Raw genomic sequence first — 288358 nt, forward strand, 5'->3', positions numbered from 1 at the left:
AGACGTTGCATATAGAAAGAAGTTGCAAAAGAATAGCTATCAGTTTTTGACTAGACTACAAATTATTCCAAAAGATTTGAACTCTTTTCTGTAATTACTCTTTCGAGTAATCATTCGAACAATTATATTTAAGAGATAGGAGGTTATTCGAGCCATCGTTTCTTTTAGAATAACCGATACCTTTTTCTTCTATCTTATGAGATTTTCCATGACAGTAGAATAGGCTCGTGCCCACTGACGTGTTAGGTGAGATCGGTTTGTACTTCGGTCGCTGTGCATCCAACGCTCGTATATGTGTACACTCGAGGCTGATGGAGTAGGAAGGTGGAAAAGACTGACTCTAGGGAGTCGATGCTATCGATTCGGTCGATCTATGGAACCTGAACGCTCACAAATCAACCTCTACACCTATTTCCCTCTATTCTGTGTACGTTGCTAACCGATAACTATTACTTCCCATTGCTTAAACGTGTCCCGTTCTGTATATATTTTGTTCAACATCCGAAAGCGGAGAGGGAGAGGGGAAGAGATGCAAAGTCGTGTCAAACGGTAATTACTTGTAATTATCGATTTCGTGGGACACAATCGAAGAAAAGGCATCGCTAGTCGAATGGAATTTTAATTAAAATTCTGTCAACGATCAGGCATCGCCGGAACGAAATTAACCGGATAATATGAAATTGCGCCCTGAACTACTTAACGAAGTTGTAATACGGATATACTTTTTCATTTGAAGGAAACTGAAAAAAAGAAGGGGAAAAATGCCGTTTTCCGTTTGGTACATTAGCCGGGGGCTCTTGCCGCGCGCGGCTTTCCCGCGCGATTAAAAGCAAAATGACGTTAATTAACGTGAACGAGCTTACAAATATACTGCTACGCTGTGTAACTCCATCAACTTGGCGATTTTTCAATGCGTTTTCTTCCATCCGACACGGGCACAGTTCGAGTTTCCTGGCCTCGCAAATATTCGATTTCGCGAGACACGAGCGAAACCTCGACTTCTGGACAGAGCCGTATTTGAAGCAGGACTCGTAATTGAAGCCATTTACATACGGCGGATGAAAGTCAATTTGGAATTTCTGATGGTAATTTGTAACGTGAAATGAATCGCGGTATTGTAAAATTTTTAGGTTGGTCATAATCTTTCTTAAATTTTAGTCGAGAAACTACGTCGACTGTCATAAAAATAAAATACATTTTAACATTTTGATCGTATTGTGAGATCCATATGTATGGACAGAGTATTGTGACAGATGTAGATGTGAGAGATATGAGTCACTCGTGTTGATCATAAATTGAAACGAATAGAAAAACAAAGTTCACAGACATTTTTTAAAGATTTGCCTTGGAATTTGCAACTATCGTACCATCTAGTGATAAATAAATTTACGAAAATCATTTAATTACTCATTACTAACTATTTATCTCAATAACGTGCAATTAATAACTTTATAAAAAGTGTAGTTGATCAGTTTGATTCCTAAAAGATTCATATATGTATTCAACAATGAGATAGGACAAGAACGTGAAATGGGAAATATAATACTTTTATGAGTATAGGTAGCAAAATTCTTATCGTAAACAGACAATTACACAAATATCGAATCAAATATCCATGCACTAACTTTAAGACACACTGTGTACATACTGACGTTTAATCGCTCGAAACGAGACGAAGTAACTGCTTTAAAAACAAAACAGCCTATAAACACGTACCTGATTAAACAGCGTGCCGGTGGACGGTAGAGTAAAAACAGAAACCGCTGAAACGAAACGATATCCCGAGGAAGAAACGCGAAGGTGAAGAAGCGAAGGCAAAGAAAAGCCGCGGATGATACGTTGTCCCTGTTGTTGTTTTTGTTACAGAGTAGAGGAGAAGTACGTCACGGCGGCCGACTAGCGAAAGCTGCGCAAAAAAAACCGCAACGGTGGAACCCGGACGGTCTGTAAAAAAGGAGGAAAAAAACCGGAAAAAAAATAGTGAACCGATCCCCACCACGTTTCCTTTCCCGACGCTTGGTCGACGGTACGGTCAGTGGTAGGGGTGGAAATGAAATCGACAGGGCGTCCACCTATCGGTCCGATGGCACGTATACAACACACGATCGCATACATGCAACGCCTTGCACACGGTGCTGGCCGATGCTTTGTCCACGTGTGTCGCGATACGTGGCACGGACTCGACCACACCGCCACGCGACTGCACACACTTTCTCTGTATGCATGTGTGTGCGCGCATGTTGACTGATCGTGTGTACGCCGACATAACTAAACAAGCAACAAGTGACCTTAAAATCTGCGAATAAAAATACCGGCTACTGATCGGGTATCGTGCGCAGCTGCGAGCCTGCCGGTGGCAAAGGGGTTGCAGGGTGTGTTTCGCCGTGCCAAGGAACCACTAGCAACCCGTTGCCGCATGTAAACACCGGGATCGTAGTTTAAAAAAACAGAAAAGAAAGAAACAAAAAAAAAAAAGAAGAAAAAGAAGAAAAAAGAAACCGCTGCTGGCAACGTCAGTTGCGCTTTCCTTTTTTCCTCCCTCCCATTTGCCCGACACGCGCTTGTTTCTGTCAATAGGAGAAAAGTTTTACCAATCAGTTACGCGCGCGTAACTTAAACCGGTAGCTCTATCGTTGATCGATCTATTATACGTGTGTGTATGCGTACATCGTATTTTTAGTATTTTTGTCTTCGCTTCTTTGAGACGAAACTGGTACGCGGCATTGCGCTGTTAATCGTCGGAGTTATTCACGGTGGTAATTGGTGTACGCGTGTATACCGAGTTGGGCGAGTTGAAATGTAGGGACGGTACCTTCGGTAAAGAACGAGCTAAGTGGTTTGCATAATGGGAAGCAAAAATTGTGCGACGAACAGTAGTGGAAATTGCAACGAAATTGCGTAATTCATTGAGCACTCGATAATAATATTCGTTATTTTACAAGTGACGATAATAGAATGACGAAGGTACCTAATAGAAGGTATTCGACCGTATAAAGGTTTTTTCCATAGAGGACTTGAGAAAGGAATCCCCGCAAATTGTTGCGTCGGGTCGATCGATCAGCAGCTATTTTCTTTTTGCGGAAACAGCTGTTTTTTCGAAAAGAGAAACAGGATTCGACCCGGGGCCGAGATATGAAATTAAAGAGCAACAAGTGACCTCAAAATGTACGAACATAAAAATGCGAACGGCCGATCGAGAGTTTTACGCGGCTCAATCGAACTCAAAGCGGTAAGCGAGATCATTCGGAAAGGGGAATATGGGGTTAGAGTAAACCGAGAGGTAAAAAGGGGCGAGAGTCGACACGGCCGAGGGTAGTTCAGATAGATAAATACTTAGAAGTTACGCTGCTTTATTGACCATTTCTGACGTCATCGGCGACTACAAAGAAACCGAACCCCTCTCATGCATATCTTGGGGGATAAAACGAGGGGTACTGGGTTTTCGTCAGAATTAAAAGCACAAACATCGAGATCACGAGACTGCTTATACAGAGTTAAACGAATGTTTTTTGCTTCTTTAAAGAAACTAACATAAGCAATCTGAAATTTTACTTCGCGAATAAATTGCTTAAAAATTATATTTGTGACGATAATCAAACGTTCAATAATAAGACCTAAGATACGTAAATAAGTACGAATGAATATTTTCTAAAATTAAAACAAAAAATATTTCGACGCTGCATACGCAAGGGTTTAATAGGCTAAAAGGGGAAATCGCAGCAATAGAATCGCGCACAAAGAGCGGAAAGGTCTTTGATTCAAGCTGTTTCTACGTTAGTTCCAATATCAGCCGTCTAAGCAAGAGCTCGCCACTGTCCAGCGACCCTTTCACCAACACAAGCAGGATTCAACCCCTTAGCACACACGGATACGTCTCCACAGACGGGGGTGATTTTTCTTTGGAACACCGACACAGAACCGAGTCGTCTCACCGTCAGGAACACAGACTCGATACGAGCATGCATCAGTGGGGTTGCGAGTATCCTCGTTTCGCTTCGAAAGCGATAGCTACCCTCTCTTTTCTCGAGAATCGCGCATGACCGAAACCATTCGCGCTCTTCCTCGCGCTATCTTCGTCGAAGCAACATCAAATGAATCGCTTCTTCCAGAGGACATAAAAGTACTCGATTGTTATCGTTAATGTCGTTCACTGAGGCTCGTATCAGCTTAAAAAAGGGAAAATATATCGTGTACTTTCTGAATTGACTAAATACAGTTTAAAGTTTTCTTGCTTTAGAATAATAATTTATGTTACGATAAGTTGCTTTAGAATGACAGCATTCTCGTAGTACCATTTTAAATGTCATTTTATACTTCCGCAATCAATTGTTCTTTCTTTGTAAAATAGAAATAATCTACATTCCTATATAAACCATCTTAGTAACCAGTTATGCTTCTTTTGTAAAATAGAAATAATCAACGTTCCTACATAAACCATCTTAGCCTGCCTAATTTCCGTTGCATTCGTCCGAAGCTTGCACGTGTCCAGCCTATCCGATATCAGCATATACCATCGCCTCGAAAGCCCCCATTACACCTCGACGTAGACACGCACACGTACACAGGGGCAGCGTGATAAAGTAGAAAAGCTCTCTGTTCCTGTCCATCTAGGTGCAACGCGTTTGTCCGTCCTTCTCGACGGTTCACCGTTGCGAAGCATACGAGCGCGTGGTCAGCTTGCGAAAAAGCTCTCCGTCGTTCCAATGGTGTCTATTCTATCATCCTCTTCGTCTTCGTCCACACCAGCCGCGCGGCTCGTTTTCTCTTTTTCACCAGCGATCGTTCCACAAGCTCCGTCTCCGTCTTCTGAACGGCTGGCCAGTCGAGTGCGTCTCGGACGAGATCGGGGATGTTCGTGTCGTTTGCAGTCGTCCTCGTTACGCCCTCGTGGACGTCACGGCGCGTCATCTTCCTCTCGTAATTTATCCCCTTCTCCCGGCGTAACCTGTTCACCCACCACCGACGATTCCGTCGCAAGCTTCCACGATCGAGATCCTCCTCGTCACACAAACGACTCCCTCGTTGATATCGTCTTCCTCTGAATTCATTCAGTGCCGGCTGCTGGACTCTGGTTACCCTATGCAACGAGCATTTCTTCGAGTCAACGAGAATAGGCCAACGTGTAATAAGTTCTTAAGCTTAATAAACATTTCTTTCTCTTCTTTTCTTATTTCTATTATTCTCTATCTCTAGAAGATGTTGTTACGTATAAGAAAATTTCATGCTGATAGAATAAAAATAGAATCGTCCGTTGTCGAACACTGCCCCTAACTGTCTCCCTATGACAAAGATCGTATCGGAGAAAAGTTAGACTGGAAAAGAAAAACAAAAAGTGGTCCGCGACAACGACCGAACGGTAGGTGAAACGTTCGCGAGAAACATCTCATCATAAATCTTGAATTTTGCCGGGGCAGTCGGAGCGGGTGCCGCTAGGCCGGTGCCAAGGGGCGGTCATGTCCTCGCCGTCGTTCGGCTCGTTCCTTCTTTCTCGCGTTACAAACATTCCCGCATAAGTGAGTCTCTGTCGCGCATCCGGCGTTCACTTTCTCTGTTCTTTGGTCGGTCGGATCCGATCGCACTGCCGCGGCTCTCACAGCTCGCTAGGAGAAGCAGGCGGCGAGCTTTCGTGTCCGAACGGCAGGGGAGCCACCGTCCGGGGCAGCGGCCAAGAGGGGCCACCGGCTTGCCTCCGCTTGCTGGCCGGCGCGCGTGTTTCTCTCCCTTCGGCTTACAGCATCCGCCGGACCTTCTCCTCTCTCCGCCTACGCGGTACGAGTATGCTGTGTGCGCCAGTGCGCCCGCAAGCCCGCAAGTTCGCGCTCCGCCACGCAGCCCAAGCTCTCTCTAGCCGCGCGCTGATCGGCCACGTTCGTCAGCCGGGCCCCACGCAAAAAGGCAGCGGGGCCGCGCGCGAGCCGACTGGACACGGACACACACGACGGACGATTTCTTACTGTTAATTCGAAGACAAACACGAACGAACGGACCGGGCCGGCTTGGCGAGCAACGCGTCTCCAAGACAAGTCTCTTAAGGAAACGATCATTCTTATATACTATATATACATATACATAGTAACGTTCTCGCTCGCCGCTCAAGGAAACAGTTCGACGACGTGGTGTGACACGTAATACGAGTGAAAACATTCGAAACACGCGCGCTCCGACCTGATCACACGAGACCTCTTCGAAGAAACGGGCAGTGACTGTGAGGAAACGAACAGGATATCACGGACTGCTATCCAGTGCGCTGTTTTCGTTTGTGAAACACCGTTTACGCACGTCCTCGAACACGTCTTCTTGGGATCGCCGCGATCGTACAGGTGAGTCCACCTCCTCAACGATCATCAGGATTTTTTTGTTTTTCTTTTTCGTTCGTTTCTTTCGTTTCTCCTTTTGGTGTTCGATCTGCCTTTCACAGGAACGGTCGCGAGGAATGTCTCGTGGGGTGGCACTAGCGAGAGGTGTTTCAGTGTACGATGAAGAATTTTTTAATTTACGTCGTTAGAATGTCTCGAGGGAATATACTTTGTAATTGGAAATTGATCGTTTCGTAGGTTTGTAAGGTGTATCGTGAGGAAATGTCATCGTTGCCAAGAACTGTCAGATCGATTCTGACTAACAGTGATGCTCTGTACTTTAAAATATTTAAATATATCATTTTTATAGAACGGGTAGCTATTAAGTTTTTCTCTTTTCGTCTATTATCTGTTTATTCTGAGGTTGAAAGAAACCGTCCAGTGACGACAGAAGTGCTTCCGTTGGATTTTTACATTTTCGCTTCTAACTTCTTCAAAATCGTCAAATGATTACCCTGTTACAGTGCTTTTTATTTTCCCAGTGAGATTAATAAAATTCTGTTCCTTCGTTTCTAGTTGTATCGCAAGTTGTATCGCAAGTTACTTTCATAGTTCGATTGCTTCTTTTCTGTAAAATCTAATAGGAAATAGCGTATTTTTGAAGCTGAAGGATGTATTTTTCAGTCGCGATTAGGCGATTTCCCTTTGGTCTAAGTGGCTTGTCTGTCGTTCACAGATACATTCCCCTTTTTCGTAGACATTTCTCAAGCAAAGACGCGTCTCTGATTGTGTGGTGACACTCGTGGTGACAGTGTACAGTGGTGGTGGTGCTAATTGTGAGCTAAACAACACGATTAATCAATACGATTGCGAGATGAGAATAAATTTTGAAAATTAGCCGGAACGAGGGACAAATCGTATACTAACGATCGTATGAAAACAGTGCAAGTGACATTTCGTTCTAAGAAATCGGTTAAAACACGTGTCACTGGACGTTTGTGTGATGGAAAAATTTCTCGTAAATATAAGAGTCTGTTAATAAAGTGACAATTACGTATTAATTTCGTCATTATTAAATCGAAACACAATTGCCGAGGTGCAAATATAATGAAAATCAAAGTCACGTGTGCGCGTAATTAAAATATCGCAAATATGAATGTTTCATTCTCGGTATATTAATATTCCAGTCCGTGTATATTAATAAACATATGCCGATGAGCTTCGTCATCGGAAAACTATGCGGCTGATCTTAAAACAAAAAATAAGAGAATATTTTAACAGCTAAGATTTCCATTCAATTTGCAAGAAGTCCAGTGAAACGCGTATGAATAAATATAGTCGTTTTCAAAGAAAATGTGAATGAAATCGAGCCGATAAAATCTTTGATCAAGACGTGTGAAAAACTATTAGAACATTTTTATAGTAACACATTCTACTATCAAATATACGTAAAATGGTATAAATTGGTTGGTGTTGAAATAGTAATGAAGGTATTATTATTAGAGCATTAGAAATAACTCGTGGAACGTGTATCTAATAAAAAATGTACGAATCGTCCGCCTCGAAGTAGATACGGTCAGTTCTTGTCAGACGTAAGATGATACATACGCCCGAACTACTCTTCCGTCGGCAACCAGATAAAACGGGACATGTTTAGAAAATAAAAGATGAATAACAAGAGATAATGAAAGATAACATTATACATTTTTAAATAAAACTTGTAAAATGATAGATTAAAGATGCGAATAATACTGACGTTATCGGAAATTGAAAAATAAGAATAATCATATCTAACATACGTATCAAATCATTAATATACACTAAAAAGTAATAAAAACATCTCTAAATATCACGTCCGTATTAATAAAAACATATTTTCGTTTAATCACAATCGATCGTGTTATCAAGTCGTATTAAAACACTTAAATCGTGATTTAAAACCGATAAATGTACTCAAACTGTCTAAAACTCGATGAACGATCGATATTCTCGTAAAAATTAACGAAATTAATCTTTATAAGCATTTCCGACTCTAATCGTAAAATCACCACCGGAATAATCTTGTCCACAAATTCGAATCGGCTGCGTTGGAGGACAAAACAACGTTTACAGAATGATTTTCGGTGCAATCACGAGAACTCTATCGAGTACGAAAAATTAGACACTTTCACGATACTATAAAGACCCCTAATCGTGGCGGCGTCCTCGTGGAACTGAGGGTCCGAAAATCAGTATCTAGCTTCGATCACGAATCCGGTGGAACCAGTTTCGCCGGTCCGAGCAAAGGGTTGGGCAAAAAATAAAAAAGAAAAAAGAATGTATGCACAGGCAGTCATGCAGGAAGGGTTACCGATGGAACGCAACTTCGGAAGCGTTTTGTTGTTGAAATGCCGCGTGGCAGTTGGCAACTCGATCGATGACCGCGTATAAACAGCTAATAATCAAACGAATCGTGTCATAAACAATCCTGCGGGGGCGGTAGAGTGGTGGTAAAAGTATAAATGAATTTCGATGGCAGAGTGGGGTGCAACAACGTGACGGGGTGGGGGAGATCAATTTGAAAAGCATAGGAAATCTCGACCCGCTGAAAAATTTCGTTTCGATGTCCGACTTTCATCTGGATGTTTCCAGTTTTCAGTTACATCGATGTGTCATAGTGTGATTTCTCGAACATTCTAAGTTTTTTGATATTTTCGAATATCAAAAGTAACCTTCTTTTTTCCTCTATAACTTCGTTCAACGATTCTTTTCATCTACTTTGGACAAGGAAAGATCGTCAGATACAACGATAGGAAGAAAACACTTGATGTGCTTGATCGATTTTGAATTGGATCTTGTTCGAATCCCAAGCTCAACTTCTAAATCATTGGATCCGCTCAGATTTTGCGTAGGTTGCATTGAATACGTTGCGTATAGTGGAACATGTGTTTGATCAAGCCCGAGCTGCTACTTTGAAAAGCTGAACGCTACTTTCGCGTTGAAAGGTTTCATTGACGTTTGTTCTTGTTTCTATTAAATCGTAGAGGCACGCGCTATGGGAAAGAAACGAACGTGTTCCACTGCGAGAAGTCAGACAGTGGACTCTGCTTTTATTCATCTTATTCTGCGATGACGTGTCTCCGTACCAAAATATGTACCAACTTATTTTACTTTCGCGAATCATCCAACTTATACATGGAATCTAGTTAGATCTTTTTATTCGTTAAAAGTCAATTTCGTAATCCTTGTACGGAGATTCATTGAAATTCCAAATACACACCTTCGCAGAAATTTATATTAAAATGCAGCAGGCAAAATTGAATAAAGTTCAGGCAATATCAGGCAAAGTTCAAGCAAATTAAAATCAAGTAAGAGCATCCTGAAATTTTCAACGTTTGGTCAAATTTTTCGACGTCGAGTCAAAGTTGAAAATGTCTACAGTCGTATAAATCTCGCAAAAACGTAACAGGGATCACAGACTATATTTCATTTTTCTCTGTCACCCATCGTCAGTTTAATCTTTCGCATCCCTTTACGCTGCATGTCAACGCTTCCGTTAAAATCAGACACCTTGTCCCTTCGTTAACACGCAAAACTTCTAATAGCGCAGGGAATCTTTCGCTATTCACTTCTAAACCTGTCAAATAATTTCCACGTCCGTCCCGCATCGTTTACGTCCTTTGTCAGCGCGAAAAGTTCGAATCCTGACCCCTTTCCTGACTATTTCTCCGAAATACCAAAAAAATCGAATCCTGAAAGATCCGGGCAAAAACTAAAACCTCGGAGCGGGTACGTCTGATCGGGAAGAAATGGGGGCGAAAGTGATCTTGCCGGTCACGTCACAGCAACACGACGACAGGACTGAATACGTACACGTCGAAGATCGATGTGCCTAAAAAAGGTCCTCAAAAAAAAAAAAAAAAACAACACACTGACAACAATATATACCGACTCTGTGAAAAAGCACGAGGTCGTTCTCGTTGTTGTCGTCTCCCGTTGGTGGGAGACTCTGGGTGGTCAAGGTGGGGGTATGTATGTTCCGAGGGTGAACGGTATGATAACGTCGAACAGGTCGACACGCGATGTATCGGTCGGTGAAGAGAGGAAAAAATGGGGGTGGACGGGGAGGGGGAGGATTGAAGGTTGCCCCCGAAAGAATCGAAAGTTTCGTCGAGTCAGAGTGAGAGAGAAAAAGAGACTGTGCGATCGAGTGAAGAAGAAAAGAGAAGGAGAGGATTGAAAAAGGGGTTGGGTTGAGTCGTGGTTGCTTGCAAGGGCTAGTATAGAGAGAAAAGAGAGAGGAAGACAGAGAGGAGAGGTTAGGAAGAAGGGGTAGCCTGGTATCGAGAAAGAGAAGGGGATAGTGGTAGAGAAGGTATAAGGAGGGGTAGAAGGAAAAGTCTGTCGGATGGTAGGGGTACACGAGGCGAGGGTGAGTGGGTTAACTGCAAAACCCGATCGTCCGTGTTTTTATCTTAAGACGACTCTCCGACTAGAAGCCGCGTAGGAGACGAAGAGAAGAAGGGGTTCGTCGGTGGTGATTCTGGAAGGGGTTCTTCTCAAGCTCGGAGTCCAGCTGGAGGGGTAGAAACGACAACGGCGGCGGCGTCGCGGGGTATAGAGGTTTCTGGTGGTGGCAGCGCTGGACCGTCTGGGGGTGGGTGGGGGTGGTAGTCTCACTCCTACGGAAGAAATGGTGGGGATAAGACTACCCTCGGAGGCAGGAGTGCGTTTGCGCCGCCGCCGTGGAGGTGGCATCGGGTGCTAAGGGTTGCTTATTCGCCCCAGTCCCTGGCGGCGGAGGGGTGGTCTCTCTCTCGCCCGCTCACGACGGGGGTGGGGAACCCCTCGTCCCCGACTGCAGGGTTAGGGTGGTCTTTAGGTCTGTCAGTAGCAAAGCGGCGGCCTCATCATACGGAGCTGCCGGGCTGACCAGCCAGGCCGAAATCACTTAAGACGCGTACACCTTGTAATATAACCACCGTAGAGGCGCGCGCGCGCTCCCGCGTCGTCCGCACCTACACCTACTCACACGTATATACATACTCGTACATACGACTACCCACAACCACACCGTACATATACATATGTGTACATTGAAACGCGCGCGCGCGACCAAAATTCTATATGTATATATAAGCTGGTACACGCACCAACACTGCAACTCACATACGCACAACTGCCCAACCAATACAGGTCGATCCACATCGCGCTTATTTACCACACACGATCGTGCCGAAACACGCGGACACTGCTACGTACACGCGCGTATCCGATGCGTATACCAGTCAACAACGCGAGCGCGGTCATCGGTCAGTTCTCCTAATATACGTGCACCTTAAGGACACGGAGGTGCATACGTCCTGCGAAGACGCGTACGTTGAAACAGTGGTGTACACGGATCGTTTGAACAGAGGTGAGATGTGAGGTGAGGAGACACGACGCGCAGTGGTGGTCGACCGATTAAGAACGCGAACAGACGGTGATTCTTGATTCAGTGCTGGACGCGTGAACATAGAAAGAGGAACAAAACGGAATCTATATGTGTCGTGATTGGCATTCGTCACCGTGTACATCGTCGATGCCAGTTATCGTCACGATGAAACGATCGTGGATTAGTTTACCGCCGTAACAGGACACCGTTCGTTGGTTTTCGTGAATGAAAGATGCTCGGGATTGTATAGAACAAAGATGACCGGACAGTATCGTGAAAATCGAGTACAGTGTGTAAGAACATTGTGAGGCTGCTGCCGGTAGAAGGCAGTAGATCCCTCTGCTTCTTCGTCACGTTGGTCAGTGGTTTGTCGACCTTCGACCGAGACTGTTGTGTTTCTACGTACAACTCTACGCTCGTGTGACCGACTCGATCCACGACTGTTCCGTTGATCATCCCTCGTGTTATACTACGTCGTGACTCAGTGTGACACGTGTATTTTTTATCGTCCGGATAAACGTGGCTGCGTCGACAATAATAAGGTAATACATCGTGAATGTCCCGTTGACATGTGTTCACTAATCAACCGGGTTCAAGTGATTCTAGTGATTCGAAATTTCTTCATGTTCCCTAATTATCTTAGGATTCGTTTCTTCAATTTCCATCTATTAGAGTATTGTTATAGGAGAGATGTTCGTCGACTGTCCCGTGATCATCGAAGAAGAAACCTGTGCTAATCATGTCGTTAAGACACTCGGCGGTACTGAGTTCCGCCCGTGAAATTCGACGTTATTCTCCGAAAAAGTTTAACGAATCGAGGAATAGGTTACGTGATACCTTCCTTCGCTGATTATTGTGAAGTACGATGAAAATTAACCCGTTTCGGTGATCGACGAGCAAAATTGATTGGTTTGCAATTGTACCGGTGGAACTTCAGTATCGTCGAGTCTCATAAAAAATTTCGCATGTCAAAATTCGACGACAATAAAATCGCGGTTGTTAGCTGTTGACTATCAGTGGCCATGGATTGTAATTTTAATGAAGCCGCCTTTACGATTTGTACGGAACCGTTGTTCGACAGTGATTGCGTGCTGTTTTTCAAGCTGAATGAACACACGATCGGTGTTTAACACAGACAGAGAGAAAGGGAGAGAAAGAGAGTGTGCGGGTGTATGTGTGAGTGAGACGAGTATTTAAAAAAAAACGCGTTCGCTTGTCGAACAGCGCTGAAAAGAGCAGCGGATCGTATTATTTGGTGGTGTTTAATTGAGATTTAATTGACCCCTCCATTATTCATCGCGATTGTCAATGAGCGGTTTACGCGGTGTATGCGACCAGTGTTTCACTTTCGTTCCATCGAATCCTAACCATGAAATACAATTTATGTTTTTTTTGTGTTGCGTTGCATTTTTATTTATTTCTTTTCCTTTCTTATCCTTTTGTTTTCCTTACATCAACTTGATCGCGCAAGTTCCATCATGCCATTTTTCAGCAGTTCTAGCAAAAATTTCATACAGTGACGATCGTTTTTTCACTTTGAAAAAATTAAGAAATGAAGTATAGAAAAGTCTTGCGCGATCAAGAGCACTTATGCTCTTACATTTAATTTAGTTATTATTCATTTGCTTACTGCAATTTATTTGCAATTTAATTGCTTCTCACAGCGTGAAATTTCAATCATCGAACGTGTCAAGGAACGGTGCATGTTTCAACAAACAAAAAAAAAGGAAAGAAAAGAAAGAGAAGAGAAAATGAAAGAAAAGGAAACAACTGTGAACACCGTGACAACGATTAATTAGCACGGCAACGAGCGCATTGCCGCGGTACTGGAAAGAATGGGTACGCGTGACGTTTCAATAATCATTTTAAATCCATTTCGTGATTCTGCGTCCTCTCCGTCGGCAGTCTTTCGTATCAGATCACAGTCTTTCTCTCTTTTTCTCGGTTTTTGTCCATTGCCAAGTGGATTCTACCCAATAATAGATCAAAATCGTGCTGTTATCCAATCAAGACCGATATTTCACGCTCTTGCGCTTCCGTGATAGCTTCTGAATTGTTCAAACGATCCAGTCTACGATACGTACCTAAATTCAAACAGCCAAATTTATACAAGATACCTACGATTAATTCAACGTCTCGTGGTTAGGACCATCGCGGAAATGACTATTCTGTTAGCTTTAAATAGCAGTAGTCTAAAATCACGAGGAAGAGACGCGAGATTACTCTGTCGATCGGTCTTAGTAGTAGCAAGCGTGTGTGGTCAGACGTCGCGGTCCGATAGACTACGAACGCCTGGCGCCTGAGACGAGAGAGAACCCGTCATGCACAATGGTAAAGCTCCATTCAAGGGAATTATATTTATTGTGATCAATAGTTTGGTCTCTCTTTACCCTATATCGAATAACTAGCCACGGAGCTTGCTGCTGCTGGTTTATTTATCAGAAGCGAGAGACACTCGAGTTGTTCCCCGACCTTCAATAATTCAGTCAGATGTCATTATTTCGATGTATATTTCTCACCGTAGTAAGGGCTTGATTCTGTATGCATTCCGACATGTTCGAGCTGTCAGCAGGATGAACGTGAAGGAAACGGGTAATAATACCTTTTACAAAGAATTCGATACGTTATCGCGAGAAGTCGAGAATAATCATATATATATATATATATATATATATATATATATATATATATATATATATATATATATATATATATACGTAGGACGTATGCAAATTTTTGACAGAATATTATTTGTCTTCGCTCTTCGAGTTGTCTAATTCGACTTCATCGAGTCGTTTACTATTTTTATGCTTGGCGAATTTGAATGGTTCTTGAACTCGAAGGGATCGGTCGGCGATCGCACGGGAAATCGGAGGCGGCAGAAAAAAAGCGGCATTTTTTTACAGCGATGAGGGGGAAAAATGTCGAGCCTTTCTTCGATAATTCTTTGATTCGTAAGGGGCCTTTGACCTATAATCAGCGAACGTGTCGAACAATACGGGGCAGCTGTCACTGTCCCTGTCTCTGTCGCTGTCGTCCGTTATCAACATCTGCCTCGTAAAGCAGCGCGGTCCGCGTGTGCATGTATGTGCACGCGTGCACACACGCGCGCACGGGTGCAAACAACGCCGAAGCCAGCATAATCTACGACAGCTTCGAATTCAGAGTTTCACGCTTATCGCGAGCACTCCTTCCAATATTTGTTCTCGGCGAAAAGGGGATCGAGTGACTTTTATCAAATGGATGTATTGTTAGCGAGAGAATGGACTACGCTTTCCCACACGGGAACAGCCTCCTTAACGTTCGCGATCGTTTTCACGGGGTTCATTAACCATGCACGCGGACCATGACAAAGCTGTCCGGTATCGTTGTCCGTAAGGAAATGCGACGACTCCCTTTTGCTTTCGAAACGCAGCGCGATTTGACAGCTCGATCCCGTACAACGATGGTGTCGCTTGTTTCTGGTTACGAAAAAAAAAAGAAAAAGAAAAAAAAACGTTGAATACGATCGCGTATTCGATTCGAGGTCGTTCAATTAGTATCGAACCGGGAATAGAACAGTGACGGTTGTTTCGAACTTTTTTCTGCAATTTATATTGCTACTTTCGAGTATGCTGAAAAAATGGTTATGGAATTCCATGAGGTCATTAGACGATGTATTTGTTAATTATTCGATGATTTCTTACGTTTGATATAATTAATTCGTGAAATGTGTAAAAATAATCTGAGAATTTTTAATTGACTGTACAAAAAGCTTCTTTGATTAATAGTCTGATCAATCTGTTATATTTTATCGCGAATTGTATGATATCTTATGAAAATTGGTCTTTTCCGTTCGATGCCATACGCTACCGAGTTTTACGGTAATGCTTGGTAATAAGATAAGAAAATTAAATATTTGTACGATATTTAATGGCTAATAGTTTATTCGCAATCATATTGATAAAAAATACTATACGCGAATTTACGATCGAAATCCATTGACATTCCTAGAGAAAAATACATCAGAGAATTTCACATAAAAGAAACTACTTTTTCGCATAAATGTTTCTTGCTATAATACTCTAGATTCTAGACACTTTGAATTCTTCACGATTCTATTCAACAATTTCGAATTTTTCTGACTTAGCTTATTTATGAAATCTAAAGAAAAATACGATATTTCTTTGAAATTCTGAACTGCAAGGTTGCGTTACGAATTTGATATCCTGTCAAAAAATGAAAGAGATTAGACGAACTCTAGCGACTGAAAGTCAATCGGTCAGAATTAAACTCTCCGTCGGTTCTTCGTTACTTAAGATCTTAGATCTCCTCGGCTTCGAATCTTAATTAATTTTCCTAAAACCAATTTGCCACGGGGATCACGCGAAATCTCGGTTGCGCGGAGTCGACGGAAACTTTTTCCACGAGCGGCTGTTCGAGGCTTAAAATGGGAACGAGGTATACGTTGCCTAATGAAATCTCAGAATCTCGCCATTAGGAATCCCGCGGGGGTGCGTCGCGTTTCTCAAACTTCTCGTTCACTTTGCCTGCGAAACTTGAGCTCCGCTTCCGGCTTAACTTTTCACCGACGTTCTGAGGAACGTCGCGCAAACGGTAATGCGTCGCGACGATTCGATTCGTTGGAATGTATCCGGCCAAAGTTGTCCATTGTAATGCACCGAGTTGCAAATTTATTTCTGAATTTATTTTATTTAGCTTTGGACAAGGCTTAAATCGAAGCCGAATTTCAAGACCTGTCATTTTCAACGAATAGAATCTAGCCATGCACGGTTATCGAATGTTCGTAAAAGCAACAGTAGATGTTTTAATAGCGTTCTCCTAAAATACGATAATCGTAAAACCGAATAAAAATTCATATTCGTAACTGTCAAAAATTCTGCTTGTGTTACATTGAAAAGAAAATACGTTGTGCATTTATATTTGAATATTGACAAGTGTTTTATATATTTATATCTATAAAAATACCTTAATCTTCGACGCAACTTTTCAAATTCTTTAACATTTTTGCATCGAAGCTTATCTCTTACTCGAAAAGAAATTTTTTATTCTAAATTCCGAGCAGAACGTAAAAATATGGATGCATTCTCTTAGTTTAGGAGATTTGTCCATACGATATCATTCTGAAAAACAGTTGTCACATTTTTAACGCCGAAACTACAGCCGTGTTGTCAGCAATGGAACGAAGATCGAACGATTAGGCGACGTTCCAAATGCTTCCCATTTCATCGAGCCGCTGCTAAGCTTTCAAAATCGCTATGCAGGGTTATGTCTTGGCAAGTGTTGGGAATAACGACTTCTAGGCGCTCCCAAATGGCGGCTGTTGTCAGGATTTGCTAAGTTCTCGAGTGCCACACCGTGACGCATCTTAACGTATCCTCGCGTCATCGTCTGAGTAACGAAAGTTTCATCGTCGAGTCTCGATTGTCGAGCCTAATCTCGTGGGAGGCGAAGAAGTCGCGAGCTAAATCGCATACGAATCAACCGAATTTACAATTATGAATTTCATCCAGAGGAAAATTCGTTTTGTCAATTTTGAGAATAACTGCTTTTTTCTATTAGATTAATGGTAAGAAGCAATTTGTAAATAACTAAGTATTTTTTAATCTTGCGAGATTCGTGTTAGTCACGCCAATGTTAATCTTAACTACTCTGTTGACTCTAATGTCACCTTTACTGTTTGTTATATGTTCCTAGAAAAATATGATATAATACATAGATTTTTTGTGCCGAGCTTTTAATTTCAATGAAGCGAAGTCTCCATGGATAAAAACTATTTTGTCCTCATCGTGTGAATTGATTATCTTGCTAAGATAAATAAATAATAATAATAATAAAAGCTAAGATAAAAAAGTCCTTAAGTTTTTCAAACTGTGCAGCTTTATATTGTTTTTAAAATTGTTTGTCTTGGTAATTTATATTTGCATAAAGTTTTCTTTGCTCTACCTTTAACATTCGAAATTACAAATTTTCGTCATATAGTGGAATAACTATATCGTTACACTTCGTTGTATCCAAATAGGTTGATAAACGCTTACTAATATATTTTGCATCTAATCGTGGTATTACTTAATTTTATTATCACTCACTTTCGTGACATGTCGGATAATTATTGATTCTGAGTTAAAAATGACTATTTTATAATTGATCTTAAATAAATAAGTAGGTTCCAGAATAATCTATCGGCTTCTCGTCATGTTTTTACAAATATTATTTATGTATTTTTCCTTCCTTGTTTAATCCGTTCGGTTTATATGTATCTGCAAAAAATATCTGATAGCCCGTTCCGTCAATCATAGTTACACCTAGTTTTTTCCTAAATTTAAAAGTACATTTCAAAATGCATGCCCTTAATACGCTAAATAATAGGAATCTTGATTGGCAGAATGTCACATAATCCAATAATCATAAAATCGATATTCTAGTATAAAAATTCATAGAATACCATAGAAATCAAAATTTGACAATATTCAAAATAAAATTTCAATCGTGTACAGTTTGTCGATTTAATACAGTCGCCATAAATATTATAATCCTTTACTCAATTATTTCAACTAATTTTTCATTTAATACAAGTAATACACGTAATAATAATACGAAACAAGTAATCAAATTTGCTTGTCACTAGTGACAATTGCGGTATTTACAAGACATCGTACGTTCCTCGCTACGTTGCATCATTTTCATCTCATCCTCGATTTACAAGGCGTTCTAACAAAGAGAGGAAAGTACGAGAAAGAAAGAAGAGAAGGAAAGAGAAACGATCGCGACTGGCAAACAACATTCGCGCACGGTAGCCGTGAAAATGAAATCGAGACAATAAAAGTACCTACAGGAAGGTGGAGGGCAGGGCTCCCCTTGTTTTTGAAAGATTTCAGGCCACGCGGCGAACTTTTATGAGCCTTCCACGAAGGAACCTTGCCGCTTCTAAGCTCGTTGAAACAAATGTAGCCGAATGCCGGCCTATTTGCATACTCATTGTAAGCCGTAAGTGCTTCACCCTAAAGCCTGCGGATAGCTGGTCTCGTGACGAAACCGGGAAACGATAGTACGAGAGGGCGAGACGAAAATTTTCGTCACGGACGTCCTTGCTCGTTTCACTAACAAGAATTTATCATCGAAACGAGAAGCGGCGCCCTTTTCTAGCCAGTTTTTAATACGCACGGTTGTTCTGTTACGTCGAAACTGATAAAATATACGGCCGTGAGCGTGTGACCGGGCTTATTTTTCGCAGGTTTCCAACCAAAATATCCGATTTCACTCAACGCTGAAAAATAATTTTATTGGTACCTCGATGCGAACAACGAAAAAAAAAAAAAAAAAAAAAACAAATTGGAAGCCCTGGAAGTTCTTACGAGCGATGTTTGATGTCGACGTTACACGCTATCATTTTTACAGTTTCGCGGGTTTGATGGAGTAAAATATTGAGAGAATTCGGAACTAAAATTTTCCACTCTCTTCTATTATTTATATCGCGATAGGTGAAATCAACGATGAAATTGTTAAGAGTATTTTAACGATGCTACGTACAACTATGTATGGTGTTCCATCGCTAAGTTCCGAGAAATATAGATGCCTTACTCGGAACTGATAAACATTGAGAAATCATTCTTATCGGTGTTCGAGTAATCTCCGGCTTCCGCTACAATTAAAAGCAAACCGCAGAATATTCTTTCTTCGATAGAAGAACTTACTTCGATCGACATACAGTAATTATGAACTTTTAATTACGATTTACCGAGGGAAAACCGACTTTCCGATGACTTTCCGAATCAAGAAACTGAAGCCAAGGAACTAAAAATCTTTTCATCTGTTACAAGAAGAAGAAGAAGATTGGGGCATAAATATTCGAGGACTGCAGTAGCGTTCATAGACTGTAATATCATTCACCTGATAGAACAAGATCTTCTTTGAAAAAGATAGCACGTACGTATGTGATTAGTCGCGGGTTCTCACGCGTTCCTTCAATTATTTCCTGGTAGGCGCGAAAAGCGTCGTTATCCGACGCCGACTGAAAATGGGGAACTCGTCGCAATTAATAATATTGGTAATTGGTGTACGCGTGTCGTGTGCCGCTGAACTTCAAAGGTCATCGATTGGCAGCCAGTTTAATTAACGCAATCAAATGAAAATATTAATGCACGCGCCGCGGTATGCGTGAACGTGCATGGGGTGGATCGGTGATGGTGCGTCGCTCGCGGCCGCGAGGCTCATTATGCAAAAGTCCGTCGCGCTACCCCACGCCGCACCTCACCGTCATGCAATTTCGATATTCGTTCGGCCTCCAAAAAGATTGGATACACGCGTTAAATCGTAGCATTGACCCACATCGAATGATTTCGAGTTTGACTGCGTCGTCATGCCGACACTTCTTGTAATTCGTGTTCGATTCTCAGTTTCAATTTTCTCTATGTTTTGATCGTTAGATCTGAAATGAGCGGTTTCTCTGGTAAGGTGATGTTACAATTCAACCTTAAATTTTGCATAAAATCATCAAATTTGTATATCGTAAGAGTAAAGAGAGCTCAATTTTATTATTACGGCGTATAAAAATACACATTCTCCATATCTTAATAAGGCAAACGAAATGATAATTCCAGAGGTTTTAATAATAAATTCCTAACGATTTTTTTCAGTTTAACCTGATTATCGCGAAAAATCTGATACTTTATCATGTAATCGGTGAGATTGTTATTAAAACGTTCAGTATATCACTTTTTGTACGATCTAAATTTCCAAACGAAGCTTAATAATTTCCTAATGATTTCTCAGGTTTTATCTTATTTTTCCGTAAGTGTTTTAGTATCTACTCATAAACAAAGGTATACATGAGTTCATAGAAAGAGAATGAAAGTCTGTCTTTAAAATGTATCACGTTGTCACATGGATCGGTCGAGGTAGCCTGGACTTATCAACGAGGAAGGATGTTTTAAAAGAGTTTGATTGTACCGCGACGTTGTATCCGTTCGATGACGTGCTTGAGGTCGAATTTATCGCGCAAGGAAGCCGGAAAAAGCGTCGCGGCCACGGAAAAATAACATTCAACATTTAATTGAAGACCCGCCGCGCCGGTAGGTGCATTAACGATAGTTTTACAGTGAGGGGGTCGGGGGGCGCAATCGCAATTTGAAAACGGCTTTTAATTGCGTTTTCCCTTCCTTTTTTTCTTCCCTATCCCCCTCTCTTTTCCATCTACTTTCCTTTTTTTTTCAAACGATCCCGCGTAGACCGTGAAATACCATTAAATTATCTCGACGATCGTTCCGAAACTAATTTCGAAAAAACGTCGGTAATAAAAGTAAAACTCTCGTGCTCAACATTTTACGTTTCGAACAATGCGTCCCATTGAAAGGAGCACTCGAACGAAACGACACTCGAGCGAAAGATCCGGAAGACTGCGATGAAATTGCGAATTGAATATGTTTTTTAATATTCATTTCGACCAGAAACCGATTACCGCATCTCTTCTCTCTCTCTCTCTCTCTCTCTCACTCTCGTTCATTTCCCTTCCTTGATTAAATAAAAAAATCAAGAAAGGAAACAAAGAAGGTAAAGCTTCTCGTGTTTCTTCTTCGATAAAGCCCGCACTTATGATGCATGATCATGCACGATGCTTCATACGATACTAAATATTACCGTCCCGGAAATCGTGTGGCTTTCTGCTGTTGGCTCAGTAGCAATTGGTCGTCCTTCGTCACCCTCCGCAATTGTCTCGAGGATGCGAGCCGATTCTCGCACGGTAATTGCGAATCGACGTGTCGCGTTAATGCGTCACAATCGCGTCACGTATCCAGCGGCTCGAGTCCGCCATTAAAGCGCAGTCTTCGAGCCGTGGGAACACATATTCACGGGACTGGACTTCGTTAAAATAGAGAAGAACGCATCCGTGTTGGACTATTGGTTGCTCTTATTTATTAGATCGTCCGAAGAGTTTCTTTCGTTTTATGAGAAAATAAGAGACGCACAACGTTTTTCGTTTTATATTATTTTGTCGAATTACGTACGATCCATTTTCTTCTGTTGAGATAAACACCGCGATATTTCACAGACTTGATTTCACGCTCGTACGAAGATGAATTGTTGTAAAAAAACACGTTTGCGAAAGAAAGACACTTTCCGGGCAACCTAATTCATCGAGATTTTGTTAATAATAATTTCCACGCGAGTCAAATTTTCACTTCATTCGACCGTGTTTTCCACGAGTATTGCAATTTTCCCAATTTGTTAAATTTTTCTTCAATATATTCTTTAATATATCGTGATATTGCGATTACGTGTAATTGAAAATTCGTTGATTCATACTTGTTGGAATATTGACAAAAATTCTTCGGGCTTAACGCTAGATTTGTATAAGTCAATTGTATTATTTTAGGCAGCTTTTAGAAATGTATGACACAAAAAATTACTTTGTAAAAGATTATCATTAAGATTGCAAGAAATTGTACCATATCGTAGAGTTATAAATTATGGGGAAGATAACAAATAACGACATTTGTTATTTACAGCAATGAAGGAATTAAATCCAAACAATAAAGTTGCGATGAAATTTTGATTAATCTGTACTAATTCATATAGTTTTACTTCAAAGACCAAAATACATGTTTTCGAACATCGGTCATTGTTTAACGCGTCGATTCTGAAATAGATAGCATCAAAATTGTATAACCTTTCTATCGTGAAATTTAAATATGTATTTCTCTGAAAAATTCATGGCACGTAAAACAGTCGAATGTAAATATCGCCTTTTCCAAAAATGAGCAACGTTGGTCATTAAAAATTTCTTAAATCGTAGGTTACTCTGTTTCAAAATTCCTTAAGAATTTAAATAATAAATTAATACTCTAAATAGCAATTTGCAGAGATTATTGACTACGATAGCTAAATAACATTATAATTAAGTATCTTAAAAATTTAAAAACTTAAAAGAACCACGAACTAAATGATAGAAAATAATCAAAGTTGACTTTGTCTATCCACTCGTATCAAACGATACAGTAAGTCACAACGCGCGATATGTCGATTACAGGAATACACACGCATACATCATTCGTTAATGAATCTCACGAGAAATGTATGAGTAATGTGTATATCGTGTGTATACGACACATGTGCGAGTAAGGACACGGGATCACGACGAAAGACACGAACTCGGGGTACGGAGACACATACTAATTAAACGGCAGCATTGTCTGGCCCGTTGTGCGAAGACATGCTAATTACATTTCGAAGAAGAAATCCTTTTTCACCCCATAGACTTGGCCATGAATGAAGCGCGAATCTCGCGCCCGTTTTCTTTTTTCCGCCGAATGAAAAGGATTTCTCCGTTGCTCGCTCATCGCCTCTGTCTGTCTCTCGTGCGCCCGCGTACGTCTCCTCTGAAACGACCAACTGCTGTGTGCCAGTTCGTATATCCACGGGCCGACCCTAACGTCGCCATTGTATTCGACATATACATATATGCACATGAACACACGGTTCTTTTAAAAGAAAACTACTCGTCCGTCTGTGCCTTCTTCTCCTGAGAAGTCTTTTTCCTCTTGAACGACGACGATGTCGTCGATAACGAGGATGTTCATGGCTGTTGGTATTCGCGTATAAGCTATACATGCTTCCATTGGTTATTATATAAGTGATATGATGATACAGAGAGATCATAGAGTTTATTAGTCAATCGGTTAATTTCGGAATTAATCAAACGAATTGCATTGTATTGGGTCATCCTATAGGGAACGCAGCTTTTCTGAGAGCTGAATCAAAAATAATAAATCTTGTTACCACGTGAGGGTTTAATAAGTTTCTTTAGGTACGTTCGTAAAACTACAAAGTCCCGCAAATATTCGTAGTCTATGCACAGTTTTACATCAAATATTCACCGAACTCCTGAAATGATGCAGTGCTTTTCTGACCAATACAAATTTATATTTATATCACAATTTCTCCTTTCGTTTTAAACTTATTGCATTGGTACGTCTATTTGCGGGTTTTCTATTTATGAATGAGAAGATATCATAAGTTCCAAGTAGGTAACTTTTTATCGTATGGAATACTTAAACACAGTTGGTGTCGAGAGCTTAATTAATGACTACGCTATATCTTGGCCCATACTATATACAATTGAAACGAACAATAAAACCCCGATGGTGGTAATTAGCGATCGAGGCTCGATAATCAGGTTGGTTTGTTGAACGGCATTGTGCCGGCCGTTCCCGGCCAACCGTTTCATTCAACGCATTTTGTTGTTATTTTGTATAAATATTTGCGGATTTTAATATGAAGTGACCGACAGAACGTGACGGCATAATGCGAAGGTGATGCAATTTAATAGAAATTACTTGAAATTCATTAAAACTACCGGCGCGCGAGTATCGAAATTAATTTATGCCCGTCGGTGAAACATGCGCCGCGATAAAATCGAAATTATTATAAATTCCGATGCCGCTGCTCTTGACCTTGTTGCATCGAATTAAATGTTTAAACGGATTTCGAACCCCCGTTTCGCGCGCCGCGCCGCTTCGAAAATGAGAGGAAAGCAATCGACAATCACACTCGAAACGCACACATTCGTTTCCCCACTAACCGTTCTTTCACCGTTTCGTTTGTTCTTTAGATTGACGAATGACGACGTAACAGAGAGCTGGCTGGTGCGCGGATACCGGGACACAAGAGGTAAGTCGAACTATGATTAAACAATAGGACTATTCTGGTGCGCGGTTTTCCTTTGACGGTGCATTCGTAATTTCCTAAGTGTCGCCCCGTGTCGAATCGCTCGAAAAATCATCGGCCGCGTAACAAGCGCGAAATTAAGCGAGCAGAAAAACGCGAGGAAACTGAATGCATATTGATTACGCTCGCTGAGAAGAAACGAGGGAACACGGTATTTATATTCGATGAAATATGTATCGCATTGACACGCCAGAAGAGCGAATGCAACACGTGTGAAAGGTAGCTTTCAATCTGGATATTTCAATATTTTTGTCTGCTCTGTTCCTTTCGACTTTTCGGCCACTTTTCAGCCGTCTCGTTAAAATCACTCGCACGCGCTCTCGTTTCTTGTCACTTTGTCGATCCACTGATAAAAATGCTACAATCGGATCTTGTTTTATCAGGTGTTTATAAGTAAATATACATGCACGATGCTTTATAATTTTATTAACTCAAACTACAGTGGGTAATTGAACCGTCGATGTGAAGTTTAACGATCGATACAGGTTTTTGTCAATCATAATTTATTCCGAAATAAAAATATGTAAAGGAATTACGTTAAATGATGGAAAGATATATAGATAATTTATATTTATTGACATACACAAATTTGTTATATTATTATTGCTTTTTTATTATTATTATACCGCAGATGTTTATGCAAATTCATATTAATAATAAGGACAAATAAAGCATTGAAACTGGAATAAAAGAACGCTTTATTCTCTAAATGCAGCAATATATTCTTTGCTTTTAATATTCCGTTCCTTCTAATACGTGTTCCTTCGTGTGTGCACACTCTTTTCAATTATTGCATATGTACATCTACTTGTCATAAATACGTAAATATCCACGATATAATTGTTGTATAGCGGACTTTTGTCGTGCACTTCTTTGAGAAAATGTACTAATCTCGCAATCAATACCTCTAAAATTACCAGACTCTGAACATAAACTTAACTTCTCTTTTCTTCTCCTCAACGTGATCTATCGACTGAATTTTATACCTGTAGTTTGCTTAGCCTGCAAGTGCACAAGCACCTGCCGCTTACAAGCAGGCGAGCTATTCATAGGAAACATCGTGCGATATAAGCGCCGAGGCAGTCACCGTCTTCGACGGATATCGTGGACGAAAGTTCACGTGGCCTACGGCTGCGGAGGCATCCGGCAAAGGTCTCTGATTCGACCAGTGCATTTTAATTCCTCCCCGTTGGCTCTCCGCCGTTCTTTTTTAACTTTTATACATCACCGGGCAGGATTATGCAAGCAAAGAGCCGAGGTCTTTCCATGACGCGGAGCGAATGCTTAGAATTTAAAATGCATTTCATATCGTTATGCTCTCCGCTTTCTCTTTCTCATCGCGCTCTTCTTTTGCCGGGCACCGTCTCTCGCTTCTTCGTACATCGCACGCGCCCCGTCTCCCTTTTTTCACCCTCTTTCTCTGAACCCCACACCCCCTCTTGTACCGTATCTGTTTCCCTCTTTTTCTCTCTTTCACCTTCCTCTCTGTCTTCGCTCTACTCCTCTTTCCAAGAATCAGTTCTCCTGCCCGCTCGTTCAACAGACGGCATATATGTCTTTATGAACGGTATGTGGAGTAGACAAGTGCATTAAAACCTCGGGCGTTAGTTCAAGCTTCAAGAGGGAGGAGGATGACTGGGTTGTAGGAGGGTAGATGGAGGGCTCAGGAGGACACACAAAGGAATGCAAAGTAAGAACCACGACCTCCGCCAAACCCCTTCTCGCGGCTGCCCCTCCATTCCGTGCTTCATCCGGCCTCATCCTCGGCAACCTGCTCCTCCACCTCCGTCATCTCCAACCATCTACCTCCTTCTTCACCGTATCGTTCTCCTCTGCCGGAGGTTACAACGCATTATCATACAAGGCGGTCCTCTCCTCGCCTTCCCTTAATTGTTTTCCACCCCCGTGTTTTCTTCTTCCTTCTCTCTCTCTTCCTTCTCTTTCGCTCCACGGTTCCATGCCTGTCATCCGCCTCGCTCTCCAACGTCTCCGGACAATCAGTGCCCTTCCCCCCTCCACCCTTCTCTTCGCACACCGATCACCTGCGTTGAAACCACCAAACGACACGGAAAGAGTGTTTCCCTTTGCCTTGGATGGAGACACTCGTCGCGGATCCACGAGTGGTCACTCGTAGGGCGCCGAATTCCACGCCTTCGAGCGCGATCATCCACGATTGTTCGACATCAAAGGTGGTTCCCAGCAACACTTTGTGCCTCGCCCGTCGAGTCTGTGTAACCAAGAGAAACTCGTGAGCCCGACAAGCCCAGGGATTCTGGTCTTTCTCCCTCCTTCTTCTCTTCCTTCCTTGCAGAAATAAGAATCAGTTTGATGAATTTTGAACGCGCCCTCTCTCCTAGTCCCCAAGCACCCGACAGATTCGTTTGAGCGTAACTGATTAAAGGAACGACGAGGTGTCGAAGGATCTTCGCGTTTCAATTATCGCCTCGCTTTTCTCTTGTTTATACGTTCGAGTGGACGCCAATCGTGATCTTTTACCGACAAAAATATCGGCTGCCTGCTTTTAGCGCGGTGATTGTTGAACGATTCGTTTCGTGTCTTATCCGCACTGGTAGTGAATTGTCGTACATTCGACTGTAATGCATGGTAATTTACATATATGTATATGAGGTTAGAATAAACAGTATTAGTTAAACTACAGATATTTCTGAAAGCAGCTTCCACGGAGGAGTAGCTGTATTTTAATAACGGACAACATGAATTTATAGTACCTTTCAAAAAGTGATTCGATTTCGATCGATTTTGAGTTGGCGTTTGTTGGTTTATTCAAACTATGTATTGGCAAATGGAGGTGTCTCCTTATGAATTCTAATGCTGGTGATCAGTGATATCCGTGCCAGTGAACGTGCTAATGCGCAGGAGGCAAACAGATCCCACGATCAGCGACCTTCCATATTTCCGCGTGCTCGTATATTTTTTCCTCTCGCGATGCGTTCCATTCGCGTTTCGCTCACCGATTACAATTTGCCGGCAAGTTGTTTGCCGCGCCAATTTATATTCGCCCAGCTCCCAGCACGTACCGCGTTCTCCGCTAACGTTCGGTTGCTAGGAGACGAACCGGGCCGCGGTCTGCAATTGAAATTAATTTGGTTGACTTTTTGAAAGCAAGCACGGACAATGGTTCGTGCGCAACCCGAGATGCTTCTCGCCATGGTTTCCGGTGAAATTTCACGTTCGATTCTATTTTTTATTTGACGCGGCTCTCGTTTTACCGTTGTTACATCTCTGATGTAAGAAATATTTAATTGGCGAGGGAAAGAGGAGGACCAACTGGGAGGAAGGAAATCACACTTGTCACAATTATTTACCGATAAGTTTATTAGCAGAACCGTTCCGGTATATGTTCGCGGTATATGTGCAAAGTGTCTATTTGGGGATAATTTCGTGATGTTTATCTATGTAAATAAATGTGGTGTTCGAGTACACTGTTGATTCCCGTGGTGGATTAGGGAATCGAATTGTGCCTGGTACTGCTCTTATGGGAATAGTCTGTTTCAATTTGTGACGGCGTCAGGTGTAGATTAGATAAATTCTTGGAAAAGGTTATGCGAGATAATGTTACTAGAAAAAGTTCTATTTGAATATCTATGTATATTCTATTTAAGGGATTTTCTGATTCTTCTATGATGAGGATGTAGTAGGAGAGCAATGTATTTTTCAGTGAAAATATTGAATTAGTATTATGACATTTTTATTCGTTGAGCAGATATAAAAAGAACGAAGAAAAAAGCAGCTAATATTAAAATACTAGAATTAAAACTTCCGACTCAATTCGTCATTTCATCTTACGAATCTTTTTCTCAGAAAGTCCCCTATTTTCTTGATATTTTAATATGTTTTCAGTTTTAAGATTACGAATAATAGATGTACAAAGCGTGGTGTTTCATTCACCCAGGAAATAAATAACGTAACTTTACACAGAAAATTCGAATAAACGAAAGTGAAACTAAATATCTCGACTCATTATGTTTAACGTAATGAATTGTGTACAATATTCAATGGCAAAGGTATTAATATTGGTAATAATTTCTGTAGAATTAAATTATATATTCGTTTGAAGGATGATAATACTTCTTTAACGTATTATTGAATTATTGTATAATTACAGAGCAATTACAATTACACGTACATAAAATAATATATGAAATAATTGTATCCAATTAGAATTAAATACCGAAATATTGTTGCTTTTAGCACTAGAAAATAGAATGTTTTCTCGCTTCTGTAGGAAGATAAACAATGGTAAACTTAGAAATGAAAAAAGAGAAAAGGATATTACAATTACATACCTTTTTTCTCATCTTCGAATGCTAACGTAATTGCATGCTTAACTATTACGATTATCGTATCACACTTGGTCATTCTTACACGATACTACGCAAATTGTCAAAGATCACGGAGAGAGCGGCGATTAGTTACGACAAGTTACTGAAGTTTAGTCGCAACTTCCCGTTCCAGATCGACATCTGTTTAAGATGAAACGGTTCACCCTCGATTAACCTCGACGGATGTGAAATTTCTCGAACTCTCGTTAAGGATTCCAACGCTGTGCGATTCGCTTCTAAACCACAAGTAGTCGTTCTCGAACTCGATTAGCATTCTCATTTTCGGAGATATCAGAAATTGGCTCGGTTTCAAGAAAGCACCGTCTGAATCGAAGCGAGAAGCGTGACTTCGATAAAAGCGAAGTTGAGAAACATTAACGAAACAATTAAATTTATAATGCCGGTTGTGATATGGAGGAAACCGCGTGATATTCGATCGATCGTATTTTCAAAAGTGACAATTCGCCACGCCAGCGAGTTCACAAACACTTTCTTTCATCTGGTTTACGGTCGTGCGTCATCGGTACGATGTAACGCAATTACAAAGCCGTAACATACTAATTCGGTTAATTCCAAATTATCACCCCTGATTTTACGCGTCGTCAAGCATCGTTAACGCGGTGAGCTTGCGCGCGCGCGCCTATGCGGGGGCGATAAAAGCGATTCGCGTCGATTATGTATATGAGCGGCGGAAACCATTGCAAATTTTATTACGACAAACTAAACAGGCCGCGATCGTCGATCGAGAGAGGTTCTTCGCCGATTATAATGGCGAAAATATTAATTTGTCGACTATTGAACCAACTGCGAAGATCGTAATTTCGTTTGAAGGAAGTTAGGTGATGGTTACATCGTCCATCGGCACGAGAATATGATCGGTCTCTGTAACGCAAGTAGTTTGATCTTGTTTGTCTTAGAAGGATTCTATCTTTCTAAATATAAATAAAAATGGATTCATGATTACGATGATAAGAATTATGGTTGCAATATACGAGGAGAAATGTCAACTGTGATTAAGAGTTGTACGAAATTAATGAAAAATATTGGGATGGTCGACCATTTGATCGATATCGAGGTAAATTATAATTCGTCCAATATAACCTCGCTAATATGTAATTAAATTTATTAATTGAATAACAATATCGATAAAACGATTCTGTGTGTTCAAGAAATACCAGATTTTACTCTATGTGGGACGTTTGAAGTGATTGAAGAACATTGACATTAATGCAAATAAAATTTTGCTAATAGATTTTACAGATTACAAGCTATCTAATCATACTTGACTTGCTTGCCATAACAACTTGAAAACTTGAATGCCATAACAACGAAAGCTACAACCCATGTGATATTACGTAGTTGGCAAATTATTGTACAATAGCTTCAATTACAGAGCTACGTAATTAAGCATAAAGAAAAAATGTTAGGGTTGGCAGATCATCGATAGGATGCATAATAAATATCGAGTGTGAAATTTGACAATGACCCTAAACGTGAATATAAAGGTTTGTTGAACGCCACACGACCTTGCTCTGATCGCAATTTCTGATATCAAAATACATCGATTTACACCTCCATTGTTCCTCGACTCGAAATGTATCATAAAACAGCGACATGTGTGAATACCTGCGACGCATCCCATGCTTTGTGTCGTTCGACCAGTCGACAGGCTTAATGGTTTTCTGAAATTTCTACCCGATTTGCGAAATTGCTGTATCGGTACGTTTTTCATAACAAACAGCTATAATCGAACCTGTAATTAAAATTCCATCGCTGGAGCGATTTAGACCTTCCATAGAGAAAGCTCGAGTGTTCACGTCTTGGATAACTTTTAAGAATTGCTTAGACATCGATATAAACCTTAGAGGAGCGAACAAGTTATCAGATCGGTTGATTAAATCGTCTTCGACGTTTGTCAAACGTGAAATTAATCATTTCAAAAGTACGTTGACACTATTCATGGATACGACTTGAAGAAACGAAACACGATCTGTCGTGGTTGTTTCGTTACAACCCATTATTACTTATCGAACACGTTGAAGTTTATTACAAGATACAATTGTCTCTGGAAATATATATTGTATCAAACAAATCAAAATTTTACCGTATCTCTACCCAAGCAACTGCCACCTAGTTACGTGACAAATTCCTAGGTACCAACGTCGACAGAAGACATAAGTCGCAAATGCCTATCATTGGCAATAATCAAGAACTACGAATTACCCGTGTTTTCTAATCACGCAACGAATACGAAAGCCTTGACAACTTCCCGGGGATCCGGTCGCTAATTAGTCGGAGCGGTTGGTATGAGAAAGAAGCAACACCGGATGCCGAAGGCTACCTCGACTTCGGAGAATACGAATAATTTCCCGAGCTAGGTGGAGCTCTTACATCACGGCTCGTCACCGTTTACGAGAACACTAGAGAATCACGGTGAATCTGCGAAGGCGTGTGTAAGTGTATCGAATCGCCGGCAAACGAAGGCGAGGCAATGCACGCTGAATGGCCATTGAGAATGGCGACCGACAATGGACGATCGGCGTTCTTCCGGAGCGATCGCCGTTTCCCGCGCGCTGTTCTACGCCCATTCCCGACGAACGGGGCCGGATCTTCGCTCACTGGGCCCCCATGATCGCGATTCGAGTCTACCAGGTTCCAGTTGTTACCAGGTTACCCGCCAATCGCGACTTTCCAAACGGAATAAAGAATCCGGATAATTGCACCCGCTGCAACCGTTCGCACGCGATCCGCGCCGTCTGCCTGCAACCAGTCCTTTTCCAGATGGAGGCATCGATTTTTGCGGACGGCCTCGAGCACCCATCCGCCTCGATATCGAGTTACTGACCACTTGGGGACGTATTATTGCTGAGGATGAGATGTCTAGGAACGATTGCTACCTCTAGAGTTAGACACTTATGTGATGGCTATTTCTGGTCATGTTAGATATTGGCAGAATTCTTGAACACGAGAAATTGATTCTCTATTTGGAATTTAGTCATCGGAAACTCTGCCATGTACGTTGGTCTTGGCGTATCTTGGTGTATTTATACGAATACGTTTATTGCTATATTAATGAATTAATGAAATAACTTCTTAGAGGGTAGTCAATGATCTTGCTTCTCTTTGACTTGTTCATGGGCAACAACTGCGCATCATAATTACCCAAATACAGAAAATAGAGTAGAATATTTACAAGCAATTAGAAAATAAGCTTTCGTATTGGTATCGTATAAAATTTTGAAAATTATCGAGTTACACTTAGAATTCTGAGAACCTTCCAGATAAAATTTCGAATTTTTCATAGAATGTTATATTTCCGCTAATAAATTTTAAAGCAGAACTCGAAAAAGTACAAGAATCCATATTGACATCAACATGTTTCGCTTTATTCAAAATTAAAATTCGCATTGGACGTGGCCGTACGATCGACTTAGCATCCCTGAAAAGTCTCTACAGATCGTTAACCATCATGAATCCAAGAGAAAAGAAAAAGAAAAAAAACAGAAAAGTGGAAAGAAAGTACAGAGAAAGGCGGCAGAATTGTGTCACGGTTTCCACGCACGCAGACGAGCTACGAGCGGTAAATGGTGAAACTAGAGTGCTTAGATCACGGTATAATGAACGTCGTACGAAGATTACGTTCGTGGGTGGAGAACCTATTTACATAGATGCAGAGGGTATGTTTGGATGGTAGGGAGCCGGAGAATTGCGTCGTCGGTATGGGGCAGAAGTACGTTCGCTCATGCACTTGCACTTCCACTCTTAACGGAGATTATGTGACGCGTATGTCATGTGGTCGGAGGCTTATGAGTCGTCAGTGACGGACACGTGAAGATGATTCTTTATCCGCTGTCTTTATCGTTCGACTAATATCCATCATTCTAGTAACCACATACACATATATATCTGCTTGCTTTCTAATGGAGAATATTTTTCATGGTAAAATTTTTACGATAACCAAAAGATTTTTATTTATCAAAATAAAACTGTAATTTAATCAATAGCTATTATACCACGTGTTATTTGAGCTCAAGTACTGGATTTTCTTTCCTCTTTTCTACTTTTTTCGATATAAATATTGACATTATTAAGTGATCGATAAAATTCATCTTATATATTAGTAATCGCATCTTTTCTTAAAATACTGTTCGTAAAGATATATTGGATCAATTAGTTATGTATCTTCTCATAAATTAAAGAATCATGTACGCCTTTCCTCGCCTCGACGAGCTTGATAAGAGGACCTTCTTTGAAATCCAGAAAAACGTAGGTGTAAAAAACAATTGCGGTCAAGGAGTATATCGCCGCGGGTCTTGCAAGATACCGCCCGACGCTATCGTCCGGCAATATTTCCGGTTCCTGCCCAAGAAGCGTGTTCTCGAAGATAAATGGTTTATCGCGCTGTGAACCGGACTTTCTGTTCGTTTCTGCGAACTGAACTACACAAGACGGCGATGACGACGTCGACGAGGCAACGGGATGGAGAGGCGGCGGAGATAATTAAAGAGGGAGAATAATCCTGAATCAGCGTGTCCTCGAGCGGACGAAACGGATTCTCCTCGTGGCAGAGCGAAGGCTAAACGGATGCGCATTGTGCGCCGCTCTTGCGCGTCGTCTTGTCACTGGTATCACAATCTCTGCACGTGAGCACACGACGACGATGAAAACACAACCTGAACGCAGTGACGATCTATCGGGTCTAGTCAGCGTGTCCGTCGCATCTTCTTTCGCTTTTGTGCGGCTGCGAAGGACAGATTCGTTGAATAGATTCTGCGTGGCGCGCGCGACAAGACGCCCGATCGGAAAGCTGTCGTCCGATCGCTTACGATATTTTCCATTCGCCCGCCATCCACCTCCGTCCGGCCCCCTGGCCACGAGTATTGATCGGAATCTCCGGTTTTTATGGAACCTTCTCTTCTCGCTCGGCCTGGATAACGCTCTCTACCTCGAACGATAACGCAACAATGAAGTCTGCAATTTCAAACAGGCAACCGCGGCATAAGGAGCGTATCAATGAGACGAAGGATAAACCGAGGAGGCGTAGTTCGATACGAAACCGCGAAATCAAGAAATGATATAATGGGTAGGGTTGGCGAATAGAAAGAAGTTGAACGAGCATAGAGAAACTCGTTTTCGAACAGCAGGCACCGATCAAACCGAAACAAAACGATGATGCTTTGATTGGCTGGCTTCGAGAAGTCTTGGAGTTCTGAAGTAAGAACGGATGGATGGAGAGAGGGGAGTGTTTGATCGTGAAAGAAAATCCAACGAATACGATAGAATTTCTAGGTAGCACGAGGAAGAGGAGAGGCAGCGACTGCATCCGCAGCTGCAGGAAAAAGAGAGGAGCATCGAACGGTCGAACCATCGGGCCGGCTCGTCTCATGACTCGCGGTATAAAACAATATTGATTGGTCGTACAATGTGGGTGGGATTATGGGGTGGATCGGTCGTGGAGGCGGAGAGGGTGGACCACGGTGCATTGTGCTCGCTGCGTCCGGTCAAACTTTTCATCGTCCCTCGCAGCTCTCCTCTCTTTTCTGCTCTCCTTTCTTTTTCTGTCCGCGCGCACCGACCTCTCTGTCCCTTTTCCCGTTGCCCTTCCATTCTCCCTTCGTCGTTCCTTTTTTCTCTTCTTTCCCGAGACCCCCGATAATTATTGCAGACTGTCTCGGTTTCGTTGGTCGCCCGATTCCTCCCGATTCCCGCTAACCTGCACGCTTCCAACTTTTCTACCCTTCCGCTCCAACTCAAGAAATCAGCCAAGATGTTGTACAGTCTGTACGAATCGTTCGTTCGTGTTATTTTTTCCATTGGTAATTTTTGATTGAAATGGAAATGGTCGTGGCACGATGTTGTGAGAAAAACGAATAGTTAATCAGCTACGTGATAAATATATCTATCTATAGATATATCTGGTAAGATTGATCTTAGCTTTGTTACTCAAACGTAGGAAAAAATCTTATCCGCTTAGAAAAAATGTAATTTTATTATTGATAACTGAAAATTAAATTTTGTTCGCTGTTCAGAAAAACGTAGCCCAGAAAGGCTTAAATAATATGAATAATATAAAAGATTGAATCTGCAACGTAGAATCGATCTGGAGGAAATGCAGATTTGAAAATTTATCGTATAAATTTGACAAACACGACGTTATCATTAGCGTTATTGCATTTACATAAATATTATGTACTGCTTGCGAATTCCTGCAAATGGAAATATTACAACAAACGCGATGAAACGTTATTTATTTAATAACTTATATTTAATCTGTCAACATGAAATTACTATTAACAAACTTTCCAATTATATGAATTCCATCTCGTATCTTCTGTTCTTTTACATTTCACAATTTTAAATAGTCCATGCTTCCTTTAATAACCACCAACGATATCTGTCAAGTAACCACACTCCGCATTGTCTTTAGATTAAACAATACTTCGAATAAATGATTTTTTCAATTCTTTAGTTAATAATACAATAACTTTACTATATTGCCAAACATCAGAATCGTACTTTGTCTCCAAAGATCATCGTATTTATGCTACAAACGGCAATTAGATAGCTGTCGAAACCGATTCACGGGTGTCGAGTAAAAAAATCAATTTTTCCGTCGAAACGAAGTATTACACAACTTTGGTAATATTTAAAGCTGTTGCTCGTCGATTTCGTCGAACAGTATGCGGAAACTTTGAAAACTAATATCACCGTCAACTCTGGCTGACAAAGGCTCGCCCCAACGACATCACGCACACGTTCCTTCCACCCATACACACGCGCATTTTATAGATGCTCGCGCAAACACACGCGTTGTGTACACTTGGATTACTCGCAATTACGCTCCGTAGATCAGATGACTCTTCTCAGGCAGCGCCTTTATTGCGGCTTTATTAAACGGCGATGGCCGATGCGATCGGTCGTGGATCCTATAGTGACTATAGTGTGTAGTTACAAAGTCTGAAGGCGACAAACAAAAGAAGGCGCGATGAAAAATAAAAAATAGCGTGTGGCAGACTCGGAAAGGAACGGACCGTCACGAAACACATGCACACACACACACACACACACATACTGCGCAATAAAGAAAGAGAGAGAGAAAGAAAAAGACGGGAAAGCAAGAGCAACGGAGAGCAGAGGCGAATATACAAAGGAAAACGGAGAAAAAGGAGACGATGGTTCGCCAAATTGCAAGCTTCGAGGAACTCGCTACGAGAAGCTGTGAAACACCTAAACCATACGTCTACTTCTCCGCTTGGAGATACGCTTGCAGCCAGAGACCGTGCAAGTATCGTGTAACTACGCGATAACTGTAGCGCACGACCGCGATACTTCTCCAACACTAAAGCAAAGGGTACACAGAACACACGAGAAATGTTTCTATGACTCGCTATTGCTCTGGCCAGGTCCAGGCAGTAGCGAGGAAGGCCACGTATGAGAGAAAAGTCGGAGGAATTGACGGCAAGGTGTGCACTCTGCGACCGTATACCGGAAAAATTCGAAACTCGGTAAACTCTACGAACTACGTAATGATACACATGTGTTATGGCCAACTTCGGCCCTTCAAACTGCCCGCCTTGTTACCATGGCTAGCTCACACGCTGCTACTCGTCGAATTTTCCAAATATACCGGCCAACTTCGCGATCGTCGTTTTCTTTTACGGTCACGTTTTGCCGACCACTGACAACTTCGTGGGAAGTTATGAGTGTGACGGCTTTGGTAACGTTCTTTGATAACAAGTATATGTCAGAAAATTCTGTTAAACGAGAGGTAATTTTGTTCATCGTATAAACGTTCGTGCGACTGATAATTTACGATAGATATGGATATCCTATGTGCATATCGGTAATAAATTTTCATTATAAGTACACGTTGTAATTAACTACCATTTTTACGATGATGTTACTTGAAAAGAACCATTAAAATTATGATACAACACTACGTCTCTTTTTCTGTATTTTAATTGATCTTCTACAACCATTAACACAAAATCACACAAACCTGCATATTATTAACAGCAATGAGCATACATAATTGGAAAATTCCAAATTTCTCTTTACTCACAAAACATTCTTTCGTATTCCTTTTTTCGAACATATACCACGACTTGGTACAATTATTTACAAATTAATATTTAACTATAACCGTCTCTTTATTCATTTCCACGAGAAAGGATTCGCCTCCTGTTTCTCATTAAAGCCTAAAAAAACCGGTTCGAATGCTCGTTTCCCCGGTTTCAAAATTTCGCATTCACCGAATCGATTTCTCTTCTGGAACACGGTTCCGCTCGGTCCTCCCCCAACGGAAGTGACAATCGAGCCTCGTCTTTGCCGTTGCCCCATCACATCGGAGCGGTTACCAGAGGGAAACGAAGAACGAGCCGTTCGATCCGCGTCGAGATTGTTTCGCGAACGGTTCGACGTTTCGGAAGAAGGGTGGACATTCTTGGGAACAGCGCGCAGTTTGGTAATTTATTTCTTGCTGGATCTCCTGACCACAGGATGCCTGACGAGGGTGGCGCTCAGGTTCATTCCGAAACTGAACTTGGTTTAGTCCGCGCCGCCAACTATTTCGGAATTAATTAAACTATCGAGGCGACCGAGTGTGTGCGATTGAATCGTTAATTAGCAACTGCCCCCCGTGCTCGTCCCTCCACAAGTTACACAATCGGCACGCCCTGCCCTTTATTTACACTTGTCACGTCTTCAAATGTTCGGGGTTAGCATCGGGATGTTCTTCCAATTAGAAATTTCTTTCTCTTTCTCTTTTTTATCACATAAAACTATCGGTATATTTAGTAAAGCTCAATACAAATAAATGATACTAAATGTTACGTAGTTCGCTATTTTTATATATCACTCTGTAACATGGATAATATACCAGTATGTATCAGATATCGAGTTAAAAAATAGAAGATTCGTCTGAAAGACAGAAAAAATTCTAGATATTCAATGTACCATGAAAACATAAAACGAAATCTACAATGCAAGAATTATCCAAATGTCAGACTCCACAGCACTTACAACTCAAAGTGCAGTTAGAACGCAATAAAAACAAATACTAAAAAAATCAAATGATAAAAACAACAATGCCAAACAACAGGCCATTGTTCCAAAGCACTCCACTTTCAAATCCGACAAGAAACGTGCAAACCTGAAATCGATAACTCAGTCGATCAAAATGAAAACTAATTATCGAAACGGCATACGAATTGATAAGAAAACGATTATCGACGATTGCTATCCGGACAATAAATACCATCGCGTCGCCATAAGTGTTGAAAAGGAAGCTCGGGGAAAAATCGCAAATAATAATAATAACTGTAACCGGTGGATATTTCTTCGAAACGTGGTGTATTTATTTGCGGACGAAAAATTATTCGGTCGAGGTCCAGCCACGATTTTCCCTGCACCCTTTCAACCACGAGTTATACCTGCACCGGCGCCGAAAGACGCGCAAGATTGTCAAGAATTACACAATACCGCGCGACAAATGAAGCATTTCAGGGGAATGCGATCTACCCCCCATCTCGTGCATGAAAACAAGGGGGAGCAGAGCGGGAGTTTAAAAAACAGAAAAAAATCAAGAGAAGGAGAGAGTCGGAGAGAGATAGATAGAAAAAGAGAGATTGTCCGTGCGGCGTACGAGCCTCGGAGCTCCATCAAGCCCTTCGAAAGGTTATGAATAAGGGATGAAGTTCATGCGTAGTGACGCACATACGCCGCCGGTGTCCACGCATTCATACGAACTCGGCCGAGTTTAAGCTCGATTGTATGCCGATAAACGAATAAATGTGCAAATTTGACGAACCAGCCCCACTCTCCCTGGCTGTCCTCTCTCACCCCTTGTCTCCCTTGCCCTCTCCTCATCTATTGGAAAAAGGACGCGCGTACAAGCACGCCTGTCAGCGACCAGTGTACGTGAGAGAAAATAGAAAAAAAGCAGAGAGAAAAAAGTTAAGAGAGAAAAAGATAGCAGATTATGCGCGTACGCTCATGCGTCCATACTTTCGAGAATTTTCTGGTCGCATCGTAGATGCGTGAGGGCTTGGGCGCGCGTTCCATGAGCTTCCCCAGAAAAATTCGACGTATATCCCAGGAACAAGTGCGCGAATATGTACATACGTGCGTGCGCACGTGAGTATATAATATATATATATATATATATATATACATATACATATACGTGGAATATGTCAGTGGCCCCGAGTGGTGCATGTTGACGCGTAGATCGGCCCTGATGGGCGCGTTGGGCGTTCCTACGTGCGGAGTCGTGAATAAAAATAATTAACGGAAAATATATACGAACGTCGAAGCGGCGATTGATTTACGGGAATGCACGGAGGTACGAGGCGGGACCCGTAATTTCGCAAAAACCGCGTATCTGCGGGCTCGGCCTCGATTTTTGTTTTTACCCCGACCAACCAGATCGACTGCACACCTCGTACCTCTTTCTCTTTCTATTTCACGCTTTTTCTTTCTCTCTTTATCTCTGTCGATACACGCAGGAACAAGAAGCGCGCGTGTGTACGAGTGTGTCCGAGCCTGTGCAAATTTACGTTCGTGCACAAGCATTTAGGCGTGCATGAAATTTTTTCGCCGTTCATCGCCCTCTCAAACTGTGCAGACTCGACGTTCCACGATACTCGTTGCCACAGATATTACGGATAATTTAGCAATAGCTTTTTACCTTTAATCAAATACGACAGCTGATAATCCCAGGACACTTCACCATGGATAATGTTTTTTGTAGCGTCAGGAGGGTTTTACGTTTTGTTCGGCCAGTCGATTTTTTCGATATCCATCGTTAAACAGGGACAAAGACGAGAAAGTTTCGTTCGTTTCTTCATGGACAAATCAATATCTTTTTTGTCCACTGTTTAATCATCCAATCTCTCTCCTGTCATCGTTTTTGCCGCGTGGAGCCGTAAGTAATAGCTAGCATCGATGTTCGTTGAACAATACCCCTGTTTGATCGAATCGAAGAATCGTATTTTGTATAGAATCTATACAAGTCTCTCGTATTATCATTGCCTAAGTCATTCTCCTACAAGAACTAAAACTTTGTCATTACGCCAATGTATCCAGATGCACGAGCTTGCAAATAGTATATAGCAGATGGTAGCCCACACCCCTACAATAATCGGTGCAGTTTACTCAGGGTGGCGTGGAGTTATCTTTAAGAGACGTTGCGAGCTGCTTCCAAGTAATAGAATCGAAGTAATACGTCACATAATCCGAAGAAGCTTCTAAAGCTGCTATAGATCGAGCCGAACGAGCGCATGGGCTGCGTCTCGTCCAAAAGAATTTCGTTGATTAATCGCTCTTTTCCTAATATAATATCGCAATTGTTCCTGGTACAATCTTTTCTGTTCTCGAGGGTTCTTGTCCGACTACCACAAAAATCGTTCGTCGCTCGCGAGCTCCGGCACGGTCAGCAAACACCGAGAGAATAAATACGCGGCCCCGGCCCAGTGCTTCTCTTTCTTCCAAGATAATAACTTTTTTAATTAAAGGAAGCACAGCGACGGCAACGGAAAAAACAGCGTCACTGTGGAAAAGAGAGAAATAAAACGACAACACAGTGTGTCGCGTGACGTAAGGCACCTAGCACACCGCCGTTGCACTTTGCATTATCTTATTCTCGAGAGGGTGAGGCAGTTTACAAAGCAACGGGTGCGCGAAGCGGCGGAGCCGAAGAGACGATTTAACGCCCTGAACGACTTTCTCACCCCAGACTTAGACAGAGGATGGAGTGGGGGGAGGGGGTGAGAAACGAAGCACGAGGCGCTAGGGAGAACTAAGAACCTTGAGCGTTCCAGAGCAGAGAGAAAGACACACCGTTGGAAGAATAGCACGGTTGAAGAGGGACAGAGGACGAGTCTTGTAGACATAGGGCTAGGGTGCTTAGTTTGCCCGGTGTGAAAAGCGGAGAAAAGCGCAAGAGAGCTTTTTTCCAACGGGCTCTGAAGTAAGTGGCTACATCGTACATAGCACGTAAGTCCACAGGTGTCCGCGGACAATGACTCGCGTCCCTGTTGTACGTCTGCACATGCACATGGGCCCGTGGATAGAGACCGCTGTGATCGGCTAACGTGTGTGCGTGTCACAGATTCGCGGCCCCGAGTGCCTGTGCGTTGCACGTCCGTATATACGCGGATCCTGCGAAGGGGTTGGACTACCGGCAGAAGTCTCTTAATTTCCGTGCTTCGGGACAAAGGGGAAAAAACGAGCGCTCGAGAAAAGAGTCGAAGATAGAAAAGGACCGTCCGACGTCTCCCTTTCTTCTTCTATCATTTTTCCGAGCCCTCTTGCTGCTTTCTACCGGTGCGCGTTTCCTCGCGCGTCCCCGTCTTCGTTCCTCTCCTGCTGCGCTCCTACGTGCCGCTTCTTCTTCATTCTCCTTCTCTCTTTTCTTTTTCCCTTAACTCTCTGCTCTTCGATGGTAAATAGTAAGAGAGAGGGAGACAACCAAGGCGACCACACGGCGAGGGTGCGCTGCGACTCGATACCGTGTACATATATATGTATATATACGCAAACATTCGCGTACCAGACAAGATCCTTTGAGTCTATCTCGTAACAGGTTTGCTCGGTACGTCAACCGGTGAAGCAGCCGTAGGATCGCCGTGACTTCAATTTCGCGATTGTTCGTTCCGCCAATCCCTCAGAAGTTAACTGAAGTGGCACAGAAGTTTTACCGCGTCATACGTGTCATTATATCTTCGGTTTATCCTGCGATTGTGCGTTCCGCGAAACAAGCTCGGCTCCGTTCCCCGGCAAATTTCTTTTCATACGAGGCACGCATGCGTTTCGTCGGTAATCTCGTCCGTGACTTCCGTTTGTTACTCCGCTTTATATGCGACGAAACCGCTGCTTCGTTGATTTTTCGAAAGACTCGCGAAACATGGGCGTATTGAAAATTTCATGCGCTGGCGTTACTAGCACGGAATCGGGGACTAGATTTCTCTTCTGCTCGCCGCGCCGGTTCGTTGATCTTCGGCCGCTATCGAGTCTCCTTCCGTTTCATTGTCCTTTGTTGCGATTCTTATACGGCCTGTTCCTTTCTTTCAGAATTCACGGTGGAGACCACCCTTCGTTGTTAATATTTATTGGTGCTTATTTGAGAGCAGACAAAGGAGAGATTTATTGGAATAGAATGTAAAGAATAAGCTTAAAACGTAGTGTAGGTGCACTATCGATTGTCGCTACTCGAGATTATCTCTTTCGTTGTTTCAACTTGAATTATGAATAATATCGTGAGAACTATTTGTCTGTGTTTATTCTTGTGTAGGATTGTTTTGCTCCGATACTGCATTTATTTCTTGAGATTTACTAAGATGTACGTGGGTATAATTAAGAATGTAATAGCTATCGCGAGTATCGGAATTGAATTGCGGAATAATGCAACGTGTCTATTCATCCAGACAAAACTAATATTTCTCCTTCTTAATTAAAAGTTAAATATGTATATATACGAACGTTATGAAACAATCGTATCAACTGGTGGTTGACGATTTTAGTCAAAGTCTCCCTTAACTCGTTCTTAATAAATCAATAACAAAAACTCGAAAATAGTATCGGAAAAGCAATAAATCTTCCGATTCGATTCTAACGTAGTTAGCGTTTAAGAAACGACGGTCCGATACTTCGGCTAATAGCTGCTATAATATTAACAACTATTCGATAATAAATAAACATAGCGTGCAATCGTTTTATCAACTAAACGAAATTTCATTTTCCGTATCCAAAAACGATACACCTATTTTATCAAAATTATCCTCTCATCGAGCTTCGTTATCAATCATTACGTAATTATCAAAAAATTATCGCGTCATATGCGTCACCAACAGCAAAAGTATAAAACTAAGCAACATCTATAAGGTGTCCTCTTATTTCCGTATAATTCGATCACCATACCAACAAACTGAAATCTATCCGACGAAGACATCGATCTCCATGTTCTCGACTTAAATCCATTATCCTCGCGTTATTGTCTCCGCGATGAAGCAATTTCGACATCTGCCGAATGGCAGCTGAGAAAGAACAGCATCATCTCAAATTACTCTGGGCGCTTCTTCGACGTTGCGGTTCCCTTAGATTCCTCGTGCGGCCCGCGTGTAATGTCCGCCTGTCGCTAATCCCAAAAATCTTGAAAAAGGTTCATCATCTGCTCGTGTAGTAGGTGGCTGTTTGTCTGTCTGTATGTCTGTATACGACGACTGCATAATGCCGATCGTCTCGTGTTTACGGCGTTTTGTGGGCAAACAGAATCGACGATCTCCTCCACTTTTCTTACTGCTTATTTTTGCCCTCCACCCCCGTTACCGTACTAAACGAAACGAGGGCCACCCTCTAGCTTCGCGGCTGGCACACCTTTTGTCGGTGTTCGCCCGAGCGATGCGCCGTTGCTCTGCATATTTTGAATATATCTGAAAGGATCCCGTGCTCCTTTTCGACGCAACACAGAGCTCGTCTCTTTTCTCGTCACGCGATCGAGCCAGACCTAGCCCCGACGTGATCGAGTGCATCCCGCTGCTGGGCGTCCTCCTGGCCGGAAGGATGCGTCCGGATGCATTCTGGGATATTGACGTAACAGTACGACACGGAGCTTGTTAAATATTTATCCTTGCGTCGGGTTTGGTGGATACAATAGACGTATTCTCCAATAAGAGGATGAAAAAGAACAGTTCCTGGGCTGGAAGTCACGCGCCGTTTAGAAGCTATGTTTCGCGAGTACTTTAGGCAGATGAAGAACGATAGGATCCGGAAGCGGCAGCTGAGAGGCTAGCCCGCGATCAATCCTGTTAATCGACTGGAGATGCCGTGTACGCGGGCGTAGATTCTTTTGACAGATTCGAGGAAATAGGGTGAGATAGAGTCGATTGTGCAGCCAGCCCCTTTGTCGGGATAATTCTTTGTCAATCAACGAGACAATCGAGGTGGACGAAGATTTTGGTATCGGACGAAGCGAGGAAATATGAACCCGATGGAACAAAAGAGGTTTAAAGTTGTTTGGGTAGTGGCAAGTGATATTCTTTTTTTGTGCTTTAGCTTATCGGATTAAGAGAATTTTTATTAGTTATGTTCGGCTTGGGATAGTTGTTCGAGGATATGGATAGGAAAATTAGAAATTGCTTAGGTAATATCGTTTTCCTATTAAGGCATTAAATTTAGTTTTCTTTGCTATCGTATATATTGGATCGTGAAATTTATAACAGAATTTTTTTCATTAATATCTTTCGTGGAATAATTGATTCCTAATTGCCATTGTACTACTAACAATTTCTCTACTATTATCAACAATGATGTTATATATAGAATATTTTATACAATTTTGTAATATTTTTATTGACATTAAATACGATATACACAAGCTGGTGAAAAAAAGCAAAAAATGTTTCGTACTATAACGATAATGTACGGAATGTTATTAAAGATCTTTAACTAATTATACTTTGATCTACATACATTTACAAATGTTGGACCATTTGGTAATACGTAAACACTTCATATATAACAATCCAAACTGTTATATAATCGTATCAGCCCTTAATTAAAAATTTAGCAAATCGGTAAAAAAGCAGGTTCAACAGAGATACTGTAATTTTTTATTAGCAACCTAAGATATGCGAATAATCATCCGTATGAAGAACACGCGTGGTGTAGTTAACGCGACGCCATCCAAGGGTTTTATCTTCGTCTCCACGTAATTTTCTCGTAACGCCAATTTTCCTGAAGACTAGTAACCCTTCACACCACGCTCGAGCGCCCTCTGGGAAAACAAAGGTGTCACTTCTTCAAAGAGCTCTTGGCTGCTCTGACTCTCTTACTGTCTCTCTTCAGGGATTCGCCGTGTCGCGTCTTTCCGTCTGGAAAGATCTCGGCTATCATTCTTTCCTTTTCACGCTTTGCCACTCGTCGTTCTATCTATGTCGCTCTATAGATTTTATCCCAAGCATCTCAAGATTCTTGCACAGCAGAGGCCCCCAACTAAACTTTCAGCCCCTTCTTCATCGGTGCCAAGAAAGCACTTTATCTCTTGAGGGGTTGCTTCAACAGGTTACAAGACATCGGTCGTTTGGTTTTTCTTAAGGCGAGTTTACCCCCAAGAAATGCTCATCCTCTTGATCTCACTCGGCTTTCTTAGTCTACGGGAAATGTCTGCTAATTACTACACCCTCCCTCGGTGATTTTCTCGGCTTGTTAACCATTACCATGGACAATAAAGCAATAAACTTCCTGTAGAAAGCAACCTGTCAGGTAGGCAGTCTGTTAAACTTTAAAGTTTCTTTAAGTTTCTTTAAGATTTTATCGACTCGAGAGACGATCACATTTTAAAGAACTTTTAAAGGTTTTTATAGAAACACATTGATGTTCAATCTAATGTCTGAATTTATATTTTATTTATTCTGTTATAACGGCGAATTTAGTAGATAAAAAGTCATTTTTATGTTTTCACTGACATTGTTCATCTATATTTGTTGAGAAGTACTTTATGCTCGTGTTTTGCCTTTCTTATAAATTATAAATTATAAATTATAAAAGATCTCAATAAACATTTACTCTCTCAGTTAACTAAATCTCATTCTTTATTTGTCTGTACATTAAACGTAAATCAGCGAAATATTTCCGTTCAGGATACAATTAAATATAATAAACTGAAAGTACAATTAAAATATAATATTAAATTTAATAAAAATACCACAGTACAAATAAGAACTAGCAAAAGATATAGAAAATATCCTTTTAACACACCTTCTTAATAAGTCACTACCTTTGTTACCTTTCTATTTCATTACCTAAATAAATAAACTCTCGATTACCTTAAATACCATATTACCGCGTTATCTCACCACGCACAGTAAACAAGCCGCCATAATCTCGACGCTTCGCAGCCGCAAAACGCCAACCAACCACGTAGTTCAATGAGGAGGTACTTTATCCCATTCGAAGAGGGTAATTCCAACAGGTTACAAGACGCTGAGTGCGGTTGAATCGTCTTCACGGTAACCACCCCTAAGGAAACACCGTCCCTTTACATCTTGGTCGTTTCCTGAACCCTAAGGAAGCCCATTCTACCCCGAATTCAGCCAGTTTTCTTAGCCCCTTCACGGACGAGGAACTTCCCTACGAAGATTTTCCGGGCTAGAGGGTACGGATAAGGAATCTGTTGATGAAAAGGGACAACCAGCTAGGGGATGAAAGTAAGAAAAGAAAGGAAAAGCGTTTTCTTACGACGATACTCTCCTCCTCCTATTGCTCGAGTCCTCCTACCCCCGGGCCGCCCTCGAGGGAACAAGATATCAACTTGTTGCTGTTGGGATTGAGCGTGGGCCAAGGATCTAGAGGGTCGAGGTTTTTATTTTATTATTTAGAGACGGCACGCGAAACCGACGCGCCCCATTCCACGTCGTGTTTCTCCTTCTTTCTCGTCCCTGGATTAGGAGCGCATTGTTCCGTGTTAATACGGAGAAACTTTGATACGTTGGAAAGTTACTTCTTTCTTTCTTTTTTCTCACGTTTTTTCTTTTTTTCGTTTTCTTCGCCCGTTTTTTTTTTTTTTTTTTTTGGTTCTTTTAGAGATTAGAATGGAAGGTGGAAGTGATGAAAGTTTTAAAGGCTAGGAGTTCTTTAGAAATAGTTCGATATTATTATTTCTTCTAGGGCTGTGAAATGTCAACACAGGAATTGCGTAGAGAACAAGTGAAAAATAGATATTAGAAACAACGTACATTGGATGTCGTGATAAAGGAATGTTATTATTAGTCTTGTTATCGCCTGGATACTCCTGTTTCCTTCCACAGTACGCAAAATGAATGCAACGAAGGTTTACAAACACAGTGAATGGTTCTATTTCGATAGTAGCGATGAAGTATACATTTTTTTTTAAATTATGCATTGGTAAATATCATTTTAAGATTTTAGGTAAAGAGCTACAGAATTTTACAAATGTCTGGGAAAATTATATTTTTATATATATCTAATTAATATGTAGATAACTACTAACTTGGTTTCAATTTAAAAAAATGCAAAGCCACGCTATATTTATAACTAAAAAAAATACAGTTGCTTTTTTAGACCAAAAAAACGATCATAGTGTAATAATAAGAAACATTAGATAAATAAGAATGTAAAACAAGTGGCTTAACATAACGAACAAATTGTTTTACTAGATATCCAGATAATTCAATTGAACTGTACGAACATTTCGTGACAAGCAGCTGCTTTTGCTAAACTTCCTGCGAAAGATTCCCAGAACATGCGTCCATTCGGAAAACACTTGTTGAACATCGAACTAAGATTGCCTGAGCTAAGAAGCCACTTGTTGCTTCATCCTTCCTGTAAGGAACTCCCTGTCCCGTTTCAGGATACTTAGCGTAACAGCTGGATATATTCCGTCTTACTTTTACCTTGATCTTCTCTTTTCCGTGATTCAGGTCGATCGAGTGAGAATCACTTTTAACTTTTATCATTTTATGGACTCTCGTTAAAATTTTATTTTGAGGAAAAATACAGCAAGATATAAATAGTAAATTTTTTCAGAAAATTAATCCGTAAGATATAGATAGTAAATTTTGCAATTATTCTACAAAAGAGGAATCGTAGAATATTGTTTAAAAGTGTAACATTTAAAGATACCTTTTTATTAGTTACGGCGAATGAAAACTAAGATACGGTGAGATTATTAGGAATCTTGTTACAGCGCATAAGTAGTAGAATAATCTATAATGATAGGCTGAGCATAATTATAGCTTTCTGAAGAACGGTAGCGATCCCTCGATTCTTCGATTGAAATAATCCATTAGCGGTGCAACGATTAGATGAAAGGGGCGTCTCCTGAGGCAGGGGCCACGTGTTTCTAGCATAGTTCCAGACACATGTACAACTTGCACGCACGACACCAGCTTAATCAATCGAACGACGTATCGAGCGCTGACTTCGAACTGATATGAACGTGTAACACATCGAAACAAATCTTTCCGATTGCTTTGCTACTTTGCAACAGATATTCATGCTAAATTTAATAAATCCGCCGAGAATACATCTACTTTACTGTAAAATATAAATACGTCAGCTGTTATTTCAATATCAAACAGTAAGTAAAATGTTAATTGCCACATCTTTGTTTTATTCCTAGACGTCCCTTCGTCTGAGAGACTGATATCGGATAATTCTAATGAATAAATCCAAATAAATTCCTAGATGAGTTTTAGAAGCTAAAAACTATTGTAAGTTAAAATCCTTAAAAGTATGTCTCGTAGCTCGTCGTTATATAATAGCTCGTTCGTTGGTTACGATTATATAACTAATAAAATTCATTTCACGATTTTCGGAGAATTAGTGAAAAGCAATTTCTTGAGATCGATAATCGAATTAAGATTGAGAACGGGCAATAAAACGACGCCAAATATATCCAATCGGTCTTTACGACAAACCAACGAATCCTAACCGAAACTCGATAAGTCGGATTGACAATTGAAAAAAGGAAATAAATGTACCAAACGCTAGTAGAATATTATCGTGTAAATTATAGAGGCTGAATTGCAAATCATTCAAATACGTTCGTTCATTCCGACATTTACGTAAATATCGTTTTGCGTTGCACGAAAACAGCTCTGTCTCATAGAGCGACGCGGATTAACGAACCATCTTCTATCGACTTAACACGCTGAATTGATGGAACTTAAAAAGAAAAAAATACAAGCTCACCCTGAAACTTGCGAGTATGATTAGATTCTGCCACGTGCCCATTGTGCCAGCCATCGACGTAACGCCCCTTCCTATACGCGCGTGTGCGTTTCAGTGCGTTCAGACACGTTCATGCGTGTCAGTGCCATAACGTGAATCGCAAGACACAGGACTGTAATCTAGCATCACGTCATTCGTATCGAGAGACTGGACTTTACGGTAATTTATTGTTATCCGGAATTATTGGATCCACGATCGTCCTTCTCTCGTGCGAGCTTCGCTCCAGAATTTCGGAATATTATTCGTTTCCACAACAGGTTACGACGTAGTTGCTTCGAAAGAACGATAATACAAAAATATAACAAGCAACAAAATTATAACTTTCTTATTTCATTGTTCGTCTCGATGTTCCGATATTACGAATAATATATTTCTGAAAAATACTGTTTAAACCATTTTTACCATAATCGAACAGAAGTAAACAATAGTTGTTTCATATCGTCATACAAAACTCGATCAAATTTCGTAATGCTATGTGAATTTTCCAGGACAGTGTTATATCGCCCATAAAACAGAAATTTCACCTATAAGTCCTTTGGAAAACAATGTTAAATGTAAATCACGTACATATTTACGAAAGTGTAACTCGAGCATAGTAAACACGAGACAAATTACCAACGAGGGAGCATTCGTGACGAGCAGTTCAAACGCGGCCGCGCCATTTGCGGTTGCACAGTATTTAGAAACGTTTCCCCTGATGCGATCCGCCGATCTCCCAAAACGCAAGCCCGACGGGAAAAAAGAAATCACAATACCGCAGAAAAAGCGTGGAACGATCGTAATTCCCGCAGCTAATTCCACATCCAATAGCGGGTGCCGTAACGAGGTTTTGCGGAAGGGAGTCTCCTAATCGTCTAATCGTCATGGAACACGGCATGGAGCACCCTTCGATCGTTCTTGACGCGGTTTTCGTCGTTTCGAGGGGGAACTGAAACTTCTGATCGGCACGATCGCGAAGAAAGATAAGAGGTACGGTCAATAGAGAAGGAACGACAGAGAGATTTCAATCTTGACAACGATCAAGGTTTCCCATCGAGACGACGCTATTTGATTTTCAACCCCATCGTCCCTTTGACGATCGGTCCGTGTGCCTGCACGAGGGCAAGAGCGTTCACGTCGAAGGACGATCGACTTTGGACGCTGGTTTTATCGAGTTACGCAACGCGCCACGAAAGGCAGTAGACCAAGTTCTTTGTCTAACGGGCCATCTGTCACCCTGAAGAGAAGAGAGGCGACGTCGTCTCTCGCCAGGAGGGTGGTGTGGGGACAACGATGTGGGCGTTACGACAAACGCGTTACGACGACCTACTTGTGTTTGTAAATGCTTCGCTCATCACCTCTCTATCGTCTGAGCAGGCGGCGTACGACCGTATTTCCCACGAGCGCGCCAATACCAAACAGATAGCATCGTGATAAAAGAGAGATAGCGCGAGACAAGTAGAGAAGCGGACCTCTGCAAGGATACGTATGTGTATCGGGTATTGATTTTCCACGTACGGAGTTACGCCAACGGGGTAAGCCGAGACGCGACAAAGTTTATTAATCCTGGGGGCAGCAGACGCGTCTGCGTAGCCCCGGCCACAGCGAAACGCGCGTTCCACGAGGATACGAAACTTTTCACGTCGATCGCTGCGCTTGTATCCTCTGCCGCTTAGTTCCTCTGTCCACTTTGTATGAAAATTCGGACATTTTTCTTTCTTTTTTTTTTTTTTTTTGTAGCTCATATTATCCGTGTATTAGTAAAATTCTATACTTGAAAGAATTTCGAATAATTGTAACGATCAGCTCTATAACGATTAATACGATAATCCAACGATAAACTCAGGAGGAAGTTCTTTATGAGCTTAAGTGTACCTTAATCCGATTCGCATCGAGATATATCACGGTGCGTTTAGTTTACTGAAATATTTGAACGATTGCGACGAATTTGAATATATTCTATATATATTGAAAATATTCTATGTGTATTAACTGTCGAAGGTATTCTTTCTATAAAAGGAATTCATAACGAAAATCTGTATCACATAGTAAAGTACCATATGTTTCTTCGCTTATTTCCTATTTTAGAATCTAAATCGATAGAAAATCTAAGTTAATCGTTTGGTATAGGTGTATAGGAGTTAGAAACTCAAGTCAAAGCAGATGGTTCGCACGAGAAATTCATTCATATTACACTCTGTGTTAGGTATACATCCTATACTATAGTACAAGAGCTATTGTTAAACTACGTACATTTCATTGCTTTAATACGAGTTTATCCTTTTAATTCTTTTCTAGTTTTACAATTGCAAACCTACCCAGAGTTACACGTGCATACGATAAAATAAAGGTTAATATTTATTAAATAACCATTAAAAACATATTAAACCTCATACCAATATCAATATATTACTAGTTCAAATTATTTTAGAAGATACATATCCAAAAACTGTATTAATATATTTATTATATTAACAATACTAAATATATAGGTGAAATAATATTAATCGACAAAGGTATAACACTCGCGTCAAAGAAATTAAATTGCAAGGTAGGAAAAACACATATGTATCATTTTATATGTATATTTGTGAATCATTTTAATCACTATGCCTGTTCTATCGTTGAGAAGTCCGCGGTCCATCTCATCCAAACTTATTCCAACACATAAACCCAATCATTCTAAATTCTTGTGTATCGCAATGAGAAGCGTCGTTAATTCGGTTAGATGGAAGTTTCGCGTAGACTGCCGGGTACGACATAAATTGGTCAGCCGAAAGGCGCGGTAACGGAGGAAAGGAACGCGGCAGAATGAACGGGGAACATCTAATACATCATAAACTTGGAAACAAAGAGGAGAGAGGATGTCGTGGCAGTGCCGGAGAATCCGCCGGGCGCGGTATCCTCGGAACAAAACTTTGCCTATTTGTTAAGTCTTGCCCGCTGAAACTGTCTCAGATACTGGCGTCGAACTATGCCTCACACCTATGACCTCCTTAGTTTCGTCCTTCTTCCTTCCTTACCCTCGCCACCAAAGCGTTGTACCGATGCATCCTTCGCCGAGACCGCTGAATAGGGGCGCAGAAAGACGCATTCTGATTCGTGGAATTTCGCTGTTTCACGAGAAATTGATGATACACTACAACTCAGTTTTCCTCTCGCGATGAAAGTAAAGGAGGTTGAAACACGTACATAAATTTTTGGTAGTGTTTCGGTTTTAAATATCATGAATCGGTCGAGTTCGAAGTTGACAAGACTTTGCAAATGGATAGGGAGATTTATATTTACTCTGTGAATTATTATTATATAATACATTTATTATATATTATATAATATTTATTTAAAGATTTATTATATATTGTATAATAAAATAGAGAAACTTGGGAGAGTATTCGCTGAAAGGACCGAGAAGTATGTAGAGTCAATGTATGGAACTTTTCATTTATTTCATATAAATAGACGCTATTTCGTTTATATTATGTTGTAGTCAAATTTTAAGGAGTTAAATTTCTCATTAAAAAGAGCGAGACAAACAATATACACGTGTAATATGAAATCGGAAACATTTCTTCATCGTAAGATGTAATCTTGTATTTATGGATAATTTAAATATATCACTTGGTGATATATCAAATGTGAATAAAAGATCGAAGTGCGAAAAGATTAATTGAACGAAAAGAAATACCGTATCGCGAAAGAAGATCATTATTATTACGATATCAAAGAAAATATTCACTCATAGTAAGGCTTGAAACTTTATATCCGCTTTCGCTAGAAATGTACTTTCCTTTTATTTGAATACGATATTCACATATGTAAATTTTATATCGACAGATGTATATCTTCGTATTTTCCTGTTTTACTCTACATTGTTTGCATAGATACGTAAGTATATACATTTCCCATGCATTATTGTAATTCAGCTACATTATTTACATTGAATGAATAAATTACAACCGACAAGTATTCATATAAGATGCATATAGGTGTATTATTTTATACCAAAGATACCTATCGATCTTAGAATCGATGTAGAGTAAATATATTTCACTTTTCTTGGTGAGTACTATAATTGTATGCATTTTACATATTTTTGCATCTTTAAACATCTCATGAAAGCATAATAAACCATAATCCAGCTACTACAATTCTCCTAAATTTACAACTTTTCGAAACCCGTTTCTGTAGTCCACATATATACACTTGCAATCGCTTTTTTGCTGAAGCTGCAATTTAATCGTCAAATAACACCAACTCGAAGACACGAACAATGGGTACGTCGCCACCTGCAATGCAATGTAAATTAGCAGGGAGGCTAGCGTAACTATTTCGAACCGGTAATACCTATCGGAAACTAAATTCGTGCCGGAACGAGAATTCAAAATTAAAAAGTTTGCGCGGACGAGGCTGGTCATCTGCATCTAAATTTTCTCCGGCGCAAGTTTCGGCTGGCACACGGCTGTTTCAAAAGGATTTTAGCGTGTCCAGAGGGACAACTCGAAAACTAAAAAAAAAAAAAAAAAAAAAAGGAAGAAAAAATACGAGAGGAGAGGAAAAAACAGAAAAAAAGGCTGATAAAATTTTTTTGTTAGCCGTGCCGTGATGTATGCGTGATCAGAATTCGCGAAGTTTCGCGCATCTGGTTCGAGGCGAAAGTTCGAGTGCGACACCCGCACATGACATCGCTGTGTCGGAGTGTGTATCGAGGGATGGGACAGCGAGCTTCGGGGGGAGGGTGGTTTCATTGTGACGACAATATCGCCTTGGGCGGCATTGGCGAGGCAGAGATGCAAATTTCGTGGAGGACGGCTCTGTTCTCTGCGTTTTCATCTACGGACAACGAATTTGGTAATACTGCGAGGGATTCTAACGGCACTCGCTCCTTCAGGATCTGCTTACCGAAACAATTAATTTTCCTTAAGACGGAGTACCTTTGATCATTATATGAATTTAACGTGTGAAATCATTTCTCGAAATACTTTCAATAATTTTAGAAATAATTTGAACATGAGGAAACGAAAATTAATATTACTAGAAATGGTTTCCCTTAAATCTTTATTACCAAGAAGCCTTCATTTTACGAAGATGTACATTCGCAATTTTCTTTTGTTGCAGGGGACAGCATCTTTCAAATCGCCACAGCAACGTTTATCGTAAGTACCAATATCCTTCATCGTTATCCATCGATACTCTTCAACTCCTTCTCTAAATCACCCTCAAGCTAACCTCGACGATGTTACGCAACGCGATAGATGTCTATACGTATAAGAACTTAAGCTTAACCCATCGGAGCTCTCGAAGAAAACGAAGAATCGTTTATCTCGCGTCTATAGAGACGCGATTCCTCGGCTTTCTACGCCATTGCGTGCATACACTCGTGCAGGGAGCAGCGGGTTAGCAGAGGGAAGGGGTTGACAATGCAGCTGCGACGGGGTGGCAGATTCGTAGTCGTCGTAGTAGTCTCGTCGTCGTCGTCGTCGTCGTCGTCGTCGTCGTCGTCATCGTCGTCGTCGTCGTCGTGCAATGTCAGTGGCGATATGACGGTGACGGAGACAGAGTAGGAAGAAGGAAGGGTGGTTAGACGTGTGGGAGAAGGTAGGTAAACGGGTGCTCGAAGAAGGGAGGAGAAGGAGAAGGGCGGAACTGATAAACGGAGGTGGAGACGCTCTAAGGTACATAATCATGCTTGCTGATTCCTTCGCTAATAAAAGTCTCACTGTCTGCCCATCCCCAGCAGTTTCGTATCTCACCCTCTTTTGCCCTCGTCATACTTTCGTTTCTCTCGTTCCGTGGTGTTCGCAGCACACGGAGATCTACCTTTCCCGCGGCCTCTGGCTGATTCTGGTTTTCTTCTCTCTTGCTCGCGCGCTCGCAAGTCGCGGCATACATGCGTCACGTAGACAAAAGTGCATGTGTGCCTACGAGCGCGGTAACCGGGTCCGCGAAATGCACCCTTGCACGTAGCCAAGTCCCGCGACAGAGATCGGGGTGAACTCAGGCTGTGTAAGAAGACAAAAGTAGCAGGGTACGGGAAGGGGCAACGAGAATTGCACGAGATACGGGTCAGAAATGCTTGCCGTAGCAGCATCTGAAGTTGCAATTTTTTTCATCTCCCGATATCCACTCGAAGATTACGCATACGTGTATTCGTACAGTCGTTTCGTCTCGCGTCTCGATTTCCTACTCTCTTCTGTGGACTTGCCTCGTTTCTGCATTCGTTGGGGTTCGTCGATATCGTCCGGGACTTGCGACGATGAACACTCAGTATGTATATCGATTAGGGAGCGACCGACGATCCCTTCGAGATCCGCATCAAGAACGATTCGCAAATTAATTTGGCTTTGTCGGTGAGCCTGCCGCGATACGCTGATCTTCAAGGTAAACAGTCCATGTACGTCGCTCTTCGTTCTCTTTCTGTGATTCTATAAAATGTTAATCGGTATTCAGTGGAAGGATGCAAGATGCATGGACCATTGCATTAATATTTTATTTGAAAGCACGAGATCTTATAGATTATAGATGCATTGTTCTTTCGTTCGTTTACTCACAGAGTAAGACTTTCGATAAAAATCCCATCGTCGTAGTTTTACTTCTCACAGTTTCGTGAAAATATTCTCATCCTCGTTGGTAGTTCACGTGGCATTTGTATCTCGATTTAAGAAAATAATTTCGATGTAATAAATTCCCGTTTCCCAAGCAAACAGAGAAGATGAAACATATCGATCTAAATGCAGTTCGGTAAAAACTATCCATCACCTAAACACACCCCTTCAATCAAAACCTTAAAAAAAGGGCTCCTGCGAGTCCATTAAACCCGATACAAACCAAACAGCGAGATGTCCGTGGAGAAACACGATCCAAATCAACGGAACAGAAGAACGTGTACACGTATTAAAAAAGTGAAGAGAGAGCCGCACCATTGAATGGTGCGGTTACCCTCGAGGTTGTTAAGGTGAGCCAAGGGTAAGGTCTCGGTGTCTTCGTTTCAGGATCGATCTTTAAAGGGCCAAGCGTTCGAGTTCGAGGGCCCTTGGCCCAAACAGGTCTCAAGGTGTGTGTCTCTGGTGGATTTAAAAGGCCCTTAAGGTGGCCGTGTGCAGAGCAAAGAACCAGATGGCTCGACCTACCCCACCCTTCTCGTCCTTCTGCTTCCTCCACCCACGTGTCTAGGCGCTCCAGTCGTTCTCGACATGAAAATGGATTTTCCTTCGTTCTTTACTACCACTCCGTCTTTCTCTATCTTCCTTCCGTCTAGATTTCTTCTTCTACCCGTTACAATTTCCTACACGAGAGAACGAACCGTTTTTCCCCTCTTCTGGCACGCGTTAATAACGTATCTTGATGCGGCCGAGAGAAACTCCGTCGTTCGACATATGTTCCAAAGTCATTGTGCATCGTACGGTGAAAGAAACGATACAGTCGCGTTGCTCGATCGTGAAACGCTCCTGGATGCGGTTAGTTTTTGATGATGTTAAGCTCCCGTTAGGGAGGGGGCGGTTCAAAAATGGAGCCGGATATAGCGGAGTGTGTCGGCCAATCTGTCGCGAACAGTCGAAGAATTGGAAGGTTCGCGAGGGTGGAAGAAAAGATAGAGAACACTGGTGGATTCCGTTTCGGTCTTTTTATCGGAGGCACTTTAGCCGTCGAATCATTGCGTTCGCATGATTCCATAGTTCAGTTTCTGACAAGCACGCGTGTGTGTATAATATACTTGAAAGTCGAAAACGTAACGGAATTCGACGTCGAGAGGTGAGAAACGGTGCTGAAGTGGGTTTCTGGAGGAAACTCGTGCGGGCAGATGTTTCGCGAGACAAGTTGTTTTATAGACGATGATAGTATTGGAGGAACGTTGGAGAATTGAATTAGACGCTGAACGATGAATCGGCTCTTTAGTAAATGGCAGCTTCGTTAGTTTCTTCATGACCACTTCGCAAAGCCACTTCAATGCAGATGTGACGTTAGTAAGTTTGATTGAAGCGGAAAAGGAACAGGGATAGAATCAGTTGCTAGAAAAATAATGATTGTACCAAATTGATAGTACTGTACCAAAATAAACAACGATGCTACAGCCATAAAATTGACCATGTATATTATGTTATATAAAATTGATATACGTAATAATGAGCATATAAGTAGCGAAAGTAGTTATAGCAAATTCAATTTGATTTAATTCGTAATTATTACTCTGTACTTACTACTGTAATGATTACACGAAAGGTATCTTTATATTCGATATTGTGAAATAAAATAGGAATAAATTTTTCCATAATGTCATTAGTTGAATTTACGAGTAAGCATTTGCATATTTATAAAACTATTTTAATTTCACATTTGAGTATCTCTATTCTGACAAGTAATTAGATAATACAAAATTGAGAATAATAGCCTATCTTAAATACTTTGATACATAAGAAAATTCAAATATAATGTATAAAATGAAAAAGAAACAAGAAAAGATCCAAATTCCGACACAGGACTCCAATACGATTTAGTAAAGATACCAGGTGTAATGCTCGGAAAAGACCGATCGGGCACACGTTCAATCCATGCGGAAAAACGAAGGTACACAGCGCAGACAAAAGGTTTTACGGTCAGGACATTATGTTTACCACACGAAACGCCCCCGCAATACCTTGCTCGGCACACCGGATGTCTCGTGCTGAGAATTAGCAGGAAAGATTTACGACCGACGACAAATCGGTCTGTAGTTTCTCTCTTTCAACCGAGGCGTGAAAACGGTCGAGTCTTCCTCGTTACTGGCCATTTTGACGCAGTTTAAGAGGTTTTAGTCACTGTGCAATAACACGCCGGACAATGAACCGCCTTGCTTTACACCCATTTTCGCGCCTTTGTACATTTTTATAGTACCCGTTGTAATTAGTTCGGATCCTTTTTTCGACTAAAGAATACGGTCACTGAAGGCAGTGGGCAGGAAGTTTTCCTTAACATAACCGAATCTTTTGTCGCTGTATTAATAGATCAAGAGGCTAAGGTCCAATTGAAAGGATACAATGATATTCTTCGGATCTTTTGTCAAGTTTTGTGTACAGCTTGATAGAAAAATTCTACAACTCCTTTTACACAATAATTTATTAGATTAGTGATATTAACGATTTAGCAAGTGATCAATTAGAGATTATATTTATACATTAACATTGCAGAAACAATTCCTTCATTTTTAACGAGTATTTGACAATGTACAATGATGATGATGAACATTAGCCTTATATCAATTCATCGAGTAATTTGGTTTCCTTGATAAACATTAAGAAATTCTGATTTTTGTTCTCTTCCAAATTATCTTCCAAGTTATGTAAACAATTTTTCTCTCTTACAATTTTACAATTTTATGTCAAATTTGATAAACTGTCTTATAATTTGTGCTTGCTTTAATACCAAATCTGTTACCCTTGTACATTATACAATTTATTACAACAATTTATCTGTTTATTAGAATTTATTAATTCATTTGTGTAAAAGGATTTATCGCCTTCGAGCTTACGAATACTAAAATCTATCCAATTTGTTATATAAAAAATATACTTCCGTGATCTGAAGATTAGTCTGCTCCGCGTGCCGTGTCATTTTTCCAAAATAAAATATTGCATTTCTGCCCCTTTGGTACATATACCGAAGAGGGCGCATCCCGAACAAATCGATCGAAAGTTCGTCACCTTAATAATCTCTTTCTTTCTGCCGTCCCCCGGTTCACGGTATTGCACGCAGCACGCGAGGGAGCAGCCGGGCGTCTGGCCAGACGGAATTTTAATGGGGCACGGCACCCCATGGCAGTTCCGTTCTCTAATGTGGAAGTAGCTCGTGCTACCTGAGCAGCTGCGCATGTGTGCGAGGAAAAGGGAACTCCCTTGACAGAAGTTTTATTTTATTTTGCCTTACCTTATGGGGCCACCGATGAAGAGGGGGGACCACGCTACGATACACGGCCAGAGAAAGAGGGAGTAGGGTGAGACGAAGAGAAAGGAAAGAAGCCCCATGGGTAGACGCCGCCAGGTACCCACTGCGGGCCGAACGTCACGGTTGAGAGGGGGGCCCATCTGCCCCCTAACGAGTGTGTGACGTCAGGTGTGACGACGTGTGTTACGAGCTAGACGCGTCTTCTGCGTTTTTCACCCTCTTCTGTATCCCTTCGTTACAAAAATGTATAATGCACCAATGATATACACTATACAGGATGTTTCAAAGAATTTCGATCAAACTTCAGTAGCATGTAATACAAACCAAAATAAATTCGATTTTTGCTGTTCAAACATTCGAAACGATAAAACATCCGGTCGAATCATTTATTTCTCTTTTTCCTTATTTACAATTGTTCAACATCAACTGCATTCGTGTATAAATATTTTGTTAAGATAATACATATATATAAATATAAATAAAGTATACATACAAGTATTTTATTTCAAAAATTATAATAAATGCGAGGCCAGGAATATTATTAATTTTCCAGTTATACATTGCATCTTATTTTATTATTTCATTACGAACAGGTTCTTTGGGATTCTTTAATATTATAATATGCAAATGCCAAGAACGCACTTGTTTCTGTCGATTCTGATTTCTTATCTTCTTTTCATGGTCCTTTGCATGTTTTGAGCCGCGTTGTTTTTCAAGCAAGGATACGATACGATATAGACTGAAGTCTTATAGCTTCGAAATTAACGATATTCGATCTATTCTTTTTAAGACTTTCTTACTGATTTTGGTGAATACTATATGCTGCTGACTTTTCGAAACAGCATATGTAATCTGTCTGCGTCGATTTTTGTTTCAACTGGGCGTATGTAGGTACGCGCGTGGAATCGTCCAGCGAGGCAATTCATCGAATCGAGGCCGCTGCGTTTTCGCGGCATCCATTTGCCGCGATTGTGCTCGCCGCAAAAATTGTCTCTTTCAATTTGCCCGGTGTCGCCGGCTGTATAAAATATGAAGTTCGGGGTTTCACGGTTAATTGTATTGGCGTCTGAAGGGTCACCTTTTCAATTCGTGAAATTAATTTCGTGGCCAGCGCGAGCGCAAGCGGCCATCTCACCCTATTGATTGGAAAGTTTACGCGAATGCCTATACATCGATTTCGATTTCGCTTGGAACTTTGCCGCGCGCGTCTCAAAGCAACCCTTGATTAATGGAAAACCGTTTTTCACGTTCTGCGATCCTTCGTATAATTAATTATTTCTTGAATCAGCAAGGTTGAAATAAACGTTTTGATTGGAAACATCGACCGATTCTAGCCGCCTTTTTATCTTGGCAATCGATGGTGAAAAAGCGGAAACGAGAAGTCGCGAACTTTGGATGGCAAACGCGGAAAGTCACGCGCGCCTTATGGTCGTTTATAGCTTCGATACGTTAGGAAGTTCGTCGAAGTACCAGGATGGTAGGGATAATTACCGGGTTTTCTAAATTACAGTTAATTATGCCAGTCAGTTTGGCAACAACTTGCTTTCTTCCAGTGGCAAAAGCTGTTCTATAAAAATTTGCTTGAATCGATAGCGTGGTTCTACCGGTTTTGTCGATTCACGAGGTTTCCTTTTACAGGTCTTTCACGGTTCCTGTACGAATTGATTTTTACGCGAAACGTATGAAAGATAAAAATCTCCTTTATCATGCGTGATACGTTCTCTTTTAAATATTTTCGTTTTTACACAATTCAAATATTAAAAATTACCGATAATCGTTAAAAATAGGCAAAAAGACTACCGAATTCGAGGCATGAACATTTTTTAATCTACACAAATAATAAAATAAATTGGAATATTTGAAAGTTAAACAATGTTTCTGTCTGAGAATAAGATATAGGTTTCCAGAGATAAGAAAATGACAATTTACTAGAAATTAGGATAGAAATCCTTAAATTCTCTAACTTGAAATGACCGAATTGATTCGTAGATGTAAATTTTCTTAGAACAAATACACGAATATTCAAAACTACATAAACAGGGAACGACGTAACTTATAAAATCTCGCATTTCCGTAAATTATTACCTATGTCTATCAAAATCATGTTGTTTTCGTACTTTCAAAGGCACTGCATTATATTCTTATTGACACAGTGGTTCGATATCCTTGGTACATATTACGTTTCAACGATCGAAACACGCTGGCTCACTCACTTTTATCGCAGTAGGCGTATTTCGTATCTTTAACAAGACCGTTAAATTGTTCTTTATCACACGGCTCGGAGTTATCGTGCTAGGCGGTTTCTGGAGATATATGCACGCACACTTACTTGTTCTCAGCACGCCCAGAAAGCCTGTGCGTGATTTCTGCTGTTTACAAAGAACATTCACATCCGAAGAGACGAGTCAGACTTTTCCGCGCGCGTTGACATCCATTTCAAAGTCGTCGTTCAATCAGCGTCAAAAGACTCGAGTAAAACACGTTCTCCAACCACGCGAACCCGTTAAAATAGAATATTACATTGCAACAAAACACTTGTATAAGTCGAAATTGTTGCAACATTTTTTTCTATCAATTTCATCATTTTGTTGGGAATGGAATTTTCTTTTGGAAATATACTTTCTAAGATCGACGTGTCTTTACGATTATAAATATTTCTTTTCAATTTTTATACGCTGTATTTACATATATTTTATATTTATTTAATCTTCTAACGATATGCTGAAGATTTTGAAATTTTTAATACACCAATCTTTTAATAATTCTATTTATGTTGCTACACGATGTTGCATTGCTCTTACGATCGGTCCCACATTGGAAACTTGGACACAAAATTAATTCGGTTTCAGTTTTAATTAATTTCCTATTTTCACGTTATAGATACCAAAATGTAGAAAAGGATAACGAATTAAGATAAGGATAATGGACGCAATTATATTTCATAAGTCAGGTCATCGATTTTTACTATATATTTTTGTTTCGATACAAATAAGCTTCGAAAATTTGGGAATAAATGAGGATTATGACAGAGATATTGCAAAAATGAATTTCGGTCAACTGTATCCTACACTTTCTGCTCCCAAACGGAAACCAGAATAGACGGCCAGTGACCCTATCTCATCTGACGTTTCAAATAACGCAGAAAATCAGATAGTACTTAGAATTAAAACATTCGTCAAGTGTCCTATTTTTATTTTACGCCTAGGAATCGACTCATACAGAATTACATAAAAGTACATCATTTTATATAAACACGTACTTTCAAAACCTTCTGATCGTAATAGAACTTCAATGAATAATACTTAACACCCTATTTTCCAACCTTGCCTGCTAATTTCAATTCATATCGTTATAATTATCATACAAATATTTTCCTGCCACCTCCAACAATCTCGAACCATTATCAATCCAGACACGTGCCTCTACAGAAACCATAAAACTGGTGTGTCGTTGACCATCCGGAAAACACGGGATTGGTTGCGCAAAGGGTTGGCTCAGCATGCGTGCAATCCATCAAAGAGTCAAGAGTTGGCCCTCCTTCAATCGGCGTTCGCATTCTTCGAGGCGAGCAGGAGCGCGCGCGTGCACGAACGCCGAAAGAATCGTGCATATGCATATCGATCGATCGGTGGTCGGTCGGTCGGTCGCGTGTTACACGCCTTGCACGAACGAGCTCCAAGTATAAGTACGTAATACGCAGGAATGAAGGGGCATGCGTCACGGGACATCTGCCGCGGGCGCGTGGCCCCCGTTTGTACCCCAAAGAGCACCGACTGAAGAGAAGGGTCCTTTGAGACAAAGAAAAAGTATGACGTACCGGCAGCTGCCGCTCACGGTGACGTAGGGGCCCCTCTGTCTACCACCGATCATCTAAGGTGAGTCCCCGGTGGAACGAAGATTTACGATCGGCGATCGCGCGTATGACCGCAGCCGCACCGCCAATTCACACCCGAGGTGGCGTTCGGGGTGAAGCCACAGTATCTTTTCTCCGTTTAGAATTTGGACCATCTATTCTTATCGTTGTAAGAATTGTTTACATAGGTTTCTGATATCGGGAATATGTGTAATGGTATAGTAAAGGGTAAATCAAATATTTTCACTGTTATGCATGTATGGTTTCTTTCGAAAGGAATGGATACAGCAAGAGTTTTGCGCAAGATCGCATTTTTCTAAACGCAACTAAAAAGATGGAATCTAGCTAAAGGATCGTTTCATGCTTCAAATACTTCTTACGTATAACGAGAAGTTTGCTTTGCAAGTTTTATATACTTTTCCACGTAACCCGAGTACCATAAAAGAATGCATTAATAGTTTACTTATCTTTATTGGTAGCTCACTTTGAACAAGAATATCATAGTCTTTCATCTATTTTAAAAAGAAGTGGACAAAGCTGATTGACATTTAGTCTTTTGCCATGACTTATAACTAGGTCCCCTATTATGGTAGTATTTGACTTCTTTCCACGACTACGTTCTTACGTAATACGTGTAACTTGAAAGAGAAGAATTGAAATCTCCGATGGACGACGCAAACAAAAGCTTCGTTCAACCTGGTTTCCATTATAATCCGTCGACTCGCGATCGTAGCTACTTTCATAAGCATCTGGAAAGTTTAACTTGAACGGTGGACTGATGACTTGCGAAAATATCGCGTACCAGTGGAACTCGGCGTAAGCCTCGATCCGGCTTCTTTTTTTTCACCAGTGTCTCCCCTGGCTGTCCGATAGAGACGAAGCAAAGTCCGAGAGTCCATCCTCAAAGCTTGCAGGCCGCTGAGTGCATGCCTTTCTTCTCGACAGAGACGCGAAAGAGGAAAGGAGACAAAGACAGAGGCACGCGGTAAAGCGTACTAATCTCCCAAGTAGACACGCTAATGAAAGCTCGGATGCCACTGTCTTTCCCAGTTTTTTTTCAAGGCTCGCTCGCTGTACGCGCATCTTTTGTCTCCCTGTTTTCAACGGAAATTAAACCCAAGACATTGAGATTCCGTACGTCGTAATAAGGATTCCTTCATTCGCCTGATAGGCATGTTAACAAATTCCAAAGTTACGTCGTTACCGTGATACTCGCATTTTTAGACATAGATTTCAGGAACAAGTTTTCTTATTTAATTCTGTAATGTATAGAAATTCGTAGTATAGTTCAGTATACGCGCATTTGGCTACTTTCTAACTGCATCGTTTTGAAGAAAATTGAACTGGAATATTTCTCGAGTATACGTGTACCGATGTCAGATTTGGATCATGGTAAACAAGATCGATTTTCTCGAAAATAAAATCGCCAATTCAGTTTTGTTATTTTCGGTCTTCGTCTTATTTTCAGTCATAGAATTTCCACGTTTGTCCACGTTTGAACCACGATTTTCGGTCCATCTTATATAATGTGCGTATAAATAAGCTAAAAAGTCAAGAGAAATCATTAAAACATTAAGAAGAGCAATAACGAAATCAACAAGGAAGGTTGCGCTTGAATAGGCAGGCATTTGTATAAGTCAAAGTAAAACTCACGTGCTAGCCAAAGAATAGCGTACTGGGATCCTTGTTATTACCTGATGGTTTCCGCGCCCCTGACTAAGGGTGCTCACAGTACCTCTACCATTCCCGATCTCCTCGCATCTGTCAGGGCACGCGAATCGCGTTTGCACTTGAAAGATGAGGTCCGGAGAGAAAAGAAATAACACGTCCACGGTGGTACTTCCCCTTCTATAGAGATCAATTAAACCGTTCTTGTTCAATTGCACGAAATTAATTCGCGTCAAATGGAACAATAGAAAAATATATTTTGTCCATTCTGATATTTTTCCTTCAGTTCCCGATTATTATTGCATATAGTACGCAAAAATACAAACAAAAAAGATTAGAAATTAAAAATAAAGTAAAATTATAATATATATAGAGGATGAAAGAAATTTTTATTTAAATTCCATTTCCTTAGTTCTATTGTAGTGCAACGATAAATATTATTAAATTTCGTAAAAATATGAATTTGCATAAATATGCAATTGGTTTTGTTAATTAATCATTTTTACAGAATAGTTTCGTTAATTTACGTTTAATAGTTTTTAAGTTTTGATAATTTAACAATTCTTCTGGAATGTTATGGATTATAGTTAGAAATTGAAGAATGAAAATTTAATATTCTTACGTGTTGTTTGTTATAAAATTATCTGCTTACGGAGAAGATTTAACTCTGCAGATTTTTAGACGCGAAGAAAGCACATGTCAGAATAATCAAGTTTACCTGAAAGAAATAATTAATTACCGTGAGTTGGAGCATAACTGCGCTCGTCCGCCAACATGACATTTCATTTCCTTTACAAACAGTGTAAACATCCTCCATTCCCGCGTCTGCTGAATATTTGAACGTCTGTATAAATATGTCGCGACTCGTATTTTTCCTGACCCCACCCTTCAATTTCAAAGCGTCAATTATTCTTGTCCATTATACCGCGCATACTCTTCCACGGTTCGTAAAAGTTCCGTGATGTGAATGTCTTGACCACGATTTAATTCTTTGAGCTAAATATCAGGATTTTTGACAACACTCTTGCACAATCGTTTTCTTATCAAACCACGACACATAATTATTTTTAAATCTGAAATATAATACGACTTCTACTGCAGAGGTTTCTTATGTAACAACTAAAAATCATTACACTTATCAAATCAAACGAGATTAGTATTACAAAAAGTATTACTGAAAATTCGGCACGCGATTTACTCACATCGTTCTAAGACTTTGTCTTATAAACTTCAAGAGATTGAACCATTGATAGTCAATAGTCATTTCTGACTACCGTTTCGCAAGCTTTTAATCGAATCAAATCAAAAACAGACACTTTATGAGTATCGTATACGCAACACAATAGGAGTAAACTAATAGATCCATAAGACAAGTCGAATAATTTACATAAGCGAAACATTTATAGTACTCCCCTTCTGGAAGCTTTTAATCCTTGCACACGTTAATCTCCAAGTACCTTCGAAACGTTTCCATCCTGAAGGATTTCGACTGCGACGATCTTCCGCGAAACATTTTTGCTCGAGTCATTCGCCGGCGGTTTTCATGAGCCGAAAGAATTGCACAAGGGGTAGCGAAGGGGTTACTCCTTGTTGCAAGACAGAATTCCGAGAGTGGCAGGGAGAGAGAAACAGAGAGGATCGAGAGCACAATGACCGCAGCGAATCACGAGTGAATTTGAGAGCGAAATCGCAGGATATTGTTTGCGAGACAGATGCATCATACACATCGAGAGGAGAATGTGAGCTGCTGTCGATGAAAAGGATTCGCAAAAGGGCCCAGCAGAGCAAAGCCGCGATTCCTTTGCATTCGTCTATCCGGGAAGAACCCTTTCATTTGCATCTGTCTCCGAAATGCAAAACGGCCTTTTCCAAAATACAGATGTTCCTAGCCGGCGGGTTAGTTCGCGAGCAGCCGCTCAAGTGGAACAGAAAATAGGATATTGTGCGTTCTTTGGCTTCCTCCAAGACATTCGTTTCCACCTTCCAGGTACCCTTCGAATCTCAATTCGGTCGTAGGAGGGACAGATGTGACCAGCGATCATCTGCTTACCCCTTCGATCAAAGAAAATCATGTTTAACGAGCGATGTTTTCAATCGCTTCCGCTCGCGGCGAATAGGCGATTTTGATAGGCATTTTTCATAAACGTGGCGAACTACCATAAGTATTTCTCTGCGTTGTACTTTTATTCTTCCCGCGAAGAAATTGTTTTATTCTCTGTAACTGTTTGGTTTGGGATAGTCAGAACTTTTACAGATATTAAGGACTAAAACCAATAAAGACAGTGAAATAATTCTGAAATTATAGAAAATTGGTTGATAGATGTAAAGTAATATTTCCAATCACATTACCGTGGATTTTATGAATTTAAATTTTAGGCTTGCATCGGATAGAAAATATAGGAAGGAAAGATTCGACGAAATAATCTCGATATAGGAGATCGTGGTTTATGGTTATGCTCCTGTCACACGACAAATTAATCAACTGATTATTTTTAAATAAGCAGCGTCGACACTTGGCCGAATTTTTCCGCTTATAATTCTCATCGTTAGAGCATGCAGCTGTACGCGTTTATCGGTGTCGCGTTTATCATCGTTAAAATATTTTGCATCGAGTGTCAATGCGCGTTTAAACGTTATTTGCTATCGCGCGACCGTGATTATCGTTGGTCGGTGGAAAGCTATTAACGGAAGAAGCAACCGTGCACGCGAGTAGTGGAGAAGGAGCTCGGAACAACGAAAGAAAGGGAAGGTGAAAAGAGGGTTGGCGGAGGAAAATCGACGTGGAAAAGAACGTGGAAGAAGGTAGACAAAAAGAACGGAAACGGAACCACGGTGATAATGCCTATTTGGCATTTCGATTATCGAGATCAAAAAAGATTTTCAGTTCGTAGTTCATAGGTACGTGCGCGTATTAGCTGACAGCTCTGAAATTGCGAAAAAAAGGAGAAAACACAAGATCGGTCCGCTTCACGAACGGTGAGACGCAAGCGCAGAGGTGTAGAAAAAGAGAGTACGCGTTAGATCGAGTTTGCTGATTTTCTGTCGTACGTAAATTCTTCGCCTTTTTTCCACCTCGCCTCACCTCCCGCCACCTCGGCTTAGTCGGCAGTGCCGCCGTCGCCCAGCCTCTCCCCCTTGGTCAGATTCCATCCTCCAGCAACCATGCTCCTGGAATGCGAGGACGAGGGGACGGAGGGTGGCGTGCGCACTTTTTGCGCGGAGATTTTTCGCAACGCCCTTCGGCTTGTCCTCCACCTCCACCTGTGCCACTGGCAGTAGCCCCCTCCTCCACAGCCTGCTGCTAGCCTAGCCGCGTTTTTTATTTTACCCCGCGCGTCGCCGCTCGGACCGTGCCGGGCGATCAATGAATTGAAGCGTCCGTCCTTTTTCCTTTTTTTTTGGTCAGCTCCTGCCTCTCCTCGTTCGACGCACTGCCGCCTGCACATTTCCATCTCCTTTGCACCGCGTTCCATCTCGCTTCGACTCCGCTCCGAATCAACCTTCTACCTCTGTCCCTCTCGTGTTTCGTCCACCTCTTTCTTTCCCCCGATTTTCCTGCACTCTCTCTGCATCTCCTCTTTCTATCCAACGGTCTTTCTCTTTTGCTGCCGGTGCCGGTATTCGTTCGTTCGTTCGTTCGTTCGTTCGTTCGGGCCTCTCTCTATCCGCATATCTCATTCTATTCCCATATCCTCCTGTTTCTCCTCTCCGTTATCGTCCTTCTCCACCTCCGCCGAGCTGGTCCACCTCTGGTCCTTCTCGTTCCTCATCCGACTCACCCTTCCGCGTTCGAGAGAAACGGACTGGAAGCTGTCCCGCTCGCACCCTGATCGCTCTTCTCTTTCGCAACGTCGTTCCACTAACGGCCTATCCGACCCTATCCTTTCTCCGTCCCTCTTCGATGCTCGCCGGACACACAGCCACCCTCTCTCTGTTTCCCTCTCCACACATGCACGCACTCACACACGTGACCGGTTACCACGGTGCATATACATTCCACATGCACCTGCACGCATGCAACCCTCGCGTTTCGCGATCTCGCATCGCCAGATAAATCTCACTGACGCTTACATGCGAGCGACAGAGAAAAAGGGAGGCTCGACGAGAGATAGAGAGAATGAAGACTGGTGCATGCGCCCTGGAGAGGGAACATTACCTTTCCATATATGTATCCGTACTTCTTTCCTCTCTCTCTCTCTCTCTCTCTCTCTCTCTTTCTCTCTCCCACTAACCGACGCCTTTTTTCGTCTTTCTTTTTCACGTTGCACTTTTATTTCGACAAAGATCCCCCTCGAAGGTTAATGCGAATTTCCACGTAAAGCGACTGATGCGCCTTCGAGTAATATCGCGCGGTTGAGCGCGAGACGCGTGACCGTAAACAACCGGCCCCACCGGAAATGGACCAGACCCCTGCTCACAGACCGGCGCTCTTTCTCGCGAGCTTCGGATTTTCAGGGGAAAATGATTTGAATCGTCGGATGAAAGCCAATCGATGTCAGTCCTTCCGGGAAAACTCCTCGAAATTCGCCGGCGAAGAAACGTTTTTTCCACCGGCATTGTTCCAGCCCGGAATGAAACGTTGTTACACGAGACACGCAATTAATTAAAATGTCGCGTAAAATTCCATTAAACGGGGCTCGTTGATGCTGAAACATAAAAATGTCAAAGTCGTCTTCCTAAAATTTGAGATGTGAATCTCACGCAAAGGATTTCTTTCATTTTAATGTTTAAAGGGATCGTTCGATTTAAAAAGAATTTATGGAAATGAAACGATTCGTAAAGTCGGAAGATGTGTTGTATCTTGAGAAAGTATCGATACGAGTGTTTTTTGCGTAACGGCAACGTCAATATGAAAAAAAACAAAAAATATTTACAATTAGTCGAGTCGACTAACATAGGAATATTCCTATAGGGGGGAAAAGATACACAAATTCCGAAAAATTATTACCAACGCGCGCTCTCGTATCGGTGTTTCAATATTTTCAGAGATTCACTTATCTCTCTGCAGCATTCCTGCTCTGTGTTATTCTTCAGAATTTTGTTTTACATACTTCCATATCATATATTGCGGTGGCACAGCCGCGTGCTCCACAGGCTTGCAAAAAGCGCTTCCCCTAGAAACCTGTGGCAGCGACAAATGTAAAATTTATAACGCATTACGTGCTCGCGAATATTGTGACACGCTCGCGTCCGGTTATCATCTATAAAAAAAAATAAAAATAAAAAGCAAACGCAACAAGGTAAAACAAAAAAAAAAATACATACATACACATATATATACAATTGCACAAAAATAGCGACGTGATAAAAATAATAATTATGTTCTTCTGCCTGGTATAAAATTGCCGGTCCCCACCCTTTCTTTTTTTGTCTCTGTTTCTCCGCATCTCCGTCCCTATCTCTCTAAAAAGACGTAAGTTTATTCATTATCCTGGACGTACAGTACTGGACAGTAGTCGACTGGACAATTGGACTGCCAACCCCATCGAGGATAGCCTGGGAGCTCCGGCGGCAAATAAAATCGTATTTCATCCCCTTGCCGGCGAAAATTTTGTCTCTCTTTCTTGCCTCCTCGCTCTCTCTCTCTCTCTCTCTCTCTCTCTCTCTCTCTCGTGTCCTCTCTTTTCGCGGCGCAAGCTCGTACATCAAAGCTCGTATGCGTCTATCTTCCTCCTCGAATGTTGCTGCTGTAGCTGCTACTACTGCCGCTGCCGGTGCTGCTGCTGCTGCTGCCGATGCTGTTGCTGGTGCTGCTGTTGCCCTTTCTCTCGCGTTCCTCGCTTCTCTGCCGACCCATCAGCTCGAATCCCCCACTGCTCACCCCCGTGAACCCCCACATTGCCCATACCCCCTTTTGCCGCCCTTCCGACCGCCACCCACTCAAGCCCATCCTGTGTACAACTCATAAACTTTTGCACCGAGGTTTAGTAGTTGGAAGCTAACTTCCGGTTCTCGTGACACGCTCCTCTGTCCAGTGTCAGGCGTTGACGATGCCAATCGAGAAATCGTCGTGTTGTTACTGTTCGTTTTCAAACACCCGCCACGTAGCCACGCTAACCATGCGTTGTGTTCTCCTCACCGTAAACATATTTACCTGTTTATTTCCCTGTATCGACAGCAGAGATATTCATTCACAGATGTCGAAGCGTGTTTTAGTAGATCGTATCCGATGTATTCTTCGTAATAGCAGTTTCTTGCTTTTTCAATGTTTTGGTACTTGGCAAAGCGAAGGAGACTGCGTTAAGGACCTGTTTACCTGTTCTTGGGAAAATAGATAAGCAAAGAATTCACGATATAATACAGAAAGTTACGTTGAATATCTAAAACACAGTAATCGTTAAAATATCTAACCGATAGAGTCTAGACTCTGCATTTTAATTATTCGTGTAAGAATATACATTTTCATAAACACATCAACAATTTAGTGATTAACCTTTGTATTAACAAAAGACAGAAGATATCAGACATATGACTAACGATGCGAATTTCAATTTTTCTTTCGAATATTCCTCCGTACGTAAGAAGGTAGACATCTAGACGATTACAAGGGACAAAGTAATCAGTCGCGCAAGAAGTTAACTCGAACGCAGCATCGCGATTTATTTCAACCCTTTCATGGCCCAGGCTGGCTTCGGGACGCAGAATGCAAACCCCGGCGGTAAAGCTAGCTGACCACCAGTGGTTTTCATCGTATAACTCGATTAGCCCTGAATTCTCTCTTTTTCGATATAATTCAACGCCAATGCAATTTTCAGTAATTACGATAGAGAGCGTCGGACAAAAGAGGACAAGGCAAAAGGGAGGGGCGGTGAAGCCGGAGATCCCATCAAACTCGCGGAATCCCATCTTTATGAGACTGGAGGACATTGCAAATCGAGTTTTCGTTTACATCCACGAACATCGACTTCGCATGGAAGGGAAAAAACGACTGGACAATTTGCGAGAAAACGACAATTAGATCATCCGTCGCAGACGATCGCAGGCAAAGAAATACACGGCTATGGAAAGACTCGAGCTTAACGAGATTTCCATTTTGTCTCAATATTCGACGTCTTACGCGCGTTAAAGTCAAACGCATTTCGTTTTTGAGAATTGAAAATTTTGTTAAGTCATCGATAGATCGACGTCCTCGTTTTCCTATGGCGCGATTAACGGAACGCTAACGCTCAAAGGGTAGGAGAGAAACACGAAGGGGGTGTAGGCTGAAATACATTTCCGCGCTGATTCTTCGAAGCGGTTAACAGAGCTTAGAAAGCTGGTTTCTCCTTTCTGAATACGGCGGAGACCTTACTTATTAGACTCAAATTACAGGAAACTAGGTTGGAGGAATGTTTTTCAGCCTGTTTTATTCAACGCGGAAAAGATTAAAAGTACAAGGAGAACTCGCGGTCCGCCGTCACGAGGCGGAAGCTGTACGCCTCTTTCGACGTTTACTTACGCGCTTCCTCTGCCACGCGAGCGTAGGTCTCGCCAATTAAAAAACCCGACTTCTGCCAATGCGGTTTCGCTAGGCTCCCATTTGTGACTGACAGTTTTCATCGGTGCGCTTGCCGCCTGCCGCGTTAAAAAAGAAAGCCTCGCCACCCTGGAGCAGAGCGAACCAGGTAGAAAGAAAGGCGGGCGCAAGGGAAGGAATGAAAGAAGAAGAGGAAAAAAACTGTTTCCCGAAAACCCTTCCGAGCGTACACATCAAAAGCATCAGGCCGCGGCGGATGCGAAGAGAACGGTCCGCCCTCTTGGCACACACTCGAAGGTGCGCTCCTAATTGCGTTATCCGCGGCGAGAGGAGAAACGAAATGAGGGAAAAAACTGTTATAATTTTTAATTGGAGAACGCAACTGTCGTCCATCAAATTGGACCATTTGGCACGTGGCTGCCACGCGAGACTCCCGTTAAACACCCCATACAGCGTACACCGTTAGGGTCTACGCTACGCGCTTTCCTCCTGGAACTATAATAACAGGTGCTATGTATAGTAATTATAGTGTAGCGGTTCGTATCGGAACGCACAAATATCGACGGCTATTAAGAAGACGTAGTGCGCGTTCGAGAATACCTTCCGATGACGAGGAGATTTATGACACTGATCGATAAATCGGAAAACACTTTGCCTGGAATTCGAGGATAGTTATTCTTGTACTCGTGTTAAGATTTGCATTTTCTTGATATTTAGAAAATACAACTACGAGATCTGATACTTGACTTTTATACTCTTCTCGTATCTTGCGCGACACGCCATAGTTGGATCTCTTTTCTTGTATTTTATATGAAATATACTGCCTTCCTCAGTTGAAATGCCTAGAATTCTTTTTTTTTTTTATTTTTCGAGATGGGCATATTAGAATATTTGTAGCTGCCGGTGTTTTCTCCTTTAAATAAAGTTACGTATATGTATGTATGTATAGGATGTTATGAAATAGCGATTAAATGTTTGAAATTGAACGAAGAAAACCAAAATCGACGCAGAAGATAATAAAACTTGAATTTTCTCGAATATTTTGAAACGATAGTAGAACGTTTTAATTATCGAGGACGATATTATAGGTAGATCGTTGTATTTTCTTTTTTTCATGTTTCTGTAGATATAAAGAATAGCAGGAAAAATGAAGTTGGCGTTTCTATACATTCGTTAAATAATATTTGTTACGAAATGACCATAAAACTTTCTCCACGTGGATATTATTAAAGCACGTTTGATTAAATGCGACCAACGATGTTCGAATATCATTGGTTTTTTCAAACTTTTTGCTCGAATAAGTATTTAACTTCCCAATAAGAATTCGTAACGCAGTAAAATTTCAAATTAAGTGTCTTGCTTTTATAATTAAACGATATGAATGAGAAAAAAGATTCCACCAGTCAATTATCGGAAAATGAAAAGACAGCAGATAAACATTATAGAAGCGCTCGATATAAAACGTTCGTGAAATGTAAAATATAAAAGATGTCTATGTACCTGTTTGTTTTTGTTTTTAAAAGAAATTTAGTCATTTCAAGAAAGATATATATAATCCAAATACTGTTTATACAACATTTCTTAGAATACATCAAAATCTGTAGTTCAAAGTTTTACCATACTTCTCTAATAATCTCTATATATTTGCATATATGTATTTCCGATTTGATATCGACGAGTTTGCGTCAAGGCTGTCGTAAATGATTGAAAAAGCCGTTAATGCGTTTTCTTGACCGAATCTGTTGCCTAATTTCTGTCAGAGCTTTCGATCGCCGCCTGTCGACGCGGAACAGACGCGGTCAAACAGATTCTTTCCATTTGTTTCGATTGGCGGACGATCGGCGCGCGTACTCACGGCCGGATTCGGAATCGAATCGTGAATTTTGCATGCGAGGAGGGGCCGTGCAGTATTCGCTCGCGCCACATCGCAGGAAGCCTCCTCTCTCTTCGTTATGGCGAGTGAAAAAAAAATGAGAACCAGAGAGAGAAAAAGGGAGGAAGAGAGAGAAAGAGAGAGAGAGAGAGAGAGAGCTTTTGTCGCGTTTGTAAATCGAATCCGTCGTCAAGTGCTCGTTCATATTTCACGCGGCAAGCTGCGAACGTTGTTCTCCGGTTGGAGGAGCTATCGAGAACGTCGCTGTCGAATGGTCAGAACGTTCGGTTCTTCGAATAGTGATGGCTTCTCGTTGTTTGATGGCGTTCGTTGTTTTGGTAGAGCTTGACATTCGTTTTCGTTGTTCCGTGATAAGGTTCGGCTAGACGACAGCTCGTCGATTATTGCAGGATATATGACGATCTCTAATGCTAAATAAATTTCCTGAATTGTGTAACGATAAAGAGTAGATAACGTATATCGCCTGTTCTAAGTATTAGGATGCTTGCTTATGTTTAATGTCAATCGAATGCTTGTCGCGTCTTTTATTTTTTAGGTATTTTATTGTTGATCTGTTGTTTCGTACACGTATCTTGGAATATAAAATATGACAAAAAGTAAAACTAGGCATGATAGCCTTCGAGACTCCTAAAATCGAATTTAAGACGCATTTTACTTTTGTTCTTTTCGTAGTTTATCGTAATCTCGTTTCGTCTACAAATATTTATCAATAACGAAAACTTATTTCTTGTTTTATTCTTCATTTTTTCCTACCATCGGGTATCTTAAAGATGAGTACGATGATTTCATACTACAGTGGATAAGTTAATTCTTATAAAAAAAATGAATACCCAATCGTGTAACACGAATCTCAATATTTAAATAAATTTGGTTTCCACGACTGACGTTTATTATCGATTGAATTGCTCGTAGTTCAGCAATGAACGCCAAAACGAAAATGTCCGTTTATTTATTCTATCTCTACCACGTAGGTTTATGACGTGATTTGTGTAAAGGAAAGTTTTCCCATACGGAAAAAGAGATAAGCTAGGGTAATTAATTGAATGCAATCTAATAACTCATTTTGAATAAAGGGAGAATATATGGAATAAAGAAGAAGGATATAAATAGGAGAAGAATAAAGATAAAATATGAGAAACTAATAGCACACGTAGATTCGTACAACGAGAGAAGAAAAATGGAGAAGATATACGAAATAAAAGTCACGTATGTTTCCTTAAACAGAGATAACACATTCTAGTATACAAATCGTCAAAGCAGAAATGCATTGTTAAAGAAATACGTTACATAAAAGTACGCGGAATTCACGATGAACGTAGTGGAATTGACGAACAGGAGAGCAGATACCAAGAATATTGATCGAATCCCATAAATCCTCATCGGTGATGTCGATAATCGGAGAATCCAATAATCGAGTCGCGAGGCCGACGTGCACGGCTAACAATCGCGGAAAAACGAAGAACGCGAGAAACGAAAGATCGCTTTGCATTCGAAACCTGGACAATCCACGAGGTATTTGCAAACGTAAAAGTTTGGTCGGAGAAAAATGGCGATTATTCGGACGAAACGATGAGAGCGGAGGGAGCTTGTGCCGCTTGAATTGCTCGATCTTCTTCTGTGTCGGTGGCACGTTCTCGCAAAAGAAACTGGTAAACGGGGAATCGGCGTGTTCTCCATAATTAAGGAAGACCGTTTAAAGCTTACACGATCCGGCGAGTTTTCGGGGGTTGAATTGTAACTTTCTCATGAGGAAAGAAACGCGCAAACGGCTCGGTGCTCGAGATTTAACGCATTTGCCGCGCTGCGGGCCGCGTTGCGGTTCATTCTTCCCGTGATTTCGCGTCCACTGATGTGTGTCCAGCCAGACTTTTTCGACGAGCCTCGCCAGCGCGTATCCGCACGCACCGAACCGCGGCTTGCCTCGCCCGAATATTCGTCTCTACACATACACACCGGCTTTTTTAATCTATATCTATATCTATACACACGTACACAGGAGCAGTAGCGAGCGCACGCGCGATCTCGCTTCCACTCACATAGGAGGCATGCACACGCACACGAAGAAAGAGAGAGAAAGAAGAAACAGAACGCACAGAGCGCGCTCGCGAAACCAGCCAGGAATTTTCTACCGTCGTCGTCCTACCATCGTCGAATCCAGAATGCCGTCGTGAATTCTGCATAATGCACGGGCCACGCTCGGCCGAGCTTCCTGCATAAAATAATCTCTTTCCGCGATCGCGATTCGCGGCCCAAGCCGGCCAAGTGAAAGAGTGGCAGATGTCACGTTGCCGCGTATTTTTCACCGACCCACTCCTACCCTCTCCGCCTACCGGTCCCTCTCCTTTTTACCTACCCTGCCTCTCCCTCGTGCCGTATTTTCTATCCATCGTCCCTCTTTTTCGCGGTTGTCGTCGGCAGGGACGAAACATGAGCCGAGGTAAAGAGAAAGAGAGAGAGAGAGAGAGAGAGAGGGAGAAAGAAAGAGAGAGAGAGAGAGGGAGAGTGAGGCATAAACGGAGAGGAAGAGGAGGAAGAGATGGAGGAAGAGCAGAAGGATGGATAGGAAAGATGAGAGAGAAGCGTGGTAAAAATGAGAGAGAAAAGCAGAGAGACAAGGAGGGGTGGCTACACCGGGGTGGCAGTGTAACGGCGCGGTACGCGGGAACGTGCGTTAGGCGCGTGTACGTGTGCTGGCGTACGTGAGAGGGCTGGGATTACGGGAGGATAAAGAGAGAATTCGAGAGTGGCGATGAAAAATCATTTCGAGCCCGGTACCGAACCTTCGGCACGACGATTATTATCGTTATTAGCCGAACTGGTGCAAATTCGACGAGAAAAAAAGGAATGGGACGTACGGCCTTCGTACGGGAAGACGCCTAGAAACCAGGCGTCGATGACGTTGGATCTGAGGATATTAATGGATTACGGTCGTCCTTGCGGAGATGTAATTCGTTGGACTACGTCCACAGCGCAGGCAAAAATGAGCGAAACGGATATCACTTTTGCTCGGCTGCTGTCGACATTAATGCCTTGTTTCCTGGGCGGCACGGCGGCGATGGTTTTTAATTAATACTTGTTATGTCTGACTAGCGCGCGCTGCCGGTTCTTTCGTTTGGTGAAACACGGATGATATGTTGTTTGCACGCCGGGACAACGGACGCGGCGCAACACAGGCAGGATTAATGGGAGACGGTCCGATGATGTAATTCCAGGAACGTTTGATATTTCGCTGGCGCGGTAACAACGATTTTTTCCTTTTTCCTTCTATTTTTACGCGCGCGTGTATGCGTGTGTGCGTGTGTCGTTCGTTCTCTGTCGGAGGATCAAAGGTACACGAAACGCCGACGTATCGATTCGAGACTCGCGGAGAACACGACGAAAGTCTTCACGGAGATCGGCGATAAAAAATTTTTGTAATTATCCTTTGTTATCCGATTATCGAACGTTTCGATATATTCGCGGATAAAGAGACGGTTATCGTGTAAAACGTCATTTTCTGGGTATATTAAGCGGCGAACAGGGGAAAACGAACGGCTACAATCTTTTCAACGGGAATCAAATATTCCGAAAGACACGGCGTGCAAACGAGGCAAAAGAGAGATGGGAAAAGGGAAAGAGGAGCAGGAGGTGGAGATGGTGGACGCGGCACTATATGACGACGGCAGACAAATTAACTCTACGCGTTGGCGAGCGCATATTTTCCTGAAATTAATAAAAAAATAACGGATAGCGGATGCTTCAAGCGCGCACACAGCAGCACGTTACATGCACGCATAATGCGCATAAAAAATCCGGTACGTCGGGTTCGTTTAAAAAATTCAACGTATCCGGGCTTCTAGCCGCGATGCTGGACGATTTTATATGTAAAAAAAAAAAGACAGCCAGGACGTCAGGAGTAGGGAAAAACGAGGAGAGCGAGAGTGAGAGAAAAAGTACGAGAGAGAAAATACGAGAGAAAAAAAGAAGCGGGAAGATGTTAAAGGTAGGAGAAAATTAATCGCGATTTACTCGATGAACCATCGCGTAGATAAAGCGCGAACGTTCAAGGGTCGGCAAAGAAACGAACACAAAAACGGCCCTCCGTCAAAAGAGAATCGCGTTTCTGCGATGCATTAGCGACATACGAACCCATTATTTTTCACGAACTTAATCTCCCTTCGAAACGGAAAATCGAATTCGCGTACGCGAGTTTCGCAGCGCGAAAAGAGAAAATCGCAGCGAGGCAAGCGATCCCGGTGAACACTCGCATCATCCTCGATCACGGTCGACCATCCTCAAAGCTTTGAAGAGTGGCGTGGATTTATCCTAGACCGGTATTCTAATGAGAGTCCAACACGCTCAAGGACAGCGAGCGGAAAAGCAACGGGGTGCGAGTGGATGGAAGGGCCGTGCATGCCGCGTGGTGCAGCTCTGCTTGGTGCGGCTCGGCGTGGCGCGACGGTGACGACGGGTTTCGGGAGTGGGAGACGTAGGAGAGAACGACTGCCGAGGACGAATTAGCCCAGCGGATTAGCGTCCGCATATTTTTGCAAAAACGAGATAATGCAAAAAAGCGTGCTGACCGGTCCAGCCAGGCTGGTACGGATGCTGCGTAGTAGAAAGGCAGGTAGAGGAAAAGGGGTGGTTGGGTGAGGATGGTTCGTGACGGACGGAGGGCAGGAGGTGGAGGAGGTGGTCGGAGGTGGATGAGGGGGCTGCGTCGGGGGTGGAGGGCGTGGCCAGGCGGCCTCTGGCAGGTTTCAAACGAGAAAGAGAAAGAGGAACCGCGTTTCCGTGGTACCAGAACTCGCGAGAGCGAGAGCCAGAGAAAGAGAACGGCATAGCAGACCAGAGCAGAGCAGAGCAGAGCAGAGCAGAGCAGAGCAGAACAGAACAGAGCAGAGCAGAGCCGCGGCGATAGGAAAGAGGGCGAAAGAGAGAAAAGCGGAGAGATCGAGGGAAAAAGAGGAGGGAAGAGAGACAGAGAAGGTGAGATCGTAGAGAATCGTGTACGGATAGAGAGGAGCGGAAAACGACAGAGAACGAAAGAGATGGAGAGAGGGAGGACGATGAGAAAAAGTTATAGATGCATCGTTTGCATGTGGTTCACGTACGTGGCCCGACAAGACGCGTGTGTACTGGTGCGTTGCATACGTGACACGTACGTGCACGCCACGTATGCAGCAGCGGCGCATATACGATCGCACACGCTCAGACACACATATACACGTGGCCGCGTATCGAGCACGGACCTGTGTGCGTTTAACTATAGCCAACGTGGCCCGTGGGGCAACTGGGGGATGGGGTGGGACAAAGGGGTAAAAATCATTGCGCGGTCCAGCCTCGAGGCTGATCGATGGTTGCTGCACTCACCCCTGCATCTACTACCCTCTACCTCTCTGTGCCCGTACCCTCGACGACTACCCTATACCACCTACATCCCTCCCCCCGCGCTCACATTCACTGATCCCTGGGACTCACTGACTGGCCAGACAAAAAATGGCCGGTTCGAAGCCCATCCGCCTCTGCCCAGGCTGACGTCGGGTGTTTGATGACCTCGGGGTGGCAAGAGAGGCCCGGGAGGTGAAGGGTGCAACTACGAGTCAGGGTGCAACCGACGGCGGGGGACGGCTGGTGCACCCGAGGGCCGACGGCCGGAAAACCGACACCCTCCACCCACTACAACCCTCTACCCACCGACCACCCTCCCGACCCACCCTCGCGTTTCGACCACCTACAAAAGGGTGGACGCCGGGAGGGAATCGATGACGGTAGATGATTTTACGTAGACTAGTTCGCCGGTCAACTCTGCCCTCTTTTCGTGGATTCGGTAGCTTCACGATTCGTAGCGGACCAGCCAACATGTTCCAAGCCGACGTCGTCATCGTTGCACGCCTCTTTTCTCACTACTCTTTTCGTGGTTTTCAAGGAGTATCGTTTTATGAACACGATAGAGGATCGACGTTCTTCAGAATGGACGAGAGAAAGAGAGAGAGAGAGAGAGAGAGAGAGAGAGAGAGAGAGGATCATAGGTAAAGAAAACGAGAAGCAGTCTGAAGGATTTTCTTCTCTCCCCTCATTTCTTTTCTTTTCCTCCTTTTCTCTTGTTTCTTCGTGCATTTCACAATTCGCATGCAATTTGTTTTGCGGTCGAATAGATATTGGACGATCTATTATCGACGAACTTGTCGCTTTTCGAACGATTACTATCCAATACCGAGAAAGCGTTTCATCATATCGAAACGTTCGATTTACATAGCTCGATCACGCGTGTATTGCATGTTTTAAAATTACGCGCTTGTTGACACGGTCCACTTGTCCGATCGCAAAAGCATCCTTATCTCGCACGATGTTTCTACATTTTTCAAACTCCGTCGACACAACATTCTAGAAAAAAGAAAATATCGGAAAAACGAAATGGAAAAAATACGACCGACCAGCCGAAGCCGCTCCCTTCGATGTTGCCTCTGGAAATTTCGATCCCCAACCGATGCTTTACAGGCGGCCCTCTAAAGTCGATCGTTGGTAACCCCTTGCCGAAGCTCTTTCCGCGCGGCAAACTGGCGAAGTTCAACGCCAATGACACGTCGTCAGGGCCGTTAATGATGCGCCCCTACCCCCGAGCCAGCGGCGCCTACACTCGACTCCGATCCTTAGGTTCACACCCCCGGAGACAAAACGCTCCCTCTGCAACCGAGGCGTCCTAAACGGATGTGTGTATGATAGAATTTCTTCCGTCATTAAGAAAGCCTTACAATGTATACGGGTTTCTAAGCGCGGCCGTACAACTCTCGTCCGTATCGTGAGACGAGGTGTCGCGCCGCGGCGTGTGTCGCCGTGGGACAAAACTTTCGCGGTCCTCGGGGCGACGAAAGTACACCGGGTCCACCCCCCACCCACCCCTTTTTCGTAGTATATATCCGCGGTGTCTATTGAAGTAACGGTAAACGCGACTCGTGAAAATTCCTCGCACTTTGCGCTCCAGATCCGCCAGGTTTCTTGTCTCCTCTTTCTTTCTCCCTTCCGCCTTTCCTCGTGCTCCCATACAGCCTCCTTTTCCGCTCCCGTCACGCTTCTTCTTCGAACCGCCACGCTTTTTTTCTCCCCCGCGAAACTGCTGGCTCAATGGTTACGCGCGTCCCGCGTCTACGCTCAGGTGACGACTCCAGTCGGAAAGGGGTGCGGGCGGTACCTGGTATCGTTGTCGGCATTATGCACTGAGTTTTCCATGCGGGAGGGTAGAACGGAGATGTTCATCGGTTCTTCGTGCCGCAAGAGCGTGTTACAGTTTGATATTTTTTCTTTGTTCCGACCGGCCTTTAGAGATACGTCTCCTCGTGTCTTGCTAGCACCTGCCGTGGCTTTTTTTCTCGCCCGAAGATACCCCCTGATACGTATACGTATACGAGTCGGTTTTAGACCCGTCGCCACCACTCTGACGGCTGTTTGTCTCGAAAGGAAGAGACTGCCGTTGCTCGGTTAACCAACGAGAACTATATTGGCATTCACCGTTTCCGCGTTCGCAGTTTCGGATATTTAGATCGGAAAAGTGAGAGCTATATACATGGACGTATATACATCGTGACAGAAAGTCAGGGACCGTGCTAAAATGAATCGGATTTTTATTCCCAGCCGAATACTTTCAACGAACGCCCGTTCATTGGGAGCTTCTTTAATAGATGATATTGATCTTTCGCTGCACGATTATACAATTGTATTGGCCACTATTGAAGGTCCATTTTATATATAACTGCCGCTTCGTCCTACAAACTGGTGAACGAACTTATTCGTATTATCGATTGGGCCAATTGTATCAGATCGAAATTTAGTTTCAATTAGAATTGAAAGTAGCCTCGTAGGAAATAAACCATACGATAACTGATATCCGAACAGATCGGCCGTAAACGGTATACAGGAGTTTATTACTGCCTCAAGTTGCACGACTCTATCAACTTGTGTATACGGTAGCATCGCCTCTTCCCCAATAAAACCGATCAATTCATCGGCGAAGCATTCGTTACAACTCCATCGACGATCCATCGCTCGGCGCTCTTGCCTCGATCCTCCTGCACCGGTTATAACACGGTCACGCGTTCAATCGAGTCTAGATACTCCGACATAGTAGATAGCGTATGGCAAAGTACGGCAAAGTGTCCCATCGCGTTTGGATACCGGTCCGTGCCGCGTCGACATACCGGCAACCCTAACCAAGCCGAGTCGATTCAGAAAGCGGCGTAGGAGCAAGAGAGGACAAGAGGAAGAGTATATGGATATAAAGTAGCTCGAGCACGGCTGATAGAGACGGAGAGAGAGAGGTGGTTCAGGCGCGTTCGTGAGAGAGAAGGAGGGAAGCGAAGAGAAAGAACTCCAACCCGGCCTAACCTACCCCAATCGAGGGCTTACGTTGGAAAGCTTGTACGGTACAACGCAGTGCGCGGTGGAGGCAACGGCAGGAGAATCATCGAAAAGCCCGGCGCTTTGCTGGGTGGTGCAGGGTGAACGAGCTACCGGTGCGCGGTCATTGAATGGACGGAAAAGGGAGTAAAAATCATTGAAAAGCGATGACTGCAGCCCGACGCTGGCAGAGTGGATCATCGAATGACCAGAGGCCACCCCAGCCCGCTTCTAGCAGCCGCCCTCGTGTGGACCCCGCTTTCATGATTTCTACTGGAAATTAGCCAACTGGCTAACGACCAAATAGGAGCCTTTCGCCTTCTCCCTTCCTCCCTGTACACCTCTTGTCTCTGAATCTCTGTCTCTCCTCTTGCCCGCCCTCTCACCTCTGTTCTCTCTTCCTGGCCCGACCGTCTGTCCCTCTCTATTTCTCATTCTCTTTCCTCTCGCGAACGCACCCTGTGTCGATCGCCCGTCCTCTCTCTCTCTCTCTCTCTCTCTCGTTCCCTCTCTCTTTTGCTCTCGAATTTACGCCCTCCGCCGGTGCACCCTGTCGCTCGATCGGCCGGCCATGTCTGCGTTTTTATTTCGCCAACTCTCCGGCAGTGGCACGATCGTCCGGCCAAGTCCTTCCTCGCTGAGATTTCACCCACCCAACCCGATCAATGATCCAAAACTTTCAGCAATTACTATTACGAACTAAGTTCGAAACTAAGTTTAACCTTTCGTCTGATTCCATATTTTTTGTTATTCTTCTTGAAGGAAACCTTAGGGAATCTTGAAAGCAAAGAAAGATCGATAAAGAAGAGAAATTATATAAAATTTGTTTATAAATATTACAGATTAAAATATTGATAATTTAGCCCTGTCGTTGTATGTCATCGTTCGGAAGAAAGTAAGCTTAATAATCTAATCCACTTAAAGGTAACGAAGAAAGTTGAAAAAGAACGCGAAAAAATGTAAATCGGAAAGCAAGGAAAGGCAGCAGAAAGTCTGTATAGTGTCGTTCGAACTCGCACGGAGGAAACGATCAATTAAAATGCTCGTGATTGAGGGTCGAGTGGGATCATGAACGCGCGCGAACGCAATCGTCGAAAAAGTCAAAGTTAAAGTTGAATTCGCGGCTGTGGAGGCGCCTAAAACGGTGTGTCGGGTTCTCGGGCCGCGCAAGAATATATCTCGGCCGAAGGAAATATCGGATGATACCGGGCCGATCCACGCGAGCTGGAAGGTGGAAGGTGGGACGGGACACGGGAACAAAAGTTTCGCGGTTCGTGATAGAATGATAGACGTTTGTTCGGGAAAGAAAAATGCAAGATTCGCTGCAGTCACGAAATGGCAAATTGGAGTTGAAACTTCCCTCGTACAGGTTTGGGATAGGTTGGGTTAAGGCGTGACGGTGGAGGGTGCGAGAGTGCGAGGGAGGAGGGGAGACCGGTTCTCCTACGGAAAACACAGGTCGAGGGTGAGAGTTCTGGTTAATCGAGTTTCGTCTCCACGGGAATTACGAATTCGTGCGTATCGCTTTAAGCACATCCCACGATATTTACCCACCCGGGAAATTATAATATTTCTTACGTAAACTTCTTTCTATTTTTTCCTCTTTCTTTCTTCTAACGCGAATCGCTTTGCTACTTATCACCTTCGTATTGCGGGTTCTCCTCCAGTTACGGAGAACAAAGTTTTTCTTCCAAGCTTTCTTTTATAACGGCTATTTATTCGCCAACGAATCGGAACAAAATCGTAATGCCTCTTTAAAGAGATACGTATCGTTTGCTTTTGCAAATACCATCTATGTGTTATCGTTGAATATCAGAATTTGACAGATATGGATAATCGAATTTGCTATATATTCAATGAAATAAATTTTGCTTGATACGGTTAACTGTTCTTTAACGTTTGTTTCTTTACGTGTGTTTTCATATTAACAAATGGGTTTTATCGAATTGAATTTCAATTAAACAGTAGAATTCGAATAACTCAAAAGTGTGTGTACGTACTTATCATACGTTCGAAACAACGCTCCCCGTTAAATTAAACGTATACACTTTTGATGTACTGAACCGAAGTTTCAATACATTGGTCTAGGAATCTTGGAAATCTTCCGATACTTTCGATTCTTAGAAATCTTTGGATATTATTTTTATTCCGATCTTTTTGTGACATTTCGAACGATTCCTTTCGAACGAAGTTTTCAATTACATATATCACAGCAAGCAAATTCAAACTCGGCTTACAACTGTACTTTACACTTTCAAATTTAATTTTATAACTTTACATTCAATTTTTAAAATGTTCCTTTTTAAAATATGCCTCAAACTTAGCAATCACGACATGCCTATAGACAGTGAACTAACTTGAGTTAAACTATACCTAGATATACGTATAACGTGTAACAGACATTCCACCAAACATTGTATACCTGAAACTTCATTCGATATTACCAATTGAAAAAACCTTTACGTTCAAAAAACACTAACAACATCGAAAATTGTCTCCTGCGTCGAATAGAATCAGACCAAATCAAACGCAAACTAGAATCAAAGATAAGAAACAAATATTCTCTCTCTTCCAGAACAACATTTTCAATATCCAAGCATATACAGTCGAGCATACAGCGATGGCAAGAAATGATTAATCGTATGATGATCGAAATTAAGCGCGACACTACAACGAAAAAGGGTGGCTGGTCGAACGGTCGCGCCGAGCCGCCATAGATTCTCTCGTAACCTTAAAAAATCTTAATGTGGCTTTCGGGGCCGAATCGGGGTAAAGTTTAAATTGAACCGAGCTGGCGGAAGGGACGCGAGATGACGGCAGAAAGAGAAAGACGTAGGCCAGGGGAGAAGGTTAGGGGCTTTGGAAGATATACACCGAGCGTTGGCTCACGTGGCTCGTCGTTGGGGTTCGGCGGGGGGTGGTACAGGGTGTGGGCCGTGCGTGCGAATCCCCGAACGGAACACATGCAAGCTTTGATAAGCTTTAGGAACACATATACATGGTAGCGAGTCATTCGAGCTTCTGGCATCGCGGTTCGCATAATATTACGTAACGCGCGATTCAACGCGGTTCCTTTTTAGCGCCATCGTGCCGTGCTACGAGAAAGACCCCGTCGAAAGAGCAAATAATAGCCGGCGTCTGACTCTCGCGCGATCGGCAGCTACTCGTTCTCGCGATGTAACGCCGATTTCCTTTGGCGGTGGCATTGATGTTCCGCGATGAACGAAAACGTACACATAAGGTTTGATGCAGACGAGAAATTGTAGCACATCGAGACTGTGCGATCGAGTAATTAGAAACTCGGTTTTCGAGAGGTTCTTTGACGGAAAAAGGTTTTGATTCGGAGATTTTATGTGTTGCGTTTAGGTTGCTGTATTCCGTGCGTGAAATGAAATTTGTAATAACGTAATGATGTCTTTTAATAATGTATCTACAATCCGTACAATCCGGAAAATGATACCGCATATAAAATGGAATCATACGATATCCCATATCAACAATTAACTTTCTCATTTATGTGTTACTCGCATATATCGTTTCATTTTACTGCATTTCACTCTCGTTATTCAGTTCCCAAACATCGCGTAGCATATTACGAAAACATCTAGAAGAATGTCACTCGCCTAACATCATCACCAAACGGATCAGTTCGTGAACACGCATTTAAGTACAATTTACGCTCGAATTTTTGTTCAAGCAGTATCTTTTTTCCTACAAAGGAGAATCGCAAGTTTTTTCCTCGCTACTTTTTTGTACTTCTTACGTATTTTTTTATCTTACCGTGTCTTCTCCGCGAGATACCATGGACCGAACCCTGACGTTGAAAGTAAGGGTTGCATCGGACAAGTAAGGCGCAGCAAGAGAGGGCAGAATATCACCCTAACCGAGTCTGGTGGCGCACTCCCTCCACTAGAGGATGCTTCAAGGAGGGTCCCTACTGCTTATTTATTTCTCCATTTGAATTTTATTATCTTGTTCCGTCGTTACGGAGCCCCGGTTCGTTTTCTTCGTTCTTACATACACGACACCAACCAGCACGTCCGCCACCAAGGACCCGGAGGATAGTCCTCTGTCAACGACACAGAGAATTCCTTCTTTCGAGGGCAATTCTGCGGACGCAGCGGCGCGTTAATTCGAACGCGATAATGGATCACCGTGTTTTCGCTACATAACATTCTACGCCGTCTTTTATTACATCCTATTGATACCTTTTCTACGTTACTTTCGAAAATCTTCCTTCATTATTATTGCACCGTTTCGCGCTACGAAACCGTCAATAACTCCCACGTAACTACAAAACGACTTAAAGATTTGCAATTCTTGAAACGTTATGGTAGAACCGCGATACTTGTGTCTGGTTATTAATAAAATTTCAATATGTTTTATATAACCCGAACGATATTACATATAAGTTTCAAGTGTTGGAATGCTTTCGCGAACCATTGCGATTATGAGACGCCAGCGTATTTTGAGTATCCCTGGATCTTCACTGACGGTGTCCTAGAAACGACCGTTTCTCCACTCATAGAATAAAATCAAGCCGCGTTGAACGACTAGTTTTGCGCGGCGTTTGTTCTTCCTTTTCGAGGAGGACGCTCGAATATTCGAGCGATGCCGCGTTTTAACTCGGCATAAGTTTTTTAACATGGCCATATTACGTTGCGCGGACCCGTTCGCGGGCGTCACTCGCCAGAGAGAAAAAAGGCAAAGCGACGAGAAAGAGCTGGGAAGGGGTTTATACATAAGTTTCGAAGGTCCTCCAAAAACCGGCGTTCGCGGGCACCGTAGGTTTGCCAAATTGCCGTGTAGAAAAAGTTCTCTTTAAATCGTCCCGCTCTATCTGACCGCTGCAAGCCTCCTCTTCCCCTCCCCCGTCACCCTCGCTGTGCCTCTAGTCGTTTCCGGGCATAGAAAACATGTGTGCTAACATGGCACGCTGAACCTGCCGAATGTTAGGTAAAACGCGCGTGTACGCGCGGCCGGCCCTCCGAGTTTTGTGGACCCTTCTCTCTGACCCTTCAGCGCTCGCGAAGTTGGGTTTATCGATCGCTGATGCAGCCCCATGTTACGCTGCAATTTCGGTGTTTTCGTCATTCGAAGAAACTCTGACTCGTACGATATCGGCTCTCCGGCTTTCTCAGAATCACGCGTTTTCGTTCTCAACTCGTTTCCTAGCAAGTTTGCAGTGTTCGATCGAGCGCGACCAACTACATATCTCTCGTTGACATTTAGAATTTTTAGATGGCTTTTAATATTATTCGTTGGAGTTTTATCGATGATAAAATGATTATTATGTATTCGTAGAAGATCGAAGTATATGACTGAAGTAAATACGTTATCGTTCTTTAATCATTTTTCGAGATTACGTAGCTATCAGAATAAATTATGTGAAAATTTAGAGTTTCATATTGGAGCATTCATCCGAAAGAAAATTATAAAAATTAAATCTTTCTTCAAGATATTTACATCTGAACTATTATCGCGAGGATAGAAATACTTTCAAGAAGATAAACCAACAATACTATATCTTGAAACAAAGTATATCATTTCTAACGAAATAATACGATTCGTAAATCGAAGTTCGATATCCAACGGGGGACTCTCTTTTCTCTGATAGTTGATTGCCCGAGAGATGGGAGCCAAATCGTACCTACCTTAACCTCGCTACGTTTATGCACACTTTAATCTTTTTCGTTCACTCAAACTCAGTTTTATCCTACTTACCTTCGACGCTGGTTCGACTCTCGTCAGTCAGAGTAGAAGAAGGGTTCCAGTCTTTCTTCCCTCTCGACCGAATCCTTCCGGCTCCCTCTTTTGCCCTCCTTGCGAACATGACTTAAAGCTTGCCGTCCTTCAGCCGAATGGGGTTTCGATGGGGTGATTTCGACGATTCGCTCGTCGACTGCTTGCGAGCCTCTAACTTCGTCTCGAGTCGTGGCTACCGTGGGGAAAGGGATCTCGCCTCCTTGGAAACTCGTTAGACTGACGAATTTATCGGCCTCCCCTCCCTTCGATGCTATAAAATGCATGCAGCCGTGCACATTATTCTGCGAGTTATTTATTTTGCCCATCGTTCTCCTTTTTCTCAGGTGATATCGATGGCTCCTTTATCCTCTGCATTAATATAACAGTAATCGAGCTGTCCTGTTCCTGGTTTTAGCAAGGAGTCTTTCATTTTATGAAATTATTTCTTGACGTCCCGACGTTTCGCAAACATAACAGTTTACTTCTTCGAGACAGACCTGATCAAAATCGTGGTGGATTTAGTAATATGTCGTAGTGAAAGTTAAAAATATAAAATCATTTCTTCATGCGTGCTTGCTATCAAGTAATTAGAAATCGGAGGTTTTAAGTTGATACTAAAGTTAATGTATATCGAATATATTATATTTTAAGATATTTCGTATCAGTGGTATTTAAATTATAATTTTCACAAGAGTTGAAAGTTTTCTAAAAACCAGACTATCCTATGTCACGAAGATACTAAGAAGCAATCTCCATTGCTGCAATGGAGAATGCAAACAATCTGGATTGAGATCCATAACAAGAATTTACAAAGTATCCAAATTAAAAAAAAAAAAAAACACCAAATTACAAAAGAAAGAAACAAACCCGAGGAATCGCGCGAATATTCAAGACTATTCTCGATAAGTCATCGTACCTTACTCCATACTCGATCTAAAATCATGGCGTTATCGACATGGTATCAAGACGTAACCCGTCCCACAGGCGATTATTATTCGAATCCAGAGAAATCGAGCCCTCCCCCATTGTGCAGTGAGAAGTTTGACAAGGGTCGTTGAAACTTTGTTCAGTTCTCGTTGGAGCAAAAATCGCGGCGCGCGTACCGACGAACGCACGATCGAGCGAAGAAAATCGGATCGTTCGACAGACGCTGGGCGTCGTCGTCTCCGACACGCAAATCTTACAACGTCTCGGAAACGCATCGGTCGAGAGAGGAAGAAGCTCTTCCGATATTCCCGGCAGGCATTAAATCGGTCCGCGACGTGGAATTTTCTTAATAGCGAAAACGAGCTCTGGTTCCGAAGGGTGACTCGAGGATGAGGGGGGGGGGGTGGTAGAAGCTACGGGGAATGGAGGATGGGCGAGCGAAACGGGCCGCGGAAGACAGAGAAACCGGCGAGAAAGGAAGAGAAGTAGGCAGGGTTCGGTGGAAGAAACGAAAGAAACGGGAGCAGAAGACGGAGAAGAAACGAAGGTATCGGTGGGGTGAGAAAGAAAGAACGGCAGAGAAACGAAAAAGGAGAGAGCGAGAGAAAGGAGAGAGAGAAAGTCTGAGGAGTCGGCTGCCGACTCGACGACCTCCACCACGACGATGAGAACCCTTTAAAGAGAGACGGAGAAGGAAAGAGTTAAGAGTCGGCTTGATGACGAGCGTAACGGAGAAGTAGAAAGAGAAGGCGAGGGGGCGGAAGGGGTGGAAGAGGTGGCGGGTGGCGTAGTCGGGAGGTGGAGTAGACTGGATGGAGGAGCCCACGTTGCAATGATATCGATTCCAATGCTTCTTACTAGACGCGGTTGGTTAGGGTGGGCAACCCCTTACTTTTTATCCCTTTTCCTCCGCCTCACTTCCCTGTACGCGCTCCGACCACAGTTCTCGTCCTTCTCCCGGCCCCTCTAACCCTCTTCCGATCCTCTCGCGATATTTTACTCGGTTATTTTTGCTAGTATTCCTTTTACCCCTTTTCCCCCGGTGATAGCTCTCTATCTTTGCTTCTTCGCCGTCCTTCTGTCACCGTTTCTCCTCGCTTTTCCTTCTTCTTAGTCCGCTATCGGTTTCGGTCACTTAAGAGAGACGGACGGTGTTTTTCTCGTCGAGCAGTCAGTCAGTCAGGGTCAGAGGGAGCCGAGACGAAGTTAACGAAGTGTTATCGCCGGCATCATGATGCCGCTTGTTAGCATGCTGACTCGATTGCGTGACACGGAATTTTGATTACGCGATCAGAGAGAACCGAGTCATAGACGCTCGTTAAATTCGACGTTTGCTTGGACGAACGATTAATTTCTCTTTCATTTACGGTATCTGGTCTGTGTAAAGTCCTTTGCCGCACAGATCGTTCGACAAATCTGAAAAGACACGCGGAAACGCGTACACGAGTAAATTCGGTACGACGAAACGGAAATCCATTCACGCTCGTGGACTTGTTCTTCGTTAAACGATTCGCGTTCAATGAGTCGGCGGTGAAATTAAATGTATTACAGGTTCGGGAAAGGACCGCAGTCGGTTCCCTCCTTAAATTTCCCCCGCGTGCAAGACCGAGCCAGAAAAGTTTACCAACGCTACACTCGAACCGCCGCTTCAGTTTTTCTTGGCCGCGATATTATTATTCTTTCTTTGCCGCGAGCTGACTGAACTTCGGTATCCTTCTTATCCGAACCTCCGCTTGATGAACTCTTCAATGAGCAGAAACGAAGACGGGAAAAGTGAAAGAAAGCAGGAGGAGAGGGGGGAGGGATAGGATTGCAAGCGACGAAATAGATGAGGAGAATCTGAGGGAGTTAGTGAGAGAAAAGAGAAGAGCGTGTATATATATGTACATATATCTAGAGATCCCCTGATTACTGCGAATTCCGTCTTTCGCCGTCTGTCTTTTCGTCTTTCCCCGCTTCATCCACTTGACAGAGAGCGGCCTACCTTCTGCTCGCCCCTCCTCCGCCATGCTCCTTCTCCTTCCTTCCCTCTCCTGTTCGCTCGCACTTTCCATCTATCCTTCTCCATCGTCCCTTAGCTGGATTCCCCTCCTCTCTTCGTCGGTCCTCCTCTGTCGTCCTCTCTCCCCGAGCAGCAGGCTCTCTTCGTTTAATTGATTTCTTAAGACCCGATGGGGTTCGCGGATGTGACTCGAACGGATGCAGTTTTTCCTGCTTCTCGCCCCACTGTCCTCCAGCGCTCCATCCCCGCGGCTTCGTCGTTCGCTCCGTTGCTATTCCCGGATTTTCTTCCTTCTCTTTTTTCCTTCGACGACGACGTCGACCACGACCATGACGCGAAAGTCGTCGATGACGACGACGACAACGACGACGACAAATACGAAGATCGCGAGGACGACGTAAGCGGACGTAGAGATGGACGGGATAGAGGAGAAGGCGTAGCAGAAAGAGGAGACGGAGAAGGGTGCACCGATGCTGGTAGGAGGGGGATGCAAGATATTGCAGCCCCGCGGGACACACAGAGACGTAATCTCCACGACGGAGCTGGAGACGTATTACAATCCCGCGGTCCTCCAACTACCAAGTCACTCAGTTTCCCGTGCATGAATGGCCCATTCTCCTTGGCCTGTCTCTAGGAAAGTCTCTATCTATCCCGATTACCGTTCCACCTCCACCCCTTCTTCCTTCTTCTTCGCTCATCCGCAGTGCTGGCTCACTGGTTGGCGTTTCTCGCTCTCGGAACGAGCATCAGCTCGCAGTTCTACCTTGCTTTTTCAACTACCAGCTGCCTACCTAGGCCGCCGGCTTCGGAGAACAAAGATTTCATTTTTCACCAGACGCCAGGGACCAAGGCGGCGGGTTCAGGAACGGAGGCGGAGGAGGCACGCTTCTTGCGTTGCAGATTTCTTCCATTATTCCTCTTAATCACGCCTCGCTGCGCTGACTGCGCCGTTCCTCTCGTGAGTTCTGACGCGCGGAATCAGGACAGCGAATGAGATTCTTTTAAGAAGACGTTCCTCACCCCTACGCCGCCCTCTCCGCCGCTTTTCTAGATCATCCCTCAGAGCTCGAATTCCTGATTCTCCAACGAAGAAATTATTCTCTTAACCGCGTCCTAAACGGAACCGCGATATTTCTCACAACCATTGAAAGGGCGTGTGCAAATCTTTGGAATCACTCGGACTGGAAATCTAGACCGTCGCTTTATTAGGACGGAAGCGTATCGAAGAAAGTTAACGTTACGGTCGCCGATTCCTCTTTTCCCTTCTTACGTATTACTTTTCATACGATGTAAAAAAGAGTGGAAGAGTCTCGTAGACGCGCGTAGAATAAAACGAGATAGGAGTAAGTAAATCGAGCGTGTAGGTAGCACGACAAGAATAACGATTCACTTCCCGAAGCCACCTTCCTTAAAACATCCTTCTACCCCCTTAGCACAGACGGTAGCCCCCTTCGTCCTCGAGAATCCGCGCACTTCTTTTCTCCCTGTCCTTCGAGCGTCTCCCTGCCAGCCTCTGAAGCTTGTCTCTCCCATCGTAGACGTATATACGAAGGGGTGCGAAGTCGTATGAGCGTGTATACGGAACAGGAATTGGAGGAGGACGAGGGCCAGGACGAGGGGGACCGCGTAGAACAAAGAGTGCAAGTATAAGGTGGACGGGAGGGAGGGTTAGCTCCGAGGGGTGGGTCGGGTGGGTGGTGCATATAAGATGGGCGACGTACAATGCACGCACCCTCGGCGCACTCGAGGCTCCTCAAGCAATGCCCGTGAAGGGACGAAGGGTACGGAGGGAAGATTCCAAAAACTCGGCCGCTCAATACCTCCGTGCTTCGACTCACCCTCGTATTTTCTTTCCTACCTTCTTCTCTTGCTCCTCTTTTCGCCGCGTCTTTCCTCCCGCGCTCTCTCCTCTTGTATCGCTGCATCGTCGTCTTTGTTCAACTTACTTGTTTCTCCGCAAAAGCCTATCTATCTCTCTTCGTCGATATCTCAGTCGCACTCTCTCACCCTCTGAATACCATCTACGACAGCGATCGCAGTTCGACGCACAGTCAGGCCGATCGAGCATCGTCATAGACGACACCAGGAAGCTTAATTGCGTTTAATGGGCCTCGAAAGGGGCCGCGTAACAGGGATGGAACTTTGTTGTGTCTCCAGCCGCGGTTCTGCTTGCTTTTGCACGACCAAGCGGTTTCGTTTCCCTGCTATCGGATCGTTTAAATTGGCCAGCTTCCGGCTTGGCCAGCGGGCCGCTGTGTTTCTAATAGATCATTTCGTAATGCATATTACTCTCCCCGTGTACTCCCTCTCCTCTCTGCGCTAATTGACCGTTCAAAATTGCGACATTACGCGTGTAATTAACGCTTCACGTAAACTCGATCCCTCATTGATGTCGTAATAATAACCTTATCGGCATAGGTTGTCGTCAAATAAGCACAACGCAACACGTGCCTTGCGCCTAAAATTCAACGTTGCATGGAAAGTTCGCGTGCAAAAGGCATCTCTGTTTCTACTTTTTTCGTGTTGGTAGTCGAACGTGGTTCGATTTTTCAGTTAGTCGAACAGACCGATATCGTGACGCCCGCAACGTAATGTTCTCGCAAGGGGATATTTGAGCACCCCTTGTAAGGTGGATACACCGGCGACACTCCAGCATTCCTTGCGCATCCTCGGGGGGTGGGCGGTCGAAGCTCAAGTGGAGTCATCGTTTGCGAGAGTGCTTACCAGCCCAACGTCATCCTCCTCTCCCCCCTTCATCATCCTCCAATCTCCATCTCCATCTCCTTCCTTCTTCCGGAGGAGAAGACTCGCCGGGCGAATCCTCGAGCATCGAGGCATCGTCTACAACGAGAGCGGCGTAAACCTTATTCTTACGCCACTTTGCCACAAGATGTTAGTCACGGAAGGGGGCACTCTTGCCATCAACGTATGTATAATCCCTTCATCGTAACGGTGACGAACTTTCGAGAGGACGGTCCCTCGTCTCGTTCCCTTATCGCGTATTACTTCCTGTCTTCCTTCTTCGTCTCTGTCTCCTTCGCCGTCACGCTCTTTGATCCAGCCCGTGTTTACACGCGACGAGAAAGAAAGACAGAGGAAGAGTTGGAGGAGACGCTCCAGATCTGCTCGACGACGAGAACTTGGCCGGCTGCAAAGTTTCCTGCGTCTTCGACCCAGTTCGCATCGTCTGCACCCGCTGGTCCGCGATCAACGTCGTTCAGAATTATTATCAAAGATTACTGGGTCATCTCGACTCCATCGACATTGCCAGGGAAAAGCTTCCTTTTCAGAAGTTTGAGAGCCTTCCAGATGCGGCCATGTCCTTCTTTCTTTTTTCTTTTCTTTTTTCTTTTCTTTTGTATAGTTCGTTGTTTGTAGGTGATGGATTATTGGAGTAGGTAATATCAATGGAAAATTTCTGTCATTGTTGTCTATCACTTGTGTAGTCAGTTTTAAGGAATGTAATAAACGTAATCATTGTAAGGGCAGTAATTTAGAAACACATGAAAATTGCAGATTTATTTTATAGACTATTTGCTTTGAATTCAGTAAACGAGTTTCATCTGTTTATACAATTAATTGAATAATTACAATATTCGAAATTTAGAGATTTCTATCCCAAATGTCTACCCGAGCTGTGGAAGTATTTGCAACATCAAATAATCAAATATGTACAAAAAATTTGTTCCCTTATGTAATTGGTCAAATATCGATTACAACATTGAACATATGAATTTTCGGCAATGAAGTTTCAGCAATCTTCCGATAATTTTTCTTAAATATGGTAATATTTTCAAACGACATAAAATTATATATTTCCAAGCATATCGCGCACAGAGAAAGAAACAGTTCGTATTGCTTAAATAAATCGCGTGTCTGTAGACCAACCATCGACCAAAGTAAGTAAGTCGACCGCGATTCAAGCTCACCATCATCCACTCGTTCGCCGAGTTAATCATATCGTCAAATTAATGCTCCCGCGAGCTCTAGTTCGGTCGTTAGCTAAAATACCCTATTCATCCGTACCCTTTCCACGAGCAGAAGCTTTTCTTCGGCATCGTTAATGCAACGTACATACCAGTAATCTCTGCACAAGCTGCCAGCACTGTACAAAGAACGGAGCTGCAGACGGTCGGATGCAGGCACTTCCTATCGGAACACTTTCCACCATCGTTTCCCATCTTTCTTCTTTAGCTTATAAGGGAGGCCTTTTCCGGACGACGAGGCTTATAAAGAAAAGCCGGTCGTGGCCGTCGTCGTCGTCGTCGTCGTCGTCGTCGTCGTCGTCATCGTCGTAGTCGTTCTTGGTCGTCGTCGCCGCCGTCATTCTCTTCATCCGCGTCGTTCTCCATCGGCAGAGTGCTACTTAGAGAAATCAGAGCGCGGCTCGGTATACGGTTTCTCGTGCTACTTACATCGTAAATAGAAGAAGACTAAGAGAAAAGAGGTATCCGGTGGATGGAGCGGAACCCGTTGGATGCCTCGAACTCCAACGGTAATGTCGAGTGCACGCTTACTCGTCGTCAGAAGAGCTTTTCTTGTTCTTGATGCGCGTTGGACAATGGCGAAAAAACACTCTCCTACCTCCTCGCTCTTTCCCCACTACGTCCCCTCTCTGTTCCTCTTTCTATTTCGCGTTCTCTGTCGTTCTACAGGCAACTTTTCTCGTTCCGGCAACCCCTCAGTGTGGTCTTTTACCACTCCTGTCTGTTGGCTTTCGTGATGACACGAGAAGGCAAAGAGGAGGAGGTGGAAGAGGAGGAGGAGAAAGAGAAGAAGTAAGAGAGCGGTGGAGGAGGAAGATGAGAGGACCACGAGAAAGAGAAAGCCTCCTGAATGTCCTCCACTTACTTTTCTTCTTTTCCTCCGCGCTGGCTCCTTCTCCTTTTCTACACGGAAGAAAAGACGCGTAGGTGGAGCAGGAACGCACGTGGAAAGGACAAAAGTAACGCGCGAGGTACGATTTGAGACGTAGGTACACGGCATTCGTGGAACTTCCTCCGGTCCTCGTTTCGAAAGAGACGAGACGACAAAGAAGGTGTAGGTGTCGCCTTCAGGAATTCAAGAAAGCTGCAATGCTGAATGCGTCGAGGAGCCACGCTTTTTACCACTTCTTTCTCTTTCCTCCTCTTTCCTTCCTATTTTTTTCCTTTTTTTCCTCCTTCTTTTCTCTTTTTTCCACCTTTTGCCCGAGGGTCCGGATACGACGAACCAAGAACAGAGAAGGAGGTCCGCGAGAGATAGAAGAAGACCGTGACACCGAGCAAAGAAAACCGTAATATGCTCGAGTGGTGCGAAACGAGGATTGTCCCTTTCTTCGCCGCACTGCCACCTTCGTCTTAACGCCGACAAGTGTATTAGCCACTCGACTCGTTGCTTCGTCCCAAAGAACTTCTTCTTTTCCATCCGACCGATGGTGTCATCATTTAAACGTCTTTTCGCGCCCAAAGGAGCCGTTCTTCTAAGTCCTTGAGGCAATTATAAGCCACTTTAACGTCGCGCCGACTGACGACTAATTTCTGGTAGACTTGAGTGACATATTCGTGATATTAATTATCTAAGCAAGATATTAATCATTCGGTTATTTCAAGTAACGAACTTGAAAATAATTTCTCTATTTCTTCCTAACACTTGTAGGAATTATAAATACTATGGCTGTATAACTTCAAATACGTGTCTCGATTATCTCATCATCATCTATTAACAGCTTTAATGGTGCCACTTTAAAAGAATTGCAACTAACTGCGAATTGTAATATGACATTTATTGTTATTATTCGTGTTTGTACTTCCATATATATTTCACCATATAATTTTAAAAAATATTATTTGATTCACTAAAACACAATTTACTTTTCAACGTTCCATACCGTTTGTATGGCTTTGTATGTCTTTCAGCGTTCTGTATTATATAACGAGCCGTTCTCTGATTATCTTCCTTCCAATTTTTAACATTTTAAAAAGATGCGTAATTAGCAAACCAGAACCTAATTGAAAATTACCGTATAATATAGTAGCCATCTTTAAATAACAGATAAGTTTTTGTATAATGGTCAAGTTCGCATAATTTCCCTTCACCTATTGTATGGATATATACGTAGCTTAATTTGTAATATTTAAAGGTAATTTCGAGAATCGTGCCCGAAATAAACACATATGTCTGTCAATATACGTCAGCGTGACTACAAAAAAGCCTGCGGTTTGAAAAGCGGTGTCTTCTTGAATAGAAAGCGATTGAAACACAAAAGGAAACAATTCACGGGTTAATTACAGTCACTCGCCGGAATATATTACGAGGTGTGTCAAACGACGAAAAGGCAATATAATTTTCTGCGGAGCGTAGCGTTCCCGAAGCGCGACAAATAGGCGCCGGAAGTTCGTATCCGCTGGACCAGGTATCCTTACTGGAAGCTTCCACTTTCATGGAGGAAATGAGCTCTCGCTCCTTCCGTTCGTGCCGCGATAAAGTCTCGATACGAGAACGACCACCGAGCATCACCGTACCAAACGATTTTACTTTTTCTTCCATTTTAATTCAATTTTTCAAATGCACGTACGTACGTGCGCAATTATAACCACTTCCACCCTTCGATCCGGTGAGCAGACCGAAAGATAGGAGAATGTGTTAATGCAGAAAAGGCCAGGTGAAAAGAAAAAAAAAGATAATTTTATTCGATCTGTTCAATATTCCAGTCGGGCGTATAACTTTTTATTACGCTACATTATATCAGATTTCTTTCCAGCCGGGTCCTGGCTGGAAAACGCCGGATAATGGACTTTGAAACAACAGGCCAGTTCTGCACGCTGCGTGTGAAACGCAGTCCAAGGGGAAAAGCCGGAACGAAAAAATATTTACGCTCTTTGTTACTCGCCCTTGCTCCTCCTCCACCCTCTGCCCCTTTCTTTCTCTGTTAACAGCGAAACGACGAAAAATGATATTGGGAATCGGAGGACGGCTGAAAAAGTGAATGCACGAATGTTTGAAAAACATTACTCGGCCAGGATCCGGAGAAAATCACGCGGAATCGAACGACCCAACGAATAAGCGAGGACTACCAGGACATAATAATATTGGTAATTCAATGACGAGATCAGGATTCGATGTAATATGGGAAATTCGCGCAGATCTTTACCTTTTACCGAACAAAAGGACTCTTATAGGTGAACTTAAAATTACAAAAGAGATTCAGATAATCAGACTCGTCTATCGATATCAGACCGTATATTACGAATAAAATAATTCGCAACTGAATCTTGTGCACGAGAGAGTGCAAAAGAGTAATTAGAAACACGGGGAGGAGTCGATCGCGAGATTTGAACGGGTCAGCGAGCCGGAAAGAGAAAAGGAACCGGCGACGGGAGAAAATGAAGCAAATCGAATTCTAGCCGGTGCACACGAATCTAATATGATAGCACGGAGCCTCTTGTTGATCGATCAATCGAAACCCCTGGAAACCTCATCCCAGCTGCACCTAATTATTAGAAGCCGCCAATTACCATCTATAAACCATCCCCGAAAATCCGCTTCCCCCCCTCTCCCATCCTTCGTTCCGTTTCTGCCCCACACCCTATTCTACCCTTGTTCATCTTGCTCCCCGAAGCGGTCGTTACTTCATCGACAAGATCCTCGCGCGCTCGCTGTATTACGAAACGTGACCGGAAACTCGTGTGCGCTGGACCAAGTAACCTCGCCTGGAAGCTTCCACTTTTCCAGAGGAAACGAGGCTGTGGTTCGTTCTTCGTTCTCTGTGGCGGACCAGAGATGCACGCTACGAAAGAAAGACGGATGCCTGGATGGGGGTAGAAACGAGTGTAGAAAAGATGCATAGAAAAACAACGCGGCGGTGGCTAGGAAGGGGCAAAGAGGACGAGAGAGATCTGATCAACGACGGTAGAAAGGCTACAGAGATATCGGAGGGAGGAATCGGAAGACAATGGGTGGGACTGAGGCGAACGAAAAGGGACGGAACACGCCGGTGGAGAAAACGGTAGTACGAGGTAGAGTGAAAGGGAAAGAGTAAGTGGCAGAGGGACGCAGAAAAAGAGAGAAAGGGACAGAGAAAGAGCGTGAGAGAGGAGTGTCGTACTAAGGGGAACGATACCTGTGCGACTGTCTGTCGTCCGGACGTCCGTTGTTTTGTTACAATCACGTATCCGTGGTTTACGCGGGCACATATCGGCGCGTTGTAACCGGCATACCAACACGAGAAAACGAACCAGGATGTGAGCCGTGACTGGGGCTCGGCTCGAGTGGACGCGGGCCCGCGATGACTCGAAAGGTGCGGAACCGTGTGTTCCGGCCTTCGTCAACGCATTATTGTACGTCGGACCGGAAATGATGTCTTAATTGACTCCGTTTGCGCTGCCGTGACCATCGACCATCGCCAGTAGTTGGTAGCAGCCGAACACGTCGTTTTTATCGTTCAAATTGCTCGCCAAGAGATTGATTCGAAATTTTCACTCGGCATAGATTTATCGGGCCTCGTTCATGCCATTACGGAAGAGCCAATTTACACGGACCTCCAGCAAGGGTCTCTCATGACAGAAATAGAAAATCGCATGCTTCTTGTTTTTCGTTGCTCGGGCTGCTTCCGTGCGATTTCGAGACGGAAACGGTGCGAAGATTGAAACTGTATTACCGTGGTACTGATTGCGATGATGTTGATACGGAGATTTTTAGTAAACTATCTTTTGTAAAGACAGTAGAGTTTTAGATAGTAGAGTCTTTTGAAAAGATAAATTATATGAATCGTTTTGCCTCTAAAAGACTTTCTTACTGGCTTGTTTCTTTTGTTTTGATCGTAGAATGATGTACTCTTATTGGAAACGATATTTCTTTAGCTGTTCGTCGTGAATTACATTCAATGGTCTTTAAATATTATTGTAGGTAGCATTTGATTAATTTTTGTCCACGTTAACTTTTATATAACTTTAACTTTTATATCATCGGTGACTTCTAAAGTAATTTTTAGATTCATTTGCAGTAAGGAAAAGTTTCCTTCTTCTTCCATTCGATTGACGACAATCGATAATGCGAGAGAATTTTTCGGGAAAACTACGTCGCGCATTAACATAATATTTGTCATTTTCGGTCACTGGATACGAACAATATAGTTATACATAATTTTATTAATCCTAACCCTAAACATTTCTCCGCGACATTCAAACCGTTATAGCCGTTATATTCATAACCGTTCAAGTCATACCGTTGGTCGACGGTAAGCATTGCAGGCCTAAGCTGCACCCTTGGTCGACAAGTTTAAAATTACGGTTACGTGCAAGAGGAAAAAATACTTATAACAAAATATGCAAACTTCTCCGTCCCCTCGCGGGCGAACTTCGATTCTATTTATTATTTCAAGCGATTACCAGCAGCGTCTACGTCCATGGCATCTAATTGATGCAACGATGGACGTTAAAGGGGTCGCGAATTGATGAAATATTAACCCGTTCCTTCGTCGCAGTTCTTTTCTTCTTGGTAAAAAACAAGAGGCGGAATGATCACGATGAACATCAAGGGAGGGAAAAAAAAATGAACAGAAAGTAAAAGGATAGTTTGAATAAGCTGTACGAACTCCACAAGCGAATAAATCCTCTTTTCAACTTAACCGACGAATAATATAGTTGTACGTTAATTAACAAATGGGTTAAATCTAACTCGATATTCGCCGATCATTGTCGGCAGGAAAACTGCGTTAAAACGGGAACGGAACTTTCGTTGGAACGACAAAAATATTCTTATTGAAATTCAATTTTTAACAAATTTACAACAGTCGTAACAGTTCTCGATCGTGAAATATTTTACCAGAATTTACAGAATTGTATCTATAATTATACAATGTTGACATTTAGCAATATATCTGATTAATATAAAATAATTGTACTTTTTAACAAGATATCGAACAGAAAAATATATCGCCACTTGTCATTTTATTAGAATACGACAGGTATCCTGATTTCAAATGGCGATTCAAAAATTTACAGCTTTTCCTAACATCGATAAATAATATGAAATAATTCTTATATTCATTCATTCATATTCTACTTAATAACAACTCACGAAAGAACATATTGAATTTCTCTGGAAGCTTCCATAGCTTTTCTAAGGAAATTTAAAAATATCTTTGAAATATCCAGATTTTTTAACAATGCGCAAACTCTCTTTTCTCTTTCTAAAGTTTTAAAATTTATTGAATTCAATCAGTTTACTAAAATTTTCAAACGACGATCTGATCAACCCACGATTCCACTTCAAAGTCCGTGATCGAACGAGCGGAATAAAAAAAAAACGCCCGAGTGTCCGAGCTATCTGGCGTTTTGAGGGGGTGCCGAACGTTGTTACGTCGCGTAGGGAGGGAACGCGAGAACGCGTAAAAATTCGTCGACGGACTTGCGACGTACTCTCCCGCGGACAATAAAATGCTTTTATAATACTTTGTAACGTAGCCAGCCGGCTCGTTATGTTTCTCGCGGTGCGTTACGACCGCTCTTTACTGCCTTTGAGTTTCTGGCGGACAGTTTACAGCCTTCGTCGCACGACTTCAGCCGAGAGGCGTGCACGCTGCAACGTGGTTCGTTCTATGGGAAAAATTCTCGCGTTGTAAAACTATGGCTGTAGGATGAAATTGTAGAAAACGGTACTGCGGGCAGAAAAGAGGAGTATCTAAAGTATATACAGTACATGAGACATTATTAGATTTGGAGTACAACTCTTCGCTATTTGGAGAATTGTCAATTCATGTTTATCAGTGACTGTCTTCGAATAGAGTCTAATACTTTCATTATTAACAATATACATATACTGCGTCTCTTGAATTATCTAATTAATTCATTCATTATCTTATTAGCTCACAAACTGCTGCTTTCCCTTTCGATGTTTTTAACACCGAATATGTTAAGCTTTAATTACATAATTTTTTCTAAATATACAGAAAACTAACATGGGCTACGATACGCAACGATTATAAAACCAACGATAGATTATACAAAGTAGATTACATTAAAATTGTAAACAAAAAGATTGATTATAAAATATATATGGTCCATAGAGTTACTACAATTATCTCTCGGCCAACCAATAAAATCTTTTTCATAATTATTCATAAAATGCCAGTTATACGGTACACCTGTAATTATCTTCGCGAGGACTTAACATCGTCTCTTCCAAAATTCTCCGGCGAATTGATGCATGGTAATTCCGTGGAGAGGAGAATCCACGTACGGAACGGTGCTTAGCGTGACAGATACACGCGCGAATACTCAGTAAAGGGTAAAAGGAGTAGTATCCGCCACGGAAACGCACAATGGCTGACGCGCACACGCGGCCTGTCCGTGCAATTACTAGCGTGCGCGGGTCTGAGTCACGAGTGTGCACGCGTGCAACGACGACGAACGCGCGGATACCGCGTACGCCTCCCACACGTCGTTTTTCTCTGTTCTTCGTTGTGCCGTGAATCCGCAACAAGTTTGCTGCACGACGGACGCTCGCGTATCGCTCACTGGGTAGGTCTAATGTATCGTGATTACGTATTTAGAGCGACAAAGCGCCCGGGAGAATTCTCTGGGACAGTTATCGTCGGTCGACCATGAATGCGCGCGTAAAATAGTCGCGATTCCTTCGCATTCTCTTCCTTCTTCCTCTTTCTTCTTTATCACCGAAAAGAGTCGGCGTAATTTTTGGAGAGAACGCGACTTTTGTTTAACTTAATTGAAGGTATTAGAAGATTTTGTAATGATAGGAAAATTCAACATTTATTAGCCAAATCAAACATTGTATAATGGTTTGGTTGGGTCGTAAAATTTGTATTTGTTTGGCGTAGAGAAATATTTTGCAATTTTAGTTTTGTATATCTTATTTCCTTCATTGAAATTCGGATATCTTATCGTTCTTTAACGCGTTCGTTTCATTTTTAAAGATATATATCGATTTTTGCAGTCTGATCGCGATATAATTGAAAAAGCACAATGGCAATCGATGGCTCGTTTAACACGAGTTTTATTCATGAAGTATCTGAAGTGGTTTGATCTGTTTTTAATGATACATAATACATATGTAAGAAGTATTTAATATGAGGGATTTTTTTGAAAGAGCTTTTGATTCCAAGTTATCACATGTGTAGTCCACGTCTGAGTAATTGCTGAAAGTTTGGAGCTCTTTAACAGGATGACGTATGTACTATAGAAGTAATTAACACTCTCGTCACGTAATCGAGAAATTGAAATGCGCACTTATGTTTCGTATCTTTTAACTGTAACATTATACTTAATTTCCTAACAGAGTTGTTTTCGCTGTAGAAATTACACGAAAGAAAGCGTCCAACTATGACATTCACTAAATTTAAAAAAATCTAAAACGTACTAATTTGCAGAGTTCAAAATTTCTAAATGAATCACTTGGGAATTTGGAAACATTAATTCTTATCAAAAAAAAAAAAAAAAGAAAAAAAAATGAAAAGACTAGAAAATCACTCGAATCTCGTTTCCTTCGAATCTTCTCTGTCGTCTGTCTAATTATTCAATGCTCGTTCGGTAATCAAAAAGAAAATAGAAAGAGAAAAGTTAAGGTGTTTCATTATTCGCAAACGCATTACTCTATCCTGCTCCATTTGTCGTCTGGGAAAAATTTCGATCGCGAGGATTGCGCGGTACACGTACGCGCACAGGCTCGCTGAAAATCGAGCCGAAACTAATTATTCTCGCAGCGGTCGTGCGCTAATTAAGCGCGTGTACGCTTAACATAAATAAGCCGCGGCGCGAGCGAGTGCCGTCATCAAAGGAACGCAAAGGCAAAAGACGCGTGATAACGTACGCGCTACCTACGACAGCACTTAAATCGTTCAATTACCAATACATCGTCTCTCGGGAGGGACAGTGACAGGATTATTTATTACGTTTCGCGTGAATCAAAAGCGACGAGTCGAGATTGCATTCCGTTCGATACCGGCCCTGATAAAAAAATTCCCGTTTGATCAGCCGCCTAACAATAATGAAAATATTGAAGCGTTAAGGCGATATGCTTGCTAATGAAATACAAATTAAGATGTATACATGCATCGAGTGAAAGATTAAATAACAACAAAGCCGTTACGTATTAATAAGTCTGTGGATCTCTCGATTATTATCCAAGCGAGCCATAATTATACGAAGACGGGAAATAAATATAATCGCCAGTATGACAGACAGAGAATATACTATAATACGTCGGATCGATCAGTCGTCCGTTAAATTCGATTCAATCGAATTTAAATCAATTAAGATCTCGCGAAGGAAGAGAGGAAAGAAGCTTAAAGCAGAAGAGCTGTGTATTTGTCACGGCCACGACAAACGAGCGGATGCAAAACCGGACGCAGCTACGGGGACATTCGCTATCATGGACCGCGCGCGTTAAATTAATCGTTGCACACTTACGTTTCTTAATTGCCATCGAAACGGACCTCAAAAGATCCTGCCCCGTCCAGTGACCGCGGATGCAAGTGCTTCGATTACCATAAACGTTCAAAGGCCGGGTCTTGTCTACGAAACGACCGACGCGGCAACCGGTTGACCCTGTGAAGATACGCTAGAGGAGAGCCTTTTCCTCCTCTTCTTTTCTATTCCTTTTATTCTTCCTTTACTTCGTGGTAAGCCGCAAGGCAAGTGTCTTGACCGGAGAAGAAAAGGAGAGAGCCGCTGGGAGCCGAGGAGCTTCCGACAAGTGGCTTTTCCTTAAGAAGAGACAGACGATAGGGGTGGGAGAACGGTGATTGGTAGTAGAGGCACAGAATGAGAGAGAAGTAGAAACGCGGATATCGAGAGAGGAAGAGAGAAGCCGTGATAGAAAGGGAAGGAGGGATTATGGTCGTGAGTTTGTCGAGGGACGATGGCCAGGGACGAAGAGGGGTAACTCAAGACGGGTCTAAGTGAGTCTTCCGGTCGACAGGCAATGATAGCCCTGAGAACTGACCCGACCCCCGGATATGTGTTGCGCATATATGTGGGGACACATACATAGCAGCATCGCAAACGTGTCACAACATTGTCCGCCTCTATTCGGCCCGGACCTGGTCATCGTAATAGCTTATTTCGTAAATCGGAGATTCGTAATGGGGTACGCACGCGTGACGATAGGTAAGCCAGTATGCGGTCAATTCGGCATAAGCGGTTTGCATGATGCCGAAGAGTTTCGGCTGTTGAGGTTACGAGGTGAACGCCAAAGACCAGGCTATTAGGGATCGGACGATGAACGCCGTTCCCGAATAGAGTTCATTCGTGTACAGCGACCGTGCGATTCGATTTAGGCCTCTGCAAACGTTTATGCGAACGATTTTGTTCGAAATTATCGATATTGAATACGATGATGAGAATTATCACGTTAAAAAGCTTTTTGAATTACAAGATGTGACAACTATGGTGCGATAAAAAAGAGTTTGATATAGTGTAACGAAGTAGTAAGATCGATTGGTAGTCAAAGTAATTATACTTTGGATGTGGAGACAAAAGTATCGATGATAGAAACGTAGGTATATACATAAGTGTTTGATACCTCGGACAGTGCCGTACGAAGACATTTCTAATACGGAGTCTACGTACAACGCTTTGATATATCGAAATAAAAATTTATCTTGGAATTTTCCTTCCTGGTTTTTCAATTTATTAAAATAGTAAATAATATAATTCGTTATTGATAGAATTCCAAAATAGAATATATTACGCGAAATAAAAGGTCCTTGGCGTACCTATTATTCTAAGATATCATAATCCGTTAAACGCTGATTTAATTTACGACATGACATCTACAAAAAATAACGAAGGCGTAACAAAAATGTTAAACAAAACAGATTTAACTGCTAGATATTTCCAGTTCCTTTCGGATATTTTGTCAATATTCCAGATGCACGAGTATCGTCACATTCGAACAGTTTGAACAGACGCGAACAGAAGACAGATTACATGACACTATAAATCATGAAACAGTGACATAACGCCTCCTACGCCAGCTCGCGACCTCGTAGTTGTCAGATAATTAGCTCGGCCAACCTTCGTAAGAATCTTCTCTGCACTAGAAATTACGCAACCGCCAGAGGAAAATCCTTTGAAAAACAATCATTTTTCTCTGTTGTATGATTAAAAAATTCGTCGCGATATACGTCGATCTTCCAGAATGAACGCCGGAACGAGAAATACTCGGAAGATAACTATCAGACTGAGTTTCAGTTAAATCGCTAAAGCAGTTCGAAGGAGCGATCCTCCCCCCCACTTACCTCTTGGGCGTCCATTTAATCGTCTACTTCGTAATTTTAATTTGTGAGAACGACGTCTCATTAACACCCGGCCGACCATTTGCCGCGTCTTACTTATGTTCGACTTAAAGCTTAATGAGAGCCACGCGGTAAGTTCGTGCCTCGTGCGCTTAATGACGTCGAAGGTATCAGTTTGAGGGGATGACGAGGGACAGGGGAAAGGGGGATCGAGCTTTAAGGTCGTAGGACGATCGATGGCTGGAGAGCACGCCGGCTAAAGGAGTCATTTGTCTTCGTAGCCACTTTGCTTGTCAAATCGAGCCGGCCTATTATTACGGCAGAGCGCTGTTAGACGCCTTAGATTTAAACACGCCCGTTTTAAGCTAATATCCTGCCGCCTCTGACGCGGCTCCACTTTTCAAACACGGTTAACCCTTTTGAATAGTGGCGCGCGAGCGTTGCCGCTTCGATCGCTACCCTGCCATTCAGCCTCGTTTGTTCGAAATTTGGCGACGCTTGCTCGTCACGATTTGTAATTGCCCCCGTTCGATCAGTGTGTTCAACGTTGATGGCGAGATCGTGCGTGGAATCTTATCGCTGGTTGACACTGAGAATTTTAATACGAATAGGATGCACTGTGGCGATTCAAATTAGACGATTTTTTGGGATTGTAAATCCCAAGGAAATATCGCAAGGAATTTTCTTCTGTCTGTCATTGTAGTGATTGTTGGCTAAAGCGTATAATTTGTGATGATTTTAAAAATCTAACGAGATTTTAGATACCTTATAGAAGAATTTTTAAGAATTGCATTAAACTTATAATTTTAAACTACCAACATAAATTTGAAGGTAAAAGTATCGGTAATTCTCAATAATAGTATCGTAGTATAAAATACACGGGTTCGTAAAACGAAGTTCCACCACAGAGTTGTCTCTATCGTCGTGTCATATTTTCCCAGAATTTCAACGTTAACGAGACAAGATTAGCCGAGCTATTTAGAGACGCGGTATCCAATAAATAAATTACCAAGCACTTACACGGTGCTCCTATACATTGCCCACAAGCCAACACCGTTTCCCCGTTACTGTTAGGAAGAAGACAGTTGGTATTTTCTCGAAATCGCGAGCGAAGGATCGTTCTGGGTCATCTCCGTGGATGAACGGAAACGTTGAAAAACATTTTTCCCTTTTTACAAGGCACGACGGCGTATGCACCAGCGTACAACCAGCTAATTAGCATTCTCATTGAAAAAGGCTTTTCTCGAGCGAGGTTGAATCCTTAGCTCGGCGAACATGATATGCGCGGGGAATCACGGATCTCGAAAACGAGGAAAGGCCCGCGCACAAAGGGAGTAGCAAGGCTTGTACCGACTTGCGGAAAGAGGCGGTCACACCGCGTTTCCGAGTCGCTGCCGGCGCGTCTGCTTATTTACTAATTCGGAAGCAATGTAAATAATCGCACCATCACAGCCGGACGGCAATCACGGCACGAATAGCCGTACCCGGTGTCTCTCAGGAGACGAGCTTCACTGACCACGTGGCACGACGAGAAAGTATAGTCGAGAGGTATATGCGAGCCGACGCAGGTGTGACGGGTCAATAAATGACCGATTGTCGCAATCGTCCAGGTGTATCGCCTTCCGTAGCATTGTCAACATGTTCCGGATCTGAGATACCCGCCTACGTATCTATCTCGGGTAATATGGTCCTCTTTTTCTCTCTTCCCTCCAACCTTTTCCTTTTTTCCTTCCTTTCCTTTTGTTTTTATTCTTTTTTCTCTCTCTTTTGTCCTTTTTCCTTCTTTGTTTTGTTTCGTTGAGCCGGAGCCACGCCGAGCGCGAATCCGTGATCAATTCATTTTCCAACGACCGCGGCGAGCGCGTGCATTCAATTTCTTAATGAGGTTTATTACACTCCACTCTTTCTCGCTCCGCCTCCCCTCCGGTTCACCCTTTGCCTCGCCCTTACGTCTTCCTTTGTCCCGCGCTCTTTTAACATTCGCGTTTGATAATATTTTTATTTCCCTGTTATTCTCACGCCCCAGGTGTTTCCATTGTAACCTCATTAACATTGCCGCAAACTCGATACACTTTCGCGCACCCTCTCCCTCTCCCTCTTACTCTCTTACGTACGCACTCCCTCGAATTTTTCTCGCTGTCTCGCAACCGGCGATGTTTCGGTGCATCGGGCGTCGCAGTCTAGACGGTCCTCGTCAGATTTTCCTCCGTGACTCGCAGAATCGTTATTTTTACACCGGTTCTTCCCGTGGGATCTCGCGAACCCGGCATAGGAACGGCGATACCCTGTCGTTCGTTCCTGTCACGTTATCTCGGCGACCGTGCATCCAGCACGGGAAACTTTTTCCTGTTCTTTCTGCGCGTCCACCGTCCCGCCGCCCCTTCTCGTCCGACTCTTTCTCATTCTCTCTCTTTCTCTCTTTGACTCCCTTTTCTTTCATGTCCTGCCGCAAGGTCTCGTTTTATAACCACGTAAACTCTGTTTAATTAACGCGTGGACTGAAAGAGGAGGAATTTTCGATGTAAGCGGCGCATTGCACCGCCGGTGCATAAGGTACAGCGCGCATTGCGATGATCCTATGTCGGTGATGGAGTTGGTCGAGACGGTGCGCGCCGTGTGGAGGAGTGGAGATGGTTAGAGGTCGGTCTGCAGGGGTTGCAACAGGGAGGACCGTAATACTGGTGCCGGTGGTCGTAACGTTGATGATGGTGGTGGTGATGGCGATGGTGGTAGTAGTGGGTACTTGAGAGAGCTCGCCGTTTCCCTTATTCCTTCAATCAACGTCAGCTGGGGAGGCGAGTCTAGTGTGTACCCTGAGCAAATACTCGCGTGCTCCGCACTAGAGCAGCATAGAGCTCAATGACTACATCATCCACGAAGGTGGTGGTTAGCTAGACGCGCCTTTGCCCCATCCGGTCAGACAGTCATCGAAATCGATTCTTTCCGTGATATAAACGGCCAGCTCGCAAATACCGGACAGTATTACAGTAAATACGCGGTCCGTGGTTGCACGCCGATGACGCGATCTCGAAATATAGTAAGACGCGACTTTTGCGCGAAACATACACCGATTAAACGGTAAACGTACGAAACAACTTAATACACAGTTAAAAATCATCTTCTTATACCGATATTAGCGATAATCGTTGAAATTAATTATCTGTAAAGTAACGAGTTATAAAAGAATAACAGACAATGGTAGTAAAAATACTCGCGCAAGAATATCCAAGCCGAAGGAAAAGTGTCAATCTTCGATGTCTCGTGATAAATTTGTCCAACAAATTCCCCAATCGCGTGTACGTTCCAACGTTGAACCGATGTCGAATACCATCGAAATTAACGAAACAATCGAATCAAGGAGATGAAAATGGAACGAGCTTTAGAAGATCCGCGTCTGCAGAGTTCGTGGAACGTTCGTCCTCCGTTGAGCATTTCCTCCTTTAAACGCATCGTATGGGTGTCGATGTCTCGCGTCTGGAAAGGTCTCGTTAAAATAGGAAGGAAGAGGGCCGGATACACGGCGGTTACGCATGCATCATGGGTCGTCTAAACAAGCTGTTTAGACGACTTCAAGTTAACCCAAATTGACTCAATTGGATTAACCGCGCCGTGGCTCACCCGACACTTGGGAACCGGCCTGTACCGGCGTCACCGTATCCGCGAGAGAGCCAGTCCTTCGCTTCTCATGCAAATACGCATCGCGTTATTCCACCACTTCAGCCCGCTTCTCTCCCTCGTTTCTCGTCCGAGTCCTTTTTTCTCACCCGTTTCGCCTGTCCCCTGTGCCCTCCTTGCCTCGTTCGCGAATTTAGCTGGTTAGCTGAATTGATGGCGTTTGGGAAAATTGCCTCGTCTACGCTTCGTACGGGGCTATCAGAGAGGCCCTGCTCTCACAAGGAGACCCTCCGCGTCTTCTCCGTTCGCCAGCCGTTTCCCTCTCTGTTGCTCTGATATCGGCGGGGGCGATCTCTTCTCCGAATAGCATCCACAGCGTTGCATCACGAGCACATTGACGCGGTTAGGCTTTACAGAGGCTCTAGGCCGAGGCTCTTTCAGGAGAGTATCGTTCGGTGTGCACGCAGACCGGACCATGTCAACGCGGACCACGAAGAGTCTTCCGCTCCTCGAGCCAGTTTCGCGTGTACACGTGACGTGCTGACGCACGTCGTTCTCCTCTGTCCTGTCTCTCATGTCAATTTGCGGCCGAGGGCCGCGGAAGGAAGAGACAGAGTAGTGGAGAGGAGGAACAGGAGGCAGAGCGAGCGGCAGAGAGGCGGCGTAGGAGAGCCCAGAGAGGCTTACGTTAAATCGTAGGATCGAGGGAGTGTTGCGTGGATTGAAGTGTCCGTTCCTTGGCTAACCGTGGACCCCATGCGTATATATGAGTAATACAAATGCAACCTCCTCCACCTCCATCGGCCTCGATGCTCTGTGTTCTCTGTTTCTCCGTGTCCCCCGACTAGCTTTGTCTTTTATCGTCGTTGCGCCCGACCGGGCGGTCTTTCTCGCTCCCTTGGGCTGCTCTCCGCGATATATGGATCGTCGGAAGTCACCTTCCTCATTATCATACCAACAGGCTCGCTCGCTCACTCGGGCACAGCCTTCATCCTGTGCCCTAGTCACTTACGGTTCGCGGGTGACCAACCCAAGTGCGAGCTACTCCAGCGTCCGACGATCGGTAGGGTGAACACTGGATCGTTCCAGTAAGCCGCGAGAACCACTGGCCTGGGGAACAAGACGCAAGTCCATTATACTCAATCACGGCGTGATTGGCTCAAACGATCGGACCACCGCTCGCCGCGCGTCGTTCCACGGAGATTCGCGCGGACGTGCCGCGTTGAGTTTCGTAACGTCAAGAAGGAAAGATCCTGCTCTGGACCGCTTCTCATCGCCCTCGAGTTTCCTCTTCCCGTTCATTTTTCTCTCGTTTACTTAGACAAAGGCATCTGCGATCTTCTGACATTCCAGTTTCAGATAACTCGCCGATTATCTGATCTCAGAAAATAACATACTGCGGTTTGAAAATCTTCAAGTAAAAATTTTGAAGTTATGTCGGTAACGACTTTTGGTAAAACTTTTGCATAGTTGGAGGAAAACGATATCGTTACCGTTTCCTTGATATATAAGAACGAAAATTTACAATGAAAGCAATCAAATTGCGAGTGTTAGTATCGTTATATGGATTTAAGATCTGGAATTAGTTCAATTCATTTAGAGCAGGTAATATCTGATTCACCTAGGAAACATTTGCTTTTCTTCTTCTTCTTCTCGAAACGCTTAGAGTCAATATCATTCTCTTTTTCAACAATCCAATCGTAATTAAGAGAACCTTACAGGTTCGTCAGTCTCCTAATTCGTTAGCATCCGTCCGATAAATCGAATCGCAGTAACCAGGTGTTTCCGATTTCGAGAACGATCAAAGGTGTGTCCCATGCACTCCGTTTCTAGAACCACGAATGTAGACCAAGGTCCAGCTGCAACAAAAGATCCACGGCACACTCTAAACTACGCAGACCCCATTTCGAGTCTATCTATTCTCACATCTGTTCCGCTAGATTCGAAAGGTGACTTTCCATCTCCAGTTTGATCTATCTTCCCAATCTCTCTATCTCTCTTATACTCCCATTATATTTTTTATTCAACCATTTCCAGGCAGATTATCAGAGAACTGTGTCGAAAAAGACGAACGAGTATCGCTCTGCGTCCGTGGTTCGTATCTCTCTCGTAATCGGGCTCGTGGCGAGCGATCGTGCACGAGCACCTTAACGACTTGAAACATAGCCGTTTCTTTTTCTCGTTTTTCTCCGGCTGGACAATAGCAGACAGATATTTGCAGCGGCTCGTATCGAGACTTTCGTCAGCCACGGCGCAATGTATCTTTCTTTTATTCCCGTTATTTCGAGATGACGATATAATTCGCGAATAACGGCTAGAAGAAGCGGAATCGTCGCTCCGTTCGTTGGCATACTTTTCGAAATTGCCGTGACTTCGAGACAGTGAGGATAGGTAGTACGATGATCGTTGGTCCGAGCCAAACGCCGCGAGCACGGTAACTTTGGCAATTGAATATAATTAAGTAATCTCGGTACGATATCGTGGAGATGGTTGGACGACAGGAAAAAGCCGGCGCGGCAAAAACTGGAGGGCAGGTTGGCCGACTGCCATAAGGAGGCCTCGCCTCGAAATGCCAACGACAATAACGCCGATAATCCTGCAGGCTCCTGCTTGCCAATATGCTGCGGACGTATCTACGTAACTGCCTCGAAAAGTAGCCCGTGGCCAATAAAATGCAAACAGGGAAAGACCGGGAATCTGTCGTTAAGCCTCCTCGATCTGCTTCACCGTTGATTACTCGACTCGCGAATCTGGGACTCTTGCTTGGCATCGGAGAACGAAGGAGGTGGAACTCTTATGCCGAAAACTCCATATTCCACAGGGGTGGACCAACCTGGCCAGTTGTTTTCCACCGAATCGTGGCGAGGTGGAAATTATTGGCTGGGAACTATTGGAGATTATTTACATTCTGATCGAAACTCGTCGACTGAACGTTGAAATTAGCTTTCCGTATAACTTTTTTCCTCTTATATCTTGTTTTACGTATTATCTTCCTTTTTTTCCAACTACGTAGGAGTGAAGTTTTACGATGCATAGAAAATAGCAATTGCTTTCGAGCATTGGTAATGGGTAATCTTCGTGTGTCGATATCTCGCTATTTTTGGTTCTTGGCATTTGATTCTCCCGTTTACGAATGAACGTTGTTGGTGTAATGGTATATAGTAATTGACAGTTACAAGAAAACAGGAAAAAGGAAATTAAAAAATTTACATTTCTGCAGTAGAATTCCAAAGATATTAGTGTAGGTTTCTACACTAATTCTAAAGAAACACATTCGTACACTTCGAATTATTCCAATAAATGTAAGCTATTTCGTTCCTTAATTATCATTACATATGTACTCTATTTGTATGCGATTTCCATTTACAACTATGGAAATAATTTCTATCTTTCCAATGTACTTCTTCCTACTTCTTTGTAAGAATCCGTTCTCGTATTCAACCATTTACTTAGTCTATTCAAATACATAGCAATTTTCTAGCAACCGGTTCCCCTTGAAACTTTCCCACTAATTTTTTTCTAGAAATCAATGATGTAACGCGGCGTATTTTCCATAATACTTGTTTTTGCTTTCGAAATTTCAGAACTAAAGTGCAGAATCTATAAACGTAACAATATGTAAAACAATCCCTACACAAAAATCGAGCAACGTTTACGATAGCAGAAGGATCCTAACTTAAACTAAAATTTAAAGTATAATTAGACAAATACGTAGTTGTCAAAATCTGCTCGATATCTTCTAAATTAAAAATCGTGATTTTCGAAACAAGTTTTAAAAAACTGATAAAACGTGATAAAAGTTTTTAAATTGGCACTTGTCCTGATCTAACGTCATCGTCCTTTTTCAATTCTACGTAACATCGTCGAGTTATTCGAACCTGAAAAATTCGCGTCGCTACAATATTCTGCACGCACGAAACTTAAGGACGTATTGAACATTTTCGTAAAATGAAAATTTTCAAAAGATTTCTAAATCACCAAGTTGCTGTATCCCGTTAATTCTTCGAAATAGTAAACATTTAAACGCTACTTAACGCTCAAGATGTTTCTCCCCTGCTAAGCGATCCAACGTACGCTGCTTCGTGTAATTATTAGCAACCCTAAGACGAAACGGTGTTCCGAGCACCCTTATCTCGAGCGTATCGGATCGAACAGAATAACATGGTGTCGTCGAAAGGAAACAGCTAGACCGTTACTCCACCCAGGCACGAGTCAACCGACCGAGTCGCGTGATTCTTAAGACGTTGAAAAAGTAGGGGTTCGTTTGTACTCCAAGACGTTAGAGCGACCTCGTCAGGGGTTCGAATAATGGTAACAAGAAGCCAAAACGTCGGTTACTGCTCGTCAACGGCAGCTGGCACGCGCTCCTTCCAATTCCTAAGGAGACCTTTCCTTCTGTCTTCTTCGCCCTTCTCCGCCTTAAGTCTTGAGCGCACGCTGGGGCACCAAACTAAGAGGGGAAGCCAGTCTCGAGAAGTTACCTTACCTGAATCCAGTTGGGGATACCTAGACATTTAAATCGGGGGACACCACCCGGCGGAACCACCTGAATACTAGCAAGGGGGCCTTCTTGATCTTGCAGTGGCGTAGAATTTAAGGGCTGTTTCTCACGAGTCGGTTATGTTTCCTTGATTCTGCTGAGATCATTCGGATCTTTATATTTTAACGTTGCTCTCGTTTCGAGAACAATTCTAACGAAAGATCATACGTACAAAAGAGGATCTTTTGGTTGTCAATAATATTTCGCTAGAATTTGCATTAAATCTACTGCATTTTATAAATATTACGTTAATATATTAAACATCTTAAAAGTTTTGAAGCGCGTGTTATTCACGTGAAGATTCGTATCTCGTTTCATAAATATATCCGATTCGCTTGAAAAATTAAAGTAGCGGAATGTTTAAAAAGTGGCGTGAAAGTTGAATGTTCAATGAATGAATAAATGGCACGAGATTCTTTGCAATTTTAATCATTTCAACTGAAACAAAAATATGAGCCAGAGTAACAAAAATGTCATTAATTTAAAAAATTAAAGTATTTTCGATTGTAGTTTATAAATTTACGATGACTAAAAGTCAAGGCGATACAAGAAACGTTTACAAATCCAATCGAAATCGTAAGTTTAAATGTCCCACGAGATTTCAACGACCGTCACAGCGACAGGGTAGCGTCTACGCTGTTGAGGGCAAGGACCGTTGTTCCTACTTCCTTTCCAGAGGGAGGACGAAGGGCGCCGTAGGATTTTTTTTGTAACTTTCAATATTAGACGTTAGCGTTTCCCACAGAGAGAAGTCATGGGAACACATTGAACGAAAGGCCGCAGAACGTCTCGTGGAAATTCTTCAGAGGAGATTTGCGATTGCACCTTGGGAAGAATTCCCCGTATAAAGGACGTTCAATGTGCGTTTAAATTTTTCTCTTTCTTTGACGTTCGAACCTTAAATTCGTACGGTCCCTTCCTTAGATATTTCGTGCTTTAGTGTATTTTTCGTGACTGTTGTATCAAAAATTCGATCTATCTTGTTCGTAATTTTTTCCCATGAAAAACAACGATATTTCGATCGATCGTCGCATAAAGCGACGATTTAGACGAAGGAAATACGTTCGAACGAACGAAATACGTAGAATTTCGTTCGACGACAAATTTCAACACTCGACGCTCGCCCTTTAATTCGCGAGATGTTCGCTGATCTTTCTCCTCTGCTTTTCGTAATTTGCAAAATCCGGTACGTGGTATAACGGCGTAGCAATGTCACGGACAAATCGGACCGGTATTCCCATTCATCCCGCTAAACCAAAAAATTCCAGCATCATCGAGTCCGCGGCTCGTAAAAGTGGCGCGCTCATTATCGCTCGTATTATCTGTAACGCAGCATGAATGGCGACCGAAATCGAAATGAAAACGCAGGAAAGGTCATGCTCGCGTGCCAGGAATAACACGGTGGCCGTGGCGTTGACCCACATTGTTTTTGAAACGCGATTAAACTCATTGGAAACGACCGAAGGTAGATTAATGGTCCTGGGTCGCGTAACCGTGCGCGGAAAGCGAGGTAAAAAGCGAAACAAATTTAACGAGCTGTGAATTATGAAAATCGGTGACAGGCCGCCGCTTTTAAATGATCTTTCTCTCTCTCCCTCTCTCTCTCTCTCTCTCTCTCTGTCTCTCTTTTCCTCTCTCGCGTGCCGATTCTCTCCACGTTGTCTGGCTCTCTCGCGCTTGCGAAGTTTGGTTTGGGCGCGTGCCAATGAATCGAAACGATTCGAATGCAAAATAATAATAAAACAGTGGAGGGTGTACGGCGCCGCGGGTGTGACGTCGGGTGGACGGGGGAGGAGGGCGGGGTCGGCAGCGCATTAACGCAATTAACCTCCAATTAATAACACATCAATTGACACCCGGTCAACTTGTTGCATCGGAGCAACCCGATAATATGCAGAACGCGTGTGAGCCGTGTATATACACATACGAGTCACCATGCTTCTGCTTTTGTATGCGTGTATCATTCTCTATATAGAACAGAATAGCTGCCTCTCTCTCTCTCTCTCTCTCTCTCTCTCTCTCTCTCCTGCAGCTTCCTATGTCCATGTGTTATTCCGTCTCGTGATCTCCGCGACTGTCTGCCTGTCCGTCTGTCTGCTAGTCATGTACATACGTGTAAATACACATTGACGATTAGGCGTCATGAAACGCTGATGCGTTTGCATGTTTGCGAATTCCTGTCACCAAAGGGGTTGCTACCTTCGTCCCGGGTAGTGGATAATAACGAAACGAATGTTACAATAATTTACTATGTATATCGAGAGGGAGAGCGATGCATAGCGATGCGTGCGTGGTGTACACGTAGAGCACCACGATGGACATGGACTGATGACCATAGCCGGGTTCCCATGCACAACCCCCTGCGAACACTACGGCCACATGACACCTACAGGGGGTGGAATTCCGATACACATGCCATTGCTGCGTCACCTCGACAACACCATGTGGGGTACGCGCACCATGTGATATTCAGCAAGTAGGAACTTGGTAAACCTGCTTGCGCTCGTGGTTCGCGGCTTCATGCCGGAAGGAAGTCGTTGCCAATCGCAAAGTATAAGTAATATTGTTTCGTTTTCGCAACGGGTTCCGTGCCGGTGGATCCCTTTGTTTCGCGCAACGATCGGCCAGTATCGAAACCAACGGTTTCTGGCTCGTCGACAGGAGACTTTCGAAATCGAATGGAAGCATCGAGGAAAAAAGATCGATTCGTACCGTTCCGATGTCCTTTTCCTCTTTCCATCTATTGATCTTCCAAGTATTATTTTCATCGTGAAGAAAAGATCTGCTCGAAGCACCGAAGATCTTTGCCCGATAAGACAGCAAGAAAGAAATTTTGTTTCAAGTATAAGCTACGCCGATACCGCGAGTTTGTTCGTCTTATATCGATTCCAACAGTGTATTTGGTTGTCGTTCCGTGGTAGGACAGTGCAGTCAACGCGAAAGAATCGGCGCGGTAACAGAGGAGATATGCCCTCTTTCTTTTCATCGATGGATTCATTAAAAAATTTCGATTCGCGGTATTCCCTTTGAAATTTCATACAAGGTCGATAGAAACCACGTAATGGACGGTAGGAGATTAACGAACGCTTTCCTCGCCCCGGGCTCTTTTGTGTTCCGGTCTCTTCCTTAATTACCCGAGCTATAGGTGGAAGTTATCTGCGTCGATAGTTCGAAACAATGGCTACCTTAGATTCTAACCCCTTCTCGATGAAAAATCTTCGGGAAAAGTTCACGAGATTACAAAGCCGGTCTTTCGTTAACTTTCTCGTATAATCGATAGTTAATTTTTAATGTGATATAGATACCTTGCTAACTCGCACTTTATATTGTTCGTTTTTAATTTACCTGGTTGCGTCTCATCCATATTCTTCTATGCTTTTTTCTTCACAATTCTTCCTTCAAGATTACGTTTATTAATATCGTTGAAATCCAGGACAGAGTATTGAACGAGTAACGAGTCAGACAAGTCGGTTCCAACCAGCGATTTTCTAATCTTGTATCGCAACCCCACCGGCATGACCTGCAATCACCCCTTCAAATCAAGTCACCTGCTTAAACGGTAAATATCGCATGACGCACAGGAAATGGCTGTTGGTGGTTCATCAGACTGTTTTCGTCTCGCTCGAAGATGATCGATGCGAGTGTCATTGCCCATGGAAATACAGGGTTTTGTAATGACAAAGTCACGTTCGTTACTCTCTGGCTGACGTGTTTTGTAAACTCGTACGTGCTTCATCATTTCGTCACATTTCGGGAGGAATTATAAAATCGAACGCGCAAACAAAACGATTTCAATTCGTTCGTTTTGTCAGCAACGTGATATATTTATCAAATTTAATAGATGTCTTTACTTGCCGATATTTGCGAATGATAAATAAAGGATCGATGATTTTTCTAACGTGCACACTTTTTCGGACAATTTCTTCGTTAAGCGATGGTTTATTAATAACGTTTCATCGGTAATAATTATAGATCGTGAATGTTTATATAAATTCCACGTATTTGTACAAGTAAAAAATACAGCCTGGCCAGAGAACTTATTCAGTCGTTAAACGATAATTAGTCGGTACTATACCTTGGATATTTTACATACTCTTGCAAATTATACGCATTTTGATGATCATCCATTAAGAAATTATTTTCTGGAGACCGCGTCCAAGTAACAGAAAGTAATTTACTTGCGAATCGAACGAAGCGCATCTGCTCGATATAACATATATCGACAATGGGGTCACGAAAGCTTCTCGAACACATCGCCACGTATACACGTTTCTCGCGTGTAATTAGCCCGGCGTGTCTACTTCCGAATCGAGTTGGTGGGAGAGTTCCTAAAACCATTTCCGGCCGGAGCACCTTTTTATTCTGAGCGTCCCACGCGTGACGGCACAGGAGGGAAGTGGCGATCAAACGTAGGAAGAACAGACTTTACTGACCCCCCTCGAAGCGTTACGTTCTTCGAGGCAGGTACGATCGTAGACGTTATCGAGCTTGAGACCATATGTCACTCTTTCAACCAATAAGAGTAAGATAATTATTGCCGGGGAATAGTATCCCGGAACAAAATGTCTTTTTTACACGAGAAATACACTCGAAAATATGCTTAGCTAGTACAATCGTATACGTTATTCTGCCACATGTCGATACAAAGCGTTTAATAAGAAATATCCGAATGCATTTTCGATACACAGAACAAGATATAGAGATTGTAAAAAAATAATCTGCGAAAGCAGAATTCTAACTGTTTGACCATCTTCGTTGCATTTCATTCTCATTGATGTTCGCGATCTTATACGCATAAGAACAAGAACAAGTTTCTATTATTGGATTTTTTTACTTACTTATGCATTTGCTTATGAACGAAAATGCGTTAGGAATGACGCAGACACTAGTTACGACGCAAATTCGCTAGATAGTGAACGAAAATGTTAAATTTTCCAATTGCAAACGAGATGCATCTTTTCGTTTAAAGAGAATGATTCAATTTTGTTAAACGTACGTGATAATGAAATTTTGGAATAGACAGTCCTCGACGTATATAAACGTTCGCGGAACACCATCGTGATAAAAGACAAGTGAGAAAAAAATAGCAAAAGTGGGAAAAGAACACGCGATGGAAGTAATCTCTGGCGATGCCAGAAGTGACAAGTCCTAATTCAATTTTCATTCGGCTCCAAGTTCTTTGTATCGATTCGACGGGGTAAACAGAAACAGTGGATAATCGTTATTCAATTAGATGCATCGACGAGGCAAACGAATAATCGATGAATTCTAAGCTGCTGATTTCCAACCCTCCTTGCGCGATCGCGCGAACACGAGAGAACAGTAGAACTGGAAACGAGCGTTCGCGCTCGCGCGCCCGCATACGAGTTCTGCTCGTACCGGCCGAGGGGAAAAAGTACAACGATTCCATGCTTTCACCAATTCGCCGCTTTTGCCACGTGTTGCTATATACGTATTCCTCTCTTTGAGCCTTCTTGTCGCTTCGTGAGCCACGCGTATATATACGTCTAGTCTCTCTTCGTCAATATACGTATAGGGGCGAGTGCTCGTGTCCTCGAACGCAGGCGGCTCGTGCGTAGGCAAACTATGGAATATGTCAGCCTATTGAGCGCAGGTGCTTTAAGCTGCTCAGCTGTTGCTTCGAATCTCATGTACATTCGCGCGGCTGTGTATCACGTTGATATTGGTGCACACTAAGCATCGTACCGTATCGGCCATCCGCGTGCGTGCAAACGCTGAACCGACTCACGTGTTCACCCACGCACTTATGCGTATCGGCAATTGAATGGTGAAACGATCGGGCCCTCGCCTCGCCGCGAGCACCGTCGTCGCTCAATGAATTCGTTGAACAACCGTCGATTATCATCCATCGACCAAGTCGTTTCCTGAGAACGATGTCGTGGAAATAATTTACCCTTGTTTGGAGCGAAGAACGTTCGCGTTAACGTTTTACCAGGTCTACCTTTACTTATCGTCGAAACTTACTAATCGGAATACGTACTCGTGTTGCTTTCGAGAAATATTATTATTCTTTTATAAAATATTCACGGATAAAAAAAGAAATAGTGACATCCTAAACAACATTAAGTCTTAACTCATAAATAACTCGAAATTCGTGTGTATTCGTTATATCGTAGCAACGAGAATATAGTATCTCAAATAAAAGATACCTATACAGATATACGAAACAAAAGAACATCATAAATCGATAGTCAATTTTGTATAAATTATACGGCGGATGAATGATACACTTCTAGATAGATACAATCTAAAAAAAGAATCTGAAAGGATCTACAGAAACGTTCGAATGGACAACTAATAGTTTAAGACGCAAAATCATTTCTAAAAGAATGTAAGCATATTTGAATCGTTAAGGAAACAAAGCTTTGGATACAATTTGTCTATTAAATCAATTACAGGAATAGAATTTTCTAATAATATAGTTTCTGCACAACTTTTTATTCTTGAGTTCGATTAAAACAGACAACGCATCCAGTTTATGACGGAGGATTACTGTCAATTACTTTTTTGTGCATCTTTGTCTTCAACTATCGATCAACGACAGGGTGTAATTGAGAAAGAGTCGACTTGCCGGAACTGACTACGTTCTGAATAAGAAATTCAATACAAGTAATTTTCTTATGGTCTTTCCACGGCCATCCTCGTCTTCGACAAATCCTGCAGTTCGCTGTACTTGCAGTTTTTCTCGCTAGAACTCTCGGCAGAAGACTTCGGCAGACAAAGTTAAACCATACCGTTCCCGCTACCGCTCTATTCCTCGTCTTGTAGTCATGATCGATTACTAGTATTTTTAACTGGTAACACTTGCTATTCTCCCCGTGAACATTCTCTTACGGTTACGTGACATGATCGTGCATTGAACCGGTATACTTATCCCAAATATACGAGACCTGACAGAGGAAAGAATGCTACTTCCTATGTAAATCTGTACGATTTCGATGGCTATATAAAACGCTGATGAATTATAAATCACCTAGTACGTAAGATGAAACGAATATAATTCCGAAATACCTTATCAACGAAATCAAGATAAGATTCACAATGAGAGATAAATAAGTTTTTTTTTTTTTGATAAAATGACAATTACGCTTTTACTTCTTTAGAAATTTGAAATTTAGTACGTGTTAAATATTTCCCCTCTGAAATTTTCTCCATCTTTTTCTCGATTTTCTCTACTTACAACGAAATCATCCTTTCCTCGTAATTAAGTCGGTCTATGTCGTAAAATGAAGTGAACGGCAATCGTATATAGAGTCTCAGACGTTTTTATCTACGGAAGTAGAGAGCCTATATACGGAAGGCGTTTAAGCTAAAATACGATTCACGATCGTAACTTCTCTAAGTATGGAGTATCGATCGTGTATCACTATGTACAAGCGTGATCGAGCTTGGTGTTTTTCTTTTTCTTTTTTGTAGGGGCAAGATAAGTAATGCATATCTTGGTGTGTTTGTGTTGCAGACGAATAAGAAGAACCGCGGGAAGGAAAATCGAGACGAGGGAGCGAGGGGCACCGAGCCCTTTGGCGAGCTCGAAGGATGCAGCTCCCAGGCGGGAGCACGAGAATTCCGCCCGCGAGATCACCGGCCTCAGTTCTCGTGATCATCAACGGAAGTAACATCGTATCGACTGTCACGAAGAAACGTAACGGCAACGGTAGACATTGTAACGAAAACGACGGACCTGGTACGAATAGCGGTAGAGACTTAAGGAAAAGTAGAAACAGTCCCGAGAACGAGCCGCGTCTCCTTAAAAGAAATCGTCATTGTGAGACGAGGACGAGTCGCCGACACCGAGTCATCGAGAAGCCCCAGCTGTTGGCGTCAGCTCCAAGGCGGAAGGAGCGGGGCGAGGAATAGTGAAAAGAAAGTAGAGAAAAACCGAGGAACGACGGAAGAAGAGGAAGAGGAGGCGCGAGAGAAGGAGAAAAAGGTGAAGAGGAGGAAGCAAGAGTTCGTCAGGAAGGAGAAGGGTGCCGACGTCGTCGTCGTCGGCGGCGGCGGCGGAGGAGGAGGAGGAGGAGGAAGAGGAGGAAGAGGAGGAAGAGGAGGAAGAGGAGGAGGAGGAGGAGGAGGAGGCGGCGGCGGCGGCAGAGAAGGAGGAGGAGAAAGAAGAAGAGGAGGCGGCGGCGGCGGAAGCGCGACGGAGGAGAAGGAGGTGGAGGAGGAAAAGGAAGAGAAGGAGAAGGAGACGGCAAAGACGAAGAAATTCGAGAGGGGAGAGTGCCGGCGATCAGAGTGGGGAGGACAAGGTAGTAGAAGGAACAAGGAGAAAAGACGGCTGTGGTAGGGGAAACGGCGAGAATAGAGTAGAGAAACGGAGGCAGCGCGCTGAGCCACGAGGGGCTATTCGAGCGAGAAGGGGAGGGGTGACAAGGAACCCTGGCGGGGAGGGGACGCGGAGGCCTTCGGGGGGCCGACCAACCAGACGGCCGATGATGTCATCGGGGGAGGAGACCGAGTATTTCGCCCCCTACGGAGCAACTACGGAAAGCAAGCAACAGCGACTCCAGAAGAAGCAGAAGCGCACCAGACAGCGCGTGGACGCCGGCGAGCCGCGCAACAACTACTCGAGTATACCGCACTTCACCTCCCGGCCATCCTTCCACAGCGGTGGTCTGTACGGTTCTATCTTCGGCGGCAGCGGACCAACGCACCAACAACAACAACAGCCACAGTCGCAACAACATCATCAGTCGCAAGCGCAACAACAACAGCAACAACAACAACAGCTTCAGCAGCCTCAAGCTGGAGCGGCAAGCAGTCAAGGTCATTTAAGCACAGCTACCACGGGTCCTAGCACTCAGCAGCATTCCGCCCACGCGGCTTTTGGCTTTTTCGGGGCACCGGGTTACGGCCCCGCCAAGATGTTGAACGAGCTACTCGGACGACAGGTCAAACAGGCCAGTGACGCTGGTGGCTCACCGCCAGAGGGCGGCCACGGAATGACTGGTGCCGGCATGGACCCCGCTGCTAATTTGCAATCCGGTGCTGTAGTTAATTGCGACGATCCCGCCACCGCCGAGCTCACGCAGCACATGCTCCGCGATATACTCCAAGGGCGCAAAATCTCCGCGCTCGCGCTGCAAGAACAGCCAAACAACAACAACAGCATACACAGTAACAACAACAACACCACAGCGGATCTACTTAAATCTCAACAACAACATCATCAGAGCCCTCAACAGCATCAACAACAAAACAGTGATAGTGCACGTAGTGGAACAGTGCAGAGTGGTGGAGAGGAAAGTGGTGATGGAAATAACGTCGTGAATAACGCGAATCACAGTGATCGTGATACGGTGATGCCGGGCGATGCCGAGGATAGCGCCGAGGACGCAGCCGCAGCCGCACGTGCTATGGAAGAGGCGTTCGCCGAAGCTGGTATGGAGCCCGGAGCCAACCTCGATGGATCCGATTGCGAACAGAGTTTACCTCCCAGTCCCACGCAACCAAGGTCAGGGTCCGTTTCCGTCAAGGAGGAGATACAGGACTCGTTAAACATCAAACGCAGTCCCAGTCACTCTCCTTGTCCGATCGTGCCCAAAACGGAGACCAGCTCGCCAACCACGGAAACGAAGCGCGCTCGCGTCGAGAATATCGTCAGCACGATGCGTAGCAGTCCAGCGCTTCAAACTGCCACTGTGAACGGTTGCAAGAAACGTAAACTCTACCAACCCCAGCAACAAACGGTGCATCACGTCCTCCAGCACGGTGTTAACGATACCATGATGGACGACGAAGAAGAGAGCGAGGAGGAGGAGGATCCTTCGACGATCAGGCAAAAACGCGAGGAAAAGGATAACCTCCAGACGCAGCTGAAAAAGTTGCACGAACAATTAGCCGTGATGCAGCAAAAGTACAATGAGCTTACGAGTAGAATCGATTCGGACGCGAGCGAAAGCATCGGTGCTCCCTTAAGTCCTCAGCCACCGCTCAAACCACCGCAACCTCATCCACCGCCGTACAACGGACTCCCGGCCCTCCCAACCGAACACCCACACGCCGCGGCAGCCGCTATGTATCACATGGGACAGAAACTCTACCTCGAACAGCAACAAGCTGCTCTGGAGAGAATGAAGCAGCATCAGGAAGCTACTGTCAGGCAACAGCAGCAGCATCAACAACAGCAACAGCAGCATCAACGACAAAGTTCTCCACCACCGCCTCCGAGTCAAGCACAGCAACAGAGTCAAAGCAATACCGGCCCGTCCACGCCGCAAACACCACAAATGCAGCCAGCCAGTACGCCTCTTCAACATAAAGAATTCCAGGAAAGGATAAATGTTTTTAGAAGTACAGCGGCCGCAGCTAGCTCGTCGGGTCCTCACATAACCGACGAAGATCTACAAAGTTTGTCGGATACGTTGAAAGCAGAGATCACCTCGTACTTGACGAATTTAATCGACAAAGTGGTAACAAGGTTCATGCAACAGAGGAGGTATCTTGGAAATCAAAGCGAGGCGGCGCAAGTCGCTGCCGAGCAATTAAACAAGGACCTTTTGTTGGCCAGCCAAATACTCGAAAGAAAATCACCCAGGACGAAAGTAGTAGATAGAGGAGCACCGCAACCACCCGGTGGCCCAAACGGGCCACGGGGGCCCCACAATGGCGGGCCCCCACCTCCACAGTCTACGGGTTTCCCACAAATCGGGTCCATGGGTGGTGGTCCTCATGGCCCACATTCTGGCCCCACGGAAAACAATCTTAACCAAATGAATCAACTGCCCTCGCACGTGAGGTCGTGTGGCAGGATGTTTCAGACGCCAAAACCGCCAACGATGTACAGCATGGCCTCTATGCAGGCACAGCAGCAACAGCAACAACAGCAACACCAACAGCAACGCGAACATCAGCAGAGAGAACAGCAACAACGCGAGAAATATTGTAACTTGAGGGGCGACGAGAGAGAAAGCAGGGACTCGGAACAGAACGAGGCGCTCTCCCTCGTAATGACACCGAAAAAGAAACGTCATAAGGTAATTATCTACTTTCTATCTTCGATAAAAATACCGATATGTCATAGACGACCGTTCGTACAAGTAAATTCACTTGTTGCTTCCTTGATAAAAGCTCGAGTCTTTGATCTATAATCGATTATATCGATTGTTATTACAACTCAATATAATTCCAAAGAGTATTCTATAAAGTACGATGCATCAATGAAAATATTTTAAATCCATAATTTATGCAGTAAATTTCTATTTATCGATAATATTATTACGTACGTATTTATATCTGTAGTATCAAGTAGAACAAGTAAAACAATTTCACTGACGAAAATTTCAAATTTTGTTATTTATTATGTTAACATTGTATGTTCGTTAATATCGATAAAGAAGACAAAAAACTGAATTACCACTGCTTTGGATTCCAAATGTACAATTTATATCGATTATTTCATTCGTCGATACTATCGTACACGCGATATTAAGTAGTAGAAGAATATAATTTCATCGACGAGTATTTCAAATTTACTATCTGTACCGTCAAGTTTGTTCGTCAATGAGAATGTATAAGTATTGTTAATATTAAACAGAAGAAAAGAAAAGAAATGGATTTCACCGATACATATTTCAAATTTATAATTTGCATTTATAAATTTGTAATAATTTTGTTCGTCGATATCATTGAATGCTTAATATAACGTAGAACAAGAGACTGAATTTCATCGAGGAATATGTCAAATCTATAGTTCACGACAGTAATTTTATTCATCGATGCATTGCATATTTGATATTAAGTAGTATAAGAAACTAAATTTCACTGACGAATACTTCCAAATTATGAATGGTAACGTTGACTTTGTATACTTGATGTAAAATAGCATCAAGCATAAAAAGAAAGCATAATTCCGTTCGTCAGTGAATATTTATTAGTTTTAAGTAGGATAAGAGACTGAATTGCACAATGGTAAAATCGAGGCATCAATTAGTATTTCCCTCCACAGGTGACGGACACGAGGCTGACGCCGAGGACGGTGTCGAGAATCCTGGCCCAGGAAGGTGGCGGTTCGCAAGGAGGCAGCGAAAGTCCACCGCCCCCGCCTCCACCGAGATCGTATCATCCGCCACCACCGATGCTGCCAGTGTCCCTGCCAACCAGCGTAGCGATACCAAACCCGAGTCTTCACGAAAGTCAAGTGTTCTCGCCGTATTCACCGTTCTTCAACCCTCATGCGGGTCACCCAGGCCAGGTACCACCTCCGGGGCCACATCACTTACCCGCGAGTCCTCCTGGTGGAGGTGTAGATGTCAGGGATTCGCCTCCACTGCCCCATCCGCCATCTATATTGCATCCTGCCTTATTGGCGGCTGCCCAGCATGGCAGTCCAGACTATGGACATCTCAGGATGGACAGCAACGACCGGCCCAACGACTGCAACTCCGACGACATCAGTTACGACGGGATTCAGCCTACAATATCCTTTTCTAATACAACGTCGTCGAGAAAGAAAAAGAAAGAACGAAAACCAGAAAAGCAAATAAAAAAAGAAAAACGTTCGTCTCGATGCCTTTGGTAGACGAGAGTTGGAGAACGTCCAGAACGACGTGCCTCAAACACGAGGGGTAGGCCATTTGTGTAATAGTTAGCGAACTGTCGAAGTTTCCGCTCGAAAACGGATATCTCTCTGTTTGTTGGAGCAACAACAACACGCGCGGAATCTCCGTCGACTTTGTACCTCTGGTAATATCGCGAAGGGACAGCGAGTCTGAACGTTCTCCAAAGAAAGTACGACGGAACTTTCGATATTAAATCGGCAAGTAGCGTACGGTCAGGACCGCGCTTTTAAAGAGCTGTATAAAGAGACGAGCGAAAAAACGAGCGTCAAAAAGTGGTAGGAAGGCGAAAGAGTTGATGACGATGCTTAGGAATGTGTTTTTTTCGTTTCTTTTCTCCGTGTACCTTTTTTCTTCTTTGCCTCTGTAGAAGGGAACACGGGCGCGTGAGAGAGAGAGAGAGAGAGAGGTTGGAAACTTTGGAAAACAACGCGGATTTCTACGAGAGAAAAAGGCAGACCCGCCAACAAGGAGAAGGAAATCGGCAGATAGAGAGTAGAAGGAAGAGTGGGTGGCCACGGGGAGGCTCAGACGAATGTTAGATTAGTTTGCCACGGAGTTAGGCTAATGTTGGCTGCACCTACGAGTAGAGTTTGTCCGGCAACAACGCGCGAGGTCGAAAGTTCTTTGCCTACTCGGCCCACCCTCGGCCTCGAGACTCACCCAACTTCGCAAGCCAATAATCTGTCCCGCAATTTCGGAATTTAACCGCGGAAACGAGAAAGAGAGAGCGAGAGAGAGAGAGAGAGAGAGAGAGAAAGAGAGAGAGAAGGCGGTCCGCCAACTTCTCCTCGCTAACGTCTCCTCAACTTATCGTAGATAAGCCACTTCTACTACTTCTCCGACCGTATGAGAGAATTCACCGTAGAAACTCCATTTCTACAGGGTCAACTTGCCTCCAACTATATTCCTTACGCTAGATCGTCCAATATCGAATTGTCAATTAAACCATATGGTTTTCGCATATCTCGTCATTTTCCCGCCTTTTATCCAATCGAGTCGATCGTTCTTCGCAAATGTTCTTCGAATATCCTTTCGTTTTCTCTTTGTCTTCTTTCTGCCGTTTCTCTGTTCCATCGATCATCGACGCTCGTAGTGTCACGCGCTCGACGAAGGATAAGAAAAGAACACTTGGACGCGTTCCCTTCGATGGAAAACCGGTCACGCAAAACATCCAGAGATGTACGCATCTACAGAGCGGGGAGGCATCGGTGACCTCGTAGTACGCTTTGACTTCGTAAAAATAGCCGGCGAACGGACGAAGTTAAGACACATCGTTCTCTACGATCGTCTGAAAGCGTGATCAACAGGCGCGAAAAGTTCAGCAGCTAGATTATCACGCATGACCCAGCCGGGTAAGGTAGCTCCTCGCTGTGGCCATTGCTGCTCTCACACTTACCGAAAGCACTGGCAAATATATCGAAGGGACCTCGCGTTAACCAGGAAAAAAAGAAGTCGCGCGGGGGCGTGCGGTAAACGCGTCGGCAACGATGCAACGTCGCTAGAACTGCATCGGCGTGTGTTGGTCCGGGTCGTTCGATCGGCAGCGCGGCGTTCTTTGCCGCCTTTTTAGTCGGCCTTTGATGTAAAATCAATGGCGCATTTTTTTCACTCCCTCCTCTTGGGGTAGGTCGAGCGCATGACCGCGGCGCAACCTGCTGTTCACCACTCGCCTCTGGATTCACCCTTGTCTGTTGCTGTTCCTACCGGCCTTCGACGTATCCAAATATGCTTTTCACGCTGCTCGACTTTCTTGGGCGAGCTACGTTCACGGCCGAACGTGTTGGTGAACGTTGGTGAACGCTCATCGCCGGGGCTGGTGAGTGCGACGATAGGGTAGACAAACGTTTCGGTATACAGGCTTGGCAAAGAAATTGTCGATTATCGAATTTTCTTCTATAAAAAATTAACGTAACGTATATGTTCATGGTAGTAGGTGATGTGCGAAACTGGCAAGAATGCCTGAATTCGAGTAATTGTAAATAATTTTAAGACAGTTTCTTCCATTCGATACGATAGCGTAATGACGTTATATCGATAATTTCCTTTGTATTCATAGATCTTCTTTCCATCATATTCGTTTTTATATTTTTTCGATGTATCCCACTGGAACGATTCGTTAAAATCAAATCACAGGTTTCTGCGCCTATTGAAAAACGATTTCATGATCTCACGTGGTTCTTCCGTCGATCAAAAATCACCGGTGACTTAATCGTCATCCACCTCGACAACATGTACCTATAAACGCTATATCGCTGGCTTTCTTTCCCCGTCTTTCCTTTTCAGTGTTCGAGGTGTGCCGATTACATAGCATAATAAGCACGAGACACGTAGGTGCGGGCCGCGCGTTGAGAGGACCAGCTCGACTAATCCAGGGGTGGCTACACGCCGGAATAACCCTTATTACTGTCTGGCATCTCGTTATCGCTCATCGACGTTACCGCAAGCGCAAAATGCGACGCGCACCACGCGTGCACGTTTGATGCGTACGGCTACACTTGTCGACTCGTTCGCTCGTGAACGGAACGACTTCGCTTGTACACGCTGAGAGTTCGCACGCTGACGGTAACACCAATGACGATAGACGTCCGTGAAAATTGTAAACGTTCCGCGCTTTTCCCGTCTCCTCGCGGAATTAGATGGCTTTCAGCGGATCGAGTATCCGAGAAAAACGTTGCACAAATTTCACCTGATAGTAAGAAACAAGTTCGTTATAGGGCTGTCTTCGCTGATAATGTCTTTGACGATGAATTTATTCGCATTAACTTTCAATTGTACTCGTCTCGGTTAAGGAACAAACAAGAGACGAATTTTCGGTTTGTTCGATAGGGGATGGATTTCTTCGAGAAGCGTGCCTTAAGGCATGGACGAACTGCGGCAGATCGAACACACGGATTAACCAAATAAGAATGCGATGAAACCACATGAAGAGATCCTATTACCGATAAGGAGTCGGTAAGGCTTCCGTTGAGGATACGGCCAATCGTGGGTCAACCTCGGTGAGAACGTTCGAGCCCTACTACCCTCGCGACATCCACAGCTTGTACGATTTCTAATCCAATTTGATACGAAGGAAACACGATTAAGTTTGAGATATTTGCGTACATAGGAACAGATTGCCGTACAGAACGTCCATTCTTCGGATCGACGACATTACTTACGCCTTTATCAAAATCCATGCCTCTTCCTTTCTCTTGATAGAGAGATAGGACACGAATTGTGATAGAATCAACGAAATATGTTCGAAACATGTTAAAAATTCATTTCAATGGTCGTTTGACAAGCAAAAGAGTATTTCCTTAACCACGGTGAACTCGTCAATGCTGACACCGATACATCTGAGGAAGGCGAAGCTGATGTTCTTCTGGGTCAGGTACCCGTCCTCGTCCATCCTCAAGATGTACTTCCCCGACATCAGGTTCAATAAGAACAACACAGCGCAGCTGGTCAAGTGGTTCTCCAACTTCCGGTGAGTACAGCGACATTGTATCGAGAATTTACGGTTAACCACGGAAGTCGAAGGATTGTTCCAAAGTTCGAGTAACGGTTAAGATTCCGTAGCATATGACGCTGAGACATTGTATAACCACGATATCTTCTTCGTGCGTTTTAACACGTGCATGTTCAGATTTACCAATATAGAAATTTAACGAATTACGAACATCGATTAAGGATCTTACATACGTTACGTAAGAATGGACTCTTAATCGTAGTTGGATTAATTTGCACGTACATGAATCATATAAATTTGTTACGCGATAACATAGACGATTTGAACGTTTATTTAAAATATACCGAAGTCATAAAAAATAATACTATCGTATGTAAGAAGAAATGAACAAATTTTCATTCGAGCCTCAAAGATAATGTACGGGAACGATCCTTCGATCAACGATTGCATGCTCGTTATTTACCAAAAGAGAGTGCCGATCATCGGTAGCGAATGAATTTGCATAACATTCCCCGACGACAAGAACGACTCTGCTGTAAGGGCCGATCGTCGATATGAGATATCGTCGTCTTGGAACTCGCAAATCCGGGAATCAACGAGGAACATCGTTCTCGATTGACATCGTGTTGCCACTCCCTAGCTAGAGTTTCCGTGTCGCAGTCGGGAAAAGAAACGCGATCGTGGAAGATGTTTGAGGTACGCGAGTCCTGTTCCGTGTATGCAAACGAGAACGAGCTTTTCAAGTGATCGACCACTCCCTGTGTAGAAGCGGTCAGAGCCCAAGAGACGAGAGTCACGATGGGTGTGTCCGAATCTTAATTACCCTCTCTTCGGTCGGGAATAAGTAACAGCGGCTACATTGCGGCCAGGTATGAAGAGCGTAGGAGTCAGCGCGGGTACCGGCGCGTACCGGCCACAGCAGGCATTAGGCTGATTATAATTAGGCTGAGTACAGTACAGATCCGAGATATAAGGCGGTCGAGAAACGCGTGCCCGTGTCCCTACATTATTGCCGCTTTCTTATCGCGAGAGACGCCCATCCTCTTGGAGACCATAAGTTTTCGCTCGACCTCCGACATTCAACGCGTTTGCGGCTCTATTCCTGAAGGGAGGGTTGCTTGCTCGTTTCGTGACTTATTCGAGGGTGAGGGATTTAGAATTACACTATCGTTCAGGAGTATTCGGACACTAGATTATTTTTTATGAGATTCAATAATTATGGGTGAAATGATCTATGATAAATTTTTGTCTTATAATCATCGCAAGTATTTTTATATTTTTAGTAAAATTATTATAAAATTCAGTTCTTTTAATAACAAAATTCGTATGCTGTAATCTTCAACTAATATAATATGACTCGTGTCTTAACTTTAAGTCGAACAAGTTTATATTCTGTAATTTATACGATAAACGCTGCTAATTGCGTTTATCGCAAGATTCGATAATATCAATCCAGAAAATGACTCTAATCTGGTAGAACGTCTAAAGATTATGTTACGATTTTATTTATTACCAGTGATTACGAATTCAACTGTCACACGTGAAACAAAACGTGAATAAATTGTCTCTTACACGGGTGATCGTGAATCGTTGAATTCCATTGAAATCAGCAATGAAAATGTTCACGCAGGCTATACGCTTTAAAATACGTGGCAATCAATTTCATCATCGAAATTCAATGTCCATCATCGCGCATCGTTTCGTCGATCTCGTACGAAATATTCGAGGCACTCGAGCGAACGGGGGAGACCGGCCGCGAAATTTAATTAACGCAGGAAAAGGTCCATTAAAAAAGCTAGTCCCATGGAAATGAGGAAAGGGTACACTTAAAATTCCGTCGGGGAAAATGAGCGAAAAAAAAAGTTGTTCGAAATTTTATTCCGTAAAAACGACGTGTGCGGTCAAATGCCTGTTCGCCGAAACCACGAACGTAATTCCGGAATCATCTGTGATCTATCGCGAGTCACTGATCAGAAAACGAAGCGACGAAATTCGGAATACCAAAAACATACGAAAAAAAAGGAAAAAGCGAGTCGTCGTCGCGTTTGTCGACTGTGAAATAAAAAAAGTAAAGCGAAGGGCACGACGAATGGCGAATCGCAGTTGTACCGAGGAAGTTGTTTCTCGTGCCTATGCTCTTGTGTTCCGCACCCCTGCGATCTCATCCCCTCGTGGCCCTGTTTCGTTCACCCGAAACATTTTCATCGAAGGCAGCGAAAAAGAGAATCGGCTAGAGTGGTTGATAAGAGAGAACGGGCAGGAACGGAGTGTGTTTGCAAAAGTTTCAAACGTCCAGTAAAAATTGCATCGGAGGTCGGCTTCCGCCGTTAAGCACAAAGCTAATTACCGACTGAATATATTTCGGTACATTTCGTCGTGTCGGGGCCGGAGGGGTCTTTGGTCTCTCTTCTTCAACCTATGTACCTCCCCAACCTCGTTCTTTCCTTTTTCTTCTTCGCTGTCTCATGCAGCTACTATTCCCGATGACGAACCAGACGAGGAACGAGCGAAACACGACAAGGGTTCTTTCGGAATCTCTTTCAACGACGATCGACGAAACCGATAGCTATATTTCTCCGTTCACCCCTTGTTGTTTCTTTAGCTCGTCGAATTTCGTCCTACGCGATGTTCGCGAAAATCAAAGGGGATCTCGATCTTGAACCGCAAACTCCTTTCTTCTTTCTCTTTTTTCCTTCGTTCTCGACTTCAACGATAATCAACGACGCAACGAAACGATCGAAAGATCGAAACCGTCTTCTGAAACGGGTCGGAGGGGAACGCGAGCCAACGACGATGTGCAATTAACCCGAAGTCGGGTGATAAAATTAACGCGTTCGAGGCGGACCGTCCGCGACAGATAAACTATTGCGGTTGATGGAGAGAATTAATCGCGAGGGAAAAAAGATCCACCCTTCGGACGGTGCCGGTTATAATCTCAATGTTTCTAGCCTGGCCGTGTCCATAAATAATTACCGCGTCTACCCCGACGGCCACCCTAACGATCGTAAAAGGGAGAAATTGACAACTTTCCTCTTGATAATCCTTGCATATTAGTTTCGTACAAGTTTCCCGTAAAATGGCGATTAAAGGACGACACGAAGGTGCCAATCTCGCGGCTCATTAGGCACACTTTCACCCTACGAACCCTCTCCTTTGACGACTAATCACGTAAGGGTTTACCCCGGACACTTTTTCCTCCTGGCTCTACGGCAGTCGTTGTCGAGCGTGCTCGATCTGATAGCCTAATGCACGGCTTCCTATGCGGAAATGCTTCGCCACATTATTCTACGCTGCTACGTGTACTCCGACCACCCGTCACCCTTCGCCACCCTGCCGACGTTATACTTTTGTCACGAGAACCGAGTCGTGTTCCGTTGCCATCGTCCACGCTTTTTCAATCTTCCCGGTCAGCTTCGACCGATTTTCATCGGGGAAAAGAACGTTCGAATCAATTTAAGGGGTTGCTATGATCGATCGATCTACCCCTTGGTTCAATCGAATCGCTTACGACCCGAGTGAATTACAGGCAAGATTCAGATAAGAAGCTGTCAAGGTGATGAATTTTTGGCTTTATCGAACCAACAATAGGAGAACGTTCGAGGAATCGATCGATGCGATCGATAAGAAGTACGCATGGAAATTTTACGTACTTTGCAATCGTTCGGAAACCTTTCTTCAAATTTAATCGAATACATATAAACTTAGTCGGCAGATTTTCTTAAACTTTCTGCTTGATAGAATCGTTTTGATCCAGAGAATCGTAATTTGTTCATATTACAACGATAAAAAGAAGAAATAAACGCGTCATGTAACTACGACGTTCTTCAATACTCCAAAAGCATGCAACACCCTTTTTATTAAATAATTAAATACCGACACGCGATAATCTGTCTTTCATTAATCACCTCGAACATTATAATCAAAAAGCAATCACGCTTGAAACTCATAATCAAACACACATATATGCATTCGATCATATATTCTATTTGACGAAATATTTCAAATTTCCAACTTTAATTATTAAAATAATAATTAATAAACTGTTTCGCGACACGAACGCCACACGCACAAGGATATTTCCTTTAGACGTTCGCGCGGCGAGAAAATCGGTCCCGAAGCGACAAGACTTAAGGGGGAGAAAGAGGATCCGGTGTTGAGCGTCGTGGAAAGCGCGAGGCGAGGAGCGAAAGGAGATCAGGCGAGAAAGAGAGGGACGAGCTTTCACAAAGCGATTCTTCGCACCCTATTTTCTCACGCGCACGTCGAATCGAAAGCACGTCCGATATCTTACGGAGACTCGTTGACGTCGAGCGTACATCATCGGATCTGCTTATACCGACGACGATATTGACAGCCTTCGTTCGATGAAGCTTGCCGGGGGGGATGATTGGGGTCGTCGATGACAGTGTTGCGACGCCTGTGTGCGCCTCGAACGTGTGTCGCGTTCGTGTCCCGCTCTCTCTCTCTCTAGCTCTCTTTCTCTATATCTGGCTGCATCTCTGCCTCCGTTCGTCTGTTTGTGCGCGAAATAAGGGAGGAAAAAAGGAGGGTAGACAGAACGAGAGAAAGAAAGGGTGAGATGCGCGCGGACTCGGGTTAGTTCGTTATCAGATCTCACGGTAGGACACGCGACTCGGCCAGAGAGATCTTATCGTACGGATGGAAGGAATTTTATGTCGTATAATGGACAACGCTCGTACACGACACAGAGACGGGGCGTCGCGATGGATCTGCGTCGCGTGGAGCCGCACGACTTCTCGGTAGCGAATAAAAGGCCACCGCGATTCCTCCTCTTGTTTCTTTTATATCGGCAGACCTTTTTTTCCCTGAACTCACATTTTTTTGCCATGTTTTCACCGATCGCTTCGTTTGCTACGAACTAATTTAGAATTCGTAGGAGGCAAGGGTGAAAAATAGATCGCGTCGAGAAGATGTACCTCGGAAATTTGACGTCAAACCGCGATAATATTATACAAAGATGATTTTTTCTTTAGAGAATAAGAAATTAGAATTATCGAGGAACAGATTTCTTCGGAAACGTCCGTTAATTTGAATGAAAGCTAATATCAATGGTAGAGCACGATCTATATTACATTTATATCTTTTTTAAACAAATATGTCTTGATCAATAATTATCGATTGATACTTAAAGATCTGTTTGGTATCTGCTAAGAAAAATTTTCTATTTATTATATACGTATGTGTACGCATTGTATACATGTAATCACAGATAACAGTTTTCGTATACTTCACAATTTACAAATAAAACATACTTATTAAAATTCCTATTAGAACAGTCTGTTGTGAAAACTCGTGGCAAAATTAGTAATTCCATGCTCGTTAACTTCTTACAATACTCCAATCGTTACGATCAGACGGAGATAAATCCAGACGAAAGGACAACGTTCTGTCTATGAAAAAAAAAGACGCGAAAACGTAACTGGATAAACATAAACGCGGGGGTTAACGATTAAGCTAGCAAAGTGTCTGGAACGCGAGTAAAGTAATAAGAAGAGGAAGTGTTCGTTGTAAACGAAGAATCGAAAGCTCTCGAGCAGTCGAATAATGAAGTCGACGATGAATTTACCCAGTCACGCTTTCGAGGGGTTGCTTATCGTCTCGAAATCCTCGATAATTCTTCAACGAGGGTGCCTGTTCGCGTCTCTCTTTCTAATTTCTCCTTCGCCTCGTCCTTATCAACCGACGATCTACTTTGCTGTGGACATTGCCAGTCGGTTCTCCACCCTGTCCCCGCTGACCACGATGGTTAGGGTAATGACGCGGTAATTTTCTAAACAGGAATTTCCTTTTCCAACCCCTATCTGCCGGACACGAGCACGTGACCGGTCGTTAGCGACCACTTTCCTTCGCCTCCACGCTATTTCTGCAAACCGCGATGTTCTTCGATAGTTCTTGATTCTACCGTTAAAGAGAAAATCGGATTATTTATTTGGAATGTAAAAAACTGTAGGTTAAAATAATTTTATCGGTCATATTGAGAATTGCCGCAAGTTTTGTATTTTATTATTTTCATTCAAATAAGTTAAGAGATTTTAGTTGTTATTTTTATGATATTTCTCTTGACTGATTTTCCGTTTCTTTTTCCCGCTTTTTTCGAGCAGGTTTGATCGAAGCAGATTACTCGGCAGCAAAAACGTTTCTCAACGTGGACGGTCGACATAATGGTTGTTTTCTCGTTTTAGCGTCCTTAGATCGCATAAAATCTTTTTCAACGGAAAATGATTACAATCGATGGATCGTTGATGAATTAGCCGATACGAAATCACAGCTTTTTTTCATTATTATCGTGTTTCCTGTCTTTAATATGATCACCACGGTTTGAGTGTACGTCGTTTCTTATTTAGAGAAAAAGTAAAATTAAGCGGACAGCTATTCGATCACGTTCATGTTGATAATAATATGCGAGGATTTTCATTTGCGCGGATTCTATCAATTATAGAAAGACACGATTTTCTTTGGATAGCTAGTTTGTGGAGTTAATCTTCGATTCTCAGCTATTTAAAATACGATCGGAAAAGAAATTAAGCCAATTACAGATTTCTACTCTCATGAAACGTCGATATCGTTTTACAAATTAAAAAAGAAACGAATACCTCTTCAATAAGAGCAGCTTTCAAATAATTATACTAAACAGAAAACAAACTTAAAAAAGACATTTCAAACCCTACATGCATAAATGTCTATTTATATTTCATAAAATTACAGATGGCACAATGTTTAATTCTTAACTATCTTTTCATTCCAATCTGTCTTAACTTTTACTACGAATTTTCCGAGCGACGTAATATCTATGATAAATGCGCATTAGAATATCTTGAAAATACCTATTTTTCATAAATTGCCTCAACGTTTGCGGTCTAATTATGATATTCAACAAATACAACGTACTTCTATATTGAAAAAATCGCTCCCGAAACTATGACAACCAAAAATTTGTCACAATGATCGACATGTAATACGAAATGGAACACGTGCGAACGACAAAGGGACAATAAGCGGCAGAAAATTGAAATTAAAGGCGAAAAAGCGGTAATCCGTGTGTTCGCCGAAATCTTGACGACTACAAACGGGCCGAGAGACTGTAGGAAACCTGGAGGCGCGGGACCGCGCGAGTGTTCGCTGCTCCTCGGCGTGCGCGGCGGCTTGTGTTTTAATCCCACAAGATTGTGCATGCTTCGTAGAAGGAGAGAAGTGCGAGACATAGGGCTGACGGTGGATGGAGTCGAGGGATAGGTTGGCGGTAGAAGGCGTGCGTGGGCGGCTGCGTGGTAAACAGGCGAGAGCAGGCGAGGGCCATTTAGCGAGAAAGCTAGACACGAGCGTCGTCACGCGTGCTCTTGCACGTATGTACGCGTGTGCACCCATACGCGAACGATGACGACCGAGCCCCGGTTTTCTCTTATTGTGAGGAATAAGCTGGCTGCAACCGAGGGAAGAGAAAGAGGGTGGGTAGTCGGAGAAAATTCGAGCCTTGAGGTAGTAGACACACCGGGAGCAACTGTGACAGAGAAGAGAGAGAAAGATGGAAATCCGTACGTCGTATGCAAACGTTCGTAGGTAACGTGCAGGAGGCGAAGCGAACGCGTGCTTACGTTCGTAGGTAGTGGCCTGTTCTCTGTATCCCGAGCTACGGGATAGAGCCGGAGGAACACGAGCCTTGTAATTACTATGCTCTCGTAATCTTTTCTACTTCCACCTATGTATCCCCATCCGACTCTTCTTCCGGCGTGTTCTTCTTTCAATTCGTTGGCTGCTTCCTGCTTGCTGGTCTCGTTGTTTCACGAGCCTTCCTTTCTCTTCTTCGTCCTTTCCCGCTGGTCGCTATGGTTTTTGGACACGCGACATGTGCGCGGTATATGTATGTAACAGTGTACCGCACGATGCTTGTAATTGGGCTCGTTTCCTGGTTCGTTGAGTTTCCGAGCAAGACGAGATTTCGCTTATTTTTTACATGGAACACGTTGCGGTTTACCGCGGGGAAGAAGTTCTAGTATAGAGGCCTTAATTTTTAAAACGCTTGTTTCCAGGTTCGCTTCATTGTGTGTCGTTTCCCCTCTCTCCTATGTCTTTCGTCTTTTTTTTTTTTTATTTTTCTGTCGTTCTCACTCGAGTTCAAGCAACGTTGATTCGTAGCAAGAAACGAAACGACGATGCGAGCGTCTGACTTCTCCGAGAAAAACGAAGCATGTCTTCGAGATCGTTGACATCGGAAGCTTCGGCTCCGTCTCTTTTCCCCGAGGATTCCGATTTGCTTCTGTGCAAAGTCCTCTCTGGATTTCCTTCTCATTTCGCATGCAGGAGAGTCCGGTCGTCGAGAGGAAGAAAGGATTCTGGTCGAAATGAGCAAGTACGAATTCTTTGAGACAAAAGCCAAAGCGTAGAGAAGCAGAGAGAAGGAGAGAGGGAGAGAGAAAGGTGGTCTAGGGCCAGAGGTAATACATCGAACACGAGAAAGAGTCGGGGGTGGCAGAAACAGCAGCAACAGTAAGAAGTGGTAGGAGTAGAAAAGGGAGGGAAAGGAGAAGACGATGACGGAGGGGGTGGCGGTAGGAAAAGAAAGGGGTAGGAAGAGACGGGAGAGAATGTATCGTGGCAGTTCCGTAGCCAGGACCCTCTAATGAAAAGAAGGAAACTTTGGTCTTTGACTTTCGGGCCGCGGCCTTGCTGACGGCTATACCTGCTTCTCCGAAGGGTAGAAAACGAAGGAATGGAAAAGAAGAAGACGCCGGTGATCTCTTCGGCCGCCGCAAGGCCCTTGAAGTTCACAAAGGAGCCCTCTTTCGTTCCTCGTGTTCTCTTTCGTGTCTCTGTGCTACACAGATGCACGCGCGTCCTGCACGCGGCCGTCTGCCAAAGACGTACACGCACGGACGTAATGGCGAACCACGAGCGAACGAGTTATATAGGTAGTCGAGCGAGATCTCGAGAAATTCGCGCCAGCTCCTTAATTAAAAACTCAGTGTACGGCACAATGGAGTGGCAACTCTTTGGGTACCGCTACTTGCTACCGCTGTGCTGCCTCTACCACCACCGTTGCTGACGCTGGCCTTCTGTAGACAGGTACCTACAATACCGACCTACCCTAACCACCAGACTTTTACTTCCTTACTGAGGTGGTCAGGGTGCCTCATTCCTCCACCAAATAATCAGCCTCGGTTCATCGCGCGAGCGATTTTATTATTTGCCGAATCGATCGGTTCTTTAATTGCTACGTTCACGCGACTTTGTCGAGTCGTTTGTATCGTACACGTACGTATCTTTGCAAATGTACGAACACGCACGCATTGTTTGCGCATCTTTGAAACGCAAATGATCCATCCGCTTTCATTCTTTTTTTTTTTTTTTTTAATTCCAACGTACGAATTGCGAGTATCCGATATTCTCGATCGAACGATCGTTCTCCACATTTACGCACACCGCGGGCAAGTATCTTCGCAGAGTAAGTGAAACTCGTCGGTTATAGCCCGAATTCCCGCGAGGAAGCGAATTTTTCGGAAGAAGGGTAATCCGGCTTACGGCGATGCAGCCGGGATGAAGCACCCTGCATCCAGTCAGCTTACCTCGTACGTGGTGGTTGTGCGCGTAAACGGCAGTCACTTAATTAAAAATTACTTAATTACGTTCTTGGCACTAATTAGTGGCGCTTGGCTCTCTCTCGCCCGTACGCCTTCGCTACCTAGGCACTGCTGCCACCTTCTTTCTCTCTTTCGCGCGCTCAGCCAGCCCGCCCACACCACGACCTCCTTCAACCCTCTCTCGCCTTCCTCGACCGTTAGCTGCCTCCTCCATCTCCTCTTACACCCTCCTTCTACACTCCGTTCACAACCAGCCGGCAGCGAAATCTCTGTCTTGGTTTGCATTCTTCTTCTCTCTTCCGCCGCTCGGTATTACCGCCAACCCCCGCATCCACCTTGCCACCCGCCAACAATCCAACACCCTCTGCTCTCCCTCCCTCTCTCTCTCTCTCTCTTTCTCTCTCTGTCTATTTCCATTTCTCTGTCCCTCTCTTCACCCTTTTCTTTCCCTGCTCTCCGGAAGTCAGACTAGCAACGAGTTACCCGAAGCGCCGTAAACTTCCGGTTAACGTTATTTCTCTTCTTATTCGGTTTTCTTCGCGGTTTTCACGCACTGCCGACCCTTCGCCGCCCTCTCCGCGCCCCGTCACCTGGCTTCCGCAGGGATTACCCCTTTGTTGCCGAGTACACGACTCCGGAGTCATCTTTGAAACTCCAATGCTATATACCAGCAAACAAGCAGAAGCTCCCGCTTCTTCTTTCTCGTTTTTCCTCTCGTCGTTCGTACTGATAATCCAAGAGAAACGCCGGCTGAACGAGGATGAAACGAAGTGAAGTCGTTCGTTTATGCCGTTCGATGTTGAATTTTTATTAATGCGATCTTCATCGATTCCATTTCTGTTCCGCTATCGTCTGAATGTCGTTTGATATCGTAACAAACGCGTATTAAAATCGATCGATCCTCGGTAAGGAAAAAGAAGAATCTCGATATTCTAAACGGTGGAAACCAACCCCCCTTCTGACAACACCTTCGCCGCGCAATTCGCCCCCGCGAACGATCAGAAAAAATAGAAGTCCTGATCAGACAGACGAGGAAGAGAGCGAACGAGCTTACCACCCTCGCGATATGTCAGTGCCGTAACATAAGGGGTTCCTGCTGGCGTTGCAGCAGGCAACCAGTCAGGCGGCAGCCGTGGCAGCAGCAGCATCATTCCTTTTCGAATTTTTTGATAATGAACACAAGTACGAGAAACACGACGGGTATTGGCTGGGCGGCAGACAATGCGGTGGCCGCAGGGTTATCGCGGGAGGAACAACGAAGGAGGCGGGGGCTAGCTGACGGGGTTTCGATGGGAGCGAGCCTCTGCGCGGGGAGAGAAAAGGAAGAGGAGCAGGGGGGAGAAGGGGGTGGCGGAGGGTGATGCCAGGGGACTTTATAGGGGATGTAAGCATCGCCACTGCAAGGCTAATCCGTCGCTATGAGCTGCTACTTGCAGCATGAGTACGGTACACTCCCTGCCAAAGATTCTTTTCCCTACCACCTTCTCCCTCCTCCAAACTCACGATGCCCCCTTGGGCAGTCATCTTTCTTCTTGTTGGTAGAACGAACTGGTTCATTGACCCTGCCAGCGAGGATATTGCGCCGAAAGATCTCGTGAGATCCTCGTCTTTCGTAAGATGTTGCGACTTCAAAGACACTCGATGATTTCGACCCACGATTTCGACCAGATTAAAGTTCAGAAGATGTTAACGTTCCCGTACATGTTCTCGTCGATCATTCTCCAGATTCGATTAATTTGGAGGATCGAGAGAAAAACAACGATATTTGTAGTAGAATGGTCCAATTATGATTCGGTTTTTTTTTTTTACCAGATAACCCGTATCGATGCGAATGAGAGGAAACGAAGTAGGTAGGACGATTGATTAGATCCGCGAGGTCGATGATACTGAACAGGATATTGCACGGTGGCCTGATTACGTAAAGTCTCGGAGTCTTGTCATTCCGGGGGTATTTAATACCTCGAGAAAAATGCTTGTGACGTTCTAAAGAATTTTATTGTCCGGGCCGTATGAGCTAGGTCCGAGGGCTCGTTATCCGTATTTCTATTGTTCACCGAGTGCATTCCTGTCGGGCGCAAATTACGCCGAAACATCTGCCGGCTACCGTACAATATCAGCCCCTCTACCTAAGAAATATCGGAAATAGTTGGCCGATCCGCGAAGGAAACACTTGGCACGCTGCCTAGTTCGCTCTCGGCGGCTTTGCTCCGGTTGCGCTACTTGCCGATGCATTACTTAGCTAGCAAGTGCAAGCGAGCGGCCGAGCTTGCACGAGCAAGGAGACCTAGAAAATTCATCGTCCACGATGAATGTGCCGTTTCTAAATGCGAGTGCTTACTTTTTATCTTCTTTTTCTTTCCTCTCTTTCTTTCGCTTATCCCTTTCTCCTCCTTTTTCGGTTTGTTTCTTTGCAAACCGTGCGCTGTGATCGCCTTCGCCATCGTTGACACACGCATACCCACCACATCCTACACACATATATACAGATAAAAGAGACGCCACGGAATTAAAATACGATATTGACCGCGTCCCGGTCTAACTAAATATTGATCGTTCTCCTTTGCGATCCCTTTTGTTTCGTTTGCGGCCGGGAGAGGCCAACTGACACGAATATCTTCTTTTCTTGCCTTAAGACGAGACTAGTGGAGTCATTAACGAGACGGCCTCGGTTTTCTCGCGACACTGATTCCACTCCTTGAACCCCTTCGCGTTCTTCTTTCTCTCTACACGTTTAAATACTACCACCACTCCGACGTAATTGTTTTCCGTGGAACAGGCAGTCGCGTGCTTTTCAGACGCGGTTAGAAGAGAGAGGAACTTTTAGAACTAAGGCTGACTACTAACGCGACCGCCACGAAAAAAGGACCTGTATGTGTTTTTAAGCGAATTAATCCTAGCGCGAGATCGTTAAGACAAGTGCGGGGCCACTTTCGATATAATACCGCGTTTAACCGTTTCTTAAAGTGGTTGTACTTAGCGCGTTCGCGCATTCCGATCTATCGAAAATATCGTAGTCAATCATATTGCAAACACGTGTTTGCGAAAGCAATGGGAAAAATATTATACCTACATATTGTTAGAAATATATAAATATTGCTATACCAAAGAAGTATCTATTATGTTATAACTACGTAGAGAAAATTTGAAAATCCTTTCATAGACAATTAGGTTTTATAATTTTGAAGTGTTAATTTCATTTTACCAATTATATAAAAATATTAGATTGCGTTATAAGCTTAACAAGGTATGTAAATCGTAGAATAGAAAGAATTTAGATGATATAATTTACTACGATGTAATTCGTTAATTGATTTTTTTCTACCAAGGAATAAGTATTGTAACATAAAAAAGTTGCCGCCATACATGGTACTTCAAAAATCTGGGAAATATCCGCAAAAGTAGGTGTACACAAAATCCCTTGAATTCTCTCGCAATTTTTTTCGATTCTCTTAAAAACATAATTAAATCGGATATCTCGACTGTACGATCCTAACATCCGGAGGAAGTCTACTCGAGTTTTAAATCACGGGTAGGGTAATTCGTTATTCCGCGTGTCTCGGTAGTCGCGTCACGCGGTCCGGTTATCGAGCGTTATTTGCTATCCATGTTCGAAGGATTTCCACGGAAAAACGCGCGCATTCGTCTACGTCCATCCTCTCCTGCGCTGAGTACGCGCAGGATCTGGCGTGCTCGCGCGTCAGTCGTCGAGATACCGGGCGCTCGTTGCCCGGAGACTCTTCTCGTTTTTGTGCTCCGCACGAAAAACGTGAAATGATAATGTAGCCGGTATCCCGCCCTAATCGGCTTTGTATTCACCGTGATGGCTGGTGGACCGGGGTACTGCAAGCCGTGCGGCATAGGCACGGAACGAGGGAGGTGGCAGTTGGATCCTGGGGCAGCTGGGAGAGATGCAAGCCTCCTCCGGCCTCCATGGAGGATTTAATTTACATCCACCGGCGAAAAACGCGGAAAACAGTTTATCAAAAAAGTTACCGCGCAGGCTCCGACCGTGCCGAGAGGCAGAGATAAAACGATGGAAGAAAAGAGAGAGAAAGAGAAAAGAGTGGGAAACAGCGGACCAGGAGGAGGAGGCGGTAGAGGTGGTGGAGGAGATGCCGGAGGAAAAGGGGGTGCGGGATAGAAAGAGGGTTCACGACGGCAGAAATGAAATTGTCCGTGCATGGATTACCGTCGACTTCGTTATACCGTCGAATTAGTCTCCCTCTCCACCCTCCTGCTTCCCTCTTTCTCTCGGCTCTACATGTCCATTCTTCTACCTCTATCTCGCGGCGCATCATTTATTCACCGCTCCTAAAACGGCACTTAAGTATTTTTTAATAAAACCTCTTAGCTCGTGCGAGTACTTATATACCTCTGCCATTTATTACACTACGTCTTTCTTTGGCGGTTTCTTTTATTACTCGTCGGATAAACAGCGACTTAATTTTCTACCTTTCCGGAATCTGACACCTTTCCCCCTTACGCTAATCTTCACTTTACTGCCGATTCTTATCGTTGTCACACGCCGATTGCATCGTCGCGACGACAATCGCAAATAGATTCGGTCATCCAGTTACGTAGTTACGTACATATCGATATCCGTTTCAGATCTCGAACGAATTATCGACGAGGAAGAGGTTTCGGGGAAATAACGATCATGCGTGACCCGACGAGTAAAACGATCGCGGCTCGTTCGGTGCAACTTTAAATTTCCCGCTAATCCCACGGGGAATCGGTCCGATGCCTCTTGTGACGGTTCGCGGCAAAGCGAATCAGGATTCGAAATCGGCATGGACCGAGCGTAAAATTACTGTTTCGGCCAACATTTACTCCGGCGCTCGCGGGGGTAACGTTCGACTGGACAGCGACTCTGAATTGATTTCGTTTGAAATCCCATCCCCCATCCTCCCTTCTACCTCTTCTACGTCCGCCACTCACTCTTCCCCTTTCTCCCCTTCTCTCTTTCCCTCTCATCCAGGATCGTTGTTCGCTACCCTCGCCTTTCTCTTCTCTCACTCTCCCTCTCTCTCTCTCTCTCTCTTTCTCTCTTTATCCATCTATCTCTATCTCTATCTGCCGCCCTCTTTCTCCCTCTTTTCCTCCCTCTCTTCGTTTTCGAATCTCGTCCGGGTCTCTGACGCCTACATACTGAGACCAGGGCGAAATGCATTTCGATCCGCGCCATTTTCTACCGGTCGCATCTGCGTGTCCAGCTTCGAAATGGAGAAAAAAGACAAGCACTGATATGAGGAGGTGGTAGAGGGGGCGGGGGGGGGAGGGCGATGGATAAAGGAGAGAGAGGGAGAGAGGACTCATTAGCCAGGGTAACGTGACACACGAGCCGGAGAAAGTGATGCTGCAATCAATAACCAGCGACGCTATTTCCCGATGCGTGCCCCTTCGAAATTTCTGCAATTTCGCCACCGATTGCGAAACAATGCGCACCACCCGCCACGATTCCGCGGTCGTCACGCGGACCGCCATACGTTTCACGCGCGTTGTTTTTTCCACCGCGCAACTCTCGCAACTCTTGGACATTACCCCCACGCTGGCTAAACAATTCTGGTAACTTTCAAGTTTAAAACGACGCGCGTCTGATCGTTTCCTTTTGGTTGCTCTTTTCGAATTTCCTACGATTTTCGAATTTATCGTATTCGATTATCTATTTCGATTGGCAATAGCAGACAAAAATGATGAAACTCTGAGGACGTTAGGAATTATCGCTGTTTTCTTTTGTCCTTTTTGATGGTGAACTATTCATTCAGTGTTCGGAAAATTATTTTATATAAAAAAAAAGTTTAGAAAAAAGAGATTGTGGAACGTAACAAAATTTTCTTTCAAATTCCTCGTATCGTATGATGAACGTGTTTCGAACTTAACGAAGATCGTATATCGTAAAATTATGTAATAGCTGTAGCAATAAATAATAATTCTTAATATACGAGGAGAATTATGCAATTTCGTAATATTCTTTGCTTAAAGGAATACGATAAATTTGCCTAAAATTTAGGTAATAATGATTTCAATGAATACGTGTTCACGGGCCAAGAATCGACTAAAGTTCTCGCTATTGTTCATCATTTTCACGATCGAGCGCAGGTAGAAAAGTTGGCTGGAAAGTTAGAAGCCGTCGATCATCGATATAATGTAAAACGCTACGACCAGCGGCACATCAAAAGAGCGAATTGCAAAATAATAGAGCAACGCGGTTAGTTCAAAATTCAACGAACCCCGTCCATGAAGGCTGGTAATCAATGAACCTTATGCGGAACAAAGAGATCAATGAACGCGAATGACTCGATGATACCAAGCTAGGAGCAAAATAAACCGGGGTTCGTGAAACTGGATGAGAGATGAAATGAAAAGCCTAGTTTAAAAACTCCAAAAAAAAAAAAAAGAAAAAAGCAAAATAAAAAGAAAGAAAAAAGAGGAAAATAGGAAGAGAAAAAAGAAAAAGGGAAAAAGAGAAAGATTCGTAGGAAATTCAACAACGAACGGCCCAACCGATAATATCCATCGTCCACTCGAAGACGGGGTAGAGGGTCGGTGTCACTGGTCCCGGCGCCACGTCATTCGATATTTTTGTCAGTAAAACGATATCAGGCAAATTGCATCTGTCCTTTACACCGTGGCTCCGAGCCAGATCAAACAGTGTTCGTCCCTGGATATTACTCTTCCCTCATCGGTAGCCAGGGTGCACTTTCTCGTTCGTATCCGGCAGTCGGGCGTCGATGGAGTGCCTTTCGACGGTAAAAGGGGCGCGCGAGAGTGCGCAATAAATTTAGAGATGCTCAGAGATTAGTTTTATCGGGTAATCTATATCGCAAAAATGACATCACGCACGTGGGTCTGACGATATTATTCCGTTTCTCCTCTAATCTTTTTTCATCGAACGCGTTCTTCTTGTTGCGTTGTGAACGCGTCGTTCTTGTTACATTATGAACGCACTTTTCCACGCAACGTTGCTAATATCGTTTCCGAAGAGACGAGAAAGTTTCGTTGACTGTGCTGTCGTAGCAGCTTCGTATAGTTCGTTCCGAAAACGTTGGACAAGTCCGTTAATGCTACCTTTAATTTGGCGCTCCTCCAAAAGAACTCATTCGAAGCGGGCGCAGAGGCCGCGAAACCTGGGCAATGGCCGCCGAACGGGACTCTTATTGGCGTCGTATGTAAATCGCCCATATGCCGAGTCAATTCTCTTGAGCACACCATAAGCATGCGGGCAAACGAAGCACGCCAAGCACGACTATCTTACGACACGACATACGGGCGACAAGTAGGCCGGTGTCGTTAAAGGAGTAGCAACCTCGGACGTGTCTACAAAGAAACATGAAGGTTTTGACCGCTTTCGTTCACCGATCGGATACATTCTTTGCTCGATATAGTCCTCACGGTATAGACGAATGGAAAGTCTCGCGTAAAATGAATACCGTTCAGATCGTTTTCCTAAATACCGTGCAAACTAATTTTATGGATTTCAGTTTTCCTTGAATAAGTCAAAGATCTTGTGTTTCATTTCGTTGATAGGTTTATCGAATTTATTACAAGAAGTGACGCGTTAGATTCATTGAGAATTCTAGATACCACTAAGCTATTACCGGTACAACGTTAGAAATGTTTATTTCGTGTATTATGTTAGAAGAAAGCTCTAGGAAAGCTTTAAGAAAATTCTCGATGTTCCTTGAATGAATTCTTAAACCTTAAAATAAATTCTTCTATCACATTAATATTATTAATTGAAATATACGAAGATCGTAGTACTAATTACAAGACCAATCAACTTAAACTATCGAAAAGTGAAGAGTCACCTGCTCGGTTCGTGTCCTACAACAATTTGCTAATCCAACGTTCCTTTCGCGATAAAAGACACGAAGGTGTCATATACCTGGGATCGACGGAAATGGTATCGTTTAAGACCCATAAACCTAAGCCGGTCGAATATTTACGGCAGCTTCTCCTATCCCGGGTGGTCGACAGTTGTCTAGTAAATCCTATTTACTGTTACCCAATGGTCTATGTGCACTAGAGATGCTGGGAGGGTGCCTATCACCCCTAGCTAACCTACTGCCCTACTGCCATGAGTCTCACCCCTGAAAGAGTCTGTCGTATCTCTTTCTTTCCTTTGCAACCTTTCACACGGTCTCCATCTCCCTTTGCCACTCTTTCCGTGATAGAGCTTTTGCTTTTTTCTCTTACCATCCCCTTCCCCCTTCGTGTTACGTCGCCATCTTTCCGCATACACGCAACGGTCCTTCATAGATCGGATCACGCGATGATCTCACGATATTCGTCATTTTCTATGGGACGAGCGAAGGGCGACTGTTTTTCAAGGTTTCTCATACCTCGGAAATCGTCCCCTTTATTCCTATCGCGCCCCTTCCGTACGTAGTTCTTCGGTTACGCTTGATAATCGTTTCGAATCAACAAATACCAAGTATCGATCGAAGTTCTTCCCAAGGTATTGGCTAATTTGTTGGCTGTCGACGCATCGAACTCTCTTTCCACGTTCGAAGAATTATCCATTGAGTCATAAGTACTCGCTAAGGCAGTTACTTGTCGTATTTAGTGGACAAAATTCGGACAAACTTTACTTTACGAGGTATACAGGCATATAGGTGAAAGCAACGAAAAGCATTCGATTTCTACCAAATATTAATATTAAACGAATTTAGCTACAAAGAATCGTGTAAATTTTAATTATATCACACAGGATCCTAATATATTCCTCCTAGACATTTAGGACGTCTCTACTTTTCGCTGTGTACCAACGTGTTCTATCAGAACAGTACGATAGGAATTACCAAACTATATTATCAGAGGCAAAATTACCATAATCTTTTACCGAAGATTCTAAACGTTAGAGGGAGGAAGGAAAATAAAGAAACGAGAAGCCCGCGGGAACGCGGAGGCTCCCTTGAAAAACGCGACCTAGACCCGTGGCTCCGTTCCGCGTTACAGCTCTTTCAAGCTGCGGAAACGTGCCCGTAATGTGGTTTAGCGTGGCATGACAGGAGGTAAACTTGACGACAAAGAATTATTGATTTTTTTTGAGCGGGTTGAACGAGTTGCTGGGCGGCTGAAGCGGTCCCGGTAGGGTATTCGACAAAGGATGTTTTCCAAGTCCCTAACCTAGGTAACCCTTCTCCTACGCTTCTGTCGCATGTGTACGTGTTTCCGTGTGCCACCCGGACTCTCAGTGGTTCTACTCTTGCCCCTGTGTCGACGTGTGTGCCGGGGGTTCGCCCTCTCCTTCTCTTTCTCTTTTCCTCTCTCTCTCTCTCTCTCTCTCTCTTCCGCCTGTCCTCTTTCCCCTCTTTTTCGTCTCTCGCTGCCCACACGCCGTGTGTACTCAGCCGATGCACCGAGGACTTAACTGCCTTATTGTCGTCCCAACAGGCATCGGAGCTTCGGGACAGATGTGCAAAATTTAAGGTTAGAATACCAGAGAAATCGTCACTGACGTCGAGACCCAAGCTTCGCTCAGCCTCTTCCTTGCTTCTCGCAATAACGCTCTCCCCTCGCTTTCCACCAATGAATAGGAAGTCGATGACCCACGAGTTTCTTCAAATTAAATCGGTAAATACGGCGTCTCGCAGAGTAATCGGTCAATTGATACCTTTGGGTAACAGATTATGGTCGGAAAATATGATTATGGTCGTGGGCTAATCCCTTGACGAGTTTGATAATTTAGAGAATAATTATCTCCTTATTCTCAAGATCTCATACATATTTTGCTATCAAATATAAAAAATACCTACTTTTACGTATATTTGACGACTTGGACGAACTATTCCCGAACTACTTCCGGCGAATGAAACATCCGAAGCCTATTCATAAGAACGTATACCTAATACCTGTTTATAGATAGCAAATCCAACTGTTGTACTTTAGCGAACTTTCGTAACGTACACGTATCATCGATACCATCATCAGATTTGTTCGACACGTAAAGACCCGCATTGTTCGTAACAGAAGCGTGTAACTATTCATGAAAGAATCAGTTACATCGTACAATAAGCAAGCTGAAAAGCGTCGCTAATTTAACAATCGGTGAACGAAAATTTAAGAAAACTTAAAAAAAAACTTACAAAAACTTGCAACGTTTTGCATCCTTCGTAGACAGATTACATAGATACATCTTGCATAGGTACGAACACCAGGACAGAGAATCGATAAGTAACGTTTCCGAAACCAACCAGTTATTACACATATGTATATCAATCGAAGACCATTCGACGATTAACGCTCGGACAAGCTTTCGAACGGCCAGTCGAAGAAGGTCAAAGACCCTGGGTTCGAATTGCCGCCGGAATGGATCCGGTGTTCCACGATCAAGTAAGACGCTCAAGAATGCATCGTACCGGAACCCGGTAATTGAACCATTAAAAATTCGCTCGATCCCTTAATCAAAGAATGCGTTTAAAGCAAAGTGATCGAACAGTGTGGCTTCGCGTCTGACATCCCCTACCCCGATGATCGTAGCAGGCTGCCGTCGTTGCAGCAAGGCAACAGCCGCCAGCGGCAGTAACAGCAGCGGCAACCAGCCTGGCTGAAAGTGCATCCACGTTAGAGCTCGGTCTTTTTGGAACACCGTACACCCAAATAGTCTAATTCAGCTTTCGCACCTTATGCACGCGAGGCTGCACATGCATAGTGCAACAGCGGCCGGTGCATCGGTGGCGGCTGCTCGGACGCCGGGGAAAAATCGATCGAATAAAAAATGCTTGGCCGATGCCGACGTGTGACGAGGACGCGAATCGCGGCCGATAGCAGCCAGTGGAGGTGGAGGAGGACGAGGACGAGGAGGACGAGGACGCCGGCGGGGTTGAAGGAGGGGTGGTGGTGAAGGCGGACGGGGGCTTAGTACGGTAGCAGAAGGAGGGATAGTCCGGGACCATTGAAGAGTGAAACCGCTCAAAGCAGCTGCCCCCGCCCCCTCTCTCGTCCAACCTTTCACCCTCCTCCTCGCCCCCTGATCCTCGCCCGCTTCGGCCTGTGCGCCCACCGATCCCAGAACCTCGACTCTCTCTTACTCCTCGTAGCTTTGAAAACCACCCCTCTCCGCTCCAACGTATCGTAGAGCCCTACAGCATCGCCACTCTCTCCCTCTCCCCTCCTCCCTGTGTAGCCGCTTTCTTTTTCTCCTTCTCGTTCGCGCTCGCTCTCGTTCGTCTGCTTGCTCGCCGATTTCCCTTAAGGGAAGCCGAAAATCCCCGCGCTCCGAGAGTCCGTCGTGTGGCCGTGCTGCAAGAAACCGAATTACATTTCTCCGATTCCCGATCCTTCGTTCGTGTTTTTCCGACCAAACCGTCCGTCACGATGCTCGTTTACCAGGTTCGGTGCGCGGCTGCTTGTTGAACCGTCGGTTGTTGCGACCGTCATGGAACAACTTCCTGAATGAGAGACGGGTCGCGTGGGTCCAGATCGGACAATTGCTTGGCATTCCCGCCGCTTAATACTCTGTATTAACGCGTTCCATTTGATTATTTTCTTATCTCGCTTACTTGTCGTAAACGCAAGTTCGACGCAGACTCGCGAACATATCGAGCAATACTATTTGACGAGGGGAACAAACGCGTCCAAGCAACAAAGTACGGGGTACTGCATATACGAACGAGCTCAAGGTGCAGAAAATAAAAAGGATCCGCTCGAGTATCGGTTACCGGTACACCGCTTACCAGAAAATATGCAAATGCGTCTTTCGATTTCAATGAGCACCGGCTCGCGCCGAGTCTTCTTCGGTCGTTCTAATGCTCTTTGCATGATAAATTCGACTCTCCGCCGTGCGATTTACATTAGGCAAGCGTGTGCCACGAGTGGCCAAGTTATTCGTCCGCCTATCTGTCTGTCGGCACACTGTTGATGTTCCCCGAGGCCAACGTTAAGAGAATGAAAACGAGTTAGCAAGGAGAGAAAGACCGAGGTTCAAAACGAGGGGAGCACTAAGGGGGTCGAAGGGGGTCTAAGGCAGCCAGATGTAAAAAGAGAGAGAAGAGAGTAAAAGAAGCGGGAAGGGGAGTCGAAAAGCAAGGGGCACACTAGGAGCGTGCATTGTAAGATCGGCGCGTGCGGCACGCGGAGCCTTCGTTCGCCTAAGTTTGTGCCCTGTGTCGTAGAACCCCCGTGTTCAGAACCGGGCCCCCTTCTCCCTTCTGCCTTTTCGTGCCACCGTTTCTCGAGTTCCCTCTTTTATGAAGGGCGAGGGCCCAGAAGCTCATTGTCGGGGGCACATCTGCTGCGCGATCGCCAAACGATTGTCTCGCAAGCTTAGGAAACTTGCTCCTCGTCGAAAAAAGGTGGCTTAGCAGCCGGGCGGACCAAGCACGCGGCCATACGAACGTACGTTCCCCCTTCGAGGGGATGACCAGAAGGACGACTGTTTTCGTAGAAGCAATGTAACTTTTGGCAAATGTCTATCTGCACGTTAATAATTTGAATGATCGTCGTGTCTTGGTTCGCAGACAAGTCATTCGATGTGGCTGAATTATTCTTACTAACGAGAATGAATTTTGTATAATTGTTTCTTGACTCTGTTGCGTCATTTGAGTCGTCGACGACGAAAACGTTGAAAGATCTTTTAGGTTTAAAGAGAATAGGAAAATGTCGTTGTTACGATGCATAATTTCTCGCACGTATCGAAGAGTCCCTTAAAACATTAAGAACCTGTTTTTTAAAACAATCGCGAGATCGCGATATAGAAATTTAAATTGATTAGAGTTAGATTTATTTATTAGAGATTTATAAAGAGTCTGCAACTGCCTGATCCATCTTGATCTCTAAGTGTACAAGAAGAACAAAGTATTCAACGTGATATACAACAATGCAAACTCCTGCAACACGAATGATATTGATCGGTCATTTACTTCGAGTCTCGCTGTAAAAGATATGCACCACGGCGATGCTTTTCAGAGTTTCTTACAACACCCTGAAAGAAACCGTAATTACGGTTCCCTCGTAATTTAAACGCGTGGCGCGCATCGCCGCGAGAAAATGATCTAATTCGCGTATCTCTTCACCCCCCTGCCCACCCACCCATGCTCTCGGACGTTCCGTGGAAAAAAGTTCATCGTTCACAAGCCACGACTCGTCACCCCTTCCGAAAAGCGGCACCGGATATTACTCCGTCCGCCTAGCACCCATCAGTAAGCCCAACAAACCGCCTCGCCGGTCGCAATCAACAACACCGGCGACACAGAGCAAGCGTGCGACCCTTAAGCCCTTGCGGAAATAGCACGCGAGCGTACGGAACGTGTCATACTTGGCTGGGTGGCCGTGACGGGACAGAATGAAGTAATCACTTGCTAACTTGTATTTTAATTACTTGATTTTCCGGGCTGCGATCGCGCCGTCGTCGACAACGACCACGACGAAGTCGGGACGACCAACGCAGAGCGGCATCGCAGCCTAGATGATCGTCATCGTCGCGTTTGCCGCTCCAAGTCTGAGTACAGATGGCGTTAAAGTGTTAATTACTAATTAAGGAGGGTGCACAGGGTGCAGCATCAAGACCCTGCGCGACACCTTTTTGAACGCGCCCTCTGAATGGACGCTTACGCCCTGACGGGCAAACGCGTGTACTCACCCATCCATCCGCATTCATGAGCCACGCAACCACGCACACACCTATATACATACGCACTGCGTACTACGCGATCTGTCCACATAAAGAGGGAAAGAGAGAGGACGTGCATCTGTGGGAGGTGTGCTCGGTTGCACGCGCGTGAGAACCGAGACACGGCGTGACTCGATGCGATACGATGCGATACGATGCGGCGCGACACGACGCGACCTTACCAACCCTGCATGCAAGCAAGACGAACGAAACCGGAACGCGCGCGCAAACACGTAACACGCGCGCGCTCAGGCCACCGTTATGTTACGAGCGCGCAGACGCTTAATGTTCTCTCGTTATATGCACTTTCACGCCTCGTGCCCGTTACCCGTGAGGATAAAGTAGCGCGTGGCACGACGTTCCTCTCGAATTCTTTGCGAATTCTTCTTCCGTACCCTCTCGTCTCGCGCGTCCGCGAGACGGTTTTTCCAGCTGGCTGTGACGCCATCGGCCACCGCACAAAACAGCTGCGTGTGAATTTATCTCTGCTGATGGCGGTTGAACGCGCCGATTCAACTTCGCCCACGATGTTTCTCTGTTAATTGTGCTGAACGCGCCGGTATTCTGTAAATGGACCCCGTTTCTGCCCGCTGATAATTATAAGCTGAAAAGAAAGCTGCCGCGCGGTAGTAAGGAAACGCCAGGGTAATGTTGTCCCTTTTCCTTGCGCCACCGGTTAAACGTTCCTCTCGAGCGTCCCTGAGCCGTGAACTTGAGTTTTTTGGCTCACGGTTTAGGAGGACGAGGAGAAGTAGCCATCCAGGCAAAGATTAAGCGAACGAAATTTAGCGTTTTTGTGGCCTGTACGCCGTGTTTGTCCTGAAACGGGCCCTAAAGATTCCTGCGAGTAAACTACCTTAAAAGTCTCTCTTATTTTAACAGTGTCCCTTTCATGAAGATCGCGCGCGTTACAAAATATTTAAAAGCCCGCGTTTTACCCGTTGCTCCGATGTAAAAACGTTTTAAAACGCTCGCTGTTTACTTGAGTAAAATTTCAAACTAGTATTTTATTCTCAATTAAATTAAACAGGCTTACAATTAGATATACCATTTATCGTATCAACTCTATCGTAAAAATATTTTTACTAGTCTTATACAAACACTTGCACGAACTAGATTATTATTTTATATGGTCGAATTCTTGTTCATCGGCTAATTTCACATCTCCGTTATATAATTCTAGAGACGTTAGATAGACGCACGCTACAAACGTTTATAAATCGTCGCGTTTATCGTCGATCGATGAGCCAATAAGCAACAGATAAATGTAGAAATTGATTCCATAAACGGGTGTCGAACTTTAGCCAAGGGTAGATAGATTTAAAGAATGTAAAAAGTTTGTTCGGGCCGATCCAAGAACAGCTGTTTCACAGAGGGGACAAAAAGGTTCCAAGGTGATCGAGCCCGCGGCCGACACTTTGCGAATCTTGGCGGATTGTCGGCCGTTCCTTGAGCGTCTTCTCCCCTTCGAGAGGGAGTCGTCCGTGGGAAAGTTCTGGCAAGAAAGCCGCGCGAGGGGTTGAGAGAGACTTTAAGGGTCAGCTCCGGTCTTGGGGAGCCGAGGTGTTCGGCATTGTCGAAGGTCGACCGACTTGGCATAACCGTTAAAAGGGAGCCGGCTGTCTGGCTTAAGAAGCACGATCTTTGAATAGAGACGGGGATGAGGAATATAAGTGACGAGTACAAGGCGAGAAGACGCGAGTCGTCGTTACGCCCTGAGTCACTTTACAGTCTGGAAACGCGCGGCCGATTTCTCGCCGCGCTTTTCCACGCCCCTGTTTTCTACATCCCTGTTTGCCGAATGCAAATGCAAATAGCTTCTCTTTAGAACTGCGGGAAGCAAGTCATCTTGCGACGACACCCTTACGTTTCAAAGCGAAGAGAAGGAAGCGACGTTAAGAAGGAAGCAAATAATAAAAAGAAGAGAAGAAAGGCCAAGTATATGTATGTTTAAGCCGGTGAAAATTCTTAACTTACTCGAAAGTATGTTTGGACAATGACGATTGGAATTCGAAAGAGACGCGCGTTTTTTCGCGAATCGACCAAATAGTGGTTAAAGAGTGGTGTGAAATTAAAAAAAAAAAAAAAAGAAAAACGGGCAAGTACTGATGTTCCCCCTTTTAATTGGTGCTCTCGCCTATACGGCGTGCAACCCGCTACAAAAGCGACGCGTCGAAACAGCAACCCGCGACGATGAAGATCGCGTATGAAGGAGGCGTCACGTCGACAGCCATCATTGCCATTAAACGCTTCAATACGCGGCGCCTCTACAGCTCGCATTATTGCTTCACCTGTGCCACAGTACGCGCCATCGTCACGAAAAAGGAATCGACGAATTTATGTTTATCGCGGTGCACCCTGTTGCCTTTGTGCTTGATGAAAACGCGGCCCAAAAGGATCGGTTGCGACTCGAGGAATTCTCCAACGACAGAAGCGTTCCATTCAAAGGTGACAAGTGAACGCGAATGTTCGAACGACCATGAAAGGAGATACTAAAATTAAAAAAAACTAAGAAAGAAAGCGAACAAAATGCTCGCGATTGTGTTCACGTAAATGACGAAAACTGAGATACACGCGTCAAGGTCTATTAAATTACACGTGTTACAAACATGTTCCGTTAAGGACGAACAAATTACGGGAAAGAAGGATACTTGCAGAACTACGCAGTTCTCTCCCTCGAGAGCGCCTCTCGCGATGCTAAGGATCGCGAAAAACTCGAGGTAACGATTTCCGTTCGCGGCAAGAGTTAATTATTCCCTCCTCGAAGACACCCCGCATCTTCGCCTTCTTTCTAGTCATCACCTCCTGCTTTCTCTCTCTCTCTCTCTCTCTCTGCCTCTGTTTTTTCGGTGGTAAAGGCAGCTCGTAATTAGATGCTAATAATCAGCACCCTCCAGGAGGATCACGCTCTTTTCCTCTGTCTCGTTCGCGTCTCTGTCGCTCTCTTTCGCCGTCGCCCCGTTGCAACGGGGCGCAAGAAAACCCAAGCCCCTGAAGAGCTTATTATTATCCTAATTATACAATACTATAATGAATGACTCCGCGGCTCACCCTCTAGCCCTTGCTCTCACTATCTTCCTCCCGGTGGTGGCACGTTCTCTTTTTCTCTTCGTTCCTCGTGGTCTCTCCCTCTCGCTCCTTTTCCTTTCTTCTCGCTCACCGTTGCTCTTCTCCTCTGCACTTGGTAGTCGAAGAGTGGCAATTCTAGCACTCGGGCTTTTTGTCAAACCGACTACGGAACTAGTGCCGTCTCCCTCGCGCCCTTACACCCTATTATGCGACCAGCCTCGTCTCTCGTCCCGTTTTCTCTCTGTCTCCTGGTGTCTGTTTTAATTAGGCACTTCGCGGATATATATACGTATCTACCATGCGGTATTACGTAGGTACATAACCCAGCCGAGCCCAGCCCAGCCCAGACCTAGCCCAGTCTGCCTACCGTACGTATTCCACCTATACTCGGCGATCCGACGAGCTTGAATGCGGTTGATGGGTGGTTGAGTAAGGATTATAGACGCAGGTGACACATACACGTTACCTCCGAGAGGTTGAAGTCGGGGGTGGCTCGGCCCCGATGGGTGCTGCTGACGGTTCAAGGAGACGTTGAAATAGAGAGACGGAGCGCGAGATAGGAAGAGAAAGAGAGAAGGAGAGGAACGCACACGTGAGAGCGTGCGAAAGGGAGAGCGACCACGAAGGGAGAAAGTGAACGCGAACGAGCTACCGAAGGGAGGGAGAAGGGACTCGGGACACGATTCTACAGAGACACACTCCTCTTTCAATTCTCCTCTCTCGTGTGCACAACCTTCTCTGACTGACTGCTGATAAGAGCACGCGAAATTGTCTTAATTGGCGAGAGAGCCAATCTGGAGTGATCGAATGAGAAGTGGCTCTCGCGTCTCCGCCACCTGACTCCTCTACTCGCCCTTTCTTCTGGTCGCTGAAGAGATAGATCGGAACGTGACGCGCCAAGGATCCCATTGTTTTCTTCCGTTGGTTCGAATAGACGAGTTCGATAGACGAGTGTAGCTGCGTCGATCTTGTTTCCTCGATCCTCGATCTTGCCATCTTGTTCGTTACTACGAGTATCATCCGCTCGTAACCGCGGTTGCTGGTCTTATCGATGACTCAGGTCTACCTAAAACTTTAGCCCCTTACCGATATCGTTGAAGTTACCAGGTCGAGAGGTATCTTCACTATGTACGTTTTCAACATCGTCGAGAAAATAAAATAAAAAAGAAAAAAAAAATAGAGAGAAAGACCGAAGAACTCTGCCGAACCTCTGTAGTAAGACTATAAAAAAACTGTAAAAAATCCTTCGTTCGTCGTATGACCATTTTAATCGTCAATTTCAAAGATTCGATTAATCGCTGATTCCCGAGCAATTACTTAACTCCAAAGAACGAAGGAACAAAGCATCTTCAAAGGGTTGGTTTCAAAGGTAAACAGGAAACTATAGCGGAAGAAAGGAAGGGACGAAAACGCCGTATAATGGAATATTCCTAGATGCATTTGGTTTGGTGGAAACGACGGAGACGACGGGTATGGAAATGTTAGTCGATCTCCTGTTTCATGAGCTGCGCGCGAGTCCGCCAGGCGGAAGCAATCTTAAAAATTGCTCCCAGAGGCACCGAGCGAAGACCAAGACCCGAAGGTTTGAACCGGTTGCCTCATATTGTCGAGCATTCAGGGACCTCGAGTTATACAAGCCGCAGTGGCACTACCGACTCGTTGCTTTCCCGCTGAACCGTACTTCTTTGCATCCCCTCGGGATCCAAAGTGCAAGATCAACCTGACTGCTATTTTCGCTGCCATTCTGGCCTGCTACTCTAGGATACTTCCACCACCGAGCGCTCACTTCTCTGTGTGCGTTTAAGGGTGAGGAGGATAGGGACTTCGGAAAGAAAGATCGAGAAAAGAATGGAAAAATATCCGGACAAGTAGCAACCTTCGCTTACCCGTTCCTTCTCTCTGTCTCTCTGCTCCGGTCGTCGCGTCAAGTCATTTTTGTGTTTCCCTCGCTCGACTTGCTCGTTGCTGATATCGATAAACGCGGCGGCGGTTTCCTTCTTCGTCGCCATCGACGTCTTTCCTTCTCTTCATCCGTTTTCTTCTATCTGTCGCGATAACTTCCATGTTACTCCGTTGGATACGTGAACGTATGACAAGTAGGCGAAGACACGAGAAGTCATTTATTTACTCTTATAAATTTTGAATTTTGCAATTATAGTTACTAATCAATTATAGTCTATCGAGTGCAGTTATCTGAACGTCAACTCTTATTACGTACGTACATGAAGGAAAAGTCATAGATAGTGAAGGGAGTCAGTTAACTTGTAGTATATGAACTGCAGCTGTATCAACTGTTCGTCTACCGATGGTTAAACTAATCCTTAGTCTTTAACGATCTATTTGCTATGTTACAAACCTTGAGAAAATCTATTTTCAGAATACACCATGTAACACGTGATATTCACTCCATCCCTGACATTTACTTCGCTACCCTCCTGTGATGAAAAACTTGTAATGCTTTGAAACCCGACATTAGTTTTCTAAGGTTTTATTGGAATAGCTAACGAACGCTTACCGCCTTAATTAAACACATTTTGAAAAATCTGTGAGAAATTTTGTGAAACGCAACGAAAGTGACAAAGGTTGTTCATTGTCGCTGCGTAATCGCATCTTAGCGAGATCGTGTTCAACCCCTTCATCTTGAAAACGAACGAGCAAGCGTTGCATAGAAAGTAATTCCGTCGGCGTTTCAGTTGAAAAAATAATTAATTTCTTAATCAGTGGCAGCCGTATTGAAGCGGTTGTCGCGTACGCAAAGACGTCGTACAAAGAACCGGTTCGCGTTCAAAGTAGCGTGTTTCGTTTCAGTGTCGGCACGACGCCTCGTAACCGTTCCTTTCCCGAGTTTTCGGTGAGATCCAGCGAAGCGAAGCTACCCCTTGGTACCGCCCCTTCTCGGTTTCTCCACGCGAAGGCTCGGGTCACTATTACTATACAAATTACCCGCCAATTAGTGACTTGTGCTTGTTTAACTGCGTTAATTAATGAACGTAAACGGCAAACTTGACGTCGGGAACTCGATTTTTTCCTTTGCCGGTGCAGAGAAAAGGAAGAAAAAAAAAAAAAAAATGACGGCATCGCGCGCAATCCTGCGGCGTTTGTAAGTGTACGCGCGTACACTCGTTCGTGCTTTTCTGTAAACGTCGGCGGTTGCCTCTGCGAGGGTGTCGAGGTCTTCTTGGACGATACAGTGTAACACGTTCTTAATAGTCTCTTTGAACCGCGTCGCTTGCCAGCCGACGAGGAGTTGTACACACTCTTTGCGACTCTTTCCCCTTCTTCCTTCTTCACCTTCTACCGCTTGCGTCAGACCACTTTTAGTATCGACCCTTAATTAATTATCGGTAGTGCATTAGCATTCTCCGTTCCGCGAGAATCAACGTCAAGCATGGCGCTTGCTAACTTTCGAAGGAGAAAATATATTTTTACCCCCCACCATGGTTCGTCGTTTTCTAGCTACCAGCGAATTAAGAGGATCTCTGATATCTTCGTTAGGTTCCTTTGAACGGGTGGGGAAATTACGAGGTTTTGTACGACGAAGCTCCGGTATATTTCATATCGATGTATTTGTCGAATGTTTAATTTGAGATTGCTTTTTTCTTTTTTAAATGCAGATTTGAAATCATTTCGAGGAGAATCGAAAACAAAGTAGTAGTTTAAAATTGTTGTATCGCTGACGACTAATTTACTTTTGTTGTTTCAGGGAGTTCTACTACATCCAAATGGAGAAATACGCGAGGCAAGCTGTTTCGGAAGGCGTGAAGAACGTAGATGACCTACGAGTTGGAGGTGACTCGGAAATCTATCGAGTTCTCAACCTTCATTACAACAGAAATAACCATATTGAGGTAAATTGACCGTTATACTGCGCGAGATTCTCCGAAAAAAAGAATTCCGTAAAAAGAAGATATATGAAAAATGCATTTCGAATTCTATTTAAGAAAAAGAAATTCCAAAATTGAGGTAATTGAAACTGACTGATACCGATTGACGTCGACTTCTGCTACGAGAAGTTTCAGCCGCATTTATTAAGCCCGAAAAATTACGCGATAATGAAGAATTAAAAAAGGAAGAAATAGTACTTTTGAAAATTTACGTTACACTTTTCCAATTATTTATGATGTCTTCTTGCAACGACTGAAAGTTATAGAAGCAGGTGATTGATTATTTAAAAAGATGAACGTTAATTACGTTTTTGGAGAATAGAATTTTTCAGAAACGAAGGTATAGTTTTCGTAAAGTTGAACCGCGATTCGCCATACCTTAATACGATAAAAGTTGCAGCACTCATAATGTCGTTAGAAAAACAAAGAAACGGTTTCGATGCACGACCACCTGCGTGTCCTATGATTCGCCAATCAAACTCGTGACATGCCGCTGGAATCGAGCTGTCAGAGTCGAAATTTCGATAGAAGCGACAAAATTGCCGGCAGTCGGATCGTTTCCAGCACGGAGACAGCGCGCGACCGTGCAATTATTCGGCGGTCGGCCATGACCGCGCCACGTTACCCCGTCTTTCTCATCTCGCGGAACGCTTTTAAACGAATTCGAACCGGTTAGGTTGAATCCGAAGTTACACGTCGCAAAGCCGGTGTTACCTGGCAAATCACTCGTACGTCTCTACTTTCCCATTGTGGGGCGCAATTTACTTTCGCCACAGCGTAACGACCGTTGATTGTATTTGCAGCAGGTTGCGCGACGCCGCGCGTGCACGCGTAAAGCAGCTATTTAATATTATTTAACGAGTCTCCGGTGAAACCTGGAGGCATCGTTCTTCCGGGCCTGGCCACAATCGTCACCCCCTTGACGCGTAATTAATTACTCGTGTTCGTTAATAACCCAAACGTACTAATTATAAGTGGAAACTCTTAGCACGCGGCTCAGGCAACGCGGACGAACCTGCGCGCCCGCTCGCCTCGTGCTCGTTAAGCGATACATGCGTGACATCGCTTTAATTCTTCGGATACGCGCGACTCCTTCGATGAATCGTAATGAGCGCAGTGAAATTATCTTTCTCGTCTCTACCGGAGATGTGTATACTTTTTTTCCCCCGTCCTCTTAACCACGTTCGAGATTCCCTCGTCGTTGAGGATGAACGGCGTGTCGATTGATCATTTGACGCGAATTCCGTTCGTCGATGAACTTTTTCAGCACGAACGTGTTCTTGAGTAACAGACTCGATTTCTCGCGGCATGTAAGAAAGAGATACAACGAGATAACAGACTCGTTGCTTTTTTTCAAAATTGCTAATGTTCCGTTGGAATTTGCAGGTGCCGAGCAACTTCAGGTTTGTGGTCGAACAAACGCTAAAAGAATTCTTCAAGGCGATTCAGGGTGGCAAGGACACCGAACAGAGCTGGAAAAAGTCCATCTACAAAGTGATCTCGAGGCTGGACGACCCGGTACCGGAGTACTTCAAGACCCCGAACTTCCTGCAGCAGCTCGGTTAAATCAGGAGGTCGCGTGGCTCTTGCTCTTCGTGGTGCGCGGGCTCATCAGCGCTCGTCGGCTCCCGGTAAAACCAAGAAACCAAAAATATATAGCGAAAGAAGGAACGGTCAGCGAAGAAGGATCGCATCCGCCAGGAGGTACACGTCCTTCGCGTAAAGCGCGTTCAGGTATCCTTAAACTAACATATCGCAAAACGAGCGTGAGAGAGAACGTGAGAGGGAGAGAAAGAAAGAGAGAGAGAGAGAGAACATGAGAGAGTTAGGGAGATTGTACACACGACGTTCAGGAAGAACGAACGGAACGAATGAACACGCGACGTACGGAGGCATCGATCATCAGCAGGAACGATGAGGAGTGCCGACGAAGGATCAGGCTGTGACCTAATCACGAGACAATGTCTACGCGCGAGATGGGTGGATAATTATTATACGCTTCGTGCCTTTAATTACCCGATCGAACGTCTCTCGATCGGGACACCGTGAGTTACTAACGAGGCCACGAACTATCCACCCTTTCCTTACCGTGGACAACACCGATACCGAAATCGACGGTCTTTGGAGGAAGCGGAAGAAAACAGGACGAAAGCGTGGTCAACGAACGGCAAGGAATTACACAATACACAGCTTCGAGCGTCGAGAGTACCTATTGTTTCGATTTGTTGCGTACATAATACGGTTCACCGATGAATATCGCCTAATTTTAAGACACTCGTTTCTCCGAGTAGGCATTAAGGAGCGTAATAACCCGCGACGACGACCGATGGGTGGCTTTCGTTCGAACGAACGTTGACGAGGTGTGTAAACGACGATAGCTATATTTGTCCACGTTTCTAGAGAAACCGATGATACTTATTATCTACCGATGATGGAGCGAGTTCCGCTGGACGGATCCTCCGCAGCTTCCGGTTGAGAGGCAGAAGAGGAACCCTTCTCGTGGATCTTTCGGAAACGACTCGCAACAAACGGCTAACAAAACCCTTCGTTTCGAGTCGTTTCGAAACGGTATGGAACAACGATGGCCAGTTTCACTCGGCATTCGTCACGCTGCGTACCTCGTGGCATTCTTTTTCTTTTTTTCTTTTTCTTTTCTCAAAGCGCGGACCTCGTGATTCGATCGCACCCCTGTCGAACGTCGTCTCGGTAGCATTAGTTTCTATAGCGCGATCACTGCAACAGACTGGCTCCGACACAGGGAGAGCCTGGATGATTCGTTGTTCCCAACGAGAATGCTAGGATGGCGGTTCGTACCGAATCGACGGGAACGAAACCCGATGTTCTTTTCTTCAACGGAAGTAACATTTTTCCATAAGAAAGATAGAAACGGCCGGAACACGCAGGAAAACCTGCGTAGGAAGGCTAGCAACAATATAAAATCCCTTCTCTTAAGTTGTACATAAGATTTTTGTCTCGTAATCGCACCATGTCGAAATAAACGAAAAATCGAAGAACACGTTGGAAGTCGTCGCGAATATGCTTGGTTCTATTCGATGGAAATTAAAAGGTAGATTATAACCAACGATGAACATTCCTAACCCGGTGAAAGCCTCGAAGATTCCGTATTCGGACGAGCGTGACGCGCGAATGTCGAAAAACTCGAGCGTATCGCGGACGCGATCCCGGCGATGCTCGCGATCGCGAAACAAACGTCGATTTAACTTGGCAAGAAGAAAAATTCTCTGTCGTTGTATTTTTCTCGGTTCGAAGTTCGCTCTCGTGAAAACAAGAGAACGAAAACGAAACGCGATTGTAAACGGAGAGAAAATGTCCGCGGTGCACGTATAATATTGCGCGTAAAACAAAAGTAAATTACGTAGAGAGATGTTTTTATTAACGATTAATTGATAGAATATAAACGAGGTTAGGCTAGTCGCAGTGACAGGAGTACGAGTAACAGGGACGACAACAGGGAGGGGCGAACGAACGCGTAAACGTACGAGATATTTTAACGAAAACGATCCAGCACCGGCGATTAATTTTTCAGAAATAAATAAAACGTGTCGTAGACATTTAGATTCGGCAAAGTTAATTCAAACGAACATGCATATACGAGGAAAAGAAAAGGTAACAATTATCATCGAGTAACAATGGGGAGGGAGGAGAAAGTCGATATAGATTAAAAAGAGGCTAAAACAAAAACAAAAAAAAAAAAACAATCGTACGCCGGTGCGTAAACTAATATAAAGTAGATTATATTAAAAACGTATATATGTATATATACACACATGTATAAATATATATATACCTATATATATATGAGAAAAATTGAAGTATAAAAGATATACATAGATATATATATATATGTATAATTACATAAAATTATATGTATATATATAATAGGCATATAAAACGAAAGACGGATGTTGGCGCGATTAAAATTGCGTAAGGAATGTGTGACAAAGGGTTAGCCACCCACGCCTCCCTTATTCCACTTGTATCCGACCTATAGCACACGACACTCGCGCGCGCGTACACATTCAAGCACACGTATACACATTCACATACACACACATCACGCGGTGTATTAGATACCCGTTTTCGAACGTTGTACAGACCACGTTATACACATATACGCATACGCAGAGGCAAGTGCGGATTTTCACGCGAGAATTCATTGCCCGAGTCTACACATGTTCTCTTACTACGAACGTTTGTTTTCTTTTTCCCCTATATACGTATAGACGGTTTTGTAGATAACTTATCGTACGATATATTATGATTATTATAATTATACATATGTCTCGGGTGGTAGCGAGTTCTTGTAAGTTAACCTAATTACCTTCTCACCTTTACTACCACTATTATTCTCGCTATTATGTGCACTATTATTATTAATATTATTATTATTATTATTATTATTATTATTATTATTATTGCTATTATTATTATCATTATTATCAGTACTATTATTATCAGTTATGTTATGTATATTATGCGACGATTTTTGTTTAAATCGCGATTATCACGATGGTGATCAGCGGTAGTCATTGATTTTATTTGTTTGGCATTGTAGTTCACCCCTAGTTTCGCGTCGCATAAGTATCACCGAACGACACGATGTCCCTTGTTCGTAAATTCCTGTCTCCCTTTTGCATTTCCATTTTCCCTTTTACGTTAAGACGAAACCCCTTCTATCAAAACTCTTCCGTACCACGTTCGTTCAACGATACTTTTCGTCTGTGTTTTGACATTTTAGTTATTATTGTGTATTTTAGTTATTGTACCACGACGATCATTATTCTTATTATCATTATTATGATTATCATTACAATTAAGCATGAGTTTATACAAGTGTACACGACAGAGAAAGGGAGCAAATAAAAAAAAGGAAAAGAAGAAAATGAAAAGAGAGAAGAGACACGCGTACGTACACGTATACATATACACACACGTTTCTGTAAGCGGTGAGTCTTAACCTAGTCACGAGTCACTAATATTTTAATTTTAACGATCGATTTATTGATTATTATTTTATTTATTATTTACGAGGAATAAAAACGACACATTGGACTCTGATTTGTCTTCTTTTATTTTATTTACCATTAACCGCGGCCACGTTTTACGTTTCGCGTTTCATACTGTTGTTTAGCGTTATAATATAAACCACCGTCACGCGTTACATTCCCTGTTCCCATCTCTCTTCAAGTCCCACATCGAAATTGTAGATTTGAATGCGACACCTGGCGAATTGTCTCGAGCTCAGACGTTTCGAACATATTCGACTGCCGCATACCCGGCCTACCTTCAATCCGAAAACCGAACGAGTCTCGTATATCTGAAAATGAACATTGCGGTGACGGTGTTCAAGCTGGAAATCGTCGTTGATCGAGTCGAATCGCTACGAAGAGTTAGCAAATGATAAAAAGAGGTTACATAAAGTAAAACGCAGAAAAAGACGTTTATGGGACAAGGGCTGATTGTAAATTTATGGAAACTTTCGATACTTAGATACGATTAGACAGTGGCCTAAAATTAATGTAGCACATCTCCTTCGGCGTTGGCCTAAGATTTTGGTCTAAAAAGTGTTTACGTTCGGGGAGCTAAGGAACGGAGCGGGGATGAAACGTGTTGCAAAGATTGAATATTTAACAAATTATTCGTTTTAGGGGATTTTTCGAAACGACGATCACGTACCTGCGACTCGAGATCGCGATTTCCGGCTGAACGATCCACGTTGTCCGCGCACGATTCCCGTGCTCGTTCGATGCTCAGTTCCTACGTTCTACTCGCATCTGCGATCAGCGACAACATCATCATTCGCCAGGGGAAATTTAGCAGTGAATCTCGAGGGAGATTTAATCTACCAATGCGCGAAGCGATCAAAGCGGGACGGCGAACGCATGCCGCAAATCCCGCGCGTTTGCGCCTCGCAAACACCATTTGTCGATTCGTTGAAATTTGCCCGACAAAACTTTTCGTCGCACGCTCTTTGATCGTTAAACGTCTATAACTCGATTTTTTGCATTAACAGGTATTGCTAGCCGATTACGACGGAAATTCGAGACATCTACTACTAGGCAAAGCGAGAGAAAAGCTGATAGTATTCGCTGTAATTGTTAAGCGAATTGATCGTTGCGTAACGAATTATAATACGGTGGAGAAAAATTTATCGACGTATAAAATTTCGAAGGATCCTGGAGATCGATTATTTTTTTACAAATTTATTTAAAGTTCTGTCTCTTACTAACTGTATCCGCGTGCAGATCGACGATCAGCCGATCACGTGGAGACTAGTAGGAGATCCCCATGGAAATAATTTTATTCGCAAAACGCATTCGTGGATTAAACTGAGCTCGCTACCGCGATATTCGCAGATAGCACTTTGCGCTTGCACGTAGCTACGCGTCAACGTCTTTCTCCAATAAAACGGAGCATTCTCCTCGTAACCATAAAAAAAACATTTAACTGCCATACACACCGTTAGCCAAAAAAAAAAAAGAAAAAAAAACAGAAAGCAAAACTTAAAATTAAGAAAACACTTATCTATAATGGAACCGCGTAAAAATAGTAAGCACCCTGATACTCCGCCATTATTGCGACAAACGGTAACAGCCAGCCAATAGAAAGTAATATCCTAAGGGAAACAGAAATTAACAAATGATCAATAGCACGTAATTCGTTGAAACAGCTGAAAACAGAACCAAAGAAGCTTAAGGCTGGAGCGAAAACTCCAGCCTTCCAATCACACACGCTTAAAACAGAAAAACAGAAGCATGCCAACAGTTGACCGACAGTTCGAAACCGGGACAAAATCCATTTCCAAAAACGAAATAGAAAAATCCCGAGTCGTCCTTCTCATCGCAGACAGAGGCTCGCCACGTCGTTTGTGAGCGTTCTGGAAATCTAGATACGTTAAACACACAATATATACGATAAAAGCAGACAATTGATTAAAAATATTGAAAATAAAGAAAAAAAGTGAAAAAAAGCAGTGGGTACTAGAAGCAACAAGAGCGATACATCTCCGTTAAACCGAGGAAAGCACACGTCGAAACCTAATTCTCGTAAGCAATAGCAGATAAGCGATTTTCGATTTCTTTCTCCGTCGATCGAGGATCAAGGGTCCCGGCGCGAAGGACGAACCGCCACGGATCACGCAAACGAATCGCGAACACGTGCTCGATGTCCGAAGACGAGAAACACAGCGAAACGGAACCGATACCCGTGACCAGCTGCATTCTCTCGTCTCTCGCGAAAGAAATTCCTCCGCCCGAACGATCGAAATCGCGGCCTTGACCGTTCGGTACGAGAACGATCGAGCACCGTGAATTCGTGAAAGTGATCTCGAAAGGGTCGCTAGATCGTTCGGGTCGTTATCGATCGTTAGACAACGAGGACGTTCGTTCGACGTTATCACGGAGGCTCGTCGAGAGACGAAGAATGAAAAAGAGAAGGAAATTAAGGCGGGCTCGAAATTGAAGAGAACGAAAGGGATTCCCTGTGCCGACGAAACTTTCACGGGCAAAAGAGTCCGCGCGATTCCTGTTCGAGGTACGAATATGTGGATGGCGAGACTGTGAGAAAAGGAAGAGAAACGGAGGAGAAAAAGAAGAAAGCCGATCGACTCGCCGTTATTACGTTTTGTGCAGCGGGGCCGTAGCACGGAGAACGAGTAGACGAGACGAAACGAGATGACTTGAAGCAGGAGAAAGAGAAAGTGCGAGATACGAGAGATAAATAAGCGAGAAGGAAACGAGTGAATTGTTTTTAATGAAATGAAAAGTAAAAGGATGGAAATGGAATAATAAGCATACGTACACATACCTAAACGCGTAAGTTTTAAGGAACACGTGTAAGCAGAATTAAGTAATAGTATTTAACGTTAACACTTGCAAGTTATTAATTATTATATAAACGATTAAACTAACGGTAATTAATGCGAAAAATAAGAAAACGTAAATATACTAAAAGACAAGCCGAGCGGAAGGTCGTATCACGCTGCAGAGGAAGAGGATTGTGAGCCGCTCCGTGAAATGGGCGGGCGAAGCGAAAAAAAATACTTAAAAAAACAGATTACACACACACACTAATAAACTAATTATTATTATATGATTATATATTATTATTACGATTATTACTATCGAGTTCGAGAATCGTCGTGATAAAAAATGTGGAAAAAAAATGTAAGAAATTAGGAAATAGCTGTGAGAGAGTGCGGGCTAAATCCGAGCGTAAGAGAGAATGAGCACAACGAGAACGTTGGGTGTGCGTGTTGCAAGAGAGAACGTTAGTGAGAAATGAACACCTCGAGAGAGTTAGAACGACAGTGGGGACGAGAGAAAGAAAGAGAGACAGAGAGAGAGACAGAGAGAGAGGCAGAGAGAGAGAGAGAGAGAGAGATCAAGAGAGAGAGAGAGAAAGAGAGAGAGAGAGAGGGAAGCTGTGAATACTTCGAAGTATGTTCATCGAGAATAATAATTCCTCAAACTATTAGGAGCGTAATTAGGGTATATTTATTATAACGAAATACGCGTTTACGAAAGATTTACGTGACGTAATGCAACGCACGCGACACATAGATCGGAAGAATGCATAGAGCGAGAGTAAGAGAGCAAAGAGAAAAAAGATAAAGTAGGGAAGATATATAAAATCGTGTCTTTTTTTTCTTTATCTCCGTAGAGTCCGATATCGCGAACACGCGAATCGCGCCTCCCGCGGATATGGAGTACGCGCGCGATATTAAAAATTAGTCTAGGAACGAAAGAAAACGAAAATTTCGTGTTGTCTTTCTTTCTTCGTTTTTTTTCTTTTTTCTATTTTTTTTTTTTTTTTTGTTTTTGTTTTTTCGAGAAGAGTTGCGTACGACTGAAGTTAATGCGAGAGCAAGAGAGGGAGAGAACGTGGGAGAGCATACGGAGGAAGGGGGAGAGAGACAGCGAGTGAAAACGCGGACAGAGTGATAGATTATTTAGCGACGCGAGAGAACGGTGCGAGAAGCTATGTTTTTAAATGCAAGGGAGCGCGTGCGTAAGGAAACTAAAAAAAAAAAAAGAAAAAGAAAAAAGTAAAAAGAAACAAAGGAAAGAGATAATTGAAGAAGATTAGAGGAGAAGATGGTAGAGGAGAAGAAATTACTGATTGTTGACACCGAGTGAGCAAACTTTCTGTGTGATAATCTCGTAGTACACGTAGCACGTTAAGTCTACAATACGTTTCGGTAGGGGATTTTTAGGTGAGAGCGACTAAAACTTTTTTAAGAAAAATTTAAAAAATCAACATAAAAACATGAAAAGTCGGACGAAATGAGAAATTAACGCGAGGCGAAGGAGACGATAACGTCGAGCCCTACGGTCGAGAATTTCGAGAGGTGTCGGGTACTTCCGAATTTTGGTGAACTTCTTTCCGAAGAATAAAAAAGGATAGGAAAAAGGAGAAAGAGAAAAATTCGTCGGTGGTGGAAACACAAGGTATCCAACTATCGACAATGGACATATCATCGCGTGTATCGTAATATCGATTCTCCGTTTTGCGATTGGTTACAGGGAACTCGACGATGCCGTGGATTACTCCGGTGCCGTCGAATTAACCTTAAGCAATTAGTTCTTTGATTTAGCGAGTAAATACGCGTCTCATATACCGTGGAAAATTGTTCGTTCCGGACAGCGAGATGCGAGACTGTATCTTTCTCGATTTCATTTACAGAACGGTAGAAAAGGCAGTGGATACTCCTGCCTCCAGCACAGAGACTCGATCCCTTGCAGGCTGCAATATTAAAACACGTGATTCGGTTCTGTGTCGATGTAAATCGTTTCGCGTTCCTCGGTTCATGATTTCGCGTTAATCGTGCAATAGCTTGCGTTTCACCGCGGAAGAACGTTTCGCTCGTTTTCGATCAGGGGTTGTTTGTTTAAAGGGCGACGACGAACAGATTCAACGTGAGAAATTTTGCAAAAAAGAACAAGGAAAAATGAAAAGGGACTAAGATCGAGAGAATTAGTTTCTAATGTCTTTGGCGCAATTTTTGAAAAATCTATTTCGTGGACAAGCGTGAAAGGGAGGGAGAGAATGAAAGATTAAAGGTGCGAAAGGGACGAGAGGACGCGCGAAAGAGAGAACGAGCAAGTGTGATATGAAAAAAATTCGTAGAGGTAGCGAAAATTCTAAATTAAAGTTCCTATCGCTTCGCCTTCTAGCCTGAACGTCGACCAGCAGCTTTAAATAAACAACCCTCCGTCCCACACGACCACATCAATTGCCGTTGAACTACCTCGAATTATAAAAACCACTGACGGCACTCCCCCAGCGACCTAAAACCGCCTGCAAGGGGTTGACTCGCCCCTACGCCATCCCTTCTTCCCTTCTTTTCCTACGGAACAAGCGCGCACCTTTCAGTAGGCACACAGATTACGAAGAACGAGAGGCTGTTGATACTCCAGCTCTCGAAATGTCTCAAACTGCACGATTAGATCCCACGGTTACGCGATTCCTCGCCAGTTTCGGATCTCGTCTAGTCGATGAACGAAAAATTTCCACGTCGCCTCGAATCGATCAGTTTCTCGAACTCTAAATCGACGAGACTCGAGGCCTGGCTATATACGTAGGATACTGTTAGGCCTCGAACAAACCGAACCTCTCGGAATTCGCCGCGCGATCGAGGATCCGTTCAAGTCGGGAATCTGGGCGGGAGGGTGGGTGGGTGGGTGGGGTCAGGGATGTAAGGGATGGGGTTTAAGGGGATAGAGATGGAAACCGACGAAATTTGGGAATGGTGTAGAAGCGTGTAGGGAGCCAAGTGTCCTTGATGCGACCGTCGTTGAAGCCACGAAATCTCGCGATCTCAACAGGTGATTTTTTTCGGGAAGGTTCGAACAGATAAAGAGAGAAGGTGAAAGGGAGATAAGATGAGATAGAAAGGGGAAAGGTACGATCAGGACTGACAACAGGCGTCTAGAAACGGTAAAAGATCAAGGGGAATCAGAGGGAAAAAAAGTCACGCCTGAGAAGAAATCCAAGCGAATTGCGATTTCGGAACTGAGTTCGGAGCCACGGGCGATAGACGTTCGGCGCAAACCGATCCTAGTTGAGCAAGAGAAAGGGAGAACGAGTGAGAGCGGATGAGTAACAGAAAGAAAAAGCGAGAGAATGGTGACGGGCGACAGGACAGCGAACGAAAGGAGAATCGAGCGGATGCGAGGGGTGATCGGGATGACTCGAATGAATGCGTTGAAGAAAAATTGAAAAGAGAAAAAGAAATGAGAAAAAATTATACAGAGAGAGCCGACCTCCTTGCCTACCGGGAGGTCCGCATATATATAAAAAAAAAAAGACTAGTAAATGATAAAGCGGAAAGAAGAGAGAAAATTAGGAGAGAAGACGAGAATAGAAGAGAGGAAAGAGAAGAAATTATTAGACCAGTTGTAAGTGTAAGTTAAACGAGGAATTTTCTCCCCCCACCCTTTTCGTGCACGATACTTTTGGCAATTCTTTCGCTAGCGAGAGTGCGATCGTGAAAAAGCCTTGTTACGTGTGAATATGTGAAATTACATGCGTTTACGTGCGAATAGATGAAACGAGAGAAGGAGAGAAAGAGCAACGGTGAGAGTGCGAGTGATAGAGAGATCTATTTAAAAGAAAAAAAAGGAAGAGGAAACAAAAAGGAATGAAATAAGAGAAAAGGATGGAAAAAAGGTAAAAGTGGAATGAGAGAGGACGGGATTAAATGGCCCATTACAGATCCGTCGTCCGACTCAGTAGCGCTATCGAGGAGGATATAATCGATTGCAAAGAGGCAGGCAATACACACAAAGCACCAAGAATGGCAGGTACTAAAAGTGTCACGATCCATCCAACCCTTCAGCCACCGAGTGTGAGAGCAACGAATGACTAGCGGAAAAGTGTGAATCTTAACCGGATCTTGCTTGCCAGTGGAACGCATTCCGACCCCTCCGTTTTAATTTCATTCGCGAAACGTCATTCGTCGATGTTTTCGCGTTGCGACGTATTTTTCAAACTGTCAATTATATCCCTCTGTTATACAAGCGTTGATCAGCAACGGAATATATAAATCGTTCTGTTTTATTTCTTCTGTCTTATCGTCTAACTGTCATATATTAAATCGTCCGAAGGAAGAGAAAAATGGGAGGAAAAAAATTGAACCAGGGAAATTATTCGAAAGAATTTGATTCGTCGTCTACAGTTGCAACGTACAACTTGGAATTTTCGAGTGGAAAAAGAAGAAACGCCGATAGAGGCGGTTTCAAACAGGCGATTCCGTTGCGAAAATTCTTTCCCCGACTTTCATCGCTGATTTTGCCGAGTTTTATCATTCTTGTCTGGCGATCTTACGGCAACGAAACGAAAGGAAAGGGAAGAAAAGAAGAAAGGGAGAATAAGGAAGAGAATATAAAAACCGACGTTACGTCCCGAAACTTCTAATTTATCGTTGCGTCTGATATCCTTCGTCTATGAATGAGTCAAGGAACCGGAAGAGGGTGGTTGAATGATACGTGCGTGTACCCGAGAAGAACACACACGAGATGAATAGATGAGAAATTGTGTTTAAATATATCTGTAATTCCTGGCATGTATTACTTGCGCATACGTCTCAACCGGCAAGTCGTGTTAGGTTATACGTATTATCGTAGTAGGGAATCGTAGGTTTATTAAGCTAAACATTAACATAAACATAACAAAACAAATAAACAATACAAAACTAACAGAACAAAAGTGTGAAAAACAGAACCATGAACAAATGAAGGAGATGAATTAATAGAAGGGAATGAAAAGAAACAGAAGCGAAGGAAGAAAAAAAATAGAAAAAAGATGAAATAAGAAAGAGGTGAAACTCTTATTTAGTAATGAAACAGAAGCAGAATACAAGCAGTAGCAGCGAAACAACAAGTAAACAAAGCGAAATATAAAGAAAAATACCTACGTTGATGTGTGAGGATGTGAGCTAGATCGCCGCGTTGAGTCCAATGAAGTCCTCAGAGATATTATAGAAGCGCAGACCCTCCGCAGATTGAGGTGAAACAATGGGACGCGAAACTGGGCATCGAGTCGGCCATCGTTCGTCGATCCGGGATTTGCATCAGGGGTTTATATAGTGTTTAAAGTATCACGCCAAAGACAGACAATACTTTGATAAAAATAAATGTTAGTCGTTAAATTTCGTCGAAGCCTGATCGATCGTGGACGCGGCACGCGCGGCCCGGAGGAAACAAACTTTCGAGCAGAAATATTTTTTTCGAAAGGTGTATCCGATAGTCGACAACAGGGAAAAAAAAAAAGAATAAACGAAAACGCGGGACGACGAACGACGACGCCGATCATGCCCGGTCAGCTGGAACGTCTTGTAAAGAATATTGTGGGAATTGTTTTTCTGCGCTCCGGCCCGAGCTCGAGCTTATCGAGCCGAGTCGAGGCAACCTGCTCACGCAAGTACATTTTATGCTTCGTACCTCTGTCTCTGTTCTCTTCTCAAGAATCCCACGCAATGTCACGTTCTTTACAGATAACACAGATCACTGGTCTCCTCTCCTTTCAACATCACTTGCAAGATCTTCAGGAAATTTCGTTTGACGTCGAGCGATTTAATCGCGAGATACCTTTAAAACAAAGTTCCGACGAACATTAGGCTTCGTTAGCGAAAGATTGGTAGAAATGTTCGATCGATAATTGGTTACGAAACGTCTTAAGCAAAAGACGACGATGATTGATAATATAAAAGAATTAAAGAGAAATTTCGAGCAATTCTTTGATTTTCGGCAGATTCGTTCGAAATCCAGCCAACAGTAAATTCGATAATTAATATCTTGGTTGCATCGCGCATCGATTACGGACAAATATAAAATTAAGACTCGATTAGGTCGCTCGATCGCCGTTACAGAGACTGTTTTCGTTACAATAGCATCGCTGATAGTCGTGCAGACTCCGACTTGGCGAATCGCAGAAATCACAGATATTCCGGAGAACTTGAGACAGAGGTCTTAGCTCGCTAACCTGCCTACTTTCACGCATTACGATATTTAATGTCTATACCACTTTCGACACGAGGACATTCCTTTCGTACATTTTACCGGCGTTTTACTAAGTTCGCTTTCGACACGAGAAGTTTCGGATTGATTCATTGCTGTCCTAGGTTGCGCACAAGACGACACACAGAGACGTGGCGTGGAGGAACGTCCCTATCGTTCGCACTTAACGATTGACGCAGGATCGAGAACGCGCGTTCGAAATCCGCATGGATGTCGTGAAAAGCGTGGAGAACGAAAGCAGGACGTTTCATCGCGACAGAGAGCAAAAAAATTCCGTTTTTCGGCAAACACCAAAAAGAAAAACTCAGCTCGAATAGCTCGCGAGAGCGTGCGCGCGTGCACACTTTCGTGTCATGCACGCGCTAACGTTTCCGTGGCGAATTCGGACCACACAACAAATAAGTGTTCGTCAAGGCGGCGTACGTCGGTCGCCTAGCGGCACACCCACACACACGCGTACAGCGACACACCGTGTACACGAATGTAGAGGGACATACACATACGTACGCACACACTTACAACACTCGCGGACACACACTACGCGTACACTAACACATGACACACGTAAACGCAGTTTCGGCCAGAATCTAAAAGACACATCAAGGAAAAAAGTACAAGTTTATCACGTTGCGCCTTAATGTTAAAATTAAAAGTTGATCAAAAGAGTGGAAGATGAAAGAAAGAGAAAAAAAAAAATAATGCGAAGCGTATTCTTAACCAAAATCGGCCTTAGTATATACATTTTTTCCGGGGCCAGCCGACGACGAACGACGAGCGACCCTCCCACTCGTCCCTATCCCTTGAAAATTCCTCTTTCTCTAGATTATAAGATTTCTCTAGATTATATCTATAAAAATGATATATTATAAATATATGTATACATATGATATATATCCGCCGGCGGCGGGACGTTTCGAAACCTCGCAGCTAACTCAGCAATCCACCAAACTATCGAAAGATTTAGGGAGAATTGAAAAAGAAAAGGGGGGGGGGGAAAGAATGAAGAAGAAAATGACGAAGAAGAAGAAAGAAATAGTCTTCTCAGTTCCCGCCGCGTCCGGCCGGATTCGAAATTCTTACGGTTCGCGTCCACGTTGAACGAGCAAATGGTCGACACGATTGCACACCGTAAGCGAGCCTCGCGAGGCGTCCACGCGACCAGGGTGCGACGTGGACGCGACACCTGTCTTTCAAAGTCCCTCCTCGAACGCCGGAAGGTCGCCGGTCGATCGTCTCGCGGCCCGAACAACCCCGCTCCAGCAAACCCCGCGACATTTGTCCATCCACGAACCCTTTACCACGAAACCCTTACCAGAAACCCCGCTCCAAAAAAAAATTCACGCCCAGCCTCCTGAAAAATACAATCCTTATCCGCTCGAGAACGAAGAGCACAAGAAGCTAGAGTGGAAACACACAGTGAAAGACATCCATCCGTCAGGCGAGAGAAAGAGAAGGGGAGAGGCGTTTCCTTTCTCGCGTCAAAGAAGAAAAACACTTCCTGCATGTGTGAAGCTAAGCGACAACGCGAGTGGACGGGTCACCCGAAATTATTCTAACGACTCTCGTCTTCGGGCGGGAACGCAGATGGATTGACGAGGACAATAGGAATAACGATGACGATAGCGGTGTTAAGGAGACGCGAGTAAGAAAGCGAAAATGAGTGGTCGGAAGACGAGGATATAGAATAATTGCGAACGGGAGAAACCAACAAGATCGAACGATACGGAAAGAAAGATTTTGATGGACTCGATTGTCGACTCGCTGTTTCCCGCGGCCGGGACGAGGGAAAATTCGCCGAAAATCCGAGAGAATCGAAAAGCCTGCGATTGACAGGCAGAGAGAAAGGTAGAGAGAAAGGAAGAAAGAACGAGCGAAAGAAGGAAGGGAAACGAAAAAGGAGAAGAGATTTCAGGTGTTGAGGAGGGATCGACCACGTATTATCTCGTCGCGTAGATCCGCGGTATTCTTTGCCATCCGTTTTCATTTTTCACGAACCGTATATCTCCGAGAGACTCGAACATAACTCAGAAAATAAGAAAGAAAACAGAAATTAAGATCATTAAGAAGGATCATTCGTGTTGACTGGTGCCTGTTCTGGGTGAATTCGAACACGCGATGCTGCGCATCGGTGAACGGCTGAGCTCGCGACACTGGGTGCAACAACTTTACGCACGAACAGAAAAACCACGGACGAACATCAAGAAGGATTTAGTTCAGTTCGATCGACCGAAACATTGAGGATCAATTATGTGTTCCTTTTTGTATAAGTTCAATATGTACGTGACATGTAACCGTTTCGACGATAGAAATTAAGAAAAACATATAGATGTATATATATATGCATAGGTATATACATATATGTATAACATTTTCATCAAATAGCGAATATTCAGGATTACCGAAAGAAGCAAAGAAAAATTCCAAATTCCTATTTCGATCGACGAAAAGATTCATCAAAGAGCCACTAGGACTCGAATTAAAAGATATCGCAGCTTATGTCCCCGTGTTCGTTTGCAGTCACCTTACTCGGCCGATCTGATCGGTCGTGTCGGCGCATTTTGGGCCAGCTCGTGTAACTCACGTATGTACCCATTCGTTCATGAAAATCAAGACGGCGACCAAGCCGGGAAATCGAAGGCAAACAGAGAAAACAAAGGCGAAAAGAAAAGAGAAAAGGAAACAAGTATCAAGGAACGATCGTTTCGGCAGACTTCTGATAAAACGTTTAAAATTCGTCACGGATGTAAGTAGGCGCCATTCCATGGACGCGCCCGTACCGATATCATTGAGGATCCCAATAGAAACCCAGCCGCCTTCAACCCTCTGAACAACACGCGACGATCCAACTGAACCGGTCCAATCCGACAGATATGCAAATGCAGAAGAAACCGTTCGAAGGAATCAACGCTGGATACACGCAACAGTTTTACCGCGACAAAACCAGCAAGCATCAACGACCACGCAACTTAACGATAAATAACGCACCGCATGCATCACAGCCTACACACCGCACGCCGTAACAAACAGTCAAACACCGTGACAACGTTCAAACGTTCTAGGAGGATGCGATCAGCCTCGACGAGGCGTAATGCCCCGCGAAAAAAGATGGATGAAGAAAACAAAAAATAGCGTAGAGCGTCTCGGGATCTCCCTTCGATAATACACGCGCACACACACATACACAAACAGTTAAAAGTTAAGGAACAAAGTAATAAGAAAAATGAAAAAAAATATAAGGAAAGAAGTTAACGAGGATACCAAAACTCGATCTTCTTCGATTAGTCTTCAGTGTACATAGTAACGATATCACCGGTAGATAATAATTCAGGCAGGCAATAATCGCAGCGACAATTATTGCTCGTTCGTCCGATTCGACGATAATGTTGAACGTGGAATAATCATTGTAAGGAGCGATAATAACGGCGTATCGACGGTAATTACCGAGGACGATGGTGTCGGATGCAGATGCTCCCCGACGCTGATCGATAAAGGCAGCTTAATATTTCGTCGATACCTTATAACTGGAGGGTTATCAAGAACTTGTTGATTTCCGTTCCCACAGTTCCATACACATACACACACACTTACAAATTTCCCATCGATCGTTTACAGGAATACAGATACGTCGAACAAATCGACGCCGTACCGGTCTTCTTTTCTCTCGCGACAAACCTCTAGACGTTCATTCGTATTTACGCATTTTCGTGCGACGCTTTAAATTCGAAACGTTGTTGCGATATTGACGCCTGATTCGGCAACGTGAACATAGTAACGATTTAATCGAATTGCTCTAAGTTCGTTCACAACCAATTACAAAGCTATGATTTACAGGCAAACACATCGAACGCGAACGATTCGATACCGGTTTTCATTTCTCTACCAGGAACACCGATCCCACGAACTCACGGAGAATACGCGGGAATCGGTGATCGATAAAACGATTTCATTAACAATTTTATCGAGATTTTTGGATTTCCTTTCGGTTGAACGCGACGACGATTAAACAGTTTTTCACAATACCATAAATGCAATATCGAACGAGCAAAAGGTTCGATCATCGAATCCGGCACAGACGCACAGAGACACGAAAATGATCATGCCAGCATCAAATAGGATACCGAAGCTTAAACGATGTTAATCTTCAAACATAGTCTCGAATAGAATTCTAGCTACGCACCGCTGAAATATACGGCATTTCTCACGACTCAATTCTGACGGGACAGCATTACGAATCGAAGCGGCGAGCATCGTACTTCCGGCGATCGATCCGCGATCAGGAAGCCGTGAATACTAAACGAGACGCCCGTGAACCAGAGGATCATTATCAGGAACGAAGAGTAGAGCCACGTGGAAGAAGACAAAGTCGCTGGCCCGGTATGCGGGCAAACGTCGACTAGCACGACACCGAATTCTCGCTTGAACGAGAAGAAGCCAAACCACTGGAAGCACAGCGAATCGTGGAACATGCACACAAACACACACGTACACGTCGACACATAGTACACGAAAACGCAGAGAAGCGAAAATATAAGTGTAAGAATCAAACGAAAGAAACCGAAGCAGAAAGAAAGAAAAAAAAAAAAGCAAAGGAAAAAGAAGAATGAGAATAAAATGCACGACCGATTTTTCTAAATAAATAAGCATAACCGCCACCGAACAGGCAGAGAAAGAAGTGTCAAAAAAGAAGTAAGGTATCGAACGCACGCGGGGATAAGCGTTCTCCGCGCCGATTCGACACTACCACTTGCTAATTAAAAGAAACGAATTACCGGAGAAACCTTGCCACTTGCAATTCGTTGAAAACGCGACGCGTTCTAAGCAAATTCGCATAACGTAATAAAAGAAAGCAAAAAAAAGAAAACACAAAAAGCGAAGCGAGAAAACTACTGTGAAAAGTGGGAGCGTGTGTGTTTGAGAGAGAACGAGAGCGGGAGGGAGAGAGGCAGCGCGCGAGAGAGAGCGAGCGAGCGAGAGAGGAAGCGAACGAAAGGGAGAGAAACAGGAGAAGGGAACGACTGAATGAACGGGAAGGAGAGAGCTTTTTTTATAGATAGGTGGACAAAGAGCGAGATGGGAGAGAGAGAGAAAGAAAGAAAGAACGGAATGCGTGATTTTTTAAGGATAAACGAAACCAACCAACAAGATAAAGTCAACCGAGTAAAACACAAGCAACCAAAAACGAAACAATGAAACAAAAGAAAAGGAAAGCAAGCAAGCAAGCAAGCAAGCAAGCAAACAACGGAAAAAGAAAATTAAAAAAAAAAGCAAAAAAAAGGAGCGCAAAAATTCCACGGAATCGCTGGAGATTCGCTATTCGACTTTCTGATTTTTCGCAGATTTTCGCGCGGGACAACAGGTGCGTCCCCTCCGAGATCCCATCCCGCCCCCGTAACCACCGCTGAACAAGATAAACAAGATAAGAGCCACCACCTTCCACCCCCTCGGTAAATCCTTCCCAAACAGGAATAAGGTTTGCTTCCAAAAAAATAAGGTTAATAATAATAATAATAATAATAATAATAATAATAATAATAATAATAATAATAATCCGTACGCGTTATCGAAACCTAATAAAAAAAAAACTATAAACTACCTAACAATAATTATTAAACGATAAAAGGGTTAAGAGTATTGATTAATTGAATTATACCTAACGATTAATTAAAATAATTAATGACTAATAATACTTATAACGATAATACGATATAATGATATATAGTATAAACGGTACGAGGACAACCCGATAAAACATGGCGGCTAACAAACAATCCACCGAGACGAAGCGATCCGGCCTAGAAATCGGTCGCCTGAATGGGGCGGTGCCGATCGAGCGTGACGTTTTTTTATTTCTCTTAAGGAACAAAGAAACGAGAGAGAAGAAAGGAACGAACAAAGAAAACAATGTGAAAGAAAATAAAAGAAACGAACGAACGAATAAATGAAGTCTTTCCTTCGAACGATCGCGCTCGAGTTCGACTCGGGACAAGGCCGATGCCGCGACGCCTTCCCCGACGTCGGCGTCGCGTTCCCTCAAGTCGGATTCTCTCTCGTCGAGGTGGTCGTTTCTTACCCATCATTTATACGCTAGCTTGTAACTTGAGACTTAAGTATAATTGAAAAGAGAGGCGAAAAGAGTACACGCAAGGGATACACACTCACACGTACACACATTAAACAAGCATTAATGATACCTAACGATATAATTATATTATTGATATAACTTACGATTATGAACTATCCTAGCGGTATTATATGACGACATAGTTGATTGATCTGTTTAATATTGAATGTCTGTAGATCACGGAGCGTTTGGAACTCTATGCTACCCGTCAAAGCACCTCATACGATCCAGCTTTGCTCTCCCTTTCCCATCCCATACCCCGATATTCCCTGACACCCCAACAGATCCAACGCCACGCATACCGTCACTACCAATCTAATCGAAGTAAAGAAGAAAAAAATGGAAACCGCGTATCTCTTGAAACAATCGTCGACCAAATCGTATTCATCGCGTTTATATCCTGGAATTACGTACGATTGGATGCCACACCCTGTGAATAAAGAAAAATCAAAATATAAGAAAAAAGAATGAAATCGCTCAACTTTCCCAAATAAAACGCGAGAACGAAGCGAAATTAATCGAGATCCGATTATCATCCGATGGAATGAATCCCTTTTATCCAAATATGGACAACGAGATAGCTCGAACTATCTGTCGCGCAAAGGACGCTAAATCGTCGTCAGATTGTTGTCTGTAATATAAAAAAATATAAAAAATTCGATTCTTAGAGGTAAAAAGGACCCTTCGAAAATTTCGTGAACGGATTCACTTCGAACATGTATCGATTGTTGTTATTTTGGGGGTGCGAATGTTTCATGGAAGGATGCGCAGAAGGCAACTCTGCTCTTACAACCGGATTTCAGTTCCACATCTTTTATACTGACCTCGGTGCCAACCGCGCACCGCACACCACACGATAGCAAATATAACTCGAGGACAACTGGTTTTAAGTTTCGAATCGAACAGGACGATGCAATTAACAATTGACGAGCGCAATAGTAAATCCAGAGGACCGCACAGAGTCCTCTGTCCCGTGTACACTTAGCCTTCGTATAGAGCACATCCACATGGAAACGACAGATCGACACCTGACCTTCAAACGATCGAGAATCGAAGAATACGACGAAATTCGACGAGAATTGCGTCGAGATCGCATCGGCGTATCAATAGGGAAAAAATCGAGGGAAGAGAAACGAAAAAAGGAAATAGAAGAAAATTAGAAATCAACGGAATTAAACGAAACATAGTGCAATTGATAAAATTAACGAGGTAGAAATCCTTTACAGCGCGATCACGTATCGTCCAACGAGCCATAAGAAAGCGAGGCCTAGAAAGGAAAATTTCGTGAGAAACACCTGCAAGCCCTCTGCCTCTGTTTTTTAGAACACGCGTGCCACGTGACGTCCGTCGACAAGAACCGCAGCGTCCGATCGAATCACATCTTACGATCGCCAGCTTCCGTTTAAAAACGAAAGCCACGGAGGGACGGTTCGTTCTTCTCGATCGACGTCTCCGCCAATAGGATTGTTGTGTTTAAGTTTTTCTAGCAAGTAACTCCACTTAGTGCTGGACGATCGTGCGTGGTCAAAGGTCGCGCGTTATCTTCCGGCACGCGAACGATTTTCATAGTCCAAGATGGATATTTCCCACGAAAAAAGACTGAATCTCGTTCGAGTGCCAGCAAGATGCACGCGAGTGAATCCTACGATCGTCGCAATTCTTTGTACATTTACCGGTATGTTACCTCTTTAATGATCGAACAATGTGTTTTTTCTTATTAACGTTTTATTGCTAAGAAGCCATTTTGAGGGCGTCCATCGTCGCGCCCAACTTGCGCCTGTTCCCGAAAGAAAGCACTTGATCGCGACCACGAGCCTCCGTTACGTAGGTGATCAAATAGTTACGTTCTGCTGTTTACTTCGATTATTTCGACTGTTGACTCGTTAAACCGACGCGAAAACGAGGCTCGATCGCGATCATCGGTCCGAACGATCGTCCGACTCGGAATTTTCTTTCCGGGTCATGCGTCGACGTCGCTTTCGTGAAAGCGAAAGAACCGGGCGACGATGGACGCACTCGCGATCACCGTTTGGACAAATCCGCGTGAACACGGACCAATCCAGCCGGATGTTATTTATATAGATTTGACCGTTATCAGAGGGTGATACGGACAGTTTGGGGATAAAGCGAAATAAATTAGGGACCTCTAAGAGTCGCGCTAGGTTACTCGTGGAACCGTCTTGCGAACGCATCGATCGTTCACAGCCAATTTCGCGATTTCGTTTCACATTCGTGGTGCTTCGTCACGCACCAACGATCCGATTGATTGATCCGACGCAAACGGGCGACGGTTTCAGTCATGGTAACGATACTTGATCACGGTGAATTCTAACGTAACACGCGGTTGCTTTTGCAGTCATAGCCGGAAACGCGAGGCCGATCTCCTCGCGTTCCGCGGCTCTCTGTTTAGTCCAATGTAACGTGAACTTGATTCTAGACCGATCGAAGGGTTCCTGTCGGTTCTATGTGCTTCCGCACTAGTGAGCAATGTTTCCCTCTCCGACGAAATTCTGCAAAGTTCAGAGAATGATAGAGAACACACGATACACACTGTCACATCGATACACACGCACGAGCCTACATACGCTCGAGCATACACACGAGATTACACGCAGACTCTTCTCGTTATTATTCCCGTGCTCCGAGTCCATGTTAGAATGGCCTGTCTTGGTTATTCGGCGAAGACCACGTCGGACGATCGACACACACCGTTTTAAAGAATCACCGATAATCGACGTAGTCGCGGAACAAAACGCCGAATCGTCAGCCAGGTTTTTCGTTTCAACGTGATCGAAGATCGAACGAAAGTAGTAATTTCTTTACAAGTGCCTCGCGATCGTCGTTGATACTCCGACTGATCGTCCCAACTTTCTAGATCCAACGGATTTTACTTCGCTCCTCTATATAGATATAGTAGATACTCGAAACGTATAATTTGCCGAGATTATGATCGATTTGGTACAATCTGTACGATAGTACCGGTTGAATAATTTCACACAGCGTCGATTTTCGATCGCCTGATCGCTCGATTTGAATTTTCTACGAAACTTCCATAGCGACGAAACTGTCAAACCCGACCACGTCCAAACCAATCGACGACGCGTTTATTGTCTTCGCGTGGATCGCGGATCTACGGCCGTACCACATGCGACTCGAAGCACAAACCCCAGAGAGAGTTTGAGTTTAGCCTTGGGCAAGGTCAGGCGAGCGTCGGGCCGGCTCTCAATTTTGAAATAGCCATTTCGACGAAAAGCGAAAAAAATGAACAGACCCCCAAAACCCGACGCAATAGAGGAAGGCAACCGGATCAAAATAACCGCCACACGAATCAACAGTTTCTCGCGCGGGGCCCGGCCGCGGCAGCCACCAAAGATATTTCCGCTTTAGACAAATGAAAAAGAAATTAAGGTTATCCTTGTACCCCGTCCCAATCCTCTCCCCCGTCCGCTTTTCCACCCCGAAATCCCCGATATCTCGTGTAACGAGCTCTGCGAGCCTCGAAAGAAAAAAACCCCAGAGGATATCCAGATAATTTTATTAGGTGCGGTAGCCCGTTAGTTTAGAGGGGGAGGTGCATAATGCCACCCTTCGGGTCCGCAATAAAAAAAAAAAAGATAAAGAAAACGATACGCCAGGTTTGCCGCGGTCACGTGAGCGCGTGGAAGCGGGTCCCGCGCCCAATCTCATTCACAGCACACACTGGGCCGACTCGTCCGATAGAATGTGCCTTCAGTGTTGATTTTATACGAAAAAAATACTAAAATTATACAAAGGGGCCCGACATAGACCGAACGCCCACCCAAAGCCTGACTGGTGCTCGCCCGCTGCCCGTTTTCTCATCCTAACGCCGGTCTCAAAGCACACACAGTTTACAATTACAGGTACACGTAACACGAATACATTCGTCTCGAAAGGAAAACGTTAGTAGGATCTGTTAATCGCTGGTCGCTTAAATAGTTCTCACGACGACGAAACGCTGCAACGTTCTCGGTCGTTTCTACAACGCCTGTATAAATTCGTTCGAAATCGATGGATCGCGTTCGCTTCGCCAAACAGGAGACGCATCGTTTTCGCGTAACCGGTGCTCAAATTTGAAATCAATCGGGAGAAGAAGGTTCGAGTCGACTGCCCGAGAAACGCGATCCCCCTTCTCCTCGTGACTATTTAAAATGTACAACGCGGGTATCTTTCCTTCCACTTCTTTTCTCACATTTTTTACAATCCACGATCAACACTCGCATCTGGGACCACGTTCAAAAAGACGTTATACATTCCTCTAACATTAGGTTTATCGTTTACCGGGACACCTCGTCGAACGTGCGCGGAAATAACTTTCTAACATCGTCGTCTTTATCTCGTGACGATAATCGAATACACCTAGTGCGAAGCTATCGATGTATCTTCTTCGCTCGCGCGCGCTCGATACGGTATCTCCAAGATGAAGACACATAGATCTAGAGACGAACGACCGAGAGTATTGCACGGTCGCGTCGAGTCATCGAGTGAGAAACATTAAACTCCTCGCGGAAACAGATCCGAAACGCATTTTCTCCAGAGACGACTATTGTCGCTTCGAAAAGGAAGAGATATACCCTGGAGCACGAAATACGCGGATCGACACACGGGACACATGGGACACGAACGTGCCCAGGGAATAAAACACACACACACACACACGCACACACGCACACATAAATGCTCGCAATATATCCAACAACATCCCAAGAAAAAAGAAATATTTTGGTTGATGCAAGGAGTTCGGAACGCTGCTATGCACCGATAACACACGTATATTGATTAAATGCAATTACTATGCGATAAGTATACTTACATAATATATATGTGTACTATGGTCTCTCCCACTTTCCAGTCAGAAAAGCCCGAGCTGTCGCGCGCCGATCGAGCGGACAATCGTTGACTCGCGAGCGCACACGCGGCTCTCGATCGGTGACCGGAGACGATTTCCTTGAAATCGTTCGAAGCGATCCGCGAGGGAGAAGATTCGGCAACGAGTAGACGCAACGACGTTGACGTCGCTCTCGCGATCGTTTGTCAACACTTGGATCGGTGCACGGCTTCGCCCACACTCTCCAAATCCCCGGGAACCCCGAAAAAAACGTGACCCCGAAAATATCCCCAGTCTCCCATCGCTCCTGAACGAAATCCCTGAAATCCCCCAGAAATACAAGCGTAGAATTTAACCACATTAACTATGAACGACGAGAAGCTACGTAAGAAGCTAACTAACTAACTACAATTAAACTTACTTAATTATTAACAATTAAACAAGCAGTAAAGCAGTATAAACAGTAAACGCCCAGTAATCATTGAATTGTGTGTCGACAACTACATACTAACTACCTACCGTATATTGAAGTAATAGCCGTATGTAAAACGAATGAAAAAAAACTTGTATTCTACCAGTTGTATCAGCCAGTCCAGTTCTAATAAGCAAGCGATTAAAAGTAACCCAATGCCCGGTTTTAATCACCTCTCTTTCTTTCCCCTTTTATCGAGACCCCCGCCTCGTCACCCTCTTTTTTTTCTGGTATATCCCACTTACAGCATCTCTACTCACCGGATCAACCAATTACTTAACTCCGTTCCAACCGTAATCATCCCGACCCAATTACCAATCTGTCCGTCTCCTTCGACGTAAGTAGCCCGCAGAATGTAACCCAGTGTTCCCATCAACGTTTCTCTGTAGCTCTCCTTTTTCCCATCCCGTGGACCTAACCCGTTACCCTTCAGCCTTCCGTCTTTCCGACATTTTCCCCTCCCACGTCACTTCCACGATAAATCCTCCGACTAAACAATCACGCAATATAACCCAGTCAGTATAAACACGATCCGCCGGATAACAGAATAAAAACATGATATTTACCATTAGTGTTTTTTCGTAGAGAGACGTATTAAAGAATGGAAACAAAGACTTCGTTTACGATTATACGCACACGTGTGGGGAGACCATGTAACTTTAGCTCCGCCGCTCATCGAGCCGGCCGCGGTTCGCGATCGATGGGTTGTCCGATGCGTTCCCCGCTCGAGGAATCGCGATCTCTTTCGCCAGTGGACCGATCCGATCCATGGATCGAGATTCCGTGAACGATCGAGAGGATTCCTGGCCGCGCGGAACGTGTGGCCTCGACCAAGTGATCGCGAGCGCGGACGCGCGAAACGCCCCGAAACAACAAGCACAGCTGGTATTAGCAGCTAGCGCCCTTTTCGATTCCCCGTAACCAGTGTCCCTCGACATCCTCTCCACTCTCTACCCCGGAACCTAAAATCGAAAGGAAAAAAAAAGACATCACGCCCAAAACCCTATCCACGCCTCCGCAACCCTCGATTCCCTACGTGTTGTATTATCCGTTATTTTCGATATAATATTATATATAGTATACTAATGATATTTAATGATAATACGACGACGATAAGGTATGGGAGACGTTTGGTCACACACAAAAGTAGGACACTACACGAATCACGCCATCCTCACACGACCATTTTTTCTGATCGACACAGCGACGAAACTCGTATGATCGGATACATACATTCAAAAAGTATCGAAAAAGGAACACACGTACACACACTGCAGACACACGCATACACACGCGGACATACACGTTCCTACACGCGTACAGATTACCGAACACGCACACAGCATCACTTTCAATTACACGCAGTATACGTGACAGGATAATACGTACACGCAGCTACACACGCATACGGCCACGCACTTCTACAGATACCAGCAGTAATAGAACAGACGTAACAGGAAACAAAAATAAAAAAAAAAACGTAAGAAAATGAATAACAGAAACACTAGTTGCCGTGCAGTTTGTGAAGAAAATAAAAAAAATGCAGTAATGATAACCACCGACCTACCCGCGGGTCCGCTTCGTTCTGGCCCCGCGAGACTGAGCCGCGCGTTCTCACGACGCGACGGACAAACATCCACACACACACACACACGTACACGCACAAGTACACGCATACAAACACAAACACACGAACACATACACTCTGTGTGTATATAACACACGCAGGCAAACACACGCAGGCAAACACACACAGGCAAACATACACACACACACACACAACACACACACACACACACACACGCACGCACAGGCAAACACACACGCACACGCACACGTAACAAGGCGGTCGAATCTGCTGTTTTTTCTTAATCTTTGACGAAAGAGTACAACACCGCCTGCACCGCATATCCCGTGACGTTTCCTCTTGCTGTACGTCATGCGCATCAATCACGATGTCATAGCTGATGATGACGAGCGAGAGAACTCGCGCGGCTCAGGGTTCGCGACAGGGGCTGAATCTGCCTCAAGCGTAGCTAAACGTTTTTGTACAGGATTAACAATGATGCATAAACTGGATGTAAAATCTTGAGTTACAGAGCAGCACTATACATACCACACAGATGATGTATATATTTTTACGTTACAGAATATGCCTGCGCTACAGTCAGGTGCCATAAGACTGGTTCTCATTTCCCACGAATACAATGCGTATATACATGCCACATAAACTTTAACGAGAAAAGCAAAATGACCGATATATTGTAATGTAAAACTTAATGATATTTGTATACAGTATACCGCCTGGTATCACAACACGGGGGTTAAAACAAACACGCCATGGTCAAACGAGACTGGGGCTGCCCGCTTGCAACGACGCGGATAATCGGTCGGGAATCGAGATTCGAGAGGTCGTCGCGTAAACCAGATCAAAGTGAGTTAACCCGGCAAGAAAATATCGTTTGCCGAGACCGTGGAAAGGAGGAAAGGAGGAAAATATTCTCGACGCGTGAATTATTAACGTTGATAAACACGACGATGATAAACGAAATGGTTTACGAAAAGATCTCTCGGCTTTCGAAGGAAAATGGGTAGAAAAGCCGTCGCGGCTTGAAAATCCAAGGTGACTACAAATTGGCAAACGAATTCGCGAACAGACCTGTGCGTTTTAAACACCATGGAAATTACCATCCTGATTTTCTCATTAGGCCGTTATGCCCATCGAGCTCCATTCAAACTCGTATCCAAAAGCGTAAACCGAAAAAAAAAAATTAATCGAGCGAGAAAACGAAAATCAAAAGAGGAAGGAGTATGACAACAATCAAATCCGTCGTCGACTGCGATCAATGCGAACGCGATCGCAGAAAGGAACGGGCGAGGATTCTTCTCTTTGCTCGTTCCTCGGGGGTGACGTGTTGCTTGCGGGTACCCCGACAGAAGCATAACGCGGGTAGGAGTTTCTAAACATTGAATTCCCGTGGCGCTCGAGTAGCATCGCGACTCGAGTCGCGGGAAAGTCCTAATTTTCCGAAAATAAAAAAAGTTAATAATAATAAACACTAAATCCGCACTCAGGGTCCGTTGGTCGCGAGCAGATCGATCGAATCGATCGATGTATATAATCCGTCCTTTCCATCCGGGACGGAAAACGAAGGAGAAGAAACGAAAACGCGTCCAAGATATGCGAGGGGACAAAGAGAAACGCGAAACGGTGAACGAATGGGCCTAAAACGTCGCGAACGAAGGAAACCGGATCGATCGATATGTCTGTCTGCGTCGCCACTCACGGACCAGGAGACCTTCATGACACACATTTGAGTTGCAGTGCAAGCGAACATCTGTAGAGCCATATACGTATAGTATGTTGTTGTATCTTTAAACGAGAAGAAGAAAAATTGAACAATTGACGAGAATTTAAGCGTAGTAAGTGTACATTTTTATAAAAAGCAAAAAGAAAATGAGAAAAACGAAAGAAAACGGATTCAGCAAGAAAACAAAATGGTCGCGGTTGCGTTTCGATGAAAAGTTCGATGCGGCAAAAATACGAAAACGAAAGCGAAACAAAAAGTCGTAACGACACGGAAAACTTAACGAAACAAACTAACAGGCAAACAAAATGAAAACGATGCGAAACAAAAAGGAAAATATATGGGGCGGCAGATTCGTAGCGAGGAATCGCGATAATATGTAAACGATATAAAAATTCGAAACCGAAAACAAGAAAGAGAAACGGCGCGAGAGAAAGAGGATGTAAAAATGGCAGAGCGATAGGTACGAAAGAGAGAACGCGTGCACAGTATGCGATCGAAAGCATGAGTGTGATAAGAATTAACGTAACATTGCGAAAGAACGTAGGAGTGTGAATGTATGCGTGTGAACAACAACAACAACAAAAACAACAACATCAACAACAAGAACAACAAAAAAAACGAAACAAGAAAAATATGATAAAAATATGAAAAAAAGAAAAGACAAAACGCCAGCGAAGGTTGCATGCTAGAATCGCGATTGGCGGCTTGGTCACCGGCGGCCCCGTCCGTAACGGGTGCAAGTAACTTTAGGTGTATAATACGAAATCGTGAAGTGGTCGAAAAAAGAAAGAGATACAAATTTTACCTTATGCTCTCGTGGTTTTTAGGATGTTCTAAAAAAAAAAAAAAAATTATTGTAAAAAAAAAAGGAACGGAGAAAGAGGGAAGGAAATAGCGAGTGAAAGAGAAAAATAACGGAAGACCTATTATAAGGAACGACGACAAGTTTCGAAGCCAACCCGTTGCGCGAAACGCACACGGCGAATGTTGTACGAAGTGAAATGCGTAAACTACGAGTGTGTAAACTCGTGTGGAGTGCGTGCGCGGATTTCGACAAACGCGTGTGAATGGGACTTTTAGCGTACGTGGATTATATGTATGAGAGTGAAAATGTTGACAAAAAAAGAAAAAAAAGAAAAAAAGAAAAAAAAGGTAAGGGAAGGAGAGAAAGCGAGAGAGAAAGGGAAAAGAAACAAAATTTATCGTAGATTTCATGGGGGTGATTCGGTCGCCCAGTGACCGAGCCCCGATCTCGATGCGAGCTCGAAATTTCATGGGCGCCGGATACCAGATGCACGGAGGAAAGTATCGACGACCAAGTGCGTAGAAGAGATCGATCGTATACATTTCGCGAATTAATTGCGAATAATTTGCTTGTAAATATTTTTCTCCGTGCCGCGTTCGATGACCGAGATTAGTTTCCTTCTTCTTCCTGGCTCAAAAAGTGGATTAAAGAGAATACATAGATAAAGGTACGCCCGAAGGAAGCGACTAAAAGAGAGAAAAAAAAGAGAGGTATATACATATATTTTCGGAGGATTTCGGCTAAACTCGAGGCAGACGAAAGAAAACAAAGTAATAATAACAAAAAAAAAAGAGAAAAACTAAAAGGAGAGAGAAAAAAGTAGAGACAAAACGCGACTAGTAAAATATAAAAATGTTTAGAGAGCAAAGAAAAGAAAAATATCGTTTCCGAGATCACGCGATTCGGCGTCCTTGCCTATTTCGACCGGAGCAGGCTTGTTTCGATTTCGAAAAAATGTCGATTATGGGTTTTTTATATATTTTTGGCAACGATATCTCGATACTATTTAAGGTTTAAGCTTAACGAACAAATATGAGAGGAGGGGGAAAAAAACGCGAACGAAATGGAGTGTAGGAGAATCGATAGACGACGGAAGAACGACGGAGACGAAGGCGTATGGCTGTCGTGTTTTTGTAAAAAAAAATTTTGGACACAAAGAATGCCGAGCGATAGTGTGAGAACAAGCAAAAGAGAGAGAGAGAGAGTGAGAGAGAGTGAGTGAGTGAGAAAATGAGCGACAAAGAGCGAAATTACGGTGTGCATGCGAGAAGAAAAGCTAGACGAAAAATACGAGCACGAGGTAACGAGAGAATGCGAGCGAAAACGGTAGGAACAGAGAAAAAATGGTGGTAAAGTAATATTTAAATATTCGTATCAAAAGGAAAAAAAATGTGTAGGGCCTCGAAAATACTGGCGACCGAATGGGACAAGGGAGACAAGAAAAGTTGTGAAATGAACAAAAATGAAACTACTTAGCGAAGGCGAAATAGAGGCCGAACTATTAAAAAATATTTATAATATATGGCTACAAGTACAAATTACTTCGACTACTGAGCGTAGGTGTATTGATGTGTGAACAAAATTTGGTTGGCCAATGACCGTTTTTGAAACCATCATACTGCGTATCAAAGTATGTAAAATTTATTGAATAAACGCTAGCGTATTATGATATAATGTAATCTAATAATGTAATATTGTAATGACGAGTCTAAATGATGATGTTAACTTGAAGTTTAGGAGCGCGCGTGAGAGATTGTGCACGTGGATGATTTAAAGAGAAAACAAAAAGAAACAAAGAAATAAGAGAGAACAAAAAGAGGTTATTGTGCATACGAAAACATAAAAAAAAAGAAAGAGAGAGAGAGAGAGCAAATGGTGAAAAAAGGAATTACAAATTGCATCTTTATAACGATTATCATTACGATTACTATTATTATTATTATTGCGATTTACGATTGTCAATCACCCGTCACTTGTCATTATCGCGAAAGAAACATAGAAAAAACAAAGAAAGAAAAAGAAATTGTAAACCGTTCCCACGGGAAACGGTGTTATTCGTCCTCCCCTTAATAATGTTCGTTTCTTATCATTGATCTATCCGTGAGAAAAAAAGTAAGAAGCAAACGAGAAAAAAAGAAAAATTGAACACATGGAAGTGCGACGATTGTAACCGTTGTTATAATTATCATTATTCCTATGGTTATCATTATGATTATTATTACTACGGCGATTAATGGTATTCTGATTGTCATTATTATTATTATTATTATTATTATTATTATTATTATTATATTGTACGTACATTGTAAACGACAGCGAAAACCGACTCAGTTGTTCACAATTTTGAGACACATATATACCTATGTACGTTCTTGGGAAAACTCTACAGAAAAGATGAGACGAGATCAGAGGAGAATGACAGAAAGATACAGATGAAAACGACTGGTGCGTTTACAAGGTGGATAACTGGACTGCGTGACTGCGAATCGTGCGAATGCGTTTGAGAGCCGGACAAACGGGATGAACGCAGCGAGTACGCTGAAGAATCGAGTTCGAGCGATTGATAGCTGGGTAAAGATGCAAGACGAGCGAAAGGGTGAACGAAGCGAGAACGAGACTTTGCGGCGCGATAAGTGAGAACCGTGTAAAAGTAGAAACGACGAAAGAATGCGGTGTACGTGATTGTCTGTATGTGCAAAAGAATATATGTATAGAAATTAACGAGGAAGAAAATTCTCATACGCTAAATTACTTGCACGGGGGTAAATAGAACGAACGGCGATCGGCGCGACGGTGGGCGTCGGAGGTGGTAGACGGCGTTTCACGGTTTTCCCATCACGGGGCAAACATCGGGGAACGGGAACGGGGACGAGACGACGAAGAAGGAAATGAAAAATTCCGCAAACCGGCGTAGCGTTAACGTTTTTTTCGGCGACATACGTTAAAAAAACAAAGGCAGGGGGATCACGCCGTGTCACGGGGCTGCTACTTTCTTTCGGAATCGTTCGGACATGCTAAATAAACCAAAAATAGGAGAAACAAACGAAGATAAAACAGAGAAAAAAAAAGACGAAGAAAACGCGAGCGACGCGAAAAAACGAAAAAGAAGAAAAAAAAGAAAAAAAGAAAAGGAAAGAAAAAGATACGAAACAAAGAGCGAAAAAATTCCTAATGAACTTGCCCGCGCCCGGCAGCGACGCACTTTCCGCGCCTCGCGAAATTCTATTTTTGTAAGCATATTTCTATAAAGGTATACTAACGATACGGCAAAATTTATTATTCCTAGTGTGGTGAAAATGAAAATTGAACGTTTAGATTTCGTTAGTATAGTGTAAAGATGATGATGATGATGATGATGATGATGATGAAAAAATTAACGATGTCTAGGTCCTATTCGTGTATTTAAAGGCGAACTATAAGAAAATAAAAAAATTATATCGTCGGCGGCGTCGTAGGTTGTAAAATTGTACATAAATTATTGCAAGAGGAGGCGCGGACGGTTGCATCGCTGAAATCGCGGCACGTGGCTAGTTTTCCTCATATATATGTATGTAAGTATGTATGTATGTATGTATATCTTTGGCGCTGTATAGAAAAACGAAGAATAAGACGGAAAACTGAAGGGTTAGACGGGGAGGGGGGTTTGGGGGGATCGAGACACAGGAGCACGGAAGTGTGAAACGTGGTAGAGTTTAAGGGACACGTACACAACGCACATCACTTTCGGCACAGGGAGTCAAAATTTCGCGTCTTCTTCGACGTTTCAATACCGCCGCGCGTACGATCGCCGATCGAGAGCCCCGTACGTTCCTACGATGTGTCACGATACCACAGAAAACAGAAAACAATGGGAGAAAAAGAGAAAGAACAAGAGTTTAGTGAGTTTAAAAGAGAGAATGAGTGAGAGGGTGGCTAAAAGAAGCGAGGATAGAGAGAAGAAAACGAAAGCGAGAGAGAAAGAGAGTGAGAGAGAGAGAGAGAGAGAGAGAGAAAGAGAGAGAGAGAGAGAAAGAGAGAGGAGGAGGAGGAATTTCACGGAGAAAATCAGAGAGTGTATTTTTTGGATTTTTGGCTGTCTCGTCGCGAAACGAAGGTGAATGAAGAAGTAATACAAGTAACGAACAAGAAAAAAAAAAAGGTAAAGAAGGAAAACGATCGCCCTCCCTTCTCATAGCCCGAGGAGTGAATTCGACGACGATGCACTGCCGCTTTTTGAAGTAAAAAAAAAAAAAAAGAAACGAAATAATATATATATAAATATATAAATATATTATATATATATATATAGGTAGGTAAATAGATAGAAGAACCAAAAATATGGCAGAACGGAAATCGTGCGAAATTCTGCGCGCGGCTGACTGAATCGTGGAGGGCGCCTCGTATGTTACCGAGTCTCTTCTTTCGTTTACTCTCGGGAAGATTATGTTCGCCGGTGCACGCGACCGTACCCTCTCTTATTGCCCGTTTTTCATTTTCCAAAGTCGACGAGCGCCGCCTATTTCTCCACGCGTTATATCGCAATCTACCATTCCACGTATACGATATGTGAATTACAGTAAATGTCTTTTCTTTTACCGTTTTTCTCCTCACGACGTTGCCGTGAGGCATTTCCAAAGGCGATTCACGACAAAAGAGACAATGAAGGGAGCGAGTGAGATCGAATGACTGCGAGACAGAGAACGAAGATCGGGAGAAAAGCTGTAAGAAGGAAGGAATTAATAAAAAAAAGCGGTGATTAGCGAAAAGAGAGATTGAACGGGAAAGAAGGTCGATTCGAACGAGATGCATCCGAGAAACCGGACGAATCTCGTTCGACATCGTGCTTCCTATTCGATCGTCACGTGTCCTGTTTGAGTTCTTCCATACGTTTTTCCGAATTTCCATGCGCAGCCTCTTCTCATCGAGAAGATTCGCCGCGTCTTGGAAATTCGTCGAAAGCAAGAAACTGGATTTCTCCTGAAAGGGTTAGAACGTTTTACCATCGGCGAAAGAGAGTGGCAAGAGTGGACGAAATGCGAGAACGTGAGAAATTGTGACAAGAAGGAAGTGAAACCGGGTGACAGAGAGCGATAGAATGAAAGGAAGGGAAAAAAAGAAAGGAGAGAAAGGTCGTGAGGAAGAAGAGCGAACGAGCGAAAGAAAGAAATCGAGAGAGGAGACACAAGAGTATCGTAGTACACAGAGACACACGCATTCATAACACTTGGAAGTACATGCAACCTACATACACCTACAGGGACATACACATATATATATACACGTACACATATTTGCGGAGACAAACACCCACAAGTGCATCCACATGGAAATATACTGACACAGGGACACGCAATATTATATATATACGACTCCATAGATGATGGCGCGGCACACTCACATAGTGTCTCTCGGATTGTTCCACAAAACTTTTCATTCGAGTTTGCTTCAAGAAACCTTCTGTTTTCTAATGTATGACGTGTTGTTGTCGATATATAAAATAAACTTAATAAAAAAATACATCATGCGGTATAAATCCGTTGCCCTTCATTCAATCCCGTCAACCACTTAACTTTCGACGTTACAAGGTTTCGTTACGTTGTTCCGACAGTTGTTTATATTTTATTTCTTATCTTTTATTACGCCATTTATCAAAACATTCGTTATATCAACTAATAAACGTAAATATTCTTAATCTTTCACTTAAAAAAGAAAAGGCCATATTTCGTTATCTATTTTATTTGCAAATTGTTCTTCGAATCGTTCTTTTCCGGTGTAAGGATAAAAAGGAAAGTAAAGAGATTATTAAAAAAAGAAATTCTGGTTTTTTCAGCGTTAACAAGTTTTCTCTATTCACCGACGCTATTCTGTCGTAAAAGTACCGAATCACCATATCATCGGCTGTAATCGTTAATATGGTTCGTTCCTTTCATCGTCAAATTTAAATAGTCGGAGAACGGAGAAAATAATTTACGATACAAGTCATGTTGAATTTGTTTGACATAAAAGATAATAGAAAGATATAACGGCATTTTAAAAAGATACAGAAAAATTATATTTCACTCTGACGAGAATAATCGTAGATTGTAGTTTGCATGTAGCACCAGGACAAATTTGGCAAACTACGAATACACGAAACAAATAAAAGAGATCAGTGGTGATATTCCATTAGGAGTCGTCGAGGATTGTTAAATCTCTAAAGATCTTAAAACGACGATAAAGATGACGTCGTACGCGATAAAGCATAGGTTGGTATTTACCTTCGTGTTTATTTCCATGTGGAAACATCGAGTTAAATCAAAATACGCGATGAAAATTTTGAAACGTTACAACCAAGGCATTGCAACACGTGTAAATAATGCGTTCAACATAGGTATTCGAAAAATTCTTTCATATTACGAAACATAAATGTTCGTTTAGGAAATATTAATATTTACAATTGAGATTACTTGCGCAGCACTGGAAACGTTTTCGATTAGAAAAGGTAATTCTGTTATACATACATCGAAATTCAATTATAAAGGCTATTCCAACAAAACATTCATATTTCCTTTACTATTACACATAGATACGAAACGTTCGAAATTGATTTGCAATTTAAATAAATGTTTCAACATATTCACGGAGCAATTAATCGACACTTGCTATATAACATTATCGTACTGTCAAATTAGTTTAATTGCGGAAGTATACGCAAAAAGGATACAAACACGCAAGAAAGAATATAAAAAGGATGAAAGAGAAAAGAAGATAAACAAGAGGAAGAGAAAGATTAATCAAAGTTGTGATTATTATATTCAAAAACGTGTAAATGTGTGGATAATGTAAATAAATGTCGTACCATACGTCGTACATATACCTCAGTGTAGCAGTTGAATGCGTATTAAACGAATCTTAAATTAATTAATTAATTAAAAGAATTATCGATAAGAAGAGAAAAATATATAGCGTTGTCTGAGAAATTGAATAACCAATTCGTTGATATTTCTAGGATATCTATGTCTGATATTTAACAATATTAAAAACAAGAAATAACTTTTACGAAGAAAAATAATTTTTATTAACAGGCGAAATTTAGAAATTGGAAAAACATTAAAGAAAAAAAAAATTACGAGGACGTCATGACAGATTTATGAGTTAAACAGTTCGGTAAATGTGTTTCAGGCTTCTCCTCCTGTAAATTGAAAATAGACGTATTAGTAAAAAATCATTAAACACGTCAGATAGCCCGTTAATTTCTCCACTACGGTGGAATTCAGTCGAAAAGCACTCGAAAATTTTGGCTTATTGGTATTCTACTTTAGGCAATTAAATGTACCCAACCTGTGTCGTCAAATAAAACGATAACGATATTACGAATACATATAATTATTTGGTAATATTTTCCTGAAAAGATCAGTGTAGGATTTACAGAATCATGTAGCAAGGGATTTTCGTTTAAAGAAGAAGTTCATTATATCGATTTAACGATAAACGAACAATTTAGCTTTAAGATTTAGTCGTGAAAAAATGTAAATTGATAGAATAATGTTCCCCTTTTCTGGAAATCGGTAATTGCATTAATTTCTTTACGAATGTATAAAAACTATAATATATTCAACAAAATCAATACTAATGTAAAATATCCACCGGGCAGAGCCTTCATTTTTAATACGGAACGATAAGTCGATAACAAAGAATAACATTTTTTCATACGAGACTCTATTTTTTAGAAAATCCACTTTAAACGTTCACTTGGCAAGTTTAAAGAGATTTCGTTACAAACTAATATCTCTACTTATGTTTGTCCCTGATATTCTCTACTTTTTGAACAATTTTTTATATTAGGTTGTCCAAAAGGTAACTGTCTTTTACAGACACGTTTTTTACAACAACGTATCTTTATACAAACACGAAACCTAATCTGTCGAACATTATAATCTTTATCTCGATAGAAGAAAATGGATCATACGTGATTCGACAAAATAATGTAAAACGAAAAATGTCGTGCATCCGTTATTTCCTTATAAAACGAAAGAAACTTTCCGAATGACCTACTTATGCAAAATTATACAAAATGTAATTGAATCTTGAAACGCAAACGTGAAAACTGGGAAACGATAATATTTCCATATCTACGTAAGATGGAGGAATGAACCTATAAATTTGACAAATATCGCATACATAGAAAAGAGCTTGTACAAAAGGTAGCAAAAGAAATCTATCGCAATATTGGTAGAACTAACGAGTCGAGTCTAACAAACGAGTCGTCGCACAAACATATTCCGGTATGCGCAGTGTGAGAACAATAAAATTAAATTCACCTCTTCTCGTATCAGACCTTTCTTACATCAACATCGGTAACAAGGAAAACGATTCGACAATGGTAATAAATCTCTCTGTAAAAAAAACCACAGAAACAGATCCGTTTTAATTAAGCGTTTCCTTTCTCCGTTCAAAAATATCCGTGTAGCACCGCGTTGGCATCTCTCGTAGCGCTCGTAGTTGCATTATTCTTTTACCAATGCGTAAACTAACGTGGACGATTGTGTAAACGGGCGCGATTAAAATACAGGCTCGACGAAAACGGCGACAGCGGCGGAACACCGTGCGGAAACTGGAAATTGTAGGAATTATTGTTAAAAAAAAAAAAAAATAGAGGTCGCGGAGTCAAGAAAACACTCGACAACGTGTTCCACCGCGGGAACAAGTCTAAAAAAGGGAATGCAGTTTATTTACTACGATTGCTATGTTACAATCTTATTCACGTCTCGCAGCAATTAATGTTCATTAGCGTTGAAATCGGTATTCTTTCGCTCAACGCGCAACTTGTCAAGCGGTGTTCTTAAGTTACCCCGTTCGCGCCGCTTCGTCCGCGACGCGTTAACACGGTGAAATTAAATTTCCATTTTTCCTCGATCTACCCTCCCCACCCCCCCACTCAGATACGCGAGAGGTTATGGGGTTGAGCACCGACGAGAGTCGGGAGGCGCTTAGAACACCGCTAAGTCGACTAATTCCGGCGCGTCGTCGGCCGTCCAGAAAACAGCGCCGAGCGTCGTTGATTCGGCGCGCGCGGCTTCACGACACCGGCCTTTAGACGGGCAACGGCGCGTAAAGCTGAATACAAAAACTTCTGGAAGTGTAATTAGAGCGGCAGTACATCTTAGATCGTTATTTTGAGAATATGTTAATGACGGAAAGTTAATGAAACGGATGAATAGGGTCTCTTTCTCTTCTCCGCCGGGCGAAAAGGACGTTCTGGCTGAAAACCCCGAGCACAGGCTCCGATCTTCCAAGTGACGGCGTACAGAAGAACCACCCTGAAGCATGTAAATTCGCTTACGCATCTCTAAGGGCCATCCACCCTCGAACAAACATCCAGCACGGCGGAGACTGGCTGAGTGTCCGAGTGAGTGAGACGGGGAGACCTTACGCGGTGTGCTTCATTAGACCCTTAATGAAATTTCAACACTTTAACGCCCCGACGCCCTGGGAAATATATAACCAATGAACTCGTTTTCACACCAGACTGCCCCGCATCTTCGTCGCCGGCATAGTCGGTCCTTCGAGTTCTCCTACCCTCCTCGGGGTTGCGTCTCGAAAGGAAAACAGGGGTAGAGTTTACCCTCGGAAAGACGCTCGAGTGTAACCGCGCGTCGTGAACCGACCACTGCCGTGTTTCGTATTTACTCAAAGCGATCCTGCAGTCAATTTGCCGAAACTACGCTCCGAATGCAGTCACGTCGGTAAACGCAAATTCAACGAGATCGACACGGGGTGCTAGAGATTTCTAGGGATCTCTGCAATCTTTCTCTATGGCTATGGTATGTACGTATGTTTATTCGTTGCTATCCTGTTTCTCGTGTTCACACCTGCTGTGAATAAGATCTTTTTCCGATCGATGTCGGTAAGTGCAGGAAGCAACTTCAATGGTAAATACGTCGTGACAACCGTAAACGAGGTAAAGCGAGAGGAATTAAATAAAGGAATATTTTATAATTGAAACGTATGAAACAGATATTTGGCTACCATAAAGAACGTTTGTTAATTCCTTTATATTTTTAAAAGCAAAAATATATACCTATTTATCTAACCATAATATATAAAAGTTACGTACTTTAAAATGATACAAAAGTAATTTATATTTCTTTAAGTACGTTAACGTTCTTTTAGCTGCAGGTAAGGTAAAGCAAACTCATTATCCAATGTACATATTTGTTTTCGGAAATATCCAAGCTCTCTTATCATTTTAGTGTCGCGCCCAGCGTTACCGATTCAACATGGGAACGTAAGTTTACGTTACGGGAACATCGTAAGTTTACGATATTAGTGGTGGATGGTAGTAAATACAAAGTACATACAGATTATTAGTTACATACAAATACATGAATTGTATGTAAATATGAAATTATAAATATAGCAAAATATATAGAATATATCATATACGATAGGATCTGTTACAATCGCAAACGATTATTATAATATTGTATAAAATTCTGCTTTCGGAAACCTGGTATATCTCATACACAAGGTGTTCGGCTACAGGTGTAAAACAATTTAAGCTCCTTGAACGATTTAAGATCCTTGAAGCTAAAATAAGACGAAAATCAAGAATGACAAAATGGCGTTTTCGGCTTTGTTTGCTTGTTATTGAGAATTAAAGATTAACCGAAATATCCCTATGCGCGAGCAAATCTCCTTACACGAACGAAAGCAGGTCAGCCTAAAATTTTACTGATAAATAAATCTTCCAAGAAATGTGACGTATCCATGAAATTACATCAAAACTGGTACTTTGAAGTTTTCATTTATCCAATGGCAAGTGCGAATTTTTAATGCAAACTACGTTATCGGCTAAAGGAACACTAAGGCGAAGAATCTTTTGAACGGCAAATATCTACGTGTGCACATACGTACACGATACAGCCAACGACGAGGGATTAATTATAAATACGAATCGACTGCTTCAGCCATATTCTGTTCGAATTTGTCAACGCGCAAAGAAAAGTATACGGGTCAATGTTTGCACTTCGTCTGTAGTTTAAATGATATCTAGATAGAGTGCGCTTGAATACTGTTTGCCTGCATAAATTGAAAATGTTCAGTTGCGATATTAGGTATGTAGTGTTCCAATTTGTACTAAATTTATCATATACTTTTATCATTTAAACGCAATTGAAACCACTAAACACAATTAGAAGGATACTTATTTTATCGTTGTTAGAGAAATATGCTTTATTGAAGTAAACTTACGATTCTCTAACTTATAGTGCAATGAAAACATCGTTTTCTGTAAATCTTTAAACAATCGTCGATATTTCATTTCTCAAATAACTCTAAAAGGAACTAACCAACGATTATTCGCGGAAACAATCTTTTATCAGCTGAAAATGTATCAGGAACTAAGGTATTAAAAGAACCATTAATTCCAAACTTCTACAGAGATACACAAAAAGCATAGATATCGTGCGTGCATCTTTCGAAATCGTCTGCTGGCTAAGTTCTCAGGTCACTTGAGGACAAGTTCTTTCTTTACATTCCATTCTTTACGATCAGCCGACGAATAATATCACAATGTTGGTCAGATTTGGTTCCTCGCGTTTAATCCGCCATCCGCCCTCGTTTACATTCCACGTTTTACGATCAGGCCAAACATAATGTCGCGATATTTATTACAAGTATCGTCTGCAATCTGAACGTCAACGTGAATCGAGATCGAGATTCAAAAACAAAATACAAGTATCTGCCTCTGATGTTTTCGGGCCCTTGATATCGCGGTCAATTAAATCAACTCGTCAGGTCAATTAGAGAGACTTAGTTCTCAAATTAAGGTTTTACGACGGTTTTTAAAAGAATTTTTTAGAAATTTCTCAAGCATTCTGTGACTATATAAATACGTTTATTTATCTTCGAACCATAAATGCCACGAAAAAAAAAAAAAAATTACTAAACAAGGAAGCTTTAAAGTGTATGTAAATTATTGATAAGTCCATCTCGTATATGTTAGAAACGATTATCTCCAAATCTTTTCTTCGACAAAAAGAAAGACCTACCATGACTTCGAGTTTACAAAATTTTCGTCTATCGAATCGTTAATAGAAATACAACTAAATCACAAAACACGAAGGGTGGAATATCGTAGTTAGATGCGCATTTCAATTTGAATTTATTACCGTAAATAAAATTATAATAGAGATTATAACTCCAATAACGAAGGTAAAGGAATGTATATGGGATGCGCGTGTAAAGTTGCAAATTCATCGGATAATTAATTTTTTGTCGCTTTAGATTCGAGTTCCTTAGTCACAGGGTCGATAAACGAACGAAGATTCTGCAGCGAAATACCGTGGCATTTTTTTCACAACAGGTTTATCACGTTGCATCCCCGATTCTACGTTCACTGAAAGAACTTACTTGGTTGAAAAATCTGCGGCCAGGTTATTGATAGTGATGGGATCAAGTGGAATACGTATGTTACAAATCCGAATCAGACAAATATTTACTTATAGAAGGCTCGAATCTAGTCGATCAATGTTCCACCTTACTCGCGACGTACTTAAGCCCATCGCTAGTTATTTACACCAAAAAAGTTCATTATAATCTGCCTGACTGGGCTGCAAGTAGGTAGTCCATCATTACCTGAAACCGGTTTTTTCGGCCCACACCGAGACCCTTCGAACTGCTACTTATTGCGTATTTGTGATCTCGAATCGGTGACCTCTGATTGATTTTTATCGTTTTCTTTTGTCTCGTAATTGCCATCCTGCATTGTAGCGTGTTTTTATTACAAAGATCGTATTGTTGGTAAGCTGATATATCCGTCGATGCGTTCAACAGTCGACGAACATACCTCGGACACCTTCCTCGCATTCCAAGCAAATTGACAAACACGTATTTGCATCGCGAGAATATGCATCTTCTACCCTTGAAAGCTGCCGACGCAGAAATGGGTTTTTAATTTTTTATTTCACTCTGAGAACAAAATAGAGTAAAATAAATACAAGAGCGAAAAGGTTTCCCTATATTTATTTGATATATTCCTAAGTATCACGCTGATTTCGCTGAAAGTGTGTAAAATATTATTGCTTGTCATTTTTTCGTTGGTTTATAATGATAGAAATTGTAAATTTGTTTTTATCTTTGGATCTTTTTTTATAAATTTCTGTTACTCCGATAAAAGTTACAAAGTTTTTGACGAAGATCTATTTGCAGTCTATTTGCAACGCACGATTGAATTTTATACCTTTCTGATCTCAATTATAAAGAAAAGGACGAATAGTAAACAGAAATATACATATTTAAAACTCGTAAAGTACAATACAAAATTGCATTTATATGCAAAATAGAATGCAAAATCGTACAATTTGAGAAAATGATAATCCGATTCATACATTTCTTTACTCTTATACACACGGGACAAATAAGATTCGTATATCGCTAGAAATTCTAATTTTTGTTGCCTGTTTTCCGAATTGCCCAATTTAAATTCACCCAGTTAAATTCAGCCGATTGGTAAGCTATGAATGAAACATGGCCAATTCGTTGTTTTAATAGCATAAGATACACCTCATTCGTAGTGTGTGATTCAATTCGTGATAGAGCTAATTGCAATACGTTTCCGAAAATAATACCTACCTGTAGATTACACCTGGAAACTCTAATTTTGATAATTGCGTAATATTCGTCCGTGAATTGTTCCTTATAACGGTAGAAATAAGCTCTCCATGAAGAGATCGTTGATCGATGATATAAAGAAATAAATCTACCCGTATACTTTTAAGTAGCTCGCTCTTTTTTTTAGGTTTCCAACGTTTTCCATATTTCTGAAATACGTAACGTGTTCATGAATAATTAATTGAGTGATCCATACTAGTAAAGTAAACTAATTCACCCAATGAAATCGTTCTATATCTAAAATAGATGTTTGATTGTTGGCAACAGTTCGACTTTGAAAAAATAAATTTCTCTGCTTTTGCACGATTAATACCTATAACTTATAGGAATAAATTAATCATCGACTGATAGATTATAAGCGAACGCAATATCTTCAAGTAAAAATGCTATTGATAGTCTTTATAATGTAAACACAGACTCAAATAAAAAATGCTGAGATAAAATTATATTACGATATTTTAATCGAAACTGTTCCGGATCGCCTACTATCCTACTATAAATTCAGTTGATGGTATAAACTCACATTTAGAAAAAATATAGTTTGGTACATTTGTGATATCAACACCTTAATTTACCTATAAACGTACGGGCGACAGAAATTCCACGCGCTTCTAATAGCTCACGGCGCGACATGGTGCGGCACAGCGCCCAGTATCCAATTGCAATACCCAAAGAAAGTAACGCATCCCTGACAACCAAGACAGTAAGTATGTCGTGCGAATGGTCAGACGACCTGTCACCTCTTTCTGTCTGGTGTATGAAATCGAAGAAAATCGTGACAAGTCTTGTGAATGAAGAAAGTAACCGCAACATTAGCATAGTTCGTAGACGTTATGTCGATGGACGTGACGCGCGTATCACATAGGCGCTCCGATATTCGGAGGTCGCGTCGGCTCGCGGTATAACCGAGATCATCAATTTCGTGTTTATTGATGCTACGCCACGAAACTGGTCAAACACTTTCAGCGTATGCACACACCGAGTACAAATGCGTCAGAGAAGAGATGCATGTCAGTAGAAATGACTCGCACCGGTGAGAGGGCTGAAACGCGGTGCGAAAGGGCTGAAAATAACCTGCGGTGTTGCTGACCCCTCGCTAACGGCCAGTCAGCATCGTGTGTAACCGCACCAAACGATACGAGCACGTGAATTAGTAGAATCTTGGCCGGAAATCGCAGCTGTGGAAGGTCAATTTTAGAGAGCTGATCATCTTGTTCCAGTACCAGACGTCCAGTTTATTTGATCGCTCAAGCGCGTTACGTATTTGATTCCTTTTAAACTTTCCCCCGTTAAACGAGCCTGAGTCGATTCGGCGATTCGAATTCGATTGTAACTGGAGAATTATCGAGTTTGCGTTTCAGATCTACGACGTTAGATCTGGGACCATACGATTCGCAACTTTATACCACTACGATACCAATATGAGAAATCAAAGATATCACGCGGCTGTTATCGATTAGAATACCGTAACTAACCTTGGTCTTTTTGTTAAGAATAAAGGGCAACGTGAATAATATATGATAATTGTATCTTGTAATATCTCAATATTAAACAAACTTGAAACATATTTTAACGAATGTACAGCGAGATAAATCTGTGAAAATCGTAGAGATACAAGCACACTGTGCCAAGTTGTTCTATTTTCTAACAAAATGATCCTGATTTTCTGACCGTTATCCAACTAGCTAAACTGGAAGTTCTTGGACGACAACCGAATGAAGCGATCGATCATAATAACCCAAGCTCTACGAAAACGATGTCCAATGTAAGAAACGAAAAAAAGGTAGATAGTGACGTTGCAGGCTGAAACAAAGGAAAAAACTCGACCACGATATAAGAAACTGGTTTACCAACGTAAAAAGCTTTTGCCCGCAATGGAGTTTCGAAACGGCGATCCTTCGCGATTATAGTGTATAAGTGGTGTACAGTGGTAAAGAGGGGAGAAAGAGTGAAAAGAAGAAAGGACAGAAAACGATAAAGAAAACGGTATTTTCTCAGGTATGAAGTACGCGCATAAAGGCGAAGCAAATCGATGAAGATTCTTTCGTGAATCGCCAATAATGCCGTTGCTGTTGAATCTTGCTTACCAGCTATTCGACGAAAGATTATCCTCCAGTAAAACCAGAAAGGGGGAAACCGGTGCATAGTCTTGGTTAACCGATCGGAGGCGAGATAGAAATACAAATTGTAGTTACAATGTTGTATGTACAGTTCCGAACAAAAGATATTGTTCGTCCATCGTTCGAGTAGACCAGTTTAAAAGGAAGATGCTAATTCCCGAGTAAATTAAATAAATTAAACGAACGATGCGTTTTCTAGTATGAAATCATATCTTATAATATGCAAAACTCATAAATTGCAAATAATTCATATTGCAACTCCGTAAATGAAACGAGTCTTATAAAAGAAATCGTCCTGCTTATGTTTAATTGCTTTGCTTCTTTTCAATTTTATATTGAATTAAAATTTATGACTTTTGTAGAGAAATTCGTCCGTATGTTGAACAGCTTGCAATTAACAATATACAAACTAAGAGATTAAAGAGTAAAATTCTAAAACTTGAACATCTACGTCATCGATTATGTTAAAATATTGACTGACGCCATATAATATTTGAATTATATCACAGTTTGAAGAAATTAAATTAATACGAAAGTGTATTTATATTTCCTATAGTCTACACCATACAGAGACAAGTCGACAACCGTAAAGAAAATTAAAAATACCAGACAAATTGCTCGACGAACAAAAACCATGAAATTCGAATTTTTGTTCGTCTCTTTTTATATTTGCAACATCGTAAATGAAGGTATCGGAGCGATCCCCGCAATCTTAATATCATCGATCTGATCCATGACGAATCGATCGGCTGTGCATGTATCTTGTAGATGTGGACACTCGAACATTTCGCAATTTTTTTGGAGATGAAACTGCTGCATAGGAAATTGCGGTTGCACGAATGGTATGCAACGCGTTTGAAGTAGGGGAAATCGGGGCAAGTTAATATACAGGGCCTGGTTGATGTACAGAAATTATTTCGTCACTCGGTATACTTATCTGAATCGAGATGGGATAAAAAAAATACGTCTGTTTAAGGGAACCCACAGTTTGAAAAAATATAAAAATATCTTTCTGTTCTTACTTTGATAAAATTTTGCTTAATTCTGAATTGTAAATTTTTATTTCCAAAAGTTGATTGCCATCGAAGCATCGAAGTAACCGAATGTTAAAATTTCTAGTTCATGAGGAGGATAATCTACTGTTTATCTTTTTCTCCTGTTTAAAAGATACTTAATTTGTGTCTCTGTTAGCATGTACAAATCAGGGGTGATATACATATCAAACCCTGATATACAGGGTGGTTGGTAACTAACTGGTGGTACAAGCGGAAAGGGGGTGATTCTACGCGAAAAAAGAAGTCGAAAATATAGAATAAAAATTTTTTTTTTAATTTTTTTTTTTAATTTTTCCATCGAGACAACGATCTACAGTAAGATTCGTTATAACGTACCGCACGCGTACCGAGCGAAAATTCAGAGTCGATTTTCTCGAAAACAAAGCCTCAAACGAAAAATTTTTATTCTATATTTTCGACTTCTTTTTTCGCGTAGAATCACCCGATTTCCGCTTGTACCACCAGTTAGTTACCAACCACCCTGTATATCAGAATTGGCAAGTATGTACTAGTGGAATGTCATCTAGCCGCAACAAGCTGTCAATGATGGCGGCTTATAGTCTGTCACGAAACGTTACATCCACCTTGACGCTAGAATCAAAGCTACGCGAAGGAATTCCTTTTCTTTAGCAACTCATAAAAACGGACAATGCAATTATGGTTTCATTCATTGAGTTGTTTGATTTAGATCGCTATAGTTTGTAGCGCTAGACAGTAGCCAATACGATTAATCAATCGACCCGGTAATTCTGTTAATATATATTATAATATTTAAAATAATTTGTATAACACACATAAAATATATTAAAAACATGTAATCCGTTAATGATTGCGATCACTATTACAGTACTTAATTACAATTCGCAATATTCCGCTTTTTCATTTCTTAATTTTAATTCACGACAATTTATCTTTTAATTACTCACCGCGAGAAACTTGTTCAACACTACTTTCACTTGTTCGATAACATCAAGTCATGAGAAACACCGAAAATGTTTCGCATCTTCGAAAGCGAATATGACAAGATTAATCGTTGATAAATAAATGATAGCCTTGCGATGGTAATAAGTTTGTACATCTGGTTACCTTATAAGGAAATAGAATTTCGAATTAAAACGAAATCGCGAATTTTCTACTGAAGCAAAATCTAGCACACATCAGAGACAAAATAAAGAGGATTATGAACCTCGTAGGGAACGTATTATCATCACGAGTCGTATTACGTATTGATTTTTTGAAAATCATATCAGGTAAGAAAAACGCAAAATATATTGTATATATCGATGATATTACGGTGTTTACCTGATTGCAGTAGATAGGATCTAAGTAGGGTCTCATATTTTTAATTAAAATCTTTTTTCCATGTAGTTAATGACGCACATACACGTACTTATGGCATTACAGATAAGAGAGAAATAAATATTTTAGTATATTTTTGTAACATTTCAATATTTACATCATTCAGTTCGACGCTTTGTAAGTGACATAATGTCAAATAAATAAAGCACACATTCTTCGAGTATTTAATCGTAGCATTAAATATTTTCAAAGATTTAATATAGGAAATAATGCGATAGAATGTCAATTTATTTCATATTGCTTTGTGTAAACATGCGATACAACGAGGAGGCTTCGTTTATTTGTTGCTTTTTATTTACATTCAATTCGCGGTTTCGACCGATATATGATAAACATTGCCAGAAACTATTTTTATACGAGTTCGACCGTCTGGCTACGCCAATGTTTGATATCTTCGTCTAACTATCATCTTGAATGGAAAATGGAGAGTTTAGCTCCGAGGAAGATGAATGGTATGGAATAAATTGGAATGCAACATTGCTACTTTGTCGACGAGGAGACGAACGATGTGGAAGCACTTGATGTGACGGCGGGAGGGCGAATTAGGCTCGATCCACAACGCACACTGTAAATCTAACTAACTTCATATCATTCAGTGTCTTATGATGCAACTGAATTACCGATGTTACCGATCTATGCGATTTCTGAAAAAGCAATGGCTCGAAACAAGATCTTTTCCTTACTAAAATTTCTATCACGTCGATAACTTTAACGAATACCATCTGTTGTATGAACAAATCTTAAAATGGTTAGAGAAATTCACGTAGAAGGGGCAGGGCAAACGACCAGCACTGCGCGACCAAGCGAAGATCGCATTGGCGTAACAAACTTTGAATCGCTCATGCGACCAAACGTAATGCTTACCTTAGTGTGCGGTAAAAGAGCGACTTATAGTGTGATATATCGAATAGAGATTGCCATTTATAACCTGAACAAGACAGGGATCTGCCGAAGACAAGCTCCAGACATTGAAGGACTTATTTTTTTGTATTTCGTTCGACCGATCTCATCGCTGACGCGACGTGTCTTCTTTCTCGCACACTGATCCTCTCACCTTCACTCGCGCACCATCTTTCTGATACCTCTTTTCGTGCCCTTTTTACTTTGTCGAGTACGCACGTAGCCAAGCCTCTGGTTCCGTCTTGCATAAACGACGATGCACCGGAGCTAACCACTTATCTCAATGTCATTGCACTTACACCTCAAAACCGAAAGGTTCGTTGTCTCTTGAACTTTGATTTTTATCGTCTGAAATAGGAATACCAAATATTTACGAGAGTATGGAGTCATTACGATTATTTTAGATACGTACATGAAGTTAAAACTCGTTGCACTTTTTATTAGCGGATTCAATTAAAATTAAATTAGTCTATACGATATGATCGGTCTATAACGTATAGTCTATAGTCGATACGATAAAGGGGTTTCGATAATTTCGGAGACTTTCGTATAACAGTGCCTCGAGGGCAACTACCGTATAAAATTGACAATAAAATGAACACCGTGATAGCAGAGCAAATCTTATATCTATATTGACTAATATATACTATCAATAACATTGTTGCGAACAAGTCATTCCTGGACACCTTTACAAATTTTCCCTTCGTCATCTTCTTTGCGTTACTAAGCTATAGTTTTTATCAAATTACACATAAGTGAACTTTCTATGTATAAGCACTGGCTTTCTGTGATAGGAAAGGGATTACATATTCTATAAAAGATTGGTGTGTTTTGGCAGCATCTTTTCTAATAAATTATGTATATATATATATGTATATTTTCTCATATATCCGTGCGTACTCCGAATGGCAAATCATATTTCGATCTTAAGACACGGTGGCTTGACGTTAACAACAGTCGAAGAAGAAGAAGAGACTTCGTCGCGAGTCAAATGTTGCAACGTTAATCGTGGAATTAGAGAAATAGCAATATGATTTCTCTTTTGTTTCCCACGATGAAATTTCATGACTCTAGTCGTCAAGATCCGTTTGGTCGGATATCTAGCAGGCGATTAATCGCTTGTTTTACGGTCTGTGACCGTGTGTTACTATTAGAAGACGCAGAGCTACAAACTTTGTGTGTAATTAGTTATGTCACCATGGTACTTAACAAGAGAAAATAATGAGTACCAAGGAGTGCAATAAATTAAGCCTTTCTTACAAGAGTAACTAGTAATGCATGGGTTAAGAAGATTGATTGCTCTGCAACTGCGTTTTCGAGGAACTGACATTTGTTATAGAATCGCCGGTGCTGACGAACGAAGACTTCGGGCAACTTTACTGTATCTTAGTATTTTTCTTTTAAAAAGTCTGTAAAATAAAGGTAAAAGCTGTACTAATACCATTCGAAAAGATCTGGACTTTTCATTTTGTAATTACTTAGAAAGAATTCCAAAAAGATAATGTATCCCCTTAAGTATCATTTATAAACCGTATCCTGTTATTACGCATTGCGCTACCTTCGATTCGTTGGCGCATTCGTACAGTTCCGAAACCAAATATCGAATTGTTTCATTTATAAACTAGCTGGCCGCCCGCGGCTTCGCTCGTACAGTATTTGGATTTATGTTTATTACTCATTGTTTGAACGCCCTTTAAGAGTTGAATTTTAAGACACGGTTCAACACACGTTTCTTTATTTTTAACGAGGAGTTGATACGTCGAATTTCACGTTTCTAACTGTAGTGGACATAGAGATACGATTATCCTGTAAGAACAGTTTCACCCTTTTTTGTTCCTTTAGAGTCTCACTTTTATTTCCACAAATCCTTTCTTATTCCATGTTCAAATTTCACGTATCTAGATACAGCGATTTGGGCTGGGCGTTGATGAATAGATCAGTCACTTTTGTATTATATATACATACATAGAGATAATTGAAAATTCAACAATTACAATGCAAGGGGTCAAACTCAAACCGTTTGTGTTTCACGAGACTACGTGGAGCGGACGAGAACGAGGCAATCAATGAATGCGAATACCGGAGTCATGAGGACAAAAGGGTAAACGCGTGAACAAGCGGCAAAAAGAGAGGAAAAAAAGGCACGGTGACGGAGGAGAAGAAATACCGGTAGAATTTGTAACCTAAGACGGTGGCAGCATTGGCAAAAACCTCGACGTAACAGCGACATGAATGTGTAAACCACAGCAAGGTATTTTATTCCAGAGCACAGAACAATTTACGATGTTGCATTCGTGTGTTAACATATGGCTACGAGATTGTTGTATGTTCGCCGATCAGTATTGCGCGAGAATGCAGTGACCGAATCGTGCGTATACGTACGACGAACATGCGATCGTATGTGCATGTTTCCCGAAAAAGATCATCTTTGATAACATCTTATAAGTTAGCGAAGCAATAAGTAAAATTATACATTGAAAGATCAAGCAGTGACATTGATTTGGTCAAGAGTCGATATTTTGTTTCTGGAACACATTTTTATTTTAATCCTTAATCGGTATAATCGTTGCGTACATATCGTTGCTTAATGATCTTATGTTGAAATAACTTGATAATTATTAATAATTCGTGAATTATGAAAAATTTTACGAAACTGACAATATCGGCTACAATTCGTTATGGTTACATCGATGGATTAATACGTTCTTTGTATGCAAATTGTAAACCAGTTCCTGCGACTACCTTTTTTTTTTTTATTTAATACGAAAGTAAAAGTCTTAAATAGCAGTAGTGAATATAGTCATCTTTTCATGCCAGATTATTATGTTTGAATTATCAGAGACGATTGACGCGAACGATGTAACCTTAAACTTTGGATATACATCGATGGGACGTAATTACCATTATCGCTTCCTGCGTCTCTGATAAGACACATTCTCGTTTCTATACCACGAATCGTACTATCAATATCGTTTAGTTGAGTCGTTAATTAAATCTTGTTATGCATAGCTTCGGATTAAAATTAGCAACAAACGTAATACTCGCGAATTCAAATAAAACAAAATACTAATTAGATATTTATAAATATATTTATAAAATAAAAATATTAATCCTGCAACTAGGCTATTATACAGATTACCCGTTTAGTAATTATACACGTTTCATTATGAAACCATTTCTAAATATATTATACAAGATATAAGATATCGTTTTATATACTGGAAGAGAAATTTGACCCATACGAGAAATACACCGAGCGAAGTTTTCCTAACGAACGATCTTTGCTTTGAAACGGTGAAACATTTTATATCCGTTTTTATAGATTTCGTCCAGCAGTACACTGTATTCTTATTTCGTATAAAAAAGATGCCAAGTAATGAAAAATTTTAAGATATTAAAAAAATGACATTATTTGCAATAACATCACTTTTCTCAATTTTTCAATTTATGGAGTTGATCGTCATGTCTTCTGAACGGCTCAAATATATATCGACGATCGTTATTAGCACCTCTACTTGTCGAATGAAATAAAAATACTTATATGTAATTGGAATTCCAATATAATCGGGCAATAACTGAGATTTCGTTTCAATACACAGAATTTATACGACTATACGTAATTAATAGTCTCCGGATACAGAATAATTTCGTAAGTAGAAATCCTAACGCTCGAAGAAAGTCAAAACATCGTTCAATTTCCAACTAAAGACTGACATGTCTAAACTCTGAGTGTTGTGCCATTCGAGTAACATTTTACAACCATGTGGCGTTCGTTCTTCGAGTAAACGGACACGCATCGTTTGGAACGTATTCTGCAACCTGCGAAACAATTTATGAGACGCGTATTGTCCCTACACGACGTATATATTATGTTGTCCGAAAAATTCCTTACGTTTTACAAGGAAATAATAGATGCATAACATTTTTTGTTTTATATTATAAGTATATTGTTATAAAGTGGATCATACATAATTCAATGAAATAATATACAACAAAAAATGTTGTGTATCTATTATTTCCTTATAAAACGAAAGAAACTTTTAGAACATCTTAATATATATTATGACGATCCACGCACATTACGTTTCTCGTGCATGCAACGGGTATATATAATCTACGCTAAACGAATCAAATATATACAACCATATCGGCGATCAACTATTTCTGCCGGTACAGTCGTGGACAAAACGTAGTCATCATCACAGGTGATCGTCAGCCTGTCCAGTTCAACCGCGACAGAAGAGTTATATTTTGTCGCCGTGTGATTAATCATTACAATCGGTATTCTTTCTTTTTCTTTTCAACCTATTCCTAACTCGCGTTCACGACCCTTATTCATTTTGCAGAAATGACTATAATCGAGACGAAGATCAACAATACGCGCTGTTTCGCGACCATTTGCAGTATTTGCGTAGCATCGTGTGTGCCATCGATTCGAATTGCGGGAAACGCGTGCGAAGAAAAGAGCAAGAATGAAAAGAGAAGGAACGAAAAAGTCGAACGATGTTATTAATTCGATTGCTACTCTCAAAATGTAAAGTTAGCGGCCTATGAGAAGAATTAATAAAGTAAGATTTCAAAAATACATATCTATGTACTTCTTGTATGTAAAAACTATGTAATTTTTGTATGTATTGCTGAAAAGTGGCAAAGGGCTATATGAATAATTTAAATTAGAATATTTTTCTCTAATCTAGCCTATTTTCCCAGATAATGGTGGAAGCAGCTTTTATTTAACGTTACACAACGTAATGACACGATGGCACGATACTGTTTTATCATTGTTCGAGTGACGAATGTGTGTTCTACAAACCGTAATTTTACAGAAAGCACGTAGTTTCGAAAAGTCGACATTAAAAGCAATAGACAAATAATTGAGAATGATCCAAGTATTCTGGCAACGAAGTGTTTCGCTCTCCCTTTATAACTGCACTAACTGTGCCAGACATACGCACATCATATAATTGATACAACTGATTGTGAGTGTAAACACCAGATGAACAGGTGACAGATAACGTTGCCAAGTACAGGTTAAGACAGTGTATAAATTTGTTGTGTCTAATACAGTATACAGTGACTAAACTTGGTCTGCGACGTAGTTATGTGCTGCATCTTTATATCATTTTACCATTATCTTAATACGCTATTAGTAACAATCTTACTGTACTTGTAATAGTTACTTATTATTTTCCATACTGTTTCACTGTTTCTTTTATTATATATCAATATTAAGTCGTAACGAACTAGCTTATTTGTTGATAGGACTGTACTGGCAATTACACCATTTTTAATATAGTAAGACGTTAAATATGTTATAATTTGATTACGAGTTCTTTTCTCTAAAAATATTTCTTATGTATCCTTACTTTCTTTTTATGTTTTTGACAATAATTGCTAAACTAATTTCGAAATACATTGGACAAATTATGGCTATCATTCTGATCATAAATATCATAACAATCAAAACAATCAGTGCTCAAAAAGATACTAATCAATATAGTAAAGAATAAGTAAATGTCGTTTATTAAATTGTTAAATTATCTAGCTAGAAAACAATACACTCGAAACGATAAACTTAAATAACATGTAGCTCATGTCCGATACCTTAGTATTCCACAGATTCTTGGAATCAGCAATGATTCCAATGCACGGCAGCAATCGTCTAAATGCCGGCTTCGTTTAGGTGCGTCTGGTATTGACAAGAATACACGTAAGACACTTGTAATTTCATACCATCTCTACCATGTAACCAATCCACGTTAATCTAAAGGACTTTGACCTCGATTTGCGTAAATTCTGCAGAAAATAAGCACTGCCCACACGAACAACTGACGCTCCAGTGCTCGTCAACTTTTTTTCTTTAACGTCGTTCATGCAGATAAAGCGAGACAACACATCGCAGAGAAATACATTCACCTAGAAAACATAGTCGATCGAAGGACATATTTTGTCACATTCAACATACTCGCGTGTACATCGATTGTAAACTGCTTTACTCAAAACAAACACACAAAAAAAAAAAAAAAAATAATTTTGCACGATATGATAATTTTTTTTTGATATTTCTAATAACTTGAAATCACATGTAAAGTCGATTAAGTCAGCTAGAGATTAATTAGATTATTTGGCAGACTATTTTTTTAGTCAAATCCTTGCAAAAATAAGAATTTACAATTAATATTGGAATACAAAACGGATATATAAATGCAAATCTAGAATTGTTCTAAAGCAAAGCAAATATCTATATATAATAAAAAATCACCGCGTACGTTCCTATTTTAAATTTGCATACGATAAACATGTAACTATATACAATAAATATGAGAATTCTAAGAGATCTATAAATTATTCGTTGTTCAAGGGAAGAATTAAGAGGAAAATATATGCCCAATATATTTTACCATTTTCTTCTTCGATAGTACACAATATTATTTTAATTTTTTTAAGACGCATATAGACACGTTAAACATTCTATATGCAAAGAAACACGCAATGGCTGTAAAAGTGATAAAATCTGATAAAAATTCATATTTCCACATACGTAGGTGACAATGCAATTTATATGTCACCGAAATGTAATATACATTCAACATAAATTACATATAATTGAGGGGGATGCAAAAAGACACAAAGAAAATTGAAATGCACTGGTTCGAAAACATATCTTTAAGCATCTGTGCGTGCATACGAACACGCATATGTACATAAACTTGTGTAAACGTGTAATAGTGCATATACACATGTTGGTTGTTTATGAGTAACAAAAAGCCAAAAGGTAAGATAACATAGTAACTGGAAGGAAGGAAACACGTAAACCTTACAAATGGTGTGTAAGACCCGAAAGGAATGAATAAAACGGAACAAGACAAAGAAAAGAAACAGCGTTTCCAAGGAAAAGTAAATATAGAGTTAAGAATAAAATAAAAGGAGACACAGGAAAGAAAGAAAAAATTGTGACAAATAAGCAAAACAGGCAGGAAAACTATCAATGGATAAACAATGTGTTTGATGGCAAAAATTGTTTGCAGCGCAATATACACATTATACTGAAGATATTTCAACGTTAAATATCCAAGATCTTTTCAAAGATCTAAATTCCATTAATATTTGGTCCTCGGTACATCGTGCAATTTTCTATCAAAATGGTATTAGTGTCTGAATTTTTTTGTGATCGACTGTATATATCTATATTCATATTTATTCAAATGGCAATAAAATTATTATTATTTTTTACTATAATCCACCAGTATGAGAATTGATTTTCGATAATTTCGATCTCAAAGACGCAGCACATTCTGGAAGGTCAGTTGAGGCTAACGAACACCAAATAAAGGCACTGGTCGAAGCACATCGTCGCATAACAACACGGGAAATTGTTAAAAAATTGAGTTTACATAACTGAATAAAACTGAGTAAAAAGATCGTCTTCAATTCTCATACAAAAAAACGAAATTACATTCCAAACTACTCAATAGGCAAACTGCATCATCGAGTATCGTGTTTTTTAAAGCATCGTCCCAAACGATAGAATTTAAGTAGTTACACACTCCAGTGTAATCACCACGTTTGAAATCGTACTTATAGGTAACATTATTATTAGTAAACGTTGCGTAGAGTGATGGATGAACGTGCAATTGCATGGTTAAGGCAGGATAGTATAAATCACATTCGAGTAATGGATCGACGGATATAGATATCACAACGTCATTGATGTTAGAGAAACTCAAATCCAAGCAAGAGGCAAGAGAGTTCCACGTATGGTTCATTTGGGCTAAACTGCAGAGACTAAGGTCGTTCACCAAATATTCGGGGGAAGACGCTATCCCTCGAGTAAAATCGAATTCGAGTGGAATTTGACTACTCCACTTAACACAGGGCTGGTTGAAGTCACGCGATATAAATACGTAATTGCTAAAACACAGGTCAACAATCTCGATAATACTATTGGAAAAATCTGAGTATAGGGAGAGTGGCTATAGACAAGAATAACGAGAGAAAAAGAGCAATGGAAAATGACAGTCATTGAAAATTAGGGTAATCTATACCCAAACATAAATATAATTGTACACCAACACATACGAGTTACGATGTCAACAGAGTCGAGAAAACAAAGGCGAGTTACTGGGAAAAAGAGTTAAAAGGAAAAGAGCAGAAAAACTGAGTATTTAATGGCTTGTGATCGCGTCAGCTAATTGGATCAGAAATACCATTGATATACAGGTATATCAGAACATAGTGCAGACATCCAGAAGGTGTTATCACCATATTGGCGGGGTAAAATGTATATATAGTTTGAGCACTGAATAGCAATCGTGACAATAATACGTTAATAAACAGTCGTGAACTACCTACTAGTTCAGACGAAACTAATTTCATCTGCCAAATCTTTTAATCCACACGAAAATCGATAATTTTTAATTGCGCAAGATGTAATCAGATTAGTCAGAGAGATTTACGATTTAACTGGAAACAATTTGACCTAAGTGCTCCACGTAAAGATTTTTGTCACTGATCCGGCATCTATGGAATGCGTAAAATCCGTTTCTACCGCAACGACAACAATTGTCGTGGGTCAATCAGTAAATTTAGTCGCAAGTAAAGTACTACCGGGATATCGCATGTGCACACGTATCTTTCGTTGGCTATCACACGGTGAATCCACTCGGAGGACGTTTTACGATCGTCATTTCACCCCAACCACTAATCCTAACTTCCAACTCATCTAAACTCTACGTTCACCCCTGCAACGTCCCTATTTTCTCAAGTCAATAGTTAAGAACATTTGCTGTCCTGTCTTAATTACATATATGCATTCACCTATTTAAGTGACAAATATCGTAATGGATTCTAACCAAACTTTGTGATAATTTGAAAATTCTGTATGTGATCAATGTATTTTGTGGATTTTTATACATTGTATGAATTAAATTTCATACACACTTACAAGGTAAGGTATTCGTTATAATATTTAGTAAGCAAAACAAATTTTTGCCTACGTTTCATTTAATTTATTATCTACTGATAAACAAAAGTACTGGCATAGCAGGGATTTTCGTATAAAATTCTTTGTAAATCTATATATTTATATATAAATTTATATAAACAAACACACAGCCTATATTGTTAGACAATGGATAATTTTTAGTACACCGCACTATACGATCAATTTAGTGATCAAGTATACTCTTATGATTTCATATGAAAAAGCGTATCCGAGGAAAATTAATATTTTCATAAAATTAATTTGAAAAATAACAATACTGCAAAAAGCGTGTGTTAATTAGATAGACTTAGTTAAAGGATAAGAATCAGGATTTATGTAGGAATTTGTAACGATATTTATCTATTTAATAGTAGAAAAACAGTGCATAAACTAAGTCCATAAACTAAGAGAAAGATATATAAAATATTTTATTTCACATTGAACGATTGCTATAAGCGCTTTGGTTAAGTACATATCTATAAAGCGAGAACGCTAGAACGAATAGAGGCATCGTTTATATAAAACGAAGGAAAGAAGGATATCAAATATAAAGCTGATATATATATATATATATATTACAATCTTAATATCATCGCTAAATATATAAATATATAAAGTTGCGTGAAGCGTATCATTAAAATGCATGTCACGTCTATCGTGATAGATTTGAACGCTGAAAGGGAAATTCATTATTTGCGTTACAAGATGTGGAATACTGCAATATCTATGTATATTGCTTATAATATATAAACAAAAATATTATGTACAGTGTATCTTTTCACACAAAATTAAAATATTTATAAATATTTTTAAATAGAAATATTCTTTTGATTGAAAGAGAAAATTTATATAAAAACTATATTTTACGATTTACAAATTATTTTAGAATATTTCTGGTTCTTTTGCAAAACAAAATGAATAGCTAATATTTAGGAAATCAAGTTTTATTGCGTCACAGGAATGTTATTATCCCAAGCTATGAATATTCCCTGTGTGAATAGAAGTAGCAAATTATAATATTTAACCTTTTCCTTGACTTCAGCTGTATTTATTTCGACCGTTGATACATTGCAACGTTTCAAAACACACAAAGATGTACAGCAGTTGGAAGAAGTTAATGTATTGCATAATTAAATTAATCTTACATTTATGGGAAGAGTAATTATATTGTTACTCACTCAGGCGAAGATTATCAACTGCACAGGTTACTTCACATTGGCTTCACGTAATTACATTTGATTTATTAATAAACTACATTTATGGTATTATCGAAAAATCCATCTTTCTCCTATCGTGTGACTTAACATACTATAATATTTGAAATTTTATTCTACGCACCATATTAACAAAATTTGCTGCGATACTAATCGAAGTTGATCTCGATGGTGTTCGGTAAATCATCGAGTTCGTTTGCTGACGATAAATGATGCATTTAAAGACGCAACACTCTTCGCGCGCAAACGAACTTCTTACTTCTTACCGACGACACATGCTTTTGTGCACGTGCGTCAGTCAGATAGATACAATCGTAAAAACTTGACGTTCATCTAAACCCGCGTGCCACCTCCATTTATCCAACCACCACTCTCCAACGAAAGACCTCTCGCTCTTCTGAGAGCCGAGTGCCCAACTTGCCTCCTCCCAGTGCCAGAGACGTGCCCCCTCCTAGCCGGTACCCGCGGGCTACCATGCACCTCGTCGGCGTGCCGCTGCTACCAGCACTCTTAGTGAGTTACGGGCCGCATGCAAGTGCGCATTAAATGTGTCGGTAGTGTGTCGTATTCGTTCCACTCGCACTTTTCCACGTTTCACCATCTAGATTCTTCTCTCAGTATATTACCAAACCATCGCTTTTCATTCGAACGTATTCCACCCGATGGAGCTACGTCAGCCGGATACTCGGCATGCTTCTTCACGCTCCTGCACGCTGTTGTGCGATGTATCGTGATATTTCTTCGCTATAGTGTTAGAAAGCTTTCCAAGAAGAGAAAGGGATTCGCATAGAGCAATACGGTCAATTTTCTATACAGACTCGTAGTCTTGTATTTTGACGAACATCATCGACGAAAAAAGATAAAACAAGAATCAATTGTAATGTATTCCAATGGAGGGAACTGCCGCTTCTCATTACATGAGGGGGAGAAGCAGAAGTAGGAGGAGAATAGAATAACACACGGGCATGAGAAAGACGACGGTACGGGACGAGACACTTGAAGTGCGCGGCGCGCAGGCGGAAGTTCGACGTGCGTTGTTATGTTTTTTGCGGAACTAGATGTGCGACGTTGTTATTTGCCACGGATTTTTCGATCTGTCGTTTTCATTTCAAAACTAGTGCGTGGTGTTAATGAGATCATGATCTTTGATTGAATTGTCTTTATCAATCGTTCGAATCAAGAGAGAGAGAGAGAGAGAGATAATATGAAAAGACTGAGCAGTGCAACAGGCCAGCGAGACAGTGTAATAGAAACAATTAGAAAATAAGAGAAGGTGACAGAAAGAAGGAAAGAATATTTGCCAACGAACCGGTGATTGTTATCGTATTACGTAGTTTTGCGTTTGTGTTGTTAATAGCAATGTGCATGCGTTGACGTGTACGTGTACGAAAAAGACAAGACGGAATATAGAAACATGTCGGTCTGCTGCGCGCGCATGTGATTGTTCTCCCGCGAAAATGCAATACAAGGTTAGTACTCATCGTATGGTATCAACTAGTATACGTATTTTTATAGAACGTGTGTAACGCGTTATTTTATCGAAAAAACTATGTCATTCGGTGGACACATAAAATTATAATTCAAGGTTATGTGTAACATAGTGTTTTCCTGACGGTTGTGGTTTTATACTTCAAGCATCAGCGTTCATTGGTTGCCAAGAACTTGAGAGTATAACAAACAATCTCGTCAGAAGCAAATTTTTACTTCGATAACATTAGGTAAGATCACGGTATTTTGTATTTCTTTTTGATTTGCTTTTGGTTTCTTTTTATTCCAGTGAAGCGTTGATCGTATCTCAAAGTAGCTATCAATTTCATGGCCGTTCATTTAGGCGTGCCGCTAAATTGTTGGTTTCTGTATACGGTGGCTGAGTTAAAGTCTTTATACATATTTTGTACATGTAGCCAGATGCGTCTGAGTTGGTAATAACTTTCCCACGAATAATGCATCGCAACTATTCGTTTTCCCTTGCGCTATTGCAAAGTTTTGAAAAGGAGACATGACTGCAATATTATTGTAGCTATGTACACATATTCAAATAGATTCTTTAAGTGCTTCATGTGCTATATACACTTCATGATACGTAAGAAAATTAGGGAAAATTATCATTTACGTCATATAGTAGTGTTCTATATACATATAATTCTGCATTCTATTCGTAATTGTAGTTTCAAGAAATTTGACGATTAACTTAAACGTATACTATCCGTAACAAAATTATAAAACATGTTTTGTGTTTCTTGGTCTGTTATTTACTAAAAATTGTTGGTTAGCGCTGCTCGGTGTAATAAAGTGACTAAAAATCAGAATGAACAAGTTACAATATAATTATTCTTTTTCCGACAAAATTTTTTGTGTTTCTAACACCAGGTACAACTTTTTCAGCTTATTAATAACATTAATAACATAATAACATTTGTAACGCGAAATTGATAGTGCTATATTTGTCAGCTTATCTGAATGTTTTGAGTTTTATACTACGGAAGAGTTGATTATTAAATACATAAACTAGCTTTAAAGGAGATTTAAAGCATTCAGTACATCGCATCATAAAATTATCAAAATTATCAAAGATACATCTTTTCAGAAGACATAGCGTACAGCCAGGTGTCTCACGTTTCTGTTAAATACATATGTATGAACTCTCAGAAAGATATCGAAATAGAAATAAAACGCTAAGTCGGAAACTATTTGTAATTATTTTACAATTTTAAATAATATCTATTTTCCAGCTGAAATTTTTACAAACAAAAAAATCATTTCTAAAAATTTTAATTACGCTTTGATAATTTTGCAACGCTATGCAATTATGTAACGATATTTATTAACATCATAGATCATATATCAGAGTGTTTTTACAGAACTACTTTGCTATCAGTTAACGTATTTAGTACAAAAATATCTCGATACTACTTTTTACATAATACTATCTGTCATCAAAAGTGTTTTTTACACTTGCCACTAATATATTCTTATTTACAATTACAAAAATCTTATGCTGCTTTATATAATCGAATTATAAATACAGTTGACCTTTGACCGATCACTCACAAATCGATCTATTCAACTTGTCTAAACTTTTTATCATGACAAATAATGAGATTGAAAGAAAATGAAAAGGCCTGTATTATTCACAGACTATTAATTGTAGTCAATTTAGCAGTTATGTTATTAAGTGATAAAAAATAAGAAAAAGATGCAAGAAAGAAATAGACAAATGAAGAATATTGAAAGATATCTTTCATTTATTATCGTAATCTTCAAAACTATCTGTATTCTTAGCCATTTAATGAGTAAATAGTATAAGTAATGTGTGTTTTCTCTTCTTTATTACTTTCAAGCAGATTTCTTTTTTAATTATGGGAAATATTTTGTGTTTAACTAATTACTAATGATATTAATAGATAATTAAAAGCAGATATAATGTTAAAATTTAAGAGCAGTTTCACCAAAGATAAACACACTTATCGTTCAGTCAGTTAATAAAGTATAAAAGACAATACTATGTATTGTTTATACCCAACGTTGTGTATAAAAGTTAATTTGTTTAATAATAATAAAAATTTTTTTAATTTACTTTGCTGTAAGTACACAATATTTTATTAATAGCATAGAAACTAATGCCTTTGATAAATAATAGATTATTGTAGATTCATTTTTAAAGAGTAAAAAGCTACAGACGAGCAGTCGTCACGTATTTAAATCCCGCATTATTCAAAAGTTAAATATAGTTTTCAATGTTTTGAATATCTTGTGATTGTGTGTTGAATGTAATAAATATGTGTATGTTAGTTATTATAAATTTTAGATACATAGGTTTATGTTGCATTACAATATAGACGGCTAATGAATGTATGTATATCAAACAATGTATCGCACTAACTGTAATATATCACTTTTTATGTTTGTCATCCTATTTTATCCATATTTGTTAACCATATTTGTTAACCTAGTTTGTTATCCATATTTGTTAAGCCATTGACCGAATCATCCTTTAACTAGAAATTTCTGATGAAAATCTCTTTCAAACAATTACAAAACTAAAAGTTAATAAAAATAAATCTGTTTTAGTTAACAAAAGCGAAGGTTTGTTTCACCATTAAATATTATAACGATTATAATATACGTATTTCGAATATCTTATATATTACATAGATAAATATAGATAACTCATTTACCTCGGTTGATAGGTTAAACCGGGAGAAAATATTTCCTGATAAACATTTTTGCCCTATTGTTCGTATCGTATCATCCCTTACTAAACGTTGTTGGAGCGTAGCTAAGTTGGAAGAGAGCAGGGACGATTAATCATGGTCTTGCCGAAACGAAGCGAGAATCTGCTGAATGTATACCTAACATGGCGCAACATGTATTTCTTGCCTCTGAGAGTGCGGTTTTTCGATAGAGTGAATCTTCACGGTGAAGATTCATTGAGAAACAAAAAGAAAGAAGAACCGAAAGAATTAAACTGGTGGATATATAAAAGAACAAAACGAACGAATGAAGTATTCGATTCGCGTTTCGTTCGAAATTGGCCGATACGGTTTGATATTGCAGAAAGAATCAAAGAGGAGCAAAGGCAGTCGATAAGAAGATTGCGACGTCACTTAAATAAATTTGTGCTAGTGGTTTTTGATATTGTATGATATATCCAAATCGCATGATAACGATAAAGTAAAAAAAAAAAAAAAGAACCGATAAGTAAAAAATCGTAAATACAATTGAAGGAGCATTTTCTTTTTTGACAGTTTTATAATTTTTCATCAGATTGAATAATCGAATAATTTATAATTTGTAAACATTACTCGTAAAGTCTCATTTCTTTTATTAACAAACTTGTTATCGCTACGCAAAGATATTTATTAATACTAACAATTAGTGACTTGTAAAATTTCGCTAACAATACTGATTGAATTGTGCAAGACAGCCCTGACCGTGTAAAAATATACCTTTTCTATTGTCACTTAATTGTCGATGAAGTAAAAGTAGTTTTTTTTAAATATAAGATTCTATTTTGATTCGAAATTGTACTTCAGAAAAATGTAAATAATGTTGGTTGATACAGTAGAATTTCTCTCTTTATTTATCTGAACGATTTTGATTTTAATTAATGCCCGGTTTACTGAACTACCGATTAAATTTATTTATCTGAGCATAAATACCTATTGAACGAATAATCATAGTTATTTTCTGTAAAATCGTTGTTTCTTATTCAATAAACATTCAAAGAGGATACAAATAATGAAAAGCTGTAGTTATACATTTATTTTATATTAATAAATTTTTAATATCATATTCTTGTAGTCAAGGATATCTCAGAACACAGTCTGTTATCAGAACTGTTTTTTTATGACTCTTGCAAGTAATTTCTACAGATATTTATAGTGTGTTTTAATAGTGATAAATCACATTTTAAGACAAAATCTGGTAAAAGCAGTCTTCATATTTTTGAACAAATATATATATACATACTTTTACGTGATTGTCGCGACGTGTACCAACAAGAAACATAGTTGGCGTTGGAGAAGACATTGTTTATTTTGTGACCGTTGCAGAACCGCGAAGAAGGTTACTCGTTTGTTTCCTTTTGTTGGGCTGGATCACCGCCGGCACCTTTGATGCTGGTACCCGAATTATGTATCATTTCTATGAAAATGGAAAGGTTATAACTACGAAGAAGCCAGAGAAAGAGGAAAGAAATAAAACGGTAGTTCTGTGACACTTTATGTTTCCGGATTCTTGTTTTACCGGTCTATTAAAATATAATGTTATTTTCTCCGAAAAACGTTAAGGCTTCTTTGTTATCTGAAAGAAATTGTAACGAGTTCGTGCAAAATGTTTATACTATGTCCAATGTTAATGGACAAAATTCAACCAGATAAGATGCGGTATAAGATATTAAAATTCTTTATTACCTTATTTTGTGTTCTTGCTCCTATTTGATACTCGCTACTTTACGCTTCTTTTATGTTATTTTTACTAACCGTTCCACTGCGACTAACCGTTCCACTGCGCTTCCTGTCGCATTGTTTTTTAATAGCAATAATTGTAGGTAAGAAAATACGTTCCAAAGTATGACGATTATAAACGCATGAAAAATATGTGCACGAACAATTGAGAGAGATCTTGAACTAAAGTGGAATATGTACCTTAGTGTATAGATACATATATGAATTTAATTGTAATTCTAATTTAATTTATCAATTTATTATTATAATTCTTTTAATGGAAACAATAAAGAATAAAATAAGAAGAAATAAAAAATTAGCCTTTGACTTTTACAGACAAGTATAAAATTTAATGTGACGTTTACTATATCGTGTAAATTAACGAATAAAATGTCTTTATTAGTTGAACACTCCAATGCTAAATATTTTAGAATACTTGATTTTCTGAAATCGAAGCACTTATGCAACTGAATTGAAAGTTTTCACTCTTAAATATGGAAGTAGACTAACGTTTATGTATACAAGATACAAGCAGTTATCGATCCATATGTGTATCGTGGAAACCGAGACTAGCATGTATTTTGTAACTTTGTTCAATCCGATAAGATAACTTTTTTTAATGATTCCACTATTGATAAAGATTTCTGCAAACGTTATTTGTAGTCATCGAATCACAGATAAATAGAAATTTTCGAAATTATTTCATAAATCAGCATAATCCATCATCACTATCCACCAGCATTTCGCAAAGTACTTCGTACAATATTAATTATTATAAATAAAATAAAGAATTTCAGTCGCCATAATTATCGTTTAGAAGACTCTGCCATTTTCTTTGAAATACAATATATTTTCCTTTAAAAAATCATTGGTCCTTTTTGCTTTTTAATACTAATCTAGGTAATGTACCAGTTTTAAAAGAAATTACGCAATACAAAATGTTATATTACATAATACAATTTTATCGTTATATTAAATGTGATTTTAGCTTACTAATAATATAATTTGCAGTTAATTCACAGTTAATAATATTCTGATTTCAATATAATCCATGATAGCTACCTATTTATGTAATAGTTCAATTTATAATATATAATAGTTCTATTTATAATTATACAATTAGTACAAATGCAACAAACTCTAATAAAGCTACAAGGCCCAAGACCAACTATGTGCTATTTGTATCAATGGAATTATATATGTACATTACATATGAAAAATATAGTTTAAAACTATAAAGTTCATGTTTCCTTTACATTGGAATAAAGCAAATTTACCAAAGAACTAAAATTAAATAAGAATTTATTTATTAAAGCAGACCTGAATTTTATATTTTTAAATTCTTTACGATGCATCTGACGATACATCTGAAAACATTTCCGAGACGCATTATCATTCAGAATAAAACTGAAAGCGACTTACTTGACTTTATTAACATCTAATATCGTTGTGGCCTTCACCATTTCATCCGATGATTTTCTTATATAGGACAATTTATAATCGTATATTAGACTGTATATTAGATACTTTGCGGTTAATAATTTACCTGTACCTTCCGTGTAAGTTTCCAGCTCTCGGTTTGTACATGCCGTACTTTTTCAACGAGTAAACTAACTGCTTAATTGAATTCTGTGAATCTTGGTTTTCCTCGATACGCGAATAACGGGTCAGACTCGAAATATTCTCTGGTCACTGGGCGATCGGTGCTGACGCGCTGATTTCCAACGATTGCACGTTGCCAGTCGAATTCGTCGCCAAGCTCTTCTTCGTTGCCGCCGTTGGTATCTTTTTTCACAATAAATCAATTTTTTTATTGCACTATCACTCATCCTCGTACTATCGAGTCGTCTAAAGTCGTCGTGCTCGTGAAAGACGCCTTTAACGAAATTAGGAAACTACCAAAGCTCAAATGCTCCTGCTTCGATCAATAGAAGAACCAGAAATAAAATAAACGTGCCACTCGTTCGTGGGTTTAACGTACCTTACGTACTGTGAGTACTTAAATTGAACAATGCTGAATCCTACGACGACGGACTAGTACTGCTTGTTGATTGGCTATGCTTCAGGATTATAATGTGTATCCTGTGAATGATTACTATGCAAAAGTCTGTGGCAATAATAGCAACAACGAAAACTTGCACAATATCTTTTCTGTAGATCTTTCTGTAGATTTTTAGCTCGGATGTAGTCAGAGTTACGTTCTATAGACACGAAAAAAAACTACTTGTGAGAAACTGTTATGCTATGTAGTTACACATTGTTCGTAATATATGTAGACATATATGTACATACAGGTCACATATGCTTAATATTCAATAGGTTTCAGATTTCAGCCGAAATTTCTGTTAAAGCCGCTGCTACATCCTCTCTAAATACATACTTGATAATACTTTTGTTTGGTTGTATAGCATTAGCACTAGTTCCATTTCCTATTGTATCTTTTCGATAAACCACCGTCTGCCGTTTCTATTAACCATTCATAAATTCTGGCAGGAAGCTTTTATTATGCAAGCATCGAACTTCGCGTTTAGCTTTTCTGTATCTTGACATTCATGCTATCTTTTCTTGTCGATGCTACTGTTTATCTCTTGATACATGTTTCTTTCCTCAAAACGAATTTTCACATTTTTTTTTGTTTTTATACGAACAGGGAAATTACTGTATATAGACGATGTCAGTTCTCAATGTTATAGTAATGTAATATCAATTAATGGAAGTTTTCAGGATACTTTTTCATATGGTAGATATATTATTAAACAGAAATAATAATAATTAAAGACAAATACCAACGTTCAGACATAAAAGAAGTACCATGTGTTTAATGTGGCGACATTTGATTGGACAGTTCGTTTGTATAGCCTATCGGAATTTTTATCATTACTAGGTATTTCAGTGAAAGGTAAAGTTGTTCAATTAAGCGGTCTTTCGTCTAGCTGGAAGTAAATGCATTGGTACAATTAAAAAAATATTTCTAGATAACACTATCTACCATCATCTCAATTGATGAAGTTTGAACCGCGACCTTTTGGGTCATCAATTGAGTAGACTTAACGTAAATAATCAATGTAATGCAATGACATTGATGCGACGAATAAATTCCATATATAGATATAATTGAACGAGATTGTTATTATAATCTTTTATAATATTTCATACATTTTGTATTATATATAACATTTTATAAATGCCACTATCACTGTATTTTTAAAATAAAGTAATCCTTTACGTAATACATGTATCGATCGTGGAAAACGTCACAACCTTTCAGATCTTTTTATTCTAAAAGATATATTCTCTCTTTTTCGGTATAACTCCTAGTAGCTCTCGTAGATAGTAAAACATTAATTTGATTATTTGTGGCACGATCTCACTTACTTATCTACAAAAATCCTGTCTTTTTTCATGTTGCAGAATGTGAAACTCGAATTGGATAGGAACGTACGGTACCGAGGATCGATTCTCCGCACCTCGAACGAATGATACATGTAATGTACATTCTTTCGACAAGCATAAAATATTAGAAGATTAACGAATCGACAGCCTAGCGTAGAGCTGTGCTTGGAGCATCTCTTCGAAATTATTCTTTGTGACGAGAAGACTTCGAATCGAGGTCACTTATGTACCGTGAAGAGAACGAGCAAAACAGAACCGCAAACCTGGTTCCCCAGCAGTCAAATGGTGCAAACACGTTTGAGCATCTGGAACATTCGCAGGACAGCATGGAAAACGGGGACGAGGTGGTTTCCACACGAGTCCAAACGGACGCATCGTCGTCCACCAACAGCACGCCAAGACCACGTGCGCCACGAAATTGTGCCCGATGTCGCAATCATCGGCTGAAGATCACTCTAAAATCGCACAAGAGGTACTGCAAGTATCGTTATTGTAACTGTGAGAAGTGCAAGATCACAGCCGATCGGCAACGAGTGATGGCGCAGCAGACGAAGCTAAGAAGACAACTGGCGCAGGACGAAGTCAAAGTCAGAGCGGCAGAAGAGGTTAGTCTTTTTCTTTTTCTTTGTAAGTACACTGGCGAGCATATAGATAGCAATATTTTGTTTTCATAATTCGTATAAAATATGTACTGTTTATTCCTAAAGTAATATTATTACACTATAAAGTAAAATATTTGCAAAGCTGTAATAACTAGTCAAATAATAAGAAGTGTTGTAGGTAAAAACATATCTGAAATGTATGAATAAAAAATTATTCGCTTTCTTGTTAGAAAGTATTTACTTACACCTATTTATATGCTTGCTAAGTATCTTTGTGAAAATATTTTGTTACTCATATTAGTGAGATGCTTTTATTTTTTTGAGATTTCTTAACATAGATAGTTTTTGAATACTTTATGAATTCTATGAATATCTCTTCTATGAATTTTATGCTATGTATACTATGAAAATATCTCTTTTCTAAATTTTACGAATTCTATGAGTATTCATCAATATTTGTGTATCTGTACAAATTAATTGAATATCTATACAAATTAAGATAAAATGCAGTCAATTCTTCTTAGATAGAATTATGTATTTGATATTCATGAGTTCTGTTCAGTTTAGAGTCGAAATGTATTTAATGGCTCTGATCGGAATTTCAAAATCTATAGGTTTCCTATTGTCTTTATAATTTTGTATTATTGCAGTAGATTTAGGATTTTAGATCTTTCACTACGCAGAATTGTATCGATATCCATATATTTCAATATTTTGTGTGTTATTAAATTGTAGAAATTGAAGAAGACGAAAGTTTGGAGATCATATGAAACAGTAGGTACATTTTTAATTTACATATTAGAAATACATACAGAATTTAAAATTTACGATATTATTTAAGATATAAAAACATCAATTTTTTATATATGCTTTCTACAATATAATAAACAGTACGTACTTGGTCACAATGTAAATTGAATGTTATACATATATCTATACATGCAATATATTTTATTTACTTAATATGTGAATATATCAATTAACCACTATACATATAAGAAAATATATATATAATTGTAACTATGGTAAAATTAATTGGAGCTTCATTAATATCATCTAATTGATTGTAGTATATATAACACTTGAAATAAAAGCTTCATGCGATGTTTTATAATATTTAAATGAAGGTGGAATTTTCATTCAATCACGTATAAAAATACAACTTTAATTCGTATATAAATAACAACTATTTTTTAGAAAATTTACTTTAGAAATATTAACTAATACGTAATTTGGGTCTTTCTCTATTAAAAAGATTGCACAAAGTGACAAACTTTTACAACAAATTTAAACAATTTAAAGGAAATTGAAGAAAAGTATTTTTTAATTTTCCTAATCAAAATTAATCATTTTTATCGATAATTTTGTAAGTAGCTGTATTTATATATATATTTCCGTATTCTCATCTTGCTCCATATACAATAACATTCAAGACTCCGCGTTCCATTTGAAATTGATGGATAGAAGGTATCGTTACTTCATATTCTCGTTTCACTTTTCCCGCCCAGACGTTCTAACTGTCATCACGTCTGACAAAGAGAGTAGGCCAGATTGTATAAATCTCACGGAACATGCATGCCTTTCAGAAATAAATCATCTGATTAAGGAGTACATTATTGGTCTGAACCTTTGAATCGCTGATACTGTAATTGCACGAACAGAATTGCGAGAGGCTATAATTATTTCGTATTTCATCACGCTCTTAACACCGGGTTAGGATACTTGTAATATAAGGAAAATTGCTATTATGTTTTCTGTATAGCTCTCAGCTGCTATAATTTCAAACAAGTCGCCTGTATCTTGTCAATCCCCGATCGTAATTGATCTTTCCTTAACAGGTGGATCCACTGCCATTTGGTGCAGAAAACGATCGAGTTTCGTCTATTCCTCAGCCAGCTATAAGTATCGAGGGTAGTTACGATAGCAGCAGTGGCGATTCACCGGTCAGCAGTCACGGTAGCAACGGCATACACACTGGTTTTGGTGGTGTCATCAGTATTCCTCCTTCCAGAAAATTACCGCCGATGCATCCCCATACCGCAACGATCTCCCACTTGCCGCAGTCGCTAACCAGTGAGTAGTAATAATCTTCCTACTATTATTCTATCTTTTGAGCATGCATATCGCTATTACGTACAATGAATCAGTTCCTGATATTGTGTATATTGTATTAATGATGTCAATGTATTTTGCTATAAACTTGCTTTCAAATAGAATATGCTTAGAACGATGTGCATAGAATTTGATATCAGACATTTATAGAGGTGACTACATAGCAAAATATTACTGCAATATATTTTACTAAGAATAAACTGCATTTTTAGTTTTTTGTGTAATAAAACCGCAAACTTCTTTAATGAAGCTTTAAAAGTTTCATTAAATATCACGCAAGCGCGTAATAATCAAGGACTATTGTTTGAGAAGCTCGTTTCGCCAATTCATTCGTTCTTCAACATCTTTCGAATCACAGAACATTAAAATTTGAAAGCATCCATTAATACAATATTTACAATACGGGATCGTAGTATGGTTCACGCTCCATTTGCATTACTAGGTCATTCTCGAGCAGTGATTTTAAATAATTTTCCATTGTTTCTATATTTTTGTTTAAATTTCGCTCTGCTTAAGAAAAATAAGGTAACACGAAGGAATAAAAAACTATTGGATGATATTCTAGAGACTTGAAAAAATATTTAAGAATTTTTTGGGATTTTTAAAACATAAAATCCTAAAAGAGACTGCATGGACTTAAACGAACCAGTATGCAGATGATGTCAGTAAAAATAAGATTACAGACGGAGGGGATGGGTATGGAAAGGATACATTTAATACGCATGCTCATAACCTATTTACTTCGATGTACTTGCCTGTTGATAAATATACATGTAATGTGTACGTAGATATGTACACATTGAAAACCGGGATTACCTACCTGTTGCTTGCGTTGACTTTCAGCTATGACTTTGAGCTCCCCTCTGCTTCACCTATGAAACTCACCCTCCATACATAGAGCAATTAGTTTCTATTGTTTTCATTATCTCGAGCTCAATAATAAGATTGGGAGCATTACTATTATACATACTATCACACATCTCGTTTCATGAAACGTAAAATTTGTTTATATACATTAGTATACATTATATTGAAAGTGATGGATTTCAATCCCATTAAATTATTCCAAATTCCATTTAACACATTAGCGCAGTACTGGTTTAAATTGTATGGGTTGTTTTGTTTGTTTCGAGTTTCTTTAAATCTCTTACATTAAAATAAAAATAAAAGTCCCTTAATACATTTTTTATACGGTTTTGATTACTCTGCTGTGCTTCGAGTAATTTCCTTAATCGCGATAATGTTTTACGAATACTTAAATTATATTCAAAACTGAAACGATCATTTTCTTGACAAATTGCATAGAAGTCGAAATTTCGTTGATAAATTATTAGCCGTAGGTTATTTTAAAGTTGTTATAAATCAAACTGTTTCTGCGTATTTTAAGACGTACATGTATACAGATCGTTTATATTATTGCTAATTGTATCCTCGTGTTCATTAATTGCGTGGCTGTTGATTAATTTGGTTTTCAATCTGACTTTCCAAATATTCGTAATTCTAACCTGATAAGTAAAATCTATTTTTGGGTAAAGGAGAGATAATTGGATAAATGAACCGAATCATAAATTTAATTTGCATTTTATGTTTGATATATTTTTATTTATATATTTATTATATCGTTATATCTATTTTATTGATCCGAATTACATTTAAAATAAATCTGATTGTTTTGTAAAAGATATTACGAAGAAGTAATGAAGACATTTTATTACTTGAGAGGATGCATAAAGTGTGTGAATCGTTTACTGGTTAAAGAGCAATTGGTACTTTCTCGTTGCTACTTTCACATATTTGTATCGCGTGCTTTTGATAGGTAATCTTATTTCGCTTAAAACAGTGTACGTACATACTACTTACAAAGTATAAATGTTCAGATAGTTTGAAACTACTACAATTGAAAACAATCTCAACTACTTTCTTTCATTTCGCAGTTCCAACGTGTCAATCTTCAACCATTGGAAACTAGCGCTAAAACGAAATAATTATAAAAAAATTAACGACTAGATAAGAAGACCTCCCCTGTTGGAAGACTTTGAAACAAAGACCAGTATTCAGTAGTCGTTGTCAGAAGACTATTACTTAGCTGTGTATGCATATACGAGATATTATATCGATTGCAATTACCGTATAAAATATTATTTGAAGACGTTCAGTTAATGAAAGATCATTATTCTTCTCGAACACAATTCGACCACTATATTCCACTTCCTCGAATCGAACGTTTGTTACTGATTACCTATAGCTTTCGCGTCTTACGACTTTGACCGACGTCATCTTAACGACGAGAGACATAAAACGGACCAACTGGAGGAAGAATATTCTTATGGACCAAATCTTCAACGACGTAACTTCAAACAGACTACTATTAACTCCGTTTTACAAATGAACAAGCTTTTAGAGCGCAAATTTCAGATAGAGTAATCGATGTGTCTGAGTTTATAAATTGAACGGTTCATAACGCAAACGATTCTTGTCTATGTTTGATTGTAAAAGAAAAATAACGTTTTGTAGTATCTTTAATCTTTCTTCGATAGGTTTCACCATTGATGAGTTCGCGGCAATAAAGAGACCCAAAAGAAACTCCAATATTTAAATACACTTTTTGTAGATAATTTATTATAATATCGATTTGCACCATGTTGCGAGTCTTCTTTCTGAATACTAGAATAGTTTTTTTTTTATAGAAGATCGAAAAATTTGGCAAGAGCCGTGTTCATTGAAATACGATTCTCTTTAATTGTTAACGAGCTTTTCTAACGTGTTGTGATAAAATTATAACACGCGTCCTTCCACGCATATGTGATAATTTTTAAGTAACGATGTTAGAAAGTTGAGAAATTTATGATCGAAAGCGATCTTCGATTCGGAGATTCGGTAGCTCTAATTTGAACAAAAGCCTCGGAACGCTGGGTATAACCGAACGAACGTACTTATAACGTCGTTCACAGTGATCCCAACGAAATTCAAGCCACTCTTTCACTTGACAACCCGACCGAATGTTAACCCTGGGTTTACGAGCGTCCCCATTGGATGGTGAGTCGTTCGAAGCCGGCTAATATAATACGAACTTATAACCAAAGCCGAAACCTGGGAGCTCGCTCTTGCTTTTACGATCTGGCTCGTTTTTAAAAGTTATCGTTATTTTGCTCGCTTTCGGATGAAATAGTTTGTTCACGGACGTAAACGGTTCGAAGGAGGCTAAAGTCTGCGTGCGGACAAACCACACTAAAGTCGAATTGACGCGCCACCGGCTTGTTCCGATCTGTCTAGACGGATCTCAGCACGCGTCCCCTCACAATATCTCAACGAGATAATGCATGGACATGATGCTAAAATTTTTTACGAGTTTGAAACAACAATCAGCCACTCGTAACTAAATTATTTCCTTTCAATGTTGTACGTTCGTTCATTCGTGAAGAAACTCCGATGTATGTTTTCTTTACCTGTGTACATATATCGATACTGCGTTCTGTTTTAATTCAGCTACCGATGGTAGCCAAACAAAACTAATGGCCAATTTTGTTTCAGTAACGTTGTTTTGCTTATCGAGCTACGTTCTGATAAAATGAAATGAATCCTTATTAGAAATAAATTCAAAATACGGGCTTGATCGATATCTCATTGAGTATTAAAATTGCTTTCTTATAAGGAATGATAAATATCGCTGTTATATTCTTTTGCTGTGATCGTCGTATAACACATCCACCGAAATTGGGAATCTATTACTTTTTCTCTATGTTATCAATGCAATTTCGTTTATATCCCTCTTACAACCGGCTTTACACAAATAAAAGACTCGTGATTATTCCGGCCCCTCTAATAATCACTAATAATTTTTCTTTGATCTATGTCGTTATTCCGTGGTCCTTGCATGGGACCCGACCGATCCAAATTTTATGGTAGTCGTTCTCATAAAGAGTCATAAATCTGTTAATTGATTTCCAACTGACACGTTTCCACGGATCCACGATGATGAAATTAATACAAAGGGCACGGCATCACTGTATCGTAGTTGGTAATGGAAAAGTGGCATGGATCCAGCGATATCATGAAAGGTTTGGTAGAAGCGAACGGAGCATAGGGAATCGTTTCTTTAGCGCAGGGGTGATCATAGCGAGTATATGGGGTTGTAAAGTCGGTCTTTACGAGCTTGCACTTTGAAGGTATCGAACATGAACTTTTAATAACGCGTAGTTCGTTGTTACGCCGAAGAAGGATATGTTTGGTGAAAACGTAACGTCAATTCACCAACTGTACGTGTACAGAGGACGTTGCGCCGTCGCCATTTTGAATCCCATGTGAAGTCGTGCGTCTCGGCCATCTGACGCGTGACACTTACAACTTGCAACTGCCTGTTCTCATAGTTACTTCTCCTTTTTAAGGGGTCTTTTATAAATAGTGTCCCTTTCTTTCTCTACTTTACAAGACACGCATTTGTCAAGTGAGCACGTTGAAAAGCATTTGGTAAAAACCCGTGAACTTCATTGAGAATATTTCTACTTTTAATAGATAATAAGAGTCTTTTTCATACTAGCATGATGCGCCGTAGAGATAGTAACTTCTACGTTTGTTTTACCGAATAAGCATGTCAGAGTAGATTCTATTTACGAAACAGAGCTTTTATCACATCACATCATGAATTCCAGGTAACCCATGCGACACGAAATATATGGAATATTTTAAAGCGGGCCGCGAGCAGAATTTATTCGCTCGTGATAATATTTTACAAGCGAGATAATTTCTGTATCGAGTAATTAGTAGTTCCGTGCGTGCAAAGGGACTTGTGAAATACAAGAGAGAAAAAGGCATAGTAAGTGGCGTAGTATGGGAGAAGTAACGTACGATCTTCATAGGCAGCTAGCCTGAGTTTAATCTGTCAATAAAATCAGAGCATGGTTCTTAACGTACAGCAAGCGTTTGATCGATTGTAGTAGAGATTAATGTTCAGAACTAGATCGTGCAAGATCTAGTTGATTGCTTAGCAAGAAACATTAATTCTTCGAATAACATACACGATTTCTACAAAGATAACACTGCTGATAATAGGACGGATTTAATGCTTTTTTTTAATGCTTCCGTCTTCGTGTACATGTTTCTTCCAGCGTGTTCCAACCATCGTCGTACGATGCTGCCGATCGTGCGGCACGTTAGCATAATGCAATTAGGAGACCATAATATATACGTAATATAGACATACATGTATGATGTTATGTTTGTCGAATATATGTGTACCGGCTTAATTCTTGACCAAACATGTTCAAACTCAATTTTCCCCAAGATAAGATTTAAAACGCAAAACTTTTATGCTATATTTGCGAATATAAAATAACTTTTGTCGATTCTCTAATCCTGTGTAGCTACGAATTATGAATTTCGAAAGATTTGGAAATTCACGTTATGTTTGACAATTTTTTAAACTCGATTTCTTCGACAATAGTTTCCAATACGATTCAGTTATTCTTGATTTCCCCTTATTTTGAGCCGTAGAATGCTCGAATGTCTCCTTAATTTCATTTGTACTACGATGTACAATTTACGATCTTTCTAATATCGATGGGAAACTTGAAACACGAGTTTACGCTCGAGTTACTATCTTTCTAAGAATACGAGTACGATAATCGAAATAGAACGGTTTTGTGGTTTGTCTGAAAAAAAAAATTTTTCACTTTTGTCACGAAACTCTTGAAATTTTTATGACTTCTGACCTTCGCTGGTAACAATCACCTTCTCGAAATCCTAACTCGTAAATCTTTGTATCGGGCCGGAGTCGGCTCCTTTCTTCCTTTTCAGCTACCGCGATCGATGACGTACACATTGACCACTTACAAACTCTCATCAATTATTACCCTTTTATAGACCTTTGGTACGTTGAACTAAACGCCGAAGGGGTAGCCTCTCTTATTACACGAAATAGCATGGCGCAGTGTTTTCAGGGGTCGTGTGGCACTGTGGGGTAGCATTTACGAGTTTCTTGGGTTACCGTTCTAGTGCGTGGTGTCATGGATACAACTGAGGATAGGTCAGGACATGGAAATCCATCTTAAGCACCGTGATCCTCTCGATTTACTCGTTGAAACGATCGAAGTTGGTTTTTGCTGTAAGTGGTGTGATGAGTCAGTTTTTCGGACAAATTTATTTATCGACGAATGACTCTGTTGCATATCTCTTTGCATAATATCGTTACGTAATTAATAATTACGTTCGATTAAAATAATTTATTTATTTTCTCTGTTGTAGAGAAATGGGTTTTATATTTCAGGGCGTAAAATATCTTACGTAAAATAAATTATTTACGTAGATAAAATATTTTAAGCGACCTTATATTAGTTCAGATGAAAATTCTCCCCTTAAGTAAAGATGTACATTAATAAACAAAACATGACATTGTATGTAGATACCTATATTCATAAAAGAGATTAGCGTAATTAGTCATATAGCGTCTTACTTTGATCGATGATAGTAGAAAGATTCCTTAATGATTCAAACACGGAACAAGTTATTGTAATACACTTACACGAACAAAGAACGTATAAGACGGGTGGTTTATGGCTTCATTGTATAAACACTATTAACAACCAATAATTTCACGATTAGTTCGGAGCGAATAATGACTGTTCCTCCCTTCACGCGAAGATACTCTGTATAAGGGGAATGCAATTTACGATTAACACTTCTGTAATACAATTTGTTTGCGTTACGCTACTACTTTGTACAATAAATTGATCTACGCAGTCTTCATAGATGAATTATTTAATGTTATCGAACAGCTTAGACAACATAGCTCCTAGAAGCATATTTCATAATAAATAGTTAATTTAATTGTTACGAATAACTGCATACTTTGCACATTGCATCATTGCACTTTAGAAAAAAAGCATGATCCTACGAATATAGTACTCTTTGAATCATTCATCTTTCCCCTTTGACATTTTTCTGTAATTGCAGCGGTAACGGAGTCATAGCATGAAACAGTTACGTAGATCACCCCTGTACATATAGTATAACAAAGAATGATTCTTTAATACTTTGATGATACCCTCTAACAAAGATGATAACGACTTTATAGGAATCATACTCAATTTTAGTACTCAACGCGCTATCGATCAAGCCCGTATTTTCTACAATGTTATTTCGAGTTTGATATCTAACAGGTACATTGCACGCTTTTACGTCAGGTTTCGTTGCATTTTGACGGACTATAAACGAAGCTATAAGTATGCTGTAACGTTACTAATTTTGCGATATGTTTCTTAAATGTATTGCGCTTGTCGAATTAATGTATAAATTACAGAACAGTATGAATACCTATTTTGTGAAAAGGTATGTAGAAACTTTCACGATTTCAATATTATGCATGCATTTCAATATATCAAATGCATGCGGATTCAGCGCGTTTAAAATTGTCACCTTCGGTTTAGAACTTGTACATTTGATGAACATTGTTTTACAGTAACAATTATTCAGTTTTTATTATTATTGCATTATTTAGCTTTTGCAGCAACGTTCTCGATTTGATACCTACTACATGTTATCCTAGCTAAACATCGTAACTGGGGAAAAGGCAGTTTCACAAACGTAACTGATTAGAAATTAGAAAGTAACTCTATAAAACTGGCAACTACTTGGGAAAGTAATTTTAGTCACTGTCAACCACAAGTCATTGAAACAGTTCAGCAGCTCCAATTTATAATATTTTGACAATATTTTGATGCGTTACATAATTAAATAAATGTGACACGTTCACATTAGTATGGTTTTGTTAATAATTTGCATTGTATGTCATAGCATTTTAACGAAATAGATTTATTCTTGTGAAATATTCTCTATTAGATTCTCTAGTAGAGAGAATTATATTTATATTTGAATGAATTTAAGAAAGAAGATCAACGTTGTTACAAATAAGCTATGAAAGATCATTTCTACAGTTCTACAAAACTGATATGTACTGAAGTTTAATTTTTTCAATATTTTATACTTGTATTTTTTATATTCTTAATGTCATATTCGTTCAATTACCTGATTTAATCACTACAGCTTGCATTTTATGAAAATATCAGACAATTAAGCGTTAATAGGTCCACTTTTAGCTTCCCGTTTCGTTTTACACATCGATACTTTTACTATTTTTGGACTGCTTCTTACTTATTCTCCAGCATATATAGACCAACATTAAATATTCCAACGCGCTTTCTATTTTCTCTAACGTAAGTAGTTTAACTCGAACGCATATCCGATAAAGCCGATGATTTTCTTACTCCCGGCAATATAAATGTAGTGTAAAGTTATGAGTAGGAATTAAAAATTCAAACATAAGCATCTATCTCCCCAGTTGTTTCTCTGTTGGGCCAAGTTTTCTCGTTAACGTCGGTGCCACTTTCACGAATTACCCCAAATGCCGAAGGAATTATTCGTTGCCGCATATATTGCATCTCTGTGACGCGTAAATTCGATAGAAAGTTCTTTTATGCCGAGATGATCTCTTTTAATGTTTAGACTTCGATTGTCTGCAAACACTTTTCCCCGTTCCCTACGGATTTTAGTCCGCGTTCCAGGAAAACGTCCGGCTTCTAACCTGGACTATCCCAGGGATTCAGTTTATAACCGTAGACTCTACCAGGTTTTATTATGCCTCCCTTTCTCTTTCCCTCGGCCGACGCGACGCATCGTTACGTCACCCTCCGATCCTCCTAAACGATCTTCCCACTATCGCGGATTGAAAGTTAATATGTTCATTATTTATACGTTTTGACAATTATGAGCGAAGGATTTATCGTATTTACGCGAGGATGATTGTTCATTCCTTGTTAATACTTTCAGGGCGGAATCACTTAGCTTGTGAAAGAAAGTTCTTTTTTTTATTAATTACCAATAATAGACACATGTCTCTTCAAGTAGTTTCGTAAAGAAGACATAATATATTTAAAAATTTGACAGTAGTTTTATTGGAAACAAATACATTTATCGGTCAATTAATTAATCACTCGCTAAAGTACAATGTTGCGTTTAGGTCAAAGAGATTCGATTGAAATATAAATTGAGATTTCTCGTTTTCAAGCGTCTATTTTCTAATACATATGTGTTATTTGATAATAATAAATGGTCACCGCTTGTTTTCTGTTATATTTTTGCGCTTCTGCACATTTTTCAGAAGAAACGTTCCTTCATTTTCACTCCATTCGAAATCTGTACATACCAATCCATTCCATTTCGTATTGGTGAAAATAAAGTCAAATTACAATTCACATTTGAAATTTCTGTAACAGCACGTGCCTAACATAAATTGAATCTCTAATCAGCACTACAATCTGCCCAACGAAGCGAGACTGGAGACATTCGATTGTCTCTGATCGGCAATCAATAGCCGCAGCAATTACGATTTGTTTATGTCTACTCCTTCGTCTCGTTAGACGGTTTTATAGTTGTAAATGTGAAAGAGAGATAACCTAGATTAGATTACTCGTTTGATAAACTAATAGCAACGTAAATGAACAATCTTATTCGTGGCAAGAGTTTTTTTTTTTTTATAGAAGAAAGTATTTTTAAAAACAAAGATAGAGTAGATAAAATTGGTATTTTTAAAATAATAAAATATCCTTTGAATGTCATTTGTAAGTTGTACTTAAACATTTTTTCATACAAACTTTAATATATGTGTTTAATATATGTACCCACGTGTATCGAAGAAGATCGTAATAATAAAAATATTATTTTCAATATATACGCGTTATCGCGTGCGAGCATCATCAGATATTTACTTGATCTTTCCCCTCATTTTTCCTTTCAGTAAAACAAGGACATTATTTAATAGTAATAATAATAATAATATCAGAGTATCTTAGAATTCATTTCGCATACTCTTTCCGACTTTTTTCTTTTGAGCGAAATTTTCCGCTTGCCTGACTCGTTTCTAACCGATGATTGACAGGTATACAATACATGCAACTGCTGGCAAGCTGAGTGCAAAGTGTATAAATAGGTAACTGCAAGTATTTAAATGTAAATAAGAACGCGAAGCAGGTCGAAGTAAAGTAACTGCGGTTACATTTAAAGCTTTCTGTTGCTCGGCTACACAATGTATGTCACGTGATGCTACCGTAGTTACCAGAAAACTTTGCATTAAAATATCGATTGCATGTGTTTCGTCCATTGTACCGAGGCATACGTTTTTTAATATCAGATCGTTTACGTAAATACTCCATTCTAGATACAACTGCGATAAATCCATAAGTACTTATTATATACAGGCGATTAATGTTCATCAAGTTATACTCGTCAAATTGTGTTGACGTCGATTTCTATTCCTTCGAAGGTGTATTCTTTAACTTTAAAAAAAAAACGATTCTATGTTTTGTTCTATGTATAAAGCAAATGTTGTTCATAGTATATATTTTGTTTATTATATCTTAGCCAATTTAACAACATTAGGAAGTAATTAAAAACTGTAATAATATACAATGAATCATACAAGTATTTTACATTAGTTATATATAAAAATATAAAATTTTATTCATTGTTAAGCTAAATTTAATAATACCGTGTTTTTTCCACTGAAACTTCAGTTAATATGAAAATACTGATAAGAATATATATATATAGTTAAATTCTTATGTAAATACATAAATGCTGCCAAGTATTTGCAAAAGCGATTAAATAAATACATACCTGTAGGCTGAAGCTAAAACTGCAATACTATTTGAAATATAAATAAATTACTAATGCTTGCTAATCCCTTAGCTTGTAATTTGATTAGAACTGATATGAAATATAAACCGATTGCTGAAACAATTAAATCTAGGAACGTAAATAACGAAGATTAAATTTGCTCTGTACGATATAATTATTTTTATATTTCTCATTGATTTTGTTTTTTATTATGACAATTCGAATCCCCATAAAGGCACTAATCTGCAGTGGATTAATTTCAGTTATTTTCCCTAACTACGAATTCAACGGTGGAAAAAATGTAAGCTAAATTGCACAAAGAGACAAAGTAACATTTCTCATACGTCAAGCGTTCGTTTCCTGGCGTGACAAGCTTCGTCGTCTTCGGTATCGCGTGTTCAGTCAGAAGAATCGATCGATGTTACTAAACGTACTTGGAAATCATCAATACTTAACTGTTCTTGGATTTTTACGCGTAAAAAGTGTAGGTTGTTTGATGTAATTATATGCATACTATGAAAAGTACAAGACTGATGATGCATGAAACAGCTTATGACTTTTTTTTAGTATGTACGTATATGTTAGCAAAAATATACGATATAATAGACAAGATAAGGAACATTAATGTTCTGAGTCTCGTGCATTATTAAAATCTATTTTGAATAGGCGAACTCAACGAATTGTTAATGTCTCCTTAATGTTATATAGCAAAATATAATTTTAATTAATTAATTTTTTTGCCGTTCATAGCAATATTTTTTTCCTAAACTCTCTTTTGATTTATCTTGATCTTAAGAACATAATGTGAAAAATTTGACATTCATAGTAAACGGATTGACTATTAATAGACTTAAATATAGTTTTTCACTCTCTTGTTAAAGGCAAATTAGTATCATGCAGAGCTTCCTACTTGCTGTATATCGAAGGTGACTTTAAAATTTCAATTACTTAACAACTGCAGCTAAATATAGTATAATAGGATATTCCTAGACTGACATTGTAACGAATATGTATAACTTTGTCTTTCTCTGTTTCTTCAGATGAAACTGTCGTGCCAATTAAATTAATCCTTTGGCACTGTAACAAAATAACGGAGAATTTAAAATGCATGACTTAGATAATACATAATTATATATTTTTTTATCGCCAAGGTTGCTTGAATTTTTCCTTGATATTTCTAAAATAATCTAAAAATAATGTTTTTATAAAATACTTAGTTTCAACTTTCTAAAAATATTAGTAACTACGCTACGTATTATGACACTTCAGATGTGAAACATACGCTGCTACGCTACTTTATAGTTACAGTGTGAATGAGGTAAACAATTAATTTTAGTTAGTTATATATGACTATACGATCATCATGCTTTAAATGAACTAACAAAATTCGTAACTTTTTATATCTTTTCCTTTATCATTAACAGTGAAACAAAGTATTCGAAAGAAACACTTAATCCTAGTAAAACTATGCAATTTTTATCTGTTGGAACCTTATAATTATACTTTCTTCAGAATAGAGAGATATTCTATCACGTACGATTGAGTTAACGAGGGAGTTATATTTAATGGAACATGTGCTTAGAAACACAATCGATCACTGTAACCGCAGAAATGGTTGTAGGATACGAACTGATGCTTTTGTTTACCGCTTATACATTTTGTAGTAGTATAGCACAAACGGTTCATCGACATTCAAAGTTGTTCGATTTTTCGCGGATATTTGGTAAATCAAGTTTTTCTAAGTTGGGTACATTTAATACGAAATACTATTTAATTAATAATGGAGTCGTATAGATTTCTTAATACGAACCGAAAAAGTACTACAAGGCATATAAAAATATTTCTAGAAATGCTGTTGGTGGATTAGATTAGAAGTTAGCTTCATTTTTGTTTATTGTATATTTTTTGTTAGCGAATCAGAAGAAAACTACGTAAATAAAACCTTATCTTGTATGGCGATTATATGTCGACACATTCTAATTGAACATACTATTTGATAAAGAGAAGCTATTTGTAAATATTTCAAATTATGTAACAGATAAACTCGCGCAAGTTGCGAACTATTGCTCATTGATCACTTTTCACAAAAGTAGATCCATCTCCTAAAATTAATTGCCAGTAACAGAGACGAAAAATAATATTTTACGAGAAAAATAATTAAGAAGGTAGTACTCCTGCTTTGGAAAATTAAATAATTAAAAAAATAATAACCATGATAAATTAGAAATGTTGTAAGTTATCAGTAACCATTGATGAACCAAAAATCTATGCAATTTCATCGTCAATCGAACAATGCTCCTTGTAAATAATTTTAAACTTGATATTTAAAAACTATATGTACGAATAACGTGTGAAATATCGATGCGTGTGGCCTTTTCATGCTATACATAGATCTATCCTCAATATGCAATAACACCGTTCGTGACAGTATCTGTTGCAATGGTACTCTTGAAGTTTCTTGCTTTGAGTTTAATACATAGCTCAAAGAAAAGTTACTTACGTGAGCTTTTTACGTTATTAGACAGTTGTTTGAAATGTCGAAGTAGCGTTTCAAACGAAAGTTTTACGATATTCAAACGAATATGCAATGCCCAGTATTTGTGCTTATTATTGCTGTTATGAGCTTATGTGTGTATATATATATACGTCCTTTATCACTGCTAATTATTCTACAACTAAGTTAATCCTTAGGTCATATTTCGAACTGTGAAGTAGAATATTACTTTCGTGTTATTTTTAGAAAGTAACTACATAAATACAGTTTCATTTCACTTATCAATAATTCTTATACGTTTCTAAATGTTAAAATGTTTGTGCAATGGATAAATTACAAATATTTGTGGCTGTTAAATAAGTTAGTAAGGAACGAAAGAATTGATTCGCGTGTATCTTAAACTATCGACTCTGGATCTAAATCAGTCTTAAAAATAGCGTGGTTGTAGTTTGCAAGGTTTTGGTCAACCCGCCTGAAGGAAGGGTGGATTGTAAAGTTGGTCACAGTCTAGTGACTCGAGTCGGATCTCTTTTACGAGGCGACAGGGTTAAATGATCTGTCACTTTCACCCTCGCTGTATCTGCTCTGCTCAGTGGGCAGCTTACTACTATCACAAGAATGCCATAAAATATTATAGCTCCCATCAGTGTTGGCGATCCACACTTGCACATCAAGCAAGTAACTTACGACTCGTATTTCCGCGCTATCACTCTTTCTTTTCTATGAATGTCTTCCTTTTATCATGTTGTCCTTTAACTGCTTTTATTCCTTATTTGTACACCTACTTACGTGTTAAAGCGAATTAAGATATCGCAAGTTAAACCTACAGAGGCTATAAAATTTTGAAGCTCCGTTCAAAAGGTGTATGCCTTCTGCCTTATAGAGTATCAATTTTGAAAGCTCATTTTAATTTATCGTATCATAATTTCGAACGTTTTTACTGTCCTTGCTTTTATGATAAGATTAGATCAAGCCAGGAAGTAGGTAAAAGTGTAAAAGGTAGATATATGATGATTTTTAAAGCGAACTACTTTCAGGATACTTTCAAGGCTTCAAGCATACAAGATATGTATATATATATATATATATATATATATATAAAAGCCTTTCACTTGCTCTCAGATAAATTTTACCTTTACTATAATTTCCATCTCGGTTATAATTTGTTTTACTTATACTTGTCGGTTTATAAAAGTGACCTCGATTTCTAGTGTACTACATCTTTTTTCAAATATATGCGACAAAATGATTCGATTCTTCTCCAATCCTCTATAGTGATCGATATCCCGGTAAAATTCGAGCGTTTTGTCAACGAGTGTTCCGGTTACCGAAAATCTACTGTAGTTACATCAAATATATGGACAAAATAAAATCGGATCACAAAGATCCTCGCGTGCTTTCTCTAATTCTCCGATAAAATCGGAAGAAAAATCTCGCAGAAGGGTAGAGAATTGCAGTGAAAGGAACGCGGGCAAGCTGAGCCGGTTGATTTTCGTTGTTGCATAGCGCTGCCGCCGCGTCAGCCAACATCTCATGTCCAAAGAGTCCTAAAATCTTTACGGCCTTCTACTTACTTCTACTGTGCACCCGGAGGGCAACGATCTTCACGGCATCTCGACCAGCCTTCACAGGGGTGTTTATGGTCTTTCGCTCTCTCGACTTGCATTGTACGTGGTGTGTCCGCGGAACGCTAGTATGTCTGCGTGTAAGATCGCTAGTTCGTCGCGACGCGGCATGTCGGGCGTCGCGTGACGTCATCGTTTTCATTTCACGAAACTGTTCGTCCAGCCACGGAGGTGTACGCTTACTTATTGCTAACTTTTTTATTAATTAAGAAGAAATTAGTGATCAGAATCAATCTTCGAGAACCAAGTACATAACTATTTGGCAAGTGAACGAATCGAATATATAAAATAAGCTAATGAGAATGACGTGTAATGTCATCACATATTTTATCGCAGGTGCACTGCGAAATCATATAACAAAGTCGTTATTACAAAGTGAAAATTGTCTTGCAAGTTAATAACAAATAAAAAGAGAACTAATAGTAAATTACGATAAAAAGCAACGATAATAAAAAAATACAGGGGATATTAGGATAACGAAAATTACTTCGCTAGCTTATTCAGAAGAATTTACCAGGTACATACATTTTTCAATCTATTATCTAAGATCTGCTTTAACTATCGTACAAACATCGCACATGCGTATCCCAAGTAATTTTTTAAAACGAACGAGGAATACGTTCGTCTGTTTGCAAGCAATGGCCAAAAGCGAGCAAGGATTTTATGCGAACGCTTGACAGGATAGAATTTTACTGCTTCCGAAATGTCGTGTCTCGTAAAAGCTGCCGCGTTCACGACCGTTCCTTCATTCGGCTCTTTCCACTGGAACTTATTGCGATTTCACGTTGACTATTTTTATAGGCGAAGAAGAATTGTTGCAAAGGGTTTCGGTTATACCGTTTTTATTGAAATACACGTAAAACGTCAAGTACAAAGCTTCCAGTATAGCCAGGGGGTGCGTAGGCGATACGTCTGTAACTTTCCTTTGCTACGATCCTCTTGTCTTTAAAATGTCGATGGATACGTTAAAGTAGATATTAAAGAAGTTTCTGGATAGAAAACTTCTATCACGAATGAAGAGGATGTGTAGGCTCTACAGGATGTAGGCTCAAGAGGATGTGAACTTTTGTTCACAGTTAGCAATAAGTATTTCGTTTGAGCGGTTTGATTCCGTTTCATCAATAATTTTTAAGCGCGTTACAAGTATGTATTAACATTGATTCCAAATAAGGAAGAAAATATATTTGTTATGAACCTACGTAACTCAACTGTAATCGTTTTATTTTTATTCAGTATTCATTGTTTAGTTCTAACAGACACATTTCTGACAAAATGAAGATTTTACAAAATTCTTTTATTCCTTATACTCTTCTTCGAACAATTTTCATAAATATCAATTAATCAATTCCTTTTACTCTATAGGCACCGCTAAAACTTCATGTCCCGCGATTTCTCAGTCTAAACTTTCAATTCAACGACCGTTTTCCTATTTTACCCAGAGAAACTTAATCATCGTTGGGAAGCGATAGCGAGAAAGATTATTTTCATAAGTTCGTCTATGCTAAATGAAATAATAAAAAAGATTTTTTTGTAACATGATCAAAAGGCGTGCCGCAAGAGTGCTGAAAGTCTGAAAGCTTTTGTTTCGGCTGGCAAGAGAACATCGGCCCAGTGAATGATACTCGGTGCGATACGACGTGTCTTTTGTCATTGAAACGGCCCCTCATCGGTGTATAGGCCAGGGTTTCAATTACGTGGCGATACAACGGTATCATTGCTACAAAGCCCGTTTCTAAAACCATCCCTCGTGAGAGCTATGTGTGCCGCGATGTATGTCCATCGAACACACGACCAGTGGTCGAAATGTAGACGGGGGTTTCGCGTTCCTCTATGTAACACGAGATCCTCGCAGGGATCATCAAGCTGGAAATTCGTGAAATCTCGCGTTTACGCGCTTGTGTGCGATCCCTGGCAAAATTCTAGCTCGTAGTTTTCTTTGCGCATAGGCACTTGTGCCAGTTTAGAAACAATTTCTTTTCGTCAGATAATTTTTTTCGGCAATTTTTTGTGCGTCCCCAAGCACTTGGTGTATTCGAGTGATTTTGGCTTTGTGTTTTGGGATATCGAGCAAACTCGTCCAACGTGATTTACACAATGACATTTGAAAATGCGTCCTACAAACATTTTTATTCGTGTCACAGGTTAAGTGAGCTTGCTATACAATTTGTGTGGGATTTCTAACAATGTCACGGTTATAGCCTTTGTTCTTCGGATACCAGAGAGGATATCGAGTTAACGACCAATTTCATGCAATCAAACGCACATCTATAAAATGATATAATCGTATTCGTGTGGTCAGAATTGTCCCGAGAGAAAATTCTGTGTTAATCGGTTATCATTGTCGCTGATGGTGTTTGACCTTTGACATTGATCACGAAAGCTTTATTCTTCTTCTTTATTCTTCGGTTCTTACGATGATCGTACGAATATATGTATTATTAATCTCGATATGGTTGTTATTCTTCTAAGAGGGTAATAGCAACATTATTTTCGTACCTATTCTGCGATTTTTAACAGTATCATTCACAATTAACGTTATTCTTCCATTACGATAGTTGGAATAATAAATGAATATATACTATAGAGTATAATATAAAAATTTTCTTAACTCTATGATGGCCGTTTAATTTCAAGCAACTTTCACGGCAAAAATTAACAAAATGTAGATTTTATTACGTTTGTAGAAAAATCCAATAATTTCGGATATTTAAAATATGGAAGAATAAGAATAACAAATAATCGAAGAATATATCTTTAGTTAACACTTATATGACGTTAGTGTCACTTCACTAGTTATTGCGGAGTTAATATATTAAATTTAAATTGCAAATAGAGAAGGAAATTATTCTGAAGAAAATTGTATAAGGATTCCGGATTATCGAAGTTAGTTTACTGAACATCGAGATTTTATGTATACACGTTTGTGTCATCTCTAACTCGTTGTTATTGGATTCATCGTCAAACGTGTCTAAATAGATTTTAATTCTTTTTTTTAATTTGGTAATAAAAAAGTTTTAATGCTAATTATTTTTTCCATTTTATGGTACAAGTATTATCTGTACATAATAGGAGTTAATCCGATCCCGTAAAGATTGTTTCAATAGGTTACGATGTAAGAGAAAATATATTTTGCGAGTTAGTGGTGGTATAAACAAACTTGTTTCTTGTTTTAACATTTTGTGGATGCTTCGCAATAAGTTGCAAATAAATGATGCAATAATAAGGAATTAGGATAAAAATTTATACATATTAGAATGAATTTATTTGTATTCATATTTTCGAAAAAAATTCAAATAGACAAATTTCGATGATTTTTTAATATATTGTCGACGACGTGATTCTGAACAATTTTTCCCTATATATATATATATAAACCATCTTTAGTTTCCGAGACTTGTGAATAATCGCGCGCGACTACAAAATCCATCGTCGAATATGGCACATTTTCCATTAGTGGTACCGCTACTAAGGATCGCGCGCAACTGCAAAGTCAATGCGCGACTCACCGCGACAGATCAGTCGCGTGCGACTATAAAGTACAGGAAACATTCGATAATTGCACAAAAAGATCCTCCGCATAATTGCACCCCCACTACGGGGAGAGATTTCTTTTGACACACTGCAGAACCCGACGGTCTGCCGCGATCGAGTAATGTAACACGATTCAATGTCGGATATCGGCCAGACAATGTATCTAGGTACTAATTCAAAAGCGGAACATTTTTATTTTTGAGTTTTTTAAAATTAATCTTCTACTGACTTATTTGCGTGATCTGTCTGATTAAAACGAGATCAAACACGATATAATTTGAATTATATTTGCTTATTTATATGTATTTAATTATCATTTATTAAGCAAGCAAATATGTTTCAAATTATATCGTGTTTAGTCTTATTTTAATGAAAAAAATGTAAGAAATACGTTGGTAAAATTTTCATTGATCACAAATCAAAAATAAAAAAAGCTTGATTTCTTTTATTGTAGTATTGAGGGATTCTCTCCGAAGACATTTCAAAACATGATACTATTACCTTATAGTACTACATAATAGTATATAGTAATAATATATACTATACTATTATTATCATTATATATAATATTCGACTTTATAATATCTTGAATATAAATAATTAATATTACGACGATGAGAAATTTTCTACCATGATAGTACACGTATTATAAAACGTTTTTAGTTATTTTATCTATGTTTCTCAGTTTTCCCAAAACTTTTTTTGTTCCATACTAACAGGTTTTCCACATGTATAAGTTACTAATTTTTTACAAAGAAAACCACGACAAGTTCATTAATATGTTAAAAAATGTGTAGTTCCATTAAAAGAATAAAACTGACCTTTGTTCGGCGTCGCGCGCGACTCTTGACAAGTCGCGCTACTAGTTACAAGTGGAAAAGGGCTCTTACGGCACAGCGACCTGATTAAATAACGTCTAACCCAAACCTAATTCTTATCTTTTGTTTATAGCTTATATATGTTTGGGTTAGGTGTCGTTTTATCCAGCCGTCGGCAACCAAACCGAAGAGTATGCTGTCACGGACGCAAATTATTGCTAGAATTCGCTATAGTGGTACCGACAATTTTTTGCGAATATCTTGGAAACTAAGGTCGAGCAGCGTATACACATGTTACATCTATAATTATGTTCAAAATGTCGATTTCTACAACGTATTTAAAAATCATCGAAATCGGTAAAATGGATGAGATATCGATAATTACCAATTTTTGAAAAGAAAGAAATTTCAATGGTACATTTGTTATAAATCGAGCAGGAAATAACCAGAAAGATAATGAAATATTTATAACACTTAGATACAGATTAAAGTGATCTTATTGTTCTATTCAACAGTTTTTCTGATTGTAAACATAGATGTATACATCCCGAAGACCAAACATTTTTTTAAGTCTCATTTATTATTTATACCTTTCTCTTTATAAATATACGAGAGTTTCTGTCGAAGTATGCTGCGTATATAAAACAGTATTATCAGTCGGCATAATACTACTGGTGATTGGCTTCAGCAGCGTCACATAATTCGCGGACTCGTATCAAAGTTTTTGTTATCGGATATCGTTACGATCACTACCTCTTTCTTTTCTTTATTCCTCTCAGACTTTGCGAATTATACCCGCATGTTTCTTTTACGCCGTGTATACTCCAGCATGGATATACGATATTATACTTCATATTACGATATTATAATTCATGTTTCGTTGTATCCTGTGAAGCAGTTAATTGAGGGAGAGTCGTGCAGTATCTACTAGTATAGAGTACCGATATCGTTATATTTCTCGACTTTTTCGCCAGATATTAGTATTTTTATTTGAGTAAACAAACGAATATAACAATTCTGTGTACTATATTTCAGAGGCATATAGTTTATTCCGTTGTTCGCGTTGTCCTGATACGTTGAACGTATACGTTGATATTCTAAGTGTTGAAAGCTATTTCTAGAGTTGATTATTTGTTTCTCAGGTAAGTAAATGATTTTTGTCTATTATGTATACTATATCTAGGCTGTTTAATGTAATTATCAGCTCCAGACTTGCAACTTCCTTTGTATATTATGAAACCTTTCTACATGTTTGTCGTCCAGTACTGAGCAGATCAGTCGTCGACCAGTATAGACCAAATATTTTTTTTTTAGGTTTAATCTGTTGGCAATTACAATTAAATTACAGGATATTTATTTAATTTTTTTACTACCTTTTCCCCGCGGAGAAACTGAAGTTCCAAAGCAGAAAAAAGCAAATGCACTTTTAAGAACGGGGCTTTGAAGTTACTTCTCGAAAATTAACATTAACATTATTAATCAAATTTAGACCGAAAAATCTAGTAATTAAATAATTAATCAGTGTTGGATGACGACTTTTCCCTTCCTACAAATTACAACACCTTTACTCTTGCAAATTGTCAATTCTTATCATTGAATTTCATAAAATTAGTCTCCCTTCTTTTATTTGAAGTTTCATTTGTACCGCGAACTCATTTTTTAAATTTCAATTTTTACCGACATCTTACTCAAGATGCAACAAAAACGCTTCGAGCAGTCGGTACTGCACGACATTCTCCTTTGACGATTATACTTGAACGATAATAGTTCATCCGTTTCTTTCACTTTGATGCTCAAGAACGTAATGGCATTTTTTATATTTGTCGCATCAACGTTATTTATTGGTGTATGTTTGTGATACTGAGTAGTTAGAATGCACATGTCTTTTTATTTTTTTACGATAAAAAAGGTCTAATGGCTTGTTTCATAATCGTTTTGCGTAATAGACGATGACAAATTGGTTTTCGTTAAAGTTGACTGAGATAAAGAACAGCGAAGCGAAAGAAACTGCGAGCGAAATGACAAAGCAATCAGTTTGCTTTTAATTATTGTAATAATATATACCAATTTTAGGACAATTCTAATGATAGCACGCAATATTGATAAATATTTCTCATTAAACTGCCGTTTATTTCCTTCTGATAACAATGCATTTGCCCGATGTTCTTTTATTGCAGACACTTTGGATATAAACCAAAACACTAAATTCTTGAATAAACTTGTAGACTATTATATTTCCGTGGTATTACAATCTTTCCCAGCGATACCATAAAGTAGATATCACTATCACGTTTATGAGATGCTGTCAGCTTCTAAGTTTCCTTATTATACATATACAAGGTCAAAAGAAGGAGTATACTTATAATCTGTTATTTATATTCATTTATGTAAAATTGACAGAAGTCGTTAAAGTAAAAAAATTACTGAATTAATTTATCTTGTAGCCTCGTAGTATTTTTAAACGGAATTGTAAAATAATTTTATTACAGTAAATACTAAATACGTCAGGAAAGACAACTATCGAATGTTTTGTTTGGTATCAAAGTCAGCGTATCAAAATCGCAGCAAATGTTATAATTTTTTTTATTTAGGTTTCATATTTTACTTGTACTTTGCTTCTTGTTCAGATGTAAAGTAGCGCGATCTTACGAGCCGTTATAAACGTTAGTCATTAAATTATCTGTTTTGAAAGTCAGAATCATTCCTCTTGGTTTAAGGATCTCTATATAAATTAATTGCATGTATATACGTAGATACGTACATTCAAGTTATAATATGTATATGTTGAATTTAGTCAATTGTTATCTTACAAATTTTTACTGAGAAATGATACGAAAGTCGCTCACAGTTTCGAGGATAGTCTGACTTTTTTTAAAGTTCCGTATCTTATTTTTGAATCCTATATTTCAAATTTATATGTGGGAAAATTGCCTTGCACTGGGTATGGAAAAGGGTGAGGATGATGGATCAGCGTCGAAAATGTAAATAGTTCTGCTTCAATCAGAGGTTTTCCGGATACGTATATGGAGATTTGATGAGAATGTGAAAAATTTAAACAGGAAGGAATAAGATTAGCTTACTTGAAGAATTGAATATACAAGTTTTTTTCTAAGGGTCGTGGGAACGCGACGTCGTGAAGTAATCGGAGCAAAATTAAACAGTATGGCGATTGACAGGATGCAATCTTATAAACTTCTTCTGTCCCCACGCGTTGGAGTGTGTTTACTCTTTGAGTTCTTGGTACCGATTTTATCGACAAAGACTTGTTACAGTTCCACTCGTCGGTTCTTGCCCACGAAACTATTTATTTATCATTCGATCAGGAATAATTGTTTACGATGATTGAGCGGATTAAGTAACTTGGAGCCTTTCACCACTGTTATACGAGCACTGTGTGTATTCGTATGCTGGCATGTGTTTCTTTTTTTTTTTGTGCGACTCATTGGTGCACGAATATGAAGCAAAATTATGCGTTGTCAGTCGTTTCTGATATTTTATGATTGATGACGGTTTAAAGTTACGATACTACTTTAGTAAATACAGTAAATGCCATGTGCGAATATTTTATCCGTTGAGAGGGTTAACTATCCGTAGATACACATACACACGTTTTCTCGTACTCCGTTCGCGAGTTAGATCGTTTATACGCATGTGAAAATTTAATTTTCTTTTAAGAACACTTTAGGAAAACTGGAAGAAGCAAGTGTTTGAAATCTTTTGATAAAAGTAAAAATCCTTTCGAAGAATTTTACTTGTCAACGATCTAGTTTGTTTATGGATTAAAATTGTGATAACGTGTGATGTGTGAAAATATGAATAAAAATAATAATTGTTAAAATAGTAGTACCTACACCGATAGATTTCCTACGCATGTTCAATGCTCCAATTCATGTTGGATTTTGGAGAATTTTATAATCGTAGATTTCTTTGCCATAAACTTAAATTTCTTTCTTAATAAACGATAATTATGTTGTTATATGTAATTTTATTAATTTAAGATGAGAATATAATGATAAAATTCGTAAGAAGAATTAAGAGGTGATAACATTTCAAAATTGATCTATCGATTTTTTTATGTTTTCTATAATTTTCATCTTTCAGTCGTTAATCCTCCATGGACTAAGGAAATAATAAAAAAGAAGAGTAAAGAGTGACATTCACTGCGGACGCACATCGAATTTGGAGTCGATCAATTTTGCAGATCTTATTACCAATGGAGATTAAACAAACCTGCACTTTCAGCCAGTAATTGTCGTGTCCTTTGAACACTTACAGTTTTAACGATCCAGGAAAAGTGGTGACGAACAAAAGACAGTTAATTCGCGTAGTAAATTGGAATCAGTATGAATGATAGTAACATCGAATTCAGTACACGATTATAGTAATTTCTCAAAAAGAACGGTTCGGTTTACCGAAGTTAACCAGACATACTGACACACAGTTACATATTTATCTTCACTTGTTTGCACGTCAAAATATAATTAATCTCGCTGGATTTCAGTATCGAAGACTATCGTTGATTATCGCTATACTTTAAACCACGAAATATGCATTATTTGCCCTACTATATTAGGTATTATTGAACAGCGTGCTTTCTCAGACGGCTTTTACTTCCTCTTATATTATCGATTTACATATCATGGATCAATCGATGGAATGCTTTCGCCTTATTTGCATACGCCTCGCTTATACGTGTTTCGATCGTAAGTAATTTAAATATAAACCGTCTTGTGATAGCAAACAATCAAGTATTAAATCTGATATTCTCTTTAGCTGTTTCATGTACACGTCGTCGTGTACGTCTCGATGCCACACCATTATTTTGCAATATTACATTGCGACAGGGAAAGCCTTTTGCATTTACAAAATGTAAATACAGAGTTTCTGACGTTCATTGCCAAACTCGACTCGTCAAACGGTAATTGTGCTTTTTAACTATTTTCGATGAACTCGTTCGAGCAAATGGCTAGAAAGGGGAGGGGGAGTTTCCCCGATGATTTCTCGAAGAGGGACAAGAATCGTCGACTCGCCAGAAAACAAGAAGCACCGACGTGAAAACTAACGACCATAGTCGGAGTTCCTCTCCGGTCAGAGGGCAACCCCTCTACTTGTTTCTCACTCTTTTTCCCCTCTTACTCTCGGTGTCTCTTCTCTTGCAGAATTTCATTCTCTCTCGCTCGCCCGCGTTTACGTTCGCGTTCTCCACTCGTGTCTCGCTCTCTAACGAAGGCAGCATACCTCTTCCAAAGAGAGTGAGCACGCATACGCCGCGGGTACGAAGCTGCAGCACCTGGTTGGCCGGGTTCACCTGTGCACAGAAAAGGAGGGAACCAACGCCTGGCGTCCGGGTGGCGCGGCACCTGTGGTCCGCGTCGTGGTGTCTATCCGATAGAACGCCGGGGGATGGCAATACGGGAGAGGGAGACTCGGGTTTGCTTGGAAAAAGCGACAGACAGTGTAGTAGAAGGGGAGACAGCAACGGAACGAGGCAAAAGAGAGTGTACAGCGCAGAGCTATAGCGGCAGGAGGGGAGAACCATTTCCGCCTTTTAAAAACGATCCAGAAGGCCTCTTATATAGGCGGAGCTGTGGCGTGCGGACGCGCTACTATTGGCTGCCTTAATATCTAATATATCATGTCATAACGGCTGGAGAATTATTGTCCTTGTACATGTTCGCCAACGTTATACACCACGGTTCCATTTCTCTTGCAGGAACTAACCGCCCCTCTACCGAATCGCTATTTTCCCACCCCTTGCGCGCAACGCTGTTATACACTGTAACATCAACGGGAGAAACGAGGCCGTTGTTCGTTGTTTAAAATCGATATTTACTTACTTCGACACGCGTCTTCTTGCCAGTTACGTACGCGCACGCCCGGCTCACGCTTTTCGGCGGCTTCCGGCCGGCGTGAACCGAAGACCACGTGAGATGACATAGATATGCATTCGTGTGCATGTTGTATATTATATGTACTGTGAATAATGACTCGATCAGTGATGGAGAAATATGTATATCATGAAAATAAAATCATGTCAGTTCGCAGATTCTATCGAATCTGATCAAGCATAGCTAATAATTAAATTATATGTATCACGCATACACGTGCATTTTATTGAAATGTTTCAAAATATGAAAAACATCATAGACACTTTACATTCGTACCGTACCGGTTTGTCTACATTCCAAGCAGAATTATCTGTGGACTTATTTCAGTATTATCTTATTAACTTGTTGATATTTGCTCCGAAAAACGTAGAAGGTCGTAAGATCTTGCATAAAGAATATGTGTGTTCTTTTCTGAAAAATCTACCAAGTTATTAATCCGATAATAAATAAATTGCGAGCGTTGTCAAACGTGCAACGATGCGTTTACATCGATACGTTTATTGCTAATCCGAAATTCGTATAAATAGCAAAATGAATTTATACGTGTGCATTAAAAATTAATCACGCGTGTCGCAGATTGTGCAAGAATGTTTATGCTACAGTTTGCGTTTGGAATCCTTCCAAAATAAGGATTACGTATTCTTAACCTTCGTATTTCATATCTTTATTATGTGTCACTATTTTTCTTTCTTTTTTTTAAATTTCTTCTCGCACCTACAGGAATGCACATTAAGCTAATTCTTTGTTGACTCTTATCGATTGACGAATGGATTAAATAAAATGTATTTACAATAATGTACTAAGATATCGTTGCGTTGCTTGGTATTGCTGGTGGTTATAGCTAAAAGAATTTCAAATTTGCTTTTATTGAATGATAGATCTATTTATAATATCATTAGTTTTGCATCAGAGGACAAAATTATGATGCACTTACGCCGCTATTACCTTGGCCTTATTTTTACGATACTGGCTCATTTTCAGTTGTTTTGTGACGCTATAAGTGGAAAATCGTATTGCTTTCGCAAATACGCAGTGACATATCTCGCGTGAAGTCAGCCTTCTAACGTCGTTAAATTTCTTTGTAAATTTTAAAGAGCCTCACCTTTGCAGCTTGAAATTTTTAACTCGTGCCATCACCTATTACTGCCAAGTAGCGATACAATGTTTATTATTATGAATATGGTCGTATATAATATGTTCGTAATATATTACAGGTATATGACATAATTTTGTACAATACAATATTTTTACATAATACAATATTTCTTAATCTTTTCAATGTTCAAACTTATAGAATAAAAAATTGAATTCGTTTTAACAATGTATGATGTTTGGATTGTGTCGCAGGTGAAAGCGTGGAAATCCTGCTGGAACATAGTACCAAGCTCGTAGAACTCTTCCAATATCCTTGGGAAGCGATATTGTTGATGTACATCAATTTAAAATACGCAGGAGCTAATCCCGAGGAAGTCGTGAGGCGCATGGTCGATGGTAAAGTATATTTTGTTCTAAACTTGCCTTCGTGTTCCTGTTATAGACGCGTTAAAATCATGGCATTTTCAATAAATCATACAAGTATATTATCGAATGTACAGAAAAGAATTTACTATTATAATACAACTTTATCTTTATTTAACACTCAACGATGGAAAGTAACGATTTCGTCTTCTTCTCTCTAGCTTCCATAGTCTTCTATCCGAAAATCTACAAATTCTTTTTGCTTATCGTAAATTTATGGCCTACTTGAACGCGTTATGGCAGCAGAAACATTTCACAGGCTTTTTTTGTATGGTTATTTGAATTTCGTAAAGTTTTCTTAAAAGCGATATCGATAGAAGATTCTTTTCCCAAGTTCGCCGCGTGGAAACAAACCTTCTGCCGTCTTGAAGTTTTCATTGGAGAAGCGACAAAGATAAATTTAACTGTGATTCAACGATTGGAAGACAGTTTTCTTTTCTCGCACGTGGAAGTTGCAGGATGATGAAATTGGCAACATTTAAAGCGTTAAACTTCCTTCGCTATCGCGGTGCTACATCGTGATATCATCGTTCAGAATTGATTTCATCGTTACATTGATTTCCAAATTTTTTGTTATTATTGTACAAAATTATGGCATGCTGAGTTCCCCGAAAAATAATTCAGAATCGGGGATACGAACCTTTCAAATTGTTACAATAAAGAAACATTTTCGGACAGGATAGGGTGAATAATCCGATTTAGCATCGCATAACTTATTTACGCTGCCAATCTCTTGCTGCTAATTTCGTTACGTTCGCGGTTCTCCACTTGTCACTAAGAAAATTTTCCACGTACGCGTCTCGCTGGTTGGGTTACGAAATCATCGTTTTCGAAGATCCTTTATGGCCAAAAACGGTCCTTCGATGATTTCTATATTTGGTTCAACACCCCAAGATTCGTTATGATTTGGTCTACATAGGAAGATTTGGTTTAATATCACCAAGAAGATGTATGTCGAAATATGTACACTATACACATCCGCGAATAAGCCACATAAGATAATTTGAAATGGAATTCGAAGAATTTAGAGGTATGTATGACATTCGTAGAAATGAGTAGATCGAAGATGTTTAATAATTAATTCATATCCAAATCAATTTAAAATGTATTATTTCTGATTGAATAGCGTCAATTTCTGATCGAGGTTACATTTGCAATTTTTATATATATACACATGTATTTGATGTCATTTTAATCAGAAAACTTTCGCAAATACGTTAGGAAAAGTATAATTTAAAAAATATAAAAAATATCAGAAATAAAAAAGTTACATTATTGTCTCATAGAATATTACCGTTTTTTATGGGCGATTGAATTTGGTTTAGATATTACCTTTCAAAAAACATCTCTTCTGGAATCACCTTATGACTGCAACTTGTAAATTATGTTATAATTATAGGCAGAATACAATTTAAAAGGCATATGTTATTACAAATACTTGATCTACTTTTACGAGTACGTGCATACAACGTGTTATTAAATTTCCAGATCATTTTTAAGATTATCTGCTATACGAGAGGTTAAAATTTTCGGTGTCATCACTTCGCAATTGATATTTTCTGTGTTCGTCGGTATTTTATGAATCATCGTATAAATCAGTGTGTCATTGAAATACAATATTTTACACGCGAAGATTTGAGCTTGAGAAATTCTCGACTCAGTCAAATGGAATTTCCGACGATTATCAAGGTAGGATTTTATATATTATTTTGTAATTTGTACCTATGATTGATTAAGTAATATAATTATAAGAGCTGACGATGACGTATTATAGAATATGAAAGGGAGGCGTAAATTAATCTCGTTACCACAGCTTTGCATTTAAATATTTTACGTGAAAATGATTTTTAATTGCTGAAACGAAGCTCAAAATACTTGACGTAAAAAAGAAATAGCTACGTACTGGCTGTAGCTAGTAATAAAATGTTCGATCTTTAATATTTCGAAAAATCTTATACAAGAGCGTCTTTTGAAATCAAAATATTTTTCATCATATTACGAATAATATATATTAGCTTCACATTCTGTAACTTATAATTTAATTTATTCTGATTCACTAATTGGGATAGATATATCTACGTATAATTAAGCTAACGATATAGATGAAATATATACATACATTATAATACGTAATAATTTACAAACATCCTTCTATCAAAAGAATATTTCTCCAAAAGTGTCTCGTGATATATTTGCTGAATGAGTTACCCTGACAAGGGGTTGCTAATTAAATATATCCAAAAATCAAATCGCTTCTATTAAGATACGTGTTAATTCAATTCGCGAGGAAGCTTGGACACATTAGCCGGATGGATGAGCATTTTCCAGATAACACGGGGTAGAATACCATGAAATGCGACATAATAATCGGTCGGGTGCGTTCACCCTCTATCTTCCTCTGTCTGACAAAAGTAAAAAATTATAAAGATGGGGCGATCAAGCAGGCGTGAAAAAGGTTGAGGCATAATTTATTAAGTAGTTTACTTACTTGACTACTGTTTGCTCGAGCCAATCATTATAAATCGCTTAAGCGTGCGGTCTGTAGCTCGTAAGTCATAATATTGCCATCAGAAACCTGTGCTGGCCTGGGGCACGTATCATCGTTGATCATCGTGCCTCTGTCTTGTACACAAGCTCCTCCAAATAAGCTGCAAATAGACTGGCCAAATTGCCACTTCATTGTTTATTAAGGTGTCTTGATGAGTGACGTGAGATGGCTTCGTTACCCTGATGAGCTTTTTTGTTGGGCTCAACGAATTAGGTTCACGCTGCACATTTAGTGTGATAAATTACCACTCAAAAAGCATGTTGTAAACTCAAGCAGAAATTGGGAATGATTAATTTTAATTCTGTAATTTTAATCCAATTTTTATTTGGATTTTTCTTAAGACTTTGTCGGCTGCGGTTGGAACGTGGAACCACAGCAACATTTTAAGACATGGAAGGTGATTTTTTAAAATGGTATTTATAGCTGCTTCTATCGCTTACATAGGCTCTTAGAGACACGAACGAACGAAGAAATTACATAAAATTGCAAATTATGTAATTTAGGGTATTTTCACCCATTAAGAGCCAAAGATGTGCGAACGCAACGTTATCTGTGTAATTTCTTTTCAATTAGTGTACGTAATTGAATTCTATCGAATTCACATTGCAATTATGAAAAGGAATTTCTAGAATTTCTCCAACATTGTCTTGATTTTAGATCCTATAGTACATACATATTATGAAATTTGAAGAAATAAAACTTCTTTATATAAATATGATAAAAAATTACTCTGTTTGCATTATAGAAATCCTTTTTCGCGTTTTGATTTGTGTAATGGACCTTCTTATAATTCTTTTAACGGGCTATTATTCCAATATATTTATTTTTTGCGTTTTGACAAAACATTAACGTATCCTACTTTATTCACCCTTAGCCATATTGTTGCGCTCGTACAACATTTGTACATTGTTTCACTGATTGATGTTTAATGGATTCAGTAAGTTAACAGCTCTCGTGCTGATTTATTTTCTAAATTCTTTAAATTTTTTGTGGTAACTTTTATATCGATCCGTTGTCTCGTTCGTTGGATATTTCTTTATCAATCGCGCTTGTCTTTTTCTTTTTCTATACCTTTGCTTATTTTCTTTGTTTTTTTAAAGGATGCGCATTCTTAATTTTTCTATGTACAGTATTCCGTATATAAGTACAGATCCAGAAGACTTTCGTGAATGACTTGTGTAACATAGGTAATAGGAAGGTATATAGTAAAACAAGACAATATTAAGACTTTGACAGTGGATGAAAATTTTTAGTGGTTGGAGAAAAGACAGGAACAATTTTTCCAAGATTGCAAGCGAAAATTTATTACTCGTTGTCGAAGCAAACGTTCGCGATCATTCGATTCGTAATATTTCAAATATTTCTATAATTCTATCTCTGTACACAATTTACTATTTAAAGATGACAATCTTTAATAATTAAGACGGTGAACCGTATCAAGCGTCTCTGAGACTCAATACGTAGCAACGACTAATAGCTTACTCTCAATTATCGGAATCGATATGCGCGAGGAAAGACTATCTAAGCTATCAATTACATTCAATAATGAAACAAGTCGTACTCGAATGATTTAACGCAGACATAATATGGGACTGATAAATAGCCGGTAAGAATCTCACCAGTTTACCACTATGTTACTATCATATACCCGAGTGCCATTAATTATTTCATTTGAAGCGTGTTGTAGATTTCACGTATTTGTCCCCCGTGACACTACAGAACCGGTAAAAAGGAAAAGTTACAAATAAAAGTTGCATGCAACGCGTTCAGCTTATCGGTAAGAAAAATAGACTGCGCCTTATGGTAGCTGGAAATAGATTGTACGCGTAGTACGCTATTAGCTCGAATTGCGGTACGAGGGAACAGCAATTGTGGTGAAGACGTCGTGTTTCATGCATGCCAACACCGTTTCAAGCTAGATATATATATGTACGTTCGCGCGGAACTGAAAGTCGAGTTGGATACTTTTAAGTCTACGTAGAAAGTCGCATTCCTGCCAGTTTGTTGGAAAACAGGTAGACGATTTACAGTTATAAGTTGCTGCAAGTGGTTAAACTGTTGCTAAATATGCTGTTCGATTCACTCTCGAAACGTTTCGTTGTTTTCAATTCTGTGGGTTCGTTCATTCGCACCGAAATTAGTTTGTCGACCGCAATTAGATATGCGATTGTGCTGTTGAGTCAAAGATTGCTTTATAGTTTAGTCGCTTAAACGCGTTAAAGAGATGGTCAGACAAAGACACTTACGATTAGCAATTAGCAGAGATTTTCACATCTGTGTATCACTTTATGTGTAATAGCGTTGGATTATATCAGGTTATTTTATAAATAATTTCGTGTTTACGTATAGTAAATATCTTTGCACGACCTAATCGCATACAACAATACACTCTTCGTATCGAAAGAATCGACGAAGCTGTCTCCATTTTACGTAACTTCATGAATTCAACATCAACACTGAATTCACATATCTGAAGCGTGCAATCTGTACGCACAAGCATTCTTATCGACTCGATTATCTCCGTTTAAATCTTCACTTTCTATCAACTGAAAAAAACATAACGTAACTTTCGATATCTTTCGATATCACATATTCTTCACTATTCGTCCAGTATATTGTTATCTACGAAATCGCGAGACGTTAGTTGAATACTCGTGTGCGTGAAATACATGACTTGTGTGCAGTGCAGGACGCGCCAACTGAATGGCGAACCTTTACACCTAGCCACTTGAGGCAGAGATTAATGACGCCCGGTAAAAAGAAAAATGTTGTTGCTGGCGCAAGAACGCCGTTTGCGGTCAGTCTCGAGCAAATAAATATGGGCGTGTAACGTCGGTGTACACAAGTTATACCTTAATTATCCCGAGGCATTACCGCGACTAATGCCTTTAAAGAGAAGAGTAGAATGACGCTTGTCGTCACGCTGCGCCGGCGGAAATGTCGTTTTGTTCATTGCTCCGTTCTGTTTCTCGTACTGACGAGAGAATGCGACAGGTTGGATATCGAATTCGACATTCGCCCGTTCCAAAGAAACCAACGTCGTTCAAGCGGCACGAATAATTTCTGTTCCAAGAAATAAAAGGATAAGGTAATTCCAGGTGTTACAGTCCTCATTTTTAACCTTTTCAAGGATGAATCTTTCAATGCCAAAGAAATAATTGCCCTCGCTTTTTTTTTGCGAATAAGTTATGCGTTAAAATTAAATTCACATTAAATCATATTCACATTAAAGGAAAATTGCTGGTGATGTGCTATCGTTTATTATCTTTTCCAGCGATTTCAATAGTCGATGGAGATTGTTTCGATAGATTTAAACGCTGCTCATCAAGGATCAAACACAGAAATAATGCGTCAGATTTGCATATATGTAAGGCTCATCGTCCATGAAGCGTTAGTCTACTAGACGCGACTATATGTCTGTGTCGGTGTTCAGAGTACGAAGCGTGCAGTAAGATATATTTTATCTCATTATTGAAACGTCGAGCCACAAGGAAGAAGCTTTCGTTCTATATCAAGAGATTCGTTTATAGCTCCAACGTACACCTCGCAACTGACAATGTTAGCGCCAGTGGTCGCGACGAAAACGCGTAGCGACGAAAACAGTTCGCTGCTGTTTCGTGGATAGATGTACAATGGTCGCTGCATAGAAGCATAGAGAAGCTTCTAATACGTGTCCATGAAGCGACGCTTCGTCGACAGTGGACTCGAAAAAGGGCTATTAGAGTGAGCTATTAGGAGACGTAATTAATTTAGGCCTTGCTTTGAATAAAAATGTATTGCTTATCACGGTACTATGATATCTCAATTTCTTTGTCTTCCATAAAACTATAGGATTATTTATATAGAACTAGACAATATGAATTGAACGAAAAAATATTCTAAATGAAATATTGAGTTAAGATAACGTCAACTTACTTAACTTTTATAGTAGAAGTGAAGTAAGATATAGAACTAGTTCTTTTAAATTATGTAATTATCATAACACATCTTTATAAATATCCGCGAAAATGAGTAAAAATTTTGGATTGTGACTGTCCACACTGTTACATATAACACGTATATACGTTAAACGTAATGGACGTTATTTTGTATTATGATGTTGCATACAGTCACTTAAGCGTATATTGCTAGTAGATTTATGATTTCCGTGGAACGGAAATAGTTAAGAGTTAAGAATGGAACGTTCGAGTTAATTTTCTATACGCGAAATATGCCTGTCGCGTGGGTCGTGCATAGCTAGCTTCGAGATTAAGTCACAAGACAAATTTATAGATTCACGTTCAAATCAAGAGGGCGTAACATGAATATGGCAGGTTGCTATTTTCCTATTCGTTGGTCAATTGAAAAGAACGATTCGATCTCAATTGTACATGTTTCATGCAAACTAAGCACGTATTTGAAGTGGCAAGATAGATCGTAAGATTGGAAGCATTTTCTTGTTGGCTGTCATGTAAATTTATTGGTTAATGTCTTCGTTATTTCGAAGAAAAAAAGAAATACGGAAATCAAATGTTGCTTTTTCAAAAAGGAAGGTTAATGTTCTAAGAAAATTACCAAACCAAATGAAAATTTCTTACGCAATTACCTCCTGTGATTGGTACGTTATACGTTACGTTAAATATTAAAAGGAAATTGAAACTATAAAAAATTGTTTAAAACAGTCATACCCATATTTTTGTTTTTCGAATATCTGGAAAAATGTATCAATTTTTTATTGTTTCCTTTAGACTATTTCACCTTTAATATTTGATATATTCTTGTATATTCCTACACATTCAAATTTCTCATAAGTGCATAAACATCTGCAGGCTAATCATTACTCCCAACATATTTATTCAATCGTTGTCTTGCAATAATACAGGAAATGTTCGATAATTGCACAAAGAGTTCCTCTTCGTAATTACACGGTCGTCATCCCTACTATCGAGGTGAGGTTCGCCTGATTCACCGCGAAACTCGACGGCTCGCCGCGATCGAGTAGTGTAACATGATAATGTTTCATTTATTCCTTAATAGATTATCTCTTATATTCTTATGTTTGTATTAATCAATTCTGATGCATTCCTCGTATTTTATTTCTTTTATTATATATTCATCGAAGATTGCGAAGCACCAATTATTGTTCCACAACAGCGTGAATATTAATCCGGTGCTTGCATATATTATTTTATGTAATTGATTTAATTACATCTTTAATTTAATTTACTTAATTTACACAAAAACCAGGTAATGCTCCGCTTCATGCATCGACGCGTTCACCCATTAGAAATCCTATTTCAATCGACGTAATATGTTAAGGGAATAAAATAAGGTCAGGTAGCGTTTAATAAGTCTCTGAAAGACCAGAACAAAATCCTCGATACTTGTGGTATGTGAGCAATATACATGCAGTTTCTTCTATGTTCAAAATGATACAGCATCAGCTCTGTTCAATTTTACGCTCTTCAGAAGAAAATCGAATGTCTAGAGCGTGTCTTTCAATACGTTCGTCGATATAAATAATACGGTCTACGTATTGACTTGATTTTTAACATTATAGTGTTTTTAAACATCAACGAAAAATGTATTATTTGAGGTAAACAAATTTTAATGCGTCCTCTCCCGTGTTCCGCGAAATGGAACAAATTGAAATTATTTATAACAAACATAAGAATTGTTTGTTCGATATAGAGTACTTTCTTAAGCTTAAGTCTATATATATATAGCTTTTTGCTGTTACCAATATCTCCAGTTGTTCATAAAAAAATTATTTCAAATAGATAAAGTATTTATAAAAACGTAAGAGACAGTCACAAAATTCACATTGTGTAGCAAAATTGTTAACACTAGCTCAGATTGTAATTCAACACAAACTATTAATTTACTTACTTTACAAAATAAATGAAAGATGAAAGTGTGAGAAGCTTCTCGTACCTTATTGAATGATCAAGTTATTTATTCAAATGATCAATTTATTCATTCGAATTACTTTGCAATTATTCACTCCTTCTACATTATAGTTCATTTGAAGTATAGGATCTCGTTTCTTCTCATTGTTTTTGCAACAATTTTACATCTATCTCTTTGTACCGACTCTTTCTGTATTCTTATACCGATATATATATATAATCACGTGTCAGTAAGACAAATGTTCCCTTTGTATTTGCTTATTTTTTTCATTGTGTGTGCAATTGGCAAGTTCGCTACTGACTATGGTAATCGCGAATTAAAAAAACCAAGCGAAGAAGTACGATTAATTAAGATTGCCATTCGTGACTTAGTTACATTGTAGAGGAGTCAGGCCTCGGTGATCCCTTGCGTGTTGATCTTTAAGGAACGTACATATACACATATAACCTTCTATACATAGCCCTGAAATTCTCTCCCTCTCTTTTCAATTACTTCGTACGCGCCTGCATTGTTCTGCACTCTTAACAAATATACGAGGCGCATGCTGTCAAATTTATTGCACTTGAATCTTCATGATAATTATATTGCGAGAATCCAGTGAGTCAAGTTTCTACTTTTAGCCTTCTTGTGTCCATTTGTTTTTAATTTGTACTAGCTCGATGTATCCGTATTCGCAAGTTGCATGCAGTGATAGAGATCTTAAGTATACTATATCATAGATATATTATAAACTTGATTTATCATATTTCACGTACATTTAGTTATAGAGAATTAAATGTTAAACAAGGGGTAATAATAAAAACGCTCATAAAATATACCTATAATATATACTAGCTGAATTTTAACCAATCTGTTATTACACGAATTAGTCACCATGAACTCATTCTAATAGTTTAACGCATAAATATTTTAAATAAAATATCATTGCACCATATATTTTTTTATTACATTCTGAAACTGCAAAAGAAGATATTTCCACTTTTCTTTACTTCAGTCTAATCTCCATTTTCCTATTTTCTTCTTTCGATATATACATTTATTCTATATTTATCCTTTCTTTTTTGCTAGAGATAATATATATTTTTTGTACATCTTATTTCCTACTCACCTACCTGTGCATCATTATCAGATTATATCACTATCAGTATTTGTGACTCGATTGTTTAAATACTCCTTTCGGTTATCCATTGAAAGGATGTCGCTTCAAAACCATAAGAACAAAACAAACGTGACATTCATTTATGCAGGATAAGAAAAAGGTGATAATGATGATGATTGCAGTTAGTTAATTAAATTACAGAACGATTAATTAAACATCCACGACTAGTATCATATACAATACAATGCATACGAATGTAACCACATGTATAGACCTCTATTGATATTAACACAGGGATAAAAATGATTAATAATACGTCGTTACGGCAAAGACTCGTTTTGCAGACGATCATGACTGATGGCGTTTCTTGAGCGTGAACAACCGCATCAACGATAATGCTTCGTGTCTGCTTAAGATCACTCTCATTGACGTTAATTGTAAGCATCGATATACACTACTGACTATAAGTCATTGGGCGCTTAATAATGGAATATTTATTTGAACAAATACAAAATATGTTTTGAAGGTTGTTATCGTAAAGTTACTTTAATAAACATCATGGTTGAAGTTTACAAGTTTCCGAGAATGTATGTATTTCTGGTAATCTATGTAAGCCATGCATATCGTTTCATTTCTTTCAAAGGCTAACCTTTTCTATTGAAAGAACGTGCACGCAGATGTTACAGTTGTATGTTAGTATGTCACACGCTATGAAGAAGGCAAAAGTTGCTATTATGTAAAAACAGATCGTTTTTGTAGAAGGTGAGCTTTTACAATGACCAAGTTAAAAGTTCACGAAGAGGAATCAGTTAAGTTTTGTATATATAAATACGATATTATTTATTGTTAATATAAATGAAAGGAGACGTTAAAGAGCGAGGAATTGCTAAGTAAAAAATGATTAAGACCAACACACTGGTAATTTGATTTAACTTGTCTTCTCCGGTTAAAACTAGAAATACCTAGAAATAACTAGATTTCTTTTTTTAAACTACACTTTTGCTACGTCTTAAAAACAATTCGCTGATATATCTTAAGCAAAACACAGAAATGTACTTAAAAGACAAAAGCTTTTAGAACAATTATATTTGCTATCTGACTAATCTTTCTAGCGCAATCTTTTTCTTAATGGACTGACTGTCGACGTTTTGCTTATGCACTTACGGATTTCTGTAGTTTACTTACAATTAGAATATATATTTTAACGCTTTACGTATAGTACCTTATTGTAATATCAAAAATGTTGCGAATTTGACAAATATATCTTTTTCTTTAATTTAAACGTTTCAATTGATCCCGACGTAGTGCCGATTCCTGTTAACTTTCACATTGTGCAAACTATTAATAAGTCGATACATTCGCTACTATTAACGTATACGTTGCGTTGTCTCGATGATCTAAAACTTTCTTAGCTACTTGACTCTGACACGAACACTGGCATTCTGATTTATTGCGTTTTAACGAAAATATTGAAGAAGGAAAATAAGACAGTCCAAGCAGCTTACTATCGAGCCTATCCAGACTCTTTGCAAAAATATTAAGCGAATGCCTGCATGCCATATTGGACGAGACAATGACGCTTCCAAATCATCAATTTTGATTTCGGTAACGGCATTCAACAGCTGAACGGATACACCGTATTACGCGTAATATTAGCCAAGAATTGTAAAAGAAAAAATATTGCTCAGCGGTATTCTTGAACGTTAACAGACTTTTGATAAAGTATGGCACCCTGGCCTGCTATACAAGCTCAACAAAATTTTGCTTCTTCGATCTATCTAATCATGCATTCTTACCTAAACAATAGACAACTTAAGTTTAGGTTTTTAGATGCTACAACTGCAGTTTTCCCTATTGTGGCTGGAGTACTATAAGACAGTGTATTTGGACCAATCTTATATTCAATCTATACGACAGACCTATCCACTTTGGTCAACGTCGTTACAACTGCATTCGCCGATGATATTGCAGCGGATGAAAAGCCCGAAGTAGCTTCTTCAGTCCTTTAAGAGCACTTGGACAAAATTGTGAAATAAATTGTGAAATTCGTGAATGCCACGAATGGCATATTAACATAAATGAAAGCAAATCGACGCATGTTACGTTCATCTTACGCAAACGCACATGTTCATCGGTAATGCTAGACAACGCAATAATTGCAGCTAACATTGAGATCCTACAGCGATTCTAACTAAAAACGCTAAGGCTTATCTGGTATGTAACCAATGAAGCCATACATAGAGACTTAAGAATACCAACGGTTAAGGAAGAAATTTCTAAATTTAGTAACTGCTACGACACACACGCTTGACTAAGCGTTCCAATCCTCTAGTCACCCAGCTTCTAATTTAGTAAGATTTGTATCGAAAGAAGTAACCTTACCGTAAGGTTACGTATTATGCTATGGAAACACGACATCATAATTATTCCAAATTCTCCGTGAGAATCGATTGTAATATTTTTACCCCTCCCTCACCCCCGAAAAAAGAAAAAATATTTAGATTCAATTCTGATTTCTTATTGTTAACGATCTTTTTTTTTTTTTTAATCGAAGCACGAAAGGATTTCCTGTCGTTTCGTGTGTTTATTTTATACTGCGTGCGTGTCGATGATTTTCATTGCAGGCGTGTGACACTTGATAATAACCGTGAGCTCATTACACGTGGCCATATCTAGATTTTGTTGGCCGGTAAGCGTGGCAATTATTACAGATGCTTTGAGAGCTTGCCGCTGGTTCAGAAGTTTTGCACATAATTTACCGATGCGAGTCTGTAATTACGATCGGGTCGAGAATCGTGCGATACGAAGAAAACGGCCCTGAGCTCGCAAAGTGGGATCAAGAACTTCTTGTAAAAAAGACACACAGGGTACAAAACAGCCTCTGCAGTATTTTCGGGACAGAAATCGAGATAAATTCTTACACGATCAGGTTTTATTCATGAAACGAAACTTGGATACAAAACTGAGAATTAGCTTAATGATTGGTTGTTACCCTGTTCAGGATACTTTAACGTGTAAGCTGCGAATCTTACACCTGTCCACGGATACCAATTATACCGTTAACTTAGCGGACCGGTGATGAGGTTCAGCTTTGAGAATATTCACTGTGTTTGAACGGAAAAATTTTCGGAAGGATCCCATAAACCTGTGAACTGCTTAAAAATGTCGAGCGCGAAGTATATACCGCGGATTGTAAATCTATGGTATTTAATATAAATTCGATGTTTTCCATTTTCCTTTTATTTTCTAGTTATTTCGTTCTAAAATGTTATTTCAATTGCATCATGCGATGGTCCGATAGATCTTTCGCTTTGTATTCCAAAAGCAGCATTTCCGAAAACTTTAATTAACAATTATCTATCATAATATAACGTATTAAATAACGTATTTGTTAGAGTTTTCCTGTAGGTATAAGGAGTATATAGATGTCCTAATATATTTACGCGCAACAATTACGGCGCATAATTACTATTTTTCTTACGATCAGGAGAAGTTATTTTCTTCCTGAAATTACGTACATGATCTTACATTGAACTCGATTAACAGTATTTTGGTGAATTCTTGCTCAGTTGGATGAAGAAACGAATCTTTGCTAGCAATATTATCGTGCAAAGGACAGCAGCCGAAACCTGAAATCGGCATCGAATTTTGCATCGCATCGGTGTGAAAGTGACTGCGGCGAAACCTGTTTACCACGCGACAGGTGTCTGCTTATGATTTATCGAAGTGCTTGCCTTTTCTTTTCTTATTTTCTCCCAAATGGGGTGTGGCGGCAGAGATGTCAATTGCGTCATATTTTATTTTTACGGCGGCCAGCGCATACCTTGTTGCTCCGTTTTAATTAATCGCCATATCGGGACCTGGTGTAATTAATTAGGGTTTCCAGCAATATCGTATTTCGAGAGACCAAGCCGAGACTTAAATCGGCGATCATTTTAAAAGGGCGAGAGATACTCCTTTTAACGTTTACATACTGTAAAACTTATTAATGTTTTTATAACCAACTCCATTATCCCATATATTGTAGAGTGTGAACAAAGTAGAATTCGAAACAAAATTATTTCATTCGAAAACTCGTGTTTGAGGAAATTGAATTTGGAAATTTAAAACTTTATAAAATTGAAAGATTTATGATGCAATTATCTTTCCTTTCATTTATGTTTACTATACTTCGCCTGAAAAAGTTAAGTATATCACTGCATTTTTTAACAGAATGTTATTGTTTACTGAAATTTTGCAGTAAATCAGGGCTAAGAAAAATGTTCATCTAGAGGCACAAAGAAATTTATTTTATCTTCTAGTATCTACAACTTTTTTATTCATTTTCATATTCATAGTTGAATAGTAGTTGTGATCAACCATTTTCATTTTGGATCATTGAAGCGTGTTATTTTTAAAGCGTGACTTTTTTACGGACGAATGAAAGAATAATTTGCATATTTCGTACGTGTTACCTTATCGTGGAAAAATTATCTCCAATGAATCTACAAGTCCATTCCACAATCTCTTCGAATATTTTCCTTCGAAGAAAAAAGTGCTCGTTCGTTGGATAAAATATTCTTGTGGACTTTTCTATTCGTACAATTTCAATATTGAATGCAATCATGTTTTATTAATATTAGTTAATATTTTATTCATAACGCGGCATTTAGCCAGCGAAGTGTGAACTTGCAGAAATTTTAGCGTAAACATTTGATTTTATAAATCTCGTAATTTTCTTGAATTACATCAGTCGCATAAAGGTTCGTAAACGATGTAAATTATTATTATTATTATTTTTTTATATTAAACCTTATAAATTCTTTGCAATTTGTTCATTCGACAAGTTGCTATGATATTGGATTGGTAACGTTTAAATGCTGGTAAATTATTAGCACCGACAAATGTTTGTATTTTGAGGGTATTTCGTAAAAGCTTAGAAATTAGATTCGATTAAAATATGAGCATTATTCTGTCGTTTCTTTTTGGGCTTATGTATTGAATGTTTTTCCAAAAAAGTGTGGCACACGTTAGTATTAAATAAAACTAAATACTCGTGACGGAATTTCACTCATAATTTTATCATAATCTGTCTTATACATATAAAACTTTTATCACAAAAATCAAAATGAAAGAACTTCGTTTATTTGAAACCCGTTTCAATCAAATTTTATTTAATATCTGGTTAACTGTACTCTCATCCACTAAATTTACTTATTTCGATGTAAATATTGATACCTCGAGATAGATAATGTATTTCTTAATGATAATTTCTCTATCAATTCCGTTTTATCGAACAGTACTACAAGGTGGATATTTCCCAGAAAAATACCAACCGAATGTAAACACGGTAATTAGCATTACCATTGGGATTAACAATCAATTTCTGTCAGCGAAAATAGTCAGGTAAAAGTTAAAAATATTCAAGCGTTAAAATGCAAGCCGGTAATATTATCGAATCAGGTTCTGCCGTTGAAAAATATCAGTGACGAATCTAAACGTGTGGATTCAGCGGGAATATTAAAATTATTCGACTTGCATACAGTACTTTCTACATATAAATTCGAGCAAACTCAATGACATTGATAGAGGTTGATCGCTTATCGACCTCGAGATATCCTTAACGGATCGTACGTCCGAGCTTGCATAAAAATCGATGCTTTTTTGAAAGCGTAAAGCATCTAAATTTAAAATTCTTCAAAGATTCTTGGAACTCGTTTATATTCTATCAAAGAAGAGTCGATAATATCCCTCGTGATACAGAACGATATCCAAATGTTCTTTGACTGTGAGAGCGAGCTATGTAACGCAATCCAGTATTCGTGTTTCTACTAAACTTCAGCTTTCTTACATGATACTGCAAGTGCAAGGTTACAGCGTACGTTCCGCGATACGAGGCGGTTAAACATTCAACCCAGCTCATATTTTTCACCGAATAATTGCAGCTATTCCAGTCGTTTCGTATTTCATAGGAATTCTAAAAAGATATTTCCAGCAATAATTAGTAATTAATTTCTACTAATGAATTGCCATGCAATTTGATTATGTCTCATACAAATAAATTACCAATTGCTTTAGTCGTTCAAAATTTCCATATACAGAGTGTGCCTCGTGATTGGAGTATACATGTATGTTACTGTAAAAATGCTTCGCGCAGAAATTTAATTAATCGTACTATAAGTCTTATGTCTATTTCTTTTCTATGTTAATTCAAAATTTTATAAAGAACGCCCTTTAAATTTTTATTTCGAGCAATAATTACAAAGTAAATTAAATTAATTTGGTATAAACAATTTTTCTATTTATGTGCTTGTCACTGTATATTTACTTAATTTTGCCTCATGTAAATTTTCGCCTATCTTCTGTCGTCTTAAAGATATTTAGGTTTGATTCGATGCAAGCGACGTTTTCTACGTATGTAAATCTTATGATACAAATATGACATTATCGTCACCATTACGTTATACTTTTCTTATCCAAGTTTTACAACAAATTAACATTCTTTTCGAATTCAAACGTAGTTGTTTTCCCTGAAACGTCAGGTTCTGTCAAAATGTTTATTTTTGTCGAATTATATAACGCGTTAAATAAGGCTTTCCGTAGCAGAGTAACTGGCCGTTTTACAATATCATTGCCTTTGTTCCTGTTTGTATTTCGCTCATATTTACACGTAGTATAAACTCAGTTCTATAAATCTTGCTAAGATATTTGGTCAATTTATCATTGTTACAGCGGTCGACACGTCTCTTCGGATAAATTAACCTGGCATATGTCGGTGAATTCTATTTTTAATCGTAGGTGCTGTATGCAATACAGTTAGTAATTCACTTGTTCGTAAGACTGACGTACGTTTGCTGGGTCGCCTTTTGCATGTAAGCGTAGTGTGTTGACGCGCACGTATATTTGCATATGTATCGTGTGTAACAAGGAAATAAGTATTTCTTCTAATATCCATTTTGAAAGATTCAAATTGTTTCAAATTTCTGTTCGAACGAATACCAGAAACTATAAACTAAAGAGTTTCAAATAGCCGTAGCACACGGCTCGTCGAGTTAGCGACTAACCTGACTAACTCGAAAATCTCTTCGCGTATGACAATAACCGCTTAGTATCTGTATAACACAGATGCGACAAAAGTTACACCGGCACGGCGTCACGTCGCCACAAGAAGATGATGCATATGCGTGTCTAGAGGCCAGCGTAGTGGTTCACGCCGCGTATAGCTCAGCTCTGGCTGCTGGCAAGTCTTCGTCAACGTAACCATTCGTTTCGCTACTTTAACGCACACGCACGTACACAGATACGTGGTGTACTTTTGCAACAGTGTGCAAAAGTTACAAAAGTTACTCATCATTGGCTACTGCACGAGACAGAAAAATAAAGAGAAAATCCGAATAGACGAACTCATTGGTACAGTCTGACAAGAAAGTCGCGGTCAATTCTAATTTTGTCAATGACCCTTGGCTAGGCAAGAATTGCGAAACATAGCGGACAACTGTGACGATTTTGCGGGAAACGACACGGTGAATTCTTAATTTTTCGCTGTAACTGGAGAATCACTGGCTTCAAGCTTTAGAATGTTTCGTGAAATTTTTGTAATTACGCGGAGGAAGACAGAGACTGCTTCAATTATAGATTTGATAGAAATAATGGGCCAAATATAATATACAGGGTGATTGGTGACTGGTGGTACAAGCGGAAAGGGGGTGATTCTACGCGAAAAAAGAAGTCGAAAATATAGAATAAAAATTTTTTGTTCGAGGCTTTGTTTTCGAGAAAATCGACTTTGAATTTTCGCTCGGTACGTCTCGTTATAACGGATCTCACTGTAGATCGTTGTCTCGATTGACGTTATTTTTTTAATTTTTACAATTTTTAAATTTTTAAATTTTTATTCTATATTTCGACTTCTTTTTTCACGTAGAATCACCCCCTTTCCGCTCGTACGTTTTCGGCCCAAAATTCTCGAACGTAAATCGTAGGTTAAGAGGTTAAATACTGGAATCTTCTATTCTCTTCATATGGAATTAAACTACTCGGATTGTAAGGCTTACAAAATAAATTGTATACGCTGATTGATACATGTATAGCGATACATCTTGTTGAGATTTACAAATTTCGTGTCACGTTCCGCAACACGTTCCGTATGTATCAAGATTTCTTTTTTTTTTTTTACTATTTATTAGCTACACTCACGGAATAAACGAAGAGATGCGATTTGATTTCTGTAGATAACGCGGAAGGAGCCTACGGTGATCGGTAAGATGACGTTGCATGTAATACCCTAATGAAAATGGTGTAAACCGTGAACGAACGAGCAAAATTAACCTCGTAGACAAAGATAGGTAGAGTGCAATCATCTTGCATGGTTGTATTTGTTAGATAAGGCGCTCATTCGCGAAATAGCAACGCTTCACCTCCCAGGAAACTTGCTGACATGAAAATTATCGCCATAAATAGCAGAAAAATAATTATGGAAATAAGCGCTTCTAGGTTGATCTATCTATATCCTGTACTATTTTATAATATGATGTATATCTTTATAATTTGCTAAAACATTTTGCATAAATCAATTTATAAAACTTTCTGGAACTGTTGAAATATTAAAGCAGAAATTTTCCCCGTGCATCTTGAACTTCTTTAAAGCGATTGTTTATGGTCGTCCACTGTAATAAGTTATCGACGACTCAGTTGAAATTATTGGTTGAACATTATTATTTTTTGGAAAAGATTGATTTGTTTTAAAAATGTTGATAGTCATAATATTTTATTAAAATTTCGATTATCTTTTTATGGAAGCCGAGTTTTGAGTTTTATAAGAAAAGAAGAACTTCATTTTTTACTGATAAATTCTCCTAACACACTAGATAAATTCCATATTAGTTGTGTCATCACGTTTCAGATTCGATCGTGTAATTATCAACAAAGTAATAGACAATTTCTGTATTTTTCTACGCGATAACGTTATGCAATTTCACGGATTTCCCCGAACATATCTATACTATTATTGTTCATAAGTATTGGGACAGATATTCGTACATACAATACATTTTTTAAATTAAAATACACTCATACTGGTATAAGTCAAATTCTCATAATTTTAATGCAAATTGTTATAAACATTTCGTTATATCTTTATAAGTGAAATGAAAGTTCATGAAAGTTCATGAAAATGAATTTAAAGACGTAATGCCAACTTGAGAGATTCTACGTTAGCAAAGAAAGAAAAAGAGGAATTATATTTTGTATGTAAAAGATTCCTGTGCAATTTTTATGCGATCGAAACGCGGTGTCAATGGGTCAGTCGTACGCATGACACACTTTTAATCAATATGAAATGATGTTTCAGTTGCGTGTAAAGCTGGCAAACGCATCTAAATCTGACCATTGTCGGCTTGTAACCAGCCCGCGTATGTATCAGCTTTATCGCAAATAACGACGGCATAAAATTCAATATGCGTTTAGAAATCCTCGATTAATTTTCAAAGGAAAATTACACTTTATGATATTCGATTACTATAGATGAGAGGCGATAAGTAAGCTATGTCGAAAGTTAAGTCTACAAATATATTTCTTTGATATTAGCTAATACATTTAGTTCGATAATCATAATGTCTCTTACGGAACTTTTAAAAAATACTCAAATATCTCTAAATATTTCAATATACCTTAAAAAATAAAAAAAAATGCTAGGAACAGTATTTTAACTAAAAAGGTAGAATATTTTCGGAAAGCATTCAGTTGTTAAATCGGAGGAAGCGTTCGAAACTATAAAGTTAGCTTTTAATCTACTTGAAATGTAGTACTTAGTCCCGTCGCTATCTGTAACACACGCGTGGTCGAAGTGGCTCGTATTTTCATTTATGCAACGTCACTTGCGACTCGCGGCACACGAATACTGAACTTTGATACACTGACAGCAACCATCGACGAGCTGCGCATCCAGACGTCGTTTCTATTTCAAAACGTTGTATGCTCTCAGTTGAGTACATAGTTACATACCGCGGCGCGTCTAGCGGACGATTATTTTCACGGTCACGTAAGCAATTTAATGAGCGTACAGAGCTCCCAGAGATAGAAGGAGAAAAAGAGAAAGATGGAAACACCGGCACCACTATGTCAAATCACTATGATTCCGCGTTCATGGACCAGAATTAGAACTGGAACTGGTTCACTCGCGAACTCGCTCGCTCTTGTTCATTTTAGCGGTGAATTAGTCCCTGACGAAAGCCATTAATACGCGGTCAATTTGTATGCCGCCACTCGATTACGCTCCAACTTTTCTCGTCTGAATTAACGACTTCGATTCGTCGGGTATTATGCTTTTCTTGTTCTTGTTAGAATTTCGTGTGTTGTTTCATAGCTACCTCGTAATTCCTGCTTCCGTTTCTCTGCTATGTGTGTTTTGCCCGCGTTTATTTCTGTTCCTCGGCATATAGATTAATGCTTTTTCTTACTTTTCTTGCTGCGATCCACCGTGCAAGTATGTTTTGTACAAATATCAATTTTCGTATGACGCGCGAAAGGAAAATGATAGTTTTTACCATAAGCGTACTGTTCTCTTTGACGTGTGTGGTAGAGTTTGAATATAAAATATCGCGTCGTTAGATATCCATAAAATGGTAGAGATGAATTGAGTAATAATTTTGTTCGAGCTTTTTCAATCTAGCATTTACTATTAATATATTTTAGTTTTAATATATTTGCATTTCTTATGAATTATGTATTTAAATACTTAAATTCTATCGCACAATGTACTTTAATATAACTGCGGTAGTCGATAAATTTTACTAATATGCGTAACCTCAACATAAAATGTCAATCGTAAAAAGACAAATGTATATTAGGCGTTAAAAGATTATCGAGATATATTCAAACATGTCTGAAAATTGTATAGCGATTGTTTGCTATTGTGTGAGATTCAACTAGCTGGAATTAACTTGCTAGAATAATATACTATGTTCAATTGGCAAATCGTTTGTTGCTATGGCTGAGGAAGCTTTTCTTTGAAGCTATTCTGGTTGCTGAATACTACCAAGTATTTTGTAGATTGTGCAACTATTTCTGTAACGATAGAAGGATAGATTCTTCCTTTGCTTGCAAAACTATTTTCAAAACAAGCATATTAACATGCTTTTCCGAAGAACTTTCTTTAATCGTAAACGTAAACTTTTCTACGATACTCTATTCAAGGTGATATTATTTTCTTCTTACCGATAAGATAAATATTTTATTTATATAATAGATATCTTTCTCGGATATTTTTTAAATTTTTTCTCAGGATTAAACGCGGAGGATTAAAATATGGTAAAAGCAATAAATCTTGCTTGTTAAAGAACATCGGTACCGACGTATCCTGTTTTATTTATTCGATTTTACCTATCGCTGATACTAATCGCTTTTAAACTCCTCCCCACAGTCTTCTCCATCAGTCCAGTCTCTATCGAACTCACAGGGAATAAAGTCGACTATGAAATAACGTTTTATTACTACCATGACTATTACAAATTTGAAACGTTCTCGCGTCGAGGACAACGACTATGCCATGGGTCAATTTACTGTGCACAATGCGCAAAAATAAAGTACTCCGTGAGTGGTAGGTGATTTTGTTTTTCTTGTGACACTGCCACGCCTTGCTTCCATCATTCCAAAATGTTGTATTCATTTTACATCGGGTGGACGTCGTTCAAGGCGTTTCTTTGATCTCGCGATTACACTCGACCCATCTTTATAAAAATGATTATATTATAGTAGTTGGATATACCAGCGGTAGTTACTTCGTAGCGTTTTTCTCTCTTTTTCTTGAATTAATCGATAAGGTGGATCGTTTCACAATTTGATCTTCGTGTGGTTACGAAATTAAACGTTAATGACGACGAATCGTGATTTTAGATGTATCGGTTTATTATTCGTAATAATACAAATTACATTTTACTCCGTACGAGGAATTTAAAAGGAAAAAATTGTGGAATTACGACAGGGAGCGCTATAATAATTTAATATTCAATCATATAATCCAATCAATTAGATTAGACTCGTGTGTAATGTTCATTGATTTACTCTCGAACGCTTTGAAGCATAAAAAAGGAATTTACAATATTCCACTTTACGTGTGTAAACATCTAATGTCAACAAATAATGTTCACTTTTATTGAGATGGAATTATGATTATACGTATAATCCCATCCTGTTTTCACCATACGATTATAATTATAATTATTTATATACATATAATATATTTAGGAATATGTATACATTGAATACTGATTCTACAATATTGCTGCTATATTGAAAAATAGTAGCTAACTACGTTGTCGATTAGGAATTTATTCGATAAATATTCAACAAATGTTCATTCGTATTTTAAGAGTATAATAATCGTTGAGCTATGTTTTCGTATTAAAAAACTAAATTACGTTATAATTTGCTAGATTTCGAGTTTGTTCGTTTTATTTTATTTCGTAATTAAATCCTTAGAATGTATCTAGTCACTCGTTCGATTAAGGTTTTCTTTATGGGGTTTCCTTATTTATCCCTGGAATTCCAAAGAAAATGTAGCCGGTTTAAACGAAGATCGATTAAAGCCAGATCGAATGTGGGATTTCATGGAATGGTGTAACATACATTTAATAAAAATATAAAATATACGCATAAATATATGCATAAATAGACGCGCTCAAAAAGAAATAGTCTTCAAAAAAAAAATAAATTATTATTTGAAAAATATTCGTAACCGACATGACAAATTGTTTCGTCTATGCGAGTTAATAGGTTGGAAACAAACTGGTTACACGTTATTTATTCGTATCAAGTCAATGCTATCCAGTAGTTGCAGCGTAGTGATCCTCTGAAAGTTAGAACTAGGAAATCTTCTCTTTAGATATGTAAGATAGTTCGAGAAACTTTGAAGTAATATTGTCGGGTATATCCCACAAGCATATTTTTATAATTATAACTTATTCAAATTCTCATCGTTGTAAATTATTAATATCATTTGCAATTATTAATTCTAAATCACACCTCAAATTGGTGGTAATTTATATATCTAAATCTATGTAAAATTATAAAGAAAATTACAGCTATTTGAAAATATAATCGTTTATATCAAAAATATAAATGTTATCAGGAAAAAATCGTATTAAAGAGCAATGATTTGCTATATCAAACAATAATGCCGTGTGTAAAGCACTCGTTACTATCAGTTGACAACGTATGCGTTAAAAATCGATTTACAGATAAGTTACAAAGTATTACCAAGGAATTATTCCCCTCCTTCGAGGGAAGAAAGAAAAATGAAAAAAAAAGAAAGAAGAGGAAGATTCCACACCTATTTTAATGTAATGAGATACAATCATTATAATTTCAAGTATTTTCTAAAACATTCAGCATTCGTGCGAATTATTTCACACAAATGAAATATTTCTCAATTATACTGTCTATAAAGTATAAAGGTTCGTGCGTTATATCCGATGATGTTTCTCTTACGAGAAGTTGAAATAGAACGTCCTGTTTTGCAATAAAAAGAAGTCGAAAGAAGTCGTGCAGAAATGTAGCTCAGACGAAGCAACGATTTGTCCATCATCACCAGCCCCTGCAACCAGAGAATAACTTGCATAAAAAGTTTTTAATCAAGTTAACGTTCTTAATCGGATATATGAGAAAGATGAATTTTTATTAATAAATGATAACAATTGATTAGAAAAGAGAGTAACTGCAAAACGATATAATAACAGAAAATGCGATAGTAACGGCGATCTTCGAACAGTCTAGACGTAATCTGTCTGAGAATTGGCAATTTTTACGGTAGCCTTGCGTAACTGAAAGCTTAAGATTAAGCCAAGACGAGTGATAAAGCGAGATACGTTCCGCATCGCGTTAGAAAAGGATGCTGCGCGACATGCGCACTGACACTACGAACGATGGAACTATCGTCGGTGTGCTTGTACGAGCGATAGTTACTTGCAGCAGGTAATCTAAGCAAGTTGATGTAAAATTTTGTCGAGTTTGTATTGTTGTCACGATTTGAGATTTCTGAGAATGTAAGCCTCGTCCAATAGGAATTATATCCCGATAGTTTTGCCAATATTATAGCTACGTAGCTTCGTTAGTTGCCGAATGACACACTCCTATGTATCCACGTTTATGTCTGTTTTGCGTTTCAATGTGATATTTGCATCTTTTTATGATTCTTAACGATACGATTGTTTTTTCATTCCTTCTTGTGCTGTTTTTCTTTTTAAAATACATATTATATATATACACGTAATAGCAGTAACCCTTTTATATGCAAAATGTTTGGACAAAGTGCTAAAATTTTAAATTCCAGTTTAGAAAATGAATCTTTGACTGTGATCTTAGTTTCTTTCGATTTCTGCGTCGAAACTATTTTAACTGCAAACAAATTAATTTATAATTTATGATATTATATATCCATATGTGGACAGAATACACTGAACGAGCAAAAGGTTATACAAGATAAAATGTTATCGCTATAAAATAAAATATTCGATGCAATAACGATCCAGTTTCGGCTATACGAGAGTTAATCAATGCCTACGCAAATTTCTGATTTCGATCGCACCGATCGATATCGTATCGTTCCCATCGCTAGCGTACGGTTTCCTCGGGGCGATCACGTCTCGTGATCTACTAATTGTAAGTGTATATTTTGCTGTGTGCAGCCGGTTGTGTGTTCTTACGCTCTTGTATTCGCATAGACGCGAGTGTAGAACATAGAGTACATGTATAGAAGAGTTGGATTTCCTTGACATTAGCCGCTACAATGTACGTTACAGTCGCTTATCGCAAATGCATTCGCGGCCAACTATAGCACGCATGTTTATCAAGCGAAGTATTCGACTGTTCTGTCACAACCACAATTTGGAGCGCTTTATCTGATATTTTTATCAATGTCACTTATGACTTATGTACATCCTTCACAATGCAATTGATCGGGTTTACGTAATGAACATCACGATCATTCAGCTGTTTTTATGTAGTTTCAGAACTAACTATTACTAGAATTTTGTGTATATCAGAGAAAACAATTATAAGTGATTACTTTCTTTGTTTTTGGTCTAGAAACATTTATAGAGAAACGAGAAATTTTCTATTACAATTTTTATATATATTTAAATCTTTGCTTGCTTGATCATCACATACATGCAAATCGAATTGAACCGGTTATACTAGTTAATATGTAAATACCTTATAATTATAAATTAGTAACATTATGCGAAAACTGGTTTATAATATTTACTGCTACATTAGTATAATATGAAATTTGCAACAAGTGTCTGGTGTTTTTCAGCTGTATTTTTTTTACATACACTCGACGCTCTTTTTACACGACTTTTTTCAACACACGTTATTAACTTTTACACGATTTATTCAACATGTTTTCGTTGTAGTTATACGATCTTTTTCAAGCACGTTTTATCGTTTCACTGCGATCTCGAACGTTCTATACAATTTTTAAGAGACTCGAGAACTTCTATCAAAACAAATTTCCATTTAGACTTTATTTTCTCAGCGATATTCTCAAAAATATGAATTGTGCATAGACATTCTCATAATCGATTTCATTATAATAACACGAGTCATGGATGACGCTAACATTTTTACAACTGTGATTTTTTACACGTTGCATTTGCAGAACTGTATCTACTTCTCAGCTATGGTAGCGTGATTCCCACACCATCCCGTGCTCTATAACTGTGCGTGCATCGGCGCAGTTTGCGTAATAAGGCTGTGATTATGCGAAGATAGAGCGCCTCGAGTCAGTATCCGCATATATCAGTCGCTGTGTTATCAGTTGTTCGTTGAGTCTTATAACCAATTCATTATTATCGTTTTTTCCTTTTCTGGGCAATTTGTAATACTAGTGAACTTCTTCAATATCGATTATTTGCAGAATAAAAACATCGTAACAAACAGCGAATCGTTTGAATCGTTCGACTAGGAAAAGAAATCGTAGATTCTACGTAAAATTACGCGCACTTGTCGATTGTTGATCTTATTATCTTGAAGAAAGGTCGTTGAGTTTATAAAAATTTTATGTACTTTTTGTACACAAGGGAAATGTTTTTATTGTCATGTACATGTGTTTATGTTTTCCAAAATATATAGAAAATCGATGGAAAAATAAATTTCCCTTAAAAACACCATAGGTAGTTATGGAAATAATATTTCAAAGCGAAATCTTACATTTGTTGTTTTTTAGTTTAATGTACGGCATCCAGCTATCGAGAAATGAAATCGTATCAAATGAGATTGTAAATCAAGCTGTAACCCATTTCACAGCAGTTCGATTTCTCTTATTCGATCGAACAAGTTATTCAGAGACTGCTTAATAAATTTGACGATTAACACGTCGCTTATCATACACAAGATTTATGTTTTAACGTCCAACTCGATGATTAAATATCCGTTTACGAGGTATGTGCTACTTTTAATCTGACGGGAACCAAATAATGCTAGTACCGGTTGTTCGAAAAAAGTTCGTAACAAAGCTTCAAAAAGATTTACAAGCAATGTATCTCTCATGAAATTGGTATTTTATTAAACAACGTATGTTTTTATCGTCCTTGTTGGTAACTTTTAACTATCTATTGAATATTTTCACAAGATCTTTTTTGAACAACTTTCGTCTTTTCTGAATCGATCGTTAGAAATAGAATTTTGCAGAACAATTTCAAACGATTCAATACGTTTAGGAAATTACATCGAACGTGAATTTTTATATTTCGTTGTAGCACGAAACATAAAAATTAGCATTCATAATTGTGCTCTAATTGCGTTTATCTCGAGAAATGATACAAGAATTACTTTATTAAAAGTCTCCATCTATATGTTGAGACTTCTTCAAATAAATCATGTTTCTCGTACGTAGGTGAAAAGGCTTGATTTATTAAAGAATTATACCGTAATTATCTTATTATAAATTTCCTGTGTTAATTATAAGAAAAAAATTAGAAGAAAAGAAAAATACAAAGTCACTGAGGCATAAAATCTGGTTAGTCCTTGTATACCTATGTATATCGAACGAATCATTTAAATTTAAGCAATATTTAAACAAACATTTGTTATTAATTCTCCATAAAACGATGAAAAAACTATTCGTTCGCTTATTCCGCAGTTGAAACTATCGAACAAACATTTTCAGAACATTCTTTTGAACGTTCGATTTCTAATTCGGCAAACAATCGCCGAACGATAAAAGATTGCTCGTTTACACCTGAATTTTTCTAAAGAAAGGAAAGAACGAGCATTCGCTCGCTTCATTTAAACGCATCTTTAGACGATTTCTCAACAAGCGGCACTAATTAATCGATATTGACGCTTCCTTATATATAGTTTCATATAGAGTGATCATCGGTGCATCTTCTTTTTTAGGCCGCGTACAACGTACGTGAAGGCCATAACGATACATGTTTTATCCATCTTCCGGCCGGGAACAATATACACGATGCGTTGAGAGATAATGATTCCTGCTACCGATACGCACATACCTATTGATAATAATCTGTGCGTCCGCCGAATACTAATTAATTTTGGCTATTGTGCCACGTGTAAGTATCATATGTGTACATTGTGTTGCTTGCAATTAAAGATGAAGAACATTTGCTTTGCCGATTATTAGTTTATTTTAATTACCACCGACGAATGATTAATGAAATGGATAAGCTGATCAACCTATTGGGGAAGTCTAGAGTTTTTATACTTGTAATGACTCCCACTGATGAAATTATTTTTTCTGTAGCCTTAAACTGCTACAATCTCCGATCGTTCGTATTCTTTTTTAATGAAACGTACGTTAATTAACCTAGTAAGTTTCATGTATATCCAATGTTCCTTTTTCCCCTGCCTCCCATTATGAATTTATATGCATAGGTTCAAATTAATGTTTTAAGATCCTTCAGAGTTAGTAACACTTTTATAAGCGTCAGACTTAGTATTCGTAAAATGGTAAAGACAATGAAATTGAAGTGTACGGTATTCCTTACGATATATCCTGTAGATGTAATCAGTGTCCTTCTACGATGGATTTAAATAAAACGATCGTAGAATTAAATTGGTATGTTACTAATCTCTAATTGCTATATGTATAGTTGGGTTACAGGTGACCAGAAGAGTGTGGATTAGATTCAAGATAAGTCATTTAATTTTAACTCCTTCTAATCGTGAAATTCAACTTGGGATCATTAGTTTAGCAATTATTTATTATCTATAACTCACATTTACAATTTACACATGTATTCTGCCGAGGATTCAAACTAGACCATCTAGAATCATTAAAAATCTGTTATCCCGAGGTATCCCGTTTTGACAAACTCTTTAGGTTCGAGAGCATTGATTTATATTACACATACAGTGGAATACATTGTTTCATAAATTAAAGATAACATAAATTATAAAGTTAAAATATTAAGTAGTTAGGGGAACTAGTGGGATGTTGTAAGAATTAGTAAAAAAACTGTTTTGCATATCGAACAATGTGAAATGTCTGTTCATAATTTACACTTGCGAGTGTTGCATTCAAATGGAAGAAAGGAAGGCATATCGAAAGCTTATAAAAGCACATTATATTGTCTTGTATAAGACAATAACGTATTATGCTTTATTCTGACTTCTAAATGACATTAGCGATATTTGCACTGCGGATATTTACGCGAATTCATATTTTTATAAATATATTCAAAACAATGGGACTTTGGTAGAAAATTGTCCGACCTACTGGACATTGTAAAGAGTGTTATACTTTCGATATTTTATATTTTGTACGTATCTTGCTCATTCTGTGCATTTTTTCGTCGTTAAATTTTTAATTTTTATTGTATTTAATTTAATAAAATTAATGTCGCTTTTGGAACATATATCGTTGAATCTCTATGTGGTGAGAAATTTTTACACTCCTCTATAGAACGATACGATCTTTGATACTTTCCAGTGAATTTCACGTGACCACCATTAGCCCTTATGTTATTAAGAGTGACTGTAGTTAAGTATCATCGAATAATCGTTCTATACGAAAGATGACTATGTTTATACGTCGTTGAGCGTTCGCTGTGGTTGGAGAATGGTCATCGTTACCATCGAAATTTCTTCGTACAGTAATACAGTTTGGTTCTCTTTTGCTTTTCTTCATAAAAGATACGAGCTCGAGTGGTTGAGAATTCTTGTTCCGTAAATTGCGGAAAAAATAAGGTATGCGCGCTATCGTAAAATCAGTCTTCGAGGAAAGAAAAAAGAATTGAGATAAAATATAAAACCATCTTCTCCGAAATTAAAGCTGTTGGAGGCAAGAGCTTAGGTCGGAAAGGTGAATGTTGCCATATCGTTCAACGCTCCTTTCCTCCTTAGGAATTAATTTTAATTAACTTTAGTCGTAACAACTTGTAACATGGCAATAGCGTAAATTGTGAAAAGAAAATAAGGAAGCGAATGTAAGAGCAACAAGATAAAAAAGTAAGTTGTAAGAAGAAAGGAAAACCTTATGTTACGTGTTATTCATAAAATTGGAAATTCGCACACACGTATAATCGATTCGGAAATCGCAATGATCGACTTCAAAATTGGAAAATATGTACAGATGAGTAACGTTACAAGCATCACTTTTTAAAATTTACCTTGGAATCTCCTGTTATTTGTGTTATCGCTCTGCGATAAATAAACTTATGGAAGTAAATAGTTTATTTTTGGCAGAAAAGCAGAGGTAATTAAATCACATAATTCTGAAGATTACAGTTAGGTCGAAGAGATTCCTCGATAACTTTGCCGAAGCCTTTGCTACTTTTCAAAAAATCAGTTTTTTATTATTTACTTTTTTAAGCATAAAGTATCGGTATATCTGAGACGTAATCGAGACATACGCCTTTTAACCATTTCAAAGATAGGTACAACGTTTATTTGCATAAAATATATACTCCAAAAAACGATATCGTATATTCAGACAAAATATAACACTCGAATTTTACGAACGAATTACTACAAATATAGAATTTATGTTTGTCAAACAACATATTCGCTTCTAGAATCACTTCGTCGAGTTCTTCATTTTCGTCATCGAAGATGATAAGTTTTGGGGTTTCCTTTTTCTCTTAATTTCAAGGAGACTTCACGATAGAAAAGGAGAGAAGCAAAAGAGGGGTAGTGACGAAACGAAGGAGAGAGGAAGTTTAAATGACCCAAAGGCATAAAATGGTAAACGGGCCTTTGCACGCCGGAGACATAACAGCAGGCGAGCCGATTTATATGCATTCTTTAGCTCGTGCACGCACTTTACGATATGTAAAACTAAGAGGGCCGGTATTGTGCGGCGTCGGTACCCTGTCGTAAAGTGGCCGTTTGAACCGCCTCAACTTTGAAAGACTTTCGAATAATATGACAAGTTTTCAGCCATTTCGTGCCGACTTCGGCTATTGTAACTTCGATGAACAAGCTGAAGGGATAGTTTCGTGTGATGCAACCGGTCACTGCTACCTCTATTTACAATTTTATTTGATTGTTTTAATGTTTTTATTGGCGCATAATCTATCATAATGAAATTACTACCATATATTTTAAGAATATTTTTAAAAAGAAGATATATATCTATGTGATAATCTGCAATAAATTTTCAATTTTTTTTTCTTTTTAATGAAACCCAATCAAAATTGCAATCGCTATTTTTGATTATCCTGTTTTTTCTGTAACTAATGTAGTTCAAATAATCGAGGCTCTACTATACTACGATATAAAACAGATTACAAAGATGAGTAATTGAAATGGAAGTGTACGGTAAACTGCAATCTCGTAGAAAGATTGGAAAATTTATTTCTTTGAAATATTCGATCTCGTTTCATAAATTGAATATGAGTTAAGAGGTAGGACAAAAAGGCGCGTAATTTTCTCCTGCATTGCGATAAATCGCTCAACTCGGCTATTTATACAAATGGTTCAATAGTCGCGTGTAAAACATGTACACGGTTGGATACACTGTGCGCGGAACAACTAATTAACCATTGAATCGTAAATGTTCGACGACGCCAATGACCGGTAGTTAATTCAGAGCTTTGAGACGTTTCACAGCTATACGATTACAAATAGTAACACTCGCTACGAATTTGTTTCTACACTCCGTGTCCAGCAGATGCTTCTAATAATATTAGCAGTAACATTATCAGGATCCTCTTGCAAAGTTAAAATAATATTATTTGCAAAGTTATACAGTTCATGAATCACAAATTATGAATAATACTATAGTGTTTCTTATAGAACAGTAACATGGTTATATACACAGTAACAAATAGACTGTGGATATTTATGGAAATTTATATTTTCAGAAATGTAATTAAAAAAGTGTAATTCACGCAGAAATTTGTTACGACAAGTTTTAAACTCGGTCATGTCGGTAATTAATGATTTATTAAAGTACGTTTTAACAATTAATCGATAATTTTTCAAGTGAAGCTTATTTGTCTGTATATATCCTCGTA

The 288358-nt window shown here is 40.5% G+C and overlaps 2 protein-coding genes and 3 long non-coding RNA genes across 15 annotated transcripts in view; 4 read left to right on the forward strand and 1 right to left on the reverse strand.

The window, feature by feature from the left end:
- Positions 1 to 5680: 5680 nt before the first annotated feature.
- Positions 5681 to 121258, forward strand: LOC126871822 (uncharacterized). Its single transcript, XR_007691750.1, has 4 exons — positions 5681 to 6320; positions 24317 to 24375; positions 53619 to 53656; positions 121207 to 121258. It is a non-coding gene; the product is annotated as an uncharacterized LOC126871822 (long non-coding RNA).
- A 356-nt stretch (positions 121259 to 121614) lies between these two features.
- On the forward strand, positions 121615 to 164995 carry LOC126871790 (homeobox protein prospero-like). 2 transcript variants are annotated; one of them, XM_050631019.1, is made up of 5 exons: positions 121615 to 124723; positions 125680 to 126165; positions 129619 to 129773; positions 159736 to 159880; positions 161303 to 164995. In XM_050631019.1, exons 1-5 carry the CDS (start codon positions 122180 to 122182, stop codon positions 161480 to 161482), a joined length of 3510 nt encoding a protein of 1169 aa, XP_050486976.1. In that variant the 5' UTR covers positions 121615 to 122179; the 3' UTR covers positions 161483 to 164995. The 2 variants fall into 2 exon arrangements, with proteins under 2 accessions (XP_050486976.1, XP_050486977.1); XM_050631020.1 differs by having other exon boundaries at positions 125695 to 126165.
- A 36622-nt stretch (positions 164996 to 201617) lies between these two features.
- Positions 201618 to 219096, reverse strand: LOC126871828 (uncharacterized). 3 transcript variants are annotated; one of them, XR_007691763.1, is made up of 4 exons: positions 218738 to 219096; positions 203104 to 203291; positions 202319 to 202440; positions 201618 to 202231 (listed from the first exon to the last, which is right to left on the reverse strand). It is a non-coding gene; the product is annotated as an uncharacterized LOC126871828 (long non-coding RNA). The 3 variants fall into 3 exon arrangements; XR_007691762.1 differs by having other exon boundaries at positions 201618 to 202440; positions 218898 to 219096; XR_007691761.1 differs by having other exon boundaries at positions 201618 to 202440.
- On the forward strand, positions 212622 to 214611 carry LOC126871821 (uncharacterized). Of its 3 annotated transcripts, none has more exons than XR_007691748.1 (3): positions 212713 to 212857; positions 212923 to 213144; positions 213274 to 214611. It is a non-coding gene; the product is annotated as an uncharacterized LOC126871821 (long non-coding RNA). The 3 variants fall into 3 exon arrangements; XR_007691749.1 differs by having other exon boundaries at positions 213287 to 214611; XR_007691747.1 differs by lacking the exon at positions 213274 to 214611 and having other exon boundaries at positions 212622 to 212857; positions 212923 to 213161.
- Positions 219097 to 219274: 178 nt separating the features above from the next.
- The window catches only part of LOC126871811 (doublesex- and mab-3-related transcription factor 1Y), a 98462-nt gene continuing 29378 nt past the window's right edge, over positions 219275 to 288358 (forward strand). The window contains exons 1-7 of one of the 6 annotated variants that reach the window (XM_050631072.1): positions 219279 to 220491; positions 228133 to 228719; positions 229452 to 229490; positions 230555 to 230789; positions 257197 to 257340; positions 257529 to 258397; positions 258856 to 259056. In XM_050631072.1, the coding sequence (XP_050487029.1) occupies positions 228339 to 228719; positions 229452 to 229490; positions 230555 to 230789; positions 257197 to 257340; positions 257529 to 257596 (867 nt within the window). In that variant the 5' untranslated portion in view covers positions 219279 to 220491; positions 228133 to 228338 and the 3' untranslated portion in view covers positions 257597 to 258397; positions 258856 to 259056. Of the gene's footprint in view, positions 220492 to 228132; positions 228720 to 229451; positions 229491 to 230554; positions 230790 to 232762; positions 232813 to 257196; positions 257341 to 257528; positions 259057 to 288358 lie in introns of those variants that run through there. The other 5 variants (XM_050631071.1, XM_050631073.1, XM_050631074.1 and 2 more) reach the window with 5 other exon arrangements.

This window comes from Bombus huntii, chromosome 12, assembly GCF_024542735.1.
Source record: "Bombus huntii isolate Logan2020A chromosome 12, iyBomHunt1.1, whole genome shotgun sequence".
Lineage (NCBI taxonomy): Eukaryota > Metazoa > Arthropoda > Insecta > Hymenoptera > Apidae > Bombus > Bombus huntii.

What these genes read in the sequence shown, in the direction of transcription:
- LOC126871790 (XM_050631019.1), top strand. Translation starts at nt 122,180, where the DNA reads ATGATGTCATCGGGGGAGGAGACCGAGTATTTCGCCCCCTACGGAGCA. An exon ending in AAGTGGTTCTCCAACTTCCG is followed by an intron (nt 129,774 to 159,735) that starts GTGAGTACAGCG and finishes TTGTTGTTTCAG; the next exon opens with GGAGTTCTACTACATCCAAA. An exon ending in ACAGAAATAACCATATTGAG is followed by an intron (nt 159,881 to 161,302) that starts GTAAATTGACCG and finishes TGGAATTTGCAG; the next exon opens with GTGCCGAGCAACTTCAGGTT.